The 240,308-nt window shown below is 42.0% G+C and overlaps 35 protein-coding genes and 7 pseudogenes across 35 annotated transcripts; 18 read left to right on the top strand and 24 right to left on the bottom strand.

Annotated features, from left to right (window-relative positions):
• Nucleotides 1-3,353: 3,353 nt before the first annotated feature.
• On the bottom strand, nucleotides 3,354-4,570 carry LOC132474629 (extracellular calcium-sensing receptor-like). Its single transcript, XM_060075424.1, has one exon. The coding sequence runs from the start codon at nucleotides 4,346-4,348 to the stop codon at nucleotides 3,524-3,526; it is 825 nt and encodes a 274-aa protein (XP_059931407.1). The 5' UTR covers nucleotides 4,349-4,570; the 3' UTR covers nucleotides 3,354-3,523.
• A 3,850-nt stretch (nucleotides 4,571-8,420) lies between these two features.
• LOC132475149 (extracellular calcium-sensing receptor-like) lies at nucleotides 8,421-12,209 on the top strand. The gene is made up of 4 exons (XM_060076144.1): nucleotides 8,421-8,491; nucleotides 8,612-8,788; nucleotides 10,632-10,884; nucleotides 10,969-12,209. Exons 1-4 carry the CDS (start codon nucleotides 8,421-8,423, stop codon nucleotides 12,076-12,078), a joined length of 1,611 nt encoding a protein of 536 aa, XP_059932127.1. The 3' UTR covers nucleotides 12,079-12,209.
• Nucleotides 12,210-18,011: 5,802 nt separating this feature from the next.
• LOC132475148 (extracellular calcium-sensing receptor-like) lies at nucleotides 18,012-19,929 on the top strand (annotated as a pseudogene).
• An 8,311-nt stretch (nucleotides 19,930-28,240) lies between these two features.
• On the top strand, nucleotides 28,241-32,325 carry LOC132475145 (extracellular calcium-sensing receptor-like). Its single transcript, XM_060076142.1, has 6 exons — nucleotides 28,241-28,311; nucleotides 28,441-28,625; nucleotides 29,763-29,782; nucleotides 30,089-30,226; nucleotides 30,396-30,519; nucleotides 30,914-32,325. The coding sequence occupies exons 1-6, from the start codon at nucleotides 28,241-28,243 to the stop codon at nucleotides 31,810-31,812; spliced, it is 1,437 nt and encodes a 478-aa protein (XP_059932125.1). The 3' UTR covers nucleotides 31,813-32,325.
• Nucleotides 32,326-35,115: 2,790 nt separating this feature from the next.
• Nucleotides 35,116-39,895, bottom strand: LOC132474427 (extracellular calcium-sensing receptor-like). Its single transcript, XM_060075131.1, has 9 exons — nucleotides 39,612-39,895; nucleotides 39,128-39,419; nucleotides 38,923-39,009; nucleotides 38,535-38,804; nucleotides 37,977-38,183; nucleotides 37,407-37,682; nucleotides 36,879-37,106; nucleotides 36,650-36,773; nucleotides 35,116-36,557 (listed from the first exon to the last, which is right to left on the bottom strand). The coding sequence occupies exons 1-9, from the start codon at nucleotides 39,848-39,850 to the stop codon at nucleotides 35,644-35,646; spliced, it is 2,637 nt and encodes an 878-aa protein (XP_059931114.1). The 5' UTR covers nucleotides 39,851-39,895; the 3' UTR covers nucleotides 35,116-35,643.
• Nucleotides 39,896-40,277: 382 nt separating this feature from the next.
• Nucleotides 40,278-45,375, bottom strand: LOC132474426 (extracellular calcium-sensing receptor-like). Its single transcript, XM_060075130.1, has 9 exons — nucleotides 44,490-45,375; nucleotides 44,002-44,296; nucleotides 43,796-43,882; nucleotides 43,405-43,674; nucleotides 42,862-43,068; nucleotides 42,271-42,546; nucleotides 41,793-42,020; nucleotides 41,569-41,692; nucleotides 40,278-41,476 (listed from the first exon to the last, which is right to left on the bottom strand). Exons 1-9 carry the CDS (start codon nucleotides 44,726-44,728, stop codon nucleotides 40,554-40,556), a joined length of 2,649 nt encoding a protein of 882 aa, XP_059931113.1. The 5' UTR covers nucleotides 44,729-45,375; the 3' UTR covers nucleotides 40,278-40,553.
• Nucleotides 45,376-45,484: 109 nt separating this feature from the next.
• LOC132474428 (extracellular calcium-sensing receptor-like) lies at nucleotides 45,485-50,946 on the top strand. The gene is made up of 9 exons (XM_060075132.1): nucleotides 45,485-46,318; nucleotides 46,607-47,075; nucleotides 47,158-48,330; nucleotides 48,433-48,563; nucleotides 48,727-48,823; nucleotides 48,916-49,039; nucleotides 49,276-49,748; nucleotides 49,825-49,905; nucleotides 50,092-50,946. The coding sequence occupies exons 1-9, from the start codon at nucleotides 45,948-45,950 to the stop codon at nucleotides 50,443-50,445; spliced, it is 3,273 nt and encodes a 1,090-aa protein (XP_059931115.1). The 5' UTR covers nucleotides 45,485-45,947; the 3' UTR covers nucleotides 50,446-50,946.
• A 1,407-nt stretch (nucleotides 50,947-52,353) lies between these two features.
• LOC132475143 (extracellular calcium-sensing receptor-like) lies at nucleotides 52,354-55,469 on the top strand. The gene is given in 5 exon segments (XM_060076140.1): nucleotides 52,354-52,447; nucleotides 53,215-53,297; nucleotides 54,064-54,285; nucleotides 54,371-54,549; nucleotides 54,551-55,469. Coding segments are annotated over 5 exon segments (1,497 nt in total).
• Nucleotides 55,470-56,751: 1,282 nt separating this feature from the next.
• On the top strand, nucleotides 56,752-60,399 carry LOC132474972 (extracellular calcium-sensing receptor-like). Its single transcript, XM_060075912.1, has 7 exons — nucleotides 56,752-57,524; nucleotides 57,610-57,899; nucleotides 58,043-58,338; nucleotides 58,631-58,836; nucleotides 58,973-59,194; nucleotides 59,280-59,403; nucleotides 59,480-60,399. The coding sequence occupies exons 1-7, from the start codon at nucleotides 57,186-57,188 to the stop codon at nucleotides 60,376-60,378; spliced, it is 2,376 nt and encodes a 791-aa protein (XP_059931895.1). The 5' UTR covers nucleotides 56,752-57,185; the 3' UTR covers nucleotides 60,379-60,399.
• A 4,214-nt stretch (nucleotides 60,400-64,613) lies between these two features.
• On the top strand, nucleotides 64,614-68,103 carry LOC132475047 (extracellular calcium-sensing receptor-like). The gene is made up of 8 exons (XM_060076013.1): nucleotides 64,614-64,820; nucleotides 64,942-65,233; nucleotides 65,319-65,608; nucleotides 65,752-66,047; nucleotides 66,340-66,545; nucleotides 66,683-66,904; nucleotides 66,990-67,113; nucleotides 67,205-68,103. The coding sequence occupies exons 1-8, from the start codon at nucleotides 64,624-64,626 to the stop codon at nucleotides 68,101-68,103; spliced, it is 2,526 nt and encodes an 841-aa protein (XP_059931996.1). The 5' UTR covers nucleotides 64,614-64,623.
• Nucleotides 68,104-74,887: 6,784 nt separating this feature from the next.
• LOC132475278 (uncharacterized) lies at nucleotides 74,888-77,706 on the top strand (annotated as a pseudogene).
• Nucleotides 77,707-87,054: 9,348 nt separating this feature from the next.
• On the top strand, nucleotides 87,055-91,330 carry LOC132475140 (extracellular calcium-sensing receptor-like; annotated as a pseudogene).
• Nucleotides 91,331-95,766: 4,436 nt separating this feature from the next.
• On the top strand, nucleotides 95,767-98,375 carry LOC132474273 (extracellular calcium-sensing receptor-like). Its single transcript, XM_060074864.1, has 3 exons — nucleotides 95,767-97,061; nucleotides 97,182-97,476; nucleotides 97,561-98,375. The coding sequence occupies exons 1-3, from the start codon at nucleotides 96,748-96,750 to the stop codon at nucleotides 97,870-97,872; spliced, it is 921 nt and encodes a 306-aa protein (XP_059930847.1). The 5' UTR covers nucleotides 95,767-96,747; the 3' UTR covers nucleotides 97,873-98,375.
• On the top strand, nucleotides 98,053-100,391 carry LOC132475139 (extracellular calcium-sensing receptor-like). Its single transcript, XM_060076137.1, has 4 exons — nucleotides 98,053-98,142; nucleotides 98,913-99,050; nucleotides 99,157-99,340; nucleotides 99,440-100,391. Exons 1-4 carry the CDS (start codon nucleotides 98,053-98,055, stop codon nucleotides 100,336-100,338), a joined length of 1,311 nt encoding a protein of 436 aa, XP_059932120.1. The 3' UTR covers nucleotides 100,339-100,391.
• Nucleotides 100,392-102,336: 1,945 nt separating this feature from the next.
• On the top strand, nucleotides 102,337-105,148 carry LOC132475133 (uncharacterized; annotated as a pseudogene).
• Nucleotides 105,149-108,674: 3,526 nt separating this feature from the next.
• Nucleotides 108,675-112,759, top strand: LOC132474271 (extracellular calcium-sensing receptor). The gene is made up of 12 exons (XM_060074863.1): nucleotides 108,675-108,882; nucleotides 108,997-109,184; nucleotides 109,291-109,443; nucleotides 109,531-109,731; nucleotides 109,924-110,078; nucleotides 110,202-110,426; nucleotides 110,535-110,693; nucleotides 110,898-110,994; nucleotides 111,086-111,209; nucleotides 111,344-111,816; nucleotides 111,910-111,990; nucleotides 112,164-112,759. Exons 1-12 carry the CDS (start codon nucleotides 108,741-108,743, stop codon nucleotides 112,515-112,517), a joined length of 2,352 nt encoding a protein of 783 aa, XP_059930846.1. The 5' UTR covers nucleotides 108,675-108,740; the 3' UTR covers nucleotides 112,518-112,759.
• A 60-nt stretch (nucleotides 112,760-112,819) lies between these two features.
• LOC132474274 (extracellular calcium-sensing receptor-like) lies at nucleotides 112,820-117,720 on the bottom strand. The gene is made up of 8 exons (XM_060074865.1): nucleotides 117,349-117,720; nucleotides 116,844-117,132; nucleotides 116,557-116,643; nucleotides 115,856-116,047; nucleotides 115,121-115,654; nucleotides 114,819-115,043; nucleotides 114,306-114,429; nucleotides 112,820-114,201 (listed from the first exon to the last, which is right to left on the bottom strand). Exons 1-8 carry the CDS (start codon nucleotides 117,573-117,575, stop codon nucleotides 113,306-113,308), a joined length of 2,574 nt encoding a protein of 857 aa, XP_059930848.1. The 5' UTR covers nucleotides 117,576-117,720; the 3' UTR covers nucleotides 112,820-113,305.
• Nucleotides 117,721-122,995: 5,275 nt separating this feature from the next.
• Nucleotides 122,996-123,425, top strand: LOC132475132 (vomeronasal type-2 receptor 1-like). Its single transcript, XM_060076124.1, has one exon. The coding sequence runs from the start codon at nucleotides 122,996-122,998 to the stop codon at nucleotides 123,401-123,403; it is 408 nt and encodes a 135-aa protein (XP_059932107.1). The 3' UTR covers nucleotides 123,404-123,425.
• Nucleotides 123,426-123,535: 110 nt separating this feature from the next.
• LOC132475131 (extracellular calcium-sensing receptor-like) lies at nucleotides 123,536-126,952 on the top strand. Its single transcript, XM_060076123.1, has 6 exons — nucleotides 123,536-123,901; nucleotides 124,499-125,047; nucleotides 125,136-125,640; nucleotides 126,265-126,422; nucleotides 126,530-126,707; nucleotides 126,774-126,952. The coding sequence occupies exons 1-6, from the start codon at nucleotides 123,665-123,667 to the stop codon at nucleotides 126,950-126,952; spliced, it is 1,806 nt and encodes a 601-aa protein (XP_059932106.1). The 5' UTR covers nucleotides 123,536-123,664.
• A 698-nt stretch (nucleotides 126,953-127,650) lies between these two features.
• Nucleotides 127,651-131,910, bottom strand: LOC132475130 (extracellular calcium-sensing receptor-like). The gene is made up of 9 exons (XM_060076122.1): nucleotides 131,678-131,910; nucleotides 131,379-131,575; nucleotides 131,200-131,306; nucleotides 130,630-130,917; nucleotides 129,896-130,444; nucleotides 129,540-129,761; nucleotides 128,802-128,925; nucleotides 128,239-128,711; nucleotides 127,651-128,136 (listed from the first exon to the last, which is right to left on the bottom strand). Exons 1-9 carry the CDS (start codon nucleotides 131,908-131,910, stop codon nucleotides 127,714-127,716), a joined length of 2,616 nt encoding a protein of 871 aa, XP_059932105.1. The 3' UTR covers nucleotides 127,651-127,713.
• A 1,985-nt stretch (nucleotides 131,911-133,895) lies between these two features.
• Nucleotides 133,896-138,653, bottom strand: LOC132474270 (extracellular calcium-sensing receptor-like). The gene is made up of 9 exons (XM_060074862.1): nucleotides 138,258-138,653; nucleotides 137,958-138,154; nucleotides 137,779-137,885; nucleotides 137,210-137,497; nucleotides 135,802-136,350; nucleotides 135,489-135,710; nucleotides 134,990-135,113; nucleotides 134,427-134,899; nucleotides 133,896-134,318 (listed from the first exon to the last, which is right to left on the bottom strand). Exons 1-9 carry the CDS (start codon nucleotides 138,542-138,544, stop codon nucleotides 133,896-133,898), a joined length of 2,670 nt encoding a protein of 889 aa, XP_059930845.1. The 5' UTR covers nucleotides 138,545-138,653.
• A 605-nt stretch (nucleotides 138,654-139,258) lies between these two features.
• On the bottom strand, nucleotides 139,259-142,118 carry LOC132474272 (uncharacterized; annotated as a pseudogene).
• Nucleotides 142,119-142,870: 752 nt separating this feature from the next.
• On the top strand, nucleotides 142,871-144,678 carry LOC132475129 (extracellular calcium-sensing receptor-like). Its single transcript, XM_060076121.1, has 3 exons — nucleotides 142,871-143,251; nucleotides 143,450-143,581; nucleotides 144,002-144,678. Exons 1-3 carry the CDS (start codon nucleotides 142,871-142,873, stop codon nucleotides 144,560-144,562), a joined length of 1,074 nt encoding a protein of 357 aa, XP_059932104.1. The 3' UTR covers nucleotides 144,563-144,678.
• Nucleotides 144,679-148,434: 3,756 nt separating this feature from the next.
• On the top strand, nucleotides 148,435-152,572 carry LOC132474269 (extracellular calcium-sensing receptor-like). The gene is made up of 8 exons (XM_060074860.1): nucleotides 148,435-148,664; nucleotides 148,771-149,146; nucleotides 149,432-149,719; nucleotides 150,051-150,599; nucleotides 150,747-150,968; nucleotides 151,354-151,477; nucleotides 151,570-152,042; nucleotides 152,150-152,572. The coding sequence occupies exons 1-8, from the start codon at nucleotides 148,435-148,437 to the stop codon at nucleotides 152,570-152,572; spliced, it is 2,685 nt and encodes an 894-aa protein (XP_059930843.1).
• A 4,614-nt stretch (nucleotides 152,573-157,186) lies between these two features.
• LOC132475105 (uncharacterized) lies at nucleotides 157,187-158,846 on the bottom strand (annotated as a pseudogene).
• Nucleotides 158,847-159,636: 790 nt separating this feature from the next.
• Nucleotides 159,637-163,341, top strand: LOC132475094 (extracellular calcium-sensing receptor-like; annotated as a pseudogene).
• Nucleotides 163,342-163,692: 351 nt separating this feature from the next.
• Nucleotides 163,693-166,870, bottom strand: LOC132475093 (extracellular calcium-sensing receptor). The gene is made up of 6 exons (XM_060076069.1): nucleotides 166,782-166,870; nucleotides 166,360-166,645; nucleotides 165,658-166,230; nucleotides 165,164-165,286; nucleotides 164,809-164,932; nucleotides 163,693-164,606 (listed from the first exon to the last, which is right to left on the bottom strand). Exons 1-6 carry the CDS (start codon nucleotides 166,868-166,870, stop codon nucleotides 163,693-163,695), a joined length of 2,109 nt encoding a protein of 702 aa, XP_059932052.1.
• Nucleotides 166,871-168,298: 1,428 nt separating this feature from the next.
• LOC132475092 (extracellular calcium-sensing receptor-like) lies at nucleotides 168,299-172,408 on the bottom strand. Its single transcript, XM_060076068.1, has 6 exons — nucleotides 172,209-172,408; nucleotides 170,858-171,122; nucleotides 169,958-170,758; nucleotides 169,570-169,800; nucleotides 169,333-169,456; nucleotides 168,299-169,212 (listed from the first exon to the last, which is right to left on the bottom strand). The coding sequence occupies exons 1-6, from the start codon at nucleotides 172,406-172,408 to the stop codon at nucleotides 168,299-168,301; spliced, it is 2,535 nt and encodes an 844-aa protein (XP_059932051.1).
• Nucleotides 172,409-173,599: 1,191 nt separating this feature from the next.
• On the bottom strand, nucleotides 173,600-176,746 carry LOC132475091 (extracellular calcium-sensing receptor-like). The gene is made up of 6 exons (XM_060076067.1): nucleotides 176,670-176,746; nucleotides 176,102-176,366; nucleotides 175,201-176,001; nucleotides 174,848-175,078; nucleotides 174,609-174,732; nucleotides 173,600-174,513 (listed from the first exon to the last, which is right to left on the bottom strand). Exons 1-6 carry the CDS (start codon nucleotides 176,744-176,746, stop codon nucleotides 173,600-173,602), a joined length of 2,412 nt encoding a protein of 803 aa, XP_059932050.1.
• A 5,081-nt stretch (nucleotides 176,747-181,827) lies between these two features.
• Nucleotides 181,828-187,460, bottom strand: LOC132475090 (extracellular calcium-sensing receptor-like). Its single transcript, XM_060076066.1, has 8 exons — nucleotides 187,448-187,460; nucleotides 187,222-187,365; nucleotides 186,691-186,796; nucleotides 184,394-184,658; nucleotides 183,481-184,281; nucleotides 183,118-183,348; nucleotides 182,878-183,001; nucleotides 181,828-182,760 (listed from the first exon to the last, which is right to left on the bottom strand). Exons 1-8 carry the CDS (start codon nucleotides 187,458-187,460, stop codon nucleotides 181,847-181,849), a joined length of 2,598 nt encoding a protein of 865 aa, XP_059932049.1. The 3' UTR covers nucleotides 181,828-181,846.
• Nucleotides 187,461-190,886: 3,426 nt separating this feature from the next.
• On the bottom strand, nucleotides 190,887-192,271 carry LOC132475089 (extracellular calcium-sensing receptor-like). The gene is made up of 2 exons (XM_060076065.1): nucleotides 192,247-192,271; nucleotides 190,887-191,818 (listed from the first exon to the last, which is right to left on the bottom strand). Exons 1-2 carry the CDS (start codon nucleotides 192,269-192,271, stop codon nucleotides 190,887-190,889), a joined length of 957 nt encoding a protein of 318 aa, XP_059932048.1.
• On the bottom strand, nucleotides 192,077-194,472 carry LOC132475088 (vomeronasal type-2 receptor 1-like). Its single transcript, XM_060076064.1, has 2 exons — nucleotides 194,407-194,472; nucleotides 192,077-193,287 (listed from the first exon to the last, which is right to left on the bottom strand). Exons 1-2 carry the CDS (start codon nucleotides 194,470-194,472, stop codon nucleotides 192,436-192,438), a joined length of 918 nt encoding a protein of 305 aa, XP_059932047.1. The 3' UTR covers nucleotides 192,077-192,435.
• A 671-nt stretch (nucleotides 194,473-195,143) lies between these two features.
• Nucleotides 195,144-196,618, bottom strand: LOC132475086 (extracellular calcium-sensing receptor-like). The gene is made up of 2 exons (XM_060076060.1): nucleotides 196,604-196,618; nucleotides 195,144-196,310 (listed from the first exon to the last, which is right to left on the bottom strand). Exons 1-2 carry the CDS (start codon nucleotides 196,616-196,618, stop codon nucleotides 195,177-195,179), a joined length of 1,149 nt encoding a protein of 382 aa, XP_059932043.1. The 3' UTR covers nucleotides 195,144-195,176.
• Nucleotides 196,619-196,739: 121 nt separating this feature from the next.
• LOC132475052 (extracellular calcium-sensing receptor-like) lies at nucleotides 196,740-200,538 on the bottom strand. Its single transcript, XM_060076018.1, has 3 exons — nucleotides 200,228-200,538; nucleotides 198,008-198,092; nucleotides 196,740-197,623 (listed from the first exon to the last, which is right to left on the bottom strand). Exons 1-3 carry the CDS (start codon nucleotides 200,536-200,538, stop codon nucleotides 196,796-196,798), a joined length of 1,224 nt encoding a protein of 407 aa, XP_059932001.1. The 3' UTR covers nucleotides 196,740-196,795.
• Nucleotides 200,539-202,993: 2,455 nt separating this feature from the next.
• LOC132475214 (extracellular calcium-sensing receptor-like) lies at nucleotides 202,994-205,351 on the bottom strand. Its single transcript, XM_060076218.1, has 4 exons — nucleotides 205,003-205,351; nucleotides 204,613-204,877; nucleotides 203,605-204,405; nucleotides 202,994-203,461 (listed from the first exon to the last, which is right to left on the bottom strand). The coding sequence occupies exons 1-4, from the start codon at nucleotides 205,215-205,217 to the stop codon at nucleotides 203,216-203,218; spliced, it is 1,527 nt and encodes a 508-aa protein (XP_059932201.1). The 5' UTR covers nucleotides 205,218-205,351; the 3' UTR covers nucleotides 202,994-203,215.
• A 2,432-nt stretch (nucleotides 205,352-207,783) lies between these two features.
• Nucleotides 207,784-211,233, bottom strand: LOC132474633 (extracellular calcium-sensing receptor-like). Its single transcript, XM_060075428.1, has 6 exons — nucleotides 211,022-211,233; nucleotides 210,608-210,872; nucleotides 209,518-210,318; nucleotides 209,140-209,370; nucleotides 208,897-209,020; nucleotides 207,784-208,777 (listed from the first exon to the last, which is right to left on the bottom strand). Exons 1-6 carry the CDS (start codon nucleotides 211,222-211,224, stop codon nucleotides 207,864-207,866), a joined length of 2,538 nt encoding a protein of 845 aa, XP_059931411.1. The 5' UTR covers nucleotides 211,225-211,233; the 3' UTR covers nucleotides 207,784-207,863.
• A 668-nt stretch (nucleotides 211,234-211,901) lies between these two features.
• Nucleotides 211,902-215,139, bottom strand: LOC132475045 (uncharacterized). Its single transcript, XM_060076011.1, has 4 exons — nucleotides 214,721-215,139; nucleotides 214,189-214,300; nucleotides 213,655-213,718; nucleotides 211,902-213,515 (listed from the first exon to the last, which is right to left on the bottom strand). The coding sequence occupies exons 1-4, from the start codon at nucleotides 214,900-214,902 to the stop codon at nucleotides 212,812-212,814; spliced, it is 1,062 nt and encodes a 353-aa protein (XP_059931994.1). The 5' UTR covers nucleotides 214,903-215,139; the 3' UTR covers nucleotides 211,902-212,811.
• A 286-nt stretch (nucleotides 215,140-215,425) lies between these two features.
• On the bottom strand, nucleotides 215,426-219,119 carry LOC132474632 (extracellular calcium-sensing receptor-like). Its single transcript, XM_060075427.1, has 6 exons — nucleotides 218,912-219,119; nucleotides 218,503-218,791; nucleotides 217,481-218,293; nucleotides 217,087-217,314; nucleotides 216,697-216,820; nucleotides 215,426-216,436 (listed from the first exon to the last, which is right to left on the bottom strand). Exons 1-6 carry the CDS (start codon nucleotides 219,109-219,111, stop codon nucleotides 215,523-215,525), a joined length of 2,568 nt encoding a protein of 855 aa, XP_059931410.1. The 5' UTR covers nucleotides 219,112-219,119; the 3' UTR covers nucleotides 215,426-215,522.
• An 879-nt stretch (nucleotides 219,120-219,998) lies between these two features.
• Nucleotides 219,999-224,049, bottom strand: LOC132474868 (extracellular calcium-sensing receptor-like). Its single transcript, XM_060075768.1, has 6 exons — nucleotides 223,823-224,049; nucleotides 223,434-223,722; nucleotides 222,502-223,314; nucleotides 222,184-222,411; nucleotides 221,971-222,094; nucleotides 219,999-221,868 (listed from the first exon to the last, which is right to left on the bottom strand). The coding sequence occupies exons 1-6, from the start codon at nucleotides 224,035-224,037 to the stop codon at nucleotides 220,970-220,972; spliced, it is 2,568 nt and encodes an 855-aa protein (XP_059931751.1). The 5' UTR covers nucleotides 224,038-224,049; the 3' UTR covers nucleotides 219,999-220,969.
• Nucleotides 224,050-225,130: 1,081 nt separating this feature from the next.
• Nucleotides 225,131-228,688, bottom strand: LOC132475004 (extracellular calcium-sensing receptor-like). The gene is made up of 6 exons (XM_060075960.1): nucleotides 228,415-228,688; nucleotides 228,029-228,320; nucleotides 227,117-227,911; nucleotides 226,765-226,992; nucleotides 226,546-226,669; nucleotides 225,131-226,032 (listed from the first exon to the last, which is right to left on the bottom strand). Exons 1-6 carry the CDS (start codon nucleotides 228,675-228,677, stop codon nucleotides 225,131-225,133), a joined length of 2,604 nt encoding a protein of 867 aa, XP_059931943.1. The 5' UTR covers nucleotides 228,678-228,688.
• Nucleotides 228,689-229,448: 760 nt separating this feature from the next.
• On the bottom strand, nucleotides 229,449-233,136 carry LOC132474338 (extracellular calcium-sensing receptor-like). The gene is made up of 6 exons (XM_060074957.1): nucleotides 232,890-233,136; nucleotides 232,502-232,793; nucleotides 231,546-232,340; nucleotides 231,214-231,441; nucleotides 230,979-231,102; nucleotides 229,449-230,527 (listed from the first exon to the last, which is right to left on the bottom strand). Exons 1-6 carry the CDS (start codon nucleotides 233,129-233,131, stop codon nucleotides 229,626-229,628), a joined length of 2,583 nt encoding a protein of 860 aa, XP_059930940.1. The 5' UTR covers nucleotides 233,132-233,136; the 3' UTR covers nucleotides 229,449-229,625.
• Nucleotides 233,137-233,765: 629 nt separating this feature from the next.
• On the bottom strand, nucleotides 233,766-237,367 carry LOC132474982 (extracellular calcium-sensing receptor-like). The gene is made up of 6 exons (XM_060075927.1): nucleotides 237,139-237,367; nucleotides 236,752-237,043; nucleotides 235,837-236,631; nucleotides 235,503-235,730; nucleotides 235,270-235,393; nucleotides 233,766-234,667 (listed from the first exon to the last, which is right to left on the bottom strand). Exons 1-6 carry the CDS (start codon nucleotides 237,270-237,272, stop codon nucleotides 233,766-233,768), a joined length of 2,475 nt encoding a protein of 824 aa, XP_059931910.1. The 5' UTR covers nucleotides 237,273-237,367.
• Nucleotides 237,368-240,308: the final 2,941 nt, after the last annotated feature.

Genomic DNA, 240,308 nt, shown 5'->3' with positions numbered 1-240,308 from the left:
ATTACACACAATATATGCATTAAGATTTTTTTTATTTCAATTTTGTATCTAGAGAAACATCTAACTAATTATATTACAAGCATTGTCAAACATGAAAAGAAAAAAATCTGCACTAGATCACTATTTCTTGAATAACCAACCTCTTCCATGAGATTAAGCATGTTGCTTGGATGCGCAAAAACAATGACCACATTGGATGTCGATTTCTTCATTATGCTAACGATCCTCTGCAGTTCAGCCACATCGTTCACCCACGGCAGAACCTCTAAATAAGCCAGACAGCCTCCACCAGACTGGGCCAGGTCTGACTGGAATAAGCGTGCGGCGTGGCGTCCGTAGTCTTCATCACTGATCAAAAGGCCAACCCAAGTCCAGTTAAACCGCCTGAGAATTCTGAGCATAGCCCGCACCTGGTTGGATACATTAACATGTAATAGCTTGCGTAGTGTCAAGGCATCAAGGCATCAATAAACGTTTCAAGCCTTGAGATGCATGCAGATCATTTATGTTGCAAAAAGTGCAAAAAGAGTACAAATATTGTTTCTTTGGTAATGAAAGCTCCCTACCTGAAATGCATCGCTAGGAATAGTTCTAAAGAAAGATGGGAACCGGCTCCTGTCACTCAGACAGGAACATGTGGCAAAAAAACTCACCTGTCAAATAGTATATATATTAGTTATGATCCATCTGCATCAATTTCATTCAGATTTATTTGGCCTTAGCCTTTATAAAGTAATGGCAATCATCAACCAGATGCTGTCCGATTGTCAAATAGGTGATAACTTACCATTGGTAGACTGTACAAGCTTACTATGCTAGAAACAGCTATGGTACGTGTTGAGGAAGTATCTCCCACGATTCCTAGCAGAGGAGGATTCCCGTTACAAATCTCATTTAATTGAAACGGCTCTCCTCTGCCACTGGTCATAGACAGAGCTGCACGGAATGAGATCCCTAGTTTGCCGCAGCTATCATATAGACTGTATCCCAACGATATATTAGGAAGCAGTTTAGAGTTTCTGTTAATTTCATCAACAGCAAAGGCCATGGTCTGGGCCTGTCTGAAACCTACAAGATCAAAACTAAAAAGTAAAATTCTTCAATATCTGATGTATGTTAACAAACTTGTTCCATGTCATTTTATAACAACATTGCTAATCACTATCATAAACATACCCATAGCAGATGGGATCTTTAGGCTCTGAAGTAAAATGTTCAGAAAAAGCACTGAAAAAATTGATCTCAAAGATCCCCCCCAAAACGACATCCCCGAATTTGTGCATGCCATTTAGATTAAATTGTCTCTGTAATCTACACAAGAAGGGCCCTGTGGAAGACATGTGAGAGGAGAAAGAGAGCAAAAATAAACATATACATAAAAGCAAATGTGATTCTTTATGGGCTCTCATGACAGCCCTCCAATCATAATTTTCTCTTGCAAAATAAATTATTTCTGAAATATTTCACTTTATAAACAGTCTAATGCCATCCCCTTTGCCAGGTGCATCATCATTTATTATTTCAAATGCCTATCAGGACATGGCGAAAGCTTTATGGGTGGGCCTGGACTGTATGGTTGGTGGCATTCCATAAATGTTTAAAAATATATACCATCTCTTTTTTGATCTGTATTGAAATAACAGCCACAAGCATAATTAACTCGTCAGTACCACTAGATGGTAGTAACACATTTGTATAAATCACTGCTGATATTCAGTTGGCTATGCTCTTCTATGTTATTAATCAGTCTTGCTATAGCCTAGCCTGTGCCACTGTGTGTTGTTGTGTCTTGCTGTATCCCATCCTCATCCTGCAATACACTGTAAGAAAAGGTGTGTAATGCCAAGCTCACACTAGGGGACTTTTACATCTTAATAAAAGTCAGGAGAGCAGCTCACATTTCAAAACGGTCAAATGCTTAAATGAAGTATTTGAAGTAGGGTACGCGAGAAACGTGATAATAACTAGACCTGGTAGTGATGGACGCCCGCAATACGTTCATTATGGACAAGACACACTCTCTTGATGTTCTATCGCTGAAACACTTGTCCTGCATTATACGTAATTTCTCTTTAAATTGCGCAACTCTCAATAATGGTAGGCTACACTTAAAAACACTATGAACATATCGCCCGTTTCAATGATCTAATTTATAGTAATAGCCAGCATTCATTTCACTGTAGAGTGGGCTTCACTCTACCCGTCTGTGGGTAGCCATTTTTAGGTTTTTGCATTTAAGAATAGTCCTTTACTTGTCATTATTCACATATCCACATGTTAGTTGTAACTATTGAGGTTTTAACCCCATAGGATAAGACTGAATAAATGGTAGATGAGGGATTTCCAAAATAATTATGTGCCTAAACAGCATAATCCAAGCATTATGTTACTAAACGATAGTGGCCACAGTAGGCTACTTGCATATCAACAACTGGACCCGTAGCAACCTGACCCACAGCAGCGAGTCTGATCTGCGAGTCAGCGGTGTTGATTTGATATGATCCCATGAAAATAAGGAGCGTTTGGTTTTATTTTGGGCCCTTTATATCTTCTTAGTAAGCAGGTTCTCGACTTACTACTGCTAAGTTCTTCAGGGAAAGAGGGGTCGAATCCAAAGGAATAGCTTTAAAGAGACTTTATTTGTATAAAGTATTTTCGGTATGGTAAACTGATGCTCTGAAGTAAAGAGAGATTGAAGATGTGCCTTAGCACGTGCGAGAGTATTCTCCCAGCTGATCCAAAACATAAACCCACGTATGTCCTATCGCTGCCTGGAGAGTTCTGAAGTCAATGTGGGTCTGTAGGCTGTTATGATCTGATCAGCGCGGTCCGGAAGAAGTGGGGGGAACCGATGTGAGATAATCTTCGGTATTTTCTCGCCTGGTCTGTGATGCTGCCTTCTGTGGCTAAAGTATTTATTACAGTCTTCAGTAAGGTCTTGCTCCCCTTGTGGCTATGTATGGTATTTACGGCTTATATGTTTGGTCCTGCATCATTGGAGCTATGTGTAGGTAGCTTAGATTCTTAAAATACGTAACACTACAGCGACCGCAATGTTGCCACGTTTTAGTAGCCCGGAACATACATACGGCTCTCTAGTGGAATAATCTTTAATCATAGTCGCTATCTAACTTTCAATAATGTTTTTTCAGGCTAAATAACAAAACAGTATTTCTTGTAAGGTATGTATTAGTAAGCATGTATTGGAGCTTATGTTGTAAGCTCTAATACACAGTCTCATGACTGCACATTATTGTAAACTGTTACAATTACAATTTATTGACCTACGACTCAAAAAGTCACACACCACTAGTGCAAGATGCTTTTCAAGGTATGAGGTCTTTGCAGTTTTTTAAATTGGTGACTATGTTGTAATAAGCCATGCACATGTGCGATCTCAATGCTGTGTGTTTCTTTTATTTAGAAATCATAATCATTGTTGGTCAAATAAATCAAATACTAAATGAGGAATATATTGCAACAGTGAAGACATCAATTGACAGGATAAAAAGTTATGCAAAAGTTATAAACCAATTGAATTATTTTTACCCATTAAATGTTTTTTTGTGTTTTGATCCGGTCTGAATAAAATTATAAAGCACTTAGGAAGGAAAATACATGAAATCAATCCAAAGCTAGAGGCCAAAATAGCAAAGATCTCCACAGCTACAGTGAACTTCCCAGGGGAACTGATATAAGCTGGAATAAAAGTTATCCAAACAGCACAGAATATGAGCATACTAAATGTTATTAGCTTAGCTTCATTAAAATTGTCAGGTAGTTTTCGGGCTAAAACAGCTAAAACAAAACAAAAAACAGCAAGGAGCCCGATGTACCCAAGCACAGCCCAGAAACCTAATGCTGAGCCTAATGCACATTCTAGAATTATTTTCTCCTTGTAAGTGGTAAGGTTTCTAATAGAGAAAGGGGGATTTAAAATCAACCACAAAGTACATATCAGAACTTGAACAAATGTAAAGGTTACTACAGTCATTCTCTGCTGTACAGGCCCAAACCATTTCATAACATTATCACCTGGCAGTGTAGCTCTGAAGGCCATTAACACAACCAGAGTTTTGCCCAGAACACAAGAGATACAGAGGACAAATGTGATCCCAAAAGCTGTGTGGCGAAGCATACAGGACCAGTCTGAAGGTGGACCAATGAAAGTCAGAGAACACAGGAAACATAAAGTCAAGGAGAAGAGAAGCAGGAAGCTCAGCTCAGAGTTGTTGGCCCTAACAATAGCAGATGCTCTGTGCTGGAAGAACACTATAGCTGTAAAAATGGTTAAACAGGCTCCTACAACTGAGAATGCTGCCAAAATAATTCCAAGGACCTCATGCATGGAGAGAAACTCAACAGGCTTAGGAAGACATACGTTTTTCTCTTCATTTGGCCAGGACTCATTGAGACAAGGCAAACAGTCAGATGAATCTGGAAATAACCACAAATATTGAATCAGGAGAGGAGAAAATTGTCAACATTATCATGAATAAAATGTGCTATACCTGTAGTATTGCTTATCTCTCCTTCAGCACATGGTACACAGTCATAGCAGCAAACCGGCTTCCCCTTCTGGAGAACCTTACGCGTTCCCGTTGGACAGCTGTCACTGCATACGGACACAGGCACCTGATGTACAAATAAACATATCGTTTTGCATACAGCAAGAAGACAATAAATGTAATTAAATGAAGTATACATAGTTATTCCTGCCTGTCCACCACCATCTGACCAGCTGATGTTCTTTATCATATTGAACTTCTGTCCAAAAGGAAGCGAGTCATCATAGTGTCCCACTGTTACAAACTCCAGACCACCGTTCTCATTTCTCTTCCAGTTAATCAGCTCATAGAAGGCCACAGGGTCACCATTGGCATCAAATGATATGTGGTAACCATGACGAGTGAAATTCACCCTTTTCAACTGTTGAAAGACCTGCATATATGTAAACAGAGTAAAACAGTGGTCATGACATATATAACACAAATAATTACATTTTCAACGCGTCACTTTCTTTTTTATTAATTACATATACCTGCATTGGCTCTATTTTGATGAATTGGTCACATTGTATTGTTGAGTTTATTTTCTTACACACCAAATTGTGTATAGCATGTGCTATTGCGTAAACAGCTTTGTACACCATGTTTGTGATTCTGAGCTGGGAAGTATCAGTGTACAGGCTTTGGAGCTTCTGTAGATCTTCAGTTCCATCACACACTCTTTGTGCTGAGCCAGCCTCTATAAACAGAGGCAAAGGTTATGTGACAAACAGAAAGTTGCGGGTTTTATCTTTAACAGAAAATGTATGTAATGTAGTGATAATAAACGTATAGTATATATTATGATTATACTATATTTATATGTATTCAAACTTTTTTGTATTATTATTTCTTAATGTAGATTTTCAATTTTTTTATGTTTCTGTTTGTTCTATATCTGTGTCAAGTCAAGTCAAACTAGTAAATCACATGAAAGATGTGTTGGAAGAATTTCTATCCTCTCACTTTTTTCTAGCTGGCAGTTGAATGCACCCTCCCAGAATTCAGTAAGCAGCTGAGATGCAGCTACGTTGGTAGGGGAAATATCCAGAAGGTACTCTCTAAAGCCAGGTATAACAGATTGTGGAATACCAAATCCAATGGCCCCAGCACAAAAACCAAACCTCAGCATTTCATGATTAGTTACCCAAGATTCACTGCCTATCCATTGGCGGGAGGGAAAGGGCTTGCTGGCCAACTCTTCCAACAGAATTCTCATATCTCCTAATGCTGTGAATGCCACGATAGTCAAGGCTGTAGACCTTAGAAAATATGTCAGTATAATTACTTTAATATCATACTTAAATAGGGAACCATTTACATAATGTGCTGTTTAAATATGTGATGTTCATGGAGAAAAAAATATTTCAAGAAAATACTTCTGAATATGAATGTACTCTCTTTGCCATAATTTGATTAATTAAATTCATGAACCTGCGGATAACGTCAGCAACTTGTTGAATCTTGCTCTGTGGATCAGTGCGAAAGATGGATTCAGAGTATTCCACACATATACCCTCTTTCTGCGCTGCTCGTAAAAAGGACGCCATCCCATTGTTACCATAGTCTGATCTAGACCGGACAGCGCCGATCCAAGTCCAACCAAATTGTTTAACGAGTTTGGCAAGAGCCTCTGCCTGGAACTGGTCACTGGGGATGGTTCGAAAAAAGGTTGGGTATTGTGTCTTGTCAGACAAACACGCACATGTAGCGAAGTGGCTAACCTGAAAGAGAAAATCAAGCACAATGCATTTAAAGAAAAAAACGCCACACAAGGCACTTGGTATATTCAAATATTCTGTATTGTTAGAAACATTACTTGTGGTATATCGAAGGGCCCGAATATACGTGACATGCTGATACTTGGCGTGGATCCAGACTCACCAACTACAGCCGTTACCCTACCAGATCGTGAACACCCTTTGCTTGAGTCATACAACTGCTGCAAGCCGTTTGTGACCTGAAACGCCACCTGGACAGCTACGGGTACCGAGGCACAGGAGTCATGGATTTGGTAACCGAGTGTAATGCCCGGCAGAAGCTCAGAGCTGTTGTTAATTTCTTCAACTGCGAAGATCATAGCACTTGAAAACTGCAATTCACGCATGTTAATGCTGCAAGAGATTGGTAAATGCATTTCATCACATATTACAGACAATTTATATCAAGGTTGACGACGCTGCAGATTAGGATAACATAGATTTTTACAGTATGTTTTTTTTTACTGTAAATCTTAATTCATTTTTACCTTTGCACACATTTTTTCCCCTCTAACTCACCTCCCTGTACATTGTAGAGGCTCTGGTAGGCTGGTGTAGTTATGCATCACTGTTTTCATGGAGTAATGTATTGAAAAAACACCTCCAATAAGGAAGTCCCCTTCCAATGTGAATGCAGTGGGCCGAGGATTGCCTCGAAGCATACATTTAACCGAATTAGTAGCATTCCGTACATCAGATAAATCCCCAATCCCAACCTTACCACCGTTCTCTGGCCCTGTAGGACCAGGTCTCTGTAGAAGGCCATCTGCAGACTCTTGCAAAGCAATAGAAAGACAGAGCACAATCAATCCCACAGAAAGGGTTTGCCCAAACATGACAATTACAGAACTCTTCGTCATTATCAACGTAGGGCTACGTGATACGGATGAGGCGGCTTCTTCATATTACAACAGTTTATATAGACTCTCCAACAGATGCTGACTCTCTTACGGTATATGTCATTTAATGCTTCAGTACATTTGATATATCTGGCCTCCAATCAACAAGCAGATGAAACAAAGTAACAATAATAATAACACTGAAAATAGATTACACCATTTTAGGCTATAATCCAATTACTGAATAATCCCACTAACTAAAGTGGGAATACTTTGTCTCTATAGTTCTCTATTGTGTTTCTTTGTATCCCGGTAGGCTACCTCAACACAAAACATACTCAATAAAGCTGCAGTGTGTAGGATTAAGTTTCGTAACCAGGTAAACACAAAACACTGACATAAACAGACTCTGACTAATTCTTTCATTTTGGGTATAAAAACGTTTTGCAAGATTTATTCAATAAATCACTAATACAACGTTTTACATGCCAATAAAGTACCATTTTTTTTTTCCTGAATAGATATATCACCAGATAAATCACCTATTCTATCAAATAGAGCCAGTGTAGGATATTACAAACATTTATATTATTGTATTATATTTTACAGAATTAAATTATTAACTCTAGTATGAGAAGCTCTCTTCATACTTCTTAAAAAATGAGTTATAGGTGTCTAAATGTGTTTCAGAAATTAGAGCTTATTGATCAGATGAAAAGGGTTAACTGGCAAAAATGAGATCAGTGTTTTACCATTTGCGACAGGGCCAAGGGGATAATATAATGTGTTTTTAATCTTTTTATTGATGACATTAAAATTTGAAAACCATTTTTCATAGAACATGCACCATGTGTAACTTTAGAAACTCATCCATGAATATCAAACAACTGAATGATTAAAATGTGAATGATTTATTCTATTGGCAGCGGTTAGGATTGCTACTTTGCACAGAATCTGACGTAATGCAAAAAGAGGGCAGCATCTATCTGATCATTTATATAGCCTAGTTGTAACACCCTGTAAGCACTTACATGCTCATTTTAAGGATGGGTATCTTGATTGCAGTTTTTCTCACACCAAGGTTGACTTTGGGTTTATTTTCGTTATGTTTTGCGCTTTCTTTGTATAAATCTCTGGGTGGTCTAGTAATGACAACAGAGGCTTCATCTAATGCAGAGACTGCCACTGATTCTGTTGATTGTTTGCTCCAGGGTACCCCTCAGCTACCTGCATTTACAAAGAGAGGGGATTACATTATTGGGGGTGTTTTCCCCATGCATTACTACTTGAAAACAGTGAAGAAAAACTACAGCAGCCTTCCAGAGCCTCTCAAATGCACAGGAAGGTGAGTAAGTCAAAGAATAAATATAAGTGGTTGCTGTTTATTTTAATTGTATTTTATATCATTGAGAGCCTAATAAAAGTTTATTTTTGGTGAATCTTTAAATGTTATTTTTGTTCACAGCATGGACACCCGGGAACTGCGCTTCTCTCGTGCAATGGCCTTTGCCATCGACGAGATCAACAACAGCTCAGATCTTCTGCCGGGGGTCGTGCTTGGTTATAAAATCCATGATTCGTGCTCCTCACCACCCATGGCCGTGCAGTCGGCGTTCCAGTTTACAAATGACCCTCTGTCTATGTATAAAAACACTAAAGTGTGTTCGCAATCGGGAAGGGTGTTGGCAGTTATTGGTGATTCTGGATCAACTCAATCCATCAGCATATCACGAATCATCGGGCCCTTTGATATTCCACAAGTATTTATTTTATTATGGAGAACTTTTATCCCTCTCATTTGTAAAGATACATTTTAATGTTTAATTCCTTCCTTAGGTTAGTCCCTTCGCTACATGCGCATGTTTGTCTGACAAAACGCAATACCCAACCTTTTTTAGAACCATCCCCAGTGACCATTTCCAGGCTCTTGCTCTTGCAAAACTCGTGAAACATTTTGGTTGGAGTTGGATTGGCACTGTTCAGTCTAACTCAGACTATGGTAACAATGGGATGGCGTCCTTTTTACGAGCAGCACAGAAAGAGGGTATATGTGTGGAATACTCTGAATCAATCACTAGATATGATCCACAGAACAAGATTCAACGGGTGGCTGAAGTGATTCGCAGGTTCATACATTAATTATTCAAAACATGTTAATATGCAAACCAAGATAGCTTAAAGGCATATAATCATTATAAAACCTTAGTATCAACCATACTATAATAAAAAGAAATATATTATTTTATAAATATAAACATATTTTTATATATGCCTTATTTATGTTTGAAAATCTCTACAGGTCCACAGCCAGGGTTGTCGTGGCATTTACAGCTCCAGGAGACTTGTGGGTTCTGCTTGAGGAGCTGACTGTCCATCCCTCTCCTCCTCGCCAATGGATTGGCAGTGAGGCCTGGGTAACCCATCCGGAGGTTCTGAGATTTCGGTTGTGTGAAGGAGCCATTGGATTTGCTATTCCGCAATCTAAAATACCAGGCTTTAGAGAATACCTTCTAGATCTTTCTCCTGCTAAGGTGGCTGCTTCACACGTGCTTTCTGAGTTCTGGGAGGGTGCATTCAACTGTCTGCTAGAAAAACGTAAGGAACCTTGGAAATAGTGTGGAAATACTGTAATATAGCTTAATACAACCACCAATTATTATTATCATAATTATTCATTATTATAAACTGTAATGATTCAATATTTTAATTGAAAATATAATTCTTCAACAAATTTTGATAACAAAATCATCTTTTTTGTTTGTCCTTTCCTCTTCTGACCACCATTGTACACTGTATTGGAGTGTATTGTATTGTATTATATTGTATTGTAGCACTTAACTGTGTAGCAACTGCAGCAGCTGCTATCATGTCTGTAATACGGGGAATTGATTAACCTAGCGATTGTGGTACTTGCACTTGGTTCTACATCCTTTCTGTACCGACAGCGATATATTGATGCACTTCTTATGACAAATGTACTTATTGTAAGTCGCTTTGGATAAAAGCGTCTGCTAAATGCCCTAAATGTAAATGTAAATGTAAACGTAAATCTTTTGAGAAGAAATTACATTATTGCCTTACATGGCAATTGAACTGCTTATTTTATGTTATTATAATTATTATTATTATTATTTTTTGTGTTTTCATTATCACAACATATGCTCCTGTTTCTCTTTTTCTAGGCGCTGGCTCAGCAGGCAGAGTGTGTGATGGAACTGAAGATTTACAGAAGCTCCAAAACTCATTCACTGACACCTCTCAGCTCAGAATCACAAACATGGTGTACAAAGCTGTTTACGCAATAGCACACGCTATACACTACTTGTTGTGTAAGAAGATAAACTCCAAAATACAATGTGACAAATTCTTAACAATTGAGCCAGTGCAGGTTAATAACAATTATTTGTTATATTAAAGAAATCGCTTGCAGGCGGTAAAGTTCAAAATGTCTTTCTATTTACAGTCAATATCTTAACCATATAATTATTGTTTTCACTCATTTTTTCATCTACGCAGGTCCTTGATCAGTTAAAAAGGGTGAATTTCTCTCGTAATGGTTACCACGTCTCATTTGATGCCAATGGTGACCCTGTTGCCTTCTATGAGCTGATTAACTGGAAGGGAAATGAGAACGGTGGTCTGGAGTTTGTGACCGTGGGACATTATGATGAGTCCCTTTCTCCTGGCCAGAAGTTCAATATCGAAAGGGAAATCAGTTGGGCAGATGGTGGCATACAGGCAGGGAAGAGAACATATTCTTTGATTTCTTCAATACAACTGCTTCCAAACTGTATGTAAAGTCATTGTCTATGTGTGAATCAGGTGCCTGTGTCCGTGTGCAGTGACAGCTGTCCACCGGGAACACGCAAGGTTCTCCAGAAGGGAAAGCCGGTTTGCTGCTATGACTGTGTACCATGTGCTGAAGGAGAGACAAGTAATACAACCGGTACAACCAATGTTCTTAATCCTAATTCTAAACGAAATGATGAGTTACAAAATATTATAATAATAGTGAATATATATCTTTCCCCAGATTCATCTGACTGTTCCCTTTGTCCCAAGGAGTTCTGGCCCAATGCAGAGAAGACCATCTGTGTTCCCAAGCTTGTTGAGTTTCTTTCCTTTCATGAGGTATTGGGAATTATTTTGGCAGCATTCTCCATAGCAGGAGCCTGTTTGACCATCATTACAGCCATAGTGTTATTCAAGCACAGATTTACCCCTGTAGTTAAAGCTAACAACTCTGAGCTGAGCTTCCTGCTGCTCTTCTCCTTGACTCTGTGTTTCCTGTGTTCTCTGACCTTCATCGGCCGTCCCTCAGACTGGTCCTGTATGCTTCGCCACACAGCTTTTGGGATCACCTTTGTCCTCTGTATCTCTTGTGTTCTTGGCAAGACTATAGTAGTGTTGATGGCATTCAAAGCTACAATACCAGGTAGCAATGTAGTAAAATGGTTTGGCTCTAAACAACAGAGAATGACTGTAGTATCTTTTACATTTGTTCAAGTTCTGATATGCATTATTTGGTTGGTACTGAAGCCTCCTTTCGCCATTAGAAACCTGACCACCTACAATGAGAAAATCATTCTAGAATGTGCATTAGGCTCAGCATTAGGTTTCTGGGCTGTGCTTGGGTACATCGGGCTCCTTGCTGTATTTTGTTTTGTGTTAGCTGTTTTAGCCCGAAAACTACCTGACCATTTTAATGAAGCTAAGCTTATCACATTTAGCATGCTTATATTCTGTGCTGTTTGGATCACTTTTATCCCAGCTTATACCAGTTCTCCTGGGAAGTTTACTGTGGCTGTAGAGGTTTTTGCAATATTGGCCTCTAGTTTTGGATTAATTTTCTGTATATTCTTTCCAAAGTGTTTTATTATTTTATTCAGGCCAGAGAAAAACACCAAGAAACATTTAATGGGTAAACGATAAAATGCATTTCTAATTTTCTAAATATAAAGTAATAATTTAGAAAAGTCAGCATAACTTTCAGAATCATACAACGTTTTTATTTAATGCAGGTCTTTTTGGCATTGTGATTCGAGGTCCGGTAGAAGACCCAAACTGGCTCTTGTACCAGGGTCCTCCTCTGTCATTAATTGGGTAGTGTCTATTACCCTACTCACTATGTATATAATTGTGACTGCCTGCAAAAGCTATGATTTGCTGTGATTAAACTTCATGATATGATTAAAAACCATTATGACTTTTAACTTATGAATGATGTGTCATGTCTTATTTTTACACTATTACATACAATTGCATTTTCATTAATAAACCAAATTTAAACGTCTGATTTGCAATATATCGATAACATCTATTGATTATCATGGCAATATGTTAATGAGAATTTGCTTCTTCGACAGATGAGACTTCTAATGCAAAGAAGCACACAAAAGTTGTTGAAAATACCTATTTAATGGATGCATACAGCAGTTTCCTTTCTTGCTGATTGAGCCCTGCACAATGTTTTCCATAACAGTTTCACCCCCTCTCCAGAACGAATGTCTTTCATTCAGTTCAGTCAGGTCCCTGCGTTCCCTTTAAGCTGACTTATGGAAAGGGGTCACTGCTTTCTTTTTTGACTGGCAATTAGGGATGAGTCGGTCGCGACTGATTCGTTCACAACGAACGAATCCCGAACGTGAACGACAAGAACTGGTTCCCCAAAACAAGAAGAACTGGTTCTTTGATTCTTTTTTCTCCCCGCGACTTATATTGATTGAGTCTACAATGTTCTCAAAGATTCAGCCAATGAGAGGTAGCAATGGTGTTGCCATGGCACCTGGGTAAACCAATGACAAGGCGGTACCGTCGAATTTGCACGCTTTCTCTGTCTGACGTATCTTGGGTCATACCATTCGACGTGGGGCCACTTATATATCCCCCTACATTTCTGAAAATAGACTTGACCTCCATCTGTTTATTGGATAAACGCATTTCCCAATCCCAGATGTCTTTGCTCCATTCTACGTCAATTCAAGAACAAACAAAGAAAGTTCGTATTTTTTATTTATGACCATGAAAGTTCTGTAATGCCTGAATAATGAAGAATTAAATGTAAAGTAAAATAAAATTATAAATATAAAACCATGAATGACGTATAGAGAGTAAGCAAGTGGTATATATATTGGTGGGACGTTTGGTTATACTATATAGTATATCTTGTCGATTTTCACGGGGGGTAGAGCCTAGAAGTCGCTGAAATTATGCTCAGGGCCGTCTCGCGGGGGGGGGGGCAGACACCTGTGAGATTCCCTGTCAAATGACGCAATCTGACGTAACGAACGAATCAAACAAACAAATCGTTATAGTGAACTGAACTGAAAGAACTAGTTCCCGGAAAAGAATCATTTTGCCCATCCCTACTGGCAATGGGGGGGAAGATATGTAGCAAAGCTACATGTCTGTTAGCACAAGATACATACCAGGTTTATCTAATGCAGAGAGAAATTTTCGAACACAATATTTATATTTTCATCTCTTTTTGTACAGATCTGGTGGTCAAACTAAACAGCACAAATGTAAAGTAGTCAACATTCCCTGAAAAAACCTTTATTTGCGATGATTCTATTATGACTGTTTGCATACTTTTGGGGCAGAATTAGTGTTGTCTACAAAACTTTTACTGTGGTCTTGGCCATCATGTCCTGGGTTGGTACTTCTAGGGCATAATGTGAAATCAAGTCTGATTACCAAGATGTACGGAAAGGCCTCTGCAGGTCTTTCCAAGGAGAGGTATTCTAGCCCTATGAGTTCAAGAGGGTAACTGCATTGGATTTACTGTAAAGTTGCACGAATGGCACGAGAATGGTCAGGACCACCGGTATGCCCTGCAGCTGTTGATACTCCTTCCAGATGTGGGTTGGGGTTAGTAAGGGTTGACAAGTTGGCGCCCCATCACTCCGGTGTGTGGTTCCTTCAACGTTCTTGGTGGCCCCCATCCGACTTCAGGTGGTCCCACTCTTGCGGCAGTTGGCCCATTTGTGGAGAGAGTGAACGTTTCTTTTGGCCAGTGGGTGGCGTATCTGCTTCGTCCCAGAGGCGGAGCGGTTGGATGTCGGAGTCCTGTTGTTGCCATTCTAGCCAGTGCCTCTCACACTGATCTCCCTGGTTATTCGAGGGTCATCATGGGTGGCCACAGATGGCTCCCAAATTGGTTGGACTCCTACACTCCTGGGAGCCTGGACAATAGATCTGCATTCTGGTTGGCACTTCCTGACCGATATTTGATATCAAAGGAAATTTAGTCGGCTGAGCCGACCACCTCTGTTCTGTTTCACTGAGTCGGGCAGTGTCTAGGCGTACCAGGGGATTTTCGACGGTGAAGACTGTAAACGTTGCACCCCAGAGAGAGTCTTTAAACTTCTCTGTTATGGCCCACTTCATTCCTGGCAGTTCCAACTTGAAGGAGCTGTAGTTCTGGTCATTGCATTTGGTCTATACCAGGCTGTGGCACGTATGCTATCACCAACTCCTTGCCACCCTGTAACACGGACCGCAACAAGACCGCACCAAAGCCGTCCAGGCTGGTATTCGTATACAAATCAGCAAAGGTAAGAATGGGTGCACTGAGCAATGCATGTCAAATACTGAAAGGCGGTCTGGCATTCCGTTGTTCGTGTCACAGGCGTCGTAGAGCGGCCATAAGACTGAAGGAGGAGGCTCTGTAGGGGAACGGCAACTTTGGAGAAGGAAGCAATAAATGTCCCGTAATATCCCACAAAGCCCAGAAAGGAGCAAACTTGTTTGACGTTGGTAGGGACTGGCCAGTCATGAACAGCTCTCGTATTCCCTAGATCTGTGTAGACCCCTTAGCCACCTATCCGAGGTATGTTATCTGATGTAGGAAGAACTGACAGTTCCTTGGCTGTAGTTTGAGGCTGTGGCTTAGGAGACGTTTGAAAACCTGCCCAAGATGTTGTTGGTAGTAGTAGTAGTAAAGAAGTAATTTGGAAAAGGAGTCTTATTCAGGTAAAACCTGCCTAAGAACAGGGTAGAAATAACTTCATGCATTAGTACAAACTTAACAGTGTGGAGTAAAGTCCTTTTGCGACTAAGAATATATTTTTAAGGGAAGGGCGTGACATGCAGCAGCATGAATTAAAAAAAAATTGTCACAGAAGGATTATACAAAGGAAGCTAAATTCAAAGGAACTCCAAGTATCAAGCAAAGCGCACTACTATTTTAAAATAAACACTTTCTAGGAGTCAGTTTCATAACCAGGTTAACAAAAAAACATTCACATAAAAGGCTCTGCCTCCAATTCTGGATGTAATAGATTCATAAAAGTGTTTAGCGAGATTCATCTATTGAGTTTCAAGCCACTCTAAAAGGTATTAGATGCCAAAATGCACAATGCACAAAAAGTATATAAATCCCTAATGAATGTGACCTATTCTATAGAATAGAGCTAGTGAAGGATATAACAAATGTATAACAACGTAAACAACATTTCTATTATTTACTGTAGTATCGAACCATACATATGTATTTAAAAAAAAAGCGTTAGGTATGTGCATGTGTTTCAACAAATACAGGTTATTGATCAGATGAAAAGGGTGAACTGGAAAAAACGATATCAGTTTTTTTAAATATGTTCCAGGGCCAAGGGGATAATATAATGTGTATTTAAACTTTTAATTCATAAGATAAAATATACAAAACATTTGTCCTAGAACATGCATCATGTCTACCTGTAGAAACGCTTCTGCTGTGTACAGAATCTGACGTAATACAGGAAGAGGGCAGCATCTATCTGATCATATATATAACCTAGATTTAACACCCCGTAAGCACTTGCATGCTCCTTTTAAGGATGGCTGTCTTGGTTGCAGTATTCTATACACCAACCTTGACTTTAGGTTTATTTTCGTTATGTTTTGCGCTTTCTTTGTATAAATCTGTGGGTGTTTTAATAATAATGAGAGTAGAGGCTTCATCTAATGCTGAGAATGCCACTGATTCTGTTGATTGTTTGCTCCAGGGTACCCCTAAGCTACCTGCATTTACACAGAAAGGGGATTACATTATTGGGGGTTCTTTCCACATGCATTACTACTTGAAAACAGTGGAGAAAAACTACACCAGCCTTCCAGAGCCTCTAAAATGCACAGGAAGGTGAGTTGGTCTGATAAGAATTACAGTAAGTTGCTGTGTATTTTAATTGTGACGTATACCTTAAATAGCAAACACACCCCAAAGAAAGTATATTTTTTGTGTATCTATGAAATGTTTTATTTCTTTACAGCATGGACACCCGGGAACTGCGCTTCTCGCGTGCAATGACCTTTGCCATCGACGAGATCAATAACAGCACAGATCTTCTGCCGGGGGTCGCGCTTGGTTATAAAATCCATGATTCGTGCTCGTCTGCGCCCATGGCCGTGCAGGGGGCCTTCCAGTTTACTAATGACCCGTCTTTGTATAAAAACAGTAAAGAGTGTTCGCCAATGGGAAGGGTGTTGGCTGTTATTGGTGATACTGGATCAACGACATCTATCAGCCTTTCAAGAATCATCGGGCCTTTTGGAATTCCACAAGTATTTATGTTATTATGCAGAACTCTGCAATTTCTGTGCCTCTATTTTATAAAAATGCATCGTAATGTTGAATTTACTCCCTTAGGTTAGTCACTTTGCTACATGTGCATGTTTGTCTGACAAGACACAATACCCAACCTTTTTTAGAACCATCCCCAGTGATCAGTTCCAGGCCGATGCGCTTGCCAAACTTGTGAAAAATTTTGGTTGGACTTGGATTGGCGTTGTCCGGTCTAGATCAGACTATGGCAACAATGGGATGGCGTCCTTTTTACAAGCAGCGCAGAAAGAGGGTATTTGTGTGGAATACTCAGAATCAATCACTAAATATGATCCACAGAGCAAGATTCAACAGGTGGCTGAAGTGATTTGCAGGTTTATACATTAATTATTCAGATTCTGTCCATTTATAAAAAAAATAATGTCGATATGCAAACCAAGATAACCTAAATGCCAAGAATGTTTATAAAACCTTAGTAACAACCAGACTATGATTAAAAGCATTATTCGTCATGATATATTTTATTATAATAAGAAAATAATACAAAAAATATTTTATATATAGCCCTTATTTATGTTTGGAAATCTCTATAGGTCCACAGCCATGGTTGTCGTGGCATTTACAGCTCCAGGAGACTTGTGGGTTCTGCTCGAGGAGCTGACCCTACATCCCTCTCCTCCTCGCCAATGGATTGGCAGTGAAGCCTGGGTAACCCATCCGGAGGTTCTAAGATTTCCCCTTTGTGCAGGAGCTATTGGATTTGCTATTCCGCATTCTAACATACCAGGCTTTAGAGAATACCTTCTAGATCTTTCTCCTGCTAAGGTGGCTGCTTCACACGTGCTCACAGAGTTCTGGGAGGGTGCATTCAACTGTCTCCTAGAAAAACGTGAGAAATCTTGGAAATAGTGTTGAAATACTTTCATGCTAATGATGTTTTAATACTACTAATAATTATAATAATAATTGTTCATCATCCATTATATTTTTTTCATTCTTACAACATCTGTTGTGATAATGTTTCTCTTTTTGTAGGCACTGGCTCAGTGAACAGAGTGTGTGATGGAACTGAAGATATACAAAAGCTCCAGAACCCATTCACTGACACCTCTCAGCTCAGAATCACAAACATGGTGTACAAAGCTGTTTATGCAGTAGCACACGCTATACACAATATTGTCTGTAAGGAGATAAACTCCAAAATACAATGTGACCAATTCATGAAAATTGAGCCAGTGCAGGTTAAAAACAATAATTAATATTGTTAAAGCAAACCCTTGAAGAGGGTGCCAGCTTTTTATTGACTGTCAATACCTTAATCATGAATTGTGTTTTCACACTTTTTTCTTCCACGCAGGTCCTTGATCAGTTGAAACGGGTGAATTTCACTCGTAATGGTTACCACGTCTCATTTGATGCCAATGGTGACCCTGTGGCCTTCTATGAGCTGATTAACTGGAAGAGAAATGAGAACGGTGGTCTGGAGTTTGCAACCGTGGGACATTATGATGAGTCCCTTTCTCCTGGCCAGAAGTTCAATATCGAAAGGGAAATCAGTTGGGCAGATGGTGGCATACAGGCAGGGAGGACAACATATTCTTTGATTCCTTCAACACAACTGCTTCCAAATTGTATGCAAAGCTGTTTGTCTATGTGTGCATCAGGTGCCTGTGTCCGTATGCAGTGACAGCTGTCCACCGGGAACACGCAAGGTTCTCCAGAAGGGAAAGCCGATATGCTGCTATGACTGTGCACCATGTGCTGAAGGAGAGATAAGCAATACTACCGGTATAACCATCTAATGCTAATAAGTGTGCTTGCAAAGCAAGCCACAGTATTGTAATTATGTGACTTATAATTATTTTTCGTATTTTTCTTCTGCCTCATTTTCGATTATTATCTCCATACTGCAGTGTTGCAAGTTTAAAAACCATGGCCATTGCAAAAAGTGCATATATTTCAGTTTAATATGCCATTCCTATGATTACATTTTTTATACATTTTATTTTTTCATCGATATTAATATTAAACTTATTTAATTTTTGAAGTGAATGGGGCAAAAATTAGACATCATTGTTTAATTAATTTAATTTAAGTCTGATTCAAATCAGCCCATGGACTTCAAAGTTGGCGTCCTCGCTCATAAGCCTTGATAGCATTAGCATTTTAGCATGCTCATGGAATAGTGCGCACATGAAGAGGTGTTTCAAGCAACCAAATACATTTTCGTCAAGAAATCTACATGGGGCGACATGTCTAGTTCTAAATGAATTATGCATAACAAAATAACAATAAAACGTATTATAAATCTTTCTCCAGATTCCTCTGACTGTTCCCCATGTCCCAAGGAGTTCTGGCCCAATGCAGAGAAGAACTTCTGTCGTCCCAAGCTTGTTGAGTTTCTTTCCTTTAATGAGATCTTGGGAATTATTTTGTCAGCATTCTCTATAGCAGGAGCCTGTTTGACCATCGTAACAGCCGTAGTGTTATTCAAGCACAGATATACTCCAGTAGTTAGAGCTAACAACTCTGAGCTGAGCTTCCTGCTGCTCTTCTCCTTGACTCTGTGTTTCCTGTGTTCTCTGACCTTCATCGGCCGTCCCTCAGACTGGTCCTGCATGCTTCGCCACACAGCTTTTGGGATCACCTTTGTCCTCTGTATCTCTTGTGTTCTGGGCAAGACTATAGTAGTGTTAATGGCATTTAAAGCTACAATTCCAGGTAACAATGTAGCCAAATGGTTTGGCTGTAAACAACAGAGAATGACTGTAATATCTTTCACATTTGTTCAAGTTCTGATATGCATTATTTGGTTGGTTCTGAAGCCTCCTTTCTCCATTAGAAACCTGACCACCTACAATGAGAAAATCATTCTAGAATGTGCATTAGGCTCAGCATTAGGTTTCTGGGCTGTGCTTGGGTACATTGGGCTCCTTGCTGTATTTTGTTTTGTGTTAGCTGTTTTAGCCCGAAAACTACCTGACAATTTTAATGAAGCTAAGCTTATCACATTTAGTATGCTCATATTCTGTGCTGTTTGGATCTCTTTTATCCCAGCTTATATCAGTTCTCCAGGGAAGTTCACTGTAGCTGTAGAGGTCTTTGCAATATTGGCTTCTAGTTTTGGATTAATTTTCTGTATATTCCTTCCAAAATGTTTTATTATTATATTCAGGCCAGAGAAAAACACCAAGAAACATTTAATGGGTAAAAATTAAAAAGTATTCATAATTTTCTAAATAAATAAATAAATGTTAGAAACTTTTACAAACATTCAACGTTTTTATTTAGTGTAGGTCTTTGTGGCATTGTGATTGGAGGTCCGGTAGAAGACCCCAACTGGCTCTTCTACCAGGTTCCGCCTCCGTCATCAATTGGGTAGTGTCTAATACCCTACTCACTCTGTATAGAATTTTGACTGCCTGCAAAAGCTATTATTTGCTATGATGAAAGTAGGATTTATCATTAAAGACCTTTAACTTATAATTGATGTGTCATGGCTAATTTGTACACTATTACATATACTTGCATTTTCATTAATAAACCACATTTTAACGTGATTTGCAATATATCGATAACACCTATTGAAAATAATGGCAATTTGTTAATGAGATTTAAAGTTTGCTCGACAGATTAGACTTCTAATGCAAATAAGCACATGGCAGTTGTTGAAAATACCTATTTGATGGATGCATACAGCAGTTTCCTTTCTTGCAGATTGAGCCCTCCCCAAAGTTTCCAGAACGGTTTCACCCCCTCTCCAGAAAGAATGTCTTTCATTCAAGGTAATGTTTACCTAAAAGTTCAGTCAGAGGCCCCTGCGTTTCCTTTAAGCTAATTTATTGATAAGGGGTCTCTCTGCTTCCTCTCATGACTGGCAATGGGGGGGAGGGACAAGAGAGCCTGGATAGAACACAAAGCTAGAACAAGGAAAAGCAAAGCTACATGTCTGTCGGCACTAGATACATTAGCATGTGTATCTGTTCCTGGGTTGGTACTGCTAGGTCATAACGCGAAAACAAGTCTGATTACCAAGATGTACGGAAAGGCCTCTGCAGGTCTTTCCAAGGAGAGGTTACCTAGCCCTATGAGTTCAAGAGGGTAACTGCATTGGATTTATGGAGAGTTGCACGAATGGCACGAGAATGGTCAGGACCTTCTCCACACCGGTATGCCCTGCCGCTGTTGATACTCCTTCCAGATGTCATAAGTGCAACTGGATGGGTAGACAAGTTGGCGCCCCATCACTCTGGTGTCTGTTTTTTTTAACGTTCTTGGTGGCCCCCATCCAACTTCAGGTGGTCCCACTCTTTCAGCAGTTGGTGCATCTGTGGAGAGAGTGAACGTTTCTTTTGGCCAGTGGGTGGCGTATCTGCTTCCACCCAGAGGCAGAGTGGTTGTATGTCAGGGTCCTGTTGTTACCATTCTAGCCCGTGCCTCTCCCGCTGATCTCCCTGGTTATTTGGTGGTCATCATGGGTGGCCACAAATGGCACCCAAATTGGTTTGACCCCCACACTCCTGGTAGCCTGGACAACAGATCTGCATTCCGGTTGGCGCTTCCTGACCGATATTTGACGTCAAAGGAAAGTTCGTCAGCTGAACCACCCAACTCTGTTTTGTTGCGCTGAGTCGGGCAGTGTCTAGGTGTACCAGGGGATTTTCGACAGCGAAGACCCCAGAGAGAGTCTTTACACTTCTCTTTTATGGCCCACTTCATTCCCAGCAGTTCCAAGTTGAAGGAGCTGTAGTTCTGGTCATAGCATTTGGTCAATACCAATCAGCATAGGCCAAAATGGGTGCACTGAGCAATGCAGTTCAGATACTGAAAGGCGGTCTGGCATTCATTGTTCACGTCACAGGCGTCGTAGAGCAGCCAAATTACCCATGGAGGAGGCTCTGTAGGAGAACGGCAACTTTGGAGAAGGAAGCAATAAAAGACCTGTAATATCCCACAAAGCCCAGAAAGGAGCAAACTTGTTTGACGTTGGACTGGCCAGTCTTGGACAGCTCTCGTCTTCTCTTGGTCTGTGTAGACCCCTTGGCCACCTGTCTGAGGTATTTCATCTGCTGTCAGAAGAATTGACAGTACCTTTGCTGTAGTTTGAGGCTGTGGCTAAGGAGAACTTTGAAAACCTCCCCAAGATGTTGCAGGTGTGTTTTAATGTCAGGTGAGTACTCTTCCAAATAAATAAGCAAGTGGTCACGTACCTTGTCTCCCAGCCAACGCTGAATAAGCCTCTGGAATGCTGCAAGGGCGTTGCACAATTCGAAAGGCATCCGGGAGAGCTCATACAGACCTAGTCAGGTGGAAAACGCGGTCTTCTCCTCAACCTGCTAGGACCCGCTTGCTAGGTCCAATGTAGTGTACCATACTGCCTGTTGGTGGCCCGTCAGAGATTCCTCAATCCTGTTTAGAGGGGAGGGGTCTTTATGAGTCGCAGCATTAACTGATGATGATGATGATCCTTCTTTCTTTCCTACAATAATTATTGTGGCGGCCCAGGGAATCGAACTCTCTTGAATCATGCCATGGTACAACGTACTTTGTAGCAGCTCAGGGTACAATGTAGGGGGAACAGGCCTATACTTTACATGGATGGGGGATGCTGTGTCAGTGGGGATCTGGTGTTGAACTGCCCTGGTGCAACCAAAGTCGTCTTCATGGGCAGAGAACACCCCTGGCTATTTCCGTAGCAAGGTAGAAAACAGTTTCAACTGTTCTTGGATAGGCTTTGTCTTTTCCAGGCCTTGCAGTGGTGGTTCCCCCTGCCGCCTCTAATGCCCATCTATGAGTTATCCTCCCTTACCCACCATTCTGGAACTTCCACTTCCAAGAATGATATTTCTACTACAAATAATAATTATTATAAATTGTAGTAGTAGTAGTAAAGAAGTAATTTGGAAAGGAGTTGAATTAAGAACAGGGTAGAAAGAACTTCATGCATTAGTACACACTGTGTGGAGTGAAGTCCCTTTGCGACTAAGAATCTCTTTATTAAAGTGAGGCCGTGACAAGCAGCCGCATGAAAAAAAAAAAATCATATTTACAGAAGGATTATACAAAGGAAGATCAATTAAAAGGAACTGAAGTTTCCAACACAGTGCACTACTATTTTAAAATAAATACTTTCTAGAAGTCAGTTTCATAACCAAATTAACAAAACACATTGACAAAAAAGGCTCTTCCTCAAATTCTTTGATTTTGAATATAAACGTATTTAGCCAGAATCATATATTGAGTTTCAAGTCACTCTTAAACGTATTACATGCCAAAAATGCACAATTCACAAGTAGATAAATCCCCAATGAATGTTACCTATTCTACAGTGGCGAACCTTGAGCACTACAGCCGGGCCTTCACCTCAGCCCTAATTGCTGAGAAAAGAAATCATCGCGGAAAAAAAAGACACAGTACGCTGAATTGAAAGCGTATAACAACTGCAATCCTTTAATTAACGATGACAAGGATGTAGCCTAAACAAATAGACCATAACATCAATAACATTCTCCGCAACAAGAAACATACTCTAATGAAAAATCTGGAAACATAAAATGAGGTCACAAGTGCAGGCTGGAAATGTAGGCTATTTCTTGCATTTAACCTGTAGGGGCCTGTATGCGGGTTTTGCACCGCCCAGCTAATGTAAGGCCAGCGCCGTGTTCCAATACCCGTACTTCCATGAGTACACTTAAAGTGAGTACTATCCGTACTCACTTGAGTACGTTAATTTTTCCGATGTGAGTGCTGTTCCAAATCGAGTACTCCGTGGTGCACCAACCGGAAATTACGATCACGACTGCTGCCGCGGCTCCTCCCCCGCAATAAACATCCCGCTTTGAACGGTGAACTCTTTACACCTAGCAGCTATAAAAAGCTATAAAAACTATAAAAAAACTCAGTCAAGTACAACGACATTTTTAGTAAGCTTTCCCAATTGGTGCATTCGAGAAAATAAATAAATATATACATAGAACAAGAACAACAGTATACCAAATAGAAATGTAAATAATGTAAAATAAATAATAAAGTAAAATAAAGTAAAGTACAATACAGCAGTGGGAGGTTAGGGGGGGGTCAGTCAGTCGGGGGTCAGTGCATGTGTGTGTTCAGGGTGGATACAGCTTTTGGGAAGAAGCTGTCTCTGAACTGCGAAGACCTGGTTCTGATGGACCTATAGCGCCTGCCAGAGGGCATCAGGTCGAACAGGTGAAAGCTAGGGTGTGAGCTGTCCTTTGTGATTCTCTCCGCTCTGCTTAGGCAGCGGGAGATGTATATGTCCTTCAGGGAGGGGAGGGGGCAGCCAGTGATCCTCTGTGCGGTGTTGATCACTCCCTGGAGTTTCTTCCGGTCTGCCTCAGTGCACTGTGAAAACCACACTGAGATACAGAACGTCAGAACACTCTCGATGGTGGAGCGGTAGAAGATCACCAGTAGCTTCTCTCCCACGTTGTTCCTCCTGAGCACCCTGAGGAAGTGAAGCCGCTGCTGAGCCTTCTTGACGACCGCCGCCGTGTTGGCAGTCCAGGAGAGGCCAGCAGAGATCATGGTGCCCAGGAAGCGGAAGGTGTGGACTCTCTCTACACAGTCACCGTTGATGTAGAGGGAAGCCGGGTCTGCTCTGCTTTTCCTGAAGTCCAGGATGATCTCCTTAGTTTTTGTGATGTTCAATGCCAGGTTGTTGTCTGAACACCACGATGTTAACTTCAGGATCTCATCCCTGTAGGCAGACTCGTCTCCCTCTGAGATCAGTCCCACCACCGTTGTGTCGTCCGCGAACTTCACTATGGTGTTGCTGGGGTGGGTGGGACTGCAGTCGAAGGTGTACAGAGAGTAGAGGAGTGGGCTCAGCACACACCCCTGTGGAGAGCCTGTGCTGAGGGTGCGGGTGGAGGAGAAGTGGGGACCGAGTTTCACCTTCTGGGGTCGATTTGTGAGGAAGTCACTAATCCAGGAACAGGTGAGCGGGTCGAGACCCAGGGCTGACAGTTTGCAGACCAGGATAGCCGGGATGATGGTGTTGAAGGCTGAGCTGTAGTCAATGAAGAGCATCCTGACGTAGCTCTCCCGGTGTTCCAGGTGACTCAGCGCAGCATGAAGGGCTATGGCAATGGCGTCCTCGGTGGATCTGTTCGCTCTGTAAGCGAACTGGTGAGGATCTAAGGTGGGGGGGAGGTAGGCTTTTATGTGGTGTAGGACCAGCCGCTCGAAGCACTTCATAATGATGGGTGTGAGTGCTACTGGGCGGTAGTCATTCAGAGTGTCCGGTGCTGATTTCTTGGGTACGGGGATGATGGTGGAGGACTTCAGACAGGCTGGGATGATGGCCTGTGTCAGGGAGAGGTTGAAAATTGTTGTGAAGACCTGTGAGAGTTGGTCAGCACAGCCCTTGAGTACCTTCCCAGGAAGTCCGTCTGGTCCGGCAGCTTTCCTGGGGTTGACTCCACTAAGCACACGTCTCACATCCTGCACCTGTACAGTCAGTGAGTGGGTGCTGTGAGCTGGTGGGGGCTGGGGTGGTGATGAAGCTGAGGTCTGTGATGTCCTTGATGTCTCGAAGCGGGCAAAGAAGCTGTTCAGTTCTTCTGCCAGCGAGATACTTGAGTTCACAGTTGTGGTGTTGCGTCCCCTGTAGTTTGTTTGTTTGTAATGCAGGCTATGTGGAAAATGCGCCGACTTTGGCTCAGCCTGGCTCCGCCCTCTTCCGCTACGTAGCTAAGATGGCTGCCGTTGAGTACGGAAAGTGTCCTTCAATAGAGTGGCGAAGTCACGCCCCTTCCGGTAGGGCTCATGGGACCTATGAGATCGAAAAATATGAATGGGTGTCAATGGAGAGAAAATAATTATTTTCTGGTCCCGGTCTTTATATGCCCTGGATTACACATATGTTGTTTGTGGATATAAAGGATAATTTTTCATGCTAAGAGTTCGACCGTTTATTGTGCAATTGTTCAGATAAAGGCTGTAGAGAAAACACAACGAGAAAGACTACACGGCTCGTATGTGACGTCACGCTCCCTGCGACTGGCGTGGAGAAGACCGACAATCTTCCCATCGGCATAACTGAAACTCTGCACGTGCCCCGACTTATAATGGTTTTCACCTCTTTCGATGCTTTTATCCTCCCCTTGGAAAAAGCGGTGAAGTGGGGCAGAGAGATCGCCATCTCTGTGCCGAGTTCCTAGGGCGGGTGTGGCGACGTATATCATATGCGTCGAGAGCAGCGAAGAGCTGTAGTTCACAAAGCGGCCTCACATAAAACCTAAAATTATCAAACTTCTTCACGAACATTTTTAGTTTTCTTTGCATGAAAAATTATCATTTAAATCCACAAACAACATATGTGTAATCCAGGGCATATAAAGACTGGGACCAGAAAATAATTATTTTCTCTCCATTGACACCCATTCATATTTTTCGATCTCATAGGTCCCATGAGCCCTACCGGAAGGGGCGTGACTTCGCCACTCTATCCACACTTCACGATTAGCCCGTTTTGAGTACGACATCCGGGTCCTTGAAGTATACTTCTTTACGCCGGATCTGAATTGGAACGTACTGCGTACTCAAAATTTGGCTAGTAAGTACGGACAGTACGGGTATTGGAACACGGCACAGGGTGTGTGTTTGTCAGACAGTGAATGTCAAGGGAAGAGGCGGAGGTCAGTTTTCAAACTGACCGTCGCTTCCAGGTGTGCCGCAGAATCTTGATGTCGTTGGGCTGACTTTGTCCGATTTGTAGGGCTGACAAATCCGCCGCTGACCCAAGTGGATGACTTGTCATTTGTAAAAAGTAGACTCCAGCAGTAGAGCCTGTTTGTTTCGCTTCGTGCCCACTGCACCGTCAGTCAACGGACGTGGGAAGGCGTGGCTGACGGATGGGGGAGTAGTCTTTGCAGAGGCATCCGTCAGCCAATCAAATCGCTTCGCCGGGTTCTTCCCGCTTCTTCCTGCTTGTTGCGAGGCAAGATGACCCGCTTTCCCGCTTTCCAGTATCGTCAGAGCCCGAGTCGCGTCACAGTGCTTAAATTTGCATACGCGATCTGATTGGATGACGGATCCGTCGCTGCCGAAAAAGTTGAACATTTTTCAACTTTTTGACGGACCAACGGAACGGACGGATCCACAATGCATTGCGCGTCCGTCCCCATTCAAAGTCAATGGGGATCAGTCAACGGACGGAGGTAGTGGGCACGAGGCGTTACAGCCTGTCATCCATGGATATCTCTGATAATTTTCTGTTTTGAAAAACCTTTCCACTGTCTTAACCTTTTCTTTTGATTCCTGTTCTGGAGTTGGTCTTCCGTTTTTTATTAATTTAAGTTTTTCTGTGAAAGGCCGCCTTGAAAAAGGCGATGGTATCAAGATAGCCACAACGTTGCTCTCGTCTTCCGCCATCGATCTCACCACTCTGCCTCGCCCACTGTTCGGACTTCACGAAGGCCTACGATCTTTTGTTTTTGTCCCGCCCACTGAAAATCAAACCTTGATTGGTCAATTTTACCATCACTCTCCAAACCAAAACACATAGTTTGGCCTTCCCCGAGATTCGTGAAGTCCTAACCAATTAATGAGCAAGCTAACCGGGCTTCGATAGAGACAGACTATTCTGATTGGATAACATGTTTCAGGACAGTAACCCTTTCATAGCGGATGTGAACTTGACAGTAAACTTAACTTCAGAACATAGATGAGAGAAAATGTATTTAATGTATTGTATTAAATTAAATCAGTTAGATTTTCTTTTTTAATCTATACATATTTGAATCAATACTCATATTCTTTGGTTCAGAATTTTTTAAGGCCTTCTCTGAAGGCGTAGAAGGCCCTGAGGGTTCCCCTCTGCTATTCTACATAATAGAGGCAGTGAAGGATATAACAAATATATAACAATGTAGACAACAATTATTTTATTTACTCTAGTATGAAATCATACATATGTATTTCAAAGAAAGTGTTTGTGCATGAGTTTCACCAAATACAGGCTACTCATCAGAACGAAAGGGTTAAGTGGCAAAAATGATATGTGTTTTAAAATGTGTGACAGGGCCAAGAGGATAATATAATGTGTCTTTAATCTTTTTATTCATTAAAATAAAATATGCAAAACATTTGTCATTGAAAATGCATCATGTCTAAAATGTAGAAACTCAAAAAACATCCATGAATAACAAACAACTGAATGATTCACATCCATTGGTAGCAGTTGGGATTCTCCTGTGTGCAGAATCTGACGTAATGCAGAAAGAGGGCAGCATCTATTTGATCATTTATATAGCCTAGTTGTAATACCCCGTAAGCACTTGCCTGCTCATTTTAAGGATGGCTGTCTTGGTTGCAGTATTCTTTACACCAACCTTGACTTGGGTTTTATTTCCGTTATGTTTTGCGCTTTCTTTGTATAAATCTGTGGGTGGTCTAATAATGAGAGTAGAGGCTTCATCTAATGCTGACAATGCCACTGATTCTGTTGATTGTTTGCTCCAGGGTACCCCTAAGCTACCTGCATTTACACAGAAAGGGGATTACATTATCGGGGGTTCTTTCCACATGCATTACTACTTGAAAACAGTGGAGAAAAACTACACCAGCCTTCCAGAGCCTCTAAAATGCACAGGAAGGTGAGTTGGTCTGATAAGAATTACAGTAAGTTGCTGTGTATTTTAATTGTGATGTATATCTTAAACAGCAAACACACCCTAATGAAAGTATATTTTTGTGTATCTTTAAAATGTTTTATTTCTTTACAGCATGGACACCCGGGAACTGCGCTTCTCTCGTGCAATGGCCTTTGCCATCGACGAGATCAATAACAGCACAGATCTTCTGCCGGGGGTAGCGCTTGGTTATAAAATCCATGATTCGTGCTCCTCTGCGCCCATGGCCGTGCAGGGGGCCTTCCAGTTTACTAATGACCCGCCTTTGTATAAAAACAGTAAAGTGTGTTCGCAATCGGGAAGGGTGTTGGCTGTTATTGGTGATTCTGGATCCACATCATCCATCAGCCTTTCAAGAATCATCGGTCCTTTTGAAATTCCACAAGTATTTATTTTATTATGCAGAATTCTGCCATTTCTGTGCCTCTATTTTGTAAAAATGCATCGTAATGTTACATTTTTTCCCTTAGGTTAGTCACTTTGCTACATGTGCATGTTTGTCTGACAAGAAACAATACCCAACCTTTTTTAGAACCATCCCCAGTGATCAGTTCCAGGCCGATGCGCTTGCCAAACTTGTGAAAAATTTTGGTTGGACTTGGATTGGCGTTGTCCGGTCTAGATCAGACTATGGCAACAATGGGATGGCGTCCTTTTTACAAGCAGCGCAAAAAGAGGGTATTTGTGTGGAATACTCAGAATCAATCACTAGATATGATCCACAGAGCAAGATTCAACAGGTGGCTGAAGTGATTCGCAGGTTTATACATTAATTATTCAGAATCTGTCCATTTATAAAAAACAATGACAAAATGCAAACCAAGATAACTTAAATGCCAAGAATGTTTTTAAAACCATAGTTTCAACCAGACTATAATTAAAAGCATAATTCATCATGTTTTTTATTATACTAAGAAAATAATACAAAAAATGTTTTGTATGTAGCCCTTATTTATATTTGGAAATCTCTATAGGTCCACAGCATTGGTTGTCGTGGCATTTACATCCCCAGGAGACTTGTGGGTTCTGCTTGAGGAGCTGACCGTGCATCCTTCTCCTCCTCGCCAATGGATTGGCAGTGAGGCCTGGGTAACCCATCCGGAGGTTCTAAGATATCCCCTTTGTGCAGGAGCTATTGGATTTGCTATTCCGCAATCTAACATACCAGGTTTTAGAGAATACCTTCTAGATCTTTCTCCTGCTAAGGTGGCTGCTTCACACGTGCTTTCTGAGTTCTGGGAGGGTGCATTCAACTGTCTGCTAAAAAAACGTGAGAAATCTTGGAAAAAGTGTTGAAATACTTTCATGCTAATGATGTTTTAATACTAATAATACTAATAATTATTCATTATCCATTATAATTTTTTCATCATCACAACATCTGTAGTGATAATGTTCTATTTCTCTTTCTGTAGGCGCTGGCTCAGTGAACAGGGTGTGTGATGGAACTGAAGATATACAAAAGCTCCAGAACCCATTCACTGACACTTCTCAGCTCAGAATCACAAACATGGTGTACAAAGCTGTTTATGCAGTAGCACACGCTATCCACAATATTGTGTGTAAGAAGATGAACTCCAAAATGCAATGTGACCAATTCATGAAAGTAGAGCCAGTGCAGGTTAAAAACAATAATTAATATTGTTAAAGCAAACCCTTGAAAATGGTGCCAGCTTTTTATTGACTGTCAATACCTTAGTCATACAATTGTTGTGTTTTCGCTCTTTTTTCTTCTACACAGGTCCTTGATCAGTTGAAAAGGGTGAATTTCTCTCGTAATGGTTACCACGTCTCATTTGATGCCAATGGTGACCCTGTGGCCTTCTATGAGCTGATTAACTGGAAGAGAAATGAGGACGGTGGTCTGGAGTTTGTAACAGTGGGACATTATGATGAGTCCCTTTCTCCAGGCCAGAAGTTCAACATCAAAAGGGAAATCAGTTGGGCAGATGGTGGCATACAGGCAGGGAGGACACCATATTCTTTGATCCCTTTAATACAACTGCTTCCAAACTGCATGGAAAGCTTTTTGTCTATGTGTTTATTAGGTGCCTGTGTCCGTGTGCAGTGACAGCTGTCAACCGGGAACACGCAAGGTTCTCCAGAAGGGAAAGCCGATATGCTGCTATGACTGTGTACCATGTGCTGAAGGAGAGATAAGCAATGCTACCGGTATAACCATCTAATCCTGATAAGTGTGCTTGCAAAGCCAGCCACAGTATTGTAATCATGTTTCTTATAATTATTTTTCGTATTATTGTTCATCCGCCTCATTTTTCGATTATTATCTCCCCCTCCAGTGTTGCAGGTTTAAAAACCACGCCCATTGCAAAGAACTGTGCATATATCAGTTTAATATGCCATTCCTATGATTAATTTTTTTTTGATACAATGATATTAATATTAATCTTATTTAATATTGAAAGTGAATGGGGCAAAAATGAGACATCATTGTTTAACCACAAACATTTTCCACAAACACTAGGCATGCGGTGACATGCCTAGTTCTAAATGAAATTATGTACAAGAAAATAACAATAAAAACATACTATACATCTTTCTCCAGATTCTTCTGACTGTTCCCCATGTCCCAAGGAGTCCTGGCCCAATGCCGAGAAGAACTTCTGTCATCCCAAGCTTGTTGAGTTCCTTTCCTTTAATGAGATCTTGGGAATTATTTTGGCAGCATTCTCTATAGTAGGAGCCTGTTTGACCATCATCACAGCCATAGTGTTATTCAAGCACAGATTTACCCCTGTAGTGAAAGCTAACAACTCTGAGCTGAGCTTCCTGCTGCTCTTCTCCTTGACTCTGTGTTTCCTGTGTTCTCTGACCTTCATCGGCCGTCCCTCAGACTGGTCCTGTATGCTTCGCCACACAGCTTTTGGGATCACCTTTGTCCTCTGCATCTCTTGTGTTCTGGGCAAGACTATAGTAGTGTTGATGGCATTCAAAGCTACAATACCAGGGAGCAGTGTAGCCAAATGGTTTGGCTCTAAACAACAGAGAATGACTGTAGTATCTTTTACATTTGTTCAAGTTTTGATATGCACTATTTGGTTGGTTTTGAAGCCTCCTTTCTCTGTTAGAAACCTGACCACTTATAAGGATAAAATTATTCTAGAATGTGCATTAGGTTCAGCATTAGGTTTCTGGGCTGTGCTTGGGTACATTGGGCTCCTTGCTGTATTTTGTTTTGTGTTAGCTGTTTTAGCACGAAAACTACCTGACAATTTTAATGAAGCTAAGCTAATCACATTTAGTATGCTCATATTCTCTGCTGTTTGGATCACTTTTATCCCAGCTTATATCAGTTCCCCTGGGAAGTTCACTGTAGCTGTGGAGGTCTTTGCAATATTAGCCTCAAGTTTTGGATTGATTTTCTGTATATTCTTTCCAAAATGTTTTATTATTTTGTTTAGGCCTGAGAAAAACACCAAGAAACATTTAATGGGTAAAAAGTAAAATGTAGAAAAGCTAATGTAACCTTTAGAATCATACAAAGTATATATTTAGTGTTGGTATTTTTGGCATTGGCAAGTAAAAGACTAATCTAGTGTAATTTCAATCATGTCGTACATTAACCCTCATTTTTATTATAATTTTTGTCACGATTAAAGTCCATAAATTATGCTATATTTGAGTGGGCCATGGTTGTCTTTTTACATTAGGGGAGAGTGGGGTAAGTAGTGCCAAGTTTGACTTAAAGTGCCCTTAAAGCAAGGGGATAACAGTAATGCTTCCAACTAAGATATCTACATATAGTTTAGGATGTTGTGCATTCCTGGGAACAATTACTTTGGATCTTAAACAAACTGTTTGAGAAATACAGCTTTAGAAGAAAAAGTGGTTTTGTGGCACAACTTGCCCCTGGTACGGTGTCAGTTGTGCCATTAGAGAGAATACACTGGGGGAAATTGTGCCATTGATAATTTAAGTAAAAAGGATCATTTTAATATCACAAATGATAATTCTACATAAAAGCAAGACAAATTCAATACATATTACTTGTTTAACTTTTATTCAAAGTTTTAACAACATCAAAGGCCACTTTGCTATGGCAATGCCTATACCGTCACATGAACACCTAATTGAGTCGTACACTTCACAGATCCAGCCTACTGGGCTTACAACTCAACATCCTACTTGTCAATGCAGCAGGGAAACATGAACTTCTGCTCCTTTCTGGCTGTGCCACCAAGTTTTGTGGTGTGTGTCGTTTACATAAAGATAGTTTACGACATCAAAGGCCAATTTGCTTAAAAAAGGCCTAGCGCCACATGAATACATAGGCTACTCAGAACAAAATCAAAATTCCAAAATGAGCACTTAATCATCTGCATCTGAATCTCTTCCCGGATCCGGCCCACTACTGAACATCCCACGTGTCAATGCTGCAGGGGAATGTAAATGCATGCGCCCTTCTGGCTGTACCACCAAGTTTTTGTTTTGTGAGTAGTTTCTTGAGCACATCACCTCTAGGGATGACTCCTTTATCATTCTCTCTAAATGTGAAGAAGGGCTTTCCATCAAAAGACCTCTTACAACTTTGCTTCAGAAACTTTGCACTGATCTCGTCACCTTCAACATTCTCCACCAATCTAACATAGTTATAGGATGTGGATTTTTTACCTTCACTCAAACTTCACAATGACAAAGTCACCAGCAGACAGATCCTTTTCACCATCATCTTCATCACTCTGGAAATCTGAACTCTCATAATCAGTGGCATCACTAAGTGGAATTGGAAAGTCACTCTCTTCTGAGCTACAGGAGAGCGCTTTCTTTTTGGGTTTGGTTTGTTTTGACCCTTTCAGGCCCCCCTTCTTATTTCCACTCATTTTCTTCTTTTCAGCCCGTTTCTTTTCTCTGCTGTGCGTCTTCTCCAGGCCATCTTCTGCCTCATCATTGGTGGTGGAGTTACTGTACACGTTGTTTTCTTCTTGGTTGTTTTCTTCTCTCTTTCATTCTTTTTCTTTTCCTGTTCAGCCTTTTTATCTTCTTTTTCTTTGTGAGCCTTCTCCAACTCTATCTTCTCAGGTGTGTCGGTCATGATTCTAGTTTTCACTTTCTTTTTTACAATTCTGTTCTTTCTTTCTGTGGCTTTTGGCAAGTGAAGAATGACTTCTGGAGACACATAACCCAAGTGAGCAGATTCATCACACATCTTTTTATGGTCATCCTGCAGATCTTAATCTCCTTTCCAACCTGACGTATGGTCTTCTCCTCTTGCACCTCTTTCACTGCTCTTTCCAACTCCTCAAGAGCAGTTGAAACCCTGTCTGTCTTCCATTTGTATTTGCGTGGCATGATGGTCTAAGAATATCACATAGTTTTAGTGATCAAATGTAAGATTACAATGAACAATAACAATAAAATAGAATGAAGTAATATATAGTAAAAAAAAATCATAAGTTGGGGTAACTTGTGCCACTGGCACAACTTAACCCAGGCCCTTTGGCACAAATTACCCCAGACCCACCATTTGGAAAAAAAATGCATCCCCCAGCTGTTTTGAGCAAGCATCATGCTAGACTGTATGGACTCATGCTGTAGCTTACTAAAGCACTAAAACATGTGTGAACTGTTTTCAAAGTTGTCTATAATTGTTCAAACACAGCAATCAAAAAAATGTTTTGAACCTAAATGTGCTTACCTCTCAAGCCATGTGTCTCCCTTCTTTGCAGGATGAGTGAAATGGATGCCCCTTCAGAAATATGTGGTCACATGACCAACTTCTTCTATGGTTTTCTAGAAAACAGGGGTGGCACTACTTGCCCCTTGGCACAAATTACCCCACTCTCCGCTATGTGGTGATTTGTACACTTTTAAATACACTTTTATTTTCAGTGTATAATATAAAATGTATCCTTTACAAGTGTATTCGTGTCAATATACAACTATTGATTGTCATGGCAATTCCCTCCTCGATTCATAGTAAGGTAATGTTTACCTTAAAGGTCAGTCAGAGGTGCCAGTGTTTCCTTTGAACAGATGTATGGATAACTCTCTTATCCCTCTTGACTGGCAATAGCCCTCCCCCCCTCTAATTATTTCACGGCCAATGGGTAACACCAAAAGGCAGGGAGAATTCTACCCGTTTTAGCCTAAGGTGGCTATCACAATAGCAAAGCATATTGGAGGTTGCGGATCCTAACAATGTCAATATTTAACTAGGAAACACAAAGTTAAGCATAAACCCTATGGTATCTCTTGTTTCACTGGTGCTGAAATGATTAGTCTATTGAAAATATGTTTGTTATATCGGGCATTCGTGTTTTGGGACCCCCTTTTTATATGGCTAGAGGCTAGGAGCTTCCTAAATATCCAGTGTACTATTTGTAGAAGCTAAATGCTAGCTTACTTAACGATATTTTTCACGTTATGCTATCAACACAACGGTCCAATGATAGAAGTCTTATAATTTCGCAAGCTTCTCGATTAACTAGATGTGAAAGAATAACGCAATAACACACTTTTCCAAATTACTACAAGTGATGACACACACACACACACACGCACGCGCACACACACACACACACACACACACACACACACACACACACACACACACACACACACACACACACACACACACACACACACACACACACACACACACACACACACTCACAGTAGTCGTGTCGGGCTGAGCCGTGTAATGTCTTATGGGTAAAATAGTCATTGGTAACTTGAGATGATTGAGTCGTCTACTTTGAGCTTAATTTAAGATGTCTAATGAAAATTTTAATAATTCACCATGTTTAAGAAAAGTTTCTTTATTTAGGTTGGATTATGTTGTAATCGAGGCTCAAGAAGAGTGACTTTGCTGTGACTTACAGAAAAATGCTAGTGTTAGGAATGTTAGTTCCTATCTCTGCCTTTTGTAGCTCCGTGACATCACAGTGATACACTTTGCTATTTTAAAAGGTAGAGTCAATGGCTGCTCTCCAGACCCAAAATACATTTTTGGACACAAACTTACATGTTTAAATTTATAAACTTTTATAGTGAACATCTCCTCAGTCCCAGGTGACTAAAAAAAACCATGCAAAACAAACATGCTACAAGTTCATAAGATCATGGCCTACCATACACCTATTACTAGTGAAAAATGACACAACAATGTATGACTCAATGATGAATCATATTTTTTACAGATTTGTTTGTGATCATAAATCCAACTGATTTTAAAATGAAATGATCATAGAATGCAGTTATGTAGTCTAAATAACGTGACAAACATTCACGTAATCAATCGATTATACCGAAAATTAAATGAATCTAAAGCTGGCTCTATTCTTTTGGGACACCCCGTCCCATTATAGCCTTCTTTGTGTTTCTCTCAGGTCTAAGCAGAATTATAAAACACTTTGGTCCAAATAGGGCCCCTAACAGCCCAAAACTAGAAGCTAAAATGGCAAATACCTCCACAGCATCTGCAGATTTACCAGGGGAGTTAATATAAGCGGGGATAAAGGCTATCCAAACAGCACAAAAGACTAGCATGCTGAAGGTGATAAACTTGGCCTCATTGAAGTTATCTGGTAGATTCCGTGCCAAGAATGCAAGCAAGAAGCTGAGAATAGCCAGTAAGCCAATATAGCCCAGTAATACTCCAAATCCTACTCTGGACCCCACTACACACTCAACTACTATCCTGTCATTGTGATATTGTGTGTTTCTATTCGGAGCTGGTGAGGAAGACACAAGCCAGGTTGTGCATATTGCTGCTTGGATTAAAGTCAGAAATACAACAGTCCCTCTCTGTTGAACTGCCCCAAACCACTTCAGACTATTCCCGCCAGCTGGTTTGGAGGACTTGAATACCGCCAGAACAACCATGGTCTTCACCAGGATACAAGAGACACACAGAACAAAGCTGATCCCAAAGGCTGCATGCCTCAATTGACAAGTCCAGAGCCTTGGTTGACCAATGAAAAGCAAGGCGCACAAGAAGCATAGTTTGAGTGACAGCAGAATGAGGAAGCTGAGCTCTGAGTTGTTGGCCCTAACCACTGGTGTGGTCCGATGATGTGTGAAGATTCCTAACACAATTGCACAGTTGAGTGTTCCTATCAAAGAGGCCGTTGTTAAGGATATGCCCAAGGGGTCATTGTACGAGAGGAACTCTATCATTTTTGGCACACAAACGTCACGCTGAGGGCTTGACCAGAAGTCTTCTGGACAACTCAGGCACTCTGTCGAATCTGTGAAAAATAAAGTTAAAATTGTAACTGGAGAAAGGTTTAATTTACCCATAGGATCAATTACATTATTAGATGTTACATGGTACACCAACCTGTCCTATTGTTAATTTCTCCATCTGAACAAGGGATGCAGTCGAAGCAGCAGTCAGGCTCATTCTTCCTCCTGGCCATGCGGGTGCCTGGGGGACAGCTCTCACTACACACTGATCGAGGTGGCTGAAGATTAAATATAAACGGTTACAAATAATTAATTTGGAAAGCTCTTAACTTGACTAGATCAACAGTTGTTGGATAGAAAATAGTTGGCTTGGCATACCAGACCTTTTTGGGCACAAAATTCCAGTAGATGATGTCTTCTTTGAGTGTGGTTTCTCCACCTGTGGCAGCGGTCTCCTTGACAACTCCAACATTCTGAACTACTGTGCTACCGTCTGGGAGCCAAAGCCAGTTCATTACATCATAGATAGGTAAAGCGTCCCCATTCTCATCAAATGACACTTGATCCCCAAAAGGTGTGGTAAAGTTGATCCTATCCAAGTAATAAACTAGCTAGAAATGTAGAGGAGAAAAAATAAATCATAAATTACATTGTTGAACTATGAAATATAAAGATACAAATAATAACTTTTGGACCAACGGTTGGAATTTTAAAAAGGTCAGCTCAAATATTCATTTTGTAATTTTATAATATGTCAATTGTAATTATTGTTATACATTGATTAATTTTTATTCATTTACTAGATTATTATTCAAATCATATCACTCAATAATAACATGAGTAGGAGTAAAGCATTTATCTTGAAGTTGGGGAATCTCTGTTTGTTACATAGACACAAAATTTCACCAAACCTGCCATGGCTCTATTCTCTGTAAACTGGCACAGGTTTGCCCGACAAAAGGTCCCCTTCCTGGAACACACCTCAGCATGTCATGGAGGGCATTAGCCATGGCATATACCGCCTTGTACACATTATATTCTGGCCTGAGGTTTGACACATCCAGGAACTCTGTCTCTGCAGTTGCCAGGTTCTCCTGCCCTGTGCACAGTCTCCCCCCTTCATCGATCCATTTGGGCGGTGAAGGCGGGAATCTACACTGGAACGTCTCCTCCCAAAACTGCTGCACCTAAGAAACATGTTTAGTTATTTGAGGGACTGAAGAGTGCTACTCATTGCTCAATGCTTAAATCTACTGATCTACCAGTGTATTTGGTAAAATAACTGAACATAAAAGTTAACACCATAACCGTTCATTTAAAATATAATAATCAATATGCTAAAATGAAGAACCTATGGTAAAATTCTTATGAGAAAAATCTCTTTTTTGGCTATTGTGTTTTAATCTAAATTTTTTGCATAAAATAGTACAACATATTGGGACATGATTATTTGTATTATTTGAGGAAAAAAATATATTCACAAAGTTATTGTCCTTGCTGCTGAGTGTCTTATTGTTAGGGCGTATTGTCAGTAGAAAGTCCCTCAGTCCTGGTATCTCTCCCCGGCGGATGGCAATGCCCAGAGTGCCTGCAAGAAAAGGCATGTAGCTGGGAGTCTGAGGTACAATGGATGTAGACCAGGCTTCACTGGCCATCCACTGTAGGCCTGTAACATTCTGCCTTACCACCTGCGGATTGGAATGAATAAAACATGCAAGCTTCTTAGCTTTGTGTTAACTATGCATTGTGTCAACACATATTTTATTGAGTAAATATTGCTGTTAATCCTTTTAGCTCATATTAAAATTGCATGCATTTTTGTTCATTTTATGTATACATTTAACCCATTCTTTAAATAATTACACTGCAGTTGTTTTAAGATCAACTGTTGAACATTTGGTATTTTTTTAAACTGCAATATGGCACAATACCAACTAATTAGTATTTCTTTATGACGATTATCATTGAATAGTTTCTAATTGTGGTTGGTAGAGCAAAGCAAGGTATATTTTTCTGTCCATAAATAATTGTGTCCTAACCTCTCCCATGAGGTTAAACATGTGATTCTCATGTGCAAAAACAATGACCACACGGGAAGTGGATTTCTTCATTATGTCAACGATCCTTTGAAGTTCACCGAGGTCGTTTCCCCACGGCAAAACCTCTAGATAATCCAGACAGCCTTCACCAGACTGGGCCAGCTCTGACTGGAAGGAACGGGCGGCGTTGAGACCGTAGTCATCATCACTGATCAGCAGGCCAAACCAGGTCCAGCCAAACCGCTTCAGAATCTGGAGCATAGCTCGCACCTGGTTGGGTTCAAGTAAACATTAAATATTCGGTAAGTGTGTGTCTTAATTATGGAAAGCTATGTAATATCATCTTTAATTAAATAATAATGACTAAAACATCTCTCTTTAGGTTCACCTGAAACGCATCACTTGGGATAGTTCTAAAAAAAGATGGGAATCGTTGCCTGTCACTGAGACAGGAACATGTGGCAAAGTAACTCACCTGCGAAAACATACAGAGCATACATAAGGTGTTCCCTCCACTGATAAAACAATGATATATTTATGACATTAATGCATGTCAAAAAAGTAATGTGAGATGGAGAAGGTTGAAAACTTACCATGGGCATTTTGAACAAACCAAAAACACTGGAGATGGCAATAGTATTTGTGGAGCTGGAGTCACCCACAATCCCTACCACAGGGGTTCCTCTACAGCTTGCGGCCTGGTCAAACTTCTCCTCCTTGCCACTGGCCAATGAAAAGGCAGCTCGGAAGGCAACTCCGAGTGAGGCACAGTTATCATGCAGTCTGTATCCCAGTGTCACGTTGGGCAGAAGACTGTCGCTCCTGTTGATCTCATCTACTGCAAACAGCATGGTCTGGGAATGCCTGAACCCTTGAATGTCAAAACTACCAGCAACCATTATCATAATACTCATAAAAGAATAACAATATCCGACTATTAACCATAATCTTGATCAACATTATACTGCACAGCTAATAGCATAATTATAATTATAATCATAAAAAGTCATAGCAATCTATTAATATTGTCATGACGGAAATAATTTCAACAACAGTTCAACATATACTTATTCTCACCCCTGGCAGATGGGCTGCTGTGGTTTGGAGGTGAAAAAGGATTTGGGGAAGATAGAGGTATAATGGGTTTCAAATAGACCCCCCAGCACAATGTCTCCCTGTTTATACATGCCATTAAGACTAAAAGGTTCCTGCAACTGACAAGAGGAAGAAAGAAGGGACGAGGCAGGCCATAACGATAGAGAGAGCAACATCACTAAGCATAAACATACAATGTATCTGACTAGGAAGGCCGTCATCTCGTCACTCTCCCTATGGCCTATTTCAACAAGTGCTCTGCCCAAAGCAACCTAACTTTATAGAAGCCATAAGATCCACCCCTTTGTCAACTTAATTCGTCGTTTGAGCTTTTTAACCTCCCATTGTAGATGACAAAATAGAAGAATGATATATCGATAATTTTTTTCGTGCACATTAAACGAACCGTATTCCAGGCCATTCCAATGGAGGGTTAGAAATCGTCATGTGAGTCTCCCGCAGTAGGATACAAATATCACAACATAGACCAAAATATGGCTTGTATGTGGTATTTTACAGTCAGCCATTGATTCAGTCCGAATTTTTCATATTAGGTATACTATATTATGTCCACAAGGTGGAGGTGGTATCCAAAGGAAAATAATGGTCTGGATGATCAAATCATCATTACATCTCTTGGCTTCCCTAATAATTTGCCTAATACCGACCGATCATTAACATAACTGTGAAATGCCATTAAAATACTTTATAATACGTCTTATCACAAGGGCACAACAACTATTGTTTACATTTGTGACAAAATACTCTTTGGTAAAATCAGCACAACGAATAATTTTGACATATAATTACTTTATTATGTTACTGTTTTAACTGGGGGAGAAAATAAAATGTTTCATAGAATGCAGGTAAAGTAGTCTACATTTTCCTTCAAACATTCACATAATCAATTGATTCAAAAGAAGGCTATCGTTTATAGTATTTCGGGACACCTCGTCCCATTATAGCTTTCTTAGTGTTTCTTTCAGGTCTAAGCAGGATTATAAAACACTTTGGTCCGAATAAGGCCCCTAACAGCCCAAAACTAGAAGCTAAAATGGCAAATACCTCCACAGCATCTGCAGATTTACCAGGGGAGTTGATATAAGCGGGGATAAAGGCTATCCAAACAGCACAAAAGACTAGCATGCTGAAGGTGATAAACTTGGCCTCATTGAAGTTATCTGGTAGATTTCGTGCCAAGAATGCAAGCAAGAAGCTGAGAATAGCCAGTAAGCCAATGTAGCCCAGTAATACTCCGAATCCTACTGTGGACCCCACTACACACTCAACTACTATCCTGTCATTGTGATATTGTGTGTTTTTATGAGGTGCTGGTGAGGAAGACACAAGCCAGGTTGTGCATATTGCCGCTTGAATTAATGTCAGAAATACAACAGTCCCTCTCTGTTGAACTGCCCCAAACCACTTCAGACTACTGCCACCAGCTGGTTTGGAGGCCTTAAATACCGCCAGAACAACCATGGTCTTCACCAGGATACAAGAAACACACAGCACAAAGCTGATCCCAAAGGCTGCATGCCTCAATTGACACGTCCACAGCCTTGGTTGACCAATAAAAAGCAAGGAGCACAAGAAGCATAGTTTGAGTGACAGCAGAATGAGGAAGCTGAGCTCTGAGTTGTTGGCTCTAACCACTGGTGTGGTCCGATGATGTGTGAAGATTCCTAGCACAATTGCACAGTTGAGTGTTCCTATCAAAGAGGCCGTTGTTAAGGACATGCCCAAGGGGTCATCGTAGGAGAGGAACTCTATAATTTTTGGCACACAAACGTCACGCTGAGGGCTTGACCAGAAGTCTTCTGGACAACTCAGGCATTCTGTTGAGTCTATGAAAAATACGGCATAAATGTAAACTGGAGAAAGGTTACATTTTCCCATAGGATCAATGACATTATTAGATGTTACATGGTACACCAACCTGTCATATTGCTAATTTCTCCTTCTGAACAAGGGATGCAGTCGAAGCAGCAGTCAGGCTCATTCTTCCTCCTGGCCATGCGGGTGCCTGGGGGACAGCTCTCACTACACACTGATCGAGGTGGCTGAAGATTAAATATAACATTTACAATTCATTTAGAAAGCCCTTAATTTGACTATTTCAACAGTTGTTAGATAGATAATAGTTTGCTTGGCAGACCAGACCTTTTTGGGAACGAAATTCCAGAATATGATGTCTTCTTTGAGTGTGGTTTCTCCACCTTTGGCGGCGGTCTCCTTGACAACACCAACATTCTGAACGAATGTGCTACCGTCTGGGAGCCAAAGCCAGTTCATTACATCATAGATCGGTAATGCGTCCCCATTCTCATCAAATGATACTTGATCACCAAAAGGTGTGGTAAAGTTGATCCTATCCAAGTAATAAACTAGCTGGAAATAAATCACAAATTATATTGTTAAACTATGAACTATAAAGATACAAATTATAGCTTTTGGTGCCAGTTTGGAATTGTAAAAAAGGTCAGCTCAAATGTGTGTAAAAACTATTGTTTTTAATTTATTATTACTAATAATCAGTTACTAGATTATGATTCAGATCATTGTAAACAAAAATAAGAATAAAGAATTTTTTGACGATGGGAAATCTCTGGTTACATAGTGGCACAAAATTTCACCAAACCTGCCATGGCTCTAGTCTCTGTAAACTGGCACAGGTTTGTCCGACAAAAGGTCCACTCCCTGGAACACACTTCAGCATGTCATGTAGGGCATGTGCCATGGCATATACCGCCTTGTACACATTATATTCTGGCCTGAGGTTTGAAACATCCAGGAACTCTGTCTTTACTGTTGCCAGGTTCTCCTGACCTGTGCACAGTCTCCCCCCTTCATCGGTCCATTTGGGTGGTGAAGGCGGGAATCTACACTGGAACGTCTCCTCCCAAAACTGCTGCACCTAAGAAACATGTTTAGTCATTTGAGGGACTGAAGAGTGCTACTCATTGCTCAATATTGAAACATGTTGATCTCCTAGTTTATTTGGAAAAATAACTGAACATAATGGCTGGGTTATGTACATTGTAAACAGTTTATTGGAAATATAATGACATGATAAAATGATGAACCTATGGAAACAATTTTATGGCTAACCTTGCGTTTATTGGTTTAATATTTTTTTGTTAACAATATAAAATAGCACACCAAAGAATATAACGTGATGTATTACATTATAACAACACTTTTCTTTTTTGAGTAAAATAAATATATTCACTATGTTATTGTCCTTGCTGCTGAGTGTGTCATTGTCCGGGCGTATTCTCAGTAGGAAGTCCCTAAGTCCTGGTATCTCTCCCCGGCGGATGGCAATGCCCAGAGTGCCTGCAAGGAAAGGCATGTAGCTGGGGATCTGGAGCACAGTGGTGGCAGTCCAGGCTTCACTGGCCATCCACTGGAGGCCTGTAACGTTCTGCCTTACCACCTGTGTATTGGAAGGAGTAAAAGATAAAAGCTTCTTCGCTGTGTGATAGGCCTAACTATGTATTGTGTCAACACGTATTTTGCTTAACACTCTTTTAGCTAAATTTTGTGTTTTTGTTCATTATTCATCATCAAAATGTTAACTTATTCTTTAGATAGTTACACTGCTGTGTTTTTAAGAACAACTGTTGAACATTTGTAAACTGTAATATGGGGTTATGGCACAATGCCAACTAATTTGTATTTTTTATGATGATTGTCATTGGATAGTTGCTAATTGTGGTTGGTAGAGCAAAGTAAGGTACATTTTTCTGGCAATAAAGAATTGCGTCCTAACCTCTCCCAAGAGGTTCAACATGTGATTCTCATGTGCAAAAACAATGACCACACGGGAAGTTGATTTCTTCATTATGCCAACAATCCTTTGAAGTTCACCAGGGTTGTTTCCCCACGGCAGAACCTCTAGATAAGCCAGACAGCCTTCACCAGACTGGGACAGCTCTGACTGGAAGGATCGGGCTACATTGAGACCATAGTCATCATCACTGACCAGCAGGCCAATCCAGGTCCAGCCAAACCGCTTCAGAATCTGGAGCATAGCTCGCACCTGGTTGGGTTAAAGTAATCAATAAAGATTCTACATATGCATGACAAAATAATGAGAACGCTGTGTAATATCATCATTTATTAAATTATGACAACTTAAAGCTCTCTCTCTTTTGGTTCACCTGAAACGCATCACTTGGGATAGTTCTAAAAAAAGATGGGAATCGTTGCCTGTCACTGAGGCAGGAACATGTGGCAAAGTAACTCACCTGCGAAAACATACAGGGCATACATAAGGTGTTCACTTCAACAATACAACACATTTATATTCATAACATGATCGAAAAACAAAATAGTAATGTGATTGGAGCAAAGTTTGAAAACTTACCATGGGCATTTTGAACAAACCTAAAACACTGGAAATGGCAATAGTATTAGTGGACATGGAGTCACCCACAATCCCTACCACAGGGTAGGTTCCTCTACAGCTTGCGGCCTGGTCAAACATCACCTCCTTGCCACTGGCCAATGAAAAGGCAGCTCGAAAGGCAACTCCGAGTGAGGCACAGTTATCATGGAGTCTGTATCCCAGTGTCACGTTGGGCAGAAGACTGTCGCTCCGGTTGATCTCATCTATTGCAAACAGCATGGTCTGGGAATACCTGAACCCTTGAATGTCAAAACTACCAGCAACAATAATTACAAAACACATAAAGTAATAACAATTTAAAAATAATCACAATATTGATAATAATTATGCTTCACAGCTAAAATCATAATCATAATTCTAATCATAGTCATTTTAAAATCATAGGAATTTATTCCTATTGTCATAATGACAATCATTATAACAGTTAAACATATACTTATTCTCACCCCTGGCAGATGGGCTGCTGTGGTTTGGAGGTGAAAAAGGATTTGGGGAAGATGGAGGTATAATGGGTCTCAAATAGACCCCCCAGCACAATGTCTCCCTGTTTATACATGCCATTAAGACTAAACGGTTCCTGTAACTGACAAGAGGAAGAATAAACGGACGAGACAGGACATAATGAAAGAGAGAGCAACATCACTAAGCATAAACATACAATGTATCTGACTAGCAAGGCCGTCATCTCGTCACTCTCCCTATGGCCTATTTCAACAAGTGCTCTGCCCAAAGCAACCTAAATTTATAGAAGGCACAAGATCCACCCCTTTGTCAACTTAAGTCATAGTTTGAATTTTTAAACCTCCCATTGTAGATGACAAAATAGAAGAATAATATAGTTATGTTTTTTTCATCCCCAATGATGTAACTGTATTCCAAGCCTTTCCAATGTCAACCGACTTGTTAATATTTGGCCGTAGGATTAAAATTTCACAACAACATACACCAAAATATGGTTTGCATAAGCTGTATGAGTTTGTGCAGTCAGCCATTGATTCAGTCGCAATTGTTCATGCTGGGTATACTGTATTATGTCCACAAGGTGGAGGCAGTATTCTTAATGGACAATACTGGTCTGGATGATAAACCATCATAACATCTCTTGGCTTCCCTGAAAGTTGACCTAAAACTGACCGATCTGCATCGGTCTGTACGGATCATTAACATAACAGTGAATCACAATTAAAATACTCAACAAAATGTCTTATCACAAGGACAAAATAGGAAGACCTACTGTTTACATTCGTGGCAGGCGTGTACACAAAATCTCTTTGGCAAAATTGGCACAAATTATTTTATTGATTTTGACAAATTATATTGGTAACCTTAGGAGGAAGCTGAAACTTATCATCAAGTAGTATTTCACTTTATAATATAATGTAATATGTCATGCTGTTGGATGTCTCATTTGCAGTTTAGTGCACAATCCATTAGACTAAGGCATAGTTGTAAAAGCTATAAACGGTTATGCAAGGGGCTTCAGATTATTACCCCTTTCATAGTTAATTTCAAACCAACAACAGAGAAATTCAAACAACGGCAGAATAATTTAGACTAGTCATTGGCACATCATGTCCTGACTTACATTTGTTTCATTTCCCCCCCCTTCTGATTGGTCCATGTAAGTATCAGCTGATTATAGAAGGTTCCTCAGAATTATATATGCCAGGTCTCCACCCTTTCCAAACATACGTTTCTTCCATAGTCCTCTGTTCCGACATGTAGGAACGGCAAATTAAATATTGCACTTACATTTTTTCTCATCTCAACTCATATTTATCAGTTTCAAACTTTATAAATGCTTATTTGAGGTGCTTTGGGACTTTTAATGATTTTTTTGTTTATTTTGTTAATTGCATTTACATTTTTTGGGGGGTATTTATCAGCAACTACATTGTGCCATTATGGAACCAGTTTGGCCGCTGCATCGACCGCTGATGGTTCTCCTCCGGCAAAATCTCTGGCTCCTACCAAGCCTCAACATTTTGATGATCTCTCACCTGTTTCAAACAGGTGGGTGCGAGCTGAGTTTCGGCACAAGAGCTCTGGAGGAGGTGGAACATATGATGGGTCCACAGTCTGATCTGAGGACAGAGGGAGTAAGAGATGTTGGAGAATCGCTCTTGTCTGAATGTGTGATTCTGGGAAACAGCCAGCTTCTGGCCCTTCGCTCAGAGGGCGATGTGATCATTGGTGGGTTGTTCCCTGTGCATTACCTTGTCCCCAACTCCCAGAACACCTACAATAGCAAACCCCAGAACCTACCTTGCAATGGGTAAGCAGAACAATAATGCTGAATATATGTATAGATATATTTTTTTTATAAATAATAGAACATCAATAAATACACTTACACAAATTAGGATTTCTTGGAAAGTATTTGAAAATTGTGATGTTTTAAATAATCTTTTACGAAGCATTTTCTGCACAACTTGTTTGCATTATTCAAGATTTTCTAAACATTTGGTTCTATATGTTCTACAGGTTGCAATAAGGGGTTGATTGTTGATCACTATCTTAGTGTGTTCTTTTTCATGTTGTTTTGGGTGTGCTGCTTTTTCAGTTTTGACGACAGAGCCTTCCGGTGGATGATGACTATGATCTTTGCAGTGGAGGAAATTAACCGTAACCCAGCTCTGCTCCCTGGCGTCACACTTGGCTACCACATCATGGACAGCTGTGATCACATCCACACCAGCCTCAAAGCTCTTTTGTCTTTACTCACTCACAGTACGAATGGGCAAAACACATTGGGTGAAGATAGGAAAAATGTGAATAATTTAGTAGAGAAAATGAGGAACATGAAAAAGATGTCGAGGACGATAGCTAATGGAGGTAATAAAGAATGGGAAAACCTTTACTTCCCTGATGATGACAGAATGTCTATGAGGGGAAATGTAACAATAACAAAAAGCACCACAGATTCAGGAACGTGTCTTAATGGATCTCCAATCACGGCTGTGATTGGCCTTGCCTCTTCATCCCCTACTGGTGCTATAGCACACATTCTGGGCCCCTTCAGCATCCCCCTGGTGACTATAACCTCACGCTGTGAATCCAGATACTCGACCCGCAATGACGCATATTTGAAAATAAAAAGTTCTATTTTTTCAGGTTAGTTATTTTGCCACCTGTGCCTGTCTCACAGACAAACATACCTACCCATCTTTCTTGCGCACAGTGCCCAGTGATCTGTTTCAGGTCAGGGGTCTGGTTGAGCTTGTTAAATTCTTTGGATGGAACTGGGTGGGCACTGTAGGGACCCCGGTGAGATTAATTGTAAAGATTGTTACAACTATTAACTCCAACCCAACTAACCCAACATTCAACATTCATGCTGACACTACCTGGGTGTTTCTGATTCATCAGGATGACTACAGTCGTTATGGAATCCAAGCGTTCTCTCATCAGTTTAGACAACTGGGAGGCTGCCTTGCATACCATCTTACTATCCCACAATCCCCCACCTTTGTTGAGATTGGAGCCATGGCCGACACCCTCCAGAGCTCAAAGGCTAAAGTGGTGGTGGCCTTCGCTACAGAGGGGCAACTTCTGGAGCTGTTCTCAGAGGTGAGTCATCCTGCCCATGACCCAAGTGAACACAAGAGTGTAATGATTGGAGCCCAGCAGACAAAGGATGCCATATTCTACATAATATACTACTGTGTTCCCTTTCCAACCCACCAGCTTGTGGCCAGGAATGTGACTGGAATCCAATGGGTAGCCAGTGAAGCCTGGGTTACCGCTAACATGCTAACTGCCCCCCAGTTTCACCTCCTCCTGCAAGGCACACTGGGCTTCTCCTTCCCAGGAGTTTACATACCTGGTCTGAGAGAGTTTTTGTTGAAGGTGCGGCCTAAGGCAGAGCCTGGTTTTGAGTTTCACAACATGCTATGGGAGGAAGTGTTCGACTGTAGGTTGGAGTTCACGGCAGATCCTTCCAATATAAATGCCAACGACTTTGAAAGAGTAATCGAGCAATATGATCAACATGAGTCCAAGCTGAACACACATCTTAAAACATATGAGGGGGAAAAGAGGACTTTCCTGTTTTCAGCCCAGGAAAACACTACAGGTGCACCTGAGAGGCCTGTGTGCACAGGCTCAGAGGATCTCAGCAATGTGCACAACAGTTACACAGAGCTGTCCAAAGTCAGAATATCCTATAACGTTTACAAGGCTGTGTATGCCATCGCCCATGCACTGCACAATTTACTGGAATGTGGTTCTGTTGGAGCCACCACCGCTGAAGCTGGGTGTAAGAAAAATGCATCAAAACCAATAGAGGTGCAGAAAACAGTAATATGCATGTATATACTGGCCATAAAGTCACAAATCCCTAATTAGATAGCGATTGTTAACTATATCCTGTTTTTGCGGGTAATGCAGCTATTGGGCTACCTGAAGATGGTTAATTTCACCAACCAGTTTGGTGAAAAAGTACATTTTGATGACAATGGAGAGCCTGTGCCCCTATATGACATTATCAACTGGCAAAAGGACAGCAAGGGAAAGATTAGGTAACTTAAGAATACTATGTCAAATTTAAACAAAATCCAATAATTAATAAATTGACAATAAAAAGAAAAAAAATATTATTGTTTCATTATTATTTAAGGGCTATTAAAAATGAAATATTTTGCCCATTTGCTCATATGTAAATATGTTCCCCAATAAATTAAGATTTGTTAAGGTGGGAAGCTATGATGGTTCGGTTCCAATGGATCAGCAGCTGCAGCTGAATCAGAGTAAAATTGTATGGACAGGAGGCCTATCACAGGTCGGTAATGAACCCCATCATTCCCATGAACTAAACTGTATCACTAAAAATATATATACAAAGAATAATTCCTATGTTTTATTTGTTTTTAGGTTCCCGTGTCTCTTTGCAGTGATCCCTGCCCGCCTGGAAGCAGGCAGGCTAGACGCCCAGGAGAACCTCAGTGTTGCTTTGACTGCTTACCATGTGCAGAAGGAGAGATAAGCAACCAAACTGGTACACAGATGTGCTGTTTATCAATTATTTTCATTTGTAATCTATAATTGGTCATAGACAGGCGAAGAAGATAATGTACATGCAATAATCAACATTTTAAAGCATTATAATAGTCTTCATCATCCACATTTTAATCATCAAAGGTTGAGTACCTGCCCATAACCTATGGACACTTAGGTTATAAATGTATATAAACATAAATCAAATGGTTACTTTTACTTGTTTTCCACACACAGATTCTACAGAGTGTACAAAATGTCCAGAGTACTACTGGTCTGACAAGAGGAAGGTGGAGTGTGTGGCCGGAGTGGACGACTTCCTGTCCGTGTACGACACCATGGGCATCATCCTGATCACGCTCACCCTGCTGGGGGTCGTCATGACAACCGTCATCACTACTGTCTTCCATCACTTCCGTGCCACGCCCATCGTCAGGGCTAACAACTCTGAGATCAGCTTCCTGTTGCTGGTGTCACTAAAGCTGTGTTTCCTCTGCTCCCTGGCCTTCATCGGCAAGCCGTCCACATGGACGTGTAGACTGCGCCAGGCCGCTTTCGGTGTCAGTTTTGTTTTATGTCTCTCCTGTCTGTTGGTCAAGACTATTGTGGTTCTGCTGGCCTTCCGATCCACTGGGCCAGGTTCTGGAGCTATGAAGCTCTTTGGCCCCGCCCAACAAAGGACTCTCATCCTGTGCACTACTGCACCTCAGGTAGGCGGTGGGCCGTTAAGATTTTGAACAGAGCTGGCCATTCATCTTTGTTTAAATGCCTTTGCTTGATCTCCAGGTTTGTCTCTGTGCTGGTTGGCTCTCAGCAGCACCCCCATTCCCATTCAGGAATCCAACGTACCAAGCCTCAACTGGGAAGGTAAATACTAAATGTACAATGACCATACTATAACTATAAAATAAAACACAATTGCAATGAAAAAACATTTTTAATTTGCATTGCTTGGAAAATATAAGCATGTTCAGAAAGTCTAGCGAGTCTGTTCCGGAATGATCTGATCATGGTAAAACCTGGATCGCTAACATTCTTCTGTCTTGTGACCAGATCGTGGTGGAGTGCAGGGAGCTGTGGCCCGCTGGGTTCTACCTGGTGCTGGGCTACATCGGCCTGCTGGCGTCCCTCTGCCTGCTCCTCGCCTACCTTGGCCGCAAGCTGCCCGACACCTTCAACGAGGCCAAACTCATCACCTTCAGCATGATCATCTTCTGTGCTGTGTGGCTCTCGTTCATCCCGGCTCACGTCAGCTCCCCAGGGAAATTCACTGTGGCCGTGGAGATATTTGCCATCTTGGCCTCCAGTTTTGGGTTGTTGTTATGTATATTTGTGCCTAAATGTTTTATTATTTTAGCGCAACCTGAGAAGAATATCAAGAAGCGAATGATTAAATCTCCCAGATAAAACAAACTTGTTTAATTATTCAGAAGTTAGTTTTAATTTACTGCAATATCAACTAAATAATCATGAATGATCATCGTGAGAGGGCTAGCCATATTTTTTAAGTAATCATTTTAATCCTGTCTGTATAGCAATACAGCAGTTTGTTTCTCTGAGAGCTGCTGTTGCTTAGGTTTATTTGAATCTGCACAAACTGCACAGTGAAAGTATTTCAATAATGAAAATGTTTTCTTTCACAATTCTTTGGGATATAACTTGAATCAAATGTTACATCATATCTATATCATAATGTTTAATTCTGCCGAGATTAAAGAATCCTTTCTATCAATGTGTCAGCTCAATGTGTAGCGTTCATGATAAAGTAGAATTTAGTAGAAGATGTTTCATGAGGGCGTATTAAAGCATTTGTCAGCTGAGATGCACACCTCCACTTTTGGGGAGGAACACAGACAGATAAAACTATCCACATGTTACGTAAGTGTAGCTCGTAGCTTAAAGATATACTTCTCCAACAAGCATCTTCATATTGAAAAATGTTCAGCTGCATGACGCTAATCCGGCTCAAACTGATGATATTCCACCTGCACCTGCTGCAGTCAATATTTCTAACAACGCGTCATCAGAATCAGAAGATAGCCATCATTGATATAGCTGCTGGCCCAGAACTAGCTTCTGTCAACTGTTCTGCATATTTTTCAAGAGTTGATACCAGCAGGGATAATGGCTATCCAAACAGCTCAGAAGTCCAACATGCTGAAGGTGATAAACTAGGCCTAATTGAAGTTATCTGGTAGATTCCATGCCAATAATGCAAGCAAGAAGCTAGGAATACCCTGTAAGCCAATCTAGCCAATTAATACTCAGAATACAACTCTGGAAAAATGGACCAACCTGTCATTGTGATACTGTGCCAGTTCTGCCAGAAAAACAATTTTCTTCACCAGGACACATGAGAAACACAGAACAAAGCTGATCCCAAAGGATGTTAGCCTCAACTAACAAGTCGACACAATAAGCACAATAAGCATAGTTTAAGTGCAGCAGAATAAGCAGAATGAGGAAGCAAAGCTCTGAGTTGTTTGCACTAACCACTGGCGTACGGTGATCTGTAAATATTCCCAACACAATTGGGTAGATGAGTGTCTACTAACCAGGGGCGTTGCGAGGTGGAGCGATTTTTTTTTTGTTTGTTTTTTTGGGGGGGGCTTTTGGGGGCCCTAGTAGTGGCCCGGGGCCCCAAGCAATTGCCTGGTATGCCTAATGGGACGCGGCGCCTCTGCTACTAACGAGGCCAATGTTAAGGATATACCAAAGGGTCATTGTACGAGAGGAACTCTGAAGATTTTGGCATTTTAAAATGTGAATGATTCAAATCAAGTGGTAGCATTTGGGATTTCTCCTGTGTGCAGAATCTGACGTAATGCTAAAAGAGGGCAGCACCCATCTCATCATTTATATAGCCTAGATGTAACACCTAGTGAGCACTTACATTTTAAGGATGGGTGGCTTGGTTGCAGTTTTTCTGACACAAAGCTTGACCTTTTTTTTTTTTTTTTTATGTTTTGTGATTTCTATGTATAAATCTGTGGGAGGTCTAATAATGAGAACAGAGGCTTCATCTAATGCAGAGAATGCCACCAATTCTGTTGATTGTTGGCTTCGGGGTACTCCTCAGCTACCTGCATTTACACAGAAAGGGGATTACATAATTGGGGGTGTATTCCAAATGCATTACTACATGAAAACAGTGAAGAAAAACTACCCCAGCCCTCCAGAGCCTCTCAAATGCACAGGAAGGTGAGTTAGTCGGAGAAGAAAATAAAGGGGGTTGATCTATATTTCAACTTTGAAAGCAAATTAAATATACCGTCATGAAAGTATATATATTTTTTTTATATTTTTGTTTACAGCATGGAAACCCGGGAACTGCGCTTCTCTCGTGCAATGGCCTTTGCCATCAACGAGATCAACAACAGCTCAGATCTTCTGCCGGGGGTCGCGCTTGGTTATAAAATCCATGATTCTTGTGCCTCAACCCCCATGGCCGTGCAGGTGGCGTTTCAGTTTACAAATGCCCCACCTTTGTATAAAAGCAGTAAAGTGTGTTCGCAATCAGGAAGGGTGTTGGCAGTTATTGGTGATTCTGGATCAACGTCATCCATCAGCATATCTCGAATCCTTGGGCCCTTTGACATTCCACAAGTATTTAATTTATTCTGCAGAACTCTGCCATTATTGGGCTTCTATTTTGTAAAAATGCATCGTAATGTTTAATTTTTTCCTAAGGTTAGTCCCTTCGCTACCTGTGCGTGTTTGTCTGACAAGACGCAATACCCAACCTTTTTTAGAACCATCCCCAGTGACCATTTCCAGGCAGAGGCTCTTGCCAAACTCGTGAAACGTTTTGGGTGGACTTGGATTGGCACTGTTCAGTCTAACTCAGACTATGGCAACAATGGGATGGCCTCCTTTTTACAAGCAGCGCAGAAGGAGGGTATATGTGTGGAATACTCTGAATCGTTTAATAGAAATGATCTGCAAAGCAAGATTCAACAGGTGGCTGAAGTGATTCGCAGGTTCATACATGAATTATTCTGATTATGTCCAGTTTATAAAATACAATGTCAATATTAAAACCAAGATAACTTGTAGGCATATAATGTTTATAAAACCTTAGTATCAACCAAGCAATATAATATATCATATATAAATATATAGTTATATTTATAAATCTCTACAGATCTACAGCCATGGTTGTCGTGGCATTTACAGCTCCAGAAGACTTGCGGGTTCTGCTGGAAGAGCTGACGGTACATCCCTCTCCTCCTCGCCAATGGATCGGCAGTGAAGCCTGGGTAACCCATTCGGAGGTTCAGAGATTTCACCTGCTTGCAGGAGCGATTGGATTTGCTATTCCGAAATCTAACATACCAGGTTTTAGAGAATTCCTTCTAGATCTTTCACCTGCTAAGGTGGCTGCTTCACACGTGCTCACGGAGTTCTGGGAGGGTGCATTCAACTGTCTGCTAGAAAAACGTGAGAAATCTTGGAAATAGTGTTGGATTACTGTTATGCCAATTTCATAATAATAATGAATAATAATTATAATTACACATCTTATTAATTATTCATTATTATAACAAATGTGTACTTCTTCAATGAAAAAATAAGAAATTACATAATTAGCGAACCAATTACTTATTTAATATAATTACACTTTTTTTTGCTATTTTGGTGTTTTCGTTATCAAAACATCTGCTCCTGATTCTCTCTTTACAGGAGCTGGCTCAGTGGACAAAGTTTGTGATGGAACTGAAGATATACAGAAGCTCCAAAATCCATACACTGACACCTCTCAGCTCAGAATCACAAACATGGTGTACAAAGCTGTATACGCAATAGCACACGCTATACACTACTTGGTGTGTAAGAAGATAAACTCCAAAATACATTGTGATCAATTCATGAAAATTGAGCCAATTCAGGTGAATTACAATTAAGCTTTTTATTGAAGCAAATCCTTGAAAATGGTAAAGTTCAATGTGCTGCCTTTTTGTGTACAATATACTTCTATCTTCATTATCTAATTGTTCTGTTTTCACTCATTTTTCACCTGTACAGGTCCTTGATCAGTTGAAAAGGGTGAATTTCTCTCGTAATGGTTACCACGTCTCATTTGATGGCAATGGTGACCCTGTGGCCTTCTATGAGCTGATTAACTGGCAGATAAATGAGAACGGTGGTCTGGAGTTTGTAACCGTGGGACATTATGATGAGTCCCTTTCTCCTGGCCAGAAGTTCAATATCAAAAGTGAAATCAGTTGGGCAGATGGTGGCATACAGGCAGGGAGAACAACACATTATTTGATTCCTTCAACACAACTGCTTCCAAACTGCATGTAAAGCTGTTTGTCTACGTGTGAATCAGGTGCCTGTGTCCGTATGCAGTGACAGCTGTCCACCGGGAACACGCAAGGTTCTCCAGAAGGGGAAGCCGGTTTGCTGCTATGACTGTGTACCATGTGCTGAAGGAGAGATAAGCAATTCTACTGGTACAACCAATGTTAACATTCCTAAAAAACAAAATGTTATAATAATAGTAAAAACTGATTATATATCTTTTCCCAGATTCATCTGACTGTTCCCCATGTCCCAATGAGTTCTGGCCCAATGCAGAGAAGAACTTCTGTCGTCCCAAGCTTGTTGAGTTCCTTTCCTTTCACGAGATCCTTGGAATTATTTTGTCAGCATTCTCTATAGCAGGAGCCTGTTTGACCATCATTACAGCCATAGTGTTGTTCAAGCACAGATTTACCCCCGTTGTTAAAGCTAACAACTCTGAGCTGAGCTTCCTGCTGCTATTCTCCTTGACTCTGTGTTTCCTGTGTTCTCTGACCTTCATCGGCCGTCCCTCAGACTGGTCCTGTATGCTTCGCCACACAGCTTTTGGGATCACCTTCGTCCTCTGTATCTCTTGTGTTCTGGGGAAAACGATCGTGGTGTTGATGGCATTTAAAGCTACAATCCCAGGTAGCAATGTAGCAAAATGGTTTGGCTTAACACAGCAGAGAATGACTGTAGTATCTTTTACATTTGTTCAAGTTCTGATATGCATTGTTTGGCTTGTTCTGAAGCCTCCTTACTCTAATAGAAATCTTACCGTCTACAAGGAGATAATAATTCTAGAATGTGCATTAGGCTCAGCATTAGGTTTCTGGGCTGTGCTTGGGTACATTGGGCTCCTTGCCGTATTTTGTTTTGTATTAGCTGTTTTAGCCCGAAAACTACCTGACAATTTTAATGAAGCTAAGCTAATCACATTTAGTATGCTTATATTCTGTGCTGTTTGGATAACTTTTATCCCAGCTTATATCAGTTCCCCTGGGAAGTTCACTGTAGCTGTGGAGGTGTTTGCCATTTTGGCCTCTAGTTTTGGATTGATTATCTGTATATTCTTTCCAAAATGTTTTATTATTTTGTTTAGGCCTGAGAAAAACACCAAGAAACATTTAATGGGTAAAAAATAGAAAGTATTATTCTTAAGCGTAGATAAGTCAACGTGAACTTCAGAATCATACATATTATATGTTTAGTGTAGTTCTTTGTTTAATTGCCATGTAAATGACTGAACTACTCTACTTAATAATAATTGTATACATTTACATTTCAATTAATCATTTTCATTATAATCTTTATTTTGATTTAAGTCCATAAATAATGCTATATTTGAGTCGGCCATGGCATTTTTGTTAATTTGATGTGATCATTTGTACACTATTACGAGCATGTGTATTTTCATGCTTAATATAAAATTCATCCTTTACAACTGTATTTGTGTTTTTTTCATTTATGCACCAAATATAAACACCTGATTGGCAATACATTGTTAACACCTATTGATTAAAATGGCATTTCCTTAATAAGATATTGCTTCTAGGACAGACGAGGCTTTCAATTGCAAAGAAGCACTTTCCATGTTCGGAACACCGGAGACCGAACATGGACTTGGACTCAAGGCATAGTGACTCAATTACAACACTGGGTGGAGGTAATATACCTGAAGTACAATACCGTGGCATGATGTACTTCATAATGTCACATATTAAATATAGGCAGACTTGAAGCCACATCCTCCTGAGACCAAGCTCATCACTGAGCTACATGGATATAGCCATTAGCAAGGGCAGGTCAGAATTTATTTTGAGAAGGAGCAGAATTCCAAATATGATGGATTTATTGAACTTTATAGGTACGGTAAAATGGTATTGGTACTCATTGAAAACATGCTTATCGGAAGGAAATTATCAATATAATAACTAACCATATTTCTAAAAATACAGTTTCAAAATCCACCTTCAAAACAGACTTTTGAAAAATGATGTGCGTACCCCTTTAAGGACCAGCCTGTGTTGGAACGACATCGCTGCTGTCTTTGGCCTTTGACCATACAGTATAGTCCCACAGTGTAATGGTACATGAGTGCCAAGTCTGCAGCTTTTACCACCTCAACCGTTTGGTTGAGTTGTGGCGATTGCATTTCATCTAAATGGTCTGACTAAATGGGTTGCACCTTGAAAGTTGTTCATCGTGAGGAATGGTGCATGCATGGATACAAAGTTTCATGCACATTGTATTTTCCATGTGGAAATAGCAGCCTGTTGAGAATGTTGAACTTCAAAGGCTTGTTATACCACCACGGCACCACCTATGGATCATTCTGTTTTTGAATGATTCAAATCTAGTGGTAGCAGTTGGGATTACTCCTGTGTGCAGAATCTGACGTAATGCAAAAAGAGGGCAGCACCTATCTGATCATTTATATATTCTAATTGTAACACCTAGTGAGCACTAGCATCCTCATTTTAAGGATGGGTGGCTTGGTTGCAGTTTTTCTTACAACAAGCTTGACCTTGTTTTGTTTTTTGCTATGTTTTGTGCTTTCTATATATAAATCTGCGGGTGGTCTAATAATGAGTACAGAGGCTACTGCTAATACAGACAATGCCACTGATTCTGTTGATTGTTGGCTTCGGGGTATCCCTCAGCAAGCTGCATTTACACAGAGAGGGGATTACATTATTGGGGGCATATTCCAAATACATTACTACATGAAAACAGTGAAGAAAAACTACCCCAGCCCTCCAGAGCCTCTCAAATGCACAGGAAGGTGAGTTAGTCAAAGAAGAAAATAAAGGGGTTTGGTGTTTTTTTTTAAATTTTGAAACCAAATTAAATATACCCTGATGAAAGTATTTCTTTTGTATCTTGAAAATGTTCTATTTGTTTACAGCATGGACTACCGGGAATTGCGCTTCTCTCGTGCAATGGCCTTTGCCATCGACGAGATCAACAACAGCACAGATCTTCTGCCGGGGGTCGCGCTTGGTTATAAAATCCATGATTCTTGTGCCTCAACCCCCATGGCCGTGCAGATGGCTTTCCAGTTTACAAATGCCCCACCTTTGTATAATAACAGTAAAGTGTGTTCGCAATCAGGAAGGGTGTTGGCTGTTATTGGTGATTCTGGATCAACGCAAACCATCAGCATATCACGAATCATCGGACCCTTTGACATTCCACAAGTATTTAATTTATTATGCAGAACTCATGCCATTTCTGTGCCCCTCTTTTGTAAAAGTGCATCGTAATGTTATTTTTTTTCCAAAGGTTAGTTACTTCGCTACCTGTGCATGTTTGTCTGACAAGACACAATACCCAACCTTTTTTCGAACCGTCCCCAGTGACCAGTTTCAGGCAGAGGCTCTTGCCAAACTTGTGAAACATTTTGGTTGGACTTGGATCGGTGCTGTCCGGTCTAGAACAGACTATGGCAACAATGGTATGGCGTCCTTTTTACGAGCAGCGCACAAAGAGGGTATATGTGTGGAATACTCTGAAACAATCAATAGATATGATCCACAGAGCAAGATTCAACAGGTGGCTGAAGTGATTCGCAGGTTCATACATTAATTATTCTGATTATGTCCAGTTTATAAAATACAATGTCAATGTACAAACCAAGATGGCTTAATGGCATATAATGTTTAAAAAACCTTAGCATCAACCATTCAACATAATTTATGTTTAGAAATCTCTACAGGTCGACAGCCAAGGTTGTCGTAGCATTTGCAGGTTCTGGTGACATGTGGGTTCTGCTTGAGGAGCTGACTTTACATCCTTCTCTTCCTCGCCAATGGATTGGCAGTGAGGCCTGGGTATCCCATTTGGAGGTTCAGAGATTTAACATTTGTGCAGGAGCGATTGGATTTGCTATTCCGCAATCTAACATACCAGGTTTTAGGGAATTCCTTCTAGATCTTTCTCCTGCTAAGGTGGCTGCTTCAAACGTGCTTTCTGAGTTCTGGGAGGGTGCATTCAACTGTCTGCTAGAAAAAAGTGAGAAATCTTTGAAATAGTATTGACTTACTTTAATGGTGCTGACATCATAATACTTACAATAATGAATGATTATTATTATAATTATTCATTTGTATCAACTATTATTCCTTATTATAACAAATGGGTAATTCCTAAACAAATTATGACAACAGAATCTTCTTTTGAGAAGTAATTACATTATTAGCTTAACCAGATAACAAAATACTTATTTCATATTATTATACTTTTTTAGATGTTTTTGTGTTTTCATTAATCATCAAAACATTTACTCCTGTTTCTCTTTTTGAAGGCGCTGGTTCAGTGGACAGGGTGTGTGATGGAACTGAAGATATACAGAAGCTCAAAAACCCATTCACTGACACCTCTCAGCTCAGAATCACAAACATGGTGTACAAAGCTGTTTACGCAATAGCACACGCTATACACTACTTGGTGTGTAAGAAGATAAACTCCAAAATACAATGTGATCAATTCATGAAAATTGAGCCAATTCAGGTGAGTAACAATTGTGCTTTTTATTGAAGCAATTCCTTGAAAAAGGTAAAGTTCAAAGTGCCGCCTTTTTATGTACAACATACTCCTATCTTAATTATCTAATTGTTCTGTTTTCACAAAATTTTCACCTGTACAGGTCCTTGATCAGTTGAAAAGGGTGAATTTCTCTCGTAATGGTTACCACGTCTCATTTGATGGCAATGGTGACCCTGTGGCCTTCTATGAGCTGATTAACTGGCAGATAAATGAGAACGGTGGTCTGGAGTTTGTAACCGTGGGACATTATGATGAGTCCCTTTCTCCTGGCCAGAAGTTCAATATCAAAAGTGAAATCAGTTGGGCAGATGGTGGCATACAGGCAGGGAGGACTACATATTCTTTGATTCCTTCAACACAACTGCTTCCAAACTGCATGTAAAGCTGTTTGTCTATGTGTGAATCAGGTGCCAGTGTCCGTATGCAGTGACAGCTGTCCACCGGGAACACGCAAGGTTCTCCAGAAGGGGAAGCCGGTTTGCTGCTATGACTGTGTACCATGTGCTGAAGGAGAGATAAGCAATTCTACTGGTACAACCAATGTTAACATTCCTAAAAAACAAAATGTTATAATAATAGTAAAAACTGATTATATATCTTTCCCCAGATTCATCTGACTGTTCCCCATGTCCCAATGAGTTCTGGCCCAATGCAGAGAAGAACTTCTGTCGTCCCAAGCTTGTTGAGTTCCTTTCCTTTCACGAGATCCTTGGAATTATTTTGTCAGCATTCTCTATAGCAGGAGCCTGTTTGACCATCATTACAGCCATAGTGTTGTTCAAGCACAGATTTACCCCTGTAGTTAAAGCTAACAACTCCGAGCTGAGCTTCCTGCTGCTATTCTCCTTGACTCTGTGTTTCCTGTGTTCTCTGACCTTCATCGGCCGTCCCTCAGACTGGTCCTGTATGCTTCGCCACACAGCTTTTGGGATCACCTTCGTCCTCTGTATCTCTTGTGTTCTGGGGAAAACGATCGTGGTGTTGATGGCATTTAAAGCTACAATCCCAGGTAGCAATGTAGCAAAATGGTTTGGCTTAACACAGCAGAGAATGACTGTAGTGTCTTTTACATTTGTTCAAGTTCTGATATGCATTGTTTGGCTTGTTCTGAAGCCTCCTTACTCTAATAGAAATCTGACCATCTACAAGGAGATAATAATTCTAGAATGTGCATTAGGCTCAGCATTAGGTTTCTGGGCTGTGCTTGGGTACATTGGGCTCCTTGCCGTATTTTGTTTTGTATTAGCTGTTTTAGCCCGAAAACTACCTGACAATTTTAATGAAGCTAAGCTAATCACATTTAGTATGCTTATATTCTGTGCTGTTTGGATAACTTTTATCCCAGCTTATATCAGTTCCCCTGGGAAGTTCACTGTAGCTGTGGAGGTTTTTGCCATTTTGGCCTCGAGTTTTGGATTGATTATCTGTATATTCTTTCCAAAATGTTTTATTATTTTGTTTAGGCCTGAGAAAAACACCAAGAAACATTTAATGGGTAAAAAATAGAAAGTATTATTCTTAAGTGTAGATAAGTCAACGTAAACTTCAGAATCATTCATATTGTATGTTTAGTGTAGTTCTTTGTTTAATTGCCATGTAAATGACTGAACTACTGTACTTAATAATAATGTTATACATTTACATTTCAATTAATCATTTTCATTATAAGCCTTATTATGATTTAAGTCCATAAATAATGCTATATTTGAGTCGGCCATGGCAGTTTTGTTAATTTGATCTGGTCATTTGTACACTATTACGAGCATGTGTATTTTCTTGCATAATATAAAATTCATCCTTTACAACTGTATTTGTGTTTTTTTCATTTATACACCAAATATAAACACCTGATTGGCAATACATTGTTAACACCTATTGATAGGCATGGCAATTCCTTTATAAGATATTGCTTCTAGGACAGACGAGGCTTTCAATTGCAAAGAAGCACTTCCCCTATTCATTATATACCCGTATATGTATGCATATACCAGTGTCTTTTCTTGTAGAATGAGTCCTGAACACATTTTCACCCACTCTCCAGAATCTCTTCAATTCAAAGTAAGGAAATGTTAACCTAAATGGTATGTCAGAGGTGCCGGCATTCGCTCCTGGCACCATGCAGAAACTGTGCCACCCAGTATTGCGCCCGACTGGCCTGCCACCAATGTTGCCATGGTTTATATATGGCAACGTTGGCCGCCACGTACACCTTCAAGGTTAGAGGCAGCCTGGCCTGCATCAAATAGATACTGCAGCTACCGCAGTATGTCCTGTAAAGGGCAGGGGACTGGGTCTAACTCCCTCTCCCCGTACCATGTAGTGAATGCAGCCCAGCAGTTCCACTCTCGTGGAAGGAGCTCTTGCATTCCGCAAGGCCTCACAAATTAAGGGCCCGAGGTCAATCAAGAGTGACCGATCCCTGTCAATGGCCATACCACGAGTTCAAGGAGGCTATGAGACGGATGCCAAACCTTCCCCTCCAGCTAGGACAAGAGGTCCATCCTCACTGGGAGCTGCCCAGTTCTCTGTCCTTCAGACTGAGGAGTGCAGGGAACCATATCCTCGCTGGCCACTTGGGGGCTACGAGGAGTACCCTGTGGCCTGACAAACTCCCCCTGTGAAATGTGAACATTATCAGGGGGATCTGAGGGAATGCATAAAGGCGACCCCTCAGCCAGATGTTGGCAATAGCGTCTATCCCAAGCGTAGCACTGGTCTCTGCCAAGAAGAACCATGGGGGATGGTGAGTTGTGCATTCTGAGGCGAACAGATCTACCTGGGCCTCCCCGTACAGATCCTATATCATCTGCACTACCTGCGGGTGCAGCCTCAAATCCCCAGGGGGTTGCCTCTGGTGTGGGAGGTAATCTGCCACAGAGTTTGCTCTGCCTGGGAGGTGCATCGCCCTCAAGGAGGCCAACCGAGGATGCGCCCAAATCCATAGTCCCTAAGCTCCCCTCAGGGACTCCAGTGACCTGGTCCCTCCTTGATGGTTGATATGAAACACCGCTGAGTTGTTGTCTGTGCGGACGACCACATGCTTGCTCCTGAGACAAGGCAAGAAGTGCTTCAGCGCCAAGTAGACAGTCCGGAGTTCTAAGCCATCGATGTGCTGCCCTCTCCACTGAGGGCACCAAACCCCCTGGACTGACCTCCTTTGCCATACTGCCCCCAAACCTTGGGATGAGGCATCTGTTGTCAACGCCTCTCGCCTCACTGGGACTGAGCCGAGGGGAACACCATGCAGCCGAAATCTGCTCTCCCGCCACAGTTCACTTGCGAGTGACCCCGATCATGACCCATCTGTGTAAGCGAGGCTCCATGTTGAGGCCGTAGATGCAGCAGGCCTACTTGTGTGATTGCTGAGGCCGCTGTTAGCTTCCCCAGGCAGCCTGAACCATGTCTGGATGGTCAAACTTGCCCCAAGGTTGACAGACTGTAGTAGGCCTTGTATCCTCTCCACCCATTCCACAGTCGGGCAGGCCTGCATCAACACAGACACAGTCCAGACACAAGCCGATAAAGGTGGTCTGCGGTATTGGGTGTAACAAGGTATTTTCCCAGTTAACAGACATGTCCAGCATGTCCTAGAAATCAGCGAGGACCCTGGATGTCGTTTACTCTGCCTTCCAGAGCGAGGGGGCACAAATAAGCCAGTCGTCGATACAAGGGAGAATTTTGTCAGGCACAGTGATGGCAAGGTTGACCTCATGCATCTTCAAATCATGCGAGGAGCCAGGGACAGGCCGATTGAAGGACTGCAAACTGGTTTGCCTTGAAAGGCAAAGCAGAGAAACTTTCTGCGTTCAGGGTGAAGGGGAATGTAAAAGTAAGCATCGCGGAGATCTAAGGAGGTAAACCAATCTCTTGGAGTGATAACCTGAAGTACGTAGATTGTACGATGCATCCAAGACAGTTGGTCCTTCAGTTGCATGTGCAACCTCCTCAAGTCTAGTATAGGCTTGAGGAGGTTGCACATAAAAAACAGAAAATACGTTGAGTATAACCCATCACTCTGTGTATGTGGTTTAACCACTGTGATGGCTTTTTTGTCCAAGAGGGTGGCTATCTCCTATGACATACGCAAGGCCCTGACGAGGTCTGCGACCGAGGTCACCCTGACCCCTGTTGGTGCTGGTGGCCGACGGCGGAACTGCAACCTGTAACCCTGGGACATCGTGTTCAAAACCCATGTAGCTTGGGAATGGGCTGCCCAGTATTCCAGGTGCTGCTCTGAAAACCTTTCCACCACAGAGTGTGCCACGAGGGTAATACAGGGGCTTGGGGGAGGTGGTGGTTGTGCCCTTTTACCCGCTGGGACCGGCAAAATGGAGGCTACTCGTCTCCGGGCTAACACCAGCTGCCTACAGCAACCTGGCTGCTCTGTTGCCAGGGCTGCAGCGGTGGGTTTAGGTGACGGGAGCGTTGTGGGTCCCATGTGCCATGTTTTCCGGGGCGCTGAGCATGGGGTCCCATGCTCCTACTCTGGGGTCCCCAGGCCTCTGAAGCCTGCTTTGATTGCTTCTTGCGCTCCAACGCCCTTTCTGCCTCTGGCCCAAAGAACTAGCCTGGCGCATCAGGAAGTTTCCATAGCATCTTCCTACAATCATCAGACATAGGCACCTGCTCAAGCCACACCTGACGTCGTGTCACAACAAGGATGGACATCAAGCGGCCAAGCTCCCCAGACATCAGACCAAAGGCCTGAAATGCTGCATCGTTTGTGTCCCCAAGCTCTCTCCCTTCATGCTCTGGCTGCAACATTTGAGACTGAGCAAGGATGATCACAGAGAGGGAGTTCCCAATACCGCGGAGCTCAGGCCATGGAGCTCAGGCCGTGGAGCTCAGGCCGCGGAGCTCAGGCCGCGGAGCAATGGCTGCAGAGCACCGGCTGCGGAGCCCCTGCGGCGGAGCTGGATCCACCCGGTGGTGGATAAAAATGGACTTGACTCGTGTTTCACTCGATTGAGTAGTGGATTGTAATTGGTCTTGACATCCAAATATGATGGATTTATTGAACTTTGTAGGTACGGTAAAATGATATTGGTACTCATTGAAAACATGCTTATCGGAAGGAAATTATCAATATAATAACTAACCGTATTTCTAAAAATACAGTTTCCAAAATCCACCTTCAAAACAGACCTTGAAAAATGATGTGTGTACCCCTTTAAGGACCAGCCTGTGTTGGAACGATATCGCTGCTCTCTTTGGCCTTATTGATATAAATTAAAGACCATACAGTATAGTCCCACAGTGTAATGGTACATGAATGCCAAGTCTGCAGCTTTTACCACCTCAATCGTTTGGTTTAGTTGTGGCAATTGCATTTCATCTAAATGGTCTGACTAAATGGGTTGCACCTTGAAAGTTGTCCATCGTGAGGAATGGTGCATGGATACAAAGTTTCATGCACACTGTATTTTCTATGTGGAAATAGCAGCCTGTTGAGAATGTTGAACTTCAAAGGCTTCTAATACCACTTCCTATGGATCATTCTGTTTTTGAATGATTCAAATCTAGTGGTAGCAGTTGGGATTACTCCTGTGTGCAGAATCTGACGTAATGCAAAAAGAGGGCAGCACCTATCTGATCATTTATATATTCTAATTGTAACACCTAGTGAGCACTAGCATCCTCATTTTAAGGATGGGTGGGTTGGTTGCAGTTTTTCTTACAACAAGCTTGACCTTGGTTTTTTTTTTGCTATGTTTTGTGCTTTCTATATATAAATCTGCGGGTGGTCTAATAATGAGTACAGAGGCTACTGCTAATACAGACAATGCTACTGATTCTGTTGATTGTTGGCTTCGGGGTATCCCTCAGCAAGCTGCATTTACACAGAGAGGGGATTACATTATTGGGGGCATATTCCAAATACATTACTACATGAAAACAGTGAACAAAAACTACCCCAGCCCTCCAGAGCCTCTCAAATGCACAGGAAGGTGAGTTAGTCAAAGAAGAAAATAAAGGGGTTTGGTGTTTGTTTTAATTTTGAAACCAAATTAAATATGCCCTGATGAAAGTATTTTTTTTGTATCTTGAAAATGTTATATTTGTTTACAGCATGGATTACCGGGAACTGCGCTTCTCGCGTGCAATGGCCTTTGCCATCGACGAGATTAACAACAGCTCAGATCTTCTGCCGGGGGTCGCGCTTGGTTATAAAATCCATGATTCTTGTGCCTCAACCCCCATGGCCGTGCAGGTGGCTTTCCAGTTTACAAATGCCCCACCTTTGTATAATAACAGTAAAGTGTGTTCGCAATCAGGAAGGGTGTTGGCTGTTATTGGTGATTCTGGATCAACGCAAACCATCAGCATATCACGAATCATCGGGCCCTTTGACATTCCACAAGTATTTAATTTATTATGCAGAACTCATGCCATTTCTGTGCCCCTCTTTTGTAAAAGTGCATCGTAATGTTATTTTTTTTCCAAAGGTTAGTTACTTCGCTACCTGTGCATGTTTGTCTGACAAGACGCAATACCCAACCTTTTTTCGGACCGTCCCCAGTGACCAGTTTCAGGCAGAGGCTCTTGCCAAACTTGTGAAACATTTTGGTTGGACTTGGATCGGTGCTGTCCGGTCTAGAACAGACTATGGCAACAATGGTATGGCGTCCTTTTTACGAGCAGCGCACAAAGAGGGTATATGTGTGGAATACTCTGAAACAATCAATAGATATGATCCACAGAGCAAGATTCAACAGGTGGCTGAAGTGATTCGCAGGTTCATACATTAATTATTCTGATTATGTCCAGTTTATAAAATACAATGTCAATGTACAAACCAAGATGGCTTAATGGCATACAATGTTTAAAAAACCTTAGCAACAACCATACAATATAATTTATGTTTAGAACTCTCTACAGGTCGACAGCCAAGGTTGTCGTGGCATTTACAGCTCCTGGTGACATGTGGGTTCTGCTTGAGGAGCTGACTTTACATCCTTCTCTTCCTCGCCAATGGATCGGCAGTGAGGCCTGGGTAACCCATTTGGAGGTTCAGAGATTTAACATATGTGCAGGAGCGATTGGATTTGCTATTCCGCAATCTAACATACCAGGTTTTAGGGAATTCCTTCTAGATCTTTCTCTTGCTAAGGTGGCTGCTTCAAACGTGCTTTCTGAGTTCTGGGAGGGTGCATTCAACTGTCTGCTAGAAAAAAGTGAGAAATCTTAGAAATAGTATTGACTTACTTTAATGGTGCTGATATCATAATGCTTACAATAATGAATGATTATTATAATAATTATTCATTTGTATTAACTATTATTCCTTATTATAACAAATGGGTAATTCCTAAACAAATTATGACAACAGAATCTTCTTTTGAGAAGTAATTACATTATTAGCTTAACCGGCTAACAAAATACTTATTTCATATTATTATACTTTTTTAGATGTTTTTGTGTTTTCATTAATCATCAAAAAATGTACTCCTGTTTCTCTTTTTGAAGGCGCTGGTTCAGCGGACAGGGTGTGTGATGGAACTGAAGATATACAGAAGCTCAAAAACCCATTCACTGACACCTCTCAGCTCAGAATCACAAACATGGTGTACAAAGCTGTTTACGCAATAGCACACGCTATACACTACTTGGTGTGTAAGAAGATAAACTTCAAAATACAATGTGATCAATTCATGAAAATTGAGCCAAATCAGGTGAATAACAATTATTCTTATTATTGAAACAAATCCTTGAAGAAGGTAAAGTTCAAAGTGGCACCTTCTATGTACAATATACTTCAATTTCTTAAAGATCTAATTGTTCTGTTTTCACTCTTTTTTCTTCTACACAGGTCCTTGATCAGTTGAAAAGGGTGAATTTCTCTCGTAATGGTTACCACGTCTCATTTGATGCCAATGGTGACCCTGTGGCCTTCTATGAGCTGATTAACTGGAAGAGAAATGAGAACGGTGGTCTGGAGTTCGTAACCGTGGGACATTATGATGATTCCCTTTCTCCTGGTCAGAAGTTAAATATCAAAAGGGAAATCAGTTGGGCAGATGGTGGCGTACAGGCAGGGAGGACACCTTATTCTTTGATTCCTTCAATACAACTGCTTCCAAAATGCATGTAAAGCTGTTTGTCTATGTGTGCATCAGGTGCCTGTGTCCGTGTGCAGTGACAGCTGTCCACCGGGAAAACGCAAGGTTCTCCAGGAGGGAAAGCCGTATTGCTGCTATGACTGCGTACCATGTGCTGAAGGAGAGATAAGCAATTCTACTGGTACAACCAATCTTATTCCAAATCCTGCATGAAATTATGAAAAATAGAATATTATAATAATTGTAAAGACTGATTATATATCTTTCCCCAGATTCATCTGATTGTTCCCCTTGTCCCAATGAGTTCTGGCCCAATGCAGAGAAGAACTTCTGTCGTCCCAAGCTTCTTGAGTTCCTTTCCTTTCATGAGATCTTGGGAATTATTTTGTCAGCATGCTCAATAGCAGGAGCCTGTTTGACGATCATTACAGCCATAGTGTTATTCAAGCACAGATTTACCCCTGTAGTGAAAGCTAACAACTCTGAGCTGAGCTTCCTGCTGCTCTTCTCCTTGACTCTGTGTTTCCTGTGTTCTCTGACATTCATCGGCCGTCCCTCAGACTGGTCCTGTATGCTTCGCCACACAGCCTTTGGGATCACCTTTGTCCTCTGTATCTCTTGTGTTCTGGGGAAAACTATAGTGGTGTTGATGGCGTTTAAAGCTACAATCCCAGGTAGCAATGTAGCCAAATGGTTCGGCTTAGCACAACAGAGAATGACTGTGGTATCTTTTACATTTGTTCAAGTTTTGATATGCATTATTTGGCTGGTTCTGCAGCCTCCTTACTCTAATAGAAATCTGACAGTCTACAAGGAGAAAATCATTCTAGAATGTGCATTAGGCTCAGCATTAGGTTTCTGGGCTGTGCTTGGGTACATCGGGCTCCTTGCCGTATTTTGTTTTGTGTTAGCTGTTTTAGCCCGAAAACTACCTGACAATTTTAATGAAGCTAAGCTAATCACATTTAGTATGTTTATATTCTGTGCTGTTTGGATAACTTTTATCCCAGCTTATATCAGTTCCCCTGGGAAGTTCACTGTAGCTGTGGAGGTGTTTGCCATTTTGGCCTCTAGTTTTGGATTGATTATCTGTATATTCTTTCCAAAATGTTTTATTATTTTGTTTAGGCCAGAGAAAAACACAAAGAAACATTTAATGGGTAAAAAATAGAAATTATTATTTATTGTTTTTCATGAAAAAGTAAAATGCAGAAGTCAATTTAGTGTAGGTCTTTGTTGAATTGGCATGGAAAAGACTCATCTACTGTACTTACAATAATGTTATATATTTACATTTCAATTGATAATTTTCATTATAATCTTTATTATAATTAACGGCCATAAATAATGCTATGTTTGAGTCTTTGTTTGTTTAACTGACGTGGTAATTTGTACACTATTACGAACACTTGTATTTTTATGCATAATATAAAATTCCTCCTTTACAAGTCTATTTGTGTCTTTTCATTCATACATAAAATTTAAACTCCTTATTAAGATATTGCTCCTAGGACAGACGAGACTTTCAATTGCAAAATAGCTCTTGTTTGCTTGTCTCCTTTCTAGCAGACTGAGACCTGAACACGTGTGTCAGAGGTGCCAGCATTATCTTTAAGCAGATGTATGGATAAAAGGTCTCTGCTTCCTGTTGACCAGCACTAGACCCCCCCCCCCCACCCTCTGGACTCAAGGAAGGCAATATTCGGCCAATGCACCACCCCAGCTGTCTGCCTTCCATCGAAGACACGTAGGATTGATACGTAGCGTGTGGAATTCTCTCACGCGCTTCGCTGTAGTAATTGCTAAAAGAAAATAAGTTTCCATTGACGCATTTCTCAAAGTCACCCCTGCCATAGGCTCCAAGGGTGACTCTCCCAGGGCCTGCAGGACCAATGGGAGATCCAATGCTGCAGCATGCCTCGTCCTAGGAGGGTGTAGTCTTCTGACACCATGCAGAAACTGTGCCACCCAGTAATGCGCCCTGACTGGCCTGCCACCAATATGGCCATGGTTTAAAGCTATGGCCGCCACGTACACCTACATGATTTAGGCAGCCCGGTCTGCATCATAAAGATACTGCAGTTACCGCCGTATGTCCTTTAAAGGGCAGGAGACTGGGTCTAGCTCCCTGCCCCCGCACTATGTAGAGAATGTAGCCCAGCAGTTACCGTACACCACTCTCGTGGAAGGAGCTCTTGTATTCCGCAAGGTCTCACAAATTGAGGGCCCGAGATCAGTCAAGAGTGACCGATCCCTCTGTTAATGGCCATGCCACGAGTTGAAGGAGGCTCGGAGACGGATGCCAAACCTCCCCCTCCAGCTGGAACAGGAGGTCCATCCTCACTGGGAGCTGCCACGGTTCTCCATTCTACTGACTGAGGAGTGTGGAGAACCATATCCTCGCTGGCTACTTGGGGGCACTAGGAGGACCCTGTGGCCTGACAAACTCACCCTGTAAAGTGTGAGCATTAACAGGGGGATCTGAGGGAATGCATAAAGGAGACGGCAAAAGCGTTTAGACCCCAGCAGAGCACTGGTCTCTGCCAAGGAGAACCATAGAGGATGGTGAGTTGTGCATTCTGAGGCAAACAGATCTACCTGGGCCTCCACAGACTGATCCCAATAATCTGCACTACCTGCGGGTGCAGCCTCCATTCCCCAGGGGGTCGCCTCTGGTGTGAGAGGTAATCTGCCACAGAGTTTGCTCTGCTTGGGCGGTGCATAACCCTCAAGGAGGCCACATTGGATGAGCCCATATCCATAGTCTCTAAGTAAAAGTGCAATACTTTTGTTTCTTAAGGGTTCCCGGATATGTGCTGCTAGACGCGCCAAATTGATCACATTGCGATTTTGCTGCCGGTTTCTTAAGGGTTCCCGGATATGCGCTGCTAGACGCGCCGAATTGGCCACATTGCGATTTTGCTCCACTCCGGTAAGAAAAGCAAATTGTTTGTCAGAAGAGGAATAAATTGCTCTAAATCAAAGGAAAACTGTTGTGGTCAATTCGGCGCGTCTAGCAGCGCATATCAGTTTGGCCAGGGAACCTTGTTTGCTCTATTCGGCCCAGCTGAAATAGATTGGAAGCCGTCCTCACCTATCCAATTAGGGGCGGCGTTCATTTATGCACCGTGCTATTCCTCCACCAGTTGGCAGTAATATAAATAATTTAAATAATAATAAATCAACAAACAAACAACTCAAAATTCATAAAAAAAATCAAAATATTCAATACATCATGAAATCAACCATTTGGCTTCAACATTCCGGCCCCTAATTGTACTGACAATTATTAAATTAAACAAATGGAGCCAAACTTATTTTATATTATACAATTTCCAAAAACAACAGTACTTTAAAGATATAGAACATACATCGATTCTTCGACGTACGATAACGTCATGAAAAAAAGAATATATCAAAAAAGATTGTCCATGGAAAAATAGTCAATAAGAAAAAATTTGTGTGTGTGTGGGGGTCTTAGGCTTCAACTGGAGCCTCAAGGAGCAGGGCAAGCTTGGTGATGGGCCTGCAGAGGATGTTGGTCTTTGTCCGAACTTGCACTTGCCACACATGTCCTCTGGAATCTGGCAGGGTTTCCACAACTCGTCCCATTATCCATGAATTCCTTGGGGCTGTTTCATCAATGATGAGCACAATGTCTCCTTTGACCAAGTTTCTTGTTGTTTTGGTCCACTTTTGACGTTCTTGGAGTTCTGGTAGGTATTCTTTGGTCCATCTCTTCCAGAATAGATCTCCAATGTACTGAACTTGATGCATTCTCCGTCTGTCGTAGCAGTCATCTGGACTGAACGTTCCTGGAGGTAAGAAGGGCTTTGTCTTAAGCAGTAAGAGATGGTTTGGTGTAAGTGGTTCCAGATCCAAGGAATCATTTGATGCTTTCGTGATAGGTCTGTCATTTACAATTGCTTCCACTTCACAGAGCAAGGTGTTGAGACCTTCTTCGTCCAGGGTTTGTTGGTGCATCAGTGCACTGAGAATCCGTCTGATGGTTCTAATTTGTCTCTCCCAGATGCCTCCGTGGTGTGATCCTGAAGGTGGGTTAAACAACCAGCAGATGCCTTTACTGAGTAGAGTGTTTTGTATTTGAGTGTTGTCCAGGCTTTGAACAGCCTCTCGCAGTACAAGTTCTGGGGCCGTATTCACAAAGCATTTCATCTTACCGCTAGGAGTGCTCCTAACTCGCGCTAAAACATTTTACGTAGGAGTTTTTTCTTAAAAGTTATTCACAAAGCCGCTGAGACCTACTCTTACTAAGGATGAATCACTAAGAGTGAACTAAGAGTGACGCGCCGTTGCTATGGATTACGTCGATTCCCGTGCACAAGTATAGAAGCGGTCAGTGCGGTGATTGGTTGTTCAGACGAGCCCACTAAATCACCGAAAAACAAGGAAATAGCCTAGGCTAGAAAGGAATTCCTATTAAGTAGTTATAGTGCAGTTAGCAGAATACACGCATGATGACAAGTTTGTGCAGACCACGATAATGACGTTGTAGCCTGCAAGTTCAAGAGAGAGAGAGAGAGAGAAAGCAAACAATAAAAAAACGTAAAATTGAAAAATTAAAAGAAAATAAATGTTATGAACTACACTAGTGTTGACTGATTTGTGCCAAGGTGTTTACCTAAAATGTGTATTCACAAAGGGATCCCTTAACGCCAGTCCACTCGGTTCCACACGGCCAAATTCATTGTCATGTTGATCGCCATCATCATCATCGTGGTCATTGTCCTCTTCATCGTCGTCATCATCATCATCGTCTGGCTGTGGAATGTTTCTCCGCTTGCAGAGGTTGTGTAGAATGGCACATACAGTGATGACTGTGCTTGCCCTCTCTGGTGTGAGGCGTATTTTGCCGTGGAGGACATGAAACCGACGTTTCATCTGCCCAATTCCTCTCTCCACAACATTTCGTGTATGTTTGTTTGCTCTAGCATATATGGAGGAAAACAGTAAACAATAATAAATATGGTTCTTTTTCTAACTTCGCTCGGTGTTGCACTATGGGAATCGCCTAGGCGTGACCTACTACTGGAAGCTCCAATTGCACCACGTCTGTCCTTGACAGACAGGTCGGACTGTGCAACAGGGTCCCGCCCCCTGCACTTATACAGTCGACCCGCCTTCCTCAAATCATTCTCGCTTTCTTCCCGTGAGAAAGCTACTCAAGCTCCCTCAGCTTATCTAGGTTAGCTTTAAACTGCTTAACAGTTCACAGACGGGCCGTCAAGGATTCCGTCGTCGAATGCAGTCGTAGGCTTTTAACCTCGTTCGGCTGAGTAATAACTTCGTAAGAAGCTATCTATTACTACACCCGCTGGGCAGTGTCCGCATAAAGGCGAGCTGCTTCTCCGGTTACCCTGTATTTGTTTACAGGTGTCACTGGTTTACGGTGTAGCATATCGGCTAACGCGTCAAGGCGAGCTTACCGCGGCACAGTATACATTAGCTTGTTGGCTGAGCCAAAACACCCGGAGTATAACGAACGCATCACGGCGAGTGAACTCTGCGGTATGCCTTCGCCCGCCACCCCCGCCAAAGGGTCGGAGCCGAGGGCTAGGGAGGCTGTATCCCGCCTGTGCCCCGCGTCATGTGGGGCCTCCATATCAGGCCGGGACCCCCACCCCATGTGCATAGCGTGCATGGGCATTAAACACGCTCAAGCTTCGCTCGCGGACCCGCATTCATGCGCTCACTGCACATTGATGCTGGAGAAAATTCTGGAAAGGAGGCTAAGGGTGGCTACCAACCAGGATCCCTGCCTGGCGGGTGCCCACGCTATAGCCTCAACGAGCACCCATCAGTCCCACGCGACAACGAGCTGGGCGGACATGATGGAGGCGGCATCCCCGCTCGTGCCCCCGCTATTCGATGATTTACTTCTCGAGGCGGAACCGGGTGCTGAGGACGCAGAGGGCGACGGCGACGCCAACTTTGACCTCCTCGACATGGACGGAATTGAGGAGGAGGAGGACGACTCCACTTTTCCGGTCCAACTGTCCAGACCCCCTAGCGCCTCTGACGCTGTACAACCGGTAGACGGTAACCTGTACGAGGTGTGCAAACGGGCCGCTGCAAAACTAGGCATTCAATGGCCTGCAGCCCCGGATGCTGAAGGGTCAGAGAGAGACCTATACGACGGCAAGAGGCTCCCACCAGCCCAGCCGCCTTCTAAGCAGCTCTTACCAGCAGTTCCCATCTGCATGAAGGAAATGAGCCGCTACTGGTCCAGCCCATTTAACAGCAAGCTTCCCACCAAGGGCTGCTCAAAGCTGGAGATCCACGGGATGGGTGAGCTGGGGCTGGCCGAACCCCCAGCTGTGGAGCCTTCAGTGGCTTACCCTCTCCACCCAAACCGTCGCTCTCTCTCCGCCTCTTCAGGCATCTCCCTACCTGGTAAGATGGACCGCCTCACCGCTTCCACTTACCAGAGGATGTATAAATATGCAGCGCAGTCGGTATGCTCGCTCAATGCCATGACACTACTGTCTGCATATCAGGCTGAAATCCTAGAGGAAATGGGTCGCCAGCTAGACTCTGGGTCACCCAACCCTGCCCTCTGGGATGAAATTTGCATCGTCAATGATCTGGTCCTACGCTCCTCACGGGGCGCAGTTCAGGGCTGTGGCCGAGTCATGGGACTCGCAGTCTCGGGTGAGAGAGCGTTATGGCTCAGTCTCTCCGGACTGAGTGACGCGCAGAAAGCCGAGGTCATGGATGCTGCATATGACCCAACCAAGGGTCTGTTTGGTCCAGCGCTGGAAAAAATTAGAGAGACCAGCACTCTGGAAGGAGAGGCCTTCGATCTCTGCCTTCCCCGAAAACAGGCTCCCCGCCCACCCCAGCCAGCGAGGTCAGGCTTTGCGGCCGCCGCAGCGGCAGCAAGAGGAAAACAAGGGGGAACCAGGCCTCAGAAAGCCTACAGACCAGCCCACGCAGCTGGCCCACAGGCCGACCAACAGCCTAGGTCAGAGAACCCAAGGCCATGGGGCAAACACTCCTTCGCTGCTGCGGCAGCCAGGAACCGCTCTTCCCACCCCGGGGATGGGAAGAAGAAGCGTGCGACCTAGCAATCCCAGCTTCTCTCTCTCCCCCTCCCATAAAGAAAAGAAAGCTTGGGGGGGTAGAGCAAAGCCCAGAGTGTTCAAGTTCTCCAGGGGCCCTTTCTCAGTCTCTCTCGCCTCACGTTCAGGGCGAACTGAGACAGGGGCAACGATTGACACAGTGCCACCAAGCATTTTCCCAGTGTCACAAGTTATTTTCACTCGTTTTAAAGGTGAACACAATAAACCCTGCATTTTCGCAACCAGGCCCAGAGCCAAGGGTGAAATGCACAAAACAAAATAAAACAATATCTTGGTCCCTACATTCCCATGGGGGGAGCTCACGCTTCTCCTGTGAGGGCAGACCTCTCCCCTTACGTCCCGAGGGTGACGTTGTTGGGGCGCGATCACATGAGCCCGCTTGCTGCGCGAGTGGAACAGTGGCGCACATGCCTAGTTCACCCGTGGATCCTGTTATACGGTTTCCCAGGGTTACAGACTGCAGTTTGCTATGAAACCACCCAGATTCAACGGTGTGTTGGTTTCTATGGCCAGCGGGGATTCGGCACGAATCCTAGAGGACGAAATATCGTCCCTGCTTCGAAAACAAGCGATCAGGGCTGTCCCGAACGAGCAAGCCCAACAGAGTTTTTACTCCCGTTATTTTCTCATTCCGAAGAGAGGGAGCTCGTCCCTTCGCCCCATATTAGATCTCCGTGTGTTAAACAGACACCTGCGCAAATACACGGTCAGGATGTTGACACACAAAGTGCTCTGTCGTTCAATCCGTCCAGGGGATTGGTTTGTAACGATCGATCTGTCAGACGCATATTTTCACATTGCCATTTATCCCGCACACCGGAAATTTCTCCAGTTCACTTTTCAGAACAGGGCTTACGAATACCAAGTGGTCCCGTTCGGGCTATCGTTGGCCCCGAGAGTGTTCAGCAGGTGTGTGGAGGCAGCAATGTCACCGCTAAGAAACAGCGGCATCAGAATATTCTCTTATCTGGACGATTATCTGATATGTTCCAGTTCACGCGAACAGGCACTCAGAGATTCTACTACGGTGGTAAATCATCTGAGGACTCTGGGATTCTGCATAAATTGGGAAAAGAGCCGTGTGGACCCCGCACAATGTGCGTAATATTTGGTTCTCCACATAGACTCTCTCTCTTATCGCGTCACACTATCAGAGAGGAGACTAACGTCTCTCACGCAGTGTCTCTCCCTCTTCAGGCGGGGAGAGACCGTATCGTTCAGGTTATGCCTACGCCTGCTTGGCCTTATGGCTTCAGTGATATCAGTAGTGCATTTGGGTCTTCTGATGATGAGAGATTTTCTGCGCTGGGTCGCAGCACTACGTCTGTGCTCCCGTCGCCACCTGAATCGCAAGGTGAAAGTAACACCAGCGTGTGTTACCGCTCTCCGCCCGTGGTCGGTGCGCACGGTTCTGACAGCGGGCATCCCGCTGGGGGCGGTGTCGTCCAGGGTAACCATGACAACGGACGTGTCCTTGTCAGGGTGGGGTGCGACAATGATGGGCAGAGCAGTGAACGGCACCTGGAGTCGCGATCTAGCTCAGGCTCACATAAACCTCCTAGAACTTTGGGCAGTGTTCCTTGCTCTAAAACACTTCCTGCAATTTATCCACGGCCGCCATGTCTTGGTAAAGACAGACAATTCCACTGTAGTGGCATACGTCAACCGGCAGGGCGGCACTCGTTCACTGAAACTACACGAGTTAGCTCGAGAAATTATCTTGTGGAGCAGCACCAGACTCCTGTCCCTTCGGGCGATGCATGTACCGGGGGTCCTGAACAGAGGAGCAGATCTTATGTCCAGAGGAAACCCCCTGTACGGGGAATGGACTCTTCATCCACAGGTTGTGGGACAAATATGGCGGAGATACGGCTTGGCAGCCGTAGATCTCTTCGCCTCGCTGGAAAACACTCAGTGCCCGTTGTTTTTCTCCCTGTCAGACGTAAGGGCTCCCCTAGGGGTAGATGCGCTGGCCCATCCGTGGCCAAACGTGCTGCTATATGCCTTCCCCCCACTTAGCCTGATCTCCCCCACCCTAGCCAGGGTGAGAGAACAGAGTCTGTCGCTAATCCTGATAGCGCCGCGGTGGCCATCCAAACAATGGGTGGCAGAAATAGCGCAACTCCAGGCGGGCGACCCATGGCCCCTTCCCCTGCGCAGGGATCTCCTCTCCCAAGCGGGCGGGGATATTTACCATCCGCACCCGGACCGCGTAGCGCTCTGGGCTTGGCCCGTGAGAGGTGGAACTTGAATGCGGCAGGCCTGCCTGCACAGGTCGTTGACACCATTCAGAATGCAAGGGCCCTTTCCACTCGCCGGCTCTACAGTGGCAAGTGGCGGGTTTTTGAGGACTGGTGCGACTCCATATCAGTGTTCCGTGGTGGACCTACTGTGTTTCCTACAGGGATTATTGGAAAAGGGTAAGGCCTTTTCCACGATTAAAGTGTACTTGGCGGCCATCTCAGCTTGTCATGTTGGCTTTGGGGATAAGCCTGCAGGGCAGCATCCCTTGGTTTGTCGCTTCATGAAGGGGGCGCGTCGCAAGCTCCCAGTTTCCAGGCCCCTGGTCCCTTTGTGGGATTTATCGGTGGTGCTGGATGCCCTGTCTCATCACCCTTTTGAGCCGTTTGAGGCAGTGGGGATGAAGTTTATGTCGCTGAAGGTGGTGTTGCTCTTAGCTTTAACCACAGCTAAGCGTGTGAGTGATTTACAGGCATTGTCTATCCGTGCTTCATGCTTGCAGTTTGCTCTGGGGATCCCCAAGGTCTGTCTGCGGCCCAATCCGGCTTTTGTGCCTAAGTTGGTTGAGTCGACCTATAGGTGTCTCACGGTGGAACTGTCGGCGTTTCACCCGCCTCCGTTCTCCTCTGCGGAGGAGCAGAGACTCAATACATTATGCCCAGTACGGGCCCTACATGTATATGTGAGTCGGTCAGCTGCTTTTCGGAAAGGGGATCAGCTGTTCGTGTCCTGGGCCACTCCCCATAGAGGCAAGCCTTTGTCCCACCAGAGGCTATCCCACTGGATTGTGGAGGCTATATCTCTTGCTTACAAAAGTAGGGGCTTGCAGGCCCCCCATGGCTTGAGGGCCCACTCCACAAGGGGTATGGCTACTTCATGGGCCTTATTTAGGGGAGTGTCGGTGCATGACTTTTGTGCTGCGGCGAGCTGGGCTACGCCTCACACCTTTGTTAGGTTTTATAGGCTGGATGTCTCAGGGCCTTCTGTTTCTCAAGCCGTGCTGGAGACGATCTCACCAGACTCAAAGTGATGTTTGCTGCCTGGCTGAATTTGCATAGCTTCGGGAGACATATGCAATACGGGAGTGGTCTATATCTCCCATAGTGAAACACCGAGCGAAGTTAGAAAATAACTTTGGGTTACTTAACGTAATCCCTGGTTCTTTGATAACAGAGTGAGGTGTTTCACCAACACGTCCCTCCTTGCATTTACACGGAAAGAAACCGGTATAGAATGATTTGAGGAGGGCGGGTCGACTGTATAAGTGCAGGGGGCGGGACCCTGTTGCACAGTCCGACCTGTCTGTCAAGGACAGACGTGGTGCAATTGGAGCTTCCAGTAGTAGGTCACGCCTAGGCGATTCCCATAGTGAAACACCTCACTCTGTTATCAAAGAACCAGGGATTACGTTAAGAAACCCAAAGATTCAACAAATACAAGGCGCCAAAGAGCAAATACGATGTGTTTTACGCATAGGACTAAGCGTAATCTGCGTAATCACATACATGCTATACTTTAACTGTGCTCCCGGATGTGGATTGAGGTACGGTGTCAAGAGCCACGTCTTGCAGGGAACCGGATAAACTGTTGGATGATATGTGGTCTAGTGAGCGCGTTGATAGTTTGGTTTATGGCACGGCTGACTGATGGTTGCGATATTTTTAAATCGTTGGCATTGCAAAGTTGCATTTCCCCTGTTGCTAAATAACGTGGTGTGGCCAAACATTTTATTTCGGGACTAATCAGATTATTCCTGTTAGTCTGGGATGTTATTGCATCCCGCACTAACTCCACAACAAGTTTAATACCCTCACAATTTAGCCTATATCTCTTCATCAACTCACAGTCTTCCATTGTCTACAAAACATTTAGTCTCGCAACCATTTTACGATTCTTTGTGAATAGGTCTTACTGAGTTAGGAGTCCTCTTGAGGAGTTTTAAGCTCTCCTAGACTTAGGTGCTACTTTTAGGCCTAAAATACTTTGTGAATTGCTCCTAGTGAAAAAGGTTAGGAGTCCTAAATTTAAGAGTGACACGCCCATTATTTTTAGGAGTTACTCCTAAATTCGCAAGTTAGGACCTACTTTTAGCCCTAAGATCCTTTGTGAATACGGCCCCTGATCTGACCAGGTTGGTTCCATTATCTGATCTCATGACTTGGATTGGGCCTCTCCTTGCGATGAACCTTGTGATTGCATTGATGCATGAGTCAGTGTTTAGAGTTTGTGCAACCTCTATGTGAATGGCTCTGACATTCAAACATGTGAAGACCACTCCATATTGCTTTACAGCAGCCCTACCACGCTTTATCTCAAACGTTCCAAAGAAATCCACACCCACATTAGTAAATGGGGGATCACCTGGAGTAACTCTTTCCTTTGGTAAGTCAGCCATGAATTGTTCACCTTTAATGGCACCTGTCATCCTGCAGGGAACACATTTAGTGATTACCTTTCGAATGGCTGAGATAGCTCCAGGTATCCAATACTTCTGCCTCAAACGTGAAAGAGTATGGCTTCTGCCACTGTGCTCCTCATGAAAATGTCTGATGATGACTTGTGTTATGTGATGGTCCTTTGGCAGGATAACTGGGTGCTTGGCTTCTGACAGCATAGCAGACCTGTTCAACCTGCCACCAACTCTTATCAGCTGATTTTGGAGAATTGGTGCAAGTTTGTGCAGATGGCTACTTTTTTTCACCATGTTTCCTTTACTTAAAGCAGTCATCTCCTCTGCAAAACATGTTTGCTGACAAAACTGAAGGATAGCCACTACAGCTTCCTGGAGGTTTTCCACTGTGCGAGATTGTGCTTTAGATTTGTCCTCCATTTTTATTTCCAAGCAGTCCTTTTTTCTTTGCAACTGCCGTCCTTAGTGCCAGTATCCAGGCGACTTTTTGAGATGGTGCCACTTGGAATACCGCAAGATAATCCTGTTGATGGTGTTGTTTCCTTCAATGGCAGTAACATATACTGCAAGCACCTTTATCTCAGGATGTCCGACAGTGAGAGTTCCGGAGCTTTGGGCCACTCAGACTCATTGTGACGGAGGAAGTCTGGGCCGGATATCCAAGTTTCAGTTTTCAGGAAGTTATGGACTGAGACACCTCTGGAAGCACAATCGGCAGGATTCAGACCGCTGTTTGTATACCTCATTGCTCCAATTGTGACGCAGCTCTGATGGTGGCTACACGGTTCGCCACAAAGGTGTGGAATCTGGAAGTTTAGTTCTTTATGTATTTTTGTACCGATGTGCTGTCAGTCCAAGCCTGATGGTTCAAGAGGGAGTTCAATCTCCTCCCACATCATGCGATCCATCCGTACAGCTACAGTGGCTGCTGTGAGTTCCATTCTGGGGATGGTCACAGGTTTCAGTGGAACGACTCTAGCTTTGCCCATGAGGAAGGCACAGTGAACTCTGCTGTTGCTGACCCACTTGTTGAGCTTAAAGCCTCCTGTAGCGCATAACGATGTGAGGTCCTTAGCAAGTGTGAGAGCTTCTTCTTCACACTCCACAGATTTGAGGCAATCGTCCACATAAAAGTTTGTAAGCACTGTTGTGATGGTTTCTGTCTTGAACTTGCCAGCATTGTCCCTTGCACACTGCTGAAGAGCAAAGTTAGCGCAACCTGGTGAGGATGTTGCTCCAAATATGTGCACAACCATCTTGTACTCTTCCAATTCCTTTTCCACATTTCCATCAGCGTCTTCAATAGGCACTTTGATCTGATGCAACATTGCTTCAATATCGGCCATAAAGGCGATGGGTTTCTGTCAAAATCTTGTGAGAACGCCAATGAGGCAACTGGTTAAGTCACCTCGGTAAGTTGTACCACAATCAAAAACGACCCTCAGATTGGGTTTTTTAGGGTGGTACACCCCATTGTGTGGTCTATACCATACTCTCTTGCTCTGGCTTGCCTTAGCCTTTTCCTCAGATGACACTGGAACAGCAAATCCTTTGTTCAACATGTTGGCCATAAACGTCTTGTATTCCTCACGAAACTTGTTATTCTTTGAGAACTTTCTCTTCAAGTTTAAAGTGCGTATTGGAAGTTAGATACTGCAGTGAAGAATCATATAGGAAAAAAATTCTAATACAAGATTATTTAGTTTTTATTAATAAATCTACACTACAAGTGGCATCTTGAGCCGTTTTTGTGATACAATTTTACTTCCGCATCTCAAACGCTCGTTTTCGAGCGTGACGTAGGAATTGGTAGACGGACGTTCTAATCATCATAGACTACATAGGCAACATAACAACAATGGATAACAGTTTCGGACCACTTCCGTACAATTTTGAGCCAGCTAGCCGTGAGGGAGAACAGCAACCACCTAAAAGGGGGAGACACCATGGCAATAGGAGGGAGATAGAGTTGTGGTGTCAGGAGAATTATGGTGAACCAGGAGCGGCTGAACATCAACACGGCCACGGAGGAAGAGCTCATGACCCTGCCCGGGGTCAACCGCCCCGTGGCGCGGAGCATCGTGGAGTACCGGGACTGCATCGGGGGCTTCAAGAAGGTGGAGGACCTAGCGCTGGTGAGTGGGATAGGCGCCACCAAACTGGAGATTATTAAAGTGGAGATCTGCGTGTCGAGTAGGACCAGTTCGTCGCAGCACTCCCCGTCCTCCCTGCGGAGAGACCCGGAGCATATGTCCTCCTGCAGCGGCATGAACATCAACACCGCCACCCCGCCGCAGCTCATGAGCATCCGCGGCATCACAGAGAAAATCGCCCGGAACATTGTCGCCTATCGGACCCAACACGGTCCGATCAAGAGCATCGAGGACCTGGTTCGGGTCGATCACATAAACTGCTCCCTACTGGACAAGATCCGTTTCCAGGTGTTTGTGGAGCGCTCAAGAACTCCGTCCACCAATACCAACGGCGGGCTGACCTACACGGGTCGGTCCCATCCGAGCCCAACCTCGTTCAGCCTCCGGAGCGACGACCTCGACCTCCCGCCGGGAGGACCCACGCAGATGGTGTCCCTGCGGCCCCGCGTGGCACCGGCCCCGGGCCCGCGGGACGGCCGGGCCGCGGTGCGCCTGGCCACCTGGGACCTTCAGTGCTGCTCCAGTGAAAAGGCCAACAACCCTGGCGTCAAAGAGGTCGTGTGTATGCCCCTACTGGAGAACGAGTGAGTACAACTAACGTGAGGGTTTGCAGGCTCGAAAGCCTGCTCCATCCTTTCTCCGATCGGGGAAACTGTGAAATCGGAGATGGTCGGACAGGAGGTCGGAGTTGGAACAACCCCCACAGATACAAAACCTCATCTCGTCGATTAGAAAAACCCAAAAACCACAGGGGGGGGGAATACAAGACCCCTCACCGCGGTAACTACTCACAACTACGCATAGAGCTGAGGCAGCAACAGCGACCGCGTCTACCAATTCCTACGTAATATGACGCGTTTGACGTATCACATAAAAAAACAACGGTTTTTGAAGCCTTGCTCAAAATAGTCACTTTAAAACTGGATTTTTTGCCGATATACTTTTTTAAACTGATAAAATCCTGCATTTTAATTTCAAAGAGCAATTTTCAGAGAATGTTATGTATAAATATTTTTAAAAACATTAACTTCCAATACGCACTTTAAGGCTCTTTGTACAGCATCTGAGCGGTTGTTCTGGAATTCAGTGTCTCCATTCCTCAATGGCAATCCAATCCTGTAATTCCCATCTACCAATTTGACAGACTTGGAGACGCGTTCCATGAACATGTGATCCTCTTTTGACATTTCCAGGCGCTCCTCATACTGACGTTCTGGAAATTCATATCTGATTTGCTGTTGCATCAACTCTTTAATCCTTACAACAGAGATCTTGTGGGCCATAACAATGGGCTTTCCAACCTTTGATACACTTGTCTTCCACTTGTCTTCCTTATATATGTTACATGTAAAACTAAAGCAAAAAATACGCTCCGTCGTTCGCGACGCATTTCTTCTTCGTCATTTCTTCTATTTGTCTCTAACTCAGGCTCCAATTTTTCATCGATCGATGCTTCCGATTTTGTGGATGAAACGGAATATATGATTCATAATTTTAGCAACATTTAAGATGATTGCGAAGAGCTCTGCCCATTCTGCCTCCATTTTGTCTGTTGGTCAAATCAAAACAAACTATACAGCGGCGTATTTATCCCTCCTCTTGCGAACTTAGACCCTTCTACTGATGTCTAAATTACATTGATGTCCGTGGATAAAGCATGATGTCCGCGGATGCTTTATCCGCGGACATCAATGTAATTTAGACATCAGTAGAAGGGTCTAAGTTCGCAAGAGGAGGGATAAATACATCACCCTCAGGGTCAAATCTCCTGATATACAAATGCGGCAAAATTGTGGGAAAATGGCTTATAAGTAGAAAAGTTATTATGCTTGCGTCAAAAAGTAAGGAGGAAATTATTATGCTTTCTTCATCGTAATAGTTGAACCAAAATGTTATACGTTGTAACAATATAGGCAACAAAAAAATATATTATGCTCTCAGAAATTTGTTACATCATGGACAGGGGTTTCCTCATTATTGCTATGGGTTTAATTACAACAAGAGGTTGAGCCGGCGGAACGCTTGCGCGGAAACTCTAATCACCATATTTCTAAAGTATAATATTTCAAAATCCACTGTCAAAACAGATGTCAAAAATGATGCGTGTACTATACCCCTTTAAAGCCAAGCCTGCGTTGGAAAGATATCTCAGCTGTCTTTGGCCTTATTTCTATAAATTAAAGATCATGTTCCCATATTCTCACATAGTCCCATAGTCTAATGGTACATGTGTGCCAAGTCTGCAGCTTTGAGTTGTGGCCATTGCATTGCATCTTAATGGTCTGACCAAATGGATTGCACCTTAAAAGTAGTTCATCATGACGAATGGTGCGTGGATACAAAGTTTCATGCATATTGCATTTTTCTTGTGGAAATGACGGCCTGTTGAGAATGTTGAACTTCAAATGCTTATTATACCACCACCTCAGGTTAATTCTTGTTTTTTGAATGATTCAAATCTAGCGGTAGCAGTTGGGATTACTCCTGTGTGCAGAATCAGACGTAATGCAAAGAGAGGGCAGCACCTATCTCATCATTTATATAGTCTAGTTGTAACACATAGTTAGAACTTAAATGCTCATTTTAAGGATGGGTGGCTTGGTTGTAGTTTTTCTAACACCAAGCTTGGCCGTGTGTTTTTTTTCAATATGTTTTGCGCTTTCTTTGTATGAATCTGTGGCTGGTCTAATTATGAGAACAGAGGCTTCATCTAATGCTGAGAATGCCACTGATTCTGTTAATTGTTGGCTTTGGGGTACCCCTCAGCTACCTGCATTTACACAGAGAGGGGATTACATTATTGGGGGTGTATTCCAAATACATAACTCCATGAAAACAGTGAAGAAAAACGACCATAGCCATCCAGAGCCTCTCAAATGCACAGGAAGGTGAGTTAGTCAAAGAAGAAAATGAAGGGGGTCGGTGTTTATTCAAGTACAATTCAATGTACCCGAATGAAAGTATATTTTTTGTAGATCTTTCAAATGTTTTATTTGTTTACAGCATGGACACCCAGGAACTGCGCTTCTCGCGTGTAATGGCCTTTGCCATCGACGAGATCAACAACAGCTCAGATCTTCTGCCGGGGGTAACACTTGGTTATAAAATCCATGATTCGTGCTCCTCGCCACCCATGGCTGTGCAGGTGGCGTTCCAGTTTACAAATGACCCTCTGTCTATGGATAAAAAGACTAAAGTGTGTTCGCAATCGGGAAGGGTGTTGGCTGTTATTGGTGATTCTGGATCAACGCAATCAATCAGCTTATCACGAGTCATCTGGCCTTTTGATATTCCACAAGTATTTACTATTTATTCTGAATAATTTATTTTAATGCCCCTCGTCTCTCAAAATGCATCATAAAGTTCATTTCTTTCCTTAGATTAGTCACTTCGCTACCTGTGCGTGTTTGTCTGACAAGACACAATACCCAACCTTTTTTAGAACCATCCCCAGTGACCAGCTCCAGGCAGAGGCTCTTGCCAAACTCGTGAAACATTTTGGTTGGACTTGGATCGCTGTCCGGTCTAGATCAGACTATGGTAACAATGGGATGGCGTCCTTTTTACGAGCAGCGCAGAAAGAGGGTATTTGTGTGGAATACTCTGAATCTTTCTATCGTACCGATCCACAGAGCAAGATTCAACAGGTGGCTGAAGTGATTCGCAGGTTCATGCATTAATTATTCTGATTGTGTTCAGTTAATATAAACCAATGTCAATATGCCGACCAAGATAATTTAAAAGGCATATAATGTTTATAAAACCTAAGCATATAAATTGTATGAAACCATACTATTATAAAAAAAAAATATTTTTTATATAGTAATGCAATCATACTAAATATGTTTTTTTTTTTTACATGCCTAATATATGTATGGAAATCTCTACAGGTCCACAGCCACGGTTGTCGTGGCATTTACATCCCCAGGAGACTTGCGGGTTCTGCTGGAAGAGCTGACCATACATCCCTCACCTCCTCGCCAATGGATCGGCAGTGAGGCCTGGGTATCTAATCCAGAGGTTCTGAGATTTCACCTACTTGTAGGAGCGATCGGATTTGCTGTTCCACAATCTAACATACCAGGCTTTAGAGAATACCTTCTAGATCTTTCCAGGCTTGCCAGCCTTCTGGTAGCCTGCTCACCTGGTTTGTGTGTGTAGCCAGGTAATCCAAGTGAGAACTGTGGCTCGGCCACAGAACACATCCGGAACCTCCAGCAATATCTCTGCAGCTAGCTAAGGATCCTGTAGACTCCCAGCTAGCTGTGTTTTAAATACTTAAGAAGTTAGGCTAGAAAGAAAACAGGCAAGAGCTGTGGGCTAAACAACTGGAATATCTAGTGTTAGGAGGAATAAGCTAACACATCAAACACGGTGAGGGAGCCAGCACAAGGCAAGGACGTCCGAAACCTCTAGACAGGAAGGAAAGAGAGGTAGGATAGTTTGACAAACACAGCCTTAGAGGGCACAGGCAGGACGACAAACACCAAGCAACACAAAATGTGTATACCTGCATTGGACCTCCAAGCAATTATTGCTTGCAGGTTCGATAAACGGATCTGTGGAGCTATAAACCAAAAAGAAATGCCATGTTAACAGCATGAAGGTCAACGAGGCCATGCGTAGGCTGTCACATGATTTATATAGCCTACGCGTCGCTCAAGTGAACTTGTTAATATAAGGTCTCGATCTGCGCGGAGCGCTAGAAGACCACTTTGCACTTCCACTTTCTTTACTGCAACTGGCATTCAGGAAGGAAACCAACATAACTAATTTGAGCTTTCTATAATCGCTGTTTCTATGATCTTGGGGCTATCCAAACATCAAAGAAGACCAGCATGCCGAAGATGATAATCTTTCCCTCATTGTAGTTCTCTGGTAGATCCCGTGCCAAGAATGCAGTGTTTGCAGTCATGGCCTCGGTTTGAATTGATCATGCTTGGTAAACTGTATTCTGTCCACAAGGTGGAGGTAATATCCCTAAAGGACAATACCGTGGCATTATATGCTTCATAATGCAACATTTTAGATATAGGCAGACTTGAAGCCACTACCTCCTGAGACTAAGCTAATCACTGAGCTACACGGACATAGCCATTAGCAAGGGTAGGTCAGATTTATTTTGAGAAGGAGCATTATTCCATACGTTGAGGATATATTGAACTATGTAGGTACGGTAAAATGGCATTCGGACACCTTTAAAAGTTGCATGCCGGAAGGAAACTATCAAAACTATCATTAACCATATTTCTATAGAATACGGTTTCAGAATATTTATCTTACTTTTGATAAATGATGTGTGTACCCCTTTAAGGCCGAGCCTGCATTAGAAACAGGCCTCAGCTTGGATAGGCGAACTTCATACAAATGCTTTGGTTTGAAATTTGGCGTGGGTATATTATGGAATCTCCTCTTAGTAGTCTTCGACAGCTGAGCCTATGTGTTTTGTTTAAAAAATATAGCTGTTTAAAAGTCAAGGACATGCATATATTTCAGTAAAATTGTATATCTCTGCCGTCTTTGGTGTTATTGCTATAAATTAAAGACCATATAGTCCCACAGTCAACTGCTACATGTGTGCCAAGTGTGCAGCTTTTACCACCTCTGGCACCAAATCAGTTTGTGTTTGGGCGTTTGGTTGAGTTGTGGCCATTGCATTTCATCTAAATGGTCTGACCATATCGGTTATAGCTTGATAGTTGTTCATCATTAGGAATGGTGCATGGATACAAAGTTTCATGCATATTGCATTTTCCTTGTGGAGATGGTGGCCTGTTGAGAATGCTTATTCAATTCTTATTATACCGCCACCTATGGTTAATTCTGGCTTTTGAATAACTCAAATCTAGTGGTAGCAGTTGGGATTACTCCCGTGTGCAGAATTTGACGTAATTCAAAAAGAGGGCAGCACCTATCTGACAATTTATATAGCCTAGTTGTAACACCTAGTGAGCACTTACATGCTAATTTCAAGGATGGGTGGCTTGGTTGCAGTTTTTCCGACACCAAGCTTGACCGTGGGTTTATTTTCTTTATGTTTTGCCCTTTCTTTGTATAAATCTATGGGTGGTCTAACAATGAGAAAAGCGGCTACTGCTAATGCAGAGAATGCCACTAATTCTGTTGATTGTTGGCATCGGGGTACCCCTCAGCTACCTGCATTTACACAGAGAGGGGATTACATTATTGGGGGTGTATTCCAAATGCATTACTACATGAAAACAGTCAAGAAAAAATACGGCAGCCTCCCGGAGACTCTCAAATGCACAGGAAGGTGAGTTCGGCAAAGAAGGAAATAAAGGGGGTTGGTGTTTATTTAACATTGAAATACAATTCAATGTACCCTAAGGAAAGTATATTTATTATGCATCTTTAAAATGTTATATTTGTTTACAGCATGGACACCCGGGAACTGCGCTTCTCTCGTGCAATGGCCTTTGCCATCGATGAGATCAACAACAGCACAGATCTTCTGCCGGGGGTCACGCTTGGTTATAAAATCTATGATTCTTGTGCCTCAACCCCCATGGCCGTGCAGGTGGCTTTCCAGTTTACAAATGCCCCACCTTTGTATAATAATAGTAAAGTGTGTTCGCAATCGGGAAAGGTGTTGGCTGTTATTGGTGATTCTGGATCAACGCAAACCATCAGCATATCACGAATCATCGGGCCCTTTGACATTCTACAAGTATTACATTTATTATGCAGAACTCAGCCATTTCTGTGCCCCTCTTTTGTAAAAATGCATCGTAATGTTAATTTGTTTCCTTAGGTTAGTCACTTCGCTACCTGTGCGTGTTTGTCTGACAAGAGGCAATACCCAACCTTTTTTAGAACCATCCCCAGTGACCATTTCCAGGCAGAGGCTCTTGCCAAACTTGTAAAACATTTTGGGTGGACTTGGATTGGCACTGTTCAGTCTAACTCAGACTATGGCAACAATGGGATGGCGTCCTTTTTACGAGCAGCGCACAAAGAGGGTATATGTGTGGAATACTCTGAAACAATCAATAGATATGATCCACAGAGCAAGATTCAACAGGTGGCTGAAGTGATTCGCAGGTTCATACATGAATTATTCTGATTATGTCCAGTTTATAAAATACAATGTCAATACGTGAACCAAGATAAATTAATGTTATATAATGTTTATGCAACCTTAGTGTTAACCATACAAAATCATTTATATTCATAAATCTCTACAGGTCCACAGCCACGGTTGTTGTGGCATTTACATCCCCAGGTGACTTGTGGGTTCTGCTTGAGGAGCTTACCGTACATCCCTCTCCTCCTCGCCAATGGATTGGAAGTGAGGCCTGGGTAACCCATTCAGAGGTTCAGAGATTTCACCTATGTGCAGGAGCGATTGGATTTGCTATTCCACAATCTAACATACCAGGTTTCAAAGAATTCCTTCTAGATCTTCCTCCTGCTAAGGTGGCTGCTTCAAGCGTGCTTTCGGAGTTCTGGGAGGGTGCATTCAACTGTTTGCTAGAAAAAAGTGAGAAATCTTGGAAATAGTGTTGAATAAGTGTAATGCTACTGATATCATAATACTACTAATAATGAATAATAATGAATAATAATTAATCATTTTTATGATCTATTTTTCGTTATTATAACATCTGTAAAAATCAATCATTTTTGGAGATGAAATTACAGTATTAGCTGGCTAACAAAATACTTATTTGACATCATCATACTTTTTTTGATTTTTTGGCGTTTTCATTAACAAAACATGTACTCCTGTTTGTCATTTTGAAGGCACTGGCTCAGCAGACAGAGTGTGTGATGGTACTGAAGATATACAGATGCTCCAAAACCCATACACTGACACCTCTCAGCTCAGAATCACAAACATGGTGTACAAAGCTGTTTACGCAATAGCACACGCTATACACTTTTTGGTGTGTAAGAAGATAAACTCCAAAATAGAATGTAATAAATTCATGAAAATTGAGCCAATCCAGGTGAATAACAATTATTCTTATTATTGAAGCAAATCCTTCAATAAGTTCAAAGTGCCACCTTTTTATGTACAATATACTTATGTCAATATCTTAATCATTGAAATCTTTTTTTTTTTTACTATTTTTTCTTCTTTACAGGTCCTTGATCAATTGAAAAGGGTGAATTTCTCTCGTAATGGTTACCATGTCTCATTTGATGCCAATGGTGACCCTGTGGCCTTCTATGAGCTGATTAACTGGCAGAAAATTAAGAACGGTGGTCTGGAGTTTGTGACCGTGGGACATTATGATGAGTCCCTTTCTCCTGGCCAGAAGTTCAATATCAAAAGGGAAATCAGTTGGGCAGATGGTGGCATAAAGGCAGGGAGGACATCATATTCTTTGATTCCTTCAATACAACTACTTCCAAACTGTGTGTAAAGCTGTTTGTCTATGTGTGCATCAGGTGCCTGTGTCCGTATGCAGTGACAGCTGTCCAACAGGAACACGCAAGGTTCTCCAGAAGGGAAAGCCGGTTTGCTGCTATAACTGTGTACCATGTGCTGAAGGAAAGATAAGCAATACTACCGGTACAACCAATGTTAATAATCATAATTCTGAATGAACTGATGTAAAAAATGTCATAATAGTAAAAACTGATTGTATATTTTCCCCCAGATTCATCTGACTGTTTCCCATGTCCAAATGAGTTCTGGCCCAATGCAGAGAAGAACTTCTGTCGTCTCAAGTTTGTTGAGTTCCTTTCCTTTAATGAGATCTTAGGAATTATTTTGGCAGCATTCTCTATCGCAGGAGCCTGTTTGACCATCATTACAGCCATAGTGTTATTCAACCACAGATATACTCCAGTAGTTAAAGCGAACAACTCTGAGCTAAGCTTCCTGCTGCTCTTCTCCTTGACTCTGTGTTTCCTTTGTTCTCTGACCTTCATCGGCCGTCCCTCAGACTGGTCCTGTATGCTTCGCCACACTGCTTTTGGGATCACCTTTGTCCTCAGTATCTCTTGTGTTCTGGGCAAGACAATAGTGGTGTTGATGGCATTTAAAGCTACAATCCCAGGTAGCAATGTAGCCAAATGCTTTGGCTTAACACAGCAAAGAATGACTGTAGTATCTTTTACATTTGTCCAAGTTTTGATATGCATTATTTGGTTGGTTCAGAAGCCTCCCTTCTCTATTAGAAACCTGACTACCTACAAGGAGATAATCATTTTAGAATGTGCATTAGGCTCAGCATTTGGTTTCTGGGCTGTGCTTGGGTACATCGGGCTCCTTGCCGTATTTTGTTTTGTATTAGCTGTTCTAGCCCGAAAACTACCTGACAATTTTAATGAAGCTAAGCTAATCACATTTAGTATGCTTATATTCTGTGCTGTTTGGATCACTTTTATCCCAGCTTACATTAGTTCCCCCGGGAAGTTCACTGTAGCAGTAGAGGTCTTTGCCATTTTGGCCTCTAGCTATGGATTGATTATCTGTATATTCTTTCCAAAATGTTTAATTATATTGTTTAGGCCAGAGAAAAACACGAAGAGACATTTAATGGGTAAAAAATGAAAAGTATTATTCTTATTTTTCTCATGAAAAAATGAAATGTAGAAAAGTCAACGTAACCTTCAGAATCATACACATTATATGTTTAGTGTAGGTCTTTGTTGAATATGCATGGAACATACTCACCTACTGCTCTTGCAATAATGTTCTACATTCACATTTCAATTTATACTTTTCATTATAATCTTTATTATGATTTAATTCCATAAATAATGCTATATTTGAGTCGGCCATGGTTGTTTTGTTTAATTGATGTGGTAATTTGTACAATATTATGAACACTTGTATTCTTATGTGTAATGTACAATTCATCCTTTGCAAGTGTCTTTTCATTTATGCACCAAATGTAAACACCTGGGGCCGTATTCACAAAGCATTTTATCTTACCGCTAGGAGTGCTCCTAACTCGCGCTAAAACATTTTACGTAGGAGTTTTTTCTTAAAAGTTATTCACAAAGCCGCTGTACTAAGGATAAATCACAAAGAGTGAACTAAGAGTGACGCGCCGTTGCTTACGTCAATTCTCGTGCACGAGTTTAGAAGCGGTCAGTTCGGTGATTGGTTGTTCAGACGAGCCCACTGAATCACCGAAAAACAAGGAAATAGCCTAGGCTAGAAATGAATTCCTATTAAGTAGTTATAGTGCAGTTAGCAGAATACACGCATGATGACAATTTTGTGCAGACCACGAGAATGACGTTGTAGCCTGCACGTTCAAGAGAGAGAGAAAGCAAACAATAAAAATACGTAAAATTTAAAATAAAATAAATGTTATGAACTACCTAAGTGTTGACTGATTTGTGCCAAGGTGTTTACCTAAAATGTGTTTTCAAAGTGATCCCTAAATGCCTGTCCACTCGGTTCCACACGGCCAAATTCCTTGTCATGTTGATCGCCATCATCATCATCATCATCATCGTCTGGCTGTGGAATGTTCCTCCGCTTGCAGAGGTTGTGTAGAATGGCACATACAGCGATTACTGTGCTTGCCCTCTCTTCGCCGTGGAGGACATGAAACCGACGTTTCATCTGCCCAATTCCTCTCTCCACAACATTTCGTGTATGTTTGTGTGCCCTAGCATATATGGAAGAAATCAGTAAACAATAATAAATATGGATTCGACAAATAAAAGGCATCAAAGAGCCAATACGATTTGTTTTACGCATAGGACTAAGCGTAATCTGCGTAATCACTTACATGTTATACTTTAACTGTGCTCCCGGTTGTGGATTGAGGTAGGGTGTCTCGAGCCACGTCTTGCATGGATAGTCACTGTCACCCAGCAAGTGACACCCAACTGGTACATCTCAAAAAGCTGCCTCAGACCGCACACCATTAAAATGCGCGAATCATGGGTAGCTGAAGCTCCAGGCCACTTTGCATCAACATCCAGTAGGCTATGTTCAAATTTGCAACAAAAACAACCTGTGTGTTGATGGAATGCACTTTCTTCCTACTGACGAACACGTCCTCGTCTTTTGATGGCGCAATTATTTTTATGTGCGTCCCGTCAATAGCACCGACCACACCGGGCATACCTGCAAGTGCCATGAAGTTGGCTTTGATCCTGTGTAATTGTTGAATGTCCAAAGGAAAGTTTATGGCACGGCTGACTGATGGTTGCGATATTTTTAAATCGTCGGCATTGCAAAGTTGCATTTCCCCTGTTGCTAAATAACGTAGTGTGGCCAAACATTTTATTTCGGGACTAATCTGATTATTCCTGTTAGTCGGGATGTTAATGCATCGCGCACTACTCCACAACAAGTTTAATACCCTAACATTTCGTCTCGCAGGCATTTTACGATACTTTGTGAATAGGTCTTACTGAGTCCTCTTGAGGACTTTTAAGCTCTCCTAGACTTAGGTGCTACTTTTAGGCCTAAAATACTTTGTGAATTGCTCTTAGTGAAAAAAGTTAGGAGTCCTAAATTTAAGAGTGACACGCCCATTATTTTTAGGAGTTACTCCTAAATTCGCCAGTTAGGACCTACTTTTAGCCCTAAGATCCTTTGTGAATACGGGCCCAGGTGCATAAGAGACCTTGGTCTAAATAGTAAATTATCCCCTTTTTTTATTTGGCTCCTTGCCAAATCAATAATCTATAAATATATTGTATATTTATCCTCCTCCTCATTGTCAATCCGCTTATCTGGGGTCAGGTTGCGGAGGCAGCAGCTAAAGCATGGGGCCCCAGACTTCCCTTTCCCGGGCCACATTGACCAGCTCTGACGGGGGGATCCAAGGCGTTCCAAGACACTGAGATATAACTCTCCACCTAGTTCTGGTTCTTCCCCGAGGTCTGCTACCCCCTGGTCGTGCCGGGAACACCCTCCTAGGGAGGCACCTAGTGGGCATCCTTAACAGATGCCCCAACCACCTCCATTGACTCCTTTCTAAGCAGAGGAGCAGTGGCTCCAATCCAAGTTCCTCACGGATGGTGAGCATCTCAACCTATCCCTAACGGAGATTCCAGCCACCCTCATAAGAAAACGCATCTCAGCCTCATGTATCCGCAATCTCGTCCTTTCGGTCATCACCCATCCTTCGTGACAATAGGTGAGGGTAGGAACGAAGACCGACTGGTAGACCGAGAGCTTTGCCTTGCAGCTCAGCACTCTTTTCGTCACAACGATGCGGTAAAGTGAACACAATACCGCCCCCACTGCCCCAATTCTCCGGCAAATCTCATGCTCCATCGTACCTTCACTCACGAACAAGACCCAGAGGTACTTGAAGTCCTTCATTTGGGCTAAGGACTAATTTCGTACCCAGAGAAGGCAATCCACCGGTTTCCTGCTGAGAGTCATGGCCTCAGATTTAGCGGTGCTGATTCTCATCCCAGCCGCTTCACACTCGACTGCTAGCCGATCCAGTGAGTGCTGAAGGTCACAGGCCTATGATGCCACATCATCTGCAAAAAGCAGTGTTGAGATTCTCAGACCACCGAACTGCAACCCCTCCCCATCACGACTATGCTTCAATATCCTATCCTTGAATATCACAAACTGGATTGGTGACAAACGCAGCCCTGGTAGACTGGGTACCGTTAAATCTGCTTTTTAAAACCAAGCTGGTTTTTCCCCCTGGCTCGCTAATGGCTGGTTTAACACAATGACGACAGGGAAGCGACTGCAAGCTAGACTGGATACCCCAAGCCCGTTCTGCCAGCGATTTACTCATCCTTCCATCTCCAGTTTGCGGTCAAATTATGCTCAAGGTGTGAGAGAACAGTAACGCAGCGATTGCAAGTTCGTTCAGATTTCCGACTCTCGCACAACTGTCAACCCTATGCCTGCTAACCTGTCGGCGATGTTCAACTTGAATTCCGTCTACACTGCCAAGACGCAAAACTTGTAAGCGAAACTAAATGTCGCTTACCTGTTTACATCACATACATGCGCCAGTACAGGGAAATAAACAAACATGTTGGATTATTTCCATGCGTCGGCAAAATATGTTACGTCTAAATACAATAACATATAAACAATAACATATTGTTTAGACGGTGACAGCGTTTTTGGGGCCTAAAAATGCAAAAATCTGAAATCACCCTCCAGAGTGGAAAACTTGAATACACTCCGCCGTAGCGTTTCCGTCTACACTGCTAAGACGCAAAACTCGTAAGCAAAACTAAATGTTGCTCACCTGTTTACGTCACATACATGCGCCAGTACAGGGAAATAAACAAACATGTTGGATTATTTCCATGCGTCAGACGTTCAACCTGCTCTGGCAGCCCTAATAAACTCTAATACAGTTTTTTCCTATTGTTTTAGGCAATTTACCTAAACCATGTTCACATTCCCTAAACACCTCACACAGTGAGCATACCAGTAGACCATGTGAACCAAACTGTGGTTACTTGCCCCTATGCTAAGATACAAATGCTGGCAATGACGCCTTCTTCCAAATTTCATGGATACCTGCCCCAGTCAATGTTCACTACCGGCAAAACGCTGTGGAACTACAGCATATTTTACCAATGTTTAGATACTCTGTTCAAAACAGTGAACTTTCTGTTCAAAACCTAACATGTTTGAATAAGAAAAAATATTTAGTTTATAGTTTATTTATTTTATTTTACAGTAATTTAGATTTTTTCCCCCCTGTGCACCATAGTTCTTGGTGAATTGGCATGGAATTACTTTTTTTACGTAAAAGCAACACTACATACAATGATCTGTACAGAACACAGAGGATAAGTTTTGCAATGCAAAACACCTGGTGGTCATTTCAGCTAAAGACCTACTCAGCTAAAGACCTACTCAGGTGTTTTACATGTAATTTGTGCCTCGTTGAAAAAGGGCCTTCTTTGGCATTTGCTTTGGACTTCTTTACGTAGTTGGTATAGGAAAATGGATGCAGCAAGAGCAAGAGCAAGAGGCAGAGGCAGAGGAAGAGGAGGAGGTGGAGGTGGAAGTGAAGGTGAAGGTGGAGTAGGAGGAAGAGGAAGAGGTGGAGGTGAAGGTGAAGGTGGAGGTGGAGGTGGAGTAGGAGGAAGAGGAAGAGGTAGAGGAAGAGGTGGAGGTGAAGGTGAAGGTGGAGGTGGAGGTGGAGTAGGAGGAAGAGGAAGAGGTAGAGGAAGAGGTAGAGGTAGAGGTAGAGGAAGAGGGAGAGGAGCAGCAGCAGCAAGGACAGTTGTATCTGATGAAATCAGAGCAACTGTCATCGACCATGTAATCAATCATGGTCTGTCCATGAGGGAAGCTGGTCTGAGGGTTCAGCCGAACTTGCCAAGATCAACGGTGGCATCAATCGTGAGGGTTTTCACACAAACTAACAGGTACTATACAGTATTTACAGCATTCTGACTGTTGTGTTTGTGATTTGTTTCTGGATCATATATTACGTACTTACTGTATGTAATTTGCATTACAAAAACTGAAAATTGTTATTCTCAGTTTCTCATAAAACACTTACAGTATTTACTGTATTTACAATTACAGTACATTTACCACACTCAATTGTGACATCTTTTGTGGGAGGTAAACCGACATATGAACACTGTCAGCAGATACTTGGCTTGGATTGTCATACTGTAATATTACAAACTTTATTACTGTAGTCAAAAGAAGTGTTTGTCTGTGTTTTTTCTCTTTTTTTCAATGCAACACTACAGGAAATCTATGCCAAACTGGAGGACACAGCAACATTTTATATATGCAATTGGCAATGCTTCAAGATGTTAGTGTTTTTTAGGTCATAGTGTTCTGAGAGGAAACATGTGTTAAGTTATGGCAGCATTGTTTGTGGTGTGGTTGTTGTAGTGCATTTTGCACCAAAGGTTAACAGATATGCAGAAGTGTGTGTCTCTAAAGCCCAGTGTGTTAAGTGATAGGGAAAAGTGACCATAGTATGGGTACATGACCGAAAACGATAGGAAAAAACTGTAAAGTCTTTCCACGAAATGTACAGGATATGTACAGATAGTATTACTGAACAGGGAAGGATCTGTAATTATGTTTTGGTTTTTGCTGAGCAGATAAGAGAAGAAGGAAGATTCTACGCATGCGCTCAGACATGGCGGTGTTGTGTGATAGTGTATCACAGCACCACCTAGCCGCCTGGCATGCATACCCAATCGAATTCCACACACTTTTGCGTCACCGTATGCACGCAGATTTCCTCCCGAAAACGCTTGTCTAAACATGGAATAAAAAGTGAAGACGGGAAGCCACTTTTGAGTCTTCTGTTCAGAGTGTCATCATGCAAACGTATAGCCTCAGATTCTTCAGTTCAATTAATTTTACATTTCTGCATTTTTAACAATGCTTTGCGCTTTTCATTCAGCTGTCACTTTATTTGTTTCCAACCATTTACATTTTCTTAAATGATGTGCATGTTTACATTGTTTATTCCATTTAGACTTTTGAACTTTTGTTCAAATCCCTTCACTTGATTTATGCCATTTAACGTTTCTTTATGTCTTAGTCTATGTGGCTTTATTAAAAAATATTTTCAACCTCACTTTGTACTACAGCACTCACCGCATTTTCTACAGGAAATGTATTTTCTAGTTTTGTATGCTATTCTCACTTTGCATGTGACAAAAAATAGACAGCAATGCCCTGTCTAACCCCCTGCTGTGACCTACTGGAAACCTAAGATAAATTAATAATTAACAGTTGCATGAAAGAAGGATAGTGACTTTTGCTTATCCCTTGTACGGATAATCACATTATGCGTTATAAGGTACATTAGACCGGTAGATGCAGCGGCCAAAAAATTACTGTTCGCCTAGAGCCCCCAAAGGGCTAAGATCGCCACTGGTGGTAGCAGTTGGGTTCTCTCCTGTGTGCAGAATCTGACGTAATGCAAAAAGAGGGCAGCACCTATCTGATCACTTATATAGCCTAGTTGTAACACCCAGTGAACACTTGCATGCTCATTTTAAGGATGGGTGGCTTGGTTGCAGTTTTTCTAACACCAGGTTTGACTTTGGGTTTATTTTTGTTATGTATTTTGCTTTCTTTGTATAAATCTGGGGGTGGTCTAATTATGAGAACAGAGGCTTCATCTTATACTGAGAATGCCACTGATTCTGTTGATTGTTGGCTTCGGGGTACCCCTCAGCTACCTGCATTTACAAAGAGAGGGGATTACATTATTGGGGGTGTATTCCCCATGCATTACTACATGAAAACTGTGAAGAAAAACTACAGCAGCCTTCCAGAGCCTCTCAAATGCATAGGAAGGTGAGATGGTCGGAGAATAAGAATAAGAACTTGCTCTATATTTTAACTTTGAAGCCAATTTAATGTACCCGAACGAAAGCATATATTTTGTATATCCTTAAGATGTTTATTTGTTCACAGCATGGACACCCGGGAACTGCGCTTCTCGCGTGCAATGGCCTTTGCCATCGATGAGATCAACAACAGCTCAGATCTTCTGCCGGGGGTCACGCTTGGTTATAAAATCCATGATTCGTGCTCCTCACCACCCATGGCTGTGCAGGTGGCGTTCCAGTTTACAAATGACCCTCTGTCTATGTATAAAAACACTAAAGTGTGTTCGCAATCGGGGAGGGTGTTGGCAGTTATTGGTGATTCTGGATCAACGCAATCAATCAGCATATCACGAATCATCGGGCCCTTTGACATTCCACAAGTATTTAATTTTTATTTTGCATAATTTTCTTTTCATGCACCTATTTTGTCAAAATACATCATAATGTCAAATTTATTTCCTAAGGTTAGTCACTTCGCTACCTGTGCGTGTTTGTCTGACAAGACACAATACCCAACCTTTTTTAGAACCATCCCCAGTGACCAGTTCCAGGCTCTTGCTCTTGCCAAACTTGTGAAACATTTTGGTTGGACTTGGATTGGCACTGTTCAGTCTAACTCAGACTATGGTAACAATGGGATGGCGTCCTTTTTACGAGCAGCACAGAACGAGGGTATATGTGTGGAATACTCTGAATCATTCAATAGAAATGATCCACAGAGCAAGATTCAACAGGTGGCTGAAGTGATTCGCAGGTTCATGCATTCATTATTCTGATCGTGTTCAGTTAATATAAACCAATGTCAATATGCCAACCAAGATAATTTAAAAGGCATATAATGTTTATAAAACTTTAGTTTCATCCATACTATTATAAAAAGGCATAGTTAATCATATAGATATTTTTTAATGATACAATAACACTCAATATGTTTATTTTTTGTATCAGCCTAATTTATGTATGGAAATCTCTACAGGTCCACAGCCACGGTTATCGTGGCATTTACATCCCCAGGAGACTTGCTGGTTCTGCTGGAAGAGCTGACGGTACATCCCTCTCCTCCTCGCCAATGGATTGGCAGTGAAGCCTGGGTAACCGATCCAGAGGTTCTGAGATATCGTTTGTGTGAAGGAGCAATTGGATTCGCTATTCCGCAATCTACCATACCAGGTTTTAGAGAATACCTTCTAGATCTTTCTCCTGCTAAGGTGGCTGCCTCACATGTGCTTTCGGAGTTCTGGGAGGGTGCATTCAACTGTTTGCTAGAAAATGAACGTGAGAAATCTTGGCAATACAATAATAATAATCTTGAACATGTTAATACTAAGCATAATTATATCAATTTATTTATTTATAGAGTAAATCATTTTAACTGTTATTCATTTTTATAATCCAAAATATTATTTTAAAACAAAATTATGTTTTTTAAATTATGCGATTTCATGTCACAACATATGCTCCTGATTCTCTTTTTGAAGGAACTGGCCGACTGGACAAAGTGTGTGATGGAACTGAAGATATACAAAACCTCCAAAACCCATTCACTGACACCTCTCAGCTCAGAATCACAAACATGGTGTACAAAGCTGTTTACGCAATAGCACACGCTATACACAATATTGTGTGTAAGAAGATAAACTCAGCAATACTATGTGACCAATTCATGAAAATTGAGCCAGTGCAGGTCATTTACATCTATTCATATTATTAAAGCAAACCCTTGAAGAAAGTTAAGTTCAAAATGGCACCTTTTTATTTTCAGTCAATATCTTAATCATACAATTGTTGTGTTTTCACTCTATTTTCATCTACACAGGTCCTTGATCAGTTGAAAAGGGTGAATTTCTCTCGTAATGGTTACCACGTCTCATTTGATGCCAATGGTGATCCTGTGGCCTTCTATGAGCTGATTAACTGGAAGAGAAATGAAAACGGTGGTCTGGAGTTTGTAACCGTGGGACATTATGATGAGTCCCTTACTCCTGGCCAGAAGTTCAATATCAAAAGGGAAATCAGTTGGGCTGGTGGCATTCAGGCAGGGAGGACAACATATTCTTTGATCCCTTCAATACAACTGCTTCCAAACTGCATGTAAAGCTGTTTGTCTACATGTGAATCAGGTGCCTGTGTCCGTATGCAGTGACAGCTGTCCACCGGGAACACGCAAGGTTCTCCAGAAGGGGAAGCCGGTTTGCTGCTATGACTGTGTACCATGTGCTGAAGGAGAGATAAGCAATACTACTGGTACAACCAATCTTAATAATCCTAATTCTGAATGAAATGATATATAACAAAATATTCAAACATAATACAAATTTATCCTAATTGTATGTCTTTCTCCAGATTCATCTGACTGTTCCCCTTGTCCCAATGAGTTCTGGCCCAATGCAGAGAAGAACTTCTGTCGTCGCAAGCTTGTTGAGTTTCTTTCCTTTCACGAGGTCTGGGGAATTATTTTGGCAGCATTCTCTATAGCAGGAGCCTGTTTGACCATCGTAACAGCCATAGTGTTCTTCCAGCACAGATATACTCCAGTAGTTAGGGCCAACAACTCTGAGCTGAGCTTCCTGCTGCTCTTCTCCTTGACTCTGTGTTTCCTGTGTTCTCTGACCTTCATCGGCCGTCCCTCAGACTGGTCCTGTATGCTTCGCCACACAGCTTTTGGGATCACCTTTGTCCTCTGTATCGCTTGTGTTCTAGGCAAGACGATAGTGGTGTTGATGGCATTTAAAGCTACACAACCAGGAAGCAATGTAGCCAAATGGTTTGGCCCTGCCCAGCAAAGAATGACTGTAGTATCTTTTACATTTGTTCAAGTTTTGATATGCATTATATGGTTGGTTCAGAAGCCTCCCTTCTCTATTAGAAACCTGACTACCTACAAGGAGATAATCATTCTAGAATGTGCATTAGGCTCAGCATTAGGTTTCTGGGCTGTGCTTGGGTACATCGGGCTCCTTGCTGTATTTTGTTTTGTGTTAGCTGTTTTAGCACGGAAACTACCTGACAATTTTAATGAAGCTAAGCTAATCACATTTAGTATGCTTATATTCTGTGCTGTTTGGATCACTTTTATCCCAGCTTACATTAGTTCCCCTGGGAAGTTCACTGTAGCTGTGGAAGTCTTTGCAATATTAGCCTCTAGTTTTGGATTGATTATCTGTATATTCTTTCCAAAATGCTTTATAATTTTGTTCAGGCCAGAAAAAAACACCAAGAAACATTTAATGGGTAAAACATAAAATATATTAGTCATTTTTTAAATTAAATAAATATTGTACTCAACATAAACTTCAGAATCATACAAAGTAAATATATATATATATATATTTTTTTTTTTTATGTATGTTTATTTTACATAAACATACATAAAAGTGTAGGTTTTTGTGGCATTGGCATTCAAAATACTAATCAAATATTGTCAATGCTTTTACATTTCAATTGGATGTGTTGTAATAATATCTACCAGGGCTTCCTGCCTAGCACTACAGGTTCCTCTGGAAGCTGGTCCGTCCTCGGATGTGAGACCAGATGGTGCTGGTGGAAGAGTTTAAAGAGCCGGTAGAGGACCCCTCCTGGCTATTGTACTACGGGCCCCCTCCGTCATTGATTTGGTACTGCCATATTACCGACTCACTATATCAAAAGATTTTTCAAAGCAATACTTTTCTATTACTATTACTGTATTTTTGTTTTGTCTAAAGTCCATTAATAATGCTATATTTATGTTTTCCATGGCTTTTTTTTTTTGTGTGTAGACTTTTGTACACACATTTTATATTTGTACACTATGACATACAATCTTATTTTCAGTGTATAAAATATATAATTCATCCTTTGCTTAAGTGTATTTGTGTCTTTTCATTAATACACCACATTTAAACACCTGGGGCCGTATTCACAAAGGATCTTAGGGCTAAAAGTAGGTCCTAACAGGAATAATCCGATTAGTCCCGGAATAAAATATTTCAGGCGATGCAGGGTCTTGGCGTTCCCGTAGTGCCCCGCTCCCACGAGCCGTGAACCAGCTGCAGCACCTGGGGACGAAGCGCACGGGGAACCAACAGCTGCAGAATGTTGTTCTTACCCCTAGGGTCCTGCCAGCTGCGGTGGACCACCCCGTTGTGGAGCCGGAAGCATCCCACTTCTGACACCACTGTAGCGTCGACCAGGAAGAACAGGGAGTCAGGCTTTTGGTCAAATAGGGGTTCTGTGCCTCATACACCGCTCGACTACAGAAACACCCTCTTTATTTAACTCCCCAACACTTACATAGAACAGCACACCTAACTAACACACAAGTCATTCTCGGTGATGGTGGCAACAATGACACACAACAGAACAACACACAACAATGAACAATCCCAACCCATTAACCCCACTTATCATCAACAACACCAACAACTAGCAACGGACCCAGAACAACAACAATAACAGCAACAATAACCGCAACAACATGCGCTCCCAGAATCCCCCAGAATCCCCGGCACGAACCCGGAAGAGAACGAACACGTTGCGAACACCGGTCGTAATAATATGCATCAGAGGCCGTATTCACAAAGCATTTTATCTTACCGCTAGGAGTCCTCCTAACTCGCGCTAAAACAGAAATGTTGTGAACTACAGTGTTGAAGTGTTGACTGATTTGTGCCAAGGTGTTTGCCTAAAATGTGTATTCAAAGTGATCCCTAATTGCCAGTCCACTCGGTTCCACACGGCCAAATTCATTGTCATGTTGATCGCCATCATCATCATCATCATCAGCAAGAGGAGGTGAAGAGGAGGAGGAGGTGCAAGGTCCAAGCGCTTGCAAGCTCACTTATTCTTAATCGTCTGCCTGTACCAGAACCCTCCACGTTTACCGGTGACCCTTTAGAGTACTTGGATTGGAAGACATCCTCTATGGCACTTATCGGCCAGAAGCCCCTCCCTGTGTGTGAAAAAATGCAGGGGAGGCACGCAGAGCAGTTGAAGGATTCTTCTACCGAAACACTGAAGACGCATATAAGGGCATTTGGAACGTGCTACAGGACAGATACGGAAATCCATTCATCATCCAAAGGGCTTTTAGGGACAAACTCACAAAATGGCCAAAGGTAGCTGCAAATGACCCCGCAGCGCTCAGAGAGTTTGCAGATTTTCTGCAAAGTTGTGCCGAAGCCACTCCCCACGTTAAAGGCTTAGCCATCCTCAACGATTGTGAAGAAAATCATAAGCTCCTCAAAAAGCTGCCTGAGTCCATGGCACGTGGCAGGGCTGGGCTGCGCCTTTTTCAGGCGCAGCCCTGCCACAGCCCCTTTCTCTGTCCCTCCTTCGGAGGAGTATTTAAAGGAGCTGCACGTCTGCTGGAAGGATGCCAAGGCTCTCCCCCGTCCTTCTTCCAGTGCTCGGGCTTTGGCTGCCATGCGGGATCCAGCGCAGTATGGGTTGGGTTGAATGCCACCCGTTGAGCCCGCCATTGCCTCCCTCATTTTAACCCCCGATCAGGCCTTGCGGCCGGATGCCAGGTGTCCTCGGCCCCAGTGCAGGGTCACAGACGACCTGCTCTCGAAGGCCTATGACGCAGCAGCGCGTATGGGGCGGATTAGCAATTCCCTCTCCCACCTAATGCTGGCGCTCTCGACCTCGCTGCAACAAGCTGCAGTTGAGCCGTCTACGCAGGACCTGAGCGATGCGTCCCTATAGGCCTTTGCCCTCATGTCCAGGGAATTGGGGCGTGTTATGTCCACCCTGGTCCAGACTCGCCGCCAGGTTTGGTTGGCTCAGTCGCCCCTGACGGAGGCATGCAGGAAGGCCCTCAGAGCCGTGCCAGTGGTACCGGGGGAGCTGTTTGGGTCAGCTGCCCTGGAGACGCTGGAGCGAGCTGCCCAAGCTAGGCAAACCAACCTGCAGCTGTCGGGTCTTCACAGGAGTGTGTCCGCTCCTGGCAGGCCTAGAGCCCCCCCGGCTGCCCCCGGGGCCGCTACCAGCCACCACGCTCTTACCCAGCGCGAGATGAGGGCCTACGCAGGTCTCGGCGGCCCGCCCAGCAGCCCGCTGATAGCTTTCGCGCCCCCGCCCGCCCATCGCCCGGGCAGCCTCGGGCCGCGGAGCCTCACCGGTACCCCTCCAGAGCCGATAGAGGCCGGGGGGCCAGGCGCTAGGACCACGGGGCCGGTCGTCGGCTGTTTTTCCCAGCAGCAGATCAGTTACTGGGCTGCCTGTACTATAGACCCCTGGGTGGTTTCCACCTTAACCCAGGGGTACGAATTACAGTTCCGACGCCGGCCCCAGGCCTTCGGCCGGGTCAGGATGACAGTCGTCCGCGACCCGACGAAGGCCGCAGCTCTGACCCAGGAGCTATCCGCCCTCCTGGCCAAGGGTGCGATCGAGCCAGTGGACCCTCAGTTACAACCCGGGGGGTTCTACTCGGCGTACTTTCTGGTAACCAAGAAAGACGGCGGATTCAGGCCCATTCTAGACCTAAGGGGCCTGAACACGTTTTTAAAAGTTTTACCATTCCACATGCTCACCTCGGCGGACACCCTGAGGGTAGTTGCCAGGGGGGAGTGGTTTACGACCATAGACCTGAAGGACGCCTATTTTCATGTGCCGGTTGCGCCACACCACAGGCGGTTCCTGAGGTTTGCCTATCGGGGCAGGCATTACCAATTCAGGGTACTTCCCTTCGGGCTTTCCCTCTCCCCGAGGGTTTTCACCAGGGTTGTGGCGGCAGCCCTCGCACCCCTGCAGACGCAGGGCATGAAGGTCCTGCCGTATCTGGACGACTGGCTGGTCTGTGCGCCCTCCAGGTCCCAGGTGGCCCAGGACACGGCCCGCCTGCTGTCGCACGTCGCCCGGCTGGGCTTGACGGTGAACTAATCAAAGACTTGCCTGGACCCTTCCCAACGGGTTACCTATCTGGGGTTGGTCCTGGACTCTGTCGCCATGAAGGCCTACCTTTCACCTCGACGGGTGAACGACATCCTCCGCCTCCTTCCCCTATTCAGAGCCGGCAGGAGCCTGCTTTTTATTCAGTTTCTTCAGCTTTTGGGCAAGCTGGCAGCTGCTTCAGCTGTGGTGCCTCTGGGCTTACTGTTCCTGCGCCCACTCCAAATGTGGCTGAACAGCCTGCACCTAGATGCCAAGTGGCACAGGCAGAGGAGGGTCAAGGTGACCCTGCAGTGTCTTGTCTCTCTGGCTCCATGGAGAAAGAGAGCGTATCTGGAGGCAGGCATGCCCATGGGCGCAATTCCGGCACGCCGGGAGTTGGTGACAACCGACGCCTGCCTCTCGGGATGGGGCGCAGTGTGGCAGGGCAGGACTGCGCAGGGACGGTGGTCTGGCCGGGACGTGGCACAACACATCAATGTGCTGGAACTCCGGGCTGTGCAGCTGGCACTAGCCAGCTTTCTGCCCCATTTGACGGGCCGGCATGTCCTGGTCCGGTCGGACAACATGGCCACGGTTTCCCAGGTGAACCACCAGGGGGGCACCAGGTCGGCACGGCTTCTCCGGGTATCCCAGAGCCTGTGGACTTGGGCTTCTCCCCGTCTGGCCAGCCTACGGGCAGTCTATTTGCCGGGGGCCCAGAATCGGGCGGCAGACTTCCTCTCCCGACGGAAGTCTCCACCGGGGGAATGGCGGCTTCACCCCGAGGTGGTGGAGTCAATGTGGGGCCTCTTCGGCAGGGCAGAGGTGGACCTCTTTGCCTCGGAGGAGTCGACGCATTGGCCCCTCTGGTTCTCCTGGGCAGAAGCGTCCAGCCCTTTAGGGCAGGACGCGCTGGCGCACGATTGGCCGGACAGGCCTCTTTATGCATACCCACCATTGCTTCTGGTTCTGCCGACACTCCAGAGGGTCCTTTTGCAGGGCCACCGGCTCCTTCTGGTGGCCCCCTTTTGGCCGGGAAGGCTCTGGTATCCACTGCTGCTCAGGCTCTGCTGCAGCTCGCCATGGCGCCTCCCCGACAGGAGGGATCTCCTGTCCCAGCTGGGGGGTCAGATCTGGCATTCCGACCCCTCTCGCCTACAGCTCTGGGCTTGGCCACTGCAGGCCCCGACCCACTGCTGAGGGAGTGCACTGCGGCTGTCAGGGCTACTGTTATGAGTGCCAGTGCACCGTCGACCAGGTTGCAGTACGCAAACAAGTGGAAGCTGTTCTCCAACTGGGTCTATGTCGCTGCCATCTCCTCCCTACATGATAGGGTTGACAGCGCCACGGTAGGGTGCCACAGATTAGTGTCCCTCTTTCTTAGAGGGGCTTTGAGGCTGCGTCCCCCTACAGCCATGAGGTCTCCAGCATGGGACCTGCCGCTGGTGCTGGAAGCCTTGTCATCGCCTCCCTTCAAGCCTTTGGGTCAAGGGGGGTTGAAGTGGCTGTCCATGAAGGCTGCCTTTTTACTCGCCATAACCTCTGCCAAGCGGATCGGGGAGTTGCATGCCCTATCAGTGAGTGATACATGCCTGAGGTGGAACTCTGATGGCTCGGGTGTCACTCTATGGCCGAATGTTGCGTTCCTTCCAAAGGTGCTGCCACGCAATCACCTTAACCAGCCCATCCAGTTAGCACGCTTTGACCCCCCTTCTGGGGAGGGTGGGTCCGAGCTGCTGTGCCCGGTGCGGGCCCTTAGGGTTTATATTTCTGCTACCGCCGGTATTCGCCAGTTGGAGCAGCTTTTTGTTTGCCATGGTGGCCCTAATAGGGGTCGTGCTTTAACAAAGCAGAGGCTGTCCCACTGGATTGTGGAGACCATAACGCACGGCTACGGGGCCAGTGGCCGCCCCCCCGCCATCCAGGGTGAGGTGTCACTCAACCAGGAGCGTCTCAACATCATGGGCTGCCCTGAGAGGGGTGCCCCTGGGGACCATCTGTCGGGGGCGTCATGGGCGTCGCCTAGCACATTCTCCAGGTTCTACCGGGTCAACGTTGCCACTCCCCATCCAATGGGCGTGGTCCTGAGGCCAAGCTCTGCTGTCTCTGGTCAGTAGGGTGAGCGCTTTGATTCTTCCTGACGTTGTTGGTATTGGCCATCCAGTGCTTAATGCACCGCCTCTGGCGGTCAGTAAGGATGAAATAGAACGCAGAGTTACGTATGTAACTCCGGTTCTATGAATCCTGGATGACCGCCAGAGTTACAGGTCACTCAGAAGTCTCGTGGTTTGCGAGAAGATTCTGGGAACAGATCCTCTGTCGACACCGGGCTATATAGCCAACCCGGTGTCACGAGGGTCACATGTGACCTTGTTGGTATAGGTACTTGAACTGCGCATGCGCGAGACGGATAAATCCAGTGCTTAATGCACCGTCATCCAGGATTCATAGAACCGGAGTTACATACGTAACTCTGCGTTATTACATCGCGCACTAACTCCACAACAAGTTTAATACCCTAACATTTCTTATCGCAGCCATTTTACGATTCTTTGTGAATAGGCTTACTGAGTTAGGAGTCCTCTTGAGGACTTTTAAGCTCTCCTAGACTTAGGTGCTACTTTTAGGCCTAAAATACTTGGTGAAATGCTCTTAGTGAAAAAAGTTAGGAGTCCTAAATTTAAGAGTGACACGCCCATTATTTTTAGGAGTTACTCCTAAATTCGCCAGTTAGGACCTACTTTTAGCCCTAAGATCCTTTGTGAATACGGCCCCAGGTGCATATGAGACCTATAGGTCTCATTAGAAAATCCTCCAAATCTATGACGGCATGACCATATGGGATTTTGTGTTTTCATGCGGAAATTACCTGACCAGGCAACAGGTGTATCTAATGCTGAGAGACATTTGAACACAATATATATACTGTATATATTTTTCTCTTTAGACAGATCTGTTGGTCAAACTGAGCATCACAAAAATAACAAATGTAACGTAGTCCATATCCTCTGATAGACACCTTTTTCCATTTAGGGCTTCTTAAGGTTTCTCTCAGGTTTAAGCAGAATTAAATAACACTTTGGTCCTAATTTGGCTCCTAACAGACCAATCTAACAGATTAGATATTAAATTTGCAGATACTTCACCATCTGCATATTACCCAGAGGAGTTGACACAAACTGGAATGAAATTTATCCAAACAGAAGACCAGCATGGTGAGGGTGATAAACTTGGTCTCATTGAGGTTATCTGGACAATTCTGTGCCAAGAATGCACTGTTTGCAGTCAGCCATGGCTTCTCTCTGAATTGATAATGCTGGGTAAACTGTATTATGACCACAAGGTGGAGGTAATATCCCTTATGGGTAATACCAGTCTTAGTGATCAGACCATCATAACATCTCTTGGCTTCCCTTAAACATCTGCTGCCAATATAATTTGTCAAAGTTTGGAATAAATTTGCATCGTTCATTACATATTATCTGGACAACATTACTGTGAATTGGCATGCAAGTACTTGTGCTAGGAAAATGTTTTATCACACAAGGACCATTGTTTACATTCCTTACATTCAGGTAACCTGAGCAGGAAGATGAAAACGTTATGATTATTAGGTGATTATGGTGAGTATGTATTGCCGTTGGATCTGCTGATTCCTCATGTGCAGTGCAGTGTTCAGTCCACGAGACTAAAGCATAGTGGTACAAAGTGTAATAAAAAATAAAAGTTTTGCATTTAGCCAAATTTTAGTCGCCTTTCTATCGATATTATTAAAACATCAACAGGAAAATGATATTCATGAAAGCTGCAGTATAATTTAGACCAGTCATAGGCTTATTTGTCCATATTTGGATTTGTCCTACACTTCTTCAGTTGTGTCTTCATTCTGATAGGTCCAGACAAGCCTCAGCTGATTATAGAAGGTTGGTCAGTTTTATATATGCCAGGTCACCATCCTTTTACAAGGATAGGTTTTAAGCGTCTTCCTCTGTTCTGACATACAGAAACTGTATGGCAAATTAACTGTTCATTCTTGTACACCTTAATTCTTACAAACCATATTCATCACATCCAACCTACCAAATGTGTAATTGAGATGCATTGAGATTTTTGAATATTCTTTTGTTGGTTTTGTTCATTTTTTTTATTTATTTTGTTAGTTATCAGCCACTATAGTGCCATTATGGAACCAGTTCGGCCGCTACATCCTCTGCTGGTGGTTCTCCTTCGGCAACCTCTCTGGCTCCTACCTAGCCTTCACATTTTGATGATCTCTCACCTGTTTGAAACAGGTTGGTCCAAGCTGAGTTTCGGCACAAGAGCTCTGGAGGAGGTGGAACATACGGTGGGTCCACTGTCTGATCAGAGGACAGAGGGAGTAAGAGATGTTGGAGCATCGCTCTTGTCTGAATGTGTGATTCTGGGAAACAGCGAGCTGCTGGCCCTTCGCTCAGAGGGAGATGTGATCATTGGTGGGTTGTTCCCTGTGCATTACCTTGTCTCAAACTCCCGTGACACCTACAATAGCAAACCCCAGAACGGACCTTGCAATGGGTAAGCAGAATATATGTATTCATTTTCTTGATCAACTTGAAGCTAATATGAACAAATATGAATTCATAAATAGTTACTAGTTTGCATTATTGGAGTCTATACATTTTTTTCTATATGTTTTACAGGTTGCAAATATGTGTTGATGAGTTGATTGTTGATCACTATCTTATTATGTTCTTATTCCTGTTGCTGTTGGGTGTGCTGCTTTTTCAGTTTTGACGACAGAGCCTTCCGGTGGATGATGACAATGATCTTTGCAGTGGAGGAAATTAACCGGAACCCAGCTCTGCTCCCTGGCGTTACGCTTGGCTACCACATCATGGACAGCTGTGATCACATCCACACCAGCCTCAGAGCTCTTTTGTCTTTACTCACTCACAGTACGAAAGGGCAAAACACATTGGGTGAAGATCGGATAAATATAAATAATTTAGAAGGGAAAACAAAGAACATTCAATGGATGTCAAGGACGATAGCTAATGAAGGTAATAAAGAATCGGAAAAACGTCACTTCCCTGATGATGACAGAAAGTCTATGAGGGGAAATGTAACAATAACAAAAAGCACCACAGATTCAGGAAGGTGTCTTACTGGATCTCCAATCACGGCTGTGGTTGGCCTTGCCTCTTCATCCCCTACTGGTGCTATAGCACACATTCTGGGCCCCTTCAGCATCCCTCTGGTGACTATAACCTCAAGCTGTGAATCCAGATACTCGACCCGTTATAAAAAGAGTTTATGCATATATTTAAACATAAAATGTTATATTTTTACAATTTTGCCTTCAGGTTAGTTATTTTGCCACCTGTGCCTGTCTCACTGACAAGCACACCTACCCATCTTTCTTGCGCACAGTGCCCAGTGATCTGTTTCAGGTCAGGGGTCTGGTTGAGCTTGTTAAATTCTTTGGATGGAACTGGGTGGGCACTGTAGGGACCCTGGTAAGACAAATCTTTACAAGTATTACAACTAATAACTCAACATACTCAACTCATGCTCATGTCACCTGTGTGTCTCTGGCTTTTAAGGATGACTACAGTCGTTATGGAATCCAAGCATTCTCTAATCAGTTCATACAACTGGGAGGCTGCCTTGCATACCATCTTACTATCCCACAATCCCCTACCTTGGGTGAGATTGGAGCCATGGCCGACACCCTCCAAAGCTCAAATGCTAAAGTGGTGGTGGTCTTTGCTTCGGAGGTGCAGCTTCAAGAGCTGTTCTCAGAGGTGAGTTGTCCTGTCTATGCCCTCATAAAATATAAAGGCATATTTTTGACCCAAGGAACACATTCTGCCAATTTTCTATATATTGGACAAATGTATATAATTTTCAACTAGCTTGCGGCCCGGAACGTTTCTGGAATCCAATGGGTAGCCAGTGAATCCTGGGTTACCGCTAGCATGCTAACTGCCCCCCAGTTTCACCTCCTCCTGCAAGGCACACTGGGCTTCTCCTTCCCAGGAGTTTACATACCTGGTCTGAGAGAGTTTTTGCTGAAGGTGCGGCCTAAGGCAGAACCTGGCTTTGAGTTTCACAACATGCTATGGGAGGAAGTGTTCGACTGTAGGTTGGAGTTCACGGCAGATCCTTCCAATATGAACGACTTTGAAAGAGTGATAGAGCAGTATGATCAACATGGGTCAAAGCTGAACACCAAGTCTCGCTCCTCAACTCTTAAAACGTATGTGGGTGGAAGGACGGCGTTTAAGTTTTCAGCCCAGGAAAACACTACAGATTCACCTGAGAGGCCTGTGTGCACCGGCTCAGAGGATCTCAGCAATTTGCAAAGCAGTTACACAGAGCTGTCCAAAGTCAGAATATCCTATAACGTTTATAAGGCTGTGTATGCCATCGCCCATGCACTGCACGATTTACTTGAATGTGGTTCTGTTGGAGCCACCACCGCTGAAGCTGGGTGTAAGAAAAATGCATCAAAACCAATAGAGGTGCAGAAAACAGTAATATGCACGTATATATTGTTCTTAAAGTCACAAATCCCTCATTTATAGGGGCAATTTTACTTATTGATGACTATATCCTTTTTTTTTATAATGCAGCTATTGAGCTACCTAAAGAGGGTTAATTTCACCAACCAGTTTGGTGAAAAAGTACATTTTGAGGAAAATGGAGAGCCTGTGCCCCTATATGACATTATCAACCGGCAGAAGGATAGCAAGGGAAAGATTAGGTAACCAAAATTTCTCATGAGAAATTGAAACTTAATAATGGAATGAATTGATGGAATAAATAAACTTAAATATTGGAAAGATATTGAAAAGATGATGTTGATTCAACATTTCTTCATGGCTATAAACATATAATACATATAATAATATATTTTTTTCCCATTTGGTCTATTTGGATCTCTAAATATGTTTCCCTATAAATTAAGATTTGTTAAGGTAGGAAGCTATGATGGTTCGGTTCCAATGGATCAGCAGCTGCAGCTGAATCAGAGTAAAATTGTATGGACAGGAGGCCTATCACAGGTCGGTAATGAACCCCATCATTCCCATGAACTAAACTGTATCATTAAAAAGATATATACAAAGAATAATGCTATGTTTTATTTGTTTTTAGGTTCCCGTGTCTCTTTGCAGTGATCCCTGCCCGCCTGGAAGCAGGCAGGCTAGACGCCCAGGAGAACCTCAGTGTTGCTTTGACTGCTTACCATGTGCAGAAGGAGAGATAAGCAACCAAACTGGTACACAGATGTCCTTTTTATTAAAAGAAATTCATGGGATAACAGGGTTTATGAATAAACTCATATAGCTATTCCACTGGTTGTGTTTACTTCTTTAAGATAATTCAGCGTCGGCACTTGTTTTCCACACGCAGATTCTACAGAGTGTACAAAATGTCCAGAGTACTACTGGTCTGACAAGAGAAAGGTGGAGTGTGTGGCCGGAGTGGACGACTTCCTGTCGGTGTACGACACCATGGGCATCATCCTGATCACGCTCACCCTGCTGGGGGTCGTCATGACAACCGTCATCACTACTGTCTTCCATCACTTCCGTGCCACGCCCATCGTCAGGGCAAACAACTCTGAGATCAGCTTCCTGTTGCTGGTGTCACTAAAGCTGTGTTTCCTTTGCTCCCTTCCCTTCATCGGCAAGCCGTCCACATGGACGTGTAGACTGCGCCAGGCCGCTTTCGGTGTCAGCTTTGTTTTATGTCTCTCCTGTCTGTTGGTCAAGACTATTGTGGTTCTGCTGGCCTTCCGGTCCACTGGGCCAGGTTCTGGAGCTATGAAGCTCTTTGGCCCCGCCCAACAAAGGACTCTCATCCTGTGCACTACTGCACCTCAGGTAGGCGGTGGGCTGTTGGGATTTCAAACACAGCTCATCTTTACTCGCGTTCAGACATTGTAAGTTCATGGTATTTCCTTGATCTCCACTCAGGTTTGTCTCTGTGCTGGTTGGCTCTCAGCAGCACCCCCATTCCCATTCAGGAATCCAATGTACCAAGCCTCAACTGGAAAGGTTAACCATGAATATATTGTAAATAATAGTATAATACTATAACTATTTAATCAAACGTAATAGAAATGCAAAAAAGCATTGATTATTGGCTTGTTCAGAAAGTCTAGCTTGTTCAGGAATGATCTGATCATGGTAAAACCTGGATCGCTAACATTCTTCTGTCTTGTGACCAGATCGTGGTGGAGTGCAGGGAGCTGTGGCCCGCTGGGTTCTACCTGGTGCTGGGCTACATCGGCCTGCTGGCGTCCCTCTGCCTGCTCCTCGCCTACCTTGGCCGCAAGCTGCCCGACACCTTCAACGAGGCCAAACTCATCACCTTCAGCATGATCATCTTCTGTGCTGTGTGGCTCTCGTTCATCCCGGCTCACGTCAGCTCCCCAGGGAAATTCACTGTGGCCGTTGAGATATTTGCCATCTTGGCCTCCAGTTTTGGATTGTTGTTATGTATATTTGTGCCTAAATGTTTTATAATTTTAGTGAGACCTGAGAACAATGTCAAGAAGCGAATGAATAAATCTCCCCGATAAACCAGGCCTGATAATGCACACAATGTTTCACTTCCTGAAATATCAACTAAATGATCATGGATTGAGAGCAATCATGTGCTAACAATCGTGATGAAAGGGGTAGTAATATCGGTACATAAGAATCTTGTATCTTGTTTGCATAGCATTATAGCAGTTCTTTGAAAGCTGCTGTTGCTTTTGTTTATTGCTAATCTGCACAAACTGCATGGTGAAAGTATTTCAGTAACCAAAACATTTTTCAACAAATAAGTCTTTACGATGTAAACATAGCGACATGCAAAAAATCCTTTATTCATCTTATTTTATAGCATTTACATATGTATGTCATTATGTAGACAATCACAATGCTTTATTCTGCAGAGATTAAAGAATCCTTTCTATCAATGTGACTCATCTCAATGTAGCATTCATGAAGATGTTTCAGGAGCGGGTACTAAAGAACTTACACCAATACAAAGTAAAAAAGGTGTCAATTTGCAACACAATCTATAAATCGTTTTTTACATATGTATTGGTCAAACTGATCAATCTATAACAATTGTTGAAATGAAAAGATCATAAAATGTCGGTATTTAGTCTAAATCCTACAAGACAACTCTATATTATCTCTATAATCCATTTATTACAAACTAAGTCATTGCACTCTTTCAATAATTGTCACACCTCATATCTCTGGTCGTTTATTTGTTATAGCCACTGGAGCCTATAGTGTTGGACAGAAAAATCCCCATTTATAATCCTGAATATACCAACCTTCTTAAATTCTACGACAGTTAACAGATTGCACGTCACTTCTTCCCCATCAGGTGTTGCTTGGTATTCTTTTCCGGCTGCAATAAAATTATGAAACACTTTGGCGCAAACAAGCAGAACAGCAAACCAAAACTGGAGGCCAGAATAGCAAAGGTCTCCACAGCATCTGCATACTTTCCAGGAGAGCTGATGTAGGCCGGGATGAAGGCCAACCAAACAGCACAGAAGATCAGCATGCTGAAGGTGATGTACTTGGCCTCGTTGAAGTTCCCGGGTAACTTGCGAGCCAGAAAGGCCAGTATGAAACACATGCAGGCCAGGAGACCGATGTAGCCCAGAACACACCAAAAGGCAAGGCTGGACCCCACACTGCATTCAAGAACTATCTTGGAATGCTCATAAAGTGTGTTCCTGGATGGGAATGGTGGTGCATCTATAAGCCATGCTGCACAGATGATCACCTGGACCAGAGTGCACGTTGAGATGATAGCCCTCTGCTGCATGGGCCCTAGCCACTTCATGAGGTTGTTCCCAGGCCTGGTGGAGGTGAAGACGGCCAGCACCACCAGGGTCTTGCCCAGGATGCAAGAGATGCACAGGGAGAAGGTGATGCTGAAGGCTGTGTGACGCAGCATGCAGGACCAGGGTGTGGGCTCGCCAATGAACACCAGTGCGCACAGAAAGCACAGCGTTAGGGACAGTAGGATGAAGAAGCTAAGCTCAGAGTTGTTGAGACGGACGATGGCTGTGTTCCTGTTGTGGAGGAACACTGCCAGGACAGCTATTGTGATGCAGGCACCCACCACGGCGATCGCCGTCAGGGCTATGCCCAAGGAGTCGTAGGTTAGGAACTCAACTTTCTTTGGGATGCATAACGTTCTATCGGTATTGGACCAGAAATCCTCAGGACAAACCGTGCAGTCTATGGCATCTGTGGGATAATCATTTTATTTTGTCATTTCATTTAGACAGAAGTCGTCATGTAACAGAAGACTGCTCAATACAATACTGCCCTATTGAACATAAAGGTTTCACCTGTCTGATTGCTAATTTTCCCAGTGTCACATGGTACACAGTCAAAGCAGCACACAGGCTCACCACGCCGGACAGCCTTCCGAGATCCTGGATGGCAGCTGGCACTGCATATAGACACCAGCACCTAGAGAAAAAATGAATAATCTAATCGCTTGCGCCCTACCATTAAGCTCAAAGTTGAAACTAAGCATAAAGGACACACAGCCTGTGTTGTAGAAGCAGAAGAAAAGAGAAGTCTGAAGTTAAAGTCTATAATATCGATGTATTTTCAGAACATGCTTATAATAATAATAAGTGGGTTTTGATAGGACAGCATTCTATCTGCTATAGCCCTGGACTGTACAATAAGTAACATGGTCATTCCAGATGAATGACTGGATGTAGCTGTCCATTTTGACCTAGAAATGAAATCCAAGGTCAAATCTAGAGCATCCTGACTTACCTCCACCTCAACCTACATATCTTCAACAGTTGGCATCTGATGTGGGTAAATACACAGTGTGAGCAGCTTGCCTCGCTCTGGTGGCCTGCCCAAACTATCTTCTCCTCCTCGATCACAAGCTCCATCCCGGCAGCCTTTGTTCCATCAAACAACCCAATGTTGACAAATTCAATATTTCCCCCAGGGCCTCTCTGCCAGTTGATTATGTCGTAGTAAGGTATCGAGTCTCCCTTTAGGTCAAAGTTCACCTCCTCTCCGCCGATGTTAAACGCTACTTCCTGGAGATAGTGCTGGAGCTTGGGGCACAAACAGACAACATGAGCATTCTTTATTTGAGTGTAACCAGTAGTACAAAAACAACGTTTTGATGTACCTGCCAGGGTTGTATGTCGTTTCTTTGAGCACATGACTTGTTGTAGAAGGGCCCGCTGTGTTCTTGACAGCCGAGAAGGTTGTTCAGGGAATGGGCGATGGCATACACGGCCTTGTAGACGTTGTAGGCGACTCTGGGGCTCGACGTATTCATGTAGCCCGAGTGCTGCGCCAAAAGGGACTCCTGCCCTGAGCAGGGGGGCAGTGGGGAGTAGAAGGAGTGAGAAGGAGAGCAACCGTAAAGAGCACCCCAGAGCTCTTGGACCAGGGTATTAGAGGGGTATGTCTGAGGGTCTACCGTCTCCAGGTAGCTTCTGAGCCCCCGGATGTGGCCCTGCCTGATGCCGAAGCCAATGGTGCCCCCGAGGTAGGGGTAGAACTCCCTGCCAGCGAACACAGAGGCGGTGACCCAGGCCTCGCTGGCCACCCATTGGATTCCTGTGATGTTCAGCATCATGTAGTCCTTCAGGAAGGGAGTCATCTCTCCTTCGGCAGAAAACACTACCACCACCTTTGCCCCAGAGTCTTGCATCACCTTTCAAAACAAACAAAAGAGAAAGAGAGTGCTTGTGAAAACCAGAGCACAATACAAGGAGGAAAAAGTTTGTTTGCATAGCACATTAAGACATTAAACATTAACAACATTAAACATAACAACTTGATCACGGAAACCAGCACCTAAGGGTTCAAACCTGCTGATTACAAATGTATACTTATCCTATACGTTTGCCTCTACCTGCATAATCTCAAGAGCCCTCTGGCGGTTGTAGAGCAAAGGGATCATCTCCTGGTAGGCGACACACACGCCTGTGCCCTTCAACTCCCTGAGAAGACCATGTACAGCAAAGCGTCCATACTCGTGGTCCCCTCGCACCAAGCCCACCCAGGTCCAGTGGAACCTCAGCAGCAGCTGGGCGATGGCCTTGACCTAGTCACAGGGGGCAGTTTGATTCATTCAGCTGTCTTTGTGTTGTATTGGAATATTGTTGTTTAATTAAACAAGGGGTCGATTGCATTGCATTGTTCATATTTTATCCACACATGTTCTGTATTTGTGTTTAGACTTAGAACATACATTAACATTTACATTTAGGGCATTTAACAGACGCTTTAATCCAAAGCGATTTACATAAGTAATTTTTATTATTACACATCAGTAACACAACAGTAATAACAACATGATAACAATTGAACTGCTAACACTGCTAGCAAACCAGCTTGCCCACTTATATTTCCTATGTTATGTTGTAATGGACTTGTATGAGGTTGTATGAGGTGCATGTGCAGATCACCCTGCTTGGTGCTGACACTGATTACTAGCAATCAACATATTGCATGCACCTCACACACACACCTCAGCACCGTGGCTGGAAAGCACTACACATGTCTTGTTTTGCTGTACATAATAATATGTGTGACATTTTTTGGCATTGTTACCTGATAGTCATCATTTGGAATCACTCTGAAAAAAGTAGGATATTTTCTCCTGTCACTGAGACATGCACACGATGAGAAGTAACTGATCTAGGACAGAATTGGTTAAAAAAAACAACAATGGCACGCATTTATAACTTTCACAGCATTTCCTTTGTTAATTCTGTTATTTATCATTGTTCATCGTTTTGGTTGAATATTCTGATTGTGATCAGCCTAAATTTGAGTCGCTCTGTCTACAAAACATCTGCTAAATGACTGAATGTAAACGTAACCCAAGTCATCTTTACCATTGGGATTCTGAAAGGCTGGAGTATTCGAGACACCACGATTGACTGGGCAGAGCCTGACTCCCCAATGATAGCCAGCAGTGGCGAGGCACCGTGGCACATGGGGGACTCGGCTTCCGCCAGCCCGTTCATCATCGCCAGGGCCGCCCGTTGGCCTGTCAGTGGATACGCACACGAGTCGAAGATCTTGTAGCCGAGCGTGTGATTGGATAACAGCTTCTTGCTCTGGTTTATCTCCTCCACTGCCAGCCTCATGGTCTGCGCCCAGCGGAAAGCCCTGGGATCAAACCTGCATGTGTACAAACACAACACACACACAAATGACAAATGGATGTGTTCATGACATTACAAATGCTCACAATCCCTTTAATCAGGGAAGATGTTTTTCCTATTCTCCATATCAATTAGATCGCTTATTTTTATATTTTGCATGCAAAATTACACATTTCGTGCTTTTAGATTCTTCTGTGATAAAATAAGACTATTGTTAACCTACTAAACTTGCCCATTGCACTTAACGGCTGGTGGTCTGTAGGTGGAATTGAGGTCTGGCATCTCCTGGTTGTAGTGAAGTGGAAAGATGCCCCCAATAATGTAGTCACCTGCAGCAACAAACCCTGGCTCAAAACTGCTCTGCAATGAGCAGACTTTCACCAGAGGCGCAGGGTCTGCACATGCACCATGGATTAAGACAAACATAGGTTTAACCAATATTAAAAATAAGAGAGTCATGTCGTTTAAACACCCACCCTTCTCCTAGTGGATAAAGGAGAGAGGCAGAAGTCATCATATATGTATCCCACGCCCCACCTTTCATCTCATGACACCATCTCTTGAGTGGGTGTTTTGGTCACGTCCAATTGGTTGATAGAGATGATTGATCCGCGTGCTTAAAAGTTTGTGGTTAAATTATATATAATTTTTAAGCATACAATAGTATAAAATGCTTTATTTCAATGAAGAAATGAAGAATGATATATATATATATATATTATGCAGGTAGAGGCAAACGTATAGGATAAGTATACATTTGTAATCAGCAGGTTTGAACCCTTAGGTGCTGGTTTCCGTGATCAAGTTGTTATGTTTAATGTTGTTAATGTTTAATGTCTTAATGTGCTATGCAAACAAACTTTTTCCTCCTTGTATTGTGCTCTGGTTTTCACAAGCACTCTCTTTCTCTTTTGTTTGTTTTGAAAGGTGATGCAAGACTCTGGGGCAAAGGTGGTGGTAGTGTTTTCTGCCGAAGGAGAGATGACTCCCTTCCTGAAGGACTACATGAGGTTGATGACGTCAATGATATATATATATATATATATATATATATATATATATATTTGAGTCTATTCTACGTATTAGACAGAGTTGATGACATAACTATCAAACATAATTAATATATATATATATATATATATATTTGAGTCTATTCTACGTATTAGACAGAGTTGATGACATAACTATCAAACATAATTAAAACAAAATAGGATTTCTACTTTAAGGAGGTTGATGACGTCATTAAGCCTGATAGAATATTTGTTCCTATAGAGTCCTAAGACGACGTTATACATCCACTGTGACCTTTTATGAAACCCGATAGCCAATTTTTAATTAATTAATTTGTTTTATTTAGTCTGCATCAAGGGTATTTACATCAGTCAAGTGGGCACAAACTTTTTTTTAGCTTTGACATACTGGGTTGTTTGTTGAAATGTTATTTAGAGTGGAACATTCAGACTCCTGGAACCGTCACCTTATCGTGGTGGAGAGGTTTGCGTGTCCCTGTGAACCTGAGAGCTGTGTTGTCTGGAGCCTTGTGCTCCTGGTAGGGTCTCTCATGGCAGAGTGGTCTCAGGTGAGGGGCCAGACTAAGAATGGTTCAAAAAACTCCAATGAATAACGGAAAAAGAGGAGATGTGACCCGGCCCGGAGGAAGCCCGGGGCCCCCGTCTGGAGCCAGGCCCAGACGGAGGGCTCGATGGCGAGCGCCTGGTGGCCGGGTTTGCCACGGAGCCCGGTCGGGCACAGCCCGAACAAACTACGTGGCACCCCCCCTCTCTTCATCCCATGGGCCCACCACCTGTGGGAAGACCCGTTGGGGTCGGGTGCGCAGCCACATGGGTGGCAGCGAAGGTCAGGGGTCTCGACAGACCAGACCCGGGCGGCAGAAGCTGGCTCTGGGGACGTGGAACGTCACCTCGCTGTGGGGAAAGGAACCGGAGCTTGTGAGGGAGGTGGAGCGCTATCAGTTAGATCTGGTGGGGCTTACCTCCACGCACAGTCTCAGCTCTGGTACCGTACTCCTGGATAAGGGTTGGACTCTATTCTTCTCCGGAGTTGCCGAGGGCGTGAGGCGCCGGGCGGGTGTGGGGATACTCATAAATCCCCGGCTGAGCGCCGCGGTGTTGGAGTTTACCCCGGTAGACGAGAGGGTCGCCTCCCTGCGCCTAAGGGTTGTAGGGGGGAAAACTCTGACTGTTGTTTGTGCGTATGCACCAAACAGCAGCTCAGAGTACTCGGCCTTCTTGGAGACCCTGAATGGAGTCCTGTATGGGGCTCCAGTAGGGGACTCCGTAGTTCTGCTGGGAGACTTCAACGCCCACGTGGGCAACGATGGAGACACCTGGAGAGGCGTGGTGGGGAGGAACGGCCTCCCTGATCTAAACCCGAGCGGTCGTTTGTTATTGGACTTCTGTGCTAGTCATGGATTATCCATAACAAACACCATGTTCGAACATAAGGGTGCTCATAAGTGTACCTGGTACCAGAGTACCCTAGGCCGAAGATCGATGATCGATTTCGTGATCGTGTCATCTGATCTGAGGCCGCATGTTTTGGACACTCGGGTAAAGAGAGGGGCGGAACTGTCAACCGACCACCATCTGGTTGTGAGTTGGATCAGGGAATGGGGGAAATTTCCGGATAGACCTGGTAAGCCCAAACGAGTAGTGCGGGTGAACTGGGAACGTCTGGAGGAGGCCCCCGTCCTAGGTATCTTCAACTCACACCTCCGGCGGAGCTTTTCTGGCATTCCTGTGGAGGTTGGGGGCATTGAGCCGGAGTGGGCGGTGTTCAAAGCCTCCATTGCTGAAGCTGCGGTGGCTAGCTGTGGCCTCAGGGTCTTAGGCTCCTCAAGGGGCGGTAACCCTTGGACACCGTGGTGGACACCGGTGGTCAGGGAAGCCGTCCGACTGAAGAAGGAGGCCTTCCGGGATATGATATCCTGGAGGACTCCTGACTCGGTTGCAGGGTACCGACAGGCTCGAAGGGCTGCAGCGGCTGCCGTGTCGGAGGCTAAGCAGCGGGTGTGGGAGAAGTTCGGAGAGGCCATGGAGAAGGACTTTCGGTCGGCACCAAAGTGTTTCTGGAAGACTATCCGGCACCTCCGGAGGGGGAAACGGGGAACCATCCAAGCTGTGTACAGTAAGGATGGGACTCTGTTGACCTCAACTGAGGAGGTCGTCGGACGTTGGAAGGAACACTTTGAGGAACTCCTGAATCCGAATAACACGCCCTCTATGTTGGAGGCAGAGCTCGAGGTTGATGGTGTGTCGTCGTCAATTTCCCTGGTGGAGGTCACTGAGGTAGTCAAACATCTCCGCAGTGGCAAAGCCCCAGGGATTGATGAGATCCAGCCAGAAATGCTAAAGGCTCTGGGTGTTGAGGGGCTGTCATGGTTGACACGCCTATTCAACATCGCGTGGGAGTCGGGTACAGTGCCAAAGGAGTGGCAAACCGGGGTGGTGGTTCCCCTGTTCAAAAAGGGGGACCAGAGAGTGTGTGCCAATTACCGGGGTATCACACTTCTCAGCCTCCCTGGTAAAGTCTACTCCAAGGTGCTGGAAAGGAGGGTTCGGCCGATCGTCGAACCTCAGATTGAAGAGGAACAATGCGGTTTTCGCCCCGGACGTGGAACTACGGACCAGCTCTTCACTCTCGCAAGGATCCTGGAGGGGGCCTGGGAGTATGCCCATCCGGTCTACATGTGTTTTGTGGATCTGGAGAAGGCGTATGACCGGGTCCCCCGGGAGAAACTGTGGGAGGTGCTGCGGGAGTATGGGGTAAGGGGGTCTATCATCAGGGCCATCCAATCTTTGTACTCCCAAAGCGAGAGCTGTGTTCGTGTTCTCGGCAGCCAGTCAGTTTCGTTCTCAGTGGGTGCTGGTCTCCGCCAGGGCTGCGCCTTGTCACCAATCCTGTTTGTGATATACATGGACAGGATATCGAGGCGTAGTCGTGGTGGGGAGGGGTTGCAGTTCGGTGGTCTGAGGATCTCGTCACTGCTTTTTGCAGATGATGTGGTCCTCATTGGATCATCGGCCTGTGACCTTCAGCACTCACTGGATCGGCTGGCGGCCGAGTGTGAAGCGGCTGGGATGAGGATCAGCACCGCTAAATCTGAGGCCATGACTCTTAGCAGGAAACCGGTGGATTGCTTACTCCGGGTAGGAAATGAGTCCTTAGCCCAAGTGAAGGAGTTCAAGTACCTCGGGGTCTTGTTCGCGAGTGAGGGTACTATGGAGCGTGAGATTGGCCGGAGAATCGGAGCAGCGGGGGCGGTATTGCGTTCGCTTTACCGCACCGTTGTAACGAAAAGAGAGCTGAGCCGCAAGGCAAAGCTCTCGATCTACCGGTCGATCTTCGTTCCTATCCTCACCTATGGTCATGAGGGCTGGGTGATGACCGAAAGGACGAGATCGCTGGTACAAGCGGCCGAGATGAGTTTTCTCAGAAGGGTGGCTGGCGTCTCCCTTAGGGATAGGGTGAGAAGCTCAGCCATCCGTGAGGAACTCGGATTAGAGCCGCTGCTCCTTTACTTAGAAAGGAGTCAGCTGAGGTGGTTCGGGCATCTGGTAAGGATGCCCACTGGGCGCCTTCCTTGGGAGGTGTTTCAGGCACGTCCAGTGGGAAGGAGACCTCGGGGAAGACCCAGGACTAGGTGGAGAGATTATATCTCAACACTGGCCTGGGAACGCCTCGGGATCCCCCCGTCAGAGCTGGTCAATGTGGCCCGGGAAAGGGAAGTCTGGGGCCCCCTGCTTGAGCTGCTCCCCCCGCGACCCGACCCCGGATAAGCGGATGACGATGAGGATGAGGGCATTCAGATTCAATGTTTCACTGAATATTCAAAACCCGATTTATGTAAATATATGAAACACTAATTCCGTCTGGAAAGTGCGAGCAACAGCCTTTGAAACCTTAACTAACCTTTATTGAACCCCAAAATATCTTACTTTGCAAAAGTATTACATTATTTTTAAAGTTTTTATTAAATAAGCAATATTTATTTTTTTATCAGAAACAGTTTCCTTTTTTTGTCACCCATACTTTATGTGTGGGTGACAAAAATGGATATGGGTAATAATTAAATAAATAAGGGACCCTAAAGTAACATGGTGCATCTATTTGTTTGTATCTAATTCTGAAGATAACATTTTTTGTGTACAGAATAATTCTAAAACAATATTCATAAATATATGTCGAAACATTTGTGAAAATGTACACAAATAAGGGCTCTGTTTAAATTTTTTATAACTGATAATGCTTTAAATTAATCATAAAATAATCATAATGAGAATAACATAATAACCTGACCATCAATCGGTAAAACCTAATTTAATGCAGCGTTGGATACAGAATAACAAAAATACAGAGGTGGTTAAAAAAAATACACAATGTCAGAAATGGGCGGTCCCCTGTCAATATTCACACGCCACAAGTATATAAATACTCAAGCCCCCACCCAAGCCAGGTAGTCTCTAGAATAAATTATGTTTAATTCTATGCCAGACTAAAGTTATATTAATAAATATTTAGCATCAGTGATGGCTCTCATTGCTGCCAATATTATTCTTGTAATGTTTCTCTTGAACAACCTCAATGTAAGTTCATGTGCCCTCCTCACAGACTGTGCTTTCATCGGAGAAGAAGAGACAAACAGTTTTTACGAAGACGGAGATGTGGTGTTAGGGGGCGTCTTTCCTCTGCACTACACCCGTGTGTCTTCTCTTCCACCGTACACATCCAAACCAGAACCTGGTTCCCACAAGTAGTAAGGCAACATTTTGAGCATCTAAAATGAGTGTTTTCCTATGCATTTACAGTATAATATGTTTTATGTTGAGTGGGCATCTGAATAACTAAGAATTACCTAAATGTTTAGTTTCAGTGCACGGGCCCTGCGTTGGATGCAGACCATGACCTTTGCTATCAGGGAGATCAACCAGCGACGTGACTTGCTGCCTGAGCTGAGGCTGGGGTTCCACATCAGAGACAGCTGTAACGAGGTCCCTGTGTCTCTGAAGGCCTCCCTGCTTCTGGTGAATGGACAGCCAGGCCCCACAGCCATCAGGAATGGGAGTCTGTCAGTAGGGGAGCTTTCTGGCAAGGGTGATCTGATCAGTTTAGGCTCCAGGTCTCCAGTGTTAGGTTGTGCCGATGTCACCCGGTCCCCGTCTCCTGTAATCATAGGAGATGCATCCTCTGGTGTGTCGATGGCTCTGCTTAGAAGTCTGGGCCCCTTTCAGATCCCCCTGGTGAGACTTTATGAACAATGTTCTTAAAGTCATATATATTACTTTTTATTGGACCAGATATACCAGATAAATGTATGTATTTTTAACTATGTCAATATTTATTTCCAAAAGATGTGTAGGTTTTACAAGTTGTACAAAACATTAACATGAAAAAATATATGAAATATGGTCAAATACTTATTTAAAGGCTTGTACAATTTTAATGAAGAAGTAATCCTCTGTTTGTCCCTCCACTAGGTGAGCTACTTTGCCTCCTGCAGCTGCCTGAGTGAGCAGACAGAGTTTCCCATGTTCATGCGCACCATGCCCAGCGATGCCTTCCAGGTCAGAGCCCTGGCCCGCTTGGTCAGCCACTTCGGCTGGACCTGGGTGGGGGTCATTGGCCTGGAGTCTGACTATGCCCGCTTCGCCATACAGCTTTTTCTCCACGAGTCGTCCCTGCATGGCGTGTGTGCTGCCTATGTTCATCTCTATCCTGTGGTTCTGAGTCAGCAGCCTCTGGATGAGCTACTGGATATCATTCAGGTAGATGTAGGATCGATAGGTTACCTGATTAAAGATTTTAATCAGGTAATCAATTATTTTTGAATTCAGGATAGAATAAAATACAAAGAAAACCTTAATTTAACACTTTATTAACCTCTTAAGCTCCAGCCTACTTTTAATTTTCTAATTTGTCTAATTAATATGCTTGGGGTTTGAATTGTGTTTGGTGTGTGTGGAAATGACTAATATGTGCTTGTAGCAGAGTTTCTCATGTTTGATTTGATATTGCTATTTCTACATAATAAGGGCAGTGTTGTATGCATTTTGCTGCGAGAGTGATCACGGTCTTCCCAAATCTGGGGAACCTCGAGTTTAAGAGATTAAAGATTAGGGATACTGAATTTAAAATGGACGTTTCAAGAACATTTTGGTCGACTCGATTACTCAATGGAACAAGTCAGGTATTTTTAAGTAATTTATTTTCTAATCTACTTTAGCAAGTAATTTCAGGAACTCTAAATAAAATATCCTCTTCTGGACTTCAAGTTTGTCTTGAATTCTTCTTTAGGCTACTTAATGCTACTCTTTGGACAGACTATCTCACAATTACTGACTTTGTATTCATTATATTAACAGGGGTCATCTTCAAAGGTCATAATTAACTTCTGCAGTGAGTCAGAAGTGCAAAGCATCATGAGAGCCATTCGACAGCGAAACATCACAGGCATCCAGTGGATCGCGGGCGAGGCCTGGGCCACAGCCAAGTCACTCTGGGAGGAGTTTGGCGACCTCTTGAGCGGCACCTTGGGCTTCGGTATTCGTAGAGCCGAGGAAATTCCAGGGTTGAAGCAGCATCTGTCCAGGCTTCGACCGTCCAACATCCAAGAATCGGCTTTCCTCACAGAGCTCTGGGAGGAGACACTCAACTGCAGACTGAACGGCTCTGTTAACACACATTCTCACATGGTCAACCATCTGGATCGAAAGCCTTGCACTGGCATGGAGGATTTAAACGACGTGTACTCTGCCTTCTCAGATGTGAGCCAGCTCAGGGTGTCGTATAACGTGTACAAGGCTGTGTATTTGGTGGCCCATGCACTGCAGAGAATGAGTGACTGTGAGGCGGGGCAGGGGCCCTTTGTGAACGGCACCTGTGGAAAACCTCAAAGTCTAGAGCCGTGGCAGGTGTGTTGACACCTACTTCCATTGATATGATTTGTATACGTTGTTGTAAATAAAAAATAAAATCTATATTTGTCATCCCTCCCTTTAGCTGTTCCACTACATGAAGAATACTAAGTTCTCCATATTGGGTGAAAAAGTGGACTTTGATCGTAACGGTGACCCCATCGCTTCGTATGACCTCATGAACTGGCGAAGGGAGCAGGATGGCTCTCTGCGGCTGCTGAAGGTGGGCTTTTACGACGCCTCCCTGTCTCCAGAGCTCAGCCTTGTGGTGAATGAATCTGCCATTCAGTGGCCAGTTGGGCAACAGGTGTGTTCTCGTCAAATCCCCTCCAGGCCCCCTCTTCCTCTCAGACTGTTCTGTGTTCATTTAATAAATGCATTTGGCAATCTGCTGATTTTGATTTTAAAGCTTTTGGATGTTTTATTTGTCCGCCTTCAACGATCGTTTCAAGAGTCTCCAAAAATCAAAAATGAAGTCAATAATAAAGATTTGTTTTCTTTATATATAATGCATCATGTTTTTTTCAACAAACTGCCTGCAACATCACAGCAATTCTCTTATACCTTGATAGCATCAAATAAATGCCAATGTAGATTTAGTGGTACATATACAGCCACCAAACAAAAATAAATCAGTTGTACCCAGCTAAGGTCCCTCTCTAAGTGGCCTTGTTTTGCCTCTCAGGCGGTCCGGTCTGTGTGCAGTGAGAGCTGCCCACCAGGGAAGCGTGTAGCCAGGAGGAAGGGGAAGCCTGTCTGCTGTTTTGACTGTGTCACCTGTGCTGAAGGGGAGGTCAGCAACAACAACGGTGGGTTAGGTTCTGTAAGATCATTCTCATATTTTAATGTTTGTTTCTGTTTATTAGAATAAGCTATTGTCGTTCTCTCTCTACTACCAGATTCTTTGGACTGCACAAGGTGCCCAGACGACATGTGGCCTAACGCCATGAGAAACCTTTGCCTCCCAAAGAATGTTGAGTTCTTGTCTTACAAGGAGCCAATGGGTATTGTTCTATGTGCTGGATCAGTTCTTGGAGCTTGCTCCTCTCTCCTTGTTTTGGCAATGTTCTATAAACACAGGGCCACACCCGTTGTCCGGGCGAACAACATGGAACTGAGCTTTTTCCTTCTGCTATTCCTGGCCACCTGTTTCCTCATTGGGCTTTTGTTCATTGGAGAGCCCTCTGATTGGCTGTGCCGTATTCGGTACCCAGCTTTCGGCATCAGCTTTGCTCTATGCATCTCCTGCCTCCTGGCTAAGACAGTAGTGGTCCTAATGGCTTTCAGGGCCACACTGCCAGGAAGTGGTGTTATGAAGTGGTTCGGACCCAATCAGCAAAGAGCAAGTGTGCTTCTGTGCACGGTAATCCAGGTAAAAATAGCATTCAGTGGTAATCCAACAAAAAATAAATTATTCAATAAATGAAATAGCCTAGCTCAAACGTAAGAATGACACTGTCCCATCTTTCCACTATTCAGGGCTTGATCTGTCTTATCTGGCTTCTCACCTACCCACCTTTCACCAATAGCAACACAGGCTACCTCAGGAACACCATCATTATCGAGTGTGCTACCGGCTCGGAGGTCGGCTTCTGGTGTGTTCTGGGCTACATCGGCCTGTTAGCATGCCTGTGCTTCTTCATGGCGTTTTTGGCCCGTGAGTTACCTGACAATTTTAATGAAGCTAAATTCATTACGTTCAGCATGCTCATTTTCTTTGCAGTGTGGATCACTTTCATCCCCGTCTACGTGAGCACTGCCGGTAAATACACCGTGGCTGTGCACATTTTTGCGATTCTGGCTTCTGCATATGGTCTTCTGGTGTGTATTTTTGCTCCAAAGTGCTACATTATCATTTTCAAGCCAGCAAAAAACAGCAAGAAAAATATGATGCGTAAATGACACCATAAACATAAGGATGTGTATATTTTCCAATGAATAAATGGATAGATGATATGATGCCAATCCTTGATGTCTCATCTGTCTTTTGTCTGTCTTCCGTTCTGTAGACTTCATTTATTATTTATATTATATAAAAATGATACCATTTAAATACTTAATAAGTCATATAGTCATAATGCTGCCTAATTATGTAAACCTAATGTGAATTGTGCGACTTACAACTCACTTCCTTTTAGATGCATGTCGCCCTCTGCAGGTGTATGCTATGTACGGTTTCAGATTTTGCCGAATTTTTTATTTTACGGAACAGCTGCGGTACACATACGACAAAACTTTAAAAGATCCACAAATTCATGCTAATTTACTTGTTGATGATTTTATTGATTATGACATTGGATTGCACGGAATCAGAGTATCGAAAGCCTTTTTTTGGGCCATTTATTAGTATGGGCTGATGATTAAATAAACAGCTGCTGTATAATGCTAAGCATCAGTCACTATAGCAAATATTATTAGAGGAATATGTGAAGATATTTTTTTCTAGGAGGTCAGACATTCATTATGTCTCAAGTACCCTGTGAGACATAATGAATGAATTAGTATTTAAAGGTTAAATTTTTTTATTAATTATAAATATATTACAAAGTATGAAGAAGTTTTAATGCAGGACCCATACAAAGACTGGTTGGACGGAGAAATTGGCAAAGTATAATCTATTTTTCTATTTATTTTAAAATATACGCATACACATATTTATGTCCTCATTTACGCATCATATTTTTCTTGCTGTTTTTTTCTGGCTTTAAAATGATAATGTAGCACTTTGGAACAAAAATACAAAACAGAAGACCATAAGCAGAAGCCAGAATCGCAAAAATGTGCACTGCCACAGTGTATTTACCGGCGGTGCTAACGTAGACGGGAATGAAAGTGATCCACACCGCAAAGAAGATGAGCATGCTGAACGTAATGAATTTAGCTTCATTGAAATTGTCAGGTAACTCACGGGCCAAAAACGCCATGAAGAAGCACAGGCATGCTAACAGGCCGATGTAGCCGAGAACACACCAGAAGCCGACCTCCGAGCCGGTAGCACACTCGATAATGATGGTGTTCCTGAGGTAGCCTGTGTTGCTATTGGTGAAAGGTGGGTAGGTGAGCAGCCAGATAATACAGATCAAGCCCTGAATAGTGGAAAGATGGGACGGTGTCATTGTTACTGTTGAACTTGGCTATTTCATCTATTGATTCATTTACATTCCATTTTAATTTAAAGTTATTTTTACCTGGACCACCGTGCACAAAAGCACACTTGCTCTTTGCTGATTGGGTCCGAACCACTTCATGACACCACTTCCTGGCAGTGTGGCCCTGAAAGCCATTAGGACCACTAATGTCTTAGCCAGAAGGCAGGAGATGCATAGGGCAAAGCTGATTCCGAACGCTGGGTACCGAATTCGGCACAGCCAATCAGAGGGCTCACCGATGAACAAAAGCCCAATGAGGAAACAGGTGGCCAGGAATAACAGAAGGAAAAAGCTCAGTTCCATGTTGTTTGCCCGGACAACAGGTGTGGCCCTGTGTTTATAGAACATGGCCAGAACAAGGAGAGAGGTACACGCTCCAAGAACCGATCCAGCACATAGAACCACACCCATTGGCTCCTTGTAAGACAAGAACTCAACATTCTTTGGGAGGCAAAGGTTTCTCATGTCGTTAGGCCACATGTCTTCTGGGCACCGTGTGCAGTCCAAAGAATCTGGTGATAGAGAGAGATCGAGAATAACCCATTCTAATAAACAGAAAAAAACATGAAAGTGAGAGATGGATCTTACAGAACATAACCCACCGGTGTTGTTGCTGACCTCCCCTTCAGCACAGGTGACACAGTCAAAACAGCAGACAGGCTTCCCCTTCCTCCTGGCTACACGCTTCCCTGGTGGGCAGCTCTCACTGCACACAGACCGGACCGCCTGAGAGGCAAAACAAGGCCACTGAACTCGGGACTCTGACTTGGCTTGGCGCTCAATGAATTATGTTTGTTTGTTTGACTGTTGCTATGTATTTGTAGTTTTGTCACTACTTTTACTGTATTTGATTGATGATTAATTGTTTGTATGTTCTGATTTTAATTGGACCCCAGGAAGACTAGTCTGCCGCTTCTGCGACAACTAATGGGGATCCACAATAAACAATAAACAATAAACAATAAACTGAGAGAGGGACCTGGGCTGGGTTCACCTGGTTTATTTTTGTTTGGTGGCTGGCATGTGTACCACTTAAATTAAACCTAGCTTGTTAGAAAAAGGCCTCATTATGATGCAGGTACAGGCTAAACAATTGCTGCCGTGGTGGAGACAGTTTGGTGATTAAAAACAAGATACTTTATATTTAAGGAAAACAAATCTTTATTATTGACTTCATTTTTTCTTTTTTTAGACTTGCGAAATGATTGTTGAAGGTGGACAAATAAAGGATCCAATAGATGCAAAATCAACATCAGCAGATTGCCTAATCCATTCATTAAATGAACACAGAACAGTCTGAGAGGAAGAGGGAGCCTGGGGGGGATTTGACGAGAACACACCTGTTGCCCAACAGGCCACTGAATGGCAGATGCATTCACCACCAGGCTGAGCTCTGGAGACAGGGAGGCGTCGTAAAAGCCCACCTTCAGCAGCCGCAGAGAGCCATCCTGCTCCCTTCGCCAGTTTATGAGGTCATACGAAGCGATGGGGTCACCGTTAAGATCAAAGTCCACTTTTTCACCCAATATGGAGAACTTAGTATTCTTCATGTAGTGGAACAGCTAAAGGGAGGGATCAAAAATATTGATTTTATTATTAAACAATATTGATTAATTTATGTATTTGATTTATCAAATACAAAACAAAATCACTACAACTTTACAAATCATATCAATGAAAGTAGGTGTCAACACACCTGCCACGGCTCTAGACTTTGAGGTTTTCCACAGGTGCCGTTCACAAAAGGCCCGTGTCCCACCACACAGTCACTCATTCTCTGCAGTGCATGGGCCACCAAATACACAGCCTTGTACACGTTATACGACACCCTGAGCTGGCTCACATCTGAGAAGGCAGAGTACACGTCGTTTAAATCCTCCATGCCACTGCAAGGCTTTCGATCCAGATGGTTGACCATGTGAGAATGTGTGTTTACAGAGCCGTTCAGTCTGCAGTTGAATGTCTCTTCCCAGAGCTCTGTGAGGAAAGCTGAGTCTTGGATATTTGACGGTCGAAGTCTGGACAGATGCTGCTTCAACCCTGGAATTACCTCGGCTCTGCGAATACCGAAGCCCAAGGTGCCGCTCAAGAGGTTGCCAAACTCCTCCCAGAGTGACTTGGCTGTGGCCCAGGCCTCGCCCGCGATCCACTGGATGCCTGTGATGTTCCGCTGTCGAATGGCTCTCATGATGCTTTGGACTTCTGACTCACCGCAGAAGTTAAGGATGACCTTTGAAGATGACCCCTGTTAAAACAACAAATGAATATGTCTGGCCAAATTGGGTCAAAAGAATAGCATGAGAAGTATTCGACACAAACTTGAACTCCAGAAATTGTATTTAGTGTTGTTCAAATGTTTTGCTCAAATTGAATACCAATTAACAAAAATGCAGAACTTTTAATCAGTTGCCCTATCGATCCTACATCTACCTGAATGATATCCAGTAGCTTATCCAGAGGCTGCTGACTCAGAACCAGGGGATAGTGGTGAACATAGGCAGCACACACACCATACAGTGACGACTCCTGGAGAAAGAGCTGTATGGCAAAGCGTGCATAGTCAGACTCCTGGCCAATTACCCCCACCCAGGTCCAGCCGAAGTGGCTGACCAAGCGGGCCAGGGCTCTGACCTGGAAGGCATCGCTGGGCATGGTGCGCATGAACATGGGAAACTCTGTCTGCTCACTCAGGCAGCTGCAGGAGGCAAAGTAGCTCACCTAGTTGAGGGACAAACAGAGGATTACCTCTCCATCAAAAGTTTTCCTGTCTTATTAAGAATCATGAATCTCTTTGTAAGTCTTATATTTGGAAATGTACATTTTAAATCGAAGTCTGAGATATATCACCATAATATCGAATTTCGGGACGTAAATGTTTTGCACAATATATGCACGCAAAACTATTGTACAAATTAGTTTACATCACATGATATTAATATGATAAATATGAAAAGTTATGTGACAAATATGAGTAAAGGAACATAGTTTATAAAGTCTCACCAGGGGGATCTGAAAGGGGCCCAGACTTCTAAGCAGAGCCATCGACACACCAGAGGATGCATCTCCTATGATAACAGGAGACGGGGACCTGGTGACATTGGCACAACCTAACACTGGAGACCTGGAGCCTAAACTGATCAGATCTCCCTTGCCAGAAATCTCCCCGACTGCCTCCAGACTCCCATTCCCGGTGGCTGGGGGGCCTGGCTGGCCATTCACTAGAAGCAGGGAGGCCTTCAGAGACACGGGGACGTCGTCGCAGCTGTCTCTGATGTGGAACCCCAGCCTCAGCTCAGACAGCAAGTCACTGCGCTGGTTGATCTCCCTGATAGCAAAGGTCATGGTCTGCATCCAACGCAGGGCACGGGCACTGAAACTAAACATTCAGTTAATGTTAATTAGATGCAAACTTGACAAGTAAAACATATAAACATGCATTTGAAAACACTGATGTTAGATGCTCTGAATGTTTACTTACTATTTGTGGGAACCAGGTTCTGGTTTGGATGTGTACGTTGGAAGAGAAGACACACGGGTGTAGTGTAGAGGAAAGACGCCCCCTAACACCACATCTCCGTCTTGGTAAAAACTGTTCGTCTCTTCTTCTCCGATGAAAGCACAGTCTGTGAATAGGGCAGCTGAACTTACAATGAGGTCTTTCAAGAGGAAAATGACCGATAGAAAAAGTATCTTGGCAGCAATGGGAGCCATCACTACGGCTTGATATTCATAAATATTACTTTAGACTTGTATGAATTTAAAATATGTTTTATTCAAGAGACAACTTGGCTTCTACATGAGTACAATGTAAATGGCAATTATATTTAAAGAATTCATTTATATACTTCTGACTTGTGAATATAAAAAATTTAGAACCGCCCAGTTATGACAATGTGTTGTTGTTGTTTTTTATACAGAAAAATACTATTTTTTCTTCTTCTTCAATCAAAGCTTCATTAAATAACATCTTTCCAATTGATGGTCATCAAAAATGAATATACATGATATATGATTTGAAATGAAATATTAAAGAGCACCTACAGTGACATGGTGTAAATATATGTCTGTATCTTATTCTCAATAAACAAATAAAAATATGTATTAATATATGTTTAATTTGTGGCTGTCCACGGAAGAGGATTAGGGCCACCTGTGATTATTTCTGACATTTTTTTTAGTATTTCTGAATTTATTTTCAGAATTCTGACTGTAATCTCAGGTTTCAGAGTTTAAAGTCAGACAAATGGGGAAATGACATGTACAAAACAAGGTCAGTGAGTCACTTAGCCACATACAGGATTGAAACCGCATGCTGACCAACAGAAGACAGAAGAGGATGAGGATTAGGGACAAATGCATTATTTTTCCCCAGAATTTGAGGATTCTGACTTTAATCTCAGAGTTCTGACTTTTAACTCAGAACTAAAAAAAAGAATCACATTTGGCCCTTATCCTCTTTCGTAGATGTCAAAGAAACAATGGAATTCGGATAAAAAAATATATATATTGTTTCTTTTATTAGAAAATGTTTTGCCAAGTGATTATTTTTTTACTTCAATAAAGATTTGTTTTGTTTTCAAATGTTTTTGCTTGAACCTTTTCAAGATGGATTTTGTGTTGGACGAATGATATCATCCCTGATGATATAATCCACACGGCACAGAATAATAACATACCAATATTTTTTCATGATTCGTCAAGGTACTTTACCGATGTCAAGCTGGCCAAATTTTGAGTTCTGACTTGCTTCCTTGTTCATTGAGAACACACAATCATTATTTCAGATTTTTTGTTTGATTGTGAAACATTGTGATTCTTAGTTGAATCATTGGATATGTGGCTGTACATATTTTTGCAATTTTGTCTTCTCTTTTGTATTTTTGCTCCAAAGTGCTACATTATCATTTTAAAGCCAGCCAAAAACAGCAACAATATGATGAGTAATATAGTACATCAGCATAAGGATGTGTACATTTTCCAATAAATAAATAAATGATGATACTTTGCCAATCTTTGACGTCTGTCCGTCTTTTGTGTGTCTTGCATAAAAAAGTTCTGTAGACTTTATATAATATTTATATTAAATAAAAATGGTACCATTTAGATACTTCATAACTTACACAGTCATCATGCTGCCTAATTATGTACACCTAATGTGAATTGTCGTCTGCGAGTGACAACTCACTTACTTTGGAGATGCATGTCGCCATTTGCAGGTATATGCTATGCACGCATCCAGATTTTGCTGAACTTTTTATTTTACAGAGCAGCTGCAGTACACAATTGGCAAAAAAAACGTAACGAGATCCACACATTTTTATTAATTCAGCTTTTGTTTGTTTATTGATTATGATTTAGGAATGCATGGATTTTGGGCCATTAATAGTATGGGCTGATGATTAAATAAACAGCGACTGTATAATTGTAAGCATCACAGCACTATAGCAAATTATCGGAGATGAATATGTGAAAAAAAGAATCTATGCGCTCACACAATCATTATGTCTCACATACCCTGAGAGAATGAGTTAATTTGTATTCAAAGGTTGCATTTTTAATTAAATATAAAGATAATATAAAGTATGCAAACGTTTTTAATGCAAGACCAATACAAAGACAGATTTGGTAAAAACATTGGCAAAGTATCATCTATTTATGTATTTATTATTAATATCCATATCCTTATGTTTACGTCCTCATTTACGCATCATATTTTTCTTACTGTTTTTTGCTGGCTGTAAAATGATAATGTAGCACTTTGGAGCAAAAATAAAAAACAGAAGACCATAAGCAGAAGCCAGAATCGCAAAAGTGTGCACAGCCACGGTGTGTTTACCGGCGGTGCTCACGTAGACGGGAATGAAAGTAATCCACACCGCAAAGAAAATGAGCATGCTGAATGTAATGAATTTAGCTTCATTGAAATTGTCAGGCAACTCACGGGCCAAAAACGCCATGAAGAAGCACAGGCATGCTAACAGGCCGATGTAGCCGAGAACACACCAGAAGCCGACCTCCGAGCCGGTAGCACACTCGATAATGATGGTGTTCCTGAGGTAGCCTGTGTTACTATTGGTGAAAGGCGGATAGGTGAGCAGCCAGACAAGACAGATCGAGCCCTGAATAGTGGAAAGATGGGATAGTGTCATTTCTTCTGTTGAAATAGTCTATTTCATTATTGATTCATTTACATTTGTTGTTTGATTACCACTGAACGCTACGATTACCTGGACCACCGTGCACAAAAGCACACTTGCTCTTTGCTGATTGGGTCCGAACCACTTCATAACACCACTTCCTGGCAGTGTGGCCCTGAAAGCCATTAGAACCACTAATGTCTTAGCCAGGAGGCAGGAGATGCATAGAGCAAAGCTGATGCCGAATGCTGGGTACCGCACACGGCACAGCCAATCAGAGGGCTCACCCATGAACAAAAGCCCAATGAGAAAACAAGTGGTCAGGAATAGCAGAAGGAAAAAGCTCAGTTCCATGTTATTTGCCCGGACAACGGGTGTGTCCTTGTGTTTGTAGAACAAAGCCAGAACAAGAAGAGAGGAACATGCGCCAAGGACCGATCCAGCGCATAGAACAATACCCATTGGCTCCTTGTAAGACAAGAACTCAACATTCTTTGGGAGGCAAAGGTTTCTCATGTCGTTAGGCCACATGTGGTCTGGGCACCGTGTGCAGTCCAAAGAATCTGGTATTAGAGAGAGAAGGGCAATAATTCATTCTAATAAACAGAAAAAAAGGTGAAAGTGAGAAATTTATCTCACAGAACATAACCCACCGGTTTTGTTGCTGACCTCCCCTTCAGCACAGGTGACACAGTCAAAACAGCAGACAGGCTTCCCCTTCCTCCTGGCTACACGCTTCCCTGATGGGCAGCTCTCACTGCACACAGACCGGACCGCCTGAGAGGCAAAACAAGGCCACTCAGAGAGGAACTGGGCTGGATACAACTTGTTTGGTGGCTGGCAAGTGTACTTTCACTTTAATTTTCATTAAACCCAGCTCGTTAGAAAAGGCATTATGATGAACAATCGCTGCAGTGCTGCCGACAGTTTGATGAAATAAACATGATAGATTATATTTAAGGAAAACAAATCTTTATTATTGTCTTTATTTTTGATTTTTGTAGACTCGTGAAATGATCGTTGAAGGTGGAATAATAAAATATCCATTAGATATAAAACCAACATCAGCAGATTGCCTAATCCATTTAATAAATGAACACAGAACAGTCTGAGAGGAAGAGGGGGCCTGGGGGCGATTTTACGAGAACACACCTGTTGCCCAACAGGCCACTGAATGGCAGATTTATTCACCATCAGGCTGAGCTCTGGAGACAGGGAGGCGTCGTAAAAGCCCACCTTCAGCAGCCGCAGAGAGCCATCCTGATCCCTTCGCCAGTTTATGAGGTCATACGAAGCGATGGGGTCACCGTTGCGATCAAAGTCCACTTTTTCACCCAATATGGAGAACTTAGTATTCTTCATGTAGTGGAAAAGCTAAAGGAAGGGATGACAAATATAGATTTTATGTTTTATTTACAACAGCTACGTATACAAATCATATCAATGGAAGTAGGTGTCAACACACCTGCCACGGCTCTAGACTTTGAGGGTTTCCACAGGTGCCGTTCACAAAGGGCCCCTGCCCCGCCTCACAGTCACTCATTCTCTGCAGTGCATGGGCCACCAAATACACAGCCTTGTACACGTTATACGACACCCTGAGCTGGCTCACATCTGAGAAGGCAGAGTACACGTCGTTTAAATCCTCCATGCCAGTGCAAGGCTTTCGATCCAGATGGTTGACCATGTGAGAATGTGTGTTCACAGAGCCGTTCAGTCTGCAGTTGAGTGTCTCCTCCCAGAGCTCTGTGAGGAAAGCTGAGTCTTGGATGTTGGACGGTCGAAGCCTGGACAGATGCTGTTTCAACCCCGGAATTACCTCGGCTCTGCGAATACCGAAGCCCAAGGTGCCGCTCAAGAGGTCGCCAAACTCCTTCCAGAGCGACTTGGCAGTGGCCCAGGCCTCACTCGCGATCCACTGGATGCCTGTTATGTTCCGCTGTCGAATGGCTCCCATGATGCTTTGCACTTCTGACTCACTGCAGAAGTTAAGGATGACCTTTGAAGATGACCCCTGTTAACACAATAAATATATGTCTGGCAAAATTGTAGTAAAAGAGTAGCATGAGAAGTATTTGACACAAACTTAAAGTCCAGAAAGGACATTTAATTTAGTGTTGTTCAAATGTTTTGCTTAAATTATAAACAAAATAACAAAAACGGAATAACTTTTTATTAGTTACCCTATTGACAAGGACGGATTAACAAGACCACGGGCCCTGGACAAAAACCAGCCATTGACCCCTACCAACACGCAAATACACGCACTAGCACACCAAATTTGGTCACATACAGTATTATAACTCATGCAATCAACAATCACACACATTATAATGCAGTGCGCAGCCAGGAGAGAGAGAGAAAGAGAGAGAGAGAGAGATTATCTAACCCCGCGGCTGCGGGCATGCATAGTTCCAGCCACTCGTCTTAACAGCAGAACATGGAATCTGTCAGGTAAATATCATGACTTTAAAAGCATCTAATTACTTCCTTTAACGATTTAACGAGTTAAAAAATGGACGGTATATGTTGTACCAGGGCAGTATCTTTAGTGTACTTTTCTTTCTTTCGTTTACGCTATGCAGACCCGCTAAGCACACGTTTCTCCATTTTCACTGTGAATTTGACCATTGACCAACACCACCAATTTGACGACATTTGACGTCACGCCAAGTAATTTATTTTTTAAATGTGATGTATTCATTTTGCAAATCAAAAAACTTCAAATCCTTTCATGACCAAAGTCTTGGCCATTTGAATAAAAAAAATAATATATATATATATCAACGGCCCCCACCATTGGCCAGGGCCCTGGACATGTGCCAACTTTGCCCATGCGGTAATCCATCATTGCCTATCGATCCAATATCTACCTGAATGATATCCAGTAGCTTATCCAGAGGCTGCTGACTCAGAACCACGGGATAGTGGTGAACATAGGCAGCACACACGCCGTACAGTGACGACTCCTGAAGAAAGAGCTGTACGGCAAAGCGTGCATAGTCAGACTCCTCGCCAATGACCCCCACCCAGGTCCAGCCGAAGTGGCTGACCAAGCGGGCCAGGGCTCTGACCTGGAAGGCATCGCTGGGCATGGTGCGCATGAACATGGGAAACTCTGTCTGCTCGCTCAGACAGCTGCAGGAGGCAAAGTAGCTAACCTAGTGGAGGGACAAACAGAGGATTACTTCTCCATCAAAAGTTTTTCTGTTTTATTTTAAATCATGAATGTCTTTTTATGTCTTATTTTCTGAAATGTACATTTTAAATTGAATCTGAGATATTTTACCATATTTAACTAATAATTGTTTTGCACAATATGCATACAAAACGATTGTACAAATTAATTGAGAAGTATGATGAATAGTAGAATATTAATATGATAAATAGAACGAGTTATGTGACAAATATGAGTAAAGGAACATAGTTCATAAAGTCTCACCAGGGGGATCTGAAAGGGGCCCAGACTTCTAAGAAGAGCCATCGACACACCAGAGGATGCATCTCCTATGATTACAGGAGACGGGGACCTGGTGACATCGGCACAACCTAACACTGGAGACCTGGAGCCTAAACTGATCAGATCACCCTTGCCATAATGCTCCCCGACTGGCTCCAGACTCACATTCCCGATTGCTGCGTGGCCCGGCTGTCCATTCACTAGAAGCAGGGAGGCCTTCAGAGACACAGGGACTTCGTCACAGCTGTCTCTGATGTGGAACCCCAGCCTCAGCTTAGGCAGCAAGTCACTGCGCTGATTGATCTCCCTGATAGCAAAGGTCATGGTCTGCATCCAACGCAGGGCACGGGCACTGAAACTAAACATTTAGTTAATGTAAATTAGATGCACACTCGACAAGTAAAACATATTATGCATGCATAGGAAAACACTGATGTTGGATGCTCGAAATGTTGACCTACTACTTGTGGGAACCAGGTTCTGGTTTGGATGCGAACGTTGGAAGTGAAGACACACGGGTGTTGTGCAGAGGAAAGACGCCCCCTACCACCACATCTCCGTCTTCGTAAAAACTGTTTGAATCTTTTTCTCCCATGTAAGCACAGTCTTTGAAGATGGCAGCTGAACTTACATTGAGGTAATTGAAAAGGAACATTACTGATAGAAAAAGAATCTTGGCAGCAATTGGAGCCATCACTGCTACTTGATATTTATAAATATTAATATAGTCTTGTATATATTTAATCATGCGTTTTACTCAAGAGACCTCTTGGCATCTACCTGAGCACAATTAAATGGCAATTATATTTTAAGTATTCATTTATATACTTCTGGCATGTGAATATAAACAGTAGAGAACCGCCCAGTTATGACAATGTGGGTTGTTTTGTTTTTTTATACTGAAAAATACCCTTCTCTTCTTCAATCAAAGCTTAATTAAATAACATCTTTCCAACTGATAGACTTCAAAAAATAAAACAAAAATATATATTTTTTTGTATTATCACGCATTCATAAATATTTCCTAATTATGATCATTCTGTGTTTTCTTACATGAAATATAATTGCAAATACATTATTAAAGAGCAGCTACAGTGACATTGTGTACATTTTTGTTTTGAGTTTTAAGTCAGAAGACTGGGAATATTACTTGTAAGGAACCAATGTCAGTGAGTCACTTTACGACATACAGGACTGGAATCACATGCTGACCAAAAGAAGATAGAAGAGGAAGAGGATTAGGGCCACATGCAATTACATTTTCCGAATTCTGACTTTAATTTCAGAATTCTGACTTTAAACTCAAAACTCAAGAAAAGGAATCACATGTCACACTCATCCTTTTTCATAGGTGTCAAAGAAACAATGCGATTCTAATGAAAAATACTATATCTATTGTTTATTTTATTAAAAAATGTTTTGCCAAGTAATTATTTTTGCTTCAATAAATCTAAGTTTTGTTTTCAAATGTTGTTGCTTGAACATTCTTTAGAGGGAATTTGTGTTGGATGAATGACATCATCCCTGATGATTTGATCCAGACGGCACAGACTAATAACATACCATTTTTGTTTTATTATTTGTCAAGGTACTTTACCTCAGTCAAGTTGGCCAAATATGCGAGCTGTGACTTCCTCTCTTGTTCGTTGAAAAGACACAATCAATTATTTCAGATTGGTTGTTTGAGAGTGAAACATTCAGATTCTTATTTGAATCATTGAATATTAAATAACATATTGATGTACAGTAGTTTAATATGCATCTATTGATGCACTTAGACACATCAGTGATAGGTTGTTTCGGGTATTTCAACATCATACACCCTCACCCAGGCGACCCAGCCGCGATTGATCAAGTCCCAGACTTCGTCTCTTGGTAGCATGTACCATCGGCTTGCCCCTCTTGATCCACAGCCATCGTAAGGCCTTATCTGCCTCAGTGGTTGTTTTGAATGCCTTTCTCTGGCGTGCACCTTTGATTCCAAGCAGGCTGGATGCTTTGCAGAGAGATCGCGCTGCATAGCCTCCACAGCCCACCTCTATTGGAACACAGATGGCACACCAACCCCGTCTGCGGCACTCCTCCACTAAGTTGGGGGACCTGGCAAGCTTCCTCTGATTGGCTTCGTCCATGCGCTCCAAGGGAACAGTCAACTCCAGTAGGACCACCTGTTTGATTGAATCTGAGAACAGAACTATGTCAGGTCTCTGGGAATCTGCTACCATAGGTCAGCCTTCGCGGTTCCAAGGAGTTCGACTGGCCCCATCGGCTTGGGCTTAGGCTTCTCCCCTCCTCGGATGAAAGCAATCGCCTGCTTTGCTGGTCGGAGAGGCTTGTTTTGAGTGATGCTGGTGAAGATGGCTTCTGCTATCGCCTTTAGCACCTGGTTGTGGCGCCAAGTGTAACGTCCTCCCACGGCATCTGCTGAGAATATGCTCTAGTGTTCTTCTTCTGAGGCACAAAGGACATGATGGTGTGTGAACCTTGCCTCAGCAGAAGAGGTTGGATGGGCTGGGTTAGACGTCATAGACGGAAGCAATCAGGAACTTGTCCATGGGCCTTGCTGTCGCATCCCCTCCATCTGGCTAGCACGCAGTTCCTCCACACCAGCTCTCACCTCCTCTTGGACCAATTGGTGTCTGTCTTTGCTCAGGGCTTTTTCGTAGCGCGTAGTTGGAACTACCAAGCCCTGCTCATCCAGATGTAACTTGGCCGACCAGCACGCTGTCACGCAAGCATGACGACTGCTTCCTGCACCCTCAACTTCCTCCCTGTCCTGACTACAATGCCAACCTGGGAGACTTTCGGGTCACTGGATTCCCTGTACTGCAGCACCTCTCTTGCACGGGTAACCATAAACTTCTTATTAAGGTTGCTAATGGGGTGCTTCAATTTGTTTTTCTGTACCTACAGAGCAATGCTACTCAGGCTTCGTTTTAGGCCCAGCCATCTACAGAGGTAACAGCTGATCCTCCTGTCAAAGCCCTTCACTGATATAATTGGGAACGCATACACAAGCAGGCGCCACAGAATCCTGGGGAGAACAAAGTGCTGGTAAATCTAGACCTTGAATTTACCAGGGAGTCCCGACTTGCCAACTGCTGTCAGCCACGCCTCCAGCTCCCGATTTGTGGCCTTGATGGATGCAGTGTCCTTCAGAATGCAATCAAAAGTCTTTCCAAGGCTCTGATGGGTTTATCGTGACCTATTGAATCTGGGTGGCATCCAAAGAGAAGCGGAATTTGTCAGCCACTTTCCCTCACTTGAGCACCAGGGAACTAGATTTTACAGGCTTAAAACACATCCAAGCCCAAGTGATGATCTTCTCCATACCCTGAAGGACCCATCAGCTGCCCGGTGCTGAAATCGTAGTTACTTTCAGGTCGTCCATAAAGGCTCTGATTGGGGGCTGGCGGACTCCAGACTTGTTTAGGGGACCTCTGCACTCGACCTCGGCTGACTTGACCAGCATGTTCATGGCCAAGGCAGAGGATCACTGAAATAGTACATCCAGTGATGATCCCGTTCTCAAGCCGATGACACTTGGATGTGACTGTCCCAGAGGTGACTCTCAGATCTGTGATTGTACCTGGTTAATGTGGCTGATCCAGTGCTGTTTCCTCCAGCTTATGGGGAATGGATCCATAAGCATTGGTGAGGTCGAGGCAAAGCACTGCTAGGTCTCATTTCCCTTCTCTTGCCTCTCTGATCAACTGCGTGACCACACCTGTATGTTTGAGGCATCCTGGAACCTTGGGGATTCCCCCTTCTGTACTGAGGTGTCTGTCACACCTGGTCACCGGCCTGGTGACTTCCCTGATTCCTGATTGTTTCCACCTGTGTCTCCCCTCCTCATGTGTATATAGGCTTTGTCTTCCCTTGTCCTTGTTGCCAGAGTATTTCGTTCGTCACCGTCCATGTACCTCCAGCTCCTGACCCAGCCTTGTCCTAGCCACAACCTGAACCAAGATTCTGACCTGAGTTCTAGTTTTTCGTTTTTGCCACGTAAGCGTGATTATTGTTTCTAGTGTTTTGTTAGGTTTTTGATCGCTCATTTTTGACGAGAGGACAGGGAGTCCTAATAAAGTTTGTATTGTCCGTTCGCCTATCTGCATCTGAGTCCTCCTTCAAGAGCCTGCCTGACAGTGTCGTTCTTCAGGAGATACTCTGTCAACCGACGAGATAGGATGGCGAAGAATATCTTCCCCTCAACGCTGAGCAGGGAGATTGTTCTGAACTGCTCGATGTTCTTAGCATTCTCCGCCTTGGGAGTCTTTTCAGAAGGACACCTTCTGCATATCTCCATGTTGGGCTACCTTTCACTGTCACTTCAGGGGCTCTGTGATAATTTATTTGAAATCATATATCATGTAATAAAACATGGGATAATCATAGTAAGGGAATATAATTCAAAGAGTGATTATACAAAATAAATAAGAATGTTTTTAATTTGAAAACATTTTTGATGACCAGCAATTGGGAAGATGTAATTAAATACAAGCTTTGATTGAAGAAGAATAATGAATACAGAGGGCCTTTTTCTGCCCAACCCACATTGTCATAACAATGTGGGTTGGGCGGTTCTCTCATGTTTATATTCAAAAGTCAGCGGTATATAAATGAATACTTGGAATATGATTGCCATTAACATCCTGCTCATGTGGAAGCAAAGGAAACTTTTGAATAATCTATATGTTTAAATATATACTAGCCTATCAAAATCTTTTTGAATATTTAGTAGCAGTTATGGCTTGCATTGCTGCAAAGATTAGTCTTCTATCAGCAATGTTCCTTTTCAATGACCTCAATGTAAGTTCAGCTGCCCTGTTCACAGACTGTGCTTACATCGGAGAAGTAGAGTCAAACAGTTTTTACCAAGACGGAGATGTGGTGGTAGGGGGTGTCTTTCCTCTACACTACACCCGTGTGTCTTCTCTTCCACCTTACACATCCAAACCAGAACCTGGCTCATACAAGTTGTAAGCCAACGTTTCGAGCATCTAACATTTCTGTTTTCCTATGCATGCATGATTTGTTTTACCTGTCGAGTGTGCATCTAATTAACGATAACAAAATGTTTAGTTTCAGTGCCCGCGCCCTGCGTTGGATGCAGACCATGACCTTTGCTATCAGGGAGATCAACCAGCGCAATGACCTGCTGCCTGCGCTGAGGCTGGGTTTCCACATCAAAGACAGCTGTAACGAGGTCCCCGTGTCTCTGAAGGCCTCCCTGCTTCTGGTGAATGGACAGCCGGGCCCCCCAGCCACCGGGAATGGGAGTATATCAGTCAGGGAGCTTTCTGGAAAGGGGGATCTGATCAGTTTAGACTCCAGGTCTCCAGTGTTGGGTTGTGCCGATGTCACCAGGTCCCCGTCTCCTGTTATCATAGGAGATGCATCCTCTGGTGTGTCGATGGCTCTACTGAGAAGTCTGGGCCCCTTTCAGATCCCCCTGGTGAGACTTTATGGAATTATGTTCCTTTATTCAACATAATTTTCAGATAACTTAACTGTATTAATCATATTAATATCTTACTATTTCAATGTATTTGTACACTAGCTTTGTATATTTTTTGCAAAGAGTAAAACACGTAAAACAGTTAACAGACAAACTTTTGATGGAGAAGTAATCCTCTGTTTGTCCCTCCAATAGGTGAGCTACTTTGCCTCCTGCAGCTGTCTGAGCAAGCAGACAGAGTTCCCAATGTTCATGCGCACCATGCCCAGCGATGCTTTCCAGGTCAGAGCCCTGGCCCGCTTGGTCAGCCACTTCGGCTGGACCTGGGTGGGGGTAATTGGCGAGGAGTCTGACTATGCATACTTTGCCGTACAGCTCTTTCTCCAGGAGTCGTCACTGTATGGCGTGTGTGCTGCCTATGTTCACCATTTTCCTGTAGTTCTGAGTCAGAAGCCTCTGGATAAGCTACTGGATGTCATTCAGGTACATTTAGGATTGATAAGATAACAGAATTAAGGTTTAATACGTTTACTTTTGTGATGGAATCAAAGACTGTACAACCTGAGTTATTAAGACTCCCAAAACAAACAAGTTATGCATTATGGCTGTTTGTTAATCAATTTGAGCAAAACATTTGAAAAAGACTATATAAAATGTGCTTTCTGAAGTCCAAGTTTTTGTCAAATACTTCTCGTACTTCTCTTTGGCCTGACTCTTTTTATATATTATTTATTATTGTTTTAACAGGGGTCATCTTCAAAGGTCATAATCAACTTCTGCATTGAGACAGAAGTGCAAAGCATCATGAGAGCCATTCGACAGCGGAACATAACAGGCATCCAGTGGATCGCGGGCGAGGCCTGGGCCACAGCCAATTCACTCTGGGAGGAGTTTGGCGACCTCTTGAGCGGCACCTTGGGCTTCGGTATTCGCAGAGCCGAGGTAATTCCAGGGTTGAAGCAGCATCTGTCCAGCCTTCGACGGTCCAACATCCAAGACTCGGCATTCCTCACAGAGTTCTGGGAAGAGTCACTTAACTGCAGACTGAACGGATCTGTGAACACACATTATCATTACATTGACAATCATCTTGATCGAAAGCCTTGCAGTGGCATGGAGGATTTAAACGACGTGTACTCTGCCTTCTCAGATGTGAGCCAGCTCAGGGTGTCGTATAACGTGTACAAGGCTGTGTATTTGGTGGCCCATGCACTGCAGAGAATGAGTGACTGTGTGGTGGGGCAGGGGCCTTTTGTGAACGGCACCTGTGGAAATCCTCAAGGTCTAGAGCCGTGGCAGGTGTGTTGATACCTACTTTCATTGATATGACTTCTTTATGGAGCTGTTGCAATTTTATGTTATGCTTTATTCATCAAATACATGCATTATTCATTTTTTTTAAATGTTAGAATAAATAAAATCTATATATGTCATCCCTCCCTTTAGCTGTTCCACTACATGAAGATTACTAAGTTCTCCATATTGGGTGAAAAAGTGGACTTCGATCATAACGGTGACCCCATCGCTTTGTATGACCTCATAAACTGGCGAAGGGAGCAGGATGGCTCGCTGCGGCTGCTGAAGGTGGGCTTTTACGACGCCTCCCTGTCTCCAGAGCTCAGCCTGGTGGTGAATGATTCTGCCATTCAGTGGCCTGTTGGGCAACAGGTGTGTTCTTGTCAAATCCCCCCCAGGCTCCCTCTTCCTCTCAGACTGTTCTGTGTTCATTTAATAAATGTATTAGGCAATCTGTCGATTTTGATTTTAAACTTATGGAAGTTTTATTTGTCTACCTTCAAAGATCAATTCAAGAGTCTACAAAAATCCAAAATGAAGTCAATAATAAAGATTTGTTTTCTTTATATATAATGTTTGTATCATGTTTTTTTTAATCAAACTGGCTGCATCAACACAACAACTTTCTTAAACCTTGATAGCATCATATACATGCTAATTTAAGTGGTACATTTACAGCCACCAAACGAAATTAAACTAGGGTTATCCAGCCAGGTCCCTTTCTGAGTGGCCTTGTTTTCCCTCTCAGGCGATCCGGTCTGTGTGCAGTGAGAGCTGCCCACCAGGGAAGCGTGTTGCCAGGAGGAAGGGGAAGCCTGTCTGCTGTTTTGACTGTGTCACCTGTGCTGAAGGGGAGGTCAGCAACAACACCGGTGGGTTACGTTCTGTAAGATCATTTTCATATTTTCAAGTTTTTTTCTGTTTATTAGAATGAGTTATTGTCGTTCTCTCTCTATTACCAGATTCTTTAGACTGCACAAAGTGCCCAGACGACATGTGGCCTAACGACATGAGAAACCTTTGCCTCCCAAAGAATGTTGAGTTCTTGTCTTACAATGAGCCAATGGGTATGGTTCTATGTGCTGGATCGGTCCTTGGAGCATGTTTCTCTCTCCTTGTTCTGGCTTTGTTCTTTAAACACAAGGCCACACCCGTTGTACGGGCTAACAACATGGAACTGAGCTTCTTCCTTCTGCTATTCCTGGCAACCTGTTTTCTCATTGGGCTTTTGTTCATTGGTGAGCCCTCTGATTGGCTGTGTCGTACCCGGTACCCAGCATTCGGCATCAGCTTTGCTCTATGCATCTCCTGCCTCCTTGCTAAGACATCAGTGGTCCTAATGGCTTTCAGGGCCACACTGCCAGGAAGTGGTGTTATGAAGTGGTTCGGACCCAATCAGCAAAGAGCAAGTGTGCTTTTGTGCACGGTGGTCCAGGTAATAATAGCGTTCAGTGGTAATCAAACAACAAAAGTAAATGAATCCATAGATGAAATAATCAAGTTCAATAGAAGAAATGACACTGTCCCTTCTTTCCACTATTCAGGGCTCGATCTGCCTTATCTGGCTGCGCACAAACCCACCTTTCACCAATAGTAACACAGGCTACCTCAGAAACACCATCATCATTGAGTGTGCTACCGGCTCAGAAGTCGGCTTCTGGTGTGTTCTGGGCTACATCGGCCTCCTAGCATGCCTGTGCTTCTTCATGGCGTTTTTGGCCCGTGAATTGCCTGACAATTTCAATGAAGCTAAATTCATTACATTCAGCATGCTCATTTTCTTTGCGGTGTGGATCACTTTCATTCCCGTCTACATGAGCACCGCCGGTAAATACACTGTGGCTGTGCACATTTTTGCGATTCTGGCTTCTGCTTATGGTCTTCTCTTTTGTATTTTTGCTCCAAAGTGCTACATTATAATTTTAAATCCAGAAAAAAACAGTAAGAAAAATATGATGCATAAATGAGGACATAAACATAAGGATACATATATTTATAATAAATACATTTATAGATGATACTTTGTCATGTTTTTGTCAAATCTGTCTTTTTATGTGTCCTGCATTTAAAAAATTCTTCATACTTTAAATTATCTTTATATTTAATAAAGAAATGCAACCTTTAAATCATCACGTTTGGGTATGCAAGATTTTTTTTTTTCACATATTCCTCTAAGATAATTTGCCAATGTGCCGTGATGCTTACAATTATATAGTTGCTGTTTATTTAATCATCAGCCCATAATAATAAATGACCCATAATCCATGCATTCCTATATCATAATCAATGACACAATCAAAAAGTGGATCAATATAAATTTGTGGATCTCGTTACGTTTTTTTTGTCAAATTTGCACTGCAGCTGCTCCTCAAAATACATAGCATACACCTGCAAATGGCGACATGCATGTCAAAGCAAGTGAGTTGTCGCTCGCAGACAACAATTCACATTAGGTGTACATAATTAGGCAGTATTATGACTGTGTAAGTTATTAACTTTCAAAATTGTACCATTTTTATTTAAGATAAATTGTATATAAAGTCTGCAGAACTTTTTTCATGCAAGACATACAAAAGACAGACAGACATGAAAGTTTGGCTAAGTATCATCTATTTATTTATTGGAAAATATACACATCCTTATGTTTATGTGCTAAATTACGCATCATATTTTTGTTGCTGGCTTTAAAATGATAATGTAGCACTTTGGAGCAAAAATACAAACAGGAGCAGAAGCAAGAATTTCATAAAAATGCACAGCCACATGTTCGGTCATTCAACTAAGCAACACAATGTTTCACTCTCAAACAAAAAATCTGAAATAATGGATAATGTGTTTTCAACGAACAAGCAAGCAGGTCAGAGCTCACAATTGTGGCCAACTTGACAGCGGTAAAGTACCTTGACAAATCATGAAAAAATTATGCTATGTTACTAATCTGTGCCGTCTTGATCATATTAACAGGAATGATATCATTCATCCGACACAAATTCCGTCTTTAAAAGGTTTGAGCAAACAAGAATATTTAAAAACAAAACAAATCTTAATTGAAGCCAAAAAAGAATTACTTTGTCAAACATTTTCTTATAAAATGAATAATTTTTATTAGTTTTTGTCAGAATGGCTTTCTTTTTTCGACAACTATGAAAGAGGATTCTGGCCACATGTGATCATTTGGAGTTCTGAGTTAAAAGTCAGAACTCTGAGATTAAACTCATAAATCCTAAAATTCTGGAAAAAATAATGTGTGTGTCCCTAATCCTCTTCCTATTCTATCTTCTGTTGGTCAACACGTGGTTCCAGTCCTCCATGTGGAAAAGTGACTCAATGGCCTTGGTTCATTTCAGGTAATCTTCCCATTCTTCTGACTATAAATTGTGAATTCTGAGATTAAAGTCAGAATTCTGAGATTAAAGTCAGAGCTCGAAAAAATTATAACACATGGCCCCAATCCTCTTCCGTGGACACCAACTTGAATGAAACATATATTTATAAAAAATAAATAATAGTTTATTCAAAAATAGATATAAACATATATTTACACCATGTCATGGTAGGTCCTATTTTATAATCATTTTTAAATCATAGATCATATATATTAATTTTTGATGACAATCAATTGGAAAGATTTTATTTAATGAAGCTTTGATTGAAGAAGAAAAAAAAGGTACATCTCGGTATAAAAAAACAAAACAACCCACATTGTCATAACTGGGCGGTTCTATAATGTTTATATTCACAAGTCAGAAGTATATAAATGAACACTTGAAATATAATTGCCATTTAAATTGTGCTCATTTAGAAGCCAAGTTGTTTCTTAAATAAAACATATGTTTAAATATATACAAGACTATAATAATATTTATAAATATCAAGCAGCAGTGATGGCTCCCATTGCTGCCAAAATTCTTCTTCTATCAGTCATGTTCCTCTTGAACGACCTTATTGTAAGTTCAGCTGCCCTCTTCACAGAGTGTGCTTCCATCGGAGAAGAAGAATCAAACAGTTTTTACGAAGACGGAGATGTGGTGTTAGGGGGCATCTTTCCTCTACACTACACCCGTGTGTCTTCTCTTCCAACGTACACATCCAAACCAGAACCTGGTTCACACAAGTAGTAAGTCAACATTTTGAGAATCTAACGTCAATGTTTTCCTGGGCATTTATGATATGTTTTACCTGTTAAGTGGGCATCTGATTAACGTTAACAAAATGTTTAGTTTCAGTGCACGGGCCCTGCGTTGGATGCAGACCATGACTTTTGCTATCAGGGAGATCAACCAGCGCAGTGACTTGCTGCCTACGTTGAGGCTGGGTTTTCACATCAGAGACAGCTGCAACGACGTCCCTGTGTCTCTAAAGGCCTCCCTGCTTCTGGTGAATGGACAGCCAGGCCCCCCAGCCATCAGGAATGTGAGTCTGGAGGCAGTCGGGGAGCATTCTGGCAAGGGTGATCTGATCAGTTTAGGCTTCAGGTCTCCAGTGTTAGGTTGTGCCGATGTCACCAGGTCCCCGTCTCCTGTTATCATAGGAGATGCATCCTCTGGTGTGTCGATGGCTTTGCTTAGAAGTTTGGGCCCCTTTCAGATCCCCCTGGTGAGACTTTATGACCTATATTTTTTAAATCATATATATATACGTATATATATATATATACATATATATATATATATATAAATAACTTTTTATTTGACCAGATATACCAAATATATATACGTATATTTAACTATGTCCATATTTATTTCGAAAAGTTGTGCAGGATTCATATTTTGTAGAAAACATGAAACAAAAAAAATATGAAATATGGTCAAATAATTATTTATAGGCTTGTACATTTCTGAAACTTTTTATGGAGAAGTAATCCACTGTTTGACCCTCCAGGTGAGCTACTTTGCCTCCTGCAGCTGTCTGAGCGAGCAGACAGAGTTTCCCATGTTCATGCGCACCATGCCTAGCGATGCCTTCCAGGTCAGAGCCCTGGCCCGCTTGGTCAGCCACTTCGGCTGGACCTGGGTGGGGGTCATTGGCCTGGAGTCTGACTATGCACGCTTCGCCATACAGCTTTTTCTCCAGGAGTCGTCCCTTTATGGCGTGTGTGCTGCCTATGTTCATCTCTACCCTGTGGTTCTGAATCAGCAGCCTCTGGATGAGCTTCTGGATATCATTCAGGTAGATGTAGGACCGATGTTTTAATATATTTGAATTCAGTGTAGAAACAAATACAAAATAAACCTTGATTAAAGATGAATGATACTGAATTTAAAATGGAAGTGTTAAAAACATTTGGGTTGATTCGGTTACTCAATGGAGCAAGTCAGGTATTTTTTTTAAGTAATTTATTTTGTCATCTAGTCTAGCAAGTAATTTGAGGAACTCTAAATAAAAAGTTGTTTTCTGGACTTCAAGTTTGTATTGAATTCTTCTTTAGGCTACTCTTTTAATGGTAGTCTTTGGTCGGACTATCTCACAATTACTGACTTTGTATTCAATGTATTAACAGGGGTCATCTTCAAAGGTCATAATTAACTTCAACAGTGAGTCAGAAGTGCAAAGCATCATGAGAGCCATTCGACAGAGGAATATCACAGGCATCCAGTGGATCGCGAGTGAGGCCTGGGCCACAGCCAAGTCGCTCTGGGAGGAGTTTGGCGACCTCTTGAGCGGCACCTTGGGCTTCGGTATTCGCAGAGCCGAGGTAATTCCGGGGTTGAAGCAGCATCTGTCCAGGCTTCGACCGTCCAACATCCAAGACTCGTCTTTCCTCACAGAGCTCTGGGAGGAGACACTCAACTGCAGACTGAACGGCTCTGTTAACACACATTCTCACATGGTCAATCATCTGGATCGAAAGCCTTGCAGTGGTATGGAGGATTTAAACGACGTGTACTCTGCCTTCTCAGATGTGAGCCAGCTTAGGGTGTCGTATAACGTGTACAAGGCTGTGTATTTGGTGGCCCATGCACTGCAGAAAATGAGTGACTGTGAGGCGGGGCAGGGGCCCTTTGTGAACGGCACCTGTGGAAACCCTCAAAGTCTAGAGCCGTGGCAGGTGTGTTCATACCTACTTTCATTGATATGATTTGTATATGGAACTGTTGCAATTTTATGTTATACTTTATTCATCAAATAAATGCATTATTCATTATTTGTAAATGTTAGAATAAATAAAATCTATATTTGTCATCCCTCCCTTTAGCTGTTCCACTACATGAAGAATACCAAGTTCTCCATATTGGGTGAAAAAGTGGACTTTGATCGTAACGGTGACCCCATCGCTTCGTATGACCTCATGAACTGGAGACGGGAGCAGGATGGCTCTCTGCGGCTGCTGAAGGTGGGCTTTTACGACGCCTCCCTGTCTCCAGAGCTCAGCCTGGTGGTGAATGATTCTGCCATTCAGTGGCCTGTTGGGCAACAGGTGTGTTCTCGTCAAATCCCGCCCAGGCTTCCTCTTCCTCTCAGACTGTTCTGTGTTCATTTAATAAATGCATTAGGCAATCTGCTGATTTTTCTTTTAAAGCTTTTGGATCTTTTATTTGTCCACCTTCAAAGATCATTTCAAGAGTCTACAAAAATCAAAAATGAAGTCAATAATAAAGATCTGCTTTCTTTATATATAATGTATCATGTTTTTTTTTTCAACAAACTGGCTGCATCATCACAGCAATTCTCTTTAACCTTAATAGCCTCATATATATGGTTAAGTCGGTGGTCATTTAAGTGGCATAACAGCCACCAGAAAAAAATAAACCAGGGTTATCCAGTCCAGGCCCCTCTCTGAGCGGCCTTGTTTTGCCTCTCAGGCGGTCCGGTCTGTGTGCAGTGAGAGCTGCCCACCAGGGAAGCGTGTAGCCAGGAGGAAGGGGAAGCCTGTCTGCTGTTTTGACTGTGTCACCTGCGCTGAAGGGGAGGTCAGCAACAACACCGGTGGGTTACGTTCTGTAAGATCCATCTCTCACTTTCATTTTTTTCCTTATGTTTATTAGCATGAGTTATTGTCATTTTCTCTCTACTACCAGATTCTTTGGACTGCACACGGTGCCCAGAAGACATGTGGCCTAACGACATGAGAAACCTTTGCCTCCCAAAGAATGTTGAGTTCTTGTCTTACAAGGAGCCAATGGGTATTGTTCTATGTACTGGATCAGTTCTTGGAACGAGTTCCTCTCTCCTTGTTCTGGCAATGTTCTATAAACACAGGGCCACACCTGTTGTCCGGGCAAACAACATGGAACTGAGCTTCTTCCTTCTGCTATTCCTGGCCACCTGTTTCCTCATTGGGCTTTTGTTCATCGGTGAGCCCTCTGATTGGCTGTGCCGTATCCGGTACCCAGCGTTCGGCATCAGCTTTGCTCTATGCATCTCCTGCCTCCTAGCTAAGACAGTAGTGGTCCTAATGGCTTTCAGGGCCACACTGCCAGGAAGTGGTGTTATGAAGTGGTTCGGACCCAATCAGCAAAGAGCAAGTGTTCTTCTTTGCACGCTGGTCCAGGTAAAATTAGCATTCAGTGGTAATCCCACAATGAATGAATCAATCAATAAATGAAATAGCTTAGTTCAACAGTTACAATGACACTTTCCCATCTTTCCACTATTCAGGGCTTGATCTGTATTATCTGGCTGCTCACCTACCCACCTTTCACCAATAGTAACACAGGCTACCTCAGGAACACCATCATCATTGAGTGTGCTACCGGCTCGGAGGTCGGCTTCTGGTGTGTTCTCGGCTACATCGGCCTGTTAGCATGCCTGTGCTTCTTCATGGCGTTTTTGGCCCGTGAGTTGCCTGACAATTTCAATGAAGCTAAATTCATTACGTTCAGCATGCTAATTTTCTTTGCGGTGTGGATCACTTTCATTCCCGTCTACGTTAGCACCGCCGGTAAATACACCGTCGCTGTGCATATTTTTGCAATTCTGGCTTCTGCTTATGGTCTACTGTTTTGTATTTTTGCTCCAAAGTGCTACATTATCATTTTCAAGCCAGAAAAAAACAGCAAGAAAAATATGATGCGTAAATGATGACATAAACATAAAGAATGTGTATATTTTCCAATAAATAAATAAATAGATGATACACTGACAATCTTTGATGTTTTATCCGTCTTTTGTATGTCTTGCATAAAAAAGTTCAGCAGATTTTCATCAATATGTATATGATGTAAAAAATTTACCATTTAGATACTTACTAACTTACACAGTCATAATGCTGCATAATTATGTTGACCTAATGTGAATTGTGTGAGTTAAGACTCACTTCCTTTTACATGCATGTCGCCCTCTGCAGGTGTATGCTATGCACTCATCCAGATTTTGAATAACTTTTTCTTTTACTGATCAGCTGCGGTACACATTGGAAAAAACTTGACAAGATCCACAAATTTATAATAATTTACTTGTTGATTGTTTTATTGATTATCATATAGGAATGCATGGAACCAGAGTATCTTAAGTATTTTTTTGGGGGCATTTATTACTAGTATGGGTGATGATTAAAGGAGACATATTATGGTGTTTTTCCAAGTAAACATCAGTATATGAGTTTCAGAGAGCAAAAAAAATCTCAACTACCGCTATTGCTCCTGTTTCAGTCCCTTCAGAATGCACCGCTTGTGGACTCCCGGAGCACTATATCTATATAATGTAATATAATATAATAATAATAATAATAATAATAATAATATAATATGTAGGTATCTATATAATATAATATCTAATATCACGACCAAAAGCTATGTGCTCCTCGGATGATATTATGAATCCTAAAGACTGCGTCAGACGTCTGTGGTACTTCCACAACAAGTAATGACTCGTAGTGAGGGTTATCTCGGCCATGGTTAAGAAGAATTGAGCGAATGGAACTTTGGCTTTGACTCTCTGCAGTCCAGATTGAACCACGACATAGAGGAGAAAGGGATTGTACTCCTCAAGCTGAGCTGCCATACTGCCGCTGAAGCTCCGCCTGAGCTGGCTCACATCTGAGAAGGCAGAGTACACGTTGTTTAAATCCTCCATGCCACTGCAAGGCTTTCGATCCAGATGGTTGACCATGTGAGAATGTGTGTTCACAGAGCCGTTCAGTCTGCAGTTGAGTGTCTCCTGCCAGAGCTCGGTGAGGAAAGCCGGGTTTTGGATGTTGGATGGTCGAAGCCTGGACAGATACTGCTTCAACCCCGGAATTACCTGGGCTCTGTGAATACCGAAGCCCAAGGTGCCGCTCAAGAGGTCGCCAAACTCCTCCTAGAGTGACTTGGCTGTGGCCCAGGCATCACCCGCGATCCAATGGATGCCTGTGTTGTTCCGCTGCCAAATGGCTGTCATGATGATTTGCACTATACTGACTCAGTGCAGAAGTTAAGGATGACCTTTGAAGATGACCCCTATTAACACAATAAATATGCAAGTCCGGCCGAATTGTAGCAAAATAGTAGCTTGAGAAGTATTTGCCACAAACTTGAACTCCAGGAAGGAGATTTTATTTAGTGTTGTTGAAATGTCTTGCTTAAATTTAATACAAAATAGCAAAAATGCATAACTTTCAATCAGTTGCGCTATCGATCACATCTACCTGAATGATATCTAGCTTATCCAGACGCTGCTGACTCAGAACCACAGGATCATAGTGAACAGCAGCACACACACACACACACACACACACACACACACACACACACACACACACACACACACACACACACACACACACACACACACACACACACACAGTGGCCCCCGTCAACAATTGCTCCTTCCACCCCTCCCCCCCCCCCCCCCCCCCCCTCCGCTTGTAGGAAGTCTTGCCTAGGGCGTAACTGGACGTCGAACCGCCACTGCACACACACACACACACACACACATACGCTATACATTAATGTAACCCTGTCAATATTTGGGCTTCTAAGGCATTAATTGGAGAGCTATTGAAGTCATATACTTGGTTAAAAACTCTGTATTGATATAACTATTTAGTTTGAAGTGTATGAAAAAAGTTATGTTGGTTTTCGATTGAAGTTCAATATAAGTTACTATTATTTTGAAGTGTGAACTCTTAGTTGTTGGCGGGAGGAGTTGGTCGCGTGAGAGTGCCGTGAGTTGCGCACGTAGGGCGATGAGACGGAGCCAGAACAAGCCACTGCGCTATTCCTTTAGTCAGATAACCGAACCCAGATACAAACAGATGAACCGTCAGAGCGACGCAGTTCTCTTGTGAAAATACCTTCGGTGAGTTTAACTGTGGTCTGACTCATAAACGTGTGAAGCTAAACATATGCTAACGGCTAATGCTCTAGTGAATAATAAGTCGTCAAACTAAACTGTGTCGTCTCATTAATTATCCAACTTGCTCCAGTAGTCAAACCTAGTAATCTGGCCCAGAATATTGTTGCATAAAGAATTCTTAATCTGCTAATCCAATAAAGTGTTACATTAAGGACTCCTGGAGAAAGAGCTGTATGGCAAAGCGTGCATAGTCAGACTCCTCGCCAATGACCCCCACCCAGTTCCAGCCGAATGGATAACCAAGCGGGCCAGGGCTCTGACCTGGAAGGCATCGCTGGGCATGGTGCGCATGAACATGGGAAACTCTGTCTGCTCACTCAGACAGCTGCAGGAGGCAAAGTAGCTCACCTAGTGGAGGGACAAACAGAGGATTACTTCTCCATAAAAAGTTTCCCTGTTGTATTTCAAATGATGAATGACTTGTAAGTCATATTTAACGAATTTCAACGTGTAATTGTTTTGCACATAACATGCATCCAAAACTATTTTACAAATTAGTTGACATAGAATGACATTAATATGATAAATACGACAAGTTATGTGACCAATATGAGTAAAGGAGTCGGGGAGCTGGTGACAGCGGCACAACCTAACACTGGAGACCTGGAGCCTCAACCGATGAGATCTCCCTTGCCGGAATGCTCCCCGACGGCCTCCAGACTCCCATTCCCGTTGGCAGGGGGGGCCCGGCTGTCCATCCACCAGAAGCAGGGAGGCCTTCAGAGACATGGGGACCTCGTCGCAGCTGCCTCTGATGTGGAACCCCAGCTTCAGCGCAGGCAGCAAGTCATTGCGCTGGTTGATCTCCCTAATATCAAAGGTCATGTTCTGCATCCAACACAGGTCACGGGCACTGAAACTAATCATTCTGTGAATGGTAATTAGCACACTCGACAAGTACAACATTTTTACCAGGAAAACACTGACGTTAGATGCTCGAAATGTTGATTTGCTACTTGTGGGAACCAAGTTCTGGTTTGGATGCGTACTTTGGAAGAGAAGACACAAGGGTGTTGTGTATAGGAACGACGCCCCCTAGCACCACATCACCGTCTTCGTAAAAACAGTTTGATTCTTCTTCGACTATGAAGGCGCAGTCTGTGAAGAGGGCAGCTTCAAGAGGAACATGACTGATAGAAGACAAATCTTGACAGCAATGGGAGCCATCACTGCTGCTTGATATATTACTATAGTCTTGTTTATATTTAAACATGTGTTCCTTCGATAGACTTGGCTTTTACATGAACACAATTAAAATGCAATTATATTTAACATATTCATTTATATATTTCTGACTTGTGAATATAAACAATAGAGAACCGCCCAGTTATGCCAATGTGGGTGGTTTTGTTTTTTTATGCAGAAAAATACCATTTTTTATTCTTCTTTAATCAGAGCTTCACTAAATAACATCTTTCCAATTGATGTTCATCAAAAATGAATGAAAGTAAAAATATACCGATTTTTTTTGTATAATCACACTTTCATAAATATTTCCTAATTATGATTATTCTGGGTTTTCTTACGTGAAATATGATTAGAAAATATATCATTAAAGATCACCTACAATTTATGTAATTTATCTTTCTATTTGTTTTAATTTTAATTCTGTTTGAACAAATAAAAAGATAAATATATGTTTGATGTGTCGGTGTCCATGGAAGAGGATTAGGGCCACATGTCTTTATGTCAGAATTCTAACTTTAATCTCACAATTCTGCGAATAAAATCAGAATTCTGAGTTTAAAGTCACAAGAATGGGAAAATTACCTGTAAGGAACCAAGGTCAGACGGTCACTTTGCGACATACAGGACTGGAACCACGTGCTGACCAACAAAAGACAGAGGATTCGGGCCACCAGCAGAATTCTGACTTGAATCACAGAATTCCGAATATCAACTGAAAACGAACAAAAAAAATCAGATGTGACCCGAAACCTCTTTCATAGGTGTCAAGAATTCTGATGAAAAATAATACATATTTGTGTATTTTATAGAAATTCGTTTTTGCCAAGTAACAATTTTCTGGCTCTAATAAGGATTTGTTGTTTTCAAAGGTTGTTGCTTGAACTTTCCTAAGAGGGAATTTGTCTTGGATAATGATATCATCCCTGATGATATGATCCAGACAGCACGGATTAATAACTTTGTTTTATGATTGGTCAAGGTACTTTACCGCGGTCAAATTGGCCAAAATGGTGACCTGTGACATGCTTGTCAACTCCAGTAGGACCACCTGTTTGATAGAATCTGAGAACAGAACTATTTGGATTCCATGATTTGCTCTGGGAATCTGAGTTGCTTCCCCAGGTCGGCTTTCGCGGTTTCAAGGAGTCCCACTACCCCACTTGGCCGGGGCTAAGGCCTCTCTCCTGCTCGGACGAAAGCAATCGCCTGCCTTGCTGGTCGGAGAGTTTTGTTCGGAGTAATGCACGTGATGATGGCTTCTGATATCGCCATTAGCACCTGGTCGTGGCGCCAAGTGTAACGTCCTTCTCCCATGGCTATTGGGCATCAGCTAAGAATATGCTCTAGCGTTCATCTTCTGAGGCACAAAGGACATCATGGTATGTCAACCTTAACCCAGCAGAAAAGGTTGGATAGGCTTGGTAAGATGTCATAGACGGAAACAGGAACTTGATCCGGTAAGGCTCAGCTTGCCAAAGCTTGGACCAGGGGATCTTGCAGTCCACTGCTTGTTCCCATCTTGTCCATGGGCCTTGCTATCGCATTCCCACCATCTGGCTAGCACGCAGTTCCTCCACACCAGCTCTTACCTGCTCTTGGACAAATCAGCGGCAGTCTTTGCCCAGAGCTTTGTCGTTGTGCGTGGTTCAAACGCTACCAAGGCCTGCTCATCCAGATTCAACTGGGCCGACCAGCACGCTGTGACGCAAGCGTGACTCAGCCTGCTCGACTGCTTCCTGCGCCCTCAACTTCCTCACAGTCCTGACTACAATGCAAGCCTGGGAGACTGTCGGGTCACTGGATTCCCTGTACTGCAGCACCTCTCTTGCACGGGTAACCATAAACTTCATTCAGGCTGCTAATGGGGAGCTTCATTTTGTTGTTCTGCACGTACGGAGCGATGCTACTCAGGCTTCGTGGCAGGCCCAGACATTTACGGATGTAACAGATGATCCTCCTCTCAAAGCCCTTTACTGAGGTTATTGTGATCTTGTACACAAGCAGGGGCCACAGAATCATGGAGAGAACACCTACTGATACATCCAGGCCTTGAATTTACAAGGCAGACGCGACATGTCAACTGATGTCAGCCACTCCTCCAGCTCCCGATTTGTAGCCTTGATGGATGCAGCGTCCTTCAGGATGCAACCAAAGGTCTTTCCGAGGCTCAGATGGGTTTCTTGGTGACCTATTTAATCGGGTTGCCGTCCAGAGAGAATCAGAACTTGTCAGTCACTTTCCCTCTCTTGAGCACCAGGGGCCTCGATTTTACAGGCTTGAAACACATCAGAGCCCATGTGATGATCTTCTGCAAGCCCTGAAGGATCCATCGGCACCCCGGCACTGACGTCGTAGTTACTGTCAGGTCGTCCATGAAGGCTCTGATGGGGGGCTGGCGGACTCTGGACGATCCCAATCTCCAGCCGATGCCACGCGGATGTGACTGTCCCAGAGGTGACTCTGAGCTTAGAACTCTTGAAATAGTCCAAGATAAGGTCTACCTGGGACATGGTGCCGATCCAGTGCAGTTTCCCCCATTTTATGGGGAATGGATCCATAATCATTAGTGAGGTCGAGCCACAGCACTGCTAGGTCTCCTTTTCCTTTTCTTGACCACACCTGTATGTTCGAGTCATCCTGGAACCTTGGGGATTCCACCCTTCTGTACACAGGTGTCGTTCTTCTGGAGGAACTCTGTCAACCGATGGGATAGGATAATGAAGAATATCTTCCCCTCAATGCTGAGCAGCGAGATGGTTCTGAACTGCTCGATGTTCTTAGCATTCACCTCCTTGGGAATCTTTGCAGAAGGACACCTGCAAATCCTCATGGTTGGGCCACCTTTCACTGTCACTCAGGGAAATCTGTAATAATTCATTATAAATCATATATTATGGAATAAAAGATGGAGAAATCATAATAAGGGAATATAATTTAAAGAGTGATTAAAAAAATAAATAAAAAGTTTTACATTTTTATCACAGTTTTGATGACCCACAATTGGGAAGATGGAATTTAATACAACCTTTGATTGATGAAGAATAATAAATACAGAGGGGCTGTATAAAAAAATAAAAAAAAACACATTCTCATAACTGGGCGGTTCTCTAATGTTAATATTCACAAGTCAGAGGTATATAAATGAATACTTGGAATACGATTGCCATTTACATCCTGTCATGTGGAAGCCAAGTAGTCTTTTGAATAATCTATGTGTTTAAATATATACTAGACTATAATAATCTTTATGAATATTTAGTAGCAGTTATGGCTCGCATTGCTGCCATGATTCTTCTTCTATCAGTAATATTCCTTTTCAATGACCTCAATGTAAGTTCAGCTGCCCTCTTCACTGACTGTGCTTACATCGGAGAAGAAGAGTCAAACAGTTTTTACCAAGGCGGAGATGTTGTGGTAGGGGGTGTCTTTCCTCTACACTACACCCGTGTGTCTTCTCTTCCACTGTACTCATCCAAACCAGAACCTGGCTCATACAAGTTGTAAGCCAACATTTCGAGCATCTAAAATTGTCTGTTTCCCTATGCATGCATGATTTGTTTTACCTGTCGAGTGTGCATCTAATTAACGTTAACAAAATGATTAGTTTCAGTGCACGCGCCATGCGTTGGATGCAGACCATGACCTTTGCTATCAGGGAGATCAACCAGCGCAGTGACTTGCTGCCTGAGCTGAGGCTGGGGTTCCACATCAGAGACAGCTGTAACGAGGTCCCCGTGTCTCTGAAGGCCTCCCTGCTTCTAGTGAATGGACAGCCGGGCCCCCCAGCCACCGGGAATGGGAGTCTGGAGGCAGTCGGGGAGCTTTCTGGCAAGGTGGATCTGATCAGTCTAGCCTCCAGGTCTCCAGTGTTAGGTTGTGCCGATGTCACCAGGTCCCCGTCTCCTGTAATCATAGGAGATGCATCCTCTGGTGTGTCGATGGCTGTGCTTAGAAGTCTGGGCCCCTTTCAGATCCCCCTGGTGAGACTTTATGGAACAAAGTTCCTTTTGTCGTATTTGTCAGATAACTCATCATATTTATCATATTAATTGCATACTATCCCAATATATTTGAACAATAGCTTTGTATATATTGTGCTAAACATTTACACGTTAAAATTAATTTAATATTTATAATGTACATTTCAGAAAATAAGACGAAAAATACATAATTGATTTGAAGTAAAACAGGCAAACTTAATCCTCTGTTTGTCCCTCAACTAGGTGAGCTACTTTGCCTCCTGCAGCTGTCTGAGTGAGCAGACAGAGTTTCCCATGTTCATGCGCACCATGCCCAGCGATGCCTTCCAGGTCAGAGCCCTGGCCCGCTTGGTCAGCCACTTCGGCTGGACCTGGGTGGGGGTCCTTGGCCAGGAGTCTGACTATGCACGCTTTGCCGTACAGCTCTTTCTCCAGGAGTCCTCATTGTATGGCGTGTGTGCTGCCTATGTTCACCACTTTCCCGTAGTTCTGAGTCAGAAGCCTCTGGATAAGCTCCTTGATATCATTCAGGTAAATATCATTCAGAGGATCGATAGGATAACAGTATAAAGGTTTCATACGTTTACATTTGTGATGGAATAAAAGACTGTACAACAAACAAGTTATTTACACTCCTCAAATAAACAAGTTATGCAATATTGCTGTTTTGTAATCATTCAATTTGAGGAAGACATTTGAATAACAGCAATTAAAATGTCCTTTCTGAAGTTCAAGTTTTTGTCAAATACTTCTCGTACTTCTCTTTTGATACTCTGTGGCCAGACTCTTTTTATATATAATTTATTATTGTTTTAACAGGGGTCATCTTCAAAGGTCATAATCAACTTCTGCAGTGAGACAGAAGTGCAAAGCATCATGAGAGCCATTCGACAGCGAAACATCACAGGCATTCAGTGGATCGCGGGCGAGGCCTGGGCCACAGTTAAGTCCCTCTGGGAGGAGTTTGGCGACCTCTTGAGCGGCACCTTGGGCTTCGGTATTCGCAGAGCCGAAGAAATTCCAGGGTTGAAGCAGCATCTGTCCAGGCTTCGACGGTCTAACCTCCAAGACTCGGCGTTCCTCACAGAGTTCTGGGAAGAGTCACTTAACTGCAGACTGAACGGCTCTGTGAACACACATTCTCACATGGTCAACCATCTGGATCGAAAGCCTTGCACTGGCATGGAGGATTTAAACGACGTGTACTCTGCCTTCTCAGATGTGAGCCAGCTCAGGGTGTCGTATAACGTGTACAAGGCTGTGTATTTGGTGGCCCATGCACTGCAGAGAATGAGTGACTGTGAGGCGGGGCAGGGGCCCTTTGTGAACGGCACCTGTGGAAAACCTCAAAGTCTAGAGCCGTGGCAGGTGTGGCGACACCTACTTTCATTGATATGATTTGTATGTGAAGTAGTTAAAATGTAATGTTATATTTTTTAAGAAATACATAGATTATTTATTATCAAAAAATATTTGAGTCAATGTAATAAATATTTTTGATCCCTAAATGTAGCTGTTCCACTACATGAAGAATACTAAGTTCTCCATATTGGGTGAAAAAGTGGACTTTGATCATAACGGTGACCCCATCGCTTCGTATGACCTCATGAACTGGCGAAGGGAGCAGGATGGCTCTCTGCAGCTGCTGAAGGTGGGCTTTTACGATGCCTCCCTGTCTCCTGAGCTCAGCCTTGTGGTGAATGAATCTGCCATTCAGTGGCCTGTTGGACAACAGGTGTGTTCTCGTCAAATCCCCCCCAGGCCCCCTCTTCCTCCCAGAATGTTATGTGTTCATTTAATAAATGCATTCGGCAATCTGCTGCTGTTGGTTTTATATCTATTGGATATTGTATTATTCCACCTTCAACGATCATTTCACAAGTCTACAAAAATCAAAAATGAAGACAATAATAAAGATTGGTTTTCTTTAAAAATAATGTATCATGTTTATTTACACTGAACTTTCTGTAGCACTACAGCAATTGTTTAGCCTGTACCGGCATCATAAAGAGGTCCTTTCTAATGAGTTAGGTTTAAAGTAAATTCAAGTGGTACCCTTGCCAGCCACCAAACAAAAATAAACCAGTTGTATCCAGTCCAGGGCCCTCTCTGAGTGGCTTGTTTTGCCTCTCAGGCGGTCCGGTCTGTGTGCAGTGAGAGCTGCCCACCAGGGAAGCGTGTAGCCAGGAGGAAGGGGAAGCCTGTCTGCTGCTTTGACTGTGTCACCTGTGCTGAAGGGGCGGTCAGCAACAACACCGGTGGGTTATGTTCTTTGAGTCCCATCTATCACTTTCATTTTTTTTTCTGTTTATAAGAATGAGTTTTTTTCCTTCTCTCTCTTCTACCAGATTCTTTGGACTGCACACGGTGCCCAGAAGACATGTGGCCTAACGACATGAGAAACCTCTGCCACCAAAAGAATGTTGAGTTCTTGTCTTACCAGGAGCCGATGGGTATTGTTCTATGTGCTGGATCAGTTCTTGGAGCTTGTTTATCTCTCCTTGTTCTGGTTATGTTCTATAAACACAGGGCCACACCCGTTGTCCGGGCAAACAACATGGAACTGAGCTTCTTCCTTCTGCTATTCATGGCCACCTGTTTCCTTATTGGGCTTTTGTTCATTGGTGAACCCTCTGATTTGCTGTGCCGAATTCGGTACCCAGCATTCGGCATCAGCTTTGCTCTCTGCATCTCCTGCCTCCTGGCTAAGACAGTAGTGGTCCTAATGGCTTTCAGGGCCACATTGCCAGGAAGTGGTGTTATGAAGTGGTTCGGACCCAGTCAGCAAAGAGCAAGTGTGCTTGTGTGTACGGTGGTCCAGGTAAAATAGCGTTAAATTAAAATCAAATGTAAATTAATCGATAGATGAAATAGACTAGATCAACAGTATCAATTACACTGTCCCATCTTTCCACTATTCAGGGCTCGATCTGTCTTATCTGGCTGCTCACCTATCCGCCTTTCACCAATAGCAACACAGGCTACCTCAGGAACACCATCATCATTGAGTGTGCTACCGGCTCGGAGGTCGGCTTCTGGTGTGTTCTCGGCTACATCGGCCTGTTGGCATGCCTGTGCTTCTTCATGGCGTTTTTGGCCCGTGAGTTACCTGACAATTTTAATGAAGCTAAATTCATTACGTTCAGCATGCTCATTTTCTTTGCGGTGTGGATCACTTTCATTCCCGTCTACGTGAGCACTGCCGGTAAATACACCGTGGCTGTGCATATTTTTGCGATTCTGGCTTCTGCTTATGGTCTTCTGTTTTGTATTTTTGCTCCAAAGTGCTACATTATCATTTTCAAGCCAGCAAAAAACAGCAAGAAAAATATTATGCGGAAATGAAGACATTAACATAAGGATGCTTATATTTCAAAATAAATACATAAATAGATGATATTTTAATTTTTCATATCTGTCTTGTACGGGTTGTGCATTGAAAAATGTGCTGCATACACTATATCATATTCATATTTAATTAAAACTACACCCTTTAGATACTTATTAACTGTTTTTTTCAAATGTCCCTCAGCTCTAATTTGCTATGCCCCAATTAAGCTTACCATTATACATCAGCCCATACTAATAAATTATCAAAAAAACATGTTTCGATTCCTTCCTATACCATAAAAAACTGCTCATGGGAATAAAAAAAGGAGCCAACAGGGGAATTCATATATTGTATTTACTTACAATTCAGACTTTATTATTTACAGTTTTCCCTATGACATGTTTCTTTGTATTTTGCTCGGGTTTAATTAATATTATGTAACATTTAGGTGCAAAAATACTGATCAACAAGCCAAAGGCAGAAGACAAAATAGCAAAGATCTCTACAGCTACAGTGAACTTTCCTGGAGAGCTGATATAAGCAGGGATGAAGGTGATCCAGACGGCACAGAATATCAACATGCTGAAGGTGATGAACTTTGCCTCATTGAAGTTATCAGGCAGTTTCCTTGCCAGAAATGCAAGAACCAAACATATTGCAGCAAGGATTCCTATATAACCTAAAACAGCATAGTATGCAGTCTCAGAACCGGGGTTGCATTCTAGCACTATCTTTGTATTGCTATACCTGAACACCATATCTGGAAAAGGTGGGTTGAATCTCAGCCATAAAATGCATACAACGACCTGAACCAATGTGCATGAGCAAACGATTAGTCTTTGCTGGGCAGGGCCGAACTTCCCTGACACTATACTGCCAGGCAACGTGGCCTTGAAGGCCATCACTACCACAATGGTTTTCCCCAGAACACAGGACATGCAGAGGGCAAAGGTTACCCCGAAGGCCGTGTGTCGCAACATGCAGGTCCAAACAGTGGGCCTGCCGATGAAGGTGAGGGGGCAGAGGAAGCAAAGAAAGAGTGAGAACAACAAGAGGCAGCTGAGGTCAAAGTTACTGGCCTTTATGACAGGAGTCTCTCTGTGGTAGAGGAAGATGGACACAGTGGACAGAGACAGAACAGCCCCCATCAGGGACACCACTGTCAAGGCTATTCCCATTGGCTCGTGATAGGACAGGTACTCAATGGTTTTCAGAAGGCACTCGTCACGTCCCTCATTGGACCAGTATTCCCGTAGACAGGGTGTGCAGTCAGTTGCACCTGTAAGGCAAATACAGCTCTAATATGTGAGATGATTGTTGTAAATGCAACAATTCCACAGCAAAATTCATCTATATATATTGGGGATATCTGGCTCAACACATAATACCATGAAGCTGTTGAACTAATGGTAACTTTCATTGTCTGAGATCAGCATTAGGAACGATATTCATTACGACGAGCCTTCGCTCCATGAGTATACCTGTTGAATTAGCTATGGCCCCTTCTGCACATGGTATGCAGTCAAAACAGCAGATACTCTGTCCCTTAATTTGAGCCTTCCTGGAACCCGCTGGACACACATTTGAGCACACTGAATCTGGAACCTAAAAGGTGAGAAGAGAAAAAAAAAGAAAGCATATGGGTTCTTGTGAAGTTCATGGTGAACACGTTTGACATTTGATTCCTCATACAATCACAGCGTGACTGCATGGAAACTGGATCAATTTCACAATCACCATCTTTCCAGTTCTCCAGACAATTTGCTCTTCCTGGATTTTGAGTTCATATGCAATGTGAGAAGTGGAGGTAAAGTTTCCCACTGTCACGTGTTGAACCTTCCCTTCCCTCATCTGCCAGTTAATAATGTCGTACGACGCAGGGGGGTCCCCATTCTGGTCGAAAAACACAGTGTCTCCAAACATGTCGGTAAAATGAATACCCTGTAGACGTTCACTGACCTGGAAGCAAAAGGGTTGGACTAAAAATAAGCATGGGCTATCTTTTGTCTTATTTAAGTTACCCATAATGGCATTGATATTTAAATTGTTTTTAATTCGTCAAACGAATCACTCACCTCTTTGGGCAGAATTTGTGATACGTCTAAACATGGCTTGACTCGTTTCTTTCCGACTGGTTGGCAAAATAAAACATAGTGGAGGGCGTAAGCGACAGCGTACACAGCCTTGTAAACATTGTAGGACACTCTAAGCTGCGTGACATCGAAGAAGGCATTCTGCGACGCCCTTAATGATTCATTTCCATGGCATTTTTTACTTTTCTCTGTGGGATTCACAGAGAGTGCACCCACTGAGGGGGGACTACATCCCACCACCACCTCCCAGAAATCATTCACAAAGGCAGAACTTCGGCCTGTGTAAGGGCTAAGGTCCATTAGGAAAGGTCCCAACTTTGGAATGGACATCTTTCGGACCACGAATCCTATCGAGCCGCCAAAAGAGTGATACATTTCAGGTGTGGAGGGACGCGCCGCTGTAATCCAGGCCTCGCTCGCTATCCACTGAATGCCGGTGATGTTATGCCTAACAATCTCTTTCATCAGGGGGTAAAGGTCGCCCTCAGGAACAAAAGCCAGGATCACTTTTACAGTTGAGCGTTTGATCATTTTGACGACAGCAAGGATCTTATCGCTTTTGTATGTGCGCAGGACCGTTCCCACGAATGAAATACAAACCCCCATCTTTTCAACCTCTTCCCTAAAGGCCAGTATCCCGTTTCGCCCATAATCATTGTCTGACTGAATGGCCCCGATCCACTGCCAGCCGAAGCGTTTGACCAGCGCTGCCAAAGCTTTAGCTTGGAAGAAATCACTGGGGATTGTGCGGAAAAAGGTTGGATATTTAGCTCTGTTACTCAGGCAGGCACACGTTGAGAAGTAACTAACCTATAGGGGGAAAACAATAAGTGGATTAATATGAACCATACCTTCATCATCTGAGAAAAAGTATGGACCTGGACTAATAGCATACAACATTTTAACATACATACTTATAATAATTCATAACAAGCTTACTATTGGAACTTGAAATGGCCCGAAGGTCCCCGCCAATATTAAAGACTGCGATGATCCTGATTCTGCTATCAGGGCAGTCAGAGGCGGACGACATGCAGAAGTGGATTCATTCTCCTCTGTCCTACTCACTAGTGTCAACGCAGCACGTAGTGTATTGGTAGGTGAGGCACATGAGTTAAGGATGTTATAGCCTAGAGAAATGTTAGGCAGTATTGTTGGACTATTGTTGATTTCCTCGATTGCAAAGATCATCACTTGAGTCCACCGAAAAGCACGCAAATCAAATCTAAGGAGAAAAGTAAAAAGCAATTACACAAAATCAAGTAGTAAGTTCAGAGATTATACTTAATATACAGTATTGAGGTTAGGAGAGATAACATGAGAGGATTAAATTAAATATACATGCAAATAGCAATACTTACCCTGCACATTTTACATTCAGTGGTTTTCTCTCAAAAGTGGGCATGCTGCTGATTTGTTTATTCAAAATAGGAAAAATTCCCCCAATCATCACATCCCCCTTTTGAAATAAGGTACTCATGTCAAAACTGTCAATCAATTCACAAGCCAAGGCTGACTTCAACCAAAATATAAAACACAAGTTCAACATGGCCTTCGTTGATTTAAACATGCCTGTCTAGCATTTTGTGAGAGCGATCACTCTCTTATACCTTGATACAGGAGGAGATGTGCTTAATAAAGGATGCGCAATTACCCCATGGGAATATCACTATAAGATTAGCCCATGTCGGTTGACCAGAGAATTTCTGTTGCTGTGTTATAATCATATGCATCTGCTGATGGAATTATATGAACACACACATACAAACACAACTATCACAAACACACCAACACGCACTCACACACGCACGCACAAACACACACACACGCACGCACGCACGCACGCACGCACGCACGCACGCACGCACGCACGCACGCACGCACGCACGCACGCACGCACGCACACAGGATAGGGCTGTATTTTTGTATTCCTTGTGCTTTCTAGGTTATGGAACAGTGTTTGTACTAGCAATTTTCGACTTTGGAGCTAGAGAACATTATGGCTGATCTATGCTCCTTTCCTATTCCTTTGTTAAGGAAGAGGAAATATTAATATCATATTGTGTGTTTAAATCATTATATATATATACATATATATGCAAACAGAAATTGCAGTATGATATTTATCTTTCCTATCTATATAATATCCAGATAATATACATTATATGTCCAACAGATTCTGAGACTTTCCATCTGAAATTAAAATAAATTACAAATTTCTATAAGACATTTATTGTTGAATTACAGACGCAACAAGTGTGCACTACATTATAGTGTCCAGAATCATCTCGGTTTACATGTAGATAGAATAATAAAATGACAATGTTTCAGACATGTTGCAGGTATTTTATTGTGAAATTACATGGAAAACTTCTAGACCTCTACAAATACACTTACTAACATTTGAAGGTGACATCATTGATATCACCTGTTCGTCTATAAAATATACATTTAAAAAAGGACAACATTATATATCTATCATATATATGTTTAATATAACATTTGAAATGATAATCATGTTTATATTTCCTATACAAATGTGAATAAACCATTATATCATACAACGGGTGGCTTAAATCCAGAGATCTGATTGGTTCATAACTGTTGTATAATGAGCGTATACGTAACTGCTATGACGCCCAATCATTTTGTGAAAGTTTGCATATCACTCCGCGCCTGGAAGTAGAAATGGTTACAAAGAAATGGTTACAAAGTATAGTATCGGCCCTCCGCTGCGCGTCGGGCCGAACAACACCCCTTAACAGTGGTATAATGAGCACATACCACAGCCTGTCGTGATCTATTGCTTAAATATAACATTTGAAATGATAGTATACATCATCATGTTTATATTTCCTATACAAATGTGAATAAATCATTACATACCTTTGCTTTGCATCTTACTCTTGATATGCTTTTTTGAATTTTGTTCTGGCTTGAAAATAATAATATAGCATTTTGGTACAAATATGCATATTAACAAGCCAAAGGTGGAAGCCAGAATTGCAAATATCTCCACGGCTACAGTAAACTTCCCAGGAGAACTGACATAAGCAGGGATAAAGGCGATCCAAACAGCACAGAATATCACCATGCTGAAGGTGATGAACTTCGCCTCATTGAAACTATCAGGCAGCTTTCTGGCTAGAAAAGCCAGTATGAAACATAACAAAGCCAGGAGTCCTATATACCCTAACACAGCCCAGAAACCTATAGGGGATCCTAAGGCACATTCTAAAACAATTTTATCCTTAAAGGACCGAACATTTCTGTTAGGAAATGGAGGGTTAATTGTTAGCCAAAGAATACAAATAACAACCTGTATGAGAGTGAAAGCCAATACACTGAGTCTCTGCTGAGTTGGACCAAACCATTTCATAGCATTGCTGCTTGGTAGTGTAGCCCTGAAGGCCATCAACACCACTATCGTTTTCCCCAGAACACAAGAGATACAGAGGACAAAGGTGATCCCAAACGCTGTGTGGCGAAGCATACAGGACCATTCTGAGGGACGGCCAATGAAGGTCAGAGAACACAGGAAACACAGTTTTAAAGAGAGAAGCAGCAGGAAACTCAGTTCAGAGTTGTTAGCCCTGACAATAGGTGTTTCTTTATGAACTAAGAAAATTATGAATATTAAAATTGACAAAAATACACCAAAGCAAGTAAATGCTGTTAATATAGTCCCCATGATTTCTGGGAAGGAAAGGAATTCAGTTGGTTTTGGAATGCACTTGTCCTTTTTGTCATTTGGCCAAAATTCAGCAGTGCACAAAAAGCAATCTGATGAATCTGAAAGAGATTTAATATCATACCCAATATGTAAATAAAATAAATTAATGATCAATAGCACTCATTTCAGTCACATTTAGGCTCATCATGCAAGTGAGCTTTAGAAAATACTTATCCTACCTGTCTCATTACTTATGCCTCCCTCTGGGCATTCAAAGCAATCAAAGCAGCACACAGGCGCATGTTTATTAACGGCCTTGCGACTTCCGGCAGGGCATGCATCCCGGCAAACAGACTTTGGAGGCTAAAAGAGGCAATAGTAATACAACCTTGATAATATACATATCAAATCATTCACCTAGTAGACATTCTGAGGAATAAAGTCACTGAAACTGTATTTGTTTTGTTATATGTTACCTCAGTACTGTTAAGGGCCCATACAATGGTTGTGTTAGGTATAAACCTGAATCTGTGTTCTTCAGGCAAAGAGCTATCATATTGCCCAATGGTAATGACATTCACAGAGCCACCCTCCTTGTACTGCCAATTTAACAGGTCATACTGTGCCGCAGTGTCTCCGTTTTCATCAAAAGATACCTTGTAACCATTAAGTACAGTGAAATCCACCAGCTTCAGGTGTTCCAGTACCTGCACAGAGAATATTCAATGTTATTATGTTATGTGAAAACACTGAAATTGTAAAATATAATATATGCAAGTAATTTAAATTTCATTTCCAAAATAGGATCAAATAAGTCTGTACTTAAGTACACCATACTTATATATTTAACTAAACATACTGTACCTGTTTGGGCTGAACATCAGTGTTGTTTACACAATGTTTTCCTGTGGTGGGATTTAATCCATTTTCACATTGCAATAACGCATTAAGAGCATGTGCAATCGAGTACACAGCTGTGTACACATTTCTCACAGACCTTAATGCTGTGTTTGTGTAGGCACTGGAGATTGTTCTCAGATCCTCCCCCCCAGTACAGAGCTTTGTGGTATTTGATGGAGAGAAGCTGCAGTCGAAGAAACTTTCCCAAAACACTTTGATCATAACACTCTCTGGTTCATCACTTGGTTTCAAGCTCATTAGAAAATCTGCAAGACCTGGAATAATAGACTGAGGCAGAGCAAACCCCATTGCCCCATGTAAGACGTTCTTACTTCCAATGGAAGCCAAATCCACCTGTGAGATCCAAGCTTCACTACCAATCCATTGTTTACGAGGTAAATTGTTTGTGTCTACTTTTTTAAATAACGCTCTCATGTAGGTTAATGACATGTATAGCAGGACTACACTTGATGTGGAGGCTTTGAGTTTCTCTGTTACTTTTTGTTCGGTCTTGATATCATACAAATCAAAGCTGATAGCATATTCTACACAGATACCCTCTACCTTTCCTTGCTTAATGAACTCAGCTGCACCATCAGATGCATATACCTCAGCACTGTGAATTATTCCTACCCACTGCCAGCCAAAATGTTTCATGAGCTGTACCAAAGCCGAAATTTGAAATTGATCGCTGGGAACAGTCCTGAAAAATGTTGGATAGATACGTTTATCACTTAAACAGGCGCACGTTGAAAGGTGGCTGATCTGTAAAAAAGGAAAGTGAAAATAAGTGTTAATCATACTCATTACCACAATTTAAACAAAACAGAGAAATCATGACTCGAAATAGTCTAAATGTCTCACGAGAGGGATATCAAGAACTCCAACTAAAAGGTTTATATTTTTGCTAACACCAGAAGAGGAATGGCCAATCAGTGCCTGGACTCTTTTACTGCAGCTTTCCCCTGATGTTACAGCCTCTATGGCTGCTCTTATCGGGCCATCGCCCCCACAGCCGTTATAGATCCTGTAGCCCAAGGTCACTCCATTGAGAAGGGTTGGGTTTTTGTTAATCTCCTCCACAGTGAAGATGACAGCACGGGCAAACAGCAACTCCCTGGGATTCAGGCTTGACACAATGCAGAAAATATTCAATTAAAACGGATACCTACACAAATGGATACACACAGCAAAAAGAGAATGCTTTGAGAAAAGAAATAGCGTGACATTAAACTTATTTTTGGCATAAATGTCTTACCCAGTGCAAAATAGAGAGGGATATGCATGGTAGCCATGATTATTTGTTGCTTGAGTTGAATCTAGAGAGAATATTCCTCCTATAATAAGATCACCATCTTTGGAAAACTCCAAAAAGCCTGTTCGCCCTATCATTCTGCAAGCCTGTTCCTCTGACTTGCTCTTTACAAGTAGTGTAATTAGGATAATGCTGATCAAGCCCATCATGGCAGCCATCTCCTAAACTGTAGCAATCCTTACCTGTGCTAACCTTTATAGTATTTTTGTTCTTGTTGGGAAGATTCCTCAACCAATAGAGATATTTGTATTGCTGACTGCTCTTCAGACCAGGTACAATTTTAAATGTTCTAGTGTTACAGTGTGTATTGACCATTTTAAAAGTGTCAGACTTTTACAAATCACGCAGTAAATGCTTGTAAGCATTTACAGTAAATGCTTGTAAGCATTTACTACTCACAAACACTTCTGAACTAATCAGTTGATTCATCGATTTGATTAATTTTGCCCATTTATTACGAGAAAACATATTGCCTTGGTACTGACATTTTGAAACCTAAAGACTCAATGAGACTTAAAGCCGAAATTAAGCATTATAGGAAGCAAACCTGTTTTTAACAAAGAAAACTCAAAGCATTGCCAAATGAATGGGAGTTAAAAGTGTTGTTTTTGTGAAGTCATCATTACAAGTTATCAAGCCTTGAATGACCTTGTGACATCAAAGGAATGGTTTGGACCAGTGAACAGTACAACAGTAGAGGTGTAAAACTATTCATCAACGTGTAGAACAACTCCCATTCCTTAAATATAATGTACCATTTTTGTTTTAAACAAACTGACTACACCACTGCAGCAATATTTCAGCCTGTACTTGCATCGTAATGAGGCATTTTCTAATGAGCTAGGTTTAATGTAAATTCAAGTTGTGCACTGACAGTGTCAGTGCACAGCGTGTCGCTACATGCAGGTCCAAACAGTGGGCCTGCCGATGAAGGTGAGGGGGCAGAGGAAGCAAAGAAAGAGTGAGAACAACAAGAGGCAGCTGAGGTCAAAGTTACTGAACTTTATGACAGGAGTCTCTCTGTGATAGAGGAAGGTGGACACAGTGGACAGAGACAAAACAGCCCCCATCGGGGACACCACCGTCAAGGCTATTCCCATTGGCTCATGATAGGACAGGTCAAACTCAATGGTCAATGAGTGTCCCTCATTGGACCAGTATTCCCGTGGACAGGGTGTGCAGTCAGTTACACATGTAAGGCACATAAGGCTCTAATATGTGAGATGATTGTTATAAATGCAGAACAACTCCACAGCAATTGCACATCAATATATCAATATATTTGTGTTTATATCAATTTATATATGTATATATATCATATCATTAGATCAATTAATAACAATTTTGAACAATCAATTATTTTTCTTTTTGCTTTGTAGCCTAGACCACATGTGGGCTGGTCTAGACTCTTTATCAGATAAAATGTATCGTACACATTTTTTATCAATTGATATAATTATACGATACCATAATATCTATGAATATATATATATATATATTCTCCTGTGTGTGTGCATTCACAGGTGTGTATGGGTTTTTTGTGTGTGTGGTTGTTCACATAATTCCATCAGCAGTTGCATATTATTACAAAACAGTAATAGTCATTATCTGGTCGACCGACCTTTGCTAAAATGATAGTGTAATTTTGCAGAAAAATGTTATATCGTATATCAATGGGTGTTGGTGTATATATAAACAGACAAATATAGTAAATACACACACTCTAATCACAACTGATATTTATATTTTAAAATAAATCATTTATATATATTTTTTTTTATTTTTATCACTGTACAATTAAATTCATTTTAGGCGTTTGTGACTATTGTACAGAATAAATAAATAGTCATGGTGATATAATAACCATATATGTATAACCGATTCAGAGAGTGTTTTGAATAAATCCATCTTTCAGTCTGAAAATTATAAGAAATGAAGATCTTGGATCGTATAATACATTTGCATAAGATATTGTGGTTTATTGTTGATCTATACATGCAACAAGGGTGCACTACAATATATGGTTCAGAATCATCTTGGTTTAGAAATATAAAGGATAATAGAGGGACAACATTTCAGACTTTTTGATTGTGAAATTACATGGAAGACTTCTTGACCTCTATAAACACAGTAACTCATATCTGTAGGTGACATCATTGGTGTCAACTGTTCCTTGAATCTACATATTTTAAAAAGACAAGATCATCTGTCGTATGAATATTTAATGTATCATTTGAAATCATAGTATGTATATTCATGTTTATATTTCCTATACACATGTGAGTCAATCATTAGATACCTTTGCTTTGCATCTTACTCTTCATATGCTTTTTTGAATTTTGTTCTGGTTTGAAAATAATAATGTAGCATTTAGGTACAAATATGCACAATAACAAGCCAAAGCTGGACGCAAGAATTGCAAATATCTCCACAGCTACAGTGGCCTTTCCAGGAGAACTGACATAAGCAGGGATAAAGGCGATCCAAACAGCACAGAATATCACCATGCTGAAGGTGATGAATTTTGCCTCATTGAAACTATCAGGCAGCTTTCTGGCCAGAAAAGCCAGTATGAAACATAACATAGCTAGGAGTCCTATATAACCTAACACAGCCCAGAACCCTATAGGGGATCCTAAGGCGCATTCTAAAACAATTTTATCTTTAAAAGACTGAACATTTCTGTTTGGAAATGGAGGATTAATTGTTAACCAAAGAATACAAATTAAAACCTGTATTAGAGTGAAAGCCAATACACTGAATCTCTGCTGAGTTGGACCAAACCATTTCATAGCATTACTGCTTGGTAGTGTAGCATTAAAGGCCATCAACACCACTATCGTTTTCCCAAGAATACAAGAGATACAGAGGACAAAGGTGATCCCAAAAGCTGTGTGGCGAAGCATACAGGACCAGTCTGAGGGACGGCCAATGAAGGTCAGAGAACACAGGAAACACAGTTTTAAAGAGAGAAGCAGCAGGAAACTCAGCTCTGAGTTGTTAGCCCTGACAATAGGTGTTTCTCTATGAACCAAGAAAATTATGAATATTAAAATGGACAAAAATACGCCAAAGCAACAAAACACAGTTAATACAATCCCCATGATTTCTGTGAAGGAAAGGAATTCAGTTGGTTTTGGAATGCACTTGTCCTTTTTTTCATTTGGCCAAAATTCAACAGTACACAAAAAGCAGTCTGATGAATCTGAAAGAGAGTTAATACCAAACTTAATATGTTAAGTAGATCGATCAATGGTAATCAGCACTTACTTCTGTACCATTAAGAGTAGAGTATCCTACCTGTGTCATTGCTTATGCCACCCTCTGGGCATTCAAAGCAATCAAAGCAACACACAGGTGCTCGCTTGTTAATGGCCTTGCGACTTCCGGCAGGGCATGCATCCCGGCAAACAGACTTTGGAGGCTAAAAGAGACAATAGTTACACAACTATGAGTAAGTTGCACGAATGGAGTCATACCAATAGAGACATTCTGAGGAATGTAGTCACTGAAACGTTTTGTGTCCAGCTATATGTTACCTCAATGCTGTTAAGGGCCCATACAATTGTTGTGTTAGGTGTAAACCTGAATCTTTGTCCTTCAGGTAAAGAGTTATCATAATGCCCAATGTTAATGACATTCACAGAGTCATCCTCTTTATACTGCCAATTTAAGAGGTCATACTGTGCCACACTGTCTCCGTTTTCATCAAATGATACCTTGTAACCATTCAGTACGGTGAAATCCACCAGCTTCATGTGTTCCAGTATCTGCACAGAGAATAATCAAGGTTATTAGGATATTTGAAAAGAATGAAATTGTAAACTAATATTATATGCACTTAAATACAATTACATTTCTAAAATAGGATTAGATAAGACCAATACTGCACCTGTTTGGGCTGGATATCACTCTTGTTTACACAGTGTTTTCCTGTGGTGGGATTTAATCCATTTTCACATTGCAATAACGCATTAAGAGCATGTGCAATCGAGTACACAGCTGTGTACACATTTCTCACAGACCTTAATGCTGTGTTTGTGTAAGCACTGGAGATTGTTCTTAGATCCTCATCCCCAGTACAGAGCTTTGTGGTATTTGATGGAGAGAAGCTGCAGTCAAAGAAATTTTCCCAAAAAGCTTTGATCATGACACTCTCTGGTTCATCACTCAGTTTCAAGCTCAGAATAAACTCAAGAAGACCAGGAATAATAGACTGAGGTAGAGCAAAACCCAATGCCCCATGTAAGATGTTCTTACTTCCCAGGGAAGCCAAATCTACCTGTGAGATCCAAGCTTCACTACCAATCCATTGTTTACGAGGTAACTTATTCCCGTCTATCAATTTGAACAACTCTCTCATGTAGAATAATGACATGTATAGCAGGACAACGCTTGACGAGGAGGCTTTGAGTTTCTCTGTTACTTTATGTTCTATCTTGGTATCATACATATCAAAGCTAATGACATATTCTACACATATACCCTCTGCCTTTCCTTGCTTAATGAACTCAGCTGCACCATCAGATGCATACACCTCAACACTGTGAATTATTCCTACCCACTGCCAGCCAAAATGTTTCATAAGCTGTACCAAAGCAGAAATTTGAAATTTATCACTTGGTACAGTCCTAAAGAATGTTGGATATAAACGTCTGTCACTTAAACAGGCGCATGTTGAAAGGTGGCTGATCTGTAAACAAAGAAAAGTGAAAACAAGTGTTAATCATACACATTATGACAATAAGACAAAAACATACATCTTTTTAATTAAAAAAAAAATACTTTCTTACTAAAGGGATATCTAGCGGTCCAACTATAAGGTTTACATCTTTGCTAACACCAGAAGAGGAATGGCCAATCAGGGCCTTGACTCTTTTACTGCAGCTTTCCCCTGATGTTACAGCCTCTATGGCTGCTCTCATTGGGCTGTCGCCCTCACAGCCGTTATAGATCCTGTAGCCCAAGGTCACTCCATTGAGCAGGGTTGGGTTTTTGTTGATCTCCTCCACAGTGAAGATGGCAGCACGGGAAAACAGCAACTCCCTGGGATTCAGTCTTGAAATAATGTAATAAATATTCAAGTAAAACAATTTGGAAACATATACAAATGGATACACACGCTATAAATAATCATTCAGTCTATGACAGTCTATTTAGAAAATGTAGCACGAAATTGTAAACAAATTTGCATCCACTTCTTACCCAGTACAAAATACAGAAGGATATGCATGGTAGCCATAATTCTCTGTTACTTGAGTTGAATCTAGAGAGAATATTCCTCCTATAATAAGATCTCCATCTTTGGAAAACTCCAAATAGCCTGTTTGCCCTATCAGTTTGCATGACTGTTCCTCTGACTTGCCCTTTACCAGTAGTGTAATTAGGATAATGCTGATCCAGCCCATCACTGCAACCATGTCCTTGCCTGTAGCCATTCTTACCTGCACTAACCTTTATAGTATCTTTTTTGTTGTTGTGAAGAATACTCAACCAATAGAAATACTTTTATGCCTGACTGCTATTTAGACCAGGCAAAACTCAAATTTTCTTAAAGTGTCGATTTTTTTTTACAAATTGTCAAAAAATACATACATATATTGTGGTTTTGGTGCAAGTCATCATTAAAGTCATTGCGCTGAGAATGACCTTCTGACATCAAAGGAATGGTTTGGTTCTGTAAAAAATACAACAGTGTAGGTGTAAAACTATATATCAATGTGTAGAATTACACACATGAACACTCATTTCTTAATTATGATGTTCCATGTTTGTTTCAAACAAACTGGCAGGATTACTCAAGCAATTTTTAAGCCTATACCAGCACCAAAATGAGGCCTTTACAATGATCTAGGTTTAATGTCAATTCAGGTGGTGCACTTACAGCCACCAAACTAAATTTAACCAGGGTTATTCAGCCCAGGTCCGTCTCTAAATGGCTTCTCAGGCGGTCCGGTCTGTGGTTATTGAGGGCTGCCCACCAAAGAAACGTGTAAGCAGGAGGAAGGGGAAGCCTTGGACTCTGTGAGTTCCATCTCTCACTTTTTTTTTCTCTTTATTATATTGAATTATTGCCTTTCCCACAGAGGGCTCTCCAGCACCAAGTTGGTCACATACCACCACGAAAGTCAGGACATTGACTAGAAATTTGACAGAAAAGAATGGGAGGGGGTCTCTGTGGGTCACAGTGTCCGATCTTTGTCATGATCTTTGGCCCTCCCAAATCAAAACACACTCTTGTCAGCAACCTAGATCACCTTGAACCTTTTGTCAAGTCCCATGCTAGAAACCTTGGTGTCATCCTTGATTCAGAGCTTTGTCTTGACAAGCAAATTTGTGCTGCTGTCAAAAACTGTTTTTACCAGTTACGCGTAATTGCCAAAATCAAACCTTTCCTGTCTCCTAAAGACCTTGAAAAAATCATCCATGCCTTCATTACATCACGGCTGGACTATTGTAATTCCTTATACATAGGCCTACCCCAGTCCCTACTAAACCGCCTTCAGATGGCCCAAAATGCAGCTGCAAGACTGCTGACGGGCACTAAAAAACATGACCACATCACACCAGTTCTTGCCTCCTTGCATTGGCTTCCTGTTAATTTTAGAATTCAGTTCAAGGTTTTACTGATTGTTTTTAAAGCTCTTAATGGACAGTCCCCTAGTTACATTTCTGACCTTATCCATCCACACCAAGCCCCCAGGTCCCTCAGATCATCTGGCAATGCTCTCCTCCATGTGCCTCGGTCAAGGCTCAAGCGAAAAGGTGACAGAGCCTTTGCAGTTGCAGCGCCACGGCTGTGGAACCAATTGCCCCTGGACATTAAAAAAGCTCCGTCCATCTTTGTTTTTAAGTCTAGGCTCAAAACTCACCTTTTCACTCTATCCTTCCCAGCTTCCTAACCCTCCGGCTGTTGCTCCATCTGTAACTCTGTATATGTCTCTTGTTGTCATTGCCGTCTCTGTTCCTGTTGTCATTGTTTCTGTTGATCTGTCTGCCTACTGTTGCTCGTCTCATATTGTAATTATTTGTTTACTTATTTTTATTTTACTTTATATTATTTTATTTATATCACTATTATGTACAGCACTTTGGTCAGTGAAAGCTGTGTGAAATGTGCTTTATAAATAAATTTTACTTACTTACTTACTTACTTACTTACAGTGGCGGGCACAAAGCAACGCTACGAGTTCTGTCTGGCAGACGTCCAAGACACTTGTATAGTTGGCCTTGACCTGCACACTCAGTTGAAGGCTACAGTGACTGCCAGAGGCCACTCTCCGCCTTGGACCCAGAGTGATAGAACTCCAGCGTCGCAGCGGTGGAAAGGCTACCTGCACCAACTCCCATTTGACGCCAATGCTTCAGCTGTCTCTACCTGTGGCCCCCCCTCCTGCTGAGGTGACCATCCCTTCACTGAAACCAAATCAGAGCTCTGAAACCGTGACCCAACAGGCAGTGCAAGAGCTCCTTCAGCGGAGCAGTGAAGGCCTCTCATCCACTCAGAAACGGTAACCGGAGGAGCTGCTGAGCCAGTCAATGGACATCTTTGCAGCATGACAGCAGGTCTGCACACCAATCGCCTTGGTTCAACATCAGATTGACACTGGTGATATACACCCGGTCTGTATCTGCCCCGCCTTTGGCCAAACAGGCCGCTGATGGGCAGATGACCTGACCTGGAGATTGCAGAGGCGGGAGTCATCTAGCCCTCCAGTAGTCCTTGGGCTACACCGGTGGTTCTGGTCTGCAAGAAGGACAGTAGCTGGTGTTTCTGTGTGGACTATTGCTGGTTGAACACTGTAACCCAGAAGGACTTTCACCCACTTTCCCGTATTGATTACGCCCTGGATCACATCACCGTGTCCAGATGTTTCAGCTTGCTAGACCTCTGCAGTGGGTACTGGCAGCTAGCACTCAATGCATATGCTCAATCTAAGACATCCTTCTCCATCGGGTAAGGGCTGAAGGAAAGGGTCCTCTCCAGTGTCCCTGGAGTGACTGCATCGTTTAACTTAATGATCTCTTTGCCCATGCTGCAGACATTGAGGGGTCCCTGGCGGCCAGCCTACGTGAGGTGTTCGGAGCCAACACCAAGCTGGCCTCCACCCCAAGGAAAGTGCCCCCTGCTTCGATGAGAGATGGCGTTCCTGGGCCATATCATCCATGGTGAGAGGATGGCCACCGATCTGGCTAGGGGGGACACCGTGAGGGGTTAGCCAGTCCCACATAACATTGTAGAGCTGCAGAGCTTTTTGATCCTGGCATCTTATTATTGCCCCTTCATCAAGGCTTTGCCACCCTTTTTAGCCCCTCATATTGCCTGACCCACAAGGGGAAGGCCTTCTTGTGGGATGAGCAGTGCAACACCGCCTTGACCTGCTGCGGACGGCAAGGCCCCCGTTTTGGCGTACCCAGACCCAAGCCGACCATTCATGATGGATACTGACGCCAGTTATTTGGACCTCTGTGCTGTGTTGTCCCAAAAGTGGGAACAGGAAGAATAGGATGTGTCCTACTATAGTTGCTCTCTCAGCCGACCTGAGCTCAATTATTGTATAACCCGGTGGGAGTTGCTAGCTGTGGTACGAGCCCTTCGAGATTCCAGCCCTTACCTCTATGGCCAATTATTCCTGCTCGGGACTGATCATGCTTCCCGGACTTGGCTCTTCAGCTTAGGAGAGCCAGAGGGTCAGCTGGTCCGTTGGCTGGAGGCTCTCCAAGGAATTGACTTTGAGGATCGTCACCGGGTTGGCCGACTCCACAGGAAGGCTGACTCCCTGTCCTAGCGGCCATGTGATGAGGTTGAGGGCCGTCACTGCCAGTGTAACGAGAGATGAGAGGCGGGACACCTGTAGATGCGGCACTCGATGTCAATGGATCACCCAATGGCGACGGACAAAGCAATGCCATCTCTGCGGCTCCGAATGCTCCTTTGACTTGGTGTCAGCTGGCCAGCAACCAGAGCGGCTTACTGTTTCAGTGTTGGACAAGGAGAGCAAGGCCTGTTATTCACAGTCGGCTAACTTCTCCCTGATCGATGGTCTGCTGTACCGCAGTTAGTAAGCTCCAAGGGGAGGCCACCAAATCTTACAACTCCTGGTACCCCTAAACCGTCGCTCAATGGTCCTCCAGCTGGTTCACGGCATGGTGGTGGCGGGCCACTTTGGGATCTCTAAGACCCTGAGACAACTCCGTGGCCACTTTTACTGGCCGAGCTACCGTCAGAATGTTGAGCTGTTGGTCCACAAGTGTGACAGCTGCACCGCGTCTAAGCTGCACCACTCACATGCTCCCTTACAGCAGCACCAGGTCAGGGCCATTATAGAGTGTGTGGGAGTCGATATCCTGGGTCCTTTTCCTATCACTGACAATGGCCACTATGTTCTCTGGGCTATAGGTTATTTCACAAAATAGCCAGAGGCATATGTGGTGCCTGATCAACCCTCGGCCATCCCGGCGGAGAAACTAGTGCAAGAAATGTTCAGGGAATGTAACTTCGAGGCCCAGATATTCCACGAGGTCTGTCATCGGCTTGCAGTTCCTCCGGAACCAGAACTGGGCACTGGTCTATTTCTCACAGCTACGGCAGCGGCTCAGAGAGACACACGATTTGACGAGAGGGGCCATCACCAAGGCTGGATTTTGCCAAAAGCAGGCTTATGACTCATGCTCCGCGGGAGAGGATTTTGTCATGGGGGCCCAAGTGTTGGTATACTCTCCTGAAAGGAGGAAGCTCAATAAATTAATTAACATCTTAATTCTAAAGCCTGTGTCTTCCGTTCATCAAACGCCTCAGATTATTAAAGAAAAAGAAGTAAAAATAAATAAAAAACCCTGCATTACTTGGTCCCTCAACTCATTCACATTCGATAGCAAATAATAGCATTATAAAATGTATGAATAATATGTATGCAGTGCATGGGCTCTAAAGGTAGAAGTGCACTGCTCTAATTTATGTCTGACTTTTAGACTGTGGTTTATACCTCAAAAACTGTAGGAGTAGATAATTACACAATTATCTAATTATCTACTGCAACCACACTAATTAAAGGGATTGTACATGTTTTTGACAATAGATTAGAGCAAATGATTTATCATTGTGCTATAATAAACATATATGTATAACAGATTCCAAGACTCTTATGAATAAATCTTTGAATCTGAGAAATAAAAGAATGTCGATTTTGGATGCATGTAACCCATTTGAATAAGGCATTGTTGATTATTGTTGAACCATACGTGCAACGAGGGTGCACTACAATATAGTGAGCAGAATCATCTTGGTTCAGTAATATATAGGTTAATAGAGAGAAAACATTTCAGACTTTTTGATTGTGAAATTACATGGAAGACTTCTAGACCTCCACAAACAAACTAACTTTTATTAGAAGGTGACATCATTGGTGTCAACTGTTCCTTGAATCTATATATTTCAAAAACAAGATTATCCGTCTTATGAATGTTTAATGTATCATTTGAAATCATAGTATATCAAGTTTCATGTTTATATTTCCTATACACATGTGAGTCCATCATTAGATACCTTTGCTTTGCATCTTACTCTTCATATGCTTTTTGGAATTTTTTTCTGGCTTGAAAATAATGATATAGCATTTTGGTACAAATATGCATAATAACAAGCCAAAGGTGGAAGCCAGAATTGCAAATATCTCCACAGCTACAGTGGCCTTTCCAGGAGAACTGACATAAGCAGGGATAAAGGCGATCCAAACAGCACAGAATATCACCATGCTGAAGGTGATGAATTTGGCCTCATTAAAACTATCAGGCAGCTTTCTGGCCAGAAAAGCCAGTATGAAACATAACATAGCTAAGAGTCCTATATACCCTAACACAGCCCAGAACCCTATAGGGGATCCTAAGGCACATTCTAAAACAATTTTATCTTTAAAGGACTGAACATTTCTGTTTGGAAATGGAGGGTTAATTGTTAACCAAAGAATACAAATTAAAACCTGTATTAGAGTGAAAGCCAATACACTGAATCTCTGCTGAGTTGGACCAAACCATTTCATAGCATTACTGCTTGGTTGTGTGGCCTTAAAGGCCATCAACACCACTATAGTTTTCCCAAGAATACAAGAGATACAGAGGACAAAGGTGATCCCAAAAGCTGTGTGGCGAAGCATACAGGACCAGTCTGAGGGACGGCCGATGAAGGTCAGAGAACACAGGAAACACAGTTTTAAAGAGAGAAGCAGCAGGAAACTCAGCTCTGAGTTGTTGGCCCTGACAATCGGTGTTTCTCTATGAACCAAGAAAATTATGAATATTAAAATGGACAAAAATACACCAAAGCAACAAAACGCAGTTAATACATTCCCCATGATTTCTGTGAAGGAAAGGAATTCAGTTGGTTTTGGAATGCACTTGTCCTTTTTTTCATTTGGCCAAAATTCAACAGCACACAAAAAGCAGTCTGATGAATCTGAAAGAGAGTTAATACCAAACCAAATATGTTGAGAAGATTAGCATTGGTAATCAGCACTTATTTCTGTAACATTCAGGCCTATTATGCAAGTGAGCTTTAGAAATAGCACCCTACCTGTCTCATTACTTATGCCTCCCTCTGGGCATTCAAAGCAATCAAAGCAGCACACGGGTGCTCGCTTGTTAGTGGCCTTGCGACTTCCGGCAGGGCATGCATCCCGGCAAACAGACTTTGGAGGCTAAAAGAGGCAATAGTAATACAACTATGAGTTAGTTGCATGAAGCAAATGATACATCTAGTAGACATTCTGAGGAATGAAGTCACTGAAAAGTTTTTTCTTCAGTTACATTTTACCTCAGTGCTGTTAAGGGCCCATACGATTGTTGTGTTAGGTGTAAACCTGAATCTCTGTCCTTCAGGTAAAGAGTTGTCATAATGCCCAATGGTAATGACATTCACAGAGTTATTCTCTTTGTACTGCCAATTTAAGAGGTCATACTGTGCCACACTGTCTCCGTTTTCATCAAAAGATACCTTGTAACCATTCAATATGGTGAAATCCACCAGCTTCATGTGTTCCAGTATCTGCACAGAGAATAATGAATGTTATTATGTTATTTGAAAAAAATGAAATTGTAAACAAATATTATATGTACTAAAATACAATTACATTTCCAAAATACGGTTATATAAGACCATCTAAGACCAATACGGCACCTGTTTGGGCTGGATATCAGTCTTGTTTACACAGTGTTTTCCTGTGGTGGGATTTAATCCATTTTCACATTGCATTAACGCATGAAGAGCATGTGCAATCGAGTACACAGCCGTGTACACATTTCTCACAGACCTTAATGCTGTGTTTGTGTAGGCACTGGAGATTGTTCTCAGATCCTCATCCCCAGTACAGAGCTTTGTGGTATTTGATGGAGAGAAGCTGCAATCAAAGAAATCTCCCCAAAAAGCTTTGATCATGACACTCTCTGGTTCATCACTCAGTTTCAAGCTCAGAATAAACTCAAGAAGACCTGGAATAATAGACTGAGGCAGGGCAAACCCCATTGCCCCATGTAAGATGTTCTTACTTCCAAGGGAAGCCAAATCTAACTTTGAGATCCAAGCTTCACTACCAATCCATTGTTTACGGGGTAACTTATTCCCGTCTATCAATTTGAACAACTCTCTCATGTAGAATAATGACATGTATAGCAGGACTACACTTGATGTGGAGGCTTTGAGTTTCTCTGTTACTTTATGTTCTATCTTGGTATCATACATATCAAAGCTAATAACATATTCTACACATATATCCTCTGCCTTTCCTTGCTTAATGAACTCAGCTGCACCATCAGATGCATATACCTCAACACTGTGGATTATTCCTACCCACTGCCAGCCAAAATGTTTCATGAGCTGTACCAAAGCCGAAATTTGAAATTTATCACTTGGTACAGTCCTAAAAAATGTTGGATATAAACGTCTATCACTTAAACAGGCGCATGTTGAAAGGTGGCTGATCTGTGAACAAAGAAAAGTGAAAATAAGTGTTAACCATACACATTATGACAAAACATCTATTTTTTTTTTTTTATAACATCTATTTTTTCTTAAAAAAAAAAAAAATTCTTACTAAAGGGATATCTAGCGGTCCAACTATAAGGTTTATATCTTTGCTAACACCAGAAGAGGAATGGCCTATTAGTGCCTTGACTCTTTTACTGCAGCTTCCCCCTGATGTTACAGCCTCTATTGATGCTCTCATTGGGCTGTCACCCCAACAGCCATTATAGATCCTGTAGCCCAATGTCACTCCATTCAGCAGGTTTGGGTTTTTGTTGATTTCCTCCACCGTGAAGATGGCAGCACGGGAAAACAGCAATTCCCTGGGATTCAGACTTGAAATAATGTAATAAATATTCAAGTAAAACAATTTGGATACATATACAAATGGATACACACAGCATAAATAATCATTCAGTATATGACTTCTTTAGAAAAAGTATTTTCTAAAGAAGACTTTTATTATTTTTTTGCATCCATTTCTTACCCAGTACAAAATACAGAAGGATGTGCATGGTAGCCATAATTCTCGGTTACATGAGTTGAATCTAGAGAGAACATTCCTCCTATAATAAGATCGCCATCTTTGGAAAACTCCAAAAAGCCTGTTTGCCCTATCAGTTTGCATGACTGTTCCTCTGACTTGCCCTTTACCAGTAGCGTAATTAGGATAATGCTGATCCAGCCCATCACAGCAACCATATCCTAGCCTGTAGCCATTCTTACCTGCGCTAATCTTTATAGTATCTTTGTTGTTGTTGTGAAGAATCATCAACCAATAGAAATATTTGTATATATTTGCCTGCCTGCTCTTTAGAACAGGCGAAATAAAAAAAATCTTAAAGCGTCATTTTTTACAAATGACACAAAAGTATTCATTAAGCACAACTGAGAAATCTTAAAATCTTAATAAATAAATAAAGAATAATAAAACATATATAAACATATATTGTAGTTTTTCTGCAAGCCATCATTAAAGTCATCGTGCTGAGAATGACCTTCTGAAATCAAAGGAATGGTATGGTCCTGTGAACAAAACAACAGTGTAGGTGTAAAACTATACATAAATGTGTAAAATTACACCCATGAACACTCATTCCTTAAATATGATCCACATCCATGTTTGTTTAAAACAAACTGGGTGCATCACTGCAGCATTTTTTAAACCTAAACCAGCACCAAAATTAGGCCTTTTCCAATGATCTAGGTTTGATGTAAATTCAAGTGGTTCACTTACAGCCACCAAAGAAAATTAAACCAGGGTTATTCAGCCAAGGTCCCTCTCTAAGTGGCCTTAGTTTACCTCTCAGGCGGTCCGGTCGGTGTTTATTGAGAGCAGACCACCAAAGAAACGTGTAAGCCGAAGAAAGTGGAAGCCTTGGACTCTGTGAGTTCCATCTCTCGCTTTCACATTTTTTTTCTCTTTATTATAATGAATTATTGCCTTTCTCTCAGAGGGCTCTCAAGCACCAAGTTTGTCACATACCACCACAAAAGTCAGGACATTGATTGGAAAGTTGGCCGAGAAGAAGGGGAGGGGGTCTCTGTGGGTAACAGTGGTGGGCACAAAGAAACGCTACGAGTTCTGGCTTGCAGACATCCAAGACACTTGTATAGTGGGCCTTGACCTGCACACCCAGTTGAAGGCTACAGTGAGTGTTCCAGTGGCCACTCTCTGCTTTGGACCCAGGGTGGTAGTACTCCAGCGTCGCGGCGGTGGAAAGGCTACCTGCACAAACTCCCATTTGGGAATGTGGCCGGCCCGTCCATCAATGACTTAATTCTCAGCAGTGACGCCAACGCTTCAGCTATCCAGTAACCAACTCACCTGCTGAGGTAACCATCCCTTTATTTAAAACCAAATCAGAGCTCTTCAACCATGACCCAAAAGGCAGTGCAAGAGCTCCTTCAGCAGAGCAGTGAAGGCCTCTCATCCACTCAGAAACGGTAACCGGAGGAGCTGCTGAACCAGTCAATGGACATCTTTGCAGCACGAGAGCAGGAACACCAACCACCTTGGTTTAACATCAGATTGACATTAGTGATGCACACCCTTTCCGTATCTGCCCTCATCCACTGCCCTTGGCCAAACAGGCCGCTGCTGAGCAGAAGACCTGACCTGGAGATCGCAGATCTGACTATTTCTGGTTGAACACTGTAACCCAGATGGACTTTCACCAACTTTTCCGTATTGACTACGCCCTGGACCACATCACCGGTTCCAGTTGGTACTGGCAGCTAGCACCTGCTGCAAATGCTCAACCTAAGACAGCCTTCTCCATCGGGCAAGGGCTGATGTCCCTCGCCAATGTCCCTCGGAGTCGCTGCATCGTTTAACTTAATGATCTCCTTGCCCACACCGCAGACTTTGAGGAATCCCTGGCAGCCAGCCAACGTGAGATGTGCCATTGCAAGCTGGTCTTTTCCTCCACCCCAAGGAAAGTGCCCCCTCCTTCGACGAGAGACGGCGTTCCTGGGCCATATCATCATTTGTGAGGGGGACACCGTGAGCCAGTCCCTCATAACATCGTAGGGCTGCAGAGCTTCTTGGGCCTGCCATCTTATTATTGCGCTTTCATCAAGACCTGCCACCTTTTTTAGTCCCTTAAATTGCCTGACCCACAAGGGGCAGGCCTTCTTGTGGGATGAGCAGTGCAACACCGCATTGACCTGCTGCGGACGGCAAGGCCCCCGTCTTGGCGTACCCAGACCCAAGTCGACCATTCATCGTGGATACCATCGCCAGTGATTTGGACCTCTGTGTTGTGATGTCCCAAAAGTGAACAGGAAGAACAGTTTGTGTCTTGCTATAGTTGCTCTCTCCGCCGACCTCAATTATTGCGTAACCCGGCGGGAGTTGCTAGCTGTGGTACGAACTTTCGAGATTTCAGCCCTTACCTCTATGGCCAGACAGGGTCAGCTGGTCCGTTGGCTGGAGGCTCTCCAAGGAATTTACTTTGAGGATCGTCACCGGGCTGGCCGACTCCACAGGAAGGCTGACTCCCTGTCCTACCGGCCATGTGATGAGGTTGAGGGCCGTCACTGCCAGTGTAACGAGGGATGAGAGGCGAGACACCTGTAAATGCGGCACTCGATGTCAATGGATCACCCAATGGCGACGGACACAGCAATGCCATCTCTCCGGCTTCGAATGCTCCTGCGGCTGCCCCTGCTCGACCTGCTGATCCAGGGGAGGTGGCCCACGAGACCACTGACACTGCAACGTAGCCTATATTAATCGTTATTATCTGAATGGGAAATGCAATATTTTAGGACAGATACACCATTAAACGTGTTTCTAATGACATTTCTAGCGAGAAATTTACATTTTCCTTGCATAATCTTCAGTCAGTGAATGTGTATGATGTTTATTAATCTTTATTATCTGAATGGGAAATGCAATATTTTAGGACCGATTCACCGTTAAACGTGATTCTAATAACATTTCTAGCGAGAAATATACTTTTTACTTGCATAATCTTCAATCAGCGATTGTGTCTGATCTTTACTTTTATAGTTATCAGGAAGACTTCATCGGCTCGCTCGCATGTTTCAATGACGTCAGGTTGCTAGGGACGCTGCTTTCGCTAAACTAGCAGCTCACGTGTTTCCTGCGTTTGTGTTATTAAACCGTTACTTTATGTAACTTTTAATGAAATCATCTTGTTAGAAACACGTTTATCTGAGAGCCAACCCAGTCGCCAAAAGCATACGTTGACATTGTACGTTTTCGTGAACACTGGATTACGTCGCATTTCAACATAAAATAGCGTGTTAAGCACACACACACACACACACACACACACACACACACACACACACACACACACACACACACACACACACACACACACACACACACACACACACACACACACACACACAATGCATTTCGCTGCTAAAACAACAACAAAAAATATTCCCTCAAATATTATTACTTTCAAAACATTGGCCAAAATGGAATATCTTTTTTTATTTGGGCTACTTCTGGGACATTTTGGGTGGAATTTGAACGGTATGTGGGCAGGACGTTTTTTGCAGGCATGACCTGGCAACCCTGCGCTGTTGCCCGAGGTGCTGAAATGCTCCGGAACAGATCTGGATCCACCATGGCCAAAATAATTGTATGCCCCCCCCCCCCCCCCCCCCTTGAATAAATACTATGGCAGAATAAAGAATAAATTCATGCATTATCATTGAACTTGAACATGTGTTTTTACAGTATAGAGTGGTGGAGGGATGACGTATGTTGGCCAACCCGGAAGTGAGCGTCGACCTGGGTTTCCCTTGACAAAAAGCCAACAGGTTTTTCCATTGGATTTTGGATTATTGCAGAAAAATTTGCATCTTTGAAGCACCTCCTCAAAAACTGAAAATAAATAAATAAATAAAAATAACCATGCTACACAGAACGAAATGTAAACCCATACAAATAAAGGCTTCATGGTCATAATCATTTAAAAATCATTAATCTCCTGAGTGTGTAGGGTGGTATTCTATTTCGTTCAACAGGGCTGCATCCAGTCACTTGACCAATCGTGTTTACAGATGTTTGAATTTCTTTTGAATTTTTTTCAGGTTATAATCTCTTTTTTCTGTGTTGCAAAACCTTTTTTACAAGGTGTTGAGTTTTCAAACCCAGACTTATAAGCCTTTGAAACTTTTTTTTTCAGGTTTGAATTATGGCAGGAAACTGGCTGGGGGGGGCATACAATTATTTTGGCCATGGTGGATCCAGATCTGTTCCGGAGCATTTCAGCACCTTGGGCAAAAGGCGCAGGGTTGCCAGGTCCTGCCTGCAAAAAACATCCTGCCCACATACCGTTCAAAATCCACCAAAAATGTCCTAGAAGCAGCCCAAATAAAAAAAGATATTCCATTTTGGCCAATGTTTTGAAAGTAATAATATTTGAGGGAATATTTTTTGTTGTTGTTTTAGCAGCGAAATGCATTGTGTGTGTGTGTGTGTGTGTGTGTGTGTGTGTGTGTGTGTGTGTGTGTGTGTGTGTGTGTGTGTGTGTGTGCGTGTGTGCGTGTGTGTGTGTGTGTGTGTGTGTGTGTGTGTGTGTGTGTGTGTGTGTGTGTGTGTGCGCGTGTGTGTGTGCTATTTTATGTTGAAATGCGACGTAATCCAGTGTTAACGAAAACGTACACTGTCAACGTATGCTTTTGGCGACTGGGTTGGCTCTCAGATAAACGTGTTTCTAACAAGATGATATCATTAAAAGTTACATAAAGTAACGGTTTAATAACACAAACGCAGGAAACACGTGAGCTGCTAGTTTAGCGAAAGCAGCGTCCCTAGCAACCTGACGTCGTTGAAACATGCGAGCGAGCCGATTACATTTTCCTAATAACTATAAAACTAAACATCAGACACAATCACTGACTGAAGATTATGCAAGTAGAAAGTATATTTCTCGCTAGAAATGTTATTAGAAACACGTTTAACGGTGAATCGGTCCTAAATATTGCATTTCCCATTCAGATAACAAAGATTAATAAAGATCATTCACTGACTGAAGATTATGGAAGGAAAATGTACATTTCTCGCTAGAAATGTCATTAGAAACACGTTTAATGGTGTATCTGTCCTAAAATATTGCATTTCCCATTCAGATAATAACGATTAATATAGGCTACGTAACAATTTCGACAAAATGCTAGGAGATCGTATCGCCCCCTGTTGGTGCTATTCCCCCATTCATTTCGAATGGAGAAGAAAGTGTGTTCAGGGTGACGCACCCTGAACACGCCTTGCGATGTGGACAAACGTATCTATTTTACGCCTTGGCGTGATACCGGGTTGGACCCTGAGCAGCTGCGGCTGGAAGAAGAGGGTGACATTGTACTCAACGGGAGCGGGACTGGGTGTCAGCGGTCCAGCAACCAGAGCAGCTTACTCAGTGGCGGTTCAGCGTCCAGTTATGCCCCAGGCCAGACTCCTTCAGAGCGGGGGGAGGGAGTTTGTCCTGTTGCCCTACATACTTCAGTGCGGGTTTCAGTGCGTCTATACGTCTTCTCCACGATCAGGTGCGCCTGCAGCCAGAGGGGGCGCCAATATGCCGATTCCCAACACAATGTTATGATACATGATATATGATATATGATTGATATGATGTTATGATATATGATTGCACAGTAATTTCTCTGGGGATAAATAAAGCATCTTGAATCTTGAATCTTGATACATCATAGCAAATCGCTTCGCGGAGCCGATGATTTTTAACTGCTCGTGGCGCCCCCCACGTGTCATGAAAAATTGTGCCCGGAACCGCCCCTGGGCTTTGTGTTTTAGCGTTGGACAAGGAGAGCAAGGCAAGTTATATGAAGGATAATAGAGAGACAATTTTTCAGACATTTTGATTAGGGAATTACATGGAAGACTTCTAGACCTCTACAAACTAACTAATGTTTGAAGGTGATGACTGATGCCACCTGTTCCTTCAGTCTATATATTTAAAAAATAACACATTATCTGTCATATAAATGTTTAATATATCATTTGAAATCGAAGTATACATAATCAGTTTATATTTCCTATACACATTTGAATCCAACATTTAGACACCTTTGCTTTGCATCTTACTCTTGATATGCTTTTTTGAATTTTGTTCTGGCTTGAAAATAATAATAAAGCATTTTGGTACAAATATGCATAATAACAAGCCAAAGGTGGAAGCAAGAATTGCAAATATTTCCACAGCTACAGTTGACTTCCCAGGAGAACTGACATAAGCAGGGATAAAGGCGATCCAAACAGCACAGAATATCACCATGCTGAAGGTGATGAATTTGGCCTCATTGAAACTATCAGGCAGCCTTCTGGCCAGAAAAGCCAGTATAAAACATAACATAGCTAGGACTCCTATGTACCCCAACACAGCCGAAAACCCTATAGGGGATCCTAAGGCACATTCTAAGACTATTCTATCTTTAAAGGACTGAAAATTTCTATTTGGAAATGGAGGGTTGATTTTTAACCAAATAATACAAATAACAACCTGTATGAGAGTGAAAGCCAATACACTGAGTCTCTGCTGAGTTGGACCAAACCATTTCATAGCATTACTGCTAGGTAGTGTAGCCCTGAAGGCCATCAACACCACTATCGTTTTCCCCAGAATACAAGAGATACAAAGGACAAAGGTGATCCCAAAAGCTGTGTGGCGAAGCATACAGGACCAGTCTGAGGGACGGCCGATGAAGGTCAGAGAACACAGGAAACACAGTTTTAAAGAGAGAAGCAGCAGGAAACTCAGCTCTGAGTTGTTGGCCCTGACAATCGGTGTTTCTCTATGAACCAAGAAAATTATGAATATTAAAATGGACAAAAATACACCCAAGCAGCAAAACACAGTTAATACAGTCCCCAAGATTTCGGTAAAGGAAAGGAATTCAGTTGGTTTTTGAATGCACTTGTCCTTTTTGTCATTTGGCCAAAATTCAACAGTACACAAAAAGCAGTCTGATGAATCTGAAAGAGAGCACAGCACTCATTTCAGTAACATTTAGGCTTATAATGCAAGTGAGCTTTAGGAATACGTATCCTACCTGTCTTATTACTTATGCCTCCCTCTGGGCATTCAAAGCAATCAAAGCAGCACACGGGTGCATGTTTATTAACGGCCTTGCGACTTCCGGCAGGGCATGCATCCCGGCAAACAGACTTTGGAGGCTAACAGAGACATGAGTAAATAATAAAAACGTAATGTAAGTTGCAAAAATAAAATCATACCACTAGTCACTTAAATGTTTTTTGTTCGGTTATATTTTACCTCTGTGCTGTTAAGGGCCCATATAATTGCTGTGTTAGGTGTTAAGCTGAATCTTTGTCCTTCAGGTAAAGAGTTATCATAATGCCCAATGTTAATGACATTCATAGAGTCATCCTCCTTGTACTGCCAATTTAACAGGTCATACTTTGCCGCAGTGTCTCCGTTTTCATCAAAAGATACCCTGTAACCATTCAGTACGGTGAAATCCACTAGCTTCAGCTGTTCCAGTACCTGCACAGAGAATATTCAATGTTATTATGTTGTTTGAAAACACTGACATTTTAAAATATATATATATATAGCCTGCAATAACATTTCCAAATTAGCAAATAAATTAGTCCGTACTTAAGTACACCATACATATATATATATGAACATACTGTACCTGTTTGGGCTGGATATCGGTCTTGTTTACACAGTGTTTTCCTGTGGTGGGATTTAATCCATTTTCACATCGCAATAACGCATTAAGAGCATGTGCAATCGAGTACACTGCTGTGTACACATTTCTCACAGATCTTAATTCTGTGTTTGTGTAGGCACTAGTGATTGTTCTCAGATCCTCATCCCCAGTACAGAGCTTTGTGTTATTTGATGGAGAGAAGCTGCAGTCAAAGAAACTTTCCCAAAAAGCTTTGATCATAACACTCTCTGGTTCATCACTCACTTTCAAGCTCAGTAGAAATTCTGCAAGACCTGGAATAATAGACCGAGACAGGGCAAACCCCATTGCCCCATGTAAGACGTTCTTACTCCCAAGGGAAGCCAAGTCTACCTGTGAGATCCAAGCTTCACTACCAATCCATTGTTTACGAGGTAAATTGTTCCCATTAACCATTTTTAAAAAATCTCTCATGTAGGTTAATGACATGTATAGAAGGACTACACTTGATGTGGAGGCTTTGAGTTTCTCTTTTACTTTATGTTCTATCTTGGTATCATACAATTCAAAGCTAATAACATATTCTACACAAATGCCCTCTGCCTTTCCTTGCTTAATGAACTCAGCTGCACCATCAGATGCATATACCCCAGCACTGTGAATTATTCCTACCCACTGCCAGCCAAAATGTTTCATGAGCTGTACCAAAGCGGATATTTGAAATTCATCACTTGGTACAGTCCTAAAAAATGTTGGATATAAACGTTTATCACTTAAACAGGCGCACGTTGATAGGTGGCTGATCTGTAATAAAAGAAAAGTGAAATCAAGTGTTATTCATACACATTACCACATTAAGACAGTAATGAAACAAAACATCAAAAACTTCAAAATAGTCAAAATGTCTCACTAGAGGGATATCTAGCACTCCAACTATAAGGTTTATATCTTTGCTAACACCAGAAGAGGAATGGCCAATCAGTGCCTGGACTCTTTTACTGCAGCTTTCCCCTGATGTTACAGCCTCTATGGCTGCTCTCATTGGGCTGTCACCCCAACAGCCGTTATAGATCCTGTAGCCCAAGGTCACTCCATTGAGCAGGGATGGGTTTTTGTTGATTTCCTCCACAGTGAAGATGGCAGCACGGGCAAACAGCAACTCCCTTGGATTTAGACTTGGAAAAATGCAATTAATATTGAATAACAACTATTGGATACATACACAAATGGATACATATAGCCTAAAGCATTGTTCAGTCTATGACTTCTTTTTGAAAAAGTAGAAAAGTAGACATTTTACACATTTTTGGCATACATATCTTACCCAGTACAAAATATCGAAGGATATGCATGGTAGCCATAATTCTCTGTTACTTGAGTTGAATCTAGAGAGAACAACCCTCCTATAATAAGATCACCATCTTTTGAAAACTCCAAAAAGCCTGTTTGCCCTATTAGTTTGCATGACTGCTCCTCTGACTTGCCCTTTACCAGTAGTGTAATTAGGATAATGCTGATCCAGCCCATCACAGCAACCATCTCCTAGCTTGTAGACATTCTTACCTGCGCTAACCTTTATAGTATCTTTGTTGTTGTTGGGAAGAATAGACCAATAAAGATATCAGTATGCTTGACTGCTCTTTTCAACAGGCACAATTGAAAAAAATGTAGGCTTTTACTTCCTACAAATCACACCCTAAATGCTCGAAAGCATTTACTGCTTAGAAGCATTTAGAACTTATCAGTTGATTCATTGATTTTTTTTAGCCTTTGTACATCTATACAAATAAAATTGAATTTAATTGAATTGGGCAATCGTCTAGGCCGCTGGGGGATTGGCTGGGTATCCCCTTTTTTGATAAAGTTCTGGATGGATATGTGTTCTTCTCCCAGATGAAGCAGACAGTTTCACCGGCTGCTGACTCTTCTCCGGAAATGGGGACTATACTCCCGCAGTCCGTATGACAGCATGGTGGTGTGACTGGGCATATACGTCTGGTTCTCGGGGTATGAGGTTGTTGAACAGCTAAATCTATCCAGATGGATATTATGAACTCAGATACTCTAGAATACCTAATGATACATAATTCGTAGAATGACAAAAGGTATCCAAAGAAACACTGTGAATACCAATGTATAAGTAACATGAAAGCAATAGTATGTCTTCTGTTGCAACCACACTAATTCAAGAAATTTGAGATTTTTGTGACAATAGTATGGAATTCATAAATTACAATGGTTTATAAATATACATTTATGTTTAACAGATTCAGAGAAATCAATCAATCAATAACCTTTATTTAACCAGGTATAATAATAATAATAATAATAATAATAATAATAATAATAATATTACACATTTGTGTAAGGCGTAGTGGTTTAATGTTGAATTGTACATGTCAAAAGTGTGCATTACAATGCAGTGTTCTGAATTATATTGCTGTACATTTATATAGGATACTAAAGTAACAACATCACAGACTTGGCTCTCAAGTATTTGATTGTGAAATGATATGGCTTCTAGACCTCTTCTCGACCTCTACAAATACACTAACTAATGCTTGAAGGTGACATCAATGATGTCACCTGCTCCTCTAATCAACATTATCATTAATATAAATGTTGAATATATCATTTGAAATCATAGCATAAAAAATCAGGTTTATATTTCCTATACACATGTGAATCAATCATTAGATTCCTTTGCTTTGCATCTTACTCTTGATATGCTTTTTTGAATTTTGTTCTGGCTTGAAAATAATGATATAGCATTTTGGTACAAATATGCATATTAACAAGCCAAAGGTGGAAGCCAGAATTGCAAATATCTCCACAGCCACAGTAAACTTCCCAGGAGAACTGACGTAAGCAGGAATAAATGTGATCCAAACTGCACAGAATATCACCATGCTGAAGGTGATGAACTTCGCCTCATTGAAACTATCAGGCAGCCTTCTGGCTAGAAAAGCCAGTATGAAACATAACATAGCTAGGACTCCTATGTACCCCAACACAGCCCAAAACCCTATAGCGGATCCTAAGGCACATTCTAGAAGGATCTTATCCATAAAGGTTTCCATATTCTTAAAGGGATAGGGAGGGTTGATTGTTAACCAAAGCAAACATATCACAACCTGTATGAGAGTGAAAGCCAATACGCTGAGTCTCTGCTGAGTTGGACCAAACCATTTCATAACATTACTGCTGGGTAGTGTAGCCCTGAAGGCCATCAACACCACTATCGTTTTCCCCAGAACACAAGAGATACAGAGGACAAAGGTGATCCCAAACGCTGTGTGGCGAAGCATACAGGACCAGTCTGAGGGACGGACGATGAAGGTCAGAGAACACAGGAAACACAGTTTTAAAGAGAGAAGCAGCAGGAAACTCAGCTCAGAGTTGTTGGCCCTGACAATAGGTGTCTCTTTATGAACTAAGAAAATTATGAATATTAAAATTGACAAAAATACACCAAAGCAACAAAACGCAGATAATACAATCCCCATGATTTCTGTGAAGGAAAGGAATTCAGTTGGTTTTTGAATGCACTTGTCCTTTTTTTCATTTGGCCAGAATTCAACAGTACACAAAAAGCAGTCTGATGAATCTGAAAGAGAGTTAATACCAAACTCAATATGTTTAGAAAATGTATCAATGGTAACAGCACTTATCTCTGTAACATTTAGGCTTATTATGCAAGTGAGCTTTAGAAATAGCACCCTACCTGTCTCATTACTTATGCCTCCCTCCGGGCATTCAAAGCAATCAAAGCAGCACACGGGTGCTCGCTTGTTAGTGGCCTTGCGACTTCCGGCAGGGCATGCATCCTGGCAAACAGACTTTGGAGGCTAACAGAGCCATGAGTTACACAACTATGAGTTAGTTGAACAAATCAAATCACTAGTCGAAATGGAACTAGACTGAAGTCAATTAAATGTTTTTTTTAAGTTATATTTCACCTCAGTGCTGTTAAAGGCCCATACGATTGTTGCATTAGGTGTAAACCTAAATCTGTGTCCTTCAGGAAAAGAGCTATCATAATGCCCAATTTTTATGACGTTCACAGAGACAGAATCATCTTCTTTGTACTGCCAATTTAACAGGTCATACTGAGCCACACTGTCTCCGTTTTCATCAAAAGATACCTTGTGACCATTCAGTACGGTGAAATCCACCAGCTTCAGGTGTTCCAGTACCTGCACAGAGTATATTCAATGTTATTATGTTATTGTAAAACACTCTTATTGTAACATATATATAATGCGTGTAAAAAAAAATATACGTCCAAAATAGCAAGAAAATAAGACCATACTTAGTTATTTATCGGAATACGTTGTACCTGTTTGGGCTGGACATCAGTCTTGTTTACACAGTGTTTTCCTGTGGTGGGATTCAATCCATTTTCACATTGCAATAACGAATTAAGAGCATGTGCAATCGAGTACACAGCTGTGTACACATTTCTCACAGATCTTACTTCTCGGTTTGTGTAGGCACTAGTTATTGTTCTCAGATCCTCATCCCCAGTACAGAGCTTTCTGCTATTTGATGGAGAGAAGCTACACTCAAAGAAACTTTCCCAAAAAGCTTTGATCATAACACTCTCTGGTTCATCACTCGGTTTCAAGCTCAGTATAAACTCAACAAGACCTGGAATAATAGACTGAGGCAGAGCAAACCCCATTGCCCCATGTAAGACGTTCTTACTTCCAAGGGAAGCCAATTCTACCTGTGAGATCCAATCTTCACTACCAATCCATTGTTTACGAGGCAACTTATTCCCGTCTACTTTTTTAAATAACTGCCTCGTGTGGGATAATGACATGAATAGCAGGACTACGCTTGATGTGGAGGATTTCAGTTGCTCTGTAACAATATGTTCTATCTCGGTATTAAACCTATTGTAGAAAATTACATATTCCACACAGATACCCTCAGCTTTTCCTTGCTTAATGAACTCAGCTACACCATCAGATGAATATACCTCATCACTGTGAATTATTCCTAACCACTGCCAGCCAAAATGTTTCATGAGCTGTACCAAAGCCGAAATTTGAAACTGATCACTGGGAACAGTCCTAAAAAATGTTGGATATATACGTCTATCACTTAAACAGGCACACGTTGAAAGGTGGCTGATCTGTAAACAAAGCAAACAGTATACTTATAATCACGATTAATAAAATGTTATTGATTATTTCAATTAAAAAAAATGTCAACTAATCATGAATTGCTAAATTTATATTTAAATGAAATAGTTGTTCAATATACAACTGAAGATGATTTGAACATAGATAACCTATAAAAAAGTACTTTGCAATTATGATACTTCAAGGAAACTCACTTGAGGAATATCCAGCTCTCCCACTAAAAGGTTTATAGCTTTGCTAATACCAGAAGATGAATGGCCAATCAATGCCTGGACTCTTTTTCGGCAGCTTTCGCCTTCTGTGATAGCTTCAAGGGCTGCACTTAGTAGGCTCTGAGTCCCACAGCCGTTATAAAGCCTGTAGCCCAGGGTCACCCCATTGAGAAGAGCTGAATTATTGTTGATCTCCGCCACAGTGAAGATGACGGCACGGGCAAACAGCAACTCTCTGGGACTCAGCCTTGACACAATGCAAAAATTATTAAATATAAACAATTCGGAAACCTACACAAATGGATAAATGCAGCATAAAGAAACATTCAGTCTTTGGCTGCCTGTGGAAAAATGTGCGTGGCATTTTACTACTTTTCAGCATAAATCTCTTACCTAGTGCAAAATGGAGAGGGATATGCATGGTAGCCATTATTATCTAATACCCGAGATCTATTTAGAGAGAATATTCCTCCTATAATAAGATCACCATCTTTGGAAAACTCCAAATAGCCTGCTTGCCCTATCAGTTTGCATGCCTGTTCCTCTGACTTGCCCTTTACCAGTAGCGTAATTAGGATAATGCTGATCCAGCCCATCACAGCAACCATCTCCTAGCCTTTAGCCATTCTCTCCTGGGCTGACCTTTATATTATCTTTGTTTTTGTTGGGAAGAATCATCAACCAATAGAGATATTTGTATGCTTGACTGCTCTTTTGAACAGGCTAAATCTATTTTTTTTAGGGGCGTACAATGAGTTTTTTCTGTTTGTAAAGGGTGGGGTCACATTTTTACAAATCACGCAGTAAATGCCGTTAAGCATGAACTGCAAGGATTCCTATATACCCTCAGACACCATAGTAAGCGATCTCAGAACCTGTGTTACATTCTAGCATTATCTTCTTATTCCTATACCCAGGGCCGGCCCTGACCAATTTGGCGCCCTAGGCAAGATTTTTCCTGGTGCCCCCTACCCCTTTGGATCGCACAGTAAATTCGACTACCAATGTTCATAAACTCAGAGAAGCTACAAAGCTTTGTCTTTGAGACTCTTTGATTTTAGATAGAAAATTAAACGCACAAAACGTATTACAAGTAACAAGTAACAAGCAATGAATCACTCATACAATAAGGAATGCACAAAATACTGCAACGAAATGCATGATGTTTACTAAAGGCATTCATAAGCAAAATAATAGATAACAGTTCAGATTCAAATTATTGTAAATACAATTAAATATGGTTTATCTAGTTTGGTTCTAACCAGAGATTAAACAAGCACTCAACTGAAGTGTTAAAAAAATACAATAATATATTATGATATGAAAGTTATTGGAAATGTCAGATATGCAAACCACAAACCATCATCCAAATCAGCTTGAAATTAAACACTGCTCCAACAATGTATGGATAATTTAAGGATAATACCCCCATTTTACTGTGGGTTACAAACTGTTATGGACCTATGTACATAGCTGAAATGTTTTGATTTTCATTGAAGCGTGTGGGATGGATTGAGCAGCGGACCAGCTAGGTAAAAAGCTGCCATTCCTTTTCTTTTTTTAAAACAAACACTGCATGAATAGTTAACTCCGGTTAAGCTGTTTACACGTTGCTTGGCAACGCGCTATGCCCTGACAACTGTTTGCGGATTATTTGTATTTGCTAAATAATAAAACCACATATTGCTTCGATAGGGGAAAAAAATAAACCAATAGCCACGTATTGAGCGGATTTACATATAGGGAACAGTTAGCTCCAGAGAAATAAAGATATAAAGGGCCAGACAAAGTGACCAGTTGGCTATAGCCAGCCAGGCCTACATTAAAGATAAACAAATTAAAGTTACTGTATTTCTGTCTTTTCCCGTTTTTCCTCCTCTTCTTTTGTTCTCTTCCTCCCCTGGGTGCCAGAGTGTTTAGTTTTTTTTTTACATTGTGATGTGCAAATAGATAGCTTTCTCCTCTCCGGTCAGAATGATGTATCAAGTGGGTAACTAAGGTAACTCGTCCCTCCCAACCTCCCGATTCAGGTAGAGTCTATGGGGGGCGGGGGACACGGAAACTATGGGCTCTTTTATTTTACATGTTATGTTATGTTGTCTTATATTTATTTCGACATAACTACTGGTACTAAGTAACATAAACATTGAAGTTAAAGTTAGATGAATACAATATGCAAAAAAAATAAATAAATGTGGGGCCCCCTGCGGATTGATGCGCCCCATTCGCCTATACTGCCTATGCCCAGGGCCGGCCCTGGCTATACCTGAACACCATGTCTGGAAAAGTTGGGTTTAATCTCCACCACAGAATGCATAGACCTGAACCAATGTGCATGAGCAAACGATTAGTCTTTGCTGGGCAGGGCCGAACTTCCCTGACACTATACTGCCAGGCAACGTGGCCTTGAAGGCCATCACTACCACAATGGTTTTCCCCAGAACACAGGACATGCAGAGGGCAAAGGTTACCCCGAAGGCCGTGTGTCGCAACATGCAGGTCCAAACAGTGGGTCTGCCGATGAAGGTGAGGAGGAAGAGGAAGCAAAGAAAGAGTGAGAACAACAAGAGGCAGCTGAGGTCAAAGTTACTGGCCTTTATGACAGGAGTCTCTCTGTGGTAGAGGAAGATGGACACAGTGGACAGAGACAGAACAGCCCCGATCAGGGACACCACCGTCAAGGCTATTCCCATTGGCTCGTGATAGGACAGGTACTTGATTCAGGAGGCACTCGTCATGTCCCTCATTGGACCAGTATTCCCGTGGACAGGGGAAGATGTGAGAGGATTATACATTCAGTAGAATTCCACAGCAAGTGCACGTCAATACATCAATCTATCAATATATTTAGTATATTCTACACGTGAACCTCCGAAGATGGCACAATTTGATTGGTTCGCTATCTCGGGATATTGGGCAATATCCGATGTTTAAGATCTCAAACTCTGGATATTGCTTCGAAATGGGTAGTGTGTGTGACGGTGGTCTGGTCACGCTAATAAAAACAAATAGACCGCTAATAAAAACAAATCCCGGCAAAAAATGTTATTCCATTTATTTTTGGAGCTTTCACGTGTAGTATATACTAAAACAGTAATTCACTTCAGGCTCCATGAATAATTGTTAAATATACGTACATCATCATATAATATTACATCTATGTAACATTTGAGTATTTCAGTTATTTATACGTGTGCTTTTTAGCCTAACCCACATGTCTAGGCTCCTTATTTAAAATCCTACTACGTAATGTTATAGATAAATTGATATATGTTGAAATATATATATATATATTGATATCTATACAGTATATATTGATAGTGATATATTGACATGTTATGAATTTCTTTTGATTTATTATCCTGTGTGTGTGTGCGTGTGTGAGTTGTGTTTGTATGTGTGTGTTCATATGATTTCATTGGTGGATGCATTTGATTACATCACCGCAAAACTCAATAAATGGTCTACCAACCTCTACAAATGTTATATTGCTATTTTGCAGAGATATAAATATCATGTTTTAATGTGTGTTACACATTAAAATATTATATTGATCAAAAATAAATAAAAAACAATATAGTTTGAAAACAAAGGGAGGGAAAGTAAAAATAATTATTTGTTTATTATACGTTATTTGTTTATCATACAGCTGACTTCATTGATGTCAACTGTTACTTTTATCGATAGATTTTTTAAAAAGACAACAATATCTGTTATATAAATGTTTAATATATAATTTGAAATCATGGTAAACATAATCAGGTTTATATTTCCTATAAACATGTGAATCAATCACTAGATTCCTTTGCTTTGCATCTTACTCTTGATATGCTTTTTGGAATTTTGCTCTGGCTTGAAAATTATAATATAGCATTTTGGTACAAATATGCATATTAACAAGCCAAACGTGGAAGCCAGAATTGCAAATATCTCCACAGCTACAGTAAACTTCCCGGGTGAACTGACATAAGCAGGGATAAAGGTGATCCAAACTGCACAGAATATTACCATGCTGAAGGTGATGAACTTTGCCTCATTGAAACTATCTGGCAGCTTTCTGGCCAGAAAAGCAAGTATGAAACATAACATAGCTAGGACTCCTATGTACCCCAACACAGCCCAAAACCCTATAGCGGATCCTAAGGCACATTCTAGAATGATCTTATTCATATAGGTTTCCATATTCTTAACCGGATAGGGAGGGTTGATTGTTAACCAAAGTATACAAATCACAACCTGTATGAGAGTGAAAGCCAATACACTCAGTCTCTGCTGAGTTGGACCAAACCATTTCATAACATTGCTGCTTGGTAGTGTAGCCCTGAAGGCCATCAACACCACTATAGTCTTCCCCAGAACACAAGAGATACAAAGGACAAAGGTGATCCCAAAAGCTGTGTGGCGAAGCATACAGGACCAGTCTGAGGGACGGCCGATGAAGGTCAGAGAACACAGGAAACACAGTTTTAAAGAGAGAAGCAGCAGGAAGCTCAGCTCAGAGTTGTTGGCCCTGACAATGGGTGTTTCTTTATGAACTAAGAAAATTATGAACATTAAAATGGACAAAAATACACCAAAGCAACAAAACACAGTTAATACAGTCCCCATGATTTCTGTGAAGGAAAGGAATTCAGTTGGTTTTGGAATGCACTTGTCCTTTTTTTCATTTGGCCAATATTCAACAGTGCACACAAAGCATTCTGTTGAATCTGAAAGAGAGTAAATACCCAAACCAATATGTTTAGAAAATCAATTAATGGTAATCAGCACTCATTCCAGTAGCAAATAGGCATATTATGCAAGTGAGCTTTAGAAATACGTATCCTGCAAGATTTCATATCTACATGGTCCTTAGTACTGAATTATATAGAGACTATAAAATTACAAACCACAATTGCATAATGGATAACCCACAGACTATGGAAGCGTAGGGATTATTATAATTCTTTTTTTTTTTTTTGTCTTTCTTTTCTGTCCTTTCCTGTGGACACATTTAGTTGTATTGTCCCTGCTGTTTCGTGTGATTTTGTGTGGCTATGTTTAGGAGTATGTGTCTGATATGTGCTAATTTGTGAAAACAAAACAAAAACGATCATACTTATTATGCAATTGAGCTTTAGAAATACGTATCCTACCTGTTTCATTACTTATGCCTCCCTCTGGGCATTCAAAGCAATCAAAGCAGCACACAGGCGCTTGTTTATTAACGGCCTTGCGACTTCCCACAGGACATGCATCGCGGCAAACAGATTTTGGAGGCTAACAGAGACATGAGTTATACAAATATGAGTATGTTGCACAATCAAATGATATCAGTAGTAGACATTCTGAGGAATGAAGTCACTGAAATGATTTTTTTACTTTTAGTTGTCAGATATATTTTACCTCAGTGCTCTGAAGGGCCCATACGATTGTTGTGTTTTGTGTAAACCTGAATCTCTGTCCTTCAGGCAAAGAGCTATCATAGTGGCCAATTGTAATGACATTCACAGAGTCATCATCTTTGTACTGCCAATTTAACAAGTCATACTGTGCCCCACTTTCTCCGTTTTCATCAAAAGATACCTTGTAACCATTCAGTACGGTAAAATCCACCAGCTTCAGTTGTTCCAGAACCTGCACAGAGAATATTCAATGTTATCATGTTATTGGAGAACTCTCTAATTGTAACATATACAAAATGTGTGTAAATATAATTGCACGTCAAAAATCGCAGGACAATAAGACCATACTTAGTTATTTATCAGAGCATACTATACCTGTTTGGGCTGGACATCAGTCTTGCTTACACAGTGTTTTCCTGTGGTGGGATTTAATCCATTTTCACATTGCAATATCGCATGAAGAGCATGTGCAATCGAGTACACAGCTGTGTACACATTTCTCACCGATCTTAATTCTGTGTTTGTGTAGGCACTAGTGATTGTTCTCAGATCCTCATCCCCACTACAGAGCTTTGTGGTATTTGATGGAGTGAAGCTGCAGTCAAAGAAACCTTCCCAAAAAGCTTTGATCATAACACTCTCTGGTTCATCACTCAGTTTCAGGCTCAGTATAAACTCAAGAAGACCTGGAATAATAGACTGAGGCAGGGCAAACCCCATTGCCCCATGTAAGATGTTCTTACTTCCAAGGGAAGCCAAATCTACCTGTGAGATCCAAGCTTCACTACCTATCCATTGTTTACGAGGTAACTTATTCCCGTCTACTTTTTTAAATAACTCTCTCGTGTAGGATAATGACATGAATAGCAGGACTACGCTTGATGTAGAGGCTTTCAGTTGCTTAATTACTTTATGTTCTATCTTAGTATTTGACCTTCTGTAGAAAATCACATATTCCACACAGATACCCTCAGCTTTTCCTTGCTTAATGAACTCAGCTACACCATCAGATGCATATACCTCAGCACTTTTAATTATTCCTACCCACTGCCAGCCAAAATGTTTCATGAGCTGTACCAAAGCAGTAATTTGAAACTGATCACTGGGAACAGTCCTAAAAAATGTTGGATATATACGTTTATCACTTAAACAGGCACAAGTAGAAAGGTGGCTGATCTGTAAATAAAACAGACAGTGTACTTATAATTATGTTTAATAAAATGTTATTGACTATATTAATTATAAAAAAATGATTAACTATTCATGAATTACTATATTCATATTGAAATTAAATAATTGTGAAACATACAACTGAAGACATTTTTAGCATAGAAAGCACGAATAAAAATTACTTAGCAATTTTGCAACTTCAAGGAAACTCACTTGAGGAATGTCCAGCTCTCCCACTATAAGGTTTATAGCTTTGCTAATACCAGAAGATGAGTGACCAATCAATGCCTGGACTCTTTTTCGGCAGCTTTCCCCTTCTGTAACAGCCTCAAGGGCTGCTCTTACTAGGCTCTGACTCCCACAGCCGTTATAGAGCCTGTAGCCTAGCGTCACTCCATTGAGCAGGGTTGGGTTTTTGTTGATCTCCTCCACAGTGAAGATGACGGCACGGGCAAACAGCAACTCTCTGGGATTCAGCCTTGACACAATGCAAAAAATATTTAATGTAAACGATTTTGGATGCATTCACAAATTAACACACACAGCATAAAGAATCATGCAGTCTTAGACCGCCTGTCTAAAAATTAAGCATAAATCTCTTACCTTGTGCAAAATGAAGTGGGGTATGCATGGTAGCCATTATTCTCTGTTACTCGAGATGCATTTAGGGAGAATATTCCTCCTATAATAATATCACCATCTTTGGAAAACTCCAAATAGCCTGTTTGCCCTATCAGTCTGCATGCCTGTTCCTCTGACTTGCTCTTTATCAGCAGTGTAAATAGGATAATGCTGATCAAGCCCATCACAGAAACCATCTCCTAGCCTGTAGCCATTCTTACCTTCGCTAACTTATATAGTATCTTTGTTGTTGTTGGGAAGAATCATCATCCAATAGAGATATTTGTATGCTTGACTGCTCTTTAGACCAGGCAAAATTATATATTTTTTATGGGCGTTACGGTGAGTATTGGCCGCCAATATTTTAATGTGTTTTACACATTTAAATTTGATATTTATCAAAAAGAAATAAAAACAATTTGATTTAAAAACGATGGGAGGGCCAGTAAAAAAAAATATTTGTTTATTATTTATTATATTATTATTACCGTACAATCAAAGTATTTGTCGATGTTATTTAACAGATTCAGAGCAATGTTTAAATTAAAACCTTCAATCTGAATTTTTCAAAAATATTGATTTTGGATTGCATATTACACATTTTTAGAAGGCGTTTTGTTAATTGTAAAATGATATACGCAACAAGTGTGGACTACAATACAGTGTACAGAATTATTTCTGTTAAAATATGTTGATCGGATTTAAAAGTAACAACGTTTCAGACGTGACTCAAGTATTTTATTGTAAAAGGACATGGAAGACTTCTAGACAGGGGCGGTTCTGGAGCAATTTTCATGGGGGGGTCAGACCGGGCCAGACCAGGGCCCCGTTTCCCGAAAGCGTCGTTAGCCTAAGTGGATCGTGAAGTGCGTTGAAAGGGCATCGTAGAGTTTTCACCGCGTTTCCCGAAAGCATCGTAGGGAACGAACGTCTTGAAAACGCTCGTAGCTAACGAGTACTCCAGGGGTGCTCGTAGGTACTCGTAGGACGCTAAGAGCATCGTCAGCTATAGCCTCAGTAGCGTCACCATCAGACATTCCGTATATTGGATGCGTTTTATTAAAACGCATTGCGCCTTTATGTTCTTAGTTTGGTAATTAATAAAGATTCTTAATTTATTTATTAATAAAGATGTTAAAATGGCCAAAATAAAACGGGACAGTCCAGAAAATGTTTGCGCAGGCAGGGCACTCAAAATGTGTGAGAGCAAGTGGGGGGATTTGTGCAGACTGACATAGGCTACTCATAAAACGTAGCATAAAATAATGTAAAAAATAAATTAAATTAAACAAATTTTAAAAAAATAAAAATAACGAAATAAAATAAATGAAAAAAAATAAAAAATAAAGAAATAAAAGAAATTATAAAAAACAAGCAAAGGAGCAGGCAAAAGGCTGGGATATGGTGGGGATTGGTCACGTTGACGGGAATGTTTAGTGACATGAGGGAGGGTGGAGGGGGTTAAAAAAAAGTCTCAATCACTATTCGACGCGCATGAAAACCAGCCGCGTAGTTATGAGGGAGGCCGTCCTCACACCGATCTTCCTCATCGTCATCGTCCTCAACGTCCTCCGGTTCAAGCAATGCCACCCCAGCCTTAGCTGCAATGTTGTGCAACATAGCCGTCACACATATCACGGCGCATGACTTGGCCGGAGAAAACTGGAGCCCTCCGCCTGACTTGTGAAGGCATCTAAAGCGCAACTTCCACCTCCCGATCGTGCGCTCAACGATGCACCAGGCCAGACGGTGGGCTTCGTTGTATTCCTCATCATGGACGTCTCCCGGGTTATTCACAGGTGTGAAGAGGAATTATTTAAGGGGGGAAAATGCCGTGAAACGCACAGTGCATTCAGGATTAGGACTGATATATGTCGGTTTAAGCCTAATCAATTGTGTTTTAATGTCTTTAGCATTCATATAATTGCAGTCTATTTTTTTCGTAGGCTACTCTGCTGTTGTCCTTGATGGGGATATATTTTAACCCTTTTTAACACAATTTTCCTGCGACATTCCTGCATCTCCCCCTCCTACGGAGCCCATTTCAGCACCGTGTCAGTAGACAGTTACAATCCTACGACGTTGTGAGTGCAGCGAATGCGCGTTCACGTTAAGAGGAGTTTCGGGAAACGCTCCAAAGAAATTGACGATGGATCGCAAGATCCATCGTACGAGCGTGGATCCATCGTTATCGGGAAACGGGGCCCAGACCAATTGTTTTGTTGGAGGGGCACATTGAACCCGGGACGCAAAATATTTAGTTTAGTACTAAGTAACGGCATTCAAAATCACAATATACAATAATTTGCCTTAACCCGTTGCAGCATTTAGTTCAGTAGTATAGTATTAAGTGTTTCCTTCAGTTACAGCAATTGTCAAATATATACATTTGAAATGTTTCATTGGTTAAAGCAATCGTCAATATTACAAAATGTTGGGTGTCCATCACTGACATCAAACCACTCAGTATCATACATCACCAACAGCAATAAAGTCAGTATGATATATTATATATCGCAAGTTCCACCTTGTGCGTCAGTGCCACACCATCGCAAGAAATCGACCCCCCCTGTCCGGACAGACTGGGGGGTGCAAGCTCAGTTTTACGGGAGCACTGGCCCCTGCTGCCCCCCCCCCCCCCCCACCCCCTAGAACCGCCCCTGCTTCTAGACATCTACAAACACACTAACGAATGTTTGTAACAGCTGACATCGTTGATGTCAACTGTTCCTTTAATCAATAGATTTTAAAAAGACAACAATATTTGCCGTATAAATCTTTAATATATAATTTGAAATCCTAGCATACATAATCAGGTTTATATTTCCTATACACATCAATCATTAGATTTCTTTGCTTTGCATTTTACTCTTGATATGCTTTTTAGAATTTTGCTCTGGCTTGAAAATTATAACGTAGCATTTTGGTACAAAAATGCATGTTAACAAGCCAAACGTGGAAGCCAGAATTGCAAATATCTCCACAGCTACAGTAAACTTCCCAGGAGAACTGACGTAAGCAGGGATAAAGGCGATCCAAACAGCACAGAATATCACCATGCTGAAGGTGATGAACTTCGCCTCATTGAAACTATCTGGCAGCTTTCTGGCCAGAAAAGCCAGTATGAAACATAACAAAGCCAGGAGTCCTATATACCCTAACACAGCCCAGAAACCTATAGGGGATCCTAAGGCACATTCTAGAACTACTTTATCTTTAAAGGACTGAACATTTCTGTTTGGAAATGGAGGATTAATTGTTAACCAAAGAATACAAATTACAACCTGTATGAGAGTGAAAGCCAATACACTGAGTCTCTGCTGAGTTGGACCAAACCATTTCATAACATTACTACCGGGTAATGTAGCCCTGAAGGCCATTAGCACCACTATAGTTTTCCCCAGAACACAAGAGATACAGAGGACAAAGGTGATCCCAAAAGCTGTGTGGCGAAGCATACAAGACCAGTCTGAGGGACGGCCGATGAAGGTCAGAGAACACAGGAAACACAGTTTTAAAGAGAGAAGCAGCAGGAAACTCAGCTCAGAGTTGTTGGCCCTGACAATCGGTGTTTCTTTATGAACTAAGAAGATTATGAATATCAAAATCGACAAAAATACACCAACGCAACAAAACGCAGTTAATACAGTCCCCATGATTTCTGTGAAGGAAAGGAATTCAGTCGGTTTTGGAATGCACTTGTCCTTTTTCTCATTGGGCCAAAATTCAGCAGTGCACAAAAAGCATTCTGTTGAATCTGAAAGAGAGTAAATACCCAACCCAATAAGAATAGAAAATCAATTAGTGATGAACAGCACTCATTTCATTAGCATTTAGGCTCATCATCCTAGTGAGCTTTAGAGTCACGCATCCTACCTGTTTCATTACTTATGCCTCCCTCTGGGCATTTAAAGCAATCAAAGCAGCACACGGGCGCTTGTTTATTAACGGCCTTGCGACTTCCCGCAGGACATGCATCCCGGCAAACAGACTTTGGAGGCTAAAAGAGGCAATAGTTATGCAACTATGAGTATGTTTTACATATCAAATCATTCCCCTAGTAGACATTCTGAGGAACAAGTCACTGCAACGTTTTTTTTAAGTTTAGTTATATTTTACCTCAGTGCTGTTAAGGGCCCATACGATTGTTATGTTAGGTGTAAACCTGAATCTCTGTCCTTCAGGTAAAGAGCTATCATAGTGCCCAATGTTTATCACATTCACAGATTCTTGCTCCTTGTACTGCCAATTTAACAGGTCATACTGTGCCGCATTGTCTCCGTTTTCATCAAAAGATACCTTGTGACCATTCAGTACGGTGAAATCCACCAGCTTCAGGTGTTCCAGTACCTGTGCAGAGAATATTCAATGTTAATATGTTATTGGAAAAAAACGGAAGTATATATATATATATATATTCACGCAAATTGAAATTGCATTTACAATACGACCATACTTTTCACACCATACTTATATATTTATCCGAACATTCTGTACCTGTTTGGGCTGGACATCAGTCTTGTTTACACAGTGTTTTCCTGTGGTGGGATTAAATCCATTTTCACATTGCAATAACGCATTAAGAGCATGTGCAATCGAGTACACAGCTGTGTACACATTTCTCACAGATCTTAATTCTGTGTTTGTGTAGGCACTGGAGATTGTTCTGAGATCCTCATCCCCACTACAGAGCTTTGTGGTATTTGATGAAGAGAAGCTGCAGTCAAAGAAACTTTCCCAAAAAGCTTTGATCATAACACTCTCTGGTTCATCACTCAGTTTCAGGCTCAGAAGAAACTCTGAAAGACCTGGAATAATAGACTGAGGCAGAGCAAACCCCATTGCCCCATGCAATACGTTCTTACTTCCAAGGGAAGCCAAATCTCTCTGTGAGATCCAAGCTTCACTACCTATCCATTGTTTACGAGGTAACTTATTCCCGTCTACGTTTTTAAATAACTCTCTTGTGTAGGTTAATGACATGTATAGCAGGACTACGCTTGATGTGGAGGCTTTCAGTTGCTCTGTTACTTTATGTTCTATCTTGGTATCTGTTCTCTTGTAATAAATCACATATTCCACACAGATACCCTCAGCTTTTCCTTGCTTAATGAACTCAGCTACACCATCAGATGCATATACCTCAGCACTGTGAATTATTCCTACCCACTGCCAGCCAAAATGTTTCATGAGCTGTACCAAAGCCGAAATTTGAAACTGATCACTGGGAACAGTCCTAAAAAATGTTGGATATATACGTTTATCACTTAAACAGGCACACGTTGAAAGATGGCTGATCTGTAAATAAAACAAAAAGTATACTAATAATTACGTTTAATAAAAAGTAATAATTAATAATTACCTATATATTAATCACTTCATTTATATTTAAATAAAATAATTGTGAATCATACACATAAAGACAATATTAAAATAGAAAACCCAAAATGTATCCAAGTGGGAATGCAGAGTCCACTTGGTCATTCTCCTTTCTAAAAAACATAACATGACTGAACATACAGTGCACTGTTTTTTAAGATTAGATTTAAATTTAAATATAAATATAATTTCACGTGAGGAAACTCACGTGAGGAATATCCAGCTCTCCCACTATAAGGTTTATAGCTTTGCTAACACCAGAAGATGAATGGCCAATCAATGCCTGCACTCGTTTTCTGCAGCTTTCGCCTTCCGTAACAGCTTCAAGGGCTGCTCTTACTAGGCTCTCAGTCCCACAGCCGTTATAGAGCCTGTAGCCCAAGGTCACTCCATCGAGAAGAGCTGAATTTGTGTTAATCTCCTCCACAGTGAAGATGACGGCACGGGCAAACAGCAACTCTCTGGGATTCAGCCTTGAAACAATACCAAAAAATATTCAATACAAACAATTTGAATACCAATACAAATGGATACACACAGCATAAAGAATAATTCAGCCTTTGACTGCCTGTTGAAAAAGTAGCATGACATTTAATTGCTTTTCAGAATAAAAATCTTTTACCTTCTGCAAAAAAGAGCGGGATATGCATGGTATCCATAATTATCTATTGCTCGAGATGAATTTAAAGAAAATATTCCTCCTATAATAAGATCCCCATCTTTGGAAAACTCCAAATAGCCTGTTTGCCCTATCAGTTTGCATGCCTGTTCCTCTGACTGCCCCTTTACCAGTAGTGTAATTAGGATAATGCTGATCAAGCCCATCACAGCAACCATCTCCTAGCCTGTAGCCATTCTTACCTGCACTAACATTTATAGTATTGTTGTTGTGAAGAATCATCAACCAGTAGACATATTTGTATGCCTGACTGCTCTTTAGACCAGGCACAATTCCAAATTAATTTCAAGTTCTATTGTCTGAGCTAATGTACAATTGTGAGCGTAACAGTGAGTATTGGCCATTTTCTTTCAAATGCAAATCAGGCAGTAATTGCTTGTAAGCATGAACAACCATTAGGAACTGAATATTGTTACATCTCAAAGGCTTACTATATGTTCTACGTTAGTTTTATGACCTTTAGCATTAGTAAATGGCAATTTATTTATATTTGACATCCAACACTTTTTATGATTTTCTCTGTAAATTTGCAAGGGCGCTTCCAACCTTTTTTCATGTTATGACAAAGTATTATTTTGACATTGTTATGTGTAAAGTGTCATCCTATAGACATTTGACATCAATAGACATTTAGTGGTATGTTTTAATGAAGACATTGTTTACATAATGCATGTTCAACAATTATTATCAAATTGTAATATATGTATATTGTTTCATTATTTTTCTCTATGAAACACAATAAACAAATAATGTATGCTATGGCACGTTGATTTTAATAACAAATATATACACTTATATTGTTATATTCTTTTCATCATCTGAAACTCATCTTTAAATGTTCTTGAATGAAGTGAGTCTCTGCTTTGAAAAAAACATATTACATAGGGTACATCACATTCTGAGACTGTAAGTAACAAAACTTTTACCCATTACAAAAATGTACATTAGACTTTATATTAAACTTATTTGCATATGGCTTTGTTGTTTTCTGTAGTATACACTGCCACACAGCACAAAAATCGTAATGGGCCTTATAAAGTAACATCTTCATGTTGACAGGATAGAGTGACAGGGCAAGGCTGAACTGAAGGGTGGAAATGGGTCAGATCTGATCGTATTAGCCTGACATATTGTCAGTTTTCACTCAAGACTTCTAGATCTAAAAAACAACAACACACTAACTAACTAATTCTTCAAGGTAACATCTAGAAATCTTCCTGTTTCTCTAATCAATCTTTTTTAAGAAGACAAAAATATATATCATGTCAATGTTTGGATGTTTTTTGGTTAACTGTAGAGCTATTTGAAATGATACACATTATACGTTTTTTTGATCCGGGCACTTGAATCATTGCTTTGGATTTTACAATATATGTGCTCTTTAGACTTAGGCTCTGGCTTGAAAATATTTATTGATTAATTGAGTGCTATTGTTCCAAAGGGTTACCATGCTCGCTCAATACTGGCCCAATCTCGAACAATTGGAAAATAGGGTCCACGTTGAAAAATAACAAAGTTATCAACTGAGCCTTTACTTAAACCCCGGTTCTATCTGTCGTAATAATCTAAAATATGAATTAAGAATTGTATCCATCTATTAAGCATTAGCCTAGCACATTTTAAGAAACGATTAGTGTTGTCTCCCTACAACTCTTTTTTCATTTTAATATATTTAATGTAATGTTTCAGGATCTTTATCATCGTAGCATCATAATACCATCTACAAATAAGGTTCACAGGGGCATGTTGAGTTTTATAACAATGATATACTTTGTTATTACCCTGGCATATTGTAGACAGGCTAGCAAACGCATGTGCATAGGAGCGCTAAATACATTCAATTTAGCCTGTATTGATCGCAGTAAAAGTGTAAATGAAAAACATAAAAAATACGATGTGGCCCAGTAAATGACAGCAAACTGGACATCCCTTTCACGTATTATGTTTTCACAACATAACTGCCTTCCATTCCTGTTTGGTGACATTTGGGTGACAAAGAACCACACAACACAAACCATCAACTGTGCAGCAGATAGTGGCAAAATACATGCTTGCTGCTGATGTGAGTGACACAACCATTGGAAAACCGTCCAAGTGGCCCTGAAGGCAATCAAAACATGGATTGGTTTCCCCAGGCCACAGGTGATATAGAGGACAAAGGTGATCCCGAACGCTGTGTGACGCAGCACAAAGGACCATCCCGGGGGTCGGAGGGCTGGTGGAGGTAAACAGTGTAACGTGAGAGTCAAAAGCCCCACAACAAAAGAGTTGTTGCTGTATCGGAAATCTGAGACGATTAATATTAATCGAATTACAATGATTGCAAGCAACAGCAGAAAAGATGATATAAGTACTTTCCCAAGCCTATAGATGATCCCATTGGGGTGTCTGTTCACTGCGCTTGACTCCATAGCAAATAAAACAACAGTGATTGCACCTGAGAAGAATGTGTGAGATTTAATGAAAACAATAATATAATAAACTGATACATGTATATCGTTTTGTTTGTTCTAGAGCAAGTGGCTCAATTGTTAGTTGACGTGTTTGATTAACATTTGTTTAGTTGTACAACTTACTTGGTCCTTTTGGTGTTGTTTTTCTTGACCGATTGGATGGACAAATTATTGCTGACAAGTGGTGCTGTAAAAACATACAAACACATACACACAGATTCACAAAAACAGAGAAAAAACAGAGATAGTATCACAGTAAATACTGAATAATGACCTGATATGTCTTCAAATAATCCATGTTTCATGTACATCTACATATCTGTTGTATTGGGCTTGATTATTGAACACATTACTTATCGTTGTCAAAATAAGTATTCCGCCAACAGTCTCCTTATGGTGTGGTCATTTATTTTGTTAGATAGTATCTGGCCTAGTTGAGCTTGGCCTTTTTGAAGTGTAAATTTGCTGTTCTATAAAACTGCTGTGAGTCTTCTTTCATGTGCACATTCTGAGGCTTGACCATAAACTGACCCATACAATATCGAATAATAATACAATTATTGGTGGAAGGAATTATCCGAGCATTTTCTCCATTCAATACATAAGGACATTGGGCTTTCCACATTTTTTATTAATCTATGGTCTCATGCCCCTTACCTGTTGATGTTCAGGCCCGATCCAGGCCTCAGGTGAGGGGTTCTCCAGCAACGTGAAGCATCTCAAAGTTACGCAGGACAGGAATGCAGAGTCCACCTGGACATTCTCCTTGCTAAAAAATATAACATGATTGAATATACTGTGCACTGTTTCTTGAGATTAGATTTAAATTTAATTATGAATAAATAATAGTTAGCGTCTTAAAGACTCAGAATTTGTAAAAAAAAAAAAAGTTAACATGTCCTGTATTAAATCCTGTGAAATAAAATGTTTAAAATCCTATAACATTGCATGAAATTTCATTTCAAAGGTTTGATAATTACACTATCTTATGAATTTAACAAGTCTAGAGATTGTGTGATTGCTTTCCCAATTTGCTGTTTAAACAAATAATTTAAATGGTTACCTGCTGAGGAAATAAAACAATTAAAACTTAAGCACTGATGAATTCAATCAAATCTTCTTTGGGAAATGCAACCCCTTCAAGAGAGCAAGTTTTCCTACACTTGTAATTTGCAATCGATGAACTCACCTTTGAAAGGTGAACGCCAGCTTCTTCGTCCCCTCAATGGTCACTTTATTATGCAAGCTATTTGAGAGTGCGTGCCACATCTCTGTTTCATGCTCATGCTGACTTAATGCCAGGCTGAGCCGGGAGCCAGGTGACACTATCCAAGTGTACAGTGTTAAGCAGATGAGTGTCAGAGGTGTCATCTCACAGCCTAACCCTTGGCATAGCCAGGACACTAGGATATGATGTGTGTTTTATAGCCTCGTCCTTGCTACCCAGGTGTGCACAACGGATCAATAAGTCATCGTCAGAGGTGTGCGTAAACATGGTGATTGCGTAAGGCCTCTAGAACTTAATTGCCATTTAGGTCAATATTGATCAGGACAAGCTTGTTGACCTTTTGATAGAAAAATTACAAAACTTTGCGCTTTGCAGATTGGCATTAATTACCTTGTCAATATTTTTTAAATAATAATAAAAGCGTATAGATACTAATATATTATATTGTTAATTAGATCTAGATTACAAATTAAAAAAGTACATACAAAGTTAACTGTCATACAACTGACATTCAAAGTAGAGGGTGGTGAAGAATTGTTTATGATATTCTTTTAACATTGTTCTAGAAGGAAATCAGAAGAGGGAGTCATGTACAATACAAAACTATTTACAGTAGGAGTTTTGATGTTCGAGTCAAGAAAAAAAACGGACAGTGCACCCACTTTTTTGTATTTTCTGTATTTCATGAAGAATTTCAAGTAGTGTAGAAACAGTCAAGCAATTTGGAAAGAAAGTGATAATTACATTAAGTTAGAGCAAATAATCAGTACTTTACTTCAGTTGACTTACCCATCATATGTTTTTTTGTATTTTGCTCTGGCCGTAGTAAGATTATAACACATTTAGGAATAAAAATGCATATAAGTAACCCATAACTTGAAGCTAAAATGGCGAAAATTTCCACAGCTACAGTGAACTTCCCAGGGGAACTGACATAAGCAGGGATGAAGGTGATCCAGACTGCACAGAATATCAACATGCTGAAGTTGATGAATTTGGCCTCGTTGAAATTATCAGGTAGATTTCTGGCCAGAAAAGCCATTATGAAACATAACATAGCTAGGAGCCCTACGTACCCTAACACAGCCCAGAACCCTATAGAGGATCCTAAGGCACATTCTAGAATGATCTTATCCCTATAAGTCTCCATATTCTTTACGGGATAGGGAGGGTTGATTGTTAACCAAAGAATACAAATCACAACCTGTACGAGAGTGAAAGCCAATACACTGAGTCTCTGCTGAGTTGGACCAAACCATTTCATAACATTGCTGCTTGGTAGTTTAGCCCTGAAGGCCATCAACACCACTATAGTCTTCCCAAGAACACAAGAGATACAGAGGACAAAGGTGATCCCAAACGCTGTGTGGCGAAGCATACAGGACCATTCTGAGGGACGGCCGATGAAGGTCAGAGAACACAGGAAACACAGAGTCAAGGAGAAGAGCAGTAGGAAGCTCAGCTCAGAGTTGTTGGCTCTTACTATTGGAGTTTCTCGGAATTGGAAAAATATCCACACTATAATTGCTGTTACAATCACTCCTGACAGGCAAAACAATGTTAAAATGAATCCCATGATCTCCGAGAAGGAAAGGTATTCAATCTCTTTGATGATGCATGTATCTCTTCTGGCATTGGGCCAAAATTCTTTATGACACTTCAGGCATTCCGCTGAATCTGTTTTTAACCAGAGACATCAATAACACTATTATTGATATTGTGCTGAAGAAAATGGAGGCTTGAGTTTGCAGTACAAAATCATGTATGTATGGTCATTTCTGATGCATTTCTATGAAAATGTTTAATTGAATAAGCAATTTCATACATATACCGTTATCAATAGCTATTCACAGAATCTATTTAACTATTTCCAAGTTCATAAATGGTTATAATGAACTGTAATTTAAACCAAAAATGTGTCGCTTTAAAAGTGATACCTGTAACATTGCTGATTTCTCCATCTGCACACGGTATACAGTCATAGCAGCAGACGGGCTGTCCTTTCTGGAGGACCTTGCGAGTTCCTGGGACACAACTCTCACTGCACACCGAGGCAGGCACCTGACGTATAATATATAAATTTAGCACCACAAGCAAAAATGTCATAGTGCCTCAACAATGTATTTGTGTATAATCAAGCTTCAGTGGATGCATGCATACATGTCACATGGCCTATAATTTAAGATATGAAATGGTTTGATGAACAAATGAATTAATTGATGATGATGATGACAGTAGAATAACCTATCCCTTCAACCTTACTAAATATTGTGTAGCAAGGCATTTTGCCCCACTAGCCAGAAATGCGAGAAGAAAGCTGCATGTACCCTATAGATTCCGCCTCCCCAAACAATGGGGATGCCATTCATAGTAAACTGGTTATCGCTGGGCAAAGCTGAGTTGTAGACACCAATTTGGGCTATCTGCATCGCTCCAGAGGTGACATTTTTCAAATTGATGAGTTCATATACGGCAGGAGAATCACCATTCTCATCAAAAAATACTTGTTCACCTTGTTTCGTTGTGAAATTGACGTTCTGTAAATAATGTAAGACCTGTAGAGGGGATACAAAATAAATTGTATCCTTCTGTATTAGCAATGTATGCATTTGTATCGTATGATGGTTAAAAAAATCTAGAATTTGAGAAAATGAAAAGCTATTGAAACTCCTTGTCGCCTTATAAATATAGAATAATAACTACCCTTGTAGACTTACTGACCTGCCAAGGCTCAATGTGGTCGATGTTTGCACAATCCCCATTGGAGAATGGGCCCATTCCGTCCTTGCAGTCAAACAGGTTGTTTAGAGCATGGGCCACAGCATAAACTGACTTGTAGACATTGTTAGTGAACCTCAGTTCAGACACATCGGTGAAGAATGATTCAATATTGTGTAAGCTCTCTGATCCATTACAGGGCATTCGTTGCATATTAGCAGTACCGTTCAGAGAACAGTCAAACATATATTCCCAGAAATCTTTGACAAACTGACTGTCAGGGAACTGTGAGGGTTGAAGATCCCTAAGGTGCTTCCCCAACCCCGGGATCTGAGCTCTGCTGACGATGAAGCCGATGGAGCCAACCAGGATGCTGTGGCCCTCAATGTCAGTGAGAGAGTGGTCTGTGAGCCAGGCATCACTGCCAACAAGCTGAAGTCCTGTAATATTGTGTTTGTACAACTCTGCTGCCAGCACCTTTATCTCTCGATGTGTCATAAATGCCATGATCACTTTGGAAGTTGAGCGCTTGACAACTTCAACAATTTTTGCTAATTCGTGAATTGGCCCTGTTTGCTGGAATGCTTCATAATACTCGATGCATACTCCCTCCTCTTGTGCAGCCTCTATAAATGTAGTCATCCCATTAATACCATAGTCATTGCTGCTACTTATGGCCCCAACCCAGGTCCAGCCAAAGTGTTTCATAAGTTTTGCCAAGGCTCTACTTTGGTGGTAATCACTGGTAATGGTTCTGAAAAAGGATGGATACTCCTGTCTGTTGCTCAGACAGGCACACGTTGCAAAATGGCTGATCTGTGTCAAAGAATCAAAGTCATAACATTTGTAGTACACATTATATCAACATTATAAGTTTGGAACAATGAGGATTCATGAAATACGATACATCGTAGAAACTTTCAATAGTTATAAAAGACAACACATTGTTGATCACCACAGGGATCAGAAATATCTTAACCAAAGACCATGTGTGTTCATATAGAATTGCAATGCAAAACATTTACCACAGGAATCTGGAACCTTCCTATAATCCGTGCAAATCCCATAGTTGGAGTAGAGGCGGAGTGGCCTAGCACAGCCTGCGTTGTCTCAGACTTTGTACAGTTTCCCTCATATATTTTAGTTCTTTGGCCATTTGCTAAATCTATTGCTGACTTCATGATGTTTGACATTCCACAGGCATTAAAGATCTTGTACCCCAGAGTGCGATTAGGAAGGAGGTCAGGGCTTTGGTTAAGTTCACCAATGGCAAAGATCATGGTTTGGGCAAATTTAAATTCTCTTAGATTAATACTGGAGAAACAGAAAGACAGAGTTGCTAGGATGAATACGATTAAAAAAAAAAAAGGGTCAAACAAGTTCAAGTTCAACGAAGGAAAATCATTGCTTCAAACAACAAAAAGGAATACTCACTTCATGCATGTCGGTGACATTGGTATGCTCTGAAAGGTTGGTATGCTACCTCTAAACCCGGTACGAAAGGTGAAAATGCCTCCTAGCATGAGATCTCCAGCCTTGAAGAGCTCAGGTGGGTGTGCCCGCCCCTGCAACACGCACACCGCCTTCCCTATCCGGGTAATCATAGCCAAGAGGACTAGCTTCAGCAGCGACATACTGCCACTTTGCATGACAGGCTGTTTTAGGCTTAGGAGACCTCGCTAGATATTTATAAAGACTCAACTCCGGCAGAGGCCTCTGAAGACTTAAAACAATGTCATAGGTCATCTTCACAATGCCCTTGAACCCATCATACCACCTGGGAGTCAGGTGTGTGAAACAACTGCTGCATGCTCCCTATGGGATGTAAAGGATGTGTGTTTGTGTAGAATTGCTGATCAATCATCAGGAATTTAATGCAAAGTTCTTACTAAGTTGTTAAGCTAGATCATAGAAAGGCTGATGGAGGTCAGGGTAATTTTTGTTTTTTCCCGAACAAGGAAACGCAAAGGATAATGAAAAGGGAATCCTATGATCACAAAATGTGACCAGATATCAAACCTTGGACACAAAGTACCACTGGTTGATATGACTGTACCAAGAAATATCTATGGAACTATACCATTCATTCAAACCATAGGTATTTTTGATGGTTTGCATTACATGTTTCTTTTTTGATAAGATCCAACATATGGGATATTACCACTGCCAAATGGAAGATTTCTTATATAATGATCAATTATATAATTGATGATTACCATTAATAATAATCTATGATCTTTATTTTTCAGGCATGCCCCTTATAGTGTCAGGTTAGTTTTAGTGGAGGAAAATAAACAAGACAAATAATTACATTAAAAAAACACAAAGACATTTTCTCATATTCACTGATGATCATATAGTTTTAATTTGTATGCTCATGTAATAATGGACCCGTTGTCCAAGTCAAGCAAACACGAAACACAAACATTCCTCATTCCAACAAGCCTGCGTTCACAGAAATCCGGAAAGGCCATAATCAAAAACAATATAGACAATTCAATTATTGGATAGTGTCCTGGCTTAATAACCATGTCTTACGTAATGTATTGTAATAATTAGAATCCACTCATGCTCCATCGTTATGCCTGGGCAGACTTGTCTGTCACCTGTTGTTCAGCTGGTTGAAAGCAGATGAGGCAATCTGATACAATGTCGTCGTCCCCCCCCCCCCCTGTGTCGAGGTTGGGGACTCTAGTCCCATCAACCCCTAAGGACGCCCGCCACTGGGTAATGGAGGCATATTTACACCAGATGGTGACCTATTTACCATTAAGTGTTTTTCTCAGTGGTTTGTTATTGACAGCTTTTCAGCATGTTTACCTCAGTGACTATTCTCAACAGTTTTACTATTCACTACATATCACCAGATGGATAGATTTTTTAAATTCATCAGAAATGTAAAGAAATGTCAAACAATCATGAAAGTGTTCATTAATTCCCATATGGGCTAAAGTGTGACAACATAAATACTTTTTCAATTAACTACAATTGTAGTAAATTTTCATATTATAATATACATATGCTAATATGTTTGGCCGACTGATTAATACCTTATACAAACCATCCCAATTAGCTTTGGCTCCTGTTTTAATCATATATAAATCCATAGCTGTTCGATCATGTTTTTATTTACTCTGCCATATCTCAACTGATCATTCAATATGGTTGAGTTTAAACATTTTAAACAAAGAAATTAGCTTTAGACTTTTGATGTCTGATAATATGAATTACTAATTAGTTCACTCAGTTGAACTTAGTTGAACTAAAGTTAACTAAATATTTTAAAGATGGAATTTTATGTAATTCCATGCATCCTTACGTTGTTAATTTGTGGCATGAATACATACTCTCCATTTATCTATACATGTTTTTAATTACCATAGTTTACTTTGATCGTTTTTATTCATATTGATAAGTCATTTATAATAACTTCACATATCAGTAGATTCACATAAATTCAATATTTTAATCCTCTTAAAGAATCTCACGGTTTTAATTCTTTCCCATTATGTGTTTTTTTGTGTTTTTCTGAGGCTTCAGTAAAAGTATGTAACATTTTGGTAGAAATATGCAAAAAAGCAACCCATAGCTTGAAGCCAAAATCGCAAAGGTCTCCACAGCTACCGTGAACTTCCCAGGAGAACTGACATAAGCAGGGATGAAGGTGATCCAGACTGCACAGAATATCAACATGCTGAAGGTGATGAACTTCGCCTCATTGAAGTTATCAGGCAGCTTTCTTGCAAGAAAAGCCAGTATGAAACATAATAAAGCTAAAAGTCCTATGTACCCTAACACAGCCCAGAATCCTATAGGGGATCCTAAGGCACATTCTAGAATGATCTTATCCATGTAGGTTTCCATATTCTTAATGGGATATGGAGGCTTGATTGTTAACCAGAGTATACAATTCACAACCTGTATGAGAGTGAAAGCCAATACACTGAGTCTCTGCTGAGTTGGACCAAACCATTTCATAACATTACTGCTTGGTAGTGTGGCCCTGAAGGCCATCAACACCACTATAGTCTTCCCCAGAACACATGAGATACAGAGGACAAAGGTGATCCCAAAAGCTGTGTGGCGAAGCATACAGGACCAGTCTGAGGGACGGCCGATGAAGGTCAGAGAACACAGGAAACACAGAGTCAAGGAGAACAGCAGCAAGAAGCTCAGCTCAGCATTATTAGCTCGCACTAGAGGGGTTTCACTGTGGCAATAGAAGACTAGCGTTGTAATGGTGGTCAGAAATACGCCAAAAAGGGAAAAAAGGACCACGACACTCCCCATGGTTTCATTGTAGGCCAAGAATTCCACTTCTTTGGGAATGCAGGAATCTCTGTATTTATTAGGCCAATATTCTAATGGACATTTCATGCAGTCTATTGAATCTGAAAAGTGGAAAAAAAAATTAACATTTACGTATTTATAGTAAGACCTAAAATTTCACGTTACTGTATATAAATGTAAAAATGTATTCAAGTTGTATGTACCTGTTGCATTGCTAATCTCGCCTAAGGGACAGGGTATGCAGTCGTAACAACAGACCGGCCGTTGTTTCTGCAGCACTTTGTGTGTTCCTGGTAGACAGCTCACACTGCACACTGACGCTGGAACCTGTCAGACATTCATCGATACAACTCGTGTAACAACACATAACAGAGCTATGATATGAACACTTAACAACAGGAACCAAAAATTTTTACCTCAGTATGACCACCACCCCAAACAACTGAGATGTTATTCATTAAAAACTGATTGTTCTCTGCAAGAGAGGCGTCATAGATGCCAACTGTGACACCTTCCATCGTTCCCTTTTTGGTCATCTGTAAATTAACAAGATCATATCTCGCTGGTGAGTCTCCTTGACTGTCAAAATAAACCCTTTCCCCGTTTGTTGTCGTGAAATTCACAGCCTGCAGATGCTGTAGGACCTTTACAAAAATGAAAAATGACAGAAACAAATTACCAGAAATGGCAATTCAATATTCAATATGTCATATGACATAGTGGATGTTGCTCACCTGCCATGGTTGAATATACTTTATTTCTGCACAGCTTCCATTTGATAATGGACTCTGGGTATCTCTACACTTTAATAGATTGTTTAGAGCATGGGCCACAGCATAAACAGACTTGTATATATTGTTAGTAAATCTCAATTCAGATACATCAGTGAACTGTGATTCAATGTCATGTAAGCTTTCAAGCCCACTGCATGGTTTTCTTTTCATATAATCCATCCCATTGAGAGAGCAATTAAACATATATTCCCAGAAATCTTTGACAAACTGGCTGTCAGGGAACTGTGAGGGTTGAACATCCCTAAGGTGCTTCCCCAACCCCGGGATCTGAGCTCTGCTGACGGTGAAGCCGATGGAGCCCACCAGGATGCTGTGGCCCTCAATGTCAGTGAGAGAGTGGTCTGTGAGCCAGGCATCACTGCCAACAAGCTGAAGTCCTGTAATATTGTGTTTGTACAACTCTGCTGCCAGCACCTTTATCTCTTGATGTGTCATAAACGCCATGATCACTTTTGAAGTTGAGCGTTTGATGATGTCTATTATTCTGCTCAGTTTATGCGATGACACCGTTCGTGAAAAGGCTTCAGAATACTCAACGCATACACCATTTTCAATTGCAGCTTGTATCAATGCCGAAATACCATTAAGGCCATATTCATTATCAACAGCTAGTGCTCCAATCCAGGTCCAGCCAAAGTGTTTCACCAGCTTTGCCAGGGCCCTACTCTGGTAATAGTCACTAGGAATAGTTCGGAAAAAGGTAGGATACGTCCTTCTGTTGCTTAGACAGGCACAGGTAGCAAAGTGGCTGATCTAAATGTAAGAAAAGTCCAAACATATTATTAATTTGCATTTGCAGATGATTTTAAATTGTTGTGCACGGTACTGAAAGAAACATATGCAAATACATATTCAAGTTATATTTAACTTACCACAGGTACATGAAACCGGCCAACAGTTTGTGCAATTGGAATAGTTGGCCTTGATCCTGAATGTCCAAGTATAGCTTGTACTGTTTCACTCCGAGTACAGTTTTTCTCAATGAGTTCACTCCTTTGTCCATTTACCAAAGCAAGTGCAGCTCTAAGTACATCCATAGTTCCACAATCATCATATATCTTATAGCCAAGCTTTACACCGTTGAGTATTCCTGGATTTTTGTTGATCTCATTTATAGCAAAGATCATAGTTTGAGCAAATTTAAATTCCCTGAAAATGAAGCTGTGAAAGTTTTAATTTTTTTTAGATTTTTTAATAATAATTCTACATTAGTTGCAGGTTATCAAATGCATATAATGACTATATAGAACAAATTACATACTTCTGGCATTGTCGTTTCTGAGGAATGGTCTCAAATGTGTCAATGATGTATTTTTGCCTGGTGCGAAATGAGAAAATGCCTCCAATTGTCAAGTCCCCCTTTTGGGCTAGCTCAGGCCCCTCTGCCATCCCTTGAAGCAGGCAGACAGTGTATGCCCTCTCAATTAGCAGTACCACGAAGGCCATTCTTAGCAATGACATATCTTTGCTCTGCATTGCTCGAAACTAATCCACACTTAGTCTCACTTAACAGTGTTTTTCTAGCATTTATAGAACAAGGTTAGCATGGATTGGATACTAATGATCATGTGAGGGCCTCTGGAGACAGCAGTTCAACAAACAAATGTGACGAGCTCCAAATGTTTGTTCGATTTTTTATATACATTCACATAAAATATCCTTCAGGGGAAAGTATCATACTTTTTTTTTAATCAATCTATAATCGATTATTTTACCTATTCAATATTACAAAAGGAGACATGTTCATCAGGGAGAAATCAACCCTGGGGAAAAATAGTACCCGTCAATTATTATCAATCAATTTTTATACTTCTTTAAGGCCTTTGATATCCATGAAGAAGTTTCAAATAAAAGTATTTTTTTTTGCAAAATAAATCATGCCTTACATGGACCATGAATAGTTTTAGTATAACAAAGGTCCAATACTGATGTTCAATCTGCCGATATATTTTTCAGAGCCTCTGAAAAATGACTTTTTGAGATTCCATGCAGACCTATTTATTTTTATTTAAAAAAATATTTTAACCAGCAGATGATGCATCTCATGCTCTATCATCTATTTTATCATGCTATGGATAATCTATTACATCACTGCTGCCTCTGGCTTTATTATACATTTGTCTATGTGTGAAATATTATTATCCTCACAAAAGAATCACTTGGTTTAATACACTTAATAAAGACCATTTTGTGCTATGGAGAGTTTGTGAAATGATTATCAATCTATTCTAAGTTGTCCAATGGGTACAGTTTAAAGTATTCCAAACACATTAAAATAAAGAAAAAATATAGATGTATAGATAATTTCATTTTTTTTCTAGGATTTTAGACTTCATTAGAAAAACATTGACTTAAACATTGAATATATCATATATTATACCTGATAATATATTATATATATAATAATTCATTTTATTGGTTAAATTATTTATGAAATAAAAAACCTTGAATGAATAGTGATAAACTGCCTTAATCATTGAAAAAAACTTATTGATTCATGTAAACCTTTTTGAGAGTTAGAGACCACTTTACTTCATCAAAAGCATCCATAACATTTGGTAAAATAAAATTAACCCTTCTTCCCGATCATATTATTTTTTGTATTTTTCTCTGGTTTTAACAAGATTATGTAGCATTTTGGAATAAAAATACAAAATAGTAACCCAAAACTAGAGGCCAGGATTGCAAATATTTCCACAGCCACACTGAACTTCCCAGGAGAACTCACATAAGCAGGGATGAAGGTGATCCAGACTGCACAGAATATCAACATGCTGAAGGTGATTAATTTGGCTTCATTGAAGTTATCAGGCAGCTTTCTGGCCAGAAAAGCCAGTATGAAACATAACAAAGCTAAGAGTCCTATGTACCCCAACACAGCCCAGAACCCTATAGGGGATCCTAATGCACATTCTAGAATTATCTTATCTTTAAAATGACTAAAATTCTTAAATGGAAAGGGAGGGTTGATTGTTAACCAAAGTATGCAAATAACAACTTGTACAACAGTGAAAGCGAGAACACTGAGTCTCTGTCGACGAGGTCCAAACCATTTCATAAGATTACTACCGGGTAGTGTGGCCTTAAAGGCCATCAACACAGCAAGAGTTTTCCCCAGAACACAAGAGATACAGAGGACAAAGGTGATCCCAAACGCTGTGTGGCGAAGCATACAGGACCAGTCTGAGGGAGGGCCGATGAAGGTCAGAGAACAGAGGAAACACAGAGTCAAGGAGAAGAGCAGCAGGAAGCTCAGCTCAGAGTTGTTGGCCTTGACTATTGGAGTATTCCTATGTCTGAAGAAAATGAATGCCACTGTAGCAGTCAAGCAGGCTCCTAACAAGGAAGACACAGTGAGAATTGCCCCCATGATTTCAGTAAATGAGAGAAACTCAGTTTCCTTTTTCTTACAATCGTCTCTTCTCTCATTTGACCAGAACTCAGGATGACATCGCGCACAAGTGATAGAATCTGAAATTCAAAACAAATATGAATGAATTGATTTAATAAAAGCAGAAGGATGAGAACATTTAGCATTTTTGTTCATTAAATATCTTGTTCGACCAGATTTTGTCCGACTTTTTCTAGTTCTGTTCCAAATATGTATGGAATGAATCCCCATATATGCTATATGATATATAATATTAATGTATCAATGTTTAAGGAGAGAAGGAGCCTGTTATGACGGATACATTTTCATATGAATTGTGTGGCTCATAGTGTTAATAATGGTCTTGTTTTGACCTGTGTGTTACAGGGCCTTCTGCAGACATTGCTTACAATGAACCACCACTGCCTTCATAAAACATGTTAAAGTTATGAGCTGCACCTGTACTTACTCTTAATTGACATTTTTATTAGGAGGGTCCATTACCAAATTCAAGGTTACTTTTTTATTTTGATTCACTGTTTAAAAGAATGGCTGACAACTAATTCATATTTTCATGGCACTACCCTACATTAACTTGATTAACACTATAGTACCTGTTGTGTTACTGAATTCCCCCTCTGCACACGGTATACAGTCATAGCAGCAGACAGGCTTTCCTTTCTGGAGGACCTTGCGAGTTCCCAAAGCACATGTCCCACTACAGACTGAAATAGGTACCTGCGTGTGGAAAACACATTCAGATGCATTCAATGATGTTGAAACATTATTCATGAACATGCTGATATTTTTTTTATTGAAAAATAATGCTTAACCTGTTTAGAGTTATTTGCCCAAGACAAGGTTAGGTTATCTAGATGAAGCTGTTTGTCTTCAGGCAGAGACGCATCATAGAGACCAATAGTAACAAACTCCACACTGCCATCCTTCTTGGGCTGCCAGTTTATGATGTCATACTTTGCAGCTGGGTCTCCGTCCTCATTGAAGTAAACCTCCTCTCCCTCTTTGGTTTTGAACCTTATCTGTTTCAAATTTTGCAAAATCTGATGAGAAAAGCTTAATTTGTTATATTCTTTATTTCCGAAATGAGCAGTAGCATGTACCGTTTATTATATATATATATATACATACATACACACAGTACATAAAATTTTTAATATAACTCACCACTTGCGGATCTGTTGCTATAGTGTTGCTACACATTTTTCCACAGCCAAGGATTTTATGAAGAGTGTGGGCAACTGCATACACTGCTTTATATACATTGTTAAAGATAGGCATAAGTGACATGTCAGTGAAGCTGTTTTTTATCCCTGTGAGATCTTCATAACCAGTACAGGTTTCAATATTTTCTCCTGTTTGCTTTATAAGATTAAAAATACAACCGAAGGTTGTCTCCCAGAACTCTACAAACAATTTATTTCCAGAGGAGTTGAGTGGCTTCACATCCAACATGAACTCTCTCAGGCCAGTGACATGGGCCTTTCGGATTGCAAGGCCAATAGAGCCATCAAGGATGTAGTGGCCCTTGGCAATAGCAGTTTGGGAATCTGATATCCATCCCTCAGTGCCTACCCATTGGTACCCTGTGAGGTTGTGGTGGGCAAACTCCTCTATGAGTTCATCCATATCCATATGAGAAAGGAACGCAATAATAACCTTGGAAGTAGAACCCTTAATAGTCTCTATAATCTTCTGCTTTTGTTCTGGTGGATCCGTCCTGAAAAAAGGCAATGAGTACTCAAGACAGATTCCGAGCTGTGTGGCTATTTCTATAAATGTGGCCATTCCATTGTTCCCATAATCATCATTTGTTCTAATAGCCCCTACCCAGGTCCAACCAAAGTGCTTGACCATTTGGGCCAGGGCTCTACTCTGGTAGTAGTCACTGGGTATGGTTCTGAGGAATGATGGATACTTGACTTTGTTGCTTAAACAAGCACATGTTGCAAAGTGGCTGACCTGGGGACAGAAAAAAAAAAGATCACAAATGCATTATTCATTTTAGAATTACGGATGAGGGAGGTAGAAGTATTCCGAAAAATTGACATGGTATCTTCTATGTTTTAAACACTTTACCATCGGAGTGTGGAAAGGTCCAATAACAGTGTTGATTGCCATGCAGGGGGAAGAGGAGGTCTCTCCCATGATGGCAGGGACAGATCCACTGCAAGGTTTCTCAAACGTAGTGGCCGTTTCCTCATTGCCATTTATCAAAGACAGCGCCACTCTGACTGCCCGTGCAATCGAACCACATGCATCATAGATCTTATATCCCAGTTTAATGCCAGGCAGAAGGTCTGTGCTGTTGTTTATCTCCTCAATGGCAAACAGCATTGACTGGGCAAACTGGAACGCTCTGAAATTCAGACTTGAACCAAAGGGTTATAATTACATATAAAATAAAAAACATGTATATTAGAATTGTGCATGAATTCATCCATATGTGTATGATTTTAAACTACCTTGTGCACTGCAATGGTAGTGGACTGTGAACATAGTTAGACTCTATGTTCTTCCAGCTGCTGTGAAAGGAGAAGATTCCACCCAAGATGATGTCTCCAGTCTTGAAGAGCTGGGGCTCCTCTGGCTCCCCCATCAGGCTGCACACTCGCTCCTCAGACTTGGAGAAAGACGCCACGAGTAAAAGCTGTAGAAGAGCCAAACCCTGCTCTGACCACCTCTGTGTGGAGAGCATACCTAACATGGGTGGCATCACATGCAGCATAGAACAAGGCATACGCAGCACTGTCATTTATATCAAAGGGGAGTGTGACAAATATAGTAATCTTACAATATTAATCCCTCTGGAGTGGGGGGTAAACAATTTGATCAAGTGAGCACACTTGTTCCACAAAGGGTTGCTACTTTAATTAATGAAAATCGAATGCAACAAAAGCATAATCGATAAAGTGATTGCTTTCACTGAATTTACATGGCAATATGAATTAGCGATACTAAAGGTATGTATGATGAATAAGTAAAAACAAATATCACAATAATATTGTACTTGTTTTGTTTCATGATGATCAGCCCACATTTGATATACCCTGAAAAAACAAGAGACTAGAGGAACCGGAGTCAGGTTTCCGATTCATAAATAGTACAGATTACTTGCTAAACTCACAGATATATTTGAGCTCTGAGTGGAGAATTTGCATTGCCACTATTGATCCCAATATATTAATACACAGTCTAAAACATTGGGATGACATGGTTCCCAAAATATATCTGAGCGATTATTAATGTCAGTGTTGGGAACTCTGTGTGGGAGAAGTGAAATGAGGCCATCTTGTTCTCCTTCTATTTTAATTATTAATGATACTTCTGGATGATCATCAGACTGCACAATATTAGCCTTATGCAGGCCAAAAATAGTTATACGTTTCAGTTGAACCTAATGACCAAAGGGTATTAAGACTCATATTATCTTAGTTACAATTATGCCATGGCCTTAATAGGTCCATAAGTAGTTATATGAAAGCAATTATGATTGTATACAATTTCTAATTCAAATTATTACTGATGATGATTAATTTGGAATAAAAAAACATAGTTGCAAAAACTCAAGAGGCCCACGTGACATACAGAACACATGGCACAGTCATACATGCTAAAGTTTTTATTAAAATTATTATTATGAATTATTTCACCATGAATATGAGCATCTACAAATCTAACTCTTCTTACTCATCATATTCTTTTTTGTGTTTCTTTCTGGTTTCAACAATATTATGTAGCATTTTGGTATAAAAATACAAAATAGTAACCCAAAGCTTGAGGCCAAGATAGCAAATATTTCCACAGCAACACTGAACTTCCCAGGAGAACTGACATAAGCAGGGATGAAGGTCATCCAGACTGCACAGAATATCAACATGCTGAAGGTGATGAATTTGGCCTCATTGAAGTTATCAGGCAGCTTTCTGGCCAGAATAGCCAGTATGAAACATAATAAAGCTAAAAGTCCTATATACCCCAACACAGCCCAGAACCCTAGAGGGGATCCTAATGCACATTCTAGAATTATCTTATCTTTAAAATGTCTTAAATTCTTAAACGGATAAGGAGGGTTGGCTGTTACCCAAACTATGCAAATCACAACTTGTATAGAAGTAAATGTTAGAACAACAATTTTTTGTCGACGAGGTCCAAACAATTTCATTAGATTACTACCGGGTAGTGTAGACTTAAAGGCCATCAACACGGCAAGAGTTTTCCCCAGAACACAAGAGATACAGAGGACAAAGGTGATCCCAAAAGCTGTGTGGCGAAAAATACAGGACCAGCCTGAGGGACGGCCGATGAAGGTCAGAGAACATAGGAAACACAGAGTCAAGGAGAAGAGCAGCAGGAAGCTCAGCTCAGAGTTGTTGGCCTTGACTATTGGAGTATTCCTATGTCTGAAAAAAATGAATGCCACTGTAGCTGTCAAGCAGGCTCCTAACAAGGAAGACACTGTGAGAATTGATCCCATGATTTCAGTAAATGACAGAAACTCGGTTTCCTTTTTCTCACATCCATCTCTTCTCTCATTGGACCAGAACTCAGGATGGCATCGCACACAAGTTATAGAATCTAAAATTCAATAAATAAAGGTAGAATTATTACGAGACACTTTTTTTTTTTAAAGAAAGAAGCAGGTTGAGTAAAATCAAAAAAAAAAAAAACAACTCCCTTTTTTACCAGTTTTCTCATTTATTTTCCATTTATACACAATTCTACTATGCATCCTTTTGTTTTGAATGTGTATTTTCCCCTGTATATCTTAAATCATATATAATTATTTACATTATAAGCAGTGTAACTTCATAATGGAGACTTATTCGCATGACAGCAATGTCAGAGTAAAGACAGTTGAGGCTCATAGCATTAACAATGGTCTTGTTTGTGCAAGAAAACCAACAGGGCTTGACCAGTGCATTGCTTAGCCTACTTCACTCATTCCTTAGCAGGAACAACTGCCTTCATGAAGCACACAGTAAAGTTATGCAGTCATCCTACATTCTCTTGAGCCAGGCTATAGTACCTGTTGTGTTACTGACTTCCCCCTCTGCACACGGTATACAGTCATAGCAGCAGACAGGCTTTCCTTTCTGGAGGACCTTTCGAGTTCCCAAAGCACATGTCCCACTGCAGACTGAAATAGGTACCTGCATGGGAAAACACAGTCAGAGTAGTTTCAAATGTATTTGAAATTGAACAAACAATGATGGTTAAAAATTGTGTGCTGTTCAATATTTAATGGAAAAACAGAACTTAACCTGTTTTGAATTATTTGCCCACGTCAATGTTAGGTTATCTATATGTAGTTGTTTGTCTTCAGGCAGAGACGCATCGTGGAGGCCAATAGTAACAAACTCCACACTGCCATCCTTCTTGGGCTGCCAGTTTATGATGTCATACTTTGCAGCTGGGTCTCCATTCTCATTAAAGTAAACCTCTTCTCCCTCTTTGGTTTGGAACTTTATGTTTCTTAAATGCTGCAAAATCTGATGGCAAATGCATAATTTTAGCACAATGATCGCATTCAGTGCTTATTCAGTCACCAATCTACAGTGGAATTTACGGTACATAAACATTTGGTGTAACTCACCGCTTGCGGATGTGATGCTATAGTGTTGCTACACCTTTCTTCACAGCCAAGAATACTATGAAGTGTGTGGGCAACTGCATACACACCTTTATATACATTGTTAAAGATAGACATAAGTGACATGTCATGGAAGCTGTTTTTTATCCCTGTGAGATCTTCATAACCAGTACACTGTTCCAGATGTTCTCCTGTTTGCTTTATATTACTAAATATACAACCAAAGGTTGTCTCCCAGAACTCTGTAAACAATTTATTTCCAGAATTGTTGAGTGGCTTCACATCCAACATGAACTCTCTCAGGCCAGTGACATAAGCCTTTCGGATGGCCAGGCCAATAGAGCCATCCAGGATGTAGTGGCCCTTACTAATTGCAATTGGGGAATCCGATATCCAGCTTTCAGTGCCTACCCATTGGAACCCTGTGAGGTTGTGGTGGGCAAACTCCTCTATCAGTACATCCATATCCATATGAGAGAGGAACCCAATAATAACCTTGGAAGTAGAACCCTTAATAGTCTCTATAATCTTCTGCTTTTGTTCTGGTGGATCCGTCCTGAAAAAAGGCAATGAGTACTCAAGGCAGATGCCGAGCTGTGTGGCTGTTTCTATAAATGTGGCCATTCCATTGTTCCCATAGTCATTATTCGATCTAATTGCCCCTACCCAGGTCCAACCAAAGTGCTTGACCATTTGGGCCAGGGCTCTACTCTGGTAGTAGTCACTGGGTATGGTTCTGAGGAAAGATGGATACCGGACTTTGTTGCTAAGACAAGCACATGTTGCAAAGTAACTGACCTGGAGGATAGAGAATAATATCAGAAATGCATTATTACAGATCAAAATGACCTACAAAGAACAAAATAAATACGAATGAAAATATACAGACCACTATAAGTATGAGAAAAAAGACACACGCTATTCAAATTTTCAGCCTAGGATTATTTGAACCACTTTACCATCGGGGTGTGAAAAGGTCCAATGACTGTGGCTACAGCCATAGAGGGGGAAGAGGATTGTAGTCCTATAATAGCAGGGACCGATCCAATGCAAGGTTTCTCAGACATGGTGGCTGTACCCTCATTGCCATTCATCAAAGACAGCGCCACTCTGACTGCCCGTGCAGTTGAACCACATGCATCATAGATCTTATATCCCAGTTTAATCCCAGGCAGAAGGTTTGTGCTGTTGTTTATCTCCTCAATGGCAAACAGCATCGCCTGGGCAAACTGGAATGCTCTGAAATTCAGACTTGAACCAAAACATTATTATGGCATATAACATAAAAAACATGCATATAGTATAATTGTATATAAATCCATCTCTATATGTAGGATTTTAAACTACCTTGTGCACTGCAATGGTAGTGGACTGTGAACATAGGTAGACTCTATGTTCTTCCAGCTGCTGTGGAAGGAGAAGATTCCACCCAAGATGATGTCTCCAGTCTTGAAGAGCTGGGGCTCCTCTGGCTCCCCCATCAGGCTGCACACTCGCTCCTCAGACTTGGAGAAGGACGCCACGAGCAAAAGCTGTAGAAGAGCCAAACCCTGCTCTGACCACCTCTGTGTGGAGAGCATACCTAACATGGGTGGCATCACATGCAGCATAGAACAAGGCATACGCAACACTGGTATTTATATCAAAGGGGAGTGTGACAAATATAGTAATCTTTCAGTATTGATCCCTCTGGGGTGGGGAATAAACTATTTCATGATTATCAACATTTGATAATGTGATGAACCTTAAGAAAACTAAAATCTCGAGAAATTAGTTTTATATTTGAACTATAGTACAGATTACTAGCTAAACTAGATATATAATTAATTTGTACAGTTTATGTCTTATTTACATTGAAATATTTGGTTCTCAATCGAGAATTTGAATTGCCACTATTGATCCCATTACAGGAACACATGTTTGCTTAAATTCAACTTTTTTCAACTCTTTCAACTTTTTCAACTATTAAGCTTTTTAAAGAATAATCACAATGGAAGTCAATGGGCAAGGCTATACATTTGACAAATAGGTCCATGGATAGTTATATCAAACCCATTATAATTGCATTGAATTCAAAATTGAAATGATTAATGGAGCCCTTTGAATTAAAAATTGAGCGGCACAAATCAAGAGGCCTGAATGGCATAAGGAATCGCGTCCAGGGATGCTAAAGTCTTTATTAAAATATTTATTATTTCACTCTGATTCAGAACATCTACAAATCTAACTCTTTTTATCCATCATATTCTTTTTTGTGTTTCGTTCTGGTTTCAACAATATTATGTAGCACTTTGGAATAAAAATACAAAATAGTAACCCAAAACTAGAGGCCAGGATAGCAAATATTTCGACGGCAACACTGAACTTCCCAGGAGAACTGACATAAGCAGGGATGAAGGTGAGCCAGACTGCACAGAATATCAACATACTGAAGGTGATGAATTTGGCCTCATTGAAGTTATCTGGCAGCTTTCTGGCCAGAAAAGCCAGCATGAAACATAATAAAGCTAAGAGTCCTATGTACCCCAACACAGCCCAGAACCCTATAGGGGATCCTAATGCACATTCTAGAATGATCCTATCTTTAAAATGCCTTAAATTCTTGAACGGATAAGGAGGGTTGGATGTTAGCCAAACTATACAAATCACAATTTGTATGAAAGTAAAAGCTAAAACAACGATTCTTTGTCGACGTGGTCCAAACCATTTCATTAGATTACTACCAGGTAGTGTAGCCTTAAAGGCCATCAACACGGCAAGAGTTTTCCCCAGAACACAAGAGATACAGAGGACAAAGGTGATCCCAAACGCTGTGTGGCGAAGCATACAGGACCAATCTGAGGGACGGCCGATGAAGGTCAGAGAACAGAGGAAACAAAGAGTCAAGGAGAAGAGCAGCAGGAAGCTCAGCTCAGAGTTGTTGGCCTTGACTATTGGAGTATTCCTATGTCTGAAGAAAATGAATGCCACTGTAGCAGTCAAGCAGGCTCCTAACAAGGAAGACACTGTGAGAATTGTCCCCATGATTTCGGTATATGACAAAAACTCAGTTTCCTTTTTCTCACATTCATCTCTTCCCTCATTGGACCAGAACTCAGGATGACATCGCACACAAGTGATAGAATCTAAAATTGAATAAAGAAAGAAAGTATAATTATTTTATTCAATATTAGATGCATTGAATAGAAAAAATAACGTAGTAGGGTGAGAAAGTGTAGTATTTTCTTACAAAGATGTTGTTTTTCCAGATTTAGATTTTGTATTTTATAGTTTTGTTTAATTCTGAAGTGTTATCATTCCCATATATTGTATATCGTTTACCATATATATTAAAATTAAAATGGCAAAGTTAAAGGAGAACAGCAGCCTAACTGTCATGATGGAGACATTTTCGTATGAGTGCCATGTGAGAGTAAACACAGGTGTGGCTCACTAATATGGTCTTGTTTGTGCAAAAGAACCAACAGGGCTCAACCAGTGTGTATCTTACCTTCCTCAACCAATTTGTCATCAATGAACCACTGCACTCATGATAAAGCTTTTGATCATATGAGCTACACCTGTACCTACTCTTCACTTAATCTACCTTGACTGAATTGTGAAAAAGGTTGATAAATTAATTCAGTGTTACTTTGTTACGATGATTAACTGTTTCAAAGAGTGGTTGAGGATTAACAGATACAATCATGGCACTGAACCTACATTCTCTTGAGCAACACTATAGTACCTGTCATGTTACTGACTTCGCCTTCTGCACACGGTATACAGTCATAGCAGCAGACAGGCTTTCCTTTCTGGAGGACCTTGCGAGTTCCCAAAGCACATGTCCCACTACAGACTGAAATAGGTACCTGCATGTGGAAAACACAGTCAGAATTTAATCAACTCTATTTTAATATTGTTGTTCAAACATTGTTCATGGACTGTGCCAATCATTATTTAATGGGTAAAAATAACAACCTGTTTTGAGTTATTTGCCCAAGTAAAGGTTAGGTTGTCTAGATTTAATTGTTTTTCTTCAGGTTTAGACGCATCATAGAGGCCGATAGTAACAAACTCCACACTGCCATCCTTCTTGGGCTGCCAGTTTATGATGTCATACTTTGCAGCTGGGTCTCCATACTCATTAAAGTAAACCTCCTCTCCCTCTTTGGTTTTAAACATTATCTCTTTCAAACGCTTCAAAATCTGATGAGAAATGCTTATATTTAGCACATTCATCATGCTTAATACTTGATTAAATCAGCAGTCTACAGTAGCATTTACAGTATATAATGTTTTGTGTATAACTCACCACTTGCTGATCTGATGCTATAGTGTTGCTGCACATTTCTTCACAGCCAAGAATATTATGAAGAGTGTGTGCAACTGCATACACTGCTTTATAAACATTGTTAAAGATAGGCATAAGTGACATGTCATTGAAGCTGTTTTTTATCCCTCTGAGATCTTCATGACCAGTACAGTGTTCCCTGTTTTCTCCCGCTGGCTTTATATTATTAAATATACATCCAAAGGCTGTCTCCCAGAACTCTGTGAACAATTTATTTCCAGAAGAGTTGAGTGGCTTCACATCCAACATGAACTCTCTCAGGCCAGTGACATGGGCCTTTCGGATGGCCAGGCCAATAGAGCCTTCAAGGATGTAGTTGCCCTTTGCAATAGCAATTTGAGAATCTGATATCCATCCCTCAGTGCCTACCCATTGGTGCCCTTTGAGGTTGTGGTGGGCAAACTCCTCTATTAGTACTTCCATATCCATATGATTGAGGAACGCAATAATAACTTTGGAAGTAGAACCCTTAATAGTCTCTATAATCTTCTGCTTTTGTTCTGGTGGATCTGTCCGGACAAAAGGCAATGAGTACTCAAGACAGATGCCGAGCTGTGTTGCTGTATCTATGAATATGGCCATTCCATTGTTCCCATAGTCATCGTTTGATCTAATAGCCCCTACCCAGGTCCATCCAAAGTGCTTGACCATTTGGGCCAGGGCTCTACTCTGGTAGTAGTCACTGGGTATGGTTCTGAGGAAGGATGGATACTTGATTTTGTCGCTAAGACAAGCACATGTGGCAAAGTGGCTGACCTGGGGGACATAAAAACAAACACAAAGGCAGTTTTCAAGTTAGAATTACAGATAAAAATACAGAAAAATAGACACAGTATTTTCTATGTTTAGGATCAAGGTTATTTTGAACGACTTTACCAATGGAGTGTGAAAAGGTCCGATGACGGTGGATATTGCCATGCAAGGAGATGACGAGGTCACTCCTATAATGGCAGGGACAGATCCACTGCAAGGTCTCTCAGACATGGAGGCCGTTTCCTCATTGCCATTTATCAAAGACAGGGCGACTCTAACTGCCCGTGCAATCGAACCACATACATCATACATCTTATAGCCTAGTGTAATGCCAGGCAGAATCTCTGTGCTGTTGTTTATCTCCTCAATGGCAAACAGCATTGACTGGGCAAACTGGAACGCTCTGAAATTCAGACTTGAACCAAAGGGATAATATGACATCCAAGATCAATACATTTGCATTTAAATGTGAAGTATATATACATTTTTATACGTTTTATTTTGAAGTACCTTGTGCACTGCAGTGGTAGTGGTCTGTGCACGTAGGTAGACTTCATGTTCGTCCAGCTGCTGTGGAAGGAGAAGATTCCACCGAAGATGATGTCTCCAGTCTTGAAGAGCTGGGGCTCCTCTGGCTCCCCCATCAGGCTGCACACTCGCTCCTCAGACTTGGAGAAAGACGCCACGAGCAAAAGCTGTAGAAGCGCCAAACCCTGCTCTGACCACCTCTGTGTGGAGAGCATACCTAACATGGGTGGCATCACGTGCAGGAAAGAAAGAGGCATACACAGTACTGGTATTTATATCAAAGGGGAGTGTGACAAATATAGTAATCTTACAGTATTGATCCCTCCTGGGGGGGGGGGGGGGGGGGGTAAACAATTGAAACAGGTAGGCACAATTCATGCAACTTCATTATGTGATTTACCTGAAGCAACTAAAACAAGAGAAATCCCATTGATTTTTCAGATCAAACCAAAGTATTTAAATCTTAATATTGCGGTTCTTGGTGGACTACTTGCATTGGCACTATTGACCACAATATTTGAATACATATAAGTCATTGAGACGGCCTGGCTCGTAACAAGCATATGAAATGCAATGATACGCATTGAATGCAATATCAGGATTATTTGTATATTTTAATTTAGGGCGCTGTCACACCAAAATTGTACCGGGGGCGAAAATTGTACCGCCTACGTAATCCGCGTTCGAAACATAACGCCATCGTTCGACGCGATTGTCCGTTGCCAGGCAGGTTTCAAAAAACATTTGTGCTCATGTTGCCAAAGACAAAATAACATAATACAGATAACACTTGTTTTTACTTAATATAATAATACTAGCTTGTGTTAATAGACTCAGTTTTTATTCGCTAAATGCGATTAAACAATTAAATGCAATACAAATATAAAGTTAGCAACGCTAATAAATGTCATTTGTAAAATAATTGTTATCTGTTTGATGTTATTTCGTCTTGTGACGCTCAATGAATAACCGCGAATGTTCATGAACCATCCTACGTCATCGTTCGACGCGATCGTCCGTTGCCAGGCAACGTCCGACACGATCGCCTGTTGCCAGGCCGGTTTGGAATTTTCGAACGCAGATTACGTAGGCGGTGCAATTTTCACCCCCGGTACAATTTTGGTGTGACAGTGCCCCTTTCACTGGGCCGAAATTTCCATAGGGGGCGCTATAATTTGTGGTCAAAGTCAAACGATCAGCCCTGCCTTCCCAATAAATTTACAATACTGAAACTCTGTGTAGCTGGCTTATTTTGCATGCTGAACATTTTTGATTCTTGGACCCATAATTTCTGTCTGGGGTTTCATTTTTTGTGCTATGGAATTTTCGGAAATCTTTAAAAATGTTCTCAAAGTCAAACAAAAGTCAAAATTACCCAAGATTGTATGCACACAATCTATAGACTTGTATGTTCTTGAATTTAGCAAAGATTTTTGACATCATAAAAGATGGCTCACCTAATGCGGAAATCCAAATCCTTCAATATTCAATCAATTAGTTACACTTGAGAAAAGGCAAGGGACTGGAAACAAATTGGGAACATACCCCTTAATAACTGTCGATAAAAATGGCGTCACAGTGCAAATTTGAATAACTGCTAAGCTGAGCGATAATGCTCTAAATCGATCACAATTCCGCTTCAGAAGGTGGCAGGACCTGGAAACTTGCCAGGCACATAGAGGCCACCTCCCTTAACAGGAGGTATGAAGTATGGTGTGGTTATCTCATTCCATGACTTCACAGTGCAAATTACAGTGAATGCTCTTAAGCGTAATGCACAAATTCACATCCAGGCGGCCCAAGATCACAAAAAAATGGCATCTACTATTAAGGTCCCATGGCATGAAAATGTCCCTTTATGAGGTTTTCTAACATTAATATGAATTCCCCTAGCTTGCCTATGTTCGCTAGAAACTCCCCTTTCTCTGCCTTGCCCGCCCAGAGAATTTGGCCCGCCAATAAGACAATGAGCTACGACCGTGCGAGCACCACATGTGTGTGTGTGTGTGTGTGAATGCACACAGTGTAACGCAAGTGTTGTACACTTCTTTGTTATTTGGATAACCGTTCTGCTGTTGGTGTTATGGCGCATAACACGTCGGGTTCTCTGACGTCGCTGGTATTTCCACAACGAGACTTGTAGTGGGCGTTGTCTCAGCCATGGTTGCGATGGAATTTGGGGAAAGGAACTTAGGCTTTGTCTCCCTGAAGTACATGAACCGCGACATGGAGGAGAAAGGGATTGTTGACCGCGATTGTCCCCCGAAGGAGTGCCGCTGCCCGCTTCTGAGGTGGGGGATCCTCGGCAGCGGGCAATCACGCAACTCGCATTCCTACCTTGCGTACCTCACAGCCGGAGCAATCGTGGTCAGGTACCGAGGCACCACCCGCCGCCCGCTGCCCGCTGAGGGAGCACTGAGGGATGGATATCCGAGGGGGTGGTACCTCGGCAGCAGGCAGCGTGGCTCCGGCGGGCGACAATCCCTTTCTCCTCTATGTCGCTAGACTGGGTAGCCCCGCCCATTCTGTCTGCGATTTGAGAAGGGTCTTGAGAAGAGCAATACATTTCTTTCTGCTTCCGATACGTTTTTGCGGGAGCCAATCACCAAGCTGGCTTTTCCCCCTGGCGCACTATTGGCTTGTTTAACAAAATGACGACAGGGAAGCGACGGCAAGCAGCCAATTGCGTACAGAGTCATTTGAATTAGGCCCATTGATCACGCCTCTTGTGCTGAAGAAAATGACAGCAGCTTCCCCAGACCAACGTGCAATCTACGATTGAGCTTGGTCTGGCAATAGCCAGGCTACCATAGAGCGGTTCAGTCTACGTCAGATTGATGTGGAAATGGAAGAACCAGAGACGTCAGTGGACCCGACGCAGTCGTTTGAGATTCATAATATTTTCTAGAGGCGCACACAGCTTTTGGTCATAATATATATTAGATGATATAGATATCGATGTATAATATGATATTATTTAGATATAGAGCTCCAGGACTCCCGCCCGGAGCACCCGGAGTGTTCTAGAATATTTACAGAACACGGTCAAAAGCTGTGTGCGCCTCTGGATGATATTATTTATCTGAGCCATTGTGATACATCCACCGTCAACACTAGCCCATGGTACCGTGGCTGCTTAGGGCCACACCCCA

This window comes from Gadus macrocephalus, chromosome 16 (assembly GCF_031168955.1).
Source record: "Gadus macrocephalus chromosome 16, ASM3116895v1".
In the NCBI taxonomy this organism is placed as follows: Eukaryota; Metazoa; Chordata; class Actinopteri; order Gadiformes; family Gadidae; genus Gadus; species Gadus macrocephalus.
The sequence above is the reverse complement of the archived record's forward strand: the minus strand, read 5'-3'. Positions and strand labels throughout refer to the sequence as shown.

Bases quoted from the DNA above. Each gene is read 5' to 3' on its own strand.
- LOC132474629 (XM_060075424.1), bottom strand. From the start codon at position 4,348: ATGCATGAGGTCCTTGGAATTATTTTGGCAGCATTCTCAGTTGTAGGA.
- LOC132475149 (XM_060076144.1), top strand. From the start codon at position 8,421: ATGCATTACTACTTGAAAACAGTGAAGAAAAACTACAGCAGCCTTCCA. The intron at 8,492-8,611 runs GTGAGTAAGTCA...TTTTGTTCACAG, and splicing joins CCTCTCAAATGCACAGGAAG to CATGGACACCCGGGAACTGC. The intron at 8,789-10,631 runs GTATAAAAACAC...AACCATATAATT, and splicing joins ACAAATGACCCTCTGTCTAT to ATTGTTTTCACTCATTTTTT.
- LOC132475145 (XM_060076142.1), top strand. From the start codon at position 28,241: ATGCATTACTACTTGAAAACAGTGGAGAAAAACTACACCAGCCTTCCA. The intron at 28,626-29,762 runs GTAAAGTGTGTT...CTCTTTCTGTAG, and splicing joins CCCGCCTTTGTATAAAAACA to GCGCTGGCTCAGTGAACAGG. The intron at 30,520-30,913 runs GTATAACCATCT...ATCTTTCTCCAG, and splicing joins AGAGATAAGCAATGCTACCG to ATTCTTCTGACTGTTCCCCA.
- LOC132474427 (XM_060075131.1), bottom strand. From the start codon at position 39,850: ATGACGGCCTTCCTAGTCAGATACATTGTATGTTTATGCTTAGTGATG. The intron at 38,184-38,534 runs GTTAGGACACAA...TCCAATCCGCAG, and splicing joins TGTTTAACCTCATGGGAGAG to GTGGTAAGGCAGAATGTTAC. The intron at 36,558-36,649 runs GTTGGTGTACCA...TATTTTTCACAG, and splicing joins AGAAATTAACAATAGGACAG to ATTCGACAGAGTGCCTGAGT.
- LOC132474426 (XM_060075130.1), bottom strand. From the start codon at position 44,728: ATGACGGCCTTGCTAGTCAGATACATTGTATGTTTATGCTTAGTGATG. The intron at 43,883-44,001 runs GTAAGTTTTCAA...ATGTTTTCGCAG, and splicing joins GTTTGTTCAAAATGCCCATG to GTGAGTTACTTTGCCACATG. The intron at 42,021-42,270 runs GTTTGGTGAAAT...ATTTATTTCCAG, and splicing joins AGAGACTAGAGCCATGGCAG to CTAGTTTATTACTTGGATAG.
- LOC132474428 (XM_060075132.1), top strand. From the start codon at position 45,948: ATGGAACCAGTTTGGCCGCTGCATCGACCGCTGATGGTTCTCCTCCGG. The intron at 47,076-47,157 runs GTGACTATAACC...CTATTTTTTCAG, and splicing joins GCCCCTTCAGCATCCCCCTG to GTTAGTTATTTTGCCACCTG. The intron at 48,824-48,915 runs GTCGGTAATGAA...ATTTGTTTTTAG, and splicing joins GGACAGGAGGCCTATCACAG to GTTCCCGTGTCTCTTTGCAG.
- LOC132474972 (XM_060075912.1), top strand. From the start codon at position 57,186: ATGAAAGTATTTCTTTTGTATCTTGAAAATGTTCTATTTGTTTACAGC. The intron at 58,837-58,972 runs GTGAGTAACAAT...TCACCTGTACAG, and splicing joins TGAAAATTGAGCCAATTCAG to GTCCTTGATCAGTTGAAAAG. The intron at 59,404-59,479 runs GTACAACCAATG...ATCTTTCCCCAG, and splicing joins AGAGATAAGCAATTCTACTG to ATTCATCTGACTGTTCCCCA.
- LOC132475047 (XM_060076013.1), top strand. From the start codon at position 64,624: ATGAGTACAGAGGCTACTGCTAATACAGACAATGCTACTGATTCTGTT. The intron at 64,821-64,941 runs GTGAGTTAGTCA...ATTTGTTTACAG, and splicing joins CCTCTCAAATGCACAGGAAG to CATGGATTACCGGGAACTGC. The intron at 66,905-66,989 runs GCAGGGAGGACA...TGTGTGCATCAG, and splicing joins GGGCAGATGGTGGCGTACAG to GTGCCTGTGTCCGTGTGCAG.
- LOC132474273 (XM_060074864.1), top strand. From the start codon at position 96,748: ATGCTCATTTTAAGGATGGGTGGCTTGGTTGCAGTTTTTCTAACACCA. The intron at 97,062-97,181 runs GTGAGATGGTCG...ATTTGTTCACAG, and splicing joins CCTCTCAAATGCATAGGAAG to CATGGACACCCGGGAACTGC. The intron at 97,477-97,560 runs GTATTTAATTTT...TTATTTCCTAAG, and splicing joins GGCCCTTTGACATTCCACAA to GTTAGTCACTTCGCTACCTG.
- LOC132475139 (XM_060076137.1), top strand. From the start codon at position 98,053: ATGTATGGAAATCTCTACAGGTCCACAGCCACGGTTATCGTGGCATTT. The intron at 98,143-98,912 runs GTACATCCCTCT...TCATCTACACAG, and splicing joins TTCTGCTGGAAGAGCTGACG to GTCCTTGATCAGTTGAAAAG. The intron at 99,051-99,156 runs GTGGGACATTAT...CATATTCTTTGA, and splicing joins GTGGTCTGGAGTTTGTAACC to TCCCTTCAATACAACTGCTT.
- LOC132474271 (XM_060074863.1), top strand. From the start codon at position 108,741: ATGATGACAATGATCTTTGCAGTGGAGGAAATTAACCGGAACCCAGCT. The intron at 109,732-109,923 runs GTGAGTTGTCCT...ACTGCCCCCCAG, and splicing joins TTCAAGAGCTGTTCTCAGAG to TTTCACCTCCTCCTGCAAGG. The intron at 110,694-110,897 runs GTAACCAAAATT...CTATAAATTAAG, and splicing joins GATAGCAAGGGAAAGATTAG to ATTTGTTAAGGTAGGAAGCT.
- LOC132474274 (XM_060074865.1), bottom strand. From the start codon at position 117,575: ATGACTCTCTTATTTTTAATATTGGTTAAACCTATGTTTGTCTTAATC. The intron at 117,133-117,348 runs GCAAGTTTAGTA...GTACACATGCAG, and splicing joins CCAGCCGTTAAGTGCAATGG to GTTTGATCCCAGGGCTTTCC. The intron at 116,644-116,843 runs GTAAAGATGACT...ATTCTGTCCTAG, and splicing joins AGCCTTTCAGAATCCCAATG to ATCAGTTACTTCTCATCGTG.
- LOC132475132 (XM_060076124.1), top strand. From the start codon at position 122,996: ATGTTTAGTTTCAGTGCACGGGCCCTGCGTTGGATGCAGACCATGACC.
- LOC132475131 (XM_060076123.1), top strand. From the start codon at position 123,665: ATGTTCATGCGCACCATGCCCAGCGATGCCTTCCAGGTCAGAGCCCTG. The intron at 125,641-126,264 runs GTAGATTTAGTG...TTCGGTACCCAG, and splicing joins AGCATCAAATAAATGCCAAT to CTTTCGGCATCAGCTTTGCT. The intron at 126,708-126,773 runs GTGAGTTACCTG...TTTTCTTTGCAG, and splicing joins CTTCATGGCGTTTTTGGCCC to TGTGGATCACTTTCATCCCC.
- LOC132475130 (XM_060076122.1), bottom strand. From the start codon at position 131,910: ATGGCTCCCATTGCTGCCAAGATACTTTTTCTATCGGTCATTTTCCTC. The intron at 131,576-131,677 runs GTAAGTAAACAT...CTGAATGTTTAG, and splicing joins GAACCTGGTTCCCACAAATA to TTTCAGTGCCCGTGCCCTGC. The intron at 130,918-131,199 runs GTGAGACTTTAT...TCCCTCAACTAG, and splicing joins GCCCCTTTCAGATCCCCCTG to GTGAGCTACTTTGCCTCCTG.
- LOC132474270 (XM_060074862.1), bottom strand. From the start codon at position 138,544: ATGATTAAATATATACAAGACTATATTAATATTTATAAATATCAAGTA. The intron at 136,351-137,209 runs GTAGATATTGGA...TTGTGTTAACAG, and splicing joins AGCTACTGGATATCATTCAG to GGGTCATCTTCAAAGGTCAT. The intron at 134,319-134,426 runs GTAATCGTAGCG...TCCACTATTCAG, and splicing joins TTTTGTGCACGGTGGTCCAG to GGCTCGATCTGTCTTGTCTG.
- LOC132475129 (XM_060076121.1), top strand. From the start codon at position 142,871: ATGTTTAGTTTCAGTGCCCGCGCCCTGCGTTGGATGCAGACCATGACC. The intron at 143,252-143,449 runs GTGAGACTTTAT...TCCCTCCAATAG, and splicing joins GCCCCTTTCAGATCCCCCTG to GTGAGCTACTTTGCCTCCTG. The intron at 143,582-144,001 runs GTGGGGGTAATT...TTGTTTTAACAG, and splicing joins GCCACTTCGGCTGGACCTGG to GGGTCATCTTCAAAGGTCAT.
- LOC132474269 (XM_060074860.1), top strand. From the start codon at position 148,435: ATGGCTCCCATTGCTGCCAAAATTCTTCTTCTATCAGTCATGTTCCTC. The intron at 148,665-148,770 runs GTAGTAAGTCAA...CAAAATGTTTAG, and splicing joins CCAGAACCTGGTTCACACAA to TTTCAGTGCACGGGCCCTGC. The intron at 152,043-152,149 runs GTAAAATTAGCA...TCCACTATTCAG, and splicing joins TTCTTTGCACGCTGGTCCAG to GGCTTGATCTGTATTATCTG.
- LOC132475093 (XM_060076069.1), bottom strand. From the start codon at position 166,870: ATGATTGGGGGAATTTTTCCTATTTTGAATAAACAAATCAGCAGCATG. The intron at 165,287-165,657 runs GTGGGATGTAGT...TTTTGCTTCCAG, and splicing joins ATGATTTCTGGGAGGTGGTG to GTCAGTGAACGTCTACAGGG. The intron at 164,607-164,808 runs GTATACTCATGG...TTTGCCTTACAG, and splicing joins GGCCATAGCTAATTCAACAG to GTGCAACTGACTGCACACCC.
- LOC132475092 (XM_060076068.1), bottom strand. From the start codon at position 172,408: ATGGGAATAGCCTTGACGGTGGTGTCCCCGATGGGGGCTGTTTTGTCT. The intron at 171,123-172,208 runs GTAGCGACACGC...CATTGTGTCAAG, and splicing joins CCCACTGTTTGGACCTGCAT to CCTGAATCCCAGGGAGTTGC. The intron at 169,457-169,569 runs GTAACATATAAC...TGCCTCTTTTAG, and splicing joins GGGCCCTTAACAGTACTGAG to CCTCCAAAGTCTGTTTGCCG.
- LOC132475091 (XM_060076067.1), bottom strand. From the start codon at position 176,746: ATGGCTACAGGCAAGGACATGGTTGCAGTGATGGGCTGGATCAGCATT. The intron at 175,079-175,200 runs GTGCAGTATTGG...TTCTCTGTGCAG, and splicing joins GTGATATCCAGCCCAAACAG to ATACTGGAACACATGAAGCT. The intron at 174,514-174,608 runs GTAGGATACTCT...ACTCTCTTTCAG, and splicing joins TGGCATAAGCAATGACACAG to ATTCATCAGACTGCTTTTTG.
- LOC132475090 (XM_060076066.1), bottom strand. The intron at 183,349-183,480 runs GTGCCGTATTGG...TTCTCTGTGCAG, and splicing joins CTGATATCCAGCCCAAACAG to ATACTGGAACACATGAAGCT. The intron at 183,002-183,117 runs GTAAAATGTAAC...TGCCTCTTTTAG, and splicing joins GGGCCCTTAACAGCACTGAG to CCTCCAAAGTCTGTTTGCCG.
- LOC132475089 (XM_060076065.1), bottom strand. From the start codon at position 192,271: ATGAAAACGGAGACACTGCGGCAAA. The intron at 191,819-192,246 runs GTATGACCTGTT...TACTGAAATGAG, and splicing joins AACGGAGACACTGCGGCAAA to TGCTGTGCTCTCTTTCAGAT.
- LOC132475088 (XM_060076064.1), bottom strand. From the start codon at position 194,472: ATGCCCAGTCACACCACCATGCTGTCATACGGACTGCGGGAGTATAGT. The intron at 193,288-194,406 runs GTCAGCAGCCGG...CTTTTATTACAG, and splicing joins GTCCCCATTTCCGGAGAAGA to ATCAGCCACCTATCAACGTG.
- LOC132475052 (XM_060076018.1), bottom strand. From the start codon at position 200,538: ATGGGAATAGCCTTGACGGTGGTGTCCCTGATCGGGGCTGTTCTGTCT. The intron at 198,093-200,227 runs GTCAGGGAAGTT...CATTGTGTCAAG, and splicing joins ACGTTGCCTGGCAGTATAGT to GCTGAGTCCCAGAGAGTTGC. The intron at 197,624-198,007 runs GTGACCCTGGGC...CTTTGTTTACAG, and splicing joins ATTCAGCTCTTCTCAATGGG to ATCAGCCACCTTTCAACGTG.
- LOC132475214 (XM_060076218.1), bottom strand. From the start codon at position 205,217: ATGGTTTCTGTGATGGGCTTGATCAGCATTATCCTATTTACACTGCTG. The intron at 204,878-205,002 runs GTAAGAGATTTA...CATTGTGTCAAG, and splicing joins CCCACTTCATTTTGCACAAG to GCTGAATCCCAGAGAGTTGC. The intron at 203,462-203,604 runs GTATAGTATGCT...TTCTCTGTGCAG, and splicing joins CTGATGTCCAGCCCAAACAG to GTTCTGGAACAACTGAAGCT.
- LOC132474633 (XM_060075428.1), bottom strand. From the start codon at position 211,224: ATGGGCTTGATCAGCATTATCCTAATTACACTACTGGTAAAGGGGCAG. The intron at 210,319-210,607 runs GTGAGTTTCCTC...TTTTATTTACAG, and splicing joins GAGAGCTGGATATTCCTCAC to ATCAGCCATCTTTCAACGTG. The intron at 209,021-209,139 runs GTAAAATATAAC...TGCCTCTTTTAG, and splicing joins GGGCCCTTAACAGCACTGAG to CCTCCAAAGTCTGTTTGCCG.
- LOC132475045 (XM_060076011.1), bottom strand. From the start codon at position 214,902: ATGACACCTCTGACACTCATCTGCTTAACACTGTACACTTGGATAGTG. The intron at 214,301-214,720 runs GTGAGTTCATCG...TATATTTTTTAG, and splicing joins CTGGCGTTCACCTTTCAAAG to CAAGGAGAATGTCCAGGTGG. The intron at 213,719-214,188 runs GTAAGGGGCATG...ATGTTTTTACAG, and splicing joins TCGGGCCTGAACATCAACAG to CACCACTTGTCAGCAATAAT.
- LOC132474632 (XM_060075427.1), bottom strand. From the start codon at position 219,111: ATGTCGCTGCTGAAGCTAGTCCTCTTGGCTATGATTACCCGGATAGGG. The intron at 218,294-218,502 runs GTAAATGTTTTG...TCTTTGACACAG, and splicing joins GAAGGTTCCAGATTCCTGTG to ATCAGCCATTTTGCAACGTG. The intron at 217,315-217,480 runs GTCAGTAAGTCT...TCCCCTCTACAG, and splicing joins ACCACATTGAGCCTTGGCAG to GTCTTACATTATTTACAGAA.
- LOC132474868 (XM_060075768.1), bottom strand. From the start codon at position 224,037: ATGCAGAGCAAAGATATGTCATTGCTAAGAATGGCCTTCGTGGTACTG. The intron at 223,315-223,433 runs GTAAGTTAAATA...TCTTACATTTAG, and splicing joins GCCGGTTTCATGTACCTGTG to ATCAGCCACTTTGCTACCTG. The intron at 221,869-221,970 runs GTACATACAACT...TCCACTTTTCAG, and splicing joins CGAGATTAGCAATGCAACAG to ATTCAATAGACTGCATGAAA.
- LOC132475004 (XM_060075960.1), bottom strand. From the start codon at position 228,677: ATGCTGCATGTGATGCCACCCATGTTAGGTATGCTCTCCACACAGAGG. The intron at 227,912-228,028 runs GTAAAGTGTTTA...TTCTGTCCCCAG, and splicing joins GACCTTTCCACACTCCGATG to GTCAGCCACTTTGCAACATG. The intron at 226,670-226,764 runs GTTAAGCATTAT...TTCCACACGCAG, and splicing joins GGGCAAATAACTCTAAACAG to GTACCTATTTCAGTCTGTAG.
- LOC132474338 (XM_060074957.1), bottom strand. From the start codon at position 233,131: ATGTTAGGTATGCTCTCCACACAGAGGTGGTCAGAGCAGGGTTTGGCT. The intron at 232,341-232,501 runs GTAAAGTGGTTC...TCTATCCTCCAG, and splicing joins GACCTTTTCACACCCCGATG to GTCAGTTACTTTGCAACATG. The intron at 231,442-231,545 runs GTGAGTTACACC...ATTTGCCATCAG, and splicing joins TAGCATCACATCCGCAAGCG to ATTTTGCAGCATTTAAGAAA.
- LOC132474982 (XM_060075927.1), bottom strand. From the start codon at position 237,272: ATGGGGGAGCCAGAGGAGCCCCAGCTCTTCAAGACTGGAGACATCATC. The intron at 236,632-236,751 runs GTAAAGTCGTTC...TATGTCCCCCAG, and splicing joins GACCTTTTCACACTCCATTG to GTCAGCCACTTTGCCACATG. The intron at 235,394-235,502 runs GTTGTTATTTTT...TTCCACATGCAG, and splicing joins GGGCAAATAACTCAAAACAG to GTACCTATTTCAGTCTGTAG.